The sequence below is a fragment of the Myodes glareolus genome, chromosome 9 (assembly GCF_982192425.1).
Source record: "Myodes glareolus chromosome 9, mMyoGla1.1, whole genome shotgun sequence".
Lineage (NCBI taxonomy): Eukaryota > Metazoa > Chordata > Mammalia > Rodentia > Cricetidae > Myodes > Myodes glareolus.
The window spans coordinates 106,855,566-107,067,116 of record NC_142034.1 but is presented as its reverse complement, the minus strand read 5'-3'; the positions used below and the strand labels follow the sequence as shown (position 1 = coordinate 107,067,116).

The 211,551-nt window shown below is 44.3% G+C and overlaps 3 protein-coding genes across 19 annotated transcripts; 2 read left to right on the top strand and 1 right to left on the bottom strand.

Annotated features, from left to right (window-relative positions):
- Positions 1 to 59,514: 59,514 nt before the first annotated feature.
- Cep20 (centrosomal protein 20) lies at positions 59,515 to 83,997 on the top strand. Of its 12 annotated transcripts, none has more exons than XM_085694521.2 (5): positions 59,515 to 59,671; positions 64,210 to 64,407; positions 65,939 to 66,023; positions 72,228 to 72,314; positions 82,928 to 83,997. In XM_085694521.2, exons 1-5 carry the CDS (start codon positions 59,644 to 59,646, stop codon positions 83,016 to 83,018), a joined length of 489 nt encoding a protein of 162 aa, XP_085550647.1. In that variant the 5' UTR covers positions 59,515 to 59,643; the 3' UTR covers positions 83,019 to 83,997. The 12 variants fall into 12 exon arrangements, with proteins under 12 accessions (XP_085550647.1, XP_085550644.1, XP_085550648.1 ...); XM_085694518.2 differs by having other exon boundaries at positions 72,204 to 72,314; XM_085694522.2 differs by having other exon boundaries at positions 72,181 to 72,314.
- A 5,159-nt stretch (positions 83,998 to 89,156) lies between these two features.
- Myh11 (myosin heavy chain 11) lies at positions 89,157 to 180,599 on the top strand. 4 transcript variants are annotated; one of them, XM_048433272.3, is made up of 43 exons: positions 89,157 to 89,313; positions 105,147 to 105,507; positions 111,650 to 111,806; positions 123,625 to 123,652; positions 128,549 to 128,651; positions 130,215 to 130,235; positions 131,986 to 132,078; positions 134,086 to 134,149; positions 134,730 to 134,828; positions 138,718 to 138,861; positions 142,115 to 142,210; positions 144,071 to 144,189; positions 144,693 to 144,845; positions 145,696 to 145,869; positions 146,565 to 146,738; positions 148,682 to 148,796; positions 150,772 to 150,965; positions 153,613 to 153,734; positions 153,831 to 153,900; positions 154,062 to 154,222; positions 155,749 to 155,857; positions 156,504 to 156,635; positions 156,752 to 156,958; positions 157,834 to 157,971; positions 158,597 to 158,720; positions 160,167 to 160,338; positions 161,884 to 162,096; positions 163,208 to 163,352; positions 164,616 to 164,822; positions 165,377 to 165,481; positions 165,562 to 165,714; positions 165,922 to 166,170; positions 168,547 to 168,759; positions 168,971 to 169,183; positions 169,400 to 169,561; positions 169,926 to 170,054; positions 170,253 to 170,341; positions 171,189 to 171,312; positions 172,090 to 172,298; positions 173,742 to 173,850; positions 173,949 to 174,121; positions 176,634 to 176,672; positions 179,872 to 180,010. In XM_048433272.3, exons 2-42 carry the CDS (start codon positions 105,163 to 105,165, stop codon positions 176,662 to 176,664), a joined length of 5,838 nt encoding a protein of 1,945 aa, XP_048289229.1. In that variant the 5' UTR covers positions 89,157 to 89,313; positions 105,147 to 105,162; the 3' UTR covers positions 176,665 to 176,672; positions 179,872 to 180,010. The 4 variants fall into 4 exon arrangements, with proteins under 4 accessions (XP_048289229.1, XP_048289227.1, XP_048289230.1 ...); XM_048433270.3 differs by lacking the exon at positions 176,634 to 176,672 and having other exon boundaries at positions 179,872 to 180,599; XM_048433273.3 differs by lacking the exon at positions 130,215 to 130,235.
- Positions 180,600 to 182,410: 1,811 nt separating this feature from the next.
- Positions 182,411 to 208,176, bottom strand: Nde1 (nudE neurodevelopment protein 1). Of its 3 annotated transcripts, none has more exons than XM_048433277.3 (9): positions 208,024 to 208,176; positions 203,878 to 204,001; positions 202,905 to 203,058; positions 198,293 to 198,441; positions 192,050 to 192,186; positions 189,192 to 189,371; positions 187,143 to 187,234; positions 185,255 to 185,400; positions 182,411 to 183,822 (listed from the first exon to the last, which is right to left on the bottom strand). In XM_048433277.3, exons 2-9 carry the CDS (start codon positions 203,958 to 203,960, stop codon positions 183,810 to 183,812), a joined length of 954 nt encoding a protein of 317 aa, XP_048289234.1. In that variant the 5' UTR covers positions 203,961 to 204,001; positions 208,024 to 208,176; the 3' UTR covers positions 182,411 to 183,809. The 3 variants fall into 3 exon arrangements, with proteins under 3 accessions (XP_048289234.1, XP_048289231.1, XP_048289232.1); XM_048433274.3 differs by having other exon boundaries at positions 182,411 to 183,695; XM_048433275.3 differs by lacking the exon at positions 182,411 to 183,822 and adding an exon at positions 184,392 to 184,660.
- Positions 208,177 to 211,551: the final 3,375 nt, after the last annotated feature.

The window sequence follows — 211,551 nt, the reverse complement described above, 5'->3', positions numbered from 1 at the left end:
CCCAGCCATGCCTCTGCTTCTAGATAACCTAGCCTACTGAGTTAATATGATGCTGAAAATAGAGCCCTGGGCTTCTTCCATGCCAGCAAAGCAAGCACTCTACCAACTAAGCTATACCACTCCAGCCCCTTGAAAATATTTTAATTTAAAAAAACAATAATAAAGGTAAATGAGTAAGATAGGCATGATTTATGAGAACTGACCACAAGCCAGAGAATGTGTTAGGTACTGGAAACAGAGCCATGAACAAAACAGGCTCCTACTCCCACCCCATGAAGTAGGGCTGGCAACAACCCAGCATCTCAGAGGCAAGGACACTGAAGCTTAGACACACAAGACTACTTCACATTCATGGTTAGAGAGTTACTCAAGGTTCGATGCTTAACAGTATATACACATTAAACTAAAACTCAAGCATTAACCCCTGAAGTACATAATATTCTTCCTATTTTTCAGGTTAGAGACCAAAACCGAAAGCAAAAGCAACTTGTCAGAGATCATTTGCGGTGAATAACTGAGCCCAACTTGGCAATAAGGCAGTCCTGCTAGGGGGCAGGTGAGAGAATAAATTGATAATACTCACCTTTGTGTGATGCTGCCTCAGTACCGCTTAAGATACAGAGACTGAAGAGCTGAAGTCTAAGCTTTCCAGTGAGTGACTCCAGCAAATGCCTCTCCTCTCTCCTCCTCTTCTTAGGTGTCTGCCTGATGTAGTTCCCATTAGCAAGCGCACAAACAGCTAGAGCAAATTTAAAAAAGAGCTGAGTATAAACATGAGACCCCACAGACCCTAGGTGAGGGAAGAAGGAAGGACGCAGGATTTTTCCGTGATTCTTTGCCTAGCACAGGTTCCCCCACAATCTGAGTGAGGGATTGTTTGTTGTTATTATAGTAACATTTCCTTTTATTTCTTTTTGTCTATGTGGGGGTAATGCTTGTAAATGTCTACTTGTGGAGGTCAGAGAACAGTCTGGGAGAGCTGTTTCCCTTAGAAACATGGTTCTAGGAATCTAACTCAAGGCATCATGTTTGGCAGTAAGTGCCTTTACCTGTAGAGCCATCTCTATGAGTGAGCATTTAAAGGATAATTACTATCAGGTGGCAATTCTCAATGCACTGTTACCCATCTGCTGTGTACCAGGGGTCATGCCCTAGCAAGCTAGCAGCTAGGCATGTTCAAATCTGATGGACCTTAGCGTGGAGCTGTGTTTTCAAGTGTTTTAATGATAAGGCAGCAGATATTGATCACATAATTTCATAACAGAAAGTGTGTTTACAACTGTTGCAAAATTCAGAAACAAAAGGGGATGAAGAGGGTCTAAAGGGGGCCAGGCTTGCTCAAGTGAAAGTCAAGAAGGCTTGCTGGAAGCCAGCTTTTGAGCTAAACACAGCAGAGTTGGGATTCCAATATGAACTGTGTCCTGAGCTGAAGAAAGTCTATAAGAAAACCATGAAGCCGCCAATACTGGTGGTGGGTGCCCAGGATCTCAGTGCTTGGGAGACTGAGGAGGGAAGAGCTTGAGTTTTACCTCGTAGGTAGTGCTACACAAGCCTGAGAACCTGGGTTCTGATCTTCAACATCCATGTCAAAAAGCACCCATCTGTAACCCTAGTCCTGAGAAGATGGGGACGGGTAGATTCCAGAGCTCACCAGCCAGCCAGCCTAGTTATAAAATCCAGTGAGAGAAGCTGTCCCAAAAATAAACTGGAGAAGGCCAGTAAGAGAGATCATTCAGCAAAGGCACTTGCATGTAGACCTAACAACCTGAGTTCCATACCCCAGTCCCACAAGGTAGCAGGAGAGAATTGACTCCTGTGGTTCTTCTCTGACTCCCAAAAGTGCTCCAGGGCACATCAACACCTTCACTCACTCTCTCTCTCTCTCTCACACACACACACACACAAATATGCATTTGGTTTTTGTTTGTTTGTTTGTTTGTTTTAAATTTATTTATTTGTTTATAAAAATTTCCACTTCCTCCCCTCCTCCCCATGCCCTCCCATTCCCCCCACTCCCTCTCCTCCTCCCTCTCCAGTCCTAAGAGCAGTCAGGGTTTCCTGCCCTGTGGGAAGTTCAAGTTCCTCCCCTCTCCCTCCAGGTCTAGGAAGGTGAGCATCCAAACAGACTAGGATCCCAAAAAACCAGTACATGCAGACAAAACAAGACCCACCAGAGCCATTGTCAATGGCTTCTCAGTCAGCCCCCATGTCAGCCACATTCAGAGACTCCAGTTTGATCACATGCTCGTTCAGTCCCAGTCCAGCTGGCCTTGGTGGGCTCTCCTTCGATCAGTCCCCTTGTATCAAAAGGTATGTACTCACTCATAAGCGGATTCTAGCCAGAGTTAAAGGTCTTTGAGCCTATAATTCGTGATCCTAGAGAACCTAAATAAGAAGGTGAACCAAATACTTTATAATAAGAAGTCTTCAGTATCTTTTTCAGGTAGTCAATGTCTATTGTAATATTCAAAGATTTTAACAGATTGTTGCACACAAAAAGTTTTATTCCTATATAAGGTACAAAACTTTATCACACTAAAACCACTTACAGGGTTTCTCTGCCATATGATATTTCTCATGATTTAGATTATTCATACATGCAAATGCCTTACCTGAGACAGGGTTTCTTTGTGTAGTTTTGAAACCTGTCCTGGAACTCTCTCTGTAGGCCAGGCTGGCCTCAAACTCACAGACATCAGCCTGCCTCTACCTCCTGAGTGCTGGGATTAAAGCTGTGCACCACCACCACCTGGCTCACAAAATAAATTTAACTGAATTTGAATAATAAGGGCTGTGGTGGTGTACACCTTTAGTCCTAGCACACAGAAGGCAGAGACAAGCTAGGTGAGTTTGAGACCAGCTTGGCCTACAGAGCAAGTTCCAGGACAGGCTCCAAAACTACACAGAGAAACCCTTTTTTGAAAAACAAAAAAAGAAAAATGAAAGAAAAATAAGGTGGTACTTTGGGCAGGGTGGCACTCACCTTTAACTCCAATACTCAGAATGCAAAGGCGGGTAGATCTCTGTAAGTTTCAGGTCAACCAAGTTTACATAGTAAGACAGTCTCTAAATACATACATATATACTACATATATACATGCATACGGTGTATAGCAACTAAATCTTGAAGACATCCAATGATACAATATATTCATATGTACACATGCACCTCCCCAAAAAGACACACACACAAGAAAATGAACAACCATGAAAGAGGGAAAGACCTTAGAGGAACCAGCTTGGGAATAGGATGGAGAGAGGGAAGCAGGGGGGGACCCATATGGTCTAGGATAAAGTTATCAGTACCCAAGAATGTAGGATTATGCTAGTCAAGGGAGAGACTGTGAAGAACCACTGATGGAATTTAGGTAGGACACAAGATTAAGCATGATTTCTTGTCATTCTTAGCCACTTTACTCACTTTTTCTTTCAACAATTCTCTGATCCTTTTTACTAGGCAAGCCTGTGAAAGGGTGCTGACAATGTAAGTCATAGGTGATGGGCATGAATGTTCTGGGAAAGAGGGTTTGGTAGTTTCTCCTAAGCTGAGCATCTCAGTTCTGTACAAGAGAAACACTGATTCCAACCATAACCTCTACCAATACGCTTGTACCACAGTGTAGATTAACCTCATGAAGCCTGATAAGGAGTGTCAGTGGGCAGAAGCAGACTAGCGTCTCTTCAGTCTTCTTTATCTGAGGTTGGAGAATAGGGAGAAATGGGACTGGAGATACAGTTCAGCAGGTATGAGCTCTTGCTGCCCAGCCTAAAAACTTGAGTTTCATCTCTGGAAACTACATAAAGAAAGATGAAGATAACAGAACCCCTGAAACTGTTTTGTGAAACACCACATACGTAATGTACCATATGTGCCCATACATACATATTATGCACACACAAAAATAAAGATTTTAGAGAATAAGAAAAAGTAAATCAGGCCCGGTGGTTCTAGTTTGTCATTTCAGTTACCCAGGAGGCTGAGATAGGAAGATAAAGACCCACCTGGGGTAGTTCAAAGTCAGCCTAGGCAATTTAGCAAGCTGGGACCCCGTTTCAAAAAGAAGAAGAGAATAAAATTGTAGCTCTGTAGTGGAGTATGAGCTGGCTCCCATTGTACATAAGGCCCCGGGCTTGGCCCTCGGCATTGAGAACTAAAAAGAGGCAAAATTAATATACAAGCTTTACATCACGTGCAATCCCGCTACTCCGGCAGAAGAAGATGAATGCAAATTTGAGGCCAACCTGGCCACAACATGTAGAACTATGTTGTGAGTTCTACATCAACTAGGATAGAGGTGAATAAGAGCCTGCTAGAAAGCAGGAAATGAACTCTAAGATTGAGTAGGTTGATAGCAGTGTGTTCGTGTGTGTGTGTGTGTGTGTGTGTGTGTGTGTGTGTGTGTGTGTATGATGCATCCACTTATGTGTTTTTAAATGCATTGAGCTTACTTTACTGTATAAAACTTATACCATGATTAGAAATTTTAAAATTAGTCAGGCATGATGGTACACACATGTAAACCCAGCATTCAGAGAACAGAATCTGGAAGATTAAAAGTTTGAGACCAGCCTATACAGTAAACTCAAGGTCAGCCTGGGCAACAATACTGCCAGATCCTTTGTTTTTTGAAAGGAGCTCTCACATGGCCCAGTCTTGCCTCAAATTTGCTGTGATTTTGAGGATTACCTTATATTCACAATCCTCTACCTCCCAGCTGATTAGATCACAAGAGTGTGACAACTGGATAATGTAATGATTAGTCATGTGGGAGACCCCTCTGTATGCTGTGAATATGTTTTATTACCACTGGCTAATAAAGAACTTGCTTTGGCCTATGGCAGGGCAGAATTTAGCTATGTGGGAAAGCCAAGCAGAGATACAGGGAAAAGAAAGGCAAAGTCAGGGGGACTCCAGCAGCCACTGGAGAAGCAAGATATGAAGTAACAAGCTACAAGCCTCATGGTAAAAATATAAACTAATAAAAATGGGTTGATTTAAATGTAAGAGCTAGTTAATAATAAGCCTGAGCTAATAGACTAAACCATTTGTAATTACTATTAAGCCTAGAGTGGTTACTCAGGAACTGGCAGACAGAAGAGAAACGTCTGGATACAACTGCTGTAACAATATGAGGCTCTTGAATTTCCATAGGACCTGAGAAAGCTTTTTTTAAAAAAAAAAAAAGAAAAAAGAAAAAAGGTTCTAATGCACAGAAACAGAACTGCACCAGGCTTCCTAGTCTCAGTCTCATGCCAGCAGCAGCACAAACATGAATCTCCCAACAGCTGCCTACAAGATAGAACCAGCCACTATGACTTAAGCAGTGTGGCAAGTTTCCACAGTCTCACACAGGCCTTAGTGCAGAGAGGCGACTCAGCTGTGTGCTATGTAGCAGATTTAGCTTTTACTTATACAGACAACATTGAGGATGGTGGTTAAGTGTGACGTTTGTTGCTACCTCCACCTTGTTGAAAAGCCTAGTAGTGTGAAACCAAAAACCTAAGTGGCCACTCTGGTCCTAACCACGCCTGTTTAGCAATTTAAAGCAGTGAGCAAAAAAACATGGTTACAGACACGCAATGAAGACAGATTCAGACAAAAAAAAAAACACCTCTAAACAGGTCACAGTGTGTTTTAAAAAGTGTATGCAGGTTTGAGAGAGAGAGAAAGAGTATAGACAATTACAAAAAGAAATAAATAGTTTTTCAAAATTAAGCAAAATCTCTAAGGAGATAGTAAAAATGATATGAAAGAAAAAACCACGTAAAGATGGAAAATATGCAGGGAGTCTAGATCCTGTATAGTACTGTGTTGATTGTGAATTTTTATGATGGTTGATGGATAAGAGACAGCTTCTGAGAGACACGGAATTGAAAGAGACACTGATAAAATGTAACAACCTAAATGTTTATGAATGCCTTAGCTTTAAAACAGAAGTCAAAAATGTATTTGTGAAATGGAACTTAAGAGATGCACTGCTTGAGAGAAGCAGTTCTGCTTTTGTTTCTACAGAAGATAAAAAGCTGTGGATTCCTTCCCGTATGGTATGGTGTGATCAAATAAGATCCCCCAAGAGGTCTCCAATTGGAGCAATGACCCAGATGATCCAACATTCAAAACAGCTTCAAGGCAATTTGCCAAGATGATGCAGCCTCACAGACTGCTACAGCCAAGATTTAACGATAATTCTAAATTTTCTCAGGCTCCTCATAAGAGTACCATCACTCCCCAATCAGCAGGAAGTAGTATAGAAAACTTTGCCCAAATTCCTAAAATATTATTTATTAATGTTTGTTTTCATTTAAAGAGGGTTGATTATAAGTGATTAATGGTCATAGGCAATCTCTTTCTAAAGAAAAAAGAGGAATACAATATAGAAATAATAAAAAAACAGTAGATTATTAAATCTACTTTGATCCAGAAAACAACTGTTAATCTCAAAATACTTTACATTGGTAAATATTTTGGTTTATTGAGATAAATTTAAGGATAATTTTGTTATACTATATGTATATTTCTACTCTTTTTAAGTATTATGTTTATGCAGATCATTTTAAAATGTAATGTATAGTTAAAAATACAAATTAATAGTCAGCTATAATAATCAAACTTACAGTCATGGTCATTAGGTTTTCTAGATATGCAGAAATATATTTCAGATGAATAGGTAATCTTAAAACACTTCAAAGACCTATAGAATATGGCATTTAAAATATTTTAAGAACTTGGAATTTTCTCAACAGTTGAGACACATCTGCTAATGACAACACCAATTCAAGAAGATAATGGACATCAAAGAAGCTCCTTATGGAATCTGCTTTTAATGTGGCAAGGCTAACCATTTGGGCAAGAAGTTGCTCCTGACTGACTGGACTGCTTGACTGTATGCTGTATAAACTTGGCATGCAGGACCCACAGGAGAATGACTAATAAACTTACTCAAAAAAAGATGGGATGATCCTTCAAGGTTTTTGCTTCACAGAGGAAGCTACCAGACATTCTGTTGGACACAGAGAAAAGTGACAGACAAGCTGCCAATATAGAGAGGATAGTCTTTCAAATTTTCTACTTCATTGAAAAGTCTGCCAGATACTATGGCCTGTAGGCTAAAGATGAATGCCCCAACATTATAGAAGAACTTTGAGTGACTGTCCAGACAGTCAGATGTCTCTGTCATTTCTAGAGTTTTGGAAGTTGCTTGCAATGCACTTCCTGTTTACTTAAGTAATATTATATCCTCCTGGCATCTTTGATGGAGTGGAAAACTAGATAGTTATAATTATAGCTTTCTTTAGTTATGATAAAAGACAAATTAGATATGAAATTTTATACTCACAAAGATAGATATAGAGTATTTCCTTTAATTTCTGTAATTCTTGCTTGATAACTATTTTGTTATATGCAATTTTACTACATTAAAGTGAAAAACTTCCTTTAATTAGATAGAAAGGGGAGAGATGATGTAGGATACCCCTCTGTATGCTGTGAATGTGTTTTATTACCATTAGGCAATAAAGAAGCTACTTTGGCCTATGGTTGGGTAGAATATAGCTAGGTGGGAAATCCAAACAGAGATACAGAGAAAAAGAAGACAGAGTCAGGGAGACACCAGCAGCTGTCAGGGAAACAAGATGAGGTCACAAGCCCGAGCCTCATAGTAAAATATAAACTAATAGAAATTAACCCATTTAAATGTAAGAACTATTTAATAATAAGCCTTAACAAATAGACCAAACAGTTTGTAATTAATATTAATTTGTAATTAATATTAATATTAAACCTTGGGAACTGGCAGGTGTGAGAGAAATGTTCAGTTATACATTAAGATCAAACTCAGGGCTTCGTGCATATTAGGCAAGCATTCTCCCAACTGAGTTACATCCCCAGCCCCTCAAAATTATTTTCTAAATAAAAATAAAGGAGTAGGATAAACACAAGTCTTGAGGACCTACCAAGAGATGGTGTTGGTTTCTGGGGGCATGGTAGTGATCAAAATACAAGTCTTTCCCTAAAATGAGGGAAGTGGATGAAGGTGGGACTGTAGCTTGGTGGTAGAGCACAGCAGGCAAAAGGCCCTGGATTCCATCCCCAGCTCGGGAGAGAGAGAGGGAGGGAGAGAGGGAGGGAGGGAAGAAGGGAGGGAAAGAGAGAGAGAGAGAGAGAGAGAGAGAGAGAGAGAGAGAGAGAAGTCTCCATGTCCCAAGGAGGAAAGAAGGGAACCCTGTGGCCTCCTCAGTCAGACAGCAACCTTCAGGTTACTTTTTTTCTTTTTGTTTTTCTTTTTTGTTTCCTTTTTGTTTTTCTGAGACAAGATTTCACTATATAACAGTCCTGCCCTGGCTGTCCTGGAACTTTCTCTGTAGACCAGACTGGCCTCAAACTCATAGAGATCTTCCTGCCTCTATCTCTTGAGTGCTGGGATTAAAGGCATCACCACTACCACCCAGAAAACTTCAGTTTTCTTTGGTTAATATTTATTTATTTGTACTGGGTGTTGGTGGTGCGTGCCTTTAGTTCCAGCATTCGGGAGGCAGAAACAAGTGGATGTTTGAGGCCAGTCTGATCTACAGAGCAAGTTCTGGGACAGCCAGGACTACACAGAGAAACCCTGTCTTGGAAAACTGGGGTAAAAAGATTTATTTATTTTTATTTCAGGTGAATGTTTGCCTGAATGTATGTATTTTCAGCACATACTTGTAATGCCCTTGGAGGTCAGAAGAAGTCAGATCCCCAGGAATGGAGTTACAAACATTTGTGAGCTGCCATGTAGGTGGCTAGGAACTGAACCTGGATCCTCTGTAAGAAGAGCAAGTGATCCTAAGCTCTTCACCATCTCTCCAGTCCACGCTTTTGTGCTGGGAGGGGGGCCTGGGAGGGAAGAGGAGGACACCTGACATGAGTGCTAGGAACCACACTCTGGTCCCCAAGATAGAACAGGGAGTGTTCTTCATCCCTCAGACATCTCTCCTGTCACCACAAGAGTGTGTACGTAGGGTAGAAACCTGTTTTAAGCTGCTGCCATCTCTCACCTAGATCCCTTGCCCCTGTCTTTTCTTAAACCTCAGTTCCCCATCTGAGTCCCACAGCAATGGGAGTCCCTCCCAGCAACCAGAGGGGTCCTACTAATGTAAGAATGCCATACCCTGTGTTGAATCCAGTGAATTCATGTCATACTTGGGGTAAAAAAAATCCTAGTGGTTAAGGGGACACCTAAAAGAAGCAAAATCAGGGATATGACACGCACAGATAGGTACAAAGCTTGAGCCACATGGTGAACCACCCCTCTTAGACCCTCTCCATGATCCCAAGTCCCCCCAAGTTCCTGGATATGACTGATGAGGGTATGGTTGATGGCAGCCACTAACCACATGGCTAATGACAGCTACTAACCACCTGCCTCAATCATGCCTGATGCATTTTTAACTACTTGGCTCTTCAATCCTGTACTTCCACTCTAGGTGCCTCTAATTGGGACCAAGCCCAAACAAGCAGAAACCAGAAGATTTGCTTTCTAGATACAGTCTTGCTTTTGGAAGTTTTGCTTTCTAGATACAGTCTTGCTTTTGGAAGTTTTATGTGCTAGAGTCTCACATTCAGGTCTCCTGAGCCAGTATACCCAAAGAAGCCAAAGTGTATGACAGATTTAGGGCTGGGCCTTCATTTCTCCTTGAAACTTAGCCAGCACCTGCCTAGGCAACATCCTCACCTTTGACTCCTGCCAAAGTAGCTCCACCTCTTCTATCCTGCTAAAGATACCCATAGTCACTATTCACAGTTCCTTTCATATACCCTCAAAGAGCAACTAAAAGCAAACAACCTGATGGAAGGGTTGAGGTTGAGTGCTTGCCTGGAACACACAGAGCTCTAGGCTTGACCCTCTGCACAACACAAATAGACAAACAGTAGACTCCACCAGCCTAGGTTACATGCAGTGCTGGAAAGAATCAAATAGCCAAGAACTTTTCAGTGAGGGAGAATGAAACAAGGCAGTTAGTTGCCTGGAGAAAAATGGAGAGGAGAAGGGAAAAGCTGGCAGGAAGGCCTGCAGGTCAGCCACATGCAGCAAGTGAGCTTTAGAGAAAGTGAGAAAGCCCTAAGGACCAGAGGAAGTCTAGCCAAGTTTTGAAAGAAAAAGGAAAATCCCCTTTTTGAGTCAGAGGGGCCAGCAAATCCTACTGAACTTCACAGAGGTTCACTGGGGAAAAAAGTCTGGGAAGGAAAAGTATAGTATCTAATTTAAGAAAGTTATTCTGCCTATCTTTTTGAATGCTTTAAAGCAAGGCCACTTTCCTGCAGATAGTCCTGAGGTCCCAAGGGCTGGTCCCTTAGCAAGGCTGTTGATCTGCCCAACTGGAATGGCAGGCCTCCTCCCTGGCCAAAGATTTCACTCTCCTGAATATAAGAAAATAGTTTCCCCCTTAATGTTAAGGTTTCTTCTACTGCACTGCCATTATGGACTTACATAATATACAAAAAGGAAGTGGGATGATAAGTTCGACTATATTTAGAAACGTCCATCAAAAGAAAGTAGATGATATTTGCAAGGTATGTGTGGCCTTTCACCCTGGGCCAAGTAAAGAAGTGTTTGAAATCAGTAAAATAAAGCCAGACAATATATAAAAATGACAAGAGGGCTAGGTTGGGGATGCAGCTCAGTAGTAAAGCATTTGCCTGGCATTTGCAATGCCCTGGGTTCGATCCCCAGTACCAGAAAAAAAAAAAGAACAAGATATTGTAACATGCCTGTCTTTCTTCCCTCACTCTCTCACTTCCTTCTTTCCTTTTTACTTGGGGCCTCACAAGCACTAGGCAAGTGCTATACCATTGAATACTCCCTTTCAAAAGGAAGAAAATCTATATAGCAGATAAAAATAGGAAAAAACATTCAGCTTCATTTATAATCAGAAAATGAAATTAAGGACACAGTATCCTACACAAATATGCATATAGTATACATTTGCTGAATGCATAATATAATTTACCATGATAATACATCAAAAAACTGTATATACACATGAGATTATAAAAACCAGCAAAAAAAATTAGTGAAAAGTCTCTCCCATCAGATCCCTCTCTTCAAATATCTAATATTTGAAGATATTCATATATCTAGTATGTAGTGTGGCCTCTCAAGAATGTCTGTACCAGCAATAAAACTTAAGAATATATGGCTACCTTTCTCTGCTGATTAGCACCAAGTTTACATCAAATGGTCAATTAAGACTTATCTGGGGCTGATGGATATCTTAAATATCACCATAGAACCTTCATCCAGCAACTTATGGAAACAGAGTCAGAGACCCACATGGAGCACTGGATTGAGCTCCAAAAGTCCAGCTGAAGAGTGGGAGGAGTGCGAATATGAGCAGAGGTCAAGACCATGATGGGGACACCCACTGAAGCAGTCTACTGAGCTAATGGGAGCTCGCCAACTCCAGCCAGACAGGGAAGGAACCAGCATAGAACCAAAGTAGTCCCTCTGAATGTGAGTGACAGATGTATGGCTGGGGTAGACTGCAGGGCCACTGACAGTGGCACCAGGATTTGTCCCTACTGCTTGTACTGGCTCTTTGGGAACCTATTCTCTGTGAATGGATACCTTGCTCAACCTAGATATAGTAGGGAGTGCTGTGGGACAATGGTCTTGCACTCTGTAAAGTTTTGTTACTTGTACTTGTTTAATAAAATGCCGATTGGCCAGTAGTCAGTCAGAAAGTATAGGCAGGACAACCACAACAGGAGAATTCTGGGAAGAGAAAAGTGTAACATGAGGGCCGGCTTGTTGGGGTTTCTATCTCGCCCAGTACCCCACAGCCAGCAAGCCCCAAAGAAAATCACACAGAGATCTCCATAAGTTATAAAACTGATTGGCCCATTAGATCAGGCTTCTTATTAACTAATTCTTACATCTTATGGTAACCCATAATTCTTGTTTGTGTTAACCATGTGGCTCAGTACCTTTTCCAGTGGGGCAGGTTACATCTTGATTCTCTGTGGTCTGGGCAGGAATCATGGAGGAATGGGCTTCCTCCTTCCTAGCATTCCCCTGTTCTCATAGTAAACGATTTAGAGATTTTCTTCATCTTTGAATCTATCTTTACTGTATATCTCTCTCTTTTTCGGACCACATGAGCCTTTAATTTACTAAGGAATATGGGTAGGATTAAAGCTGTGGCTTTGACGACTGAATCCAGCCCATTCCTTAGCTTTCTGTGATTCCAGCCTTATGGCTGAGGTACCAGCCAGAGCCATGTTCATTGCCATAACTCTACAGTGTTTCAAGGTCCCTGCCAGCAAACAAGCTACAGCATTCTGCTCACAGACCACACTCAGTTGGACTGCCTGCCTGAAAGGGTCAGAGTTTGCTCTGGCAGGATGGCCCAGAAAGTTGGCATTTTAAAAATGGTGCAGCTTTTTTCCTGCTATGGCTGAAAACCGAAAATTATGTGTTCAGCTTTTCATCAACACCATTTAAGTGTTTTGTGGCAGGACCTCTTAAAAGAGCTTTTGCAGCTAAAGGTTTTGCAGATAAAGCTGAGTCAGGAAGCCTCTCTTAGATGAGAGCATTTGCTTGCCTCTAGCAAGCAGAGCAGACCTGAGAAATTTGTCCTACCAAGAAAAATGCTTTACTCTATTCTTTCCCATGCTTTCTCAGGCTTTCTGTGGATAGAGTTATCCACGTGGGTGCCATTCTGTAACATGAGGGGGCTGGCTCGTTGGGATTTCTGTCCCACCTGATACCCCACAGACGGCAAGCCACAAAGAAAAATCACACAGAGATCTCCATAAGTTATAAAACTGATTGGCCCATTAGCTCAGGCTTCTTATTAGCTCTTGTAGCTTATATTAACCCATTTTTCTGATCTATGCTAGCCACATGGCTCAGTACCTTTTCCAGAGGGGCAGGTTACACCTTGCTTCTCAGTGGTCTGGGCAGGAATTGAGGAGGAATGGACTTCCTTCTTCCTAGCATTCTCCTGTTCTCATTGCCCCACCTCTACTTCCTATCCAGTTGACCTGCCTATACTTCCTGCCTGGTCAATCAGTGTTTATTTAAAACATGATTGACAGAATACAGACATTTCTCCCGTACCAGGAAAGGGTCAGTCTGCATTTGTCACCCAGACACAGAGGAAGCAAGATGGGAATGCCTTGCTGGTAAAAGGTACCATGTGGCTGACACAGACAAGAAATGTTAGGTAGGAAGAACAGAGATAAGAAAGAAACACCAAGACATAGCATAGTACCAGGAGGGCAAGTCAGTGAATACTGAATATTGAATTCGTCCGCATTTATTTTCCATACACTTTTATAACCCAATACAAATGGGGGAAGAAGGCAGAAGACTGCTTTAATGTGACACAAAGGACAGCCAGAACAGTTACTTGCTTCAATACTTGAGAGATCAAGCCATTATTTCCTGAGTAAACTGTTTGATGTTTGGGGCAGGAATACCCAATGAAACACACCCTAGATTAAGTATCCTGTAGGCAGTCAGTCCCTATGTCAAACAACCTATTTTTTAAATTATTTTTATTTTATGTGCATTGGTGTTTTGCCATGCGGTTGTCTGTGTGAGGGTGTCAGGTATTGGAGGTACAGACAGTTGTGAACTACCATCTGGATGTTGAAAATTGAACTCAGATCCTCTAGAAGAGCACTTAGTGCTCTTAACCACTAAGCCATCTCTCCTCCTATTTTAAATGAAGGAGCAGAAGTAAGCTTGAATTCTCTGATCTTTTGTCAGGGTGAAGCAGATCCACTTCTATGAGCCATCTTAATGTCCAGTAACCACACCCTAGGTCAGGATATCTTGTTTTGTAGCCATGCCTGTTGTCAACAACTTTGAAAGAGCAAAAATAAGCTAAAACTCTCTGACCTCCAGACAATGTGCAACAGGCTCACATCTATTGTGCCCTGACACCACCCTAGTCTCAAACTCGTAGATTCACCTGCCCCTGACTCCCAAGTGCAGGGATAAAAGGCTTATGTCACCATGGCTGACATCAGATTATTATGGCTGAGTAAAACATAAAGAAAAGGGAGGGAGTTAGGCAGTGATGGTACACACATTTAATCCCAGCACTCAGGAGGCAGAGGTAGGCCAATCTCTGAGTTTGAAGCTAGCCTGCTCTACAGAGAGAATTCCAGGACAGCCAGAGCTACACAGAGACTCAAAAGGAAAGGAAAGGAAGGAAAGAAGGAAGGAAGGAAGGAAGGAAGGAAGGAAGGAAGGAAGGAAGGAAGGAAGGGAGGGGCTAGGAAGACCCCAGTTGGAAAAGGGTGAGCGTGAAAATCTGAGTGTGTATCTCCAACACCCACATAAAAAGCTGAGCATTGCAGTAAGTGTTTGTAATCCCAGTCCCAGGGCCAGGGAGAGACAAGAAAGGAAGACTCCTGGAGCTTGCTAGCTAGGAGTCTAGCTGAGCTGGCAAGCTCCAGTTTCAGTAAAAGACCCTGTCTCAAGAAAAAGGTGTGCTGAGCAGTGGTGGTGCATGCCTTTAATCCTAGCACTCAGGAGACAGAGGCAGGTGGATCTCTGAGTTTGAAGCCAGCCTGGTCTACAAGAGCTGGTTCCAGGACAGTCTCCAAAGGTACAGGAAACTGTGTGTCAATAATAATAATAATAATAATAATAATAATAATAATAATAATAATTAAAGAAAGGTAGCAATTCTGGGGAAGGGCTAAACAGTACAGAGCCATTCCTGATCTTACCACAGTTGGTTCCTGGCACCAACAATAAGCAGTTCACAACCATCTGTAACTCCAGCTCCAGGGCAAGTCCTCCGGCTCTGAGAGATGTGAGCTCACATGCAATAATCCCCCAAACAAGCATATACATAATTAAAGATCAATCTATTAAAAAATAATAGGAAGAAATTATTGCCAAAGACACCTGAAGATGCATGCGCCAACATGCATGAGCAGAACTTGTGCATACAATATACATACAAACACAAACAAAAACACACTGGGAGGGAGAATTATTAAGCTTATAGTTTTGGAAACTGAGAGTCCGCAATAAGGTGATCCTGTTGAAAGAACAAAAAAAGAAAGGTGAAGTGGGTACTTTTCAGTGGGCCCTGCCAAGGTCTGCCACTAAACAACAGAGTTAACGCAAGAGGTTAACTTGTGTGGAGGAGAGGGTGGAGGGAGAGAGTGAAAGAGTGGAAGGTCTTGTGGGAGTGGGGACATGAGAATGGCAGGCAGACAGACAGACAGAGAGATAGGGAATAAACAAAGAGGAAAGAAAGGAGCAAGAGCCAAGAGAGGACAGAGGGACAAGAGAGTGAGCTGTGCCTGTTGGGCACGTTTAAGGGGTACACGTGTCACACAGTGCTGGAAGAAAGGCATCTGGCAGGGCAGCTCCTGCACATCAAAAACTCACATTCACCCCTTTTGTTTACTATTAAAAGGTGAGGGAATGGGAAGGGGTAGATGGTAGGTGGGAATGGAGGTGCTGTGTTCTCTAGACTGTTTCCTGTTTCTGGGAGTGTCAGCATCCTTGGGGGACCTGAGAAAGCTAGGATGCTGGCAAGTGCTGGGATGGCCAGCTTTGCTGTCCAGGCTTTGTGGAACCATTCATTGGCACTGTGGTTGAAGCAATCTGTGAGGTTGGACCACTTGGGGGTAACCATTTTCCAGCTGTCCAGGATGCAGATGTTGAGGGGATCTGGCAGGATTCTGGCAGAGCAGAAGATAAAGTTTCAGACACATTAGTGTTCTCACTGTAATCTCTACTGAAATCTACATTGTAGAAAAGGCAGTAGACTCATGCCTTTAAGTCATGGGGACCCAAAAATGATTCTGGTTAAAAATATGAACACCCTTTCTTTTTCTCAGAAGACTGGGTGTATATAGATTAGGGAGATATTCTTAGCACAGTAAGAAACACTTTTAAATCTATACCTAGAAAACAATCAAAGGAGATTTAAAATCTTGAGCTTATGACTATGATAGTAGTAATGGTTCTTTGCCAGAGATAGATTAATAATTTATCAGAATTCCATTGATTAATGTTAAGACTATAAACTTTTGGAGCCTTAACTTTTGGAGTAGCATAGCGAGGGAAAGAAATCTGAAACATTTTCTATTCTTTTTATACCTTAGATCACTTTCTTATCACATTTTAAGGTTTCACATCCTCAGACCTTTATAACTCGCATTTACATACATTAAAAAAAACTTCTTAGACCCTAAAACATTTTCTTAGATCTTCACAACTTAAGGTTTAAACTTTACACCTTTTTTCCTATATAATCATTTACCAGAAGACACAGGTGATTGATTACTGAGGGCAGTCATTGTAGAGTAAATTCCCTTTAATAAAGGAACCTAAAAAGTTACGTTGAAATCTGTTTTGAGAGTTTCAGGAGTCTATTCAAGCTACTCTAGGCAGTTCTTTCTGTCTGAAGCAGCATAAGCAGTACAGAATAAACAGCAGTGTAGCTGTGTTCCCTGATGCTATGCCTGGCGTCACACCATGTTCGTCCTGCTCAACACAGCAACCCTAGGAACAGGTGTACCCTGATGCAACAGGTAAGGAAACAGAGGCAAAGAGAAATTGAAAAGTTGCTCACATGTGGCTGAGGAGTTTATATAATGCCATAGATAATAACACTGTACCACCGCTGCCACTAACTGATGGCGGAGGACTCTCCTGGGTCTTCCTTCAATTCCATCCTTACTGTCCCAGGGAAACTCTGGAAGAGAGTGCCTAGCTCAGTGCCCTAAAGTTGAGTAGGGTTTGCGGCTTCATGTAATCTCAGAACTTGGGAGGCAGTGTGGAGGGGAGGGGGGAGATAGGGTATTTCAGGCCAACTTGGGCTATACAGTGAGGGAAGAAGAGGAAGAGGAAAGAAGGAATGAGAAAAAAGAAAAAGAATGGCAAGTTAGGGGCTGGAAAGATGGCTTAGCAGTTAACAACACTGAGTGTTCTTCCAGGGGACCCAGGTTTAAGTCCCACCATGGTAGCTCACAACTGTTTGTAGCTCCATTTCCAGAGGATCTGATCCCATCACATAGGCATACATGCAAGCAAAACACAAATTCACACAAATTTTTTAAAAATTTTTACAAAATATGCAAAAGAAAAGAAGGTGAGATAAGGAAAAGGGGAACGAAAAAGAGGCGAAGAGAAGGAGGAAGAGGAAGAAGGAAGGCAGAGGAAGTATTATTCTCTTGTTTTCCTGCAATCATAGCACTCTGTTTCTCTTTGTGTCTCCTGTAGTACTTTTCCATACTTGGAATTATTTGTTCCTTTTTTGTTCTCTGTAGCCTCCCAAGCCAGATGACAAACTTTGTGCTTCAATCATCTTCCGTCTCTTAACTGAACTCCTGCACTGCCTTCTCTCAAGTCTACCAGTTCCCCTATCTCCTCACCACAGCCTGAACCCTCTATGGCAGCTAAGGAGATCATGTGAAGACAGGATAGCATCAAGTCACCATGACCTCCCCTAATCCTTGGAAGAAAAACAAATGTGGAAATGACTCAGCAATCTCAATTGCAGGAACACGCCCAGAAGTGAGAATGTGAGCAGGCATGCACACTCATGCTACATCAGAGTATTCTCCAGAGCCGAAGAGGGAAGCCAACCTGACTAGAAATGGGAAATGGACAGCAAAATGTAGCATTTATGTACAATGGAACCTTCACCACAAAATGAAGGGAATACTGACTATGTTATGCTATGACATAGATGATCCCTGAAGACATTTTGACAATCAAAATGTCATCATGTCTTCAGAAAAATGGATGGACCAGAGTACATCACACTGAATACAATAAGTCAGACCCAGAAGGACACATGCTGCATGTTTTGTCTTCTGTGTGAAGTCTAGTTTTAAAAAAACTATATATGACATAATGTAGAAAGTGGGTGTGGGTGGAAAGAGGGGTGGTATCAGCCAAAGAAAGGAGGGGGAGACCAGAAAGGGTCATAGGGTAAGTTACAGGGAGACCAGAAAGGGTCACATGGTAAGTGACACATCCCACTCCTGCAGAGTGACTGAGCTTGGTTCCCAGCACCCATGTCAGATAGCTCACAATGGCTTGTAACTCTAGCTCCTAGGAATCTGACACCTTCTCTGGCCTCTGAGGGCACCTGCACACACATGTGCACATATAAACACATAAATTAGAAACCCTTTTTAAAAGGGTAATACAATATGTGGGTGCATATGATCAAATACCATCAAACTCTGTGGTTGTATGTACATATGAGTTGAGTATGGTGGTGAAATCTCCTGTCCCAGCACTCAAGAGCAAAGACAGAAGGATTACCACAAATTGTGGTCCCCACTCCAGTCTACATACAAATACTAAGCCAGTCTGGGTTGTAGAGTGAGACCACGTCTCAAAGCAAACAACTAAATAAAATGTCATAGTGAAATCCATCACTTTGGGCCAGAGACAAATATCAATGGTAAAGCATTTGCCTAACATTCACGAGTCCATAGATCCAATCCCTAAAACCAAAAGCAAGCAAACAAATGATCCACTGAGATGATTGAGATAGTAAGAGCACTCTATACACAAGCCTGATGGCCTGAGTTCTGTGTCCAGAACCCAAGTAAAAAAAGCCAGTGTGGTGTGCAAGTCATCTTTCCTAAGTAAGTGTAATTATTACCCTGCATCAAACAAGCCTCTCTTTAGAGCAAATGAAGACCATGACAGACAACCACAACATGGCACAATGCAAAAATCAACAGATCGTGGGGAGCCCAGCCTCAGTGGACACATCTGCATCACAGCTCCTGCATGAAGCTGCAGGGCGATTGGTAAAGAAAAGTCCCCAGACTATCTTGATACAAAATATATAGCTTTAATAAACAGAAGTAAGACTTACAACAGCTTACACCAGAATCCAACCGATCCGTCTGGACACAGGAGCCAGGTGAAAAGAGGGCTAGCGGAGTGCATTTTCAAGGTTTATAGGCAGGCTTTTGCCTGAGGGCGGCACGCCCCCAAAACAGAATATGATTGGCTGAACTCCCCTATCATCTCCCCCTTTTTTCTAAAATAAGACAGAACCAAACCAAATACAACTATATGCAATAGAAGCAAATAATAAATATAAAGTTACAAACAACAAACAATGTTAAGCAAGAAACCTATAACCAAAGTTCTGCTAAACATTCTATCTCAGGGAGTCTAAATAATGTAGAGGGTAACTACAACTATCTAATCTTCAACTCCATCAAAGATCTGAGAAGGAAAATAATTTTACTCAAGCAGCCTGGAAGTACAAGTGGGAAACTTCCAAAATGTGCAACAAATGGAAGAGACAACTGAATACCTGGGCAATCACCCAAAGTTTCATATGCAATGTTGAGTCAACCAACTTTGGCTAAGGCCTGATGTAACTGACATGCCATTTTTCAAAGGCAAGAAACCTTTTAGGACTCTCTCACCCTGTCTTGGCAAGATAAGACAATCCTGCTTTTATCCATTTACGGATATTCTGTAATTCTGTCAGTGGTTGAGGTATGGGCTTTTTCTTTGCCCAAAGGCCAGTTCTGCCAGGAAGAAGACAAGCTCCCTGTGGAGTGTCTCTGGTGCTCAACGTTCTCTCGGGAGTAGAGCGGTGATGCCAGGAGCGATTGTGTCTCACAACTATAGAACTATGAGTTAGATTAAAGGCCATTTTTCACAGCTCTTCGAAGAGGTTGAAGATTATACTATCTATACAAAGTATCATCTCTATGCATCTAAATAACCTGATTAGCCTAAATATAAATATAATAAACATATATGACTATTGATTTCTATCTATCTAACTTGAAGACTAAGAAAATGAACAACTGTGCAATGAGTGAGGACAATGACCTCCAAATGTAAACAATGTGTATAAATATCTTAATCAGAGGTAGTAATGTAAATATATGTATATATATTGATACAAATAAAGGTAGAAGCATACTCACATAAAACATTCAATATAACAATGTACAAAAATCAACACTGATACAATTTTCTAAAACCAATAACTCACAAATACCAATATATTATTATTCCAATCAAATTACATAAATATTTTTCAATATATCAATGTACAAAAATCAACACCAATACAATTTTCTAAAACCAATAACTCACAAATACCAATATATTATTATCCCATCACCAATCAATCCCCCCTTTTTTTGATAAACACCCCTGAGTTTATAAAATACCTCCCCCATTCCCTCATCCCTATATCAATTATAACCAACCCCTAAATGATGTCCCTAAACCTGAGGGCAAATTCTACTGGGAGAGGGGACGTCGTCCTCTAAAATTGCTTCCAGCTGTCACGGGGGCGACGTTTCTCTTAGGGGGGTCCTGTGAAAATAATTGATGGTAAAATTCCCATATAAACATTTGGTGTGAGAGAGTTGTAAATAGTCTCTGAATAAGTTGAGGAGGTCTGGCCAGAGTGTTGTCAAATATTGAGCATCATCCGGAACTGTATTGAGTAGCTGGTACCAAAAAATAGGTCTAAAAAATAGCGCTATCAACATTATGACATCATAGTAACCAGGTGGAGCTGGTGTTGTGGGGCCCCATCTTCATCCTAGAAGCTTTAAAGATTACTGCAGGAAAATTTATTGTTTGTTATGGGAAAGTTAAACATTATCCATGAAGACATATACAGACACACACATATATATATATATATAAAGATAGAAACAGATGTGGGGAAAGGCAAAGAAAATTTATCAATTATAGTTATTCTGTCCCGTATCTTGGCTCTTGACATGAGACAGAAACTCTGGGATATCTCTTATCAACAGGCTTGGAAATGAAGAGGGACTGAGCCGTTGTCCAACTCCAAAACCAGCTCTACATATTTATAAATAAATGCACATTAGTATATATTAAAAAAATAGTAATACTTACCTAAACTATTTGGATTCATTGTTGATCCTCTTTTGGTTGTAGGCGGTTTCTATATTCAATTATCCAGGGTCCCTTGGATCCTTTGAAAATGAGTCTTCTCCCGTGGAGACAAGAAGAGAACCCTGCCCCCAACCTTTATATTTCTCTAACCTTTGGTGTGATTATTATCCTTGTAAGAGAGTTATCATTTATCACTTCCAAGAGGCTTCTCCTCTTCAAACCGAACCTTCATTAATTTTGATGGTATCCACAATTTTTCTTCTCCTGTGGAAACAAGAGCAAAACCCCTTCCCCAATGCAGCACATCTCCTGGCTTCCACTGTGAGGTCAGCACATCCTTGAAATAAATTGGTTGATTTAATTCAGCAGACTTTTCCAATATCCAATGTCTTTCTGCAGCCATTGTCCCCTTCTCATTAGCATTAAGAAAATTCAAGGTTAATAAAGCATTATGTAACCTATTCCTGGGGGTATTTTCCACCCCTTTCTGTTTGTTCAACATATCTTTTATAGTTCGATTTGACCTTTCTATAACTGCTTGACCTGTAGGATTGTATGGTATACCTGTAATATGCTTAATATTATAATAAGCAAAAAATCGTTTCATTTTCCTAGAAACATAAGCTGGACCATTATCCGTCTTTATCTGTGTAGGTATACCCATGATGGCCATAACTTCTAATAAATGAGTGATTACTGAATCAGCTTTTTCTGAGCTTAAAGCAGTTGCCCATTGGAAACCTGAGTACGTGTCAATGGTGTGATGTACATATTTTAATTTGCCAAATTCTGGAAAGTGAAACACATCCATCTGCCAAATTTCATTCCTTTTAATACCCTTTGGATTAGTCCCTGCAGGCAATGGTGTTTGGTTATAAAAGGAGCAAGTAGGGCATTTCTTTACAATCTCCTTAGCTTGTTGCCATGTAATAGAAAACTCCTTTTTCAAGCCTTTGCTATTGACATGATGTTTTTTATGAAATTCAGATGCCTGCAGCACACTACCAATCAATAAGTGATCAATATCTGCATTACCTTGTGTTAGAGGACCTGGCAGACCCGTATGGGATCGGATGTGTGTTATATACATAGGGCAAAGCCTGTTCCTGATCATGTCTTGTACCTGGATAAACAATGAGGTCAGTTCTGTATCATCAGGTATAAATTCAGCAGTTTCAATATGCAAGATAACTCTTTCTGCATATTGTGAGTCAGTAATTATATTAAGAGGTTCTTTAAAATCCCTAAGCACCATAAAAATGGCATATAATTCTGCCTTCTGGACAGAATCATAAGGACTTTGTTCCACTTTACTCAATTCTTCTGATTTGTAACCTGCTTTCCCTGATTTATTAGCATCAGTATAAAATGTACGGGCTCCGGTTATTGGAGCATCACGGACAATTCGAGGAAGGATCCAAGAAGTCCTCTTTATAAAATTAAGTCTCTTGCTTTTTGGGTAATTGTTATTGATTTCTCCCAAAAAAATTAGCACAAGCTCTTTGCCATGGTTCATTGTCTTCCCACAACTTTTTTATCTCATCAGCAGTGAAAGGCACTATAATTTCTGCTGGGTCTATACCTGCTAATTGACGAAGTCTCAATTTTCCTTTTATAATCAATTCAGAGACTTTTTCCACATAAGTTTTTAATTTTTTACTTGGTTTGTGTGGCAAAAAGATTCATTCCAAAATAATATCATCTCTTTGCATCAAAATTCCTGTAGGAGAAATTCTGGAAGGCAATATAACAAGAATACAACTAAGCTTTGGATTTACCCTGTCCACATGAGCCTCCTGTAATTTTTCTTCAACCATTGTCAGTTCTTTTTCTGCTTCAGCTGTTAATTCTCTGGGACTGTTTAAGTCTTTATCACCATCCAAGGTTTTGTTTAAATGAATTATTAGATCAGGTGTTATCCCAACAGCCGGTCGTAGGCTGGAGATGTCTCCTAATAATCTTTGAAAGTCATTAAGAGTTCGTAACCGGTCTCTCCTGATTTGTGCCTTTTGTGTCTTAATTCTTTGTAAACCTATTTTATAACCTAAATAATTGACGGAATCTCCTCTCTGAATTTTTTCAGGAGCAATTTGCAATCCCCACTTAGGTAACACTATTTTTACTTCTTCAAGCAGCCTTTCTAAGGTATCTTTGTTTTGATCAGAGATCAGGATGTCATCCACATGGTGGAATATTATGGACTTAGGAAATCGTTTGCGTATAATTTTTAATGGCTGGCTTCCAAAATATTGGCACAGGGTGGGAGAATTTAACATTCCTTGTGGGAGGACGGTCCACTGGTACCTCCTTGCAGGCTGAGAGTTATTATAAGTAGGCACTGTGAAGGCAAACTTTTCCCTATCTTTCTCTTGTAAAGGTATAGTGAAGAAACAATCTTTCAGATCAATAACTATAAGAGGCCATCCCTTTGGTAACAGGGAGGGCAGAGGAATTCCAGATTGCAGAGGGCCCATTGGTGGAATAACCTTGTTGATAGCTCTAAGATCTGTCACCATTCTCCATCTACCAGATTTTTTCTTAACAACAAATACAGGAGAATTCCAAGGGCTGGTAGATTCTTCTCTATGTCCAGCATCTAATTGCTCTTGTACCAGCTGTTCTAAAGCCTGTAACTTTTCCTCAGCTAAAGGCCATTGTTTAGTCCATATTGGTTTCTCAGTCAACCATTTTAGAGGCATGGCTGTTGGTACCTCTGAAGGGCTATCAATTGTGTTATGTTCTTGTATAGTTCTAATGGCTGGTTTCCGCCATCTGTAATATCTTCTACTATTTACCTCAGGAATATAGGCTCTAGAAGCAGCAGGAATGTTAATTTGGGTATTCCATTGCTGCAATAGGTCACGGCCCCATAAATTCACTGCAATATTCGCTACATATGGCCTTAGTTTTCCTATTTGTCCATCTGGACCTATACAATTGACCCATCTCGTGCTTTGTCTTACCCGAGATAGAATTCCAATTCCTAGGAACTGAATATCTACCTCCTGAAGAGGCCAATGCGGATGCCAAGACTCTGGAGTAATGATACTTACATCTGCACCTGTGTCCAGTAAGCCAGTAATAAATTTGCCATTTACACACACTCTTAGCTTTGGTCTTTGTTCATTTATAGAAGTCTGCCAGAATATTCATTTACTTTGTCCTCTTATATTTCTTGATTCACTCACCACATTTAACTCATTCTTCAGGCCGTTGTTGCTTTTAACAGCAGGCATGGGGCATTCTAATTTCCCTGAAGAGGCATGTTCTCTGCAGTGATCGGAAATGACTGGACCACATTTGCCATGGGGGCCTTCGAGAGGCCCCCTATTGAGTTTCCCGATGGCAACGGGTTGCCCTGTTTATCTCTTGTTGACCTATACTCATTTGTCCAATGCCTGCCCTTTCCACATCTCCTACATAAACCTGAAGGCTGAGTCCTCCTATTCCTGTTATTCCTAGAAGAGGCATTATTCCTGGAATTCCATTGTCTGCAGTCCCTTTTCATGTGTCCCATTTTGCCACAATGAAAGCATTTTGTAATCTGATGTCTCCTTTTACCTTTGGAAATTGCTTTTTGCACCCATGTTTCATTTCCATAATCAAATGTATCAACATTCATTGTATGTAATACCCATTCATCCAAAGGTGCTGATCTGATCTTTAAAGGCCCCAGGATCCTTTTGCATTCTATGTTGGCATTCTCATAAGCCAAAGACTCAATTACTATATTTCTTGCTTCTGGATCAGGTATCCCTATTTGTACAGCCTTAGTTAGTCTTTGTAAAAAGTCACTAAAGGGTTCTCTCTGACCCTGTTTTACCCTGATATGCGATTCTACTCTCTGACCTGAGTCTTGAACCCTGTCCCAGGCCCTTAGAGTTGCTGTGGCACATATGGATAAAATGTTTTCATCATAAAGAGCTTGTTCCTGAGGATCAGAGTAAAGTCCTTCACCTAGAATTTGATCTAGAGAAACCTCAATTCCTTTCCCTGATTCTTGCTGTTGTAAAAGTCTGGCCTCTTGCTTGAATAGGCATTTGAAATGCCATAAAGGTCCGTTCTCCAGGACAGCAGAGGTCAGCTGATTCCAATCTTGAGGGGTTGCCCTGTTGCTGAGAACCCAGGATTTTAACAGCTCTCTAACAAAGGACGAATGTAGTCCATAATTCACAATTGTTGTTTAAATTCTTTCAGATCATTCATACGTATAGGCTCCCATGTATGTTCTTTAATGACCTTAGGGTTTTTGGAGCCAGTTATCTTTTCTGATGTTATTACTGGAAAGGCAGGTATAACTCTGTGCAGACTCAGAGTTTTCAGAGGTAATTGTTGCCTTTCTACCTTTTGCTCCTGTTCATCAGAGTCTAGGATTTCCTCAATCTTATTAAATCTGCTCACCATTGCCTTCTGTAAATCCTGAATCTCCTGTCCAGTATTATGCTCCAAAGCCTTCATTAACGATTCTAAGGCATGGAGCTTGTCTGTCAGAGACACCATTTCCTCCTTGGACAGAATCCTCATGGCATGTACTGTGCCTTCTTGTATGGAAATCCTGTCAATTAATCTATCATACCCTTTTGATAAAGTCCAATTTTCACATTCAATGGTTTTAATCCTCTCAGCTAATGTTTCAGCACTTACAGTCATGGACTGGAGGTTACGAGTCATTTTGGTTGTCCCCTCCTTGAGAGCAGTGAAGCTCCCTTCTAAAGAAGCAATATCAGACTGTACCTTCTTGATATTTTGGTCAGTCAACCAAGTCATATCAGACAAAGATCTAGTCTCTTCCTTGAAAACTCCAAACTCTTTTTTGAGGAGGTTGGTGTCAGTCTGAATTGTCCTTAAGGTTTTAATCTCTGCCCTCAGCATTGCTGATTCAATCTTGAAGGACTGCATCATTCTTATAACATATCCAAACACCAGAAAAGCAACAAGTCCCAGAAATAACCAAGTAAGAGGAATATCAGAAACCTCATGGAGGATATCCTCCATGGCGCAATTAAAAAGGCCATTGAATTTTTGGATAGTAATATTTTCTGACATGTTCAATCAAAAGAAATTGTATTTATTTATTTGTTTTCAACTGAAAAGAAAAATCTTACCTGTAATGACCCTTGTCTGCCAGTAAGCTGCGGGGGCACACCTGAATCCACGTGGCAATGGCGCCGACCCAGAAAGCAAATTCTAAAATATATACTCTCAAATCCAGAGGTTAAATTCACAGATCGAGTGCTGAGGGAAGACAGTGCCCAATGGGGGTAGCAAAAGCCAAGGAAGTTAGTTGCGCGGCCCCGCGAATGCAGCTAGGAACTGGCTAGACCCCAGGTGTGGTGTGCGCTCAGGCCGCTAGGCCGGCGCCATGAGGGGGAAAAAGGCCCACGTTCGGGCGCCAGATGAAGCTGCAGGGCGATTGGTAAAGAAAAGTCCCCAGACTATCTTGATACAAAATATATAGCTTTAATAAACAGAAGTAAGACTTACAACAGCTTACACCAGAATCCAACCGATCTGTCCGGACACAGGAGCCAGGCGAAAAGAGGGCTAGCGGAGCGCATTTTCAAGGTTTATAGGCAGGCTTTTGCCTGAGGGTGGCACGCCCCGAAAACAGAATATGATTGGCTGAACTCCCCTATCACCTGCATCCATGGCTCAGGGAAGGCTGTGGAAAGGTTGTGAGAGTCAGAATAACAAGAAGTTTGCTGTGAAAGGGTCGCTCCTAGAAATGGCTACATGAACAATGGTCACATCAATGAATATGGTAACAAGGAAGGGGTAAGGGTCTTCAGGGTCTCACCTATAGATAAAGAACTATAGGGACTGGAGAGATGGTCAGTGATTAAGAGCATTGCCTGCTCTTCCAAAGGTCCTGAGTTCAATTCCCAGCAACCACATGGTGGCTCACAACCATCTGTAATGGGGTCTGGTGCCCTCTTCTGGCCTGCAGACATACACACAGACAGAATATTGTATACATAATAAATAGAAAAGAACTATAGGCAGCTAATGACTGCCCAGAAAAGGAAAATTAGCTCCTCCCAGAAATGAGCTCCCTTATTCGCTGTCCATGCAGAGTCCTGAAACCATATACACACAAACTACAAAAACAGACTCAGCAAGCTATATCTACACATTTTAGTCTATGTACATAATACATACATACATATGTCTGTACTTACATAACAATAATAAGACTATCAACTTGAGATTGTTGGGAAATGACATGAAAGGATCAAGGGATGGACCCTGGAGAGTCTGGAGGGAAGAAAAGGAGAGGGAAAAAGTGGTATAATTCTATTTCAATTTAAAACATATTTTTTAAAAAGCCAGATGTAGTGACACACATCTTTAATCCCAGTAACCATATGGGAAAATAGAAGGCTGAACTAGGAGAATCAGCCTGGGGTATGTAGTGCAACAACAGGAAGAAGATCCTCCTCAGCAAGGTGAAGGGGGAACAGACTCCTGAAAGTCCTCCGACTTCCACATGCATTAGTGGCTTCTGCGCTAACTCACATATACATACAAAATAATGAAATGAATAACTAAATATTTGAAAAGAAATATTATTTCATAGAGTGACTATACATGATATAAAAATTAGGGCAATCATGGTAATGGTTTGATTAAAAATAGTCAAAAAAGAAATGTATTCCCTGAGTCCACATGTATGTGGTTCCTAGATCAGAAACATTCAGAGACAAAGCTAAATCATAGCTGCAATCATTAATAGGAACAAAGTCACAGTAGGGGGTGGTGAAGAAAATTATAGAGCTAGGTGAGGGTGAGGAATTCTGTCCTCTGGGCATAGTATGGCTGTTGTCCATTTGACAACAGGCAGACCTGAGAGCTCCAGCTGTGACTACCACACAGGACACTCAGACTGAGCACACTGATACCCTCATGGAATGAGAGAGGATTCATTACGTGTGAGACGTAGGCATGAGGCCTCGCCCTTTCCCAGGACCTATAAGCACATATATATATGTGGAGTGGGGAGGGTCTCAGGAGACTCTGCCCTTCCCTGTCATACACAGGTCATTAATGGTTGCTGGAAGAGAGAGCCTCTTCAGTGTCATAGCTGCTCGTGCTCCTGTAAGTAACCCCAACACATTCCCTGGCTCACTAAGCTAGACATCTTTGGTTTAGCATTGGTATCCAGTTAGGTAGGAGTAGATGTGTGCTGTGGGAGTTCCTTCAGCTCCTTCAGCCAATCGCCGCTGAGTTACCAGCCCATTGGGGCGTGGTCTCTCCCTTTAAAAAAAGCAGCGGCTGTCCTCCACTTTCTCTTTGTCTTCCGGCTCCGTTTCCGGCCCCTGGACTCCTTTCCTGTTCGCGCGGAGGGGCTGTTGTCTGGGACGGTAATCTGTAAGTTTTTTCCCCTTTGAATAAATAACCATTATATTAATCATAATTCCAAACTGGTGTGGGATTGTCTGTGACTTACGCCTTCATCTGGCGCCCCACGTTTGGTTGTAGAACCCCCCCTTCCCCCCCCACTCAACTGCTTGCTACCAGCTCGGCTAGTCACGAGACCTCCCTCAGCTGCGGCCTGTGCCCTGTGTGTGGAGCCAGCAGTTCAGTTAAACCCCACGCCTCCCAAGCTCCACAGGCTCGGGACAGTCTCTGCCTGCCTGGTTTGCTCTTTTCTGAGTTGTTTTCAAATTTCCCTTGTAAGTGCGGCGCTTTAGTGGCGTGAATCAGAACGACTCGGTCACGTGGAGGCATACGCGGCTTCCGGGTTGCTCTTTTCTACCCCTGGATTCTGGGTTTCTGGTTCCGTGTATGGAATTGATTTAATTAAACTTTCTTTCTTGAGCAACTTATATTTCCTAGTTTTTAACAAATACTAAGGCAGACACTGAAACAGGACCTGTTTAAGTCACCTTTGCAGTGGTTCTAGTCGCAACTTGGCAACAGCGCCACCAACCAGACAAGAGGTAATATGGCAGTTTTTGTTTCCAACGCCAATTTTACTGTTTTCTTTATTAATACAATGGATTATGTCATGCAAGGTTTATATGACTATGGGAATATATTAATTTACTTGTTACTAGGTTTCAGTTTTCTTTTCAATATTTTATCATTAAGAAAGATACGATTTTTACGGACTAATATTGAACAACTAGTTGAAAGGATTAAAATTATTGAAAATCAGGGGTTATCTGAACAAGTGGATACTATGATAGACAAAATTGACTCCATGTCCAAGGGTACTAGGAAGTTACCTGAAAGGGTACAGGCTGTTGAATTTGACGTTCAGATGTTACCACAAAGTTTTGATAAGGTAACAGATAGAATGAACCTCCAGAATGGGAACCAAAAAACTGATACCTTAGTGAAATTACTAGAAACACGGGTAGGTCAGGAGATTCAGGATTTAAGGGATACAATGATAAAAAGATTAGAAATGATTGAAGAAACTATTGGAGCTGGTGAACAGAGTAAGAAGGCACAAGGACAGGATACAATGCCACCACCAGCTGTTAGAACTGGCTTACCCAGGGTCCTAACAACATACCCTGTAATTTATTCTGACAAAGGGTTAACTTCCAAAGGCTCAAAGGGAGTTAAGGAAGCTAGATGGACACCAATAGCAATGAATGATTTAAAAGAAATTAAGCAAGCTGTCGTTAACTTTGGCTTGCACTCTGCATTTGTTAAGGAAATGATAAGGACTTGGGCTTCTAATGTCAGAGCTACCCCCCATGATTTCTCTCAGCTAGTGTCTGCAGTTTTAGATGATGGGCCTTCCTTGATGTTTGGAATTTATTTCAGAGAAGAATCCAAACATATGGAACAGCAAGGAAGAGCAAAAGGTGTGGAGGTTTCCCAAGATCAAATTCTTGGTGTAGGAGCATATGCTGATCCACAGGTCCAAGCTCTTTATGATGAAGAAGTGCTGTCCTTATGTCACAAAGCAGCCTTGAATGCTTTGAATAGAATACAAGATCCAGCAAAAAGGGTCGAATCATATACCAGGGTTAGGCAGGGACAGAGAGAACCCTTTACTGACTTTGTGCAAAGATTAATTAAGGCTCTGGACATAGGGGTAACAGACCCAGAAGCTAGACGAATACTTCTTGAATCTCTAGCTTTTGAAAATGCAAATACTGAATGTAAAAAGATAATTGGGCCTTTAAGATCTAGATCAGCACCAATGGAAGAATGGATACAGCATACAATGAATGTTGAGATGTTTAGCTATAACGATGAATCCTGGGTAGGAGAAGCGATTTCCAAAGCTATGAGGAGACATCAAACTACCAGGTGTTTTAATTGTGGTAAATTAGGACATCTGAAAAGGGATTGCAGGCAAAGAAATCCTAGGAATAATATCTCCTCTGGGAATGACAAAAGTAGGAGATCTCAGCCTTCAGGTATATGCAGAAGATGTGGTAAAGGCCGACATTGGTCCAACGAATGCAGGTCAACAACAGACAGACAAGGCAACCCGATACCATCGGGAAACTCCTTGAGGGGCCTCTCGCAGGCCCCCAAGCCAAAAGTGGCCCAGTCATTCCCAGTTACAGTCGAAAATGTGTCTCACCAAGAAAATTAAAAACTCCAATGTCTGCCGTAAAAAGTAATACTGGTCTAAATGATGAATTACATGTGGAGAATGAGTCAAAAAATTCAGGAGGACAGAGTAAACGTATATTTTGGCAAACGTATATTAACGATCAAAGACCAAAGCTAAGAGTCTGTATAAATGGCATTTTTATTGAAGGCTTATTAGACACAGGTGCGGATGTAAGTATAATTACTCCAGAATCCTGGCATCCGAATTGGCCTCTTCATGAGGTAGATGTTCAGTTCCTGGGAATTGGAACCCTATCTCGTGTAAAACAAAGCACAAGATGGGTGGAATGCATAGGGCCTGAAGGGCAAATAGGAAGATTAAGGCCATATATAGCAAATATTGCAATAAATTTATGGGGCCGTGACCTGCTACAGCAATGGAATACCCAGATTAACATTCCTGTAGTTCCAGGAACTCACAATTCTGGGAAGGATATAATGAGGTATTATGGAAAAAGGTCACCAGCCATTCAGGCTGTACAAGAATACACAGCCAATAGCAAACCTTTAGAGGTACCAACAGCCCTACCTTTAAAATGGCTAACTGAGAAGCCAATATGGATCAAGCAGTGGCCTCTAGCTGAAGATAAGTTACAGGCTTTGGAACAGCTGGTACAAGAGCAACTAGATGCTAACCATATTGAAGAATCAACCAGCCCTTGGAATTCTCCTGTGTTTGTTGTAAAAAAGAAATCTGGTAAATGGAGAATGGTGACAGATCTAAGAGCTGTCAACAAGGTAATTCAGCCTATGGGTCCGCTACAATCTGGAATTCCTTTGCCTTCTCTATTACCAAGAGGATGGCCTCTTATAGTTATTGATTTGAAAGATTGTTTTTTCACTATACCTTTGCAAAAAAAGGATAGAGAAAAATTTGCCTTCACAGTGCCTACTTATAATAATTCTCAGCCTACTAGGAGATATCAATGGACTGTCCTCCCACAGGGGATGCTCAATAGTCCCACATTGTGTCAATATTTTGTTAATAAGCCACTGGAAATAATTCGTAAGCAATTTCCCAAGTCCATAATTTATCATTACATGGATGACATTTTATTATCTGATTCAAATAAAGATATTTTGGAAAGTATGTTTGAAGAAGTAAAGAAAGTTTTGCCTAGGTGGGGATTACAAATTGCCCCTGAAAAGATTCAAAGAGGAGATTCTATTAATTACCTAGGCTACAGAATAGGGTTAGAGAAAATTCGAACACAAAAGGCACAAATTAGGAGAGACCGGTTACGGACTCTTAATGACTTCCAAAGATTGTTAGGAGATATTTCCAGTCTACGACCAGCTGTTGGGATAACACCTGATCTAATAGTTCATTTAAACAAAACCTTAGATGGCGATAAGGATTTGAATAGTCCCAGAAAATTGACAGTTGAAGCAGAAAAGGAACTGACAATGATTGAGGAAAAATTACAGGAGGCACATGTGGATAGGGTCAACCCGAATCTTAGTTCCATCCTAGTCATACTGCCTTCCAGAATTTCTCCTACAGGGATTTTAATGCAGAGGGAAGATATTATTTTAGAGTGGATATTTATACCTCATAAACCAAGTAAAAAATTAAAAACTTATGTAGAAAAGGTTTCAGAATTAATTATAAAAGGTAAACTGAGACTTCGTCAACTAGCAGGTATAGACCCAGCAGAAATTATAGTGCCTTTTACTACTGAGGAAATAAGAAAGTTATGGGAAGATAATGAACCATGGCAAAGAGCTTGTGCTAATTTTTTGGGAGAAATTAGCAGCAACTATCCCAAAAGTGATAGACTTAACCTCATAAAGAGAACTTCTTGGATTCTTCCTAGAATTGTACGTGATGCTCCAATAACTGGAGCTCGGACATTTTATACCGATGCAAATAAATCAGGGAAAGCAGGTTATAAATCGGAAGAATTGAGTAAGGTGGAACAAAGCCCTTATAATTCTGTCCAGAAGGCAGAATTATATGCCATTCTTATGGTGCTAAGGGATTTTAAAGAACCTCTTAATATAGTTACAGATTCACAATATGCAGAAAGAGTTATCTTGCATATTGAAACCGCTGAATTCATACCAGATGACACAGAGTTGACTTCATTGTTTATCGAGGTACAGGACATAATTAGGAATAGGCTTTGTCCAATGTACATAACACACATCCGGTCCCATACCGGTCTGCCTGGGCCTCTAGCACAAGGTAACGCTGAAATTGACCAATTATTGATTGGAAGCGTTCTGCAGGCCTCAGAATTTCATAAAAAACATCATGTCAATAGTAAAGGCTTAAAGAAAGAGTTTTCCATTACATGGCAACAAGCTAAGGACATTATAAAGAGATGTCCTACTTGTTCTTTCTATAATCAAACACCGTTGCCTGCAGGGAGTAACCCAAAGGGTACTCAAAGGAATGAAATCTGGCAGATGGATGTGTTCCACTTTATGGAATTTGGTAAATTAAAATATGTACATCACACCATAGACACGTATTCAGGTTTTCAATGGGCAACTGCCCTGAGCTCAGAAAAGGCTGATTCGGTAATCACACATTTATTGGAAGTTATGGCCATCATGGGTATACCTGCACAAATAAAGACAGACAATGGTCCAGCATATGTATCTAAGAAAATGAAACGCTTCTTTGCTTATTATAATATAAAACACGTTACAGGTATACCAAATAATCCTACAGGTCAGGCAGTTATAGAAAGATCAAATCGTACTATAAAGGATATGCTAAACAAACAGAAAGGGACGAAAGATACCCCCAGAAATAGATTGCATAATGCTTTATTAACCTTGAATTTTCTTAATGCTAATGAGAAAGGAACAACAGCAGCAGAGAGGCATTGGATAATGGAAAAAACTTCTGAACTAAACCAACCTGTTTATTTCAAAGACGTGCTGACCTCTCAATGGAAGCCAGGAGATGTGCTACGTTGGGGAAGGGGTTTTGCTCTTGTTTCCACAGGAGAAGAAAAATTGTGGATACCATCAAAATTAATAAAGGTTCGATTTGAAGAGGAGAAACCTCTTGGAAAGGAGAAATGACAGCATCTACAATGATGATAACCATACAGGTGGTAAGAAAAGCATATAGAATGGGGGCAGGGTTCTGTTCTTATCTCCACAGGAAAACACTGATCTTTGAAAAGTTCAAGGGACCCTGGATATTTGAATACTGACAGATGGAAAATAACGGCCCAATAGGGACTATCAAGAAAACTGAATAGGTTCTGTAAGTACCATATACTAAATCATATTTCTAAATTTATAGAGCTGGTTTTAGAGTTGGACTCTGGCTCAGTCCCTCTCTAATTCCAAGCCTGTTGTTTAAAGAAAAACCCAGAGTTTCTGGAGTTTCTGTCTCATGTCAAGAGCCATGATATGGGACAGAAAGAAATATGAGTTTAGAAAACATCTTTACTTTTCTTCATATCTATCATACCTTCATTAAATATATCTATCATGTCTCTCATTGAATATAGGTATTCATGTATATGTCTATATAATTAATGTTTAAGTTTTCCACAATGAACAATGAGTTTTTCCTACAGTGACATTTGAAGTTTCCAGGAAGAAGATGGGGCCCCATAACAACAACTCCACCTGGTTGATATGACGTCATGATACTGATAGCGCTACTACAAGACCTGTTTTGGGTACCAGCTGCACAAGACGGTTCCAACGTGCTGAAATGGTGCACATCTTGTACAACATTCTGGCCAGACCTCCACAAAATACTCAGAGACTATTTGCAATTTTAAAAGACATTGATCTTGAAATTTAACCATCATTTTACTTTCACAGGATCCCCCAGAAAGAACGTCGCCCCCATGACAGCTGGAAGTAATTCTAGAGAACGACGTCCCCTCTCCCAATAAAGTTTGTCCTTGGGTTTAGGGACATCATTTAGGGGTTGGTTATAATTAGTATACGGTTGAGGGTTGGGGGAGGAATTTTATAAGCACAGGAATCCTAAAAAAAAAAAAAAAAAAGGGAGGGATAATTGGATTATGGGATAAACAGATTTGTACTTGTGAGTTATTGCTTTTAGACAAACATATTGGTATCGATTCTTATATATTGATACAAAGTTAAATTATGTTGACTATTTTATGCATGCATGCTTCATGCTTCTACCTCTGTTTAAAACATTTTTATGTATTTGTATATATATATTGTATTGATATATGTATATTTACCATATTGCATTGTACACTTCTACCTCTGATTAAGATACTTATATATTGTTTATGTATTGATATATATTTACCATATTGCAATGTATACTTGCACATTGTTTATATTTGGAGGTCTCATTGTCCTCAATTATTGCACACTTGTTTATTATCTCAGTCTTTAAGTTAGATAGATATTGAGAATTATATAGATCAACAGTCATCTAAGTTTGTCATTTATAATTAGACTAATCAGGTTCTTTAGATATATAGAGATTATATTCAGTATAGATAGATAATCTTCAACCTCTTCAAAGAGCTGTAGAAAATGGCCTTTAATCTAATTCAGAGTTCTATGGTAGGGAGACACAATCACTCCTGGCAACACTGATCTATGCCCGAGAGAATGTTGAGCACCAAAGACACTCCACCTGGAGCCTTTCTTCTTGGCAGAACTGGCCTTTGGGTAAAGAAATGCTCATACCTCAACTACTGACAGAGTTACAGAATATCCGTAAATGGATAAAACAAGACTGTCATATCCTGCCAAGACAGGGTAAGATAGTTTTGAAGTTTCTTGCCTTTGAAAATGGTATGTCAGTTACATCAGGCCTTAGCCAAAGTTGGTTGCTTCAACGCTGCAAATGTGACTTTGGGTGTTTGTCCAGGTAGCCAGTTGTCTCTGCGATTTGTTACATGTTCTGGAAGTTGTTTGATTGCACTTCCTAATTACTCAGATAACATTATTTCCCTTCTCAGATCTTCGATGGGATTGAAGATTATATAAATGTAGTTACTTTCCTTTCATGACTTGGCCAAGTTATTTGTTATACAAGACTTAAGCTAGTTAGAATAGGATATTTGTATTTATTGTATATAATTTCGTAGGTTTGTACTTATTGTATATAATTGCGTAGTAGGCTTAGAACTCTCTTACTTAAACAAAAGGGGGAGATGCTGTGGGAGTTCCTTCAGCTCCTTCAGCCAATCGCCGCTGAGTTACCAGCCCATTGGGGCGTGGTCTCTCCCTTTAAAAAAAGCAGCGGCTGTCCTCCACTTTCTCTTTGTCTTCAGGCTCCGTTTCCGGCCCCTGGACTCCTTTCCTGTTCGCGCGGAGGGGCTGTTGTCTGGGACGGTAATCTGTAAGTTTTTTCCCCTTTGAATAAATAACCATTATATTAATCATAATTCCAAACTGGTGTGGGATTGTCTGTGACTTACGCCTTCAGATGTGGGTTACATTCTGCCAGAAAAAGTGGCACAGCATGTGGTGACCACATGAATTTACCCAGAGACGTTTGAATTGGTTAAGATACTAAACTGTCCACATCACTACAGTAAACCAATGCAATAAGCAGACAGAATAAAATGTTAGGAACAAGTTATGGGGAGTGGGGAGAAGAGCCCCTGGGTCCTAGTTTCTATTTTGCACTGCATTAGAGACAAGAATTTCCACCAAACAGCAGATGAGACAGCTAAGCATTAAAACATCAAAGGGACCTCACTTATGTAACTAAAGCTGGTCTGGAGCTCCCTACATAGTCAAGACTGGTCTGAAATTCATTATCTGTCTGCCTCCTGAGTGCCGGGATACAGGCATGAGCTACCCTGCCAATTAAATAATTCTGTGTGTGGTGTAGATGTGAAATGTTCCTCACAGGCTCTGCTTGAGCAAACTGCCAGCTGGTGGTAGAATGTTCTGGGAGGCTATAGAGTCTTTGGGGGAAGTGGACTGCTGTGGGTAAGTCCTGACCTTACAGCTCCTCATCACTTGTTTGTCTCTGTTTCCTGACTGCCAACCTGATGGAACTACTTGCTCACGAGACCATGGAACCATCTGCTGTCGTGCCATTCCCATCACGATGGCCTGAATCCCCTCAAACCACAGACACAGACAAATCAATCTTTTCTTTCTTAAGTTGCTTTGTCAGGTATTGGTACCAGTGTCAAGAGAATAATTAATACACACCCCAGCTTCATTTCATAGTGACTCTTCAAGAGATATTTTTTCTATAGTGTAAGTGAAGACCTTAGACCTTAGCTAAGACTCAAATGGCTGTCCTAGAGGGAAGGTCTCAAGCTGCACAGTCCATACCACTGAGTTGTTTCTTGCTTCCAGTAGCAGCAGTTGGGTCTCAGATGCAGTTCCATGACAGAACATCTGCTTAACATGCATAAGACCCAGTGTTGACACCCTTCACTGAGATGATGATGATAATGACGATGATGATGATGATGATACCAGGGTTGGTGAGATTGACTAGTTGGTAAATTGTTTGCTATACAAACATCAGGGCCTGAGTTCAGATCCCTGGCACTCATGTAAAAAGCCAGGCACTATAGCACACACCCATAATCCTATCACTGGGGAGGCAGAGATGGAGGATTTCTAGGGTTTGCATACCAGCTAGTCTATCCAAATTGGTGAACTCTAGGTTCAGAGAGAAACCCTGTCTCAAAATTGATGTGTTTTCTGAGTATTCCCTGGCACCTGGAGTTTAGAGAGGAAGTAGAAAAAAAGGTAAGATAAATAAAAAAAGATAAGGTAAGATAAATAGGTGGGCTGGTAGTGAAGCCCAACGATAACATGCTTGCCTAAAAATAAAGAAACAAAATAAAAGAGTTATCTGAAAGTCTTGAATCACATTTTTAAAAATTAGTTATTTTGCCCGGTGATGGTGGTGCATACCTTTAATCCCAGCAGTTGAGAGGCAGAGGCAAACAGATATCTATGAGTTTGAGGCCAGCCTGCTCTACAGGAGAGCTCCAGGATAGCCAGGGCTATTTCACAGAGACACCATGTCTTAGAGAGAGAAAGAGAGAGAGCGATAGAGAGAGAGTAAGAGAGAGAGAGAGAGAGAGAGAGAGAGAGAAGGAAGAAAATTATTTTTATTTTGTGTCTGTGTACCATGTATGTGCAGTGCCCTCAAAGACCAGAAAATGGTATCAGATCCCCTGGAATTTAAGTAAAATGGTTGTGTATGGCCAGGTTGGCTGGGGACTAAACCTGGATAGGATGTTCTTGAAGAACAGACAGTGCTCTTAACCACTGAGACACCTCTCCAGTCTCTTGCATCATATTTTTAACAAAGGTTCTTTGTGATCCTAATATTTATATACTTGTATGCACATGTGTGTGTGCAGGTGTATGTGCCAAAGCCAGAGGGCAAAATTAGCTGTTATCCTATATTGCTCACCATTTTTTTTAAAATATTTGCTTTACTTTTTATGTGTACGTGCATGTATGTGAGGCCAGAAGAGGCCATCAGACCTTCTGGAGCTTGAGTTACAGACAGTTATGAACCAACTAACGTGAGTGCTGGGAACAGAACTCTGGTGCTCTGCAAATGCTCTGAACCACTGAACCAGTTCGCACCTTATTTTTTGAGTCTTGATCTCTTTCTGAACCTGATTCTTCACTCACTGATTCCACTAGATTTGCTGACCAACAATCTTTCTGTCTCCTCTTTCCAGTACTGGGATTAGAGGCATATGCCGTTATGTCCAGCTTTTTAACATGGGTGTTGGGAATCCCAACTCAGATCCCCATACTTGTGCAGCTAGCACTGTTACACCAAGCCATCTCCTCAGTTACTAATGTTCACTTTCTAAGCAACATAGCAATATGGTAACTAAGATTCTGCTCAGCTAGTCAAGGCTTAACTCTCAGTTCCTTTTCTTCCTTCCTTCCCTCTTTTCTTTATTTCTTCTTTTTTTACTTTCTGTTGCAAAGATGAGTGGCAAGCAGGCCGCATCCTGCCCAGTTTCCGGCCACCTGGCTAATCCCCAAAATAATTAATTAACCCATTTCTAATAATCTGTATATCACCATGTGACTGTGGCTTACCGGGATGAGTCTAACCTACGTCTATCTCAGAGAGGAGAGCTATGGCATCTGCATGACTCTGCCTCTTTCTCCCAGCATTCTGTTCGGTCTACTCCACCTATCTAAGCTGCTGTCCTATCAAAAGGTCAAGGCAGTCTATTTATTTAACCAATGAAAGTAACACATAGACAGAAGCCCTTCCTACACCAACTTTCTTTTCTTTCTTTCTTTTTTTTTTTTTGAGATGGAGTTTCTCTGTATAACATGATTATTGTCCTGAAACTAACTCTGTAGAGCAGACTGGCCTTGAACTCATAGAGATCTGTCTTTCTCTGCCTCCTGAGTGCTAGGATTAAAGGTATGTACCTCAAGTATTTCTTACTAACCATGTTCTGCCTGGACAAGTTGTTCAACTTCTCATTGTTCTAGTTTTTCTAGGTGCAATGTAGAAATGATAACAGTGATTGTTGCATTGGATTGTCATAAAGATTAAATGTAAATATTTGAGGAAAATGTTACATCTGTGTGACATAGAGCTGAATGCTGTGGTCACAGAGTGTAAATAAGTCATTCCCAGACTGTGTCACCAGCTTCTGATTGATGTCATCACAGCAGCAAAAACAAGAGAGATGCTGCCTCAGCAAGGTGAACCTGCTTTAACCTCACAAGGGCTGGATCTGCAGGTATGCTTCACCACACTTGGCAAAGTTTTGGCAAATAGGTTGAACCTCATCAAAATGAAAAGCTTTTGTGCATCAAAGGATACTATTGATGTGGGGTTCCCCTCTGTATGCTATGAATATGTTTTAATACCATTGGTTAATAAAGAAGCTGCTTTGACCTATGGCAGGGCAGAATATAGCTAGGTGGGAAAATAAACTGAATGCAAGGAGAAAGAAGGCAGAGTCAGACAGATGCCATGTAGTCACCTAAAATCTAAGATGTGAGGTAACAAACCACAAACCTCGTGGTAAAATAAAGTTAACTAGGAATACGCCTAAGCCATTGGCCAAACAGTGTTGTAATTAATATAGTTTTGTGTGATTATTTGGGTCTGGGTGGTCAGGAAACAAAATCACAATCTCTGTTTACATAATGGTGCCCGAGGTTCAGCACCCAACATTTGGTACATCCACAGAAAGCCTAAGAAAGCTTTTAAAAGAAAGGGTTTCTAGACCCACAAAAATGGGAATCAGCTGGAGTTTCTTGGTAACTGCATTTTTAAAATAGGCTCTTTTTGTTGGCCACAAGCAGAGGTGTGGATTTTTTAAGAGATAGCTTCCTGGTTCATTCTGATGACATAGATGGCTCTGGCTCTTTGATGATGCAGGAGTCCCCTCCATGTGCTGTGATTATCATTAATGAATAAAGAAACTGCCTTGGCCTGTTGATAAGGCAGAACTTAGGTAGGTGGGGAGGACTGGACTGAATGCTGGGAAAAAAGTGTGGGGTCAGGAAGATGCCATGGAGCCGCCAGAGTCAGACAAGCCAAATCTTTGCCTGTAAGCCACTGCCATATGGTGATATACAGATTAATAGAAATGGGTTAAATTAAGATGTAAGGGTTAGCCAATAAGAACCTAGAGCTAATGGGCAAAGTAGTGGTTTAATGAATACAGTTTCTGTATGGTTATTTCAGTTCTGGGCAGCTGGGACAAACAAAAGCCTCTTTCAACAATGTTCTGCTGCAGAGCACTTAAATGGGGTTTGTGAGCAGAGTCCTACAAGTTGCTTAATGGTGACATAGACCTGCTGCATCCCTGGAGCTGGGGCCGTGAGTATGGCTCATAGAGGTCGTGAACATGCCTCTATCATGTTGGACAGGGCAGAGCCAACAGGCAAAGCCACAGAATTTGTCCTAGCCACTCCTGCTTAGCATTAAAAAAAAATCTCCTGGTCAGAAATGATTACAGATTCAGATAAAAAAGACATCTAAATGGGTCACAGTGTTGGATAAATGTACATGAGCTTAGGAGAGAGAAAAGAAAGAGTACAGACAGTCATAGATTTGCTGTAGGAAGTCTTACAGACAGTGATTATCTGCCCACTGGGATGTGGCCTCATATACTATATAAGTCAATGTAGAACATGTGTCCGCTCTCTTTCCTGTTGCTGGATTCAGTTTCTATTCTCCTTTCAAGCAGAGGTTTCTGATTTGTGAGTTTACCCCTAAATATATAACCATCTATTTCTTAATGCTGAGCTAGTGTAGGATTTCTTTTAAGCATTCTTCCACATTTGGCACCCAACGTGGGGTTCGAACCCACGACCCTGAGATTAAGAGTCTCATGCTCTACCGACTGAGCTATATACCAGACTAATCTTACAACTTAACCATAATTTTACTTTCACAGGATCCCATAGAAAGAACATCACCCCCATGAGAGCTGGAAGTAATTCTAGAAGACAACATCCCCTCTCCTAACAAAGTTTGTCCTCAGGGTTAGGGACATCACTTAGGGGCTGATTATAATTGTATAGGGTTGGGGGTTGGGAGGGAAATTTTATAGACTCAGTAATCTCTTTGAAAAAAGTGAGGGTGGGAATTAGATGGGATAATAGATTAGTATGAGTTTACTCACACTAATAATAATAGTGAGTAATAGAGTGAATACTTGTGAGTTATTATTTATAGGCAATAACATTGATATAGATTCTTGTATATTTATGCAAAGTTAAATTATATTGAATATTGTATGTATGCATGCTTCTACCTCTGCTTAAAACATTTTTATATATTGATACATATTTATCATATTGCAATGTATATTTCTACCTCTGATCAAGATACTTATACTTTGCAGTGTGAGATCATTGTTCTCACTTGTTGCACATTTGTTTACTGTATAATATTCTAATATGAAGTTCTAGTCTTAAGTTATATAGGTATTAAGAATTATAGATCAATAATCATCTATGTTTGTCATACTTAAAGTTAGACTAATCAGGTTCTTTAGATACATAGAGATTATATTCTGTATAGATAGGTAATCTTTAACCACCTCAAAGAGCTGTAGAATATGGCATTTAAAAACTTAGGGTTCTGTTGAAGTGAGACACAATTGTTCCTGGCAGAGAGAATGTTGAGCACCAAAGACACTCCACTTGGAGCTTGTTTTCTTCGTGACAAAACTGGCCTTTGGGCAAAGAAATGCTCATGCCTCAACCACTGACAAGATAGATAGCATCCAGATATGGATAAGCAGGACTGTCAAATCTTGCCAAAACAGGGTAAGATGGTTTTGAAAATTTTCCTGCCTCTGAAAATGGTCTGTCAGTTATTCCATGCCTTAGCCAAAGTTGGTTGCTTCAATGTTGCAACTGAGTCTTTGGGTGATTGCCCAGGTAGCCAGTTGTCTCTGTCATTTGTTGCATATTTGGGAAGTTGGTTGATTGCACTTCCTACTCAACCAGGTAATATTATTTCCATTCTCCAATCTTCGATGGGGTTGAAGACTAGATAGTTATAGTTATTTTCTTCTCATGCCTTAGCAAAGTTATTTATTTATACAAAACTTAAACTAGTTAGGATAGGATAATGATTGAATATGTTTTGTTCTTATTGCATATAATTTTGTATTAGGCTTAGAACTATCTTATTTAAACAAAAGGAGGAGGTGCTGTAGGAAGTCTTATAATCAGTGGTTACCCACCCACTGGGGCATGGCCTCAAATACTATATAAGCCGATGTAGAGCATGCATCCGCTCTCTTTCCGGTTATTGGATTCGGTTTCTGTTCTCCATTCACGCAGAGGATTCTGATTTGTGAGTTTACCCCTAAATAAATAGCCATCTATTTCTCAATTCTGAGCTAGTATGGGATTTCTTTTAAGCATCCTTTCACATCGATTAAAGGAATAAAGATAATAAAAAATATTAAAAAGTAATAGAGTAAAAAAAGATAAGTCACATAAAAATGGAAAATACACAGAGTCTGGATTATGTGTATTATTGTGTTTTCTTGGATTTTTTGACTGTTAATGAATTAACTCCTGAAAAACATTTGATTCTGGGGGCTGCTAAGCTAAAAAACATATATATTTTAAAGGTATCTTGACTTCAAATTTTGAGTCTAAGGATATATTACTTTGGAAAAGAAGTTGTGTTTTTGTTTTCACAGAGGATGGGAACCTGTGGATTCCTTCCAGATTAATGTGGTTTAATGGAACAAGATCCCACCAAAAGGTCTCCATGAACCCTGAAATACTTCACCCAAAAAAACAGCAGAAAGCAGTTAGGACAAAACTATGCCCAGATTCCCAAAATGATTGTTTATAAATTTTCTTTAATTTAAAAGAGATTGGGTATAAATGATTAATGATCACAGTTAATGTCTTTCTTTAAAATGCGGGGATGAACATGATATAAAAATGGATATTTTACATTAGTGTGGATCTTGATTTCTGGATAAAAATTGAAGGTCAATTTTGTTATATGTATATTTCTACTCTTGTTTAAGGTATTATGTTTATACAACTCATTTAAAATGTAATGTATAATTAAAATTACAAATTAATAGTCATAATTGTCAAACTTACTGTAGTTATTTTAGTTAGCTTTTCTAGATATACAGAGATATATTTCAATACTTCAAAGACTTCCAGAATATGGCATTTTAAAGGTTTTAAGAACTTAGACTTTTCTTGACAGTAAGACATGTCTGCTTCTGGCAGCATCAAATACTTTACTGAAGTTGATGGGCATTGAAGAAACTCATTATGGCATTTGCCTTCAGTGTAACAAGGCTAGTCATTTGGGTGAGAAACTGCTCTTGCCTTGATGTTTGATGGTATGTTGTATAAACTGGACATGCAGGACCCACAGAAAAATGACTGCTGAACCTGTCAAAAGAAGGGTTCCTTCATGAAAGAGTCTGCCAGATGTTCTGCAGGACACAGAAGAAAGTGACTGACAAAGTGCCAATAGAGGCAAAACAATCTTTCAAATTTCCTGCTTCGTGGAAAAGTTTGCTAGATACTATAGGCCTATAGACTGAATATGGATGCCCCAACAGTACAGAGTTTTGGAAGTTGCTTACAATGCACTTCCTGTTTACATAAGTAATATTATATCCTTCTGGGGTCGTTGATAGAGTTGAAGATAGTTATATTTTTCCTTAGTTATGATAAAAGATAAATTAGATATGAAACTTTAGTCTCACACAGAGAAAATAGATGATAGACTATTTCTTTAATTTTGCCAGATACAAATAAGACTAAATATTATAACTGTAATTCTTGATTGATTCCTGTTTTGTTATATGTAATTTTACTATGTTAATGTTAAAACCTTCCTTTTATTTAGACAAAAAAAGAGGAGATGATATGGAATTCTCCTCTGTATGCTGTGAATATGGTTTATCACCACTGGTTAGTAAAGAAGCTGCTTTGGTCTATCACAGGGAAGAATATAGCTAAGTGGGAAACTTAAACTGAATTCAGGGAGAAGGAAGGCAGAGTCAGGCAGATGCCATGTAGTCACCTAAGAACCAAGATGTGAGGTAACAAACCACAAGCCTCATGGTAAAATATAACATAATATAAATGGGTTACTTTTAGATTTAAGAGTTAGCAAGAAATATGCCTGAGCTGTTGGCTGATCATTATTGTAATTAATATAGTTTTTTGTGATTATTTGAGTCTGGGTGGTCAGAAAGTGAAAGTGCAGTCTCCATTTACACACTATCTAGAGAGTAACATGGTAAACCATAGAATGGGAGGAAATAGTTTCAAATTATTGACAATGTGGTCATGGTGCATATGACTGTGATCCCAACACTTGGGAAGCTAAGGCAGGAGGATCAAGCATTTGAGACCATCCTTGACTATGGTGAGTTTGAGATCAGTCTGGACTCTGTGAGACACTATACACAATACACAAACAGGTAAATAAAACCTGATAATCATAGCTCAAATTTTTTAAAAAAAGTGATGCTCATCCTTTCAGCAAGATATAGATGGATATTTACATGCTGTTAGTGTCTTGAATAAATGCTCTATTGGATAGGAAGTAAGTGACTGAAGCTCCTCCTATGCTGCCATGGCACTGGGAGTGTCTTCTCAGGAAGGGAGATGTTTATTTAAAATTGAATGCCTAGAGGGACCTGTTTCTCTGCTCTGCTTACTGTTCCCATAGAGACAAGCTGGGGCAAGCCATGAAAGTGTAAAGGGAAATAGCTGCGGGCACAGGCAAGACATTAAGCCCTGAATCCACCAAATATTTGGACACCCAATGATAACCAATGTTTTTAACAGAAAGACTGTTTTATAGAGAAAAGGGAAAAAAGAAAGCAAAGGCAGAAGGAAGGAAGAAAAGAACAAAGGAAGGAAGGAAGGAAGAAAGGAAGGAAGGGCCAGCTGATCTAACCAAAGTTTTGCTTTATTTTGGTAGAGGAATAAAGAATGGAATGAAGTGGGCATATTGGTACATGCCTTTAATTCCAGCACTTAGAAGTTGGAGGCAGGAGGATCAGGAGAAAAGAAGAAATGAAGATAAATCAGACAATTAAGTGCAGATTTGGCATGATCATTCTGTCCAGATATGTCTAAAGTCCATTCATCCTCTGTAAGGCATTGAAGGAGACCTTTGGTTTGGATGAATTACTTAAGAATATAATATTCAGACTTGTAAAACATTTAAAATTTAATTGTGTTGCACATGCCTTAGCCTGTGTATGGAAGTCAGAGGACAATTTTTCTGGAGACAGTTCTCCCCTTCTACCATGTGGGTGCCAGAATCAAAGATCAAACTCAAGCTGTCAGGTCCAGTGGTCACCTCACCAGTCCTATTTTCTATCAATTTCAGTTCATCATTAGAACCCATGTTTGTGTATGTCATTTTTTTACCTGGGGAATGGCTAGTTCTTATAAATGTGCTGTTTATACTTGAGCTTCAAATTTAATTTAACATCTGTTCAAGAGAAGCAATAAACAGACAATATTGAGCACATATAGGTAGAGGGAGGAGGGAAAACATAGAGAGGCCCAGAGATGTGCTGTAGGCATCCAAAGGGCAACAGATGTTAAGAATATTGGGTGCCGCTCTTTAATCCCTGCACTAGGGAGGCAGAGGCAGGGGAAATATCTAAGATCAAGGACAGTCGAGTCTACAGAGTGAGTCCCAGGACAGCCAGAGCTACACAGAAAACCAGAGGGGAGAAGGAATCTTGAGTGCAAGATACAGAAATTCAAATCAACCTAATTTGTTTCCTGTCTCTAACATGTCTGGTGGCAGAGTCGACTTTAGACACAAGCCACGGCCTCAAAGGCCTCCAGCATTCCATTCTCCTTTTGCCTCTGTTAGGTGAAATCTAGAAAGAAACTTGTTTTTGTTTCTGTGACTTTTGTTATTGTTGTTTTTGTTTTGTTATTTGAGACAGGCATTTGTGAGCTGCCCTGAGGTACAAGCACTGAATGATGGCTTTCTGCAAGAGGACAAACTATTCCTAACCACAGGCCCATCTTCTCAGCTCCAGTTTATTTATTTATTTACTTATTTATTTATTTGGCTTCTTTGTTTATATTCTCGATTAAGGAACCCTGTGGGGGTCGCCGTTCCATGCCACCCACCTCCCACGAGTTCCATATTGTCCTAGGGGTTAAAACACAAGATGCACACACAGATACAGAGTTCGAGTCATCCTCAAGAAGAGAATGCCCAATTTATTCAACTTAATCCAGGGTTAAATACTTTTGGCTCCAGTAAAGAAAAACTCCTCCCACCCAGAGGGGGCTGGGGAAACTGGCCTGTGAGAGCTTCTCCCCAGGCAGGCGGTCGGTCGAGGGTGCAAGGCAGTGTCAGACAGGGTAGATGGGCCTTGGTGCCTGAGCTTCTTTCAGGCAGGTTGAGAAATTACCATTTTAAAGTAAAATAGACCCCTCAGGCTGTTGTACCAGGCTGTAGCAGAAGCAAGCATGGAACTTAGCAGGAAGCTTAGCTGGTTAGCGTAAACATTACTTGAATCCTGTGTTTTGGCCTCAAGGAACAGGGAGGACAGGGCCTCACAGAACCCAGGACATTGCATTTAAGGAAAGTGCTCTGCCTCTGAGCTATATTTCCAATTCCTCAGCAAAGTTTATTAGCACATCAGTTTGAGCTGATGTCTTAGATGTATTACTACCTCCCTCCCACAATGGACTGTATGCTGGCCTTTTATGCCAACTTGACACAAGTTGTAGTCACTTGGGGAGGAAATTGAGAAAGTTTCCACACCAATTTGGCCAGCCTATGGAGGCATTTTCGTAATTGATGTGATAGGATCAGCTCATTGTGTACCCCTAGACAGGTAACCCTGTGTGGTGTACGTTAGTATTTAGGCATGTGCACTGGCCTGCTCTTGGGGCCTGACAGGATCCGTCCTCAACTGCAGCCACTAAGAGCACCTTCTGTGCACATTCACCATGTTCCATTTTAGTAGGTGGGCCTTGCCTACCTCCCGTTTCTTTCTTTATCTCTCCCTGCACCTTCTCTGCCTGTCTCTCTGTTTCTCCCTCTTTCCCTCTTTCTCCTTCTCTGCCACTCCTGTCCCCAGATGCCGGTCTCTCCTCTCCCCTCCCACCCTTTTCCATTCCCTTTCCCTTAATATTAAAAAAAAAAAAAAAAAGCCTCCACATCTTTCTCTCTCGTGCCGCTTTTGGTAAATTACAACCTTGGTTCCCTGACCAGGAAAGACTCTCCTGGCACTTCCTCCCACCAACCAGTAGTTTGAGGCACACCAGGACCCTGAAACCTGGTCCATATAAGACAGCCTCGCTTCTCCAACTGAATCTAACACTGGCATGACTGGTAAGCCCCCCTTTATCCACCGCTGGCCATTTTTCATGAGTGAGGACTCGTCTCTCCAGTGTGGTTTCTCACCTTCTGGTCTTGTCAAGTACTAGTACCAGGCAACCACGGCTCTCTCAGGCTCAGAGCCTTTGGCCCCTGATCTGTAAGTTTGACGAAGAAAACACAAAGCAGCCTGTGCCTTCTCAAAATGGACCCTCTCCTGTAAACAGAGACTGCTCGTTTGTTCCCTGACTGCCCAGACCTGAATAATCCCAGAGAAACTATATTAATTACTACACTGTCTGGCCTATTAGCAGAGGCTTCTTATCAACTGACTCTTACATCTTAAATTAACCCATTTCTTTTAATCTGTGTATTGCCACAATACTGTGGCCTACCGGTAAGGCTTTTGGCTGTCTTTTCCTTCGCCTACTCTCTCTATAGATCTCTTCCCTGGCTTTACTCTGCTAAGCTATTGGCCCAAACAGCTTTATTCATCAACCAATAAAAGCAACACCTATAAAGAAGGACATCCCACATAACTCTCTGTGTTATTCATTTGGGTCACTTTAAGAACTAACCACGCCCACCCCAGCCACTTCGGACCTCCCTCACCACCATCTTCTCTCTCTCTTTCTCTCTCTCTCTCTCGCGCGCGCGTGTGTGCGTGTGTGTGTGCATGTGTGTGTATGTGTGTGTGTGTCTTTGTTCTCTCTATGTTTGTCTATGTCTCCCTTTCTTTAAGTAATAAATGTCTAGCTTTATGTATAGCCTTATGCCCATTTACTCTGCCATCCACTGCATCCAGCCGCCTGACTCTGCCGCTTGCCTGGGGACTCTGACTCCCTTGGCCGCATGGTGCTGCCACCCTGGAGATCTTGCCGGGACCCACAGCCACTAGCAGCTGCTCCGCGAGCTGCCCGGGACATCCCATCATCTTATTATTTTTAAAAAGAACAATACTCTGAATTCCGGGGACACCACGAATTACAGACCTTTGGGTCTCACTTATCTGCCTCACTCATGGGAACTTTGGCATCGTCTATACCTCTAACTTTTGTACTCAGTGCCCGGTGTAAGGGCTTCTAAACTCATCTGCTTTTGCAGTCAGATCTGACCCAAATATCCCTTACATATTACTTTTTGATCTGCTCTCTTCCACCTGCAACAAATCTGCTTTCTTGTTCACTGGCAGCTTTGCCTTCCATTCAATACTGGCAGTTAGGTCTCTGGTGGGGTTGTCCACTTCTGACCATTCCCCGGGATGCTAGACTTCCTTTCTCAAGCACAGTCCTTTCCTCACTTTCTGGCTGTCTTGAAGTCCTGGTACCAGGTGACTGTGTCTCTCTAGGGCTCAGAGCCCTTGGTCCCTGTTCTTATGTGACCACTCAGTCTGACCCTCCCTGGATCCCTGGATCCCAGTGTATTCAGGCCTATGGATTTCCTTTCTCTACCTCACTCATTGATCCTCCTCTGCCTCATCCTTGGGAGCTGTGTCATACACCTCCTCAATTCCATTGGGATGCCGTTTGGAGACCCACTGACCACTCCTTTTAAATCAAATCTGGCCTCGGTATTTTTTGGAGCAGACAGTTGGGGAACAGAGAAAGAATTCTCCACTTTCTTTTTCATTGCTTCAAAATCTGCTTTCTACTGGATTGGGAACCCCTATGGAAGAGGATGCTTTCCTTCCTGACCCCCTCCTTGTTTTCCTATCTTTAACAACCACTCCCTGCTTCATCAATTTCTTTTCTATGTTTCTCCAATGATGCATTAAAAAAATCTGATCAAACAACTAATTAGTTATTGTTACAGTACTACCAACTGTTAGCCATAGAGCTGGAAGCGCAGGTGGTGAGAATCAGCAGCACTCCAGAGCATTTTGCCATGTCCATGCAGCGCCTGACCCAGAACCTGGACAGTAAAGTGAAACGGCAAACTATCCAGGATGTGGCCATCACTCCAGCTCTCTCAGGTCCCCCAAAGATGAACAACAACCCCCAGGTCTGCAGGAAGTAGTCTCAAGAACACAACATCCTCATCTCTGCCTCACCTGTTACTGCTTTCTAAATCAACGACTGTATAATAAACAAAAGGGAGGAATATTGGTATTCAGGCATCTGTACTGACCTGCCTCAGGGGTCCTGACAAGATGCAGTCACTAAGAGCAACTCCTGTGCACATTTGCTACGTTTTCTTTTTAAAAGGTGGGCCTTGCCCACCTCTGTGTGTGTGTGTGTGTGTGTGTGTGTGCGCGCGCGCGCGCGTGTGTGTGTGCGCGCGCGCGCGCGCGTGTGTGTGTGTGTGTGTGTGTTTCACTCTCTCTCCCTCTTCCCCCCATGCCTTTTTCTTCTTCTCTTCTGCCCCTCCTGTCCCTAGAGGCCAAGCCCCCTCCCACTCCCACCCTTTCCGTTCCCTTTTCCTTAAAAAAAAAAAAAAAAAAACAAAAAAAAACCCTCCACATGAGCTCTGTCACATGGTGTCTTTCTCTCTCGTACTGCTTTTTTAAAATTACAACAGTGTAAGAATGCTGACTGAGCAAGCCATGCATGACAAGCTAGTAAATAATAATAAGCTAGTAAATAATAAAGGCATGACATGCCTTTATTCCTCCATGGCTATTGATTGCATCAGTTCTTGCCTCCAGGTTACCTGGAAGTGTAGGATGAAATAAACCCTCTCCTACCTAAGAGGTTATAGCTTTTGGTTATGACCTTTACAACAACAGTAGAAACCCTAACTCAGCCTGTCTGAGGGCTCTATGTGAGTAGAGACGCTGACTGTTTTTACTCCAGTATTCTTATTGTCTAAAAACACTGCTGATCCAGGAAGACTGGTCCCAGAGAGAGAGATAGGGACAGTAGAGGAGAGAAGGATGGGGGGGGGGCTTGCTGTCACTCAGTGTGTGTCCTGGGTACCAAGCTAAGTGTTGTTCATGCACTGACCAACTTGATACCATGTCATCATCCCAAGAGGTAAATAATTAAGTACATTAAGCATCTTCAGCGTTAGGATTAAAGGCATACACTTCATTCCTGACTTTTTCTTTGAATAGTTGTTGATATCAAAGTTCAGTGGAAAGACCATTTGCCAAAAACCACAGAATGATCAGGCTTCTCACTCAGTCTTGTGTAATTACAGAGCTTATACAGAGAAAGGGGGCTCCACCTGTGGGTTCTAGTGGGAAGCCAGGGCTCCAGGGGTTCAGAAATGTGTTTGTAAAAATACTGTATAGAGTGGAGAGATAGCACTTGCATCAGGCAACTTACAACTGTCTTTCACTTCAGTTCCAGAGGAGGTTCTGATACTCCTCAGTTCTGAGAACATCCCTCAATTCTGAGGACACCTACACCCATGTGCACCTATGCACACGCGGTGTGTGTACACACACACACACACACACACACACACACACACACACAATTCAAAGTAATTTTTTCTTAAGACAAAAGAGCACTCTAGAAAGCCAGTGCTGCAGTGAGGTTCTAGGCCACTACATTATCTGCTGGGTTCAAGGTTGGTATTGCCACAAAACACTGCAACCTTGACTAAGTCCTTCTGAGCCTCTGATGTTTATCTATCTATCTATCTATCTATCTATCTATCTATCTATCTATCTATCTATCTTTCTATTTCACAAGTATAACTGACCCAGGAACAAAAAAAGGAAGTTCTTTTGCTATTCAAAGACAGGCTTTCAGGCAGCCCACCCAGGTGGGCCTCTACCTGGCTGAGAACAAGCAAGAGCCTGAAGTCCTGGTCCTCCAGCTTCCACTTCTGAAGTGGAAGACAAAACATCACAGGTCTGTGTATGTCTCCACCATGACATTTTTAGAGAGTGTTGGGGAACAAACCCAGGGCCTCTGGTAGGCTACAGAAGTTCTTTCCCCACCTACCTTACCCCCAGCACAAGAAAGAAAAACTCTTACTGGGTAACAGGCTAGGAAAGCTTCTAGAAATTTTGAAGAAGCGTAAATCAACTTTACCGAACATGGAAAAGTCCTTATTCTGTGAATCTGGGAGTTCATTCCAACCTGTTAGAAGTTAATAGAGGCATGTAGAAAGGAACCAATAGGGAATTTCCCTTCCCAGAACTCTAAGGAGAGTTACAGGCTTAACATAGATAAGCAGCCTTGACTAAGGCCTCAGAGTAGACTAGTGTTAGGAGACATAGCTCCATGTACAGCATCATGAGAGGTTCTGAAAAGAACAGACCCTTTAATTCCCAGAATATCAGGAGAGATATCACATCATAGCCACTGGCTACCACACTGATTGGGGCTTTGAAGAGAGAGTACCTTCCCTTCAATTCCAGAGAACAAAGGGAGTTTCTAAGTCTTACAGTTTTTGAGGGACACAAGGACAAGCTTTGTACCATGTGATTTATCTACCCTGGCCCTATGTGCTAGGAATCACAAGGCAGGAAGGCATTAGATAAGCGAAGTTGTAGTTCAAGGCTGTCCTTGTTCTAAGTATCAGGGAGGTTGGAAAGTTCACAGCTGCCAGCAGGAGGATGCGAACTGAACCCTTTTGTAAGAGTCATGAGACCACAGCTTACTTTATCAACTCTGTCCAGAAAAAGAGGCTGCAGAGAGCCTGGCCTGACTTCTGGGAAGGGAGAAAGGTAGTCAGAGCGTCTGCAGTCTAACACATAGGGTAGAGATGTGCGTAGTCTAGCTGGCATCATCACACTGTCTAGATCCAGTTGTGTGGCCTTGGGCAAGTCATCCTACCCTCCTGAAGCTTGTTATCCTCTTCTTTCCCATCAGTCTCCTGGACTCTTGTGAGGATCAAATGGAATGATCTCCATGAACTGCTTCCTATGAGCCATCTACAAAACAAATAGCCACTCCCTTTCTAGCATTACCAATAATGTTGGTGGCTATTTTCTTCCTTAATGAGTCAAGGAAGAATGTGAAATCCTCAGGATTCTGGCTAATCCCTTTGAATCACCAATCACTTTGCCTACAGAGTCCTCCCTCCCCTGCCACTGTGCCACCTTTGCAAAAGTTGCCCATGGTTTGTCCTCAGAAAAGTTGCTACTTCCAAAAGCTGCTGTTCATCCTTGTAAATTTCCACCTACAGGATTTTTCCCCTTCTCAGGCCTCTTACTGCAGTGCCCCTCCCGGAAAGGAAACCACTAAGCCTTGGCTAGAGGACATTAAACTCCTTTGAGCCCAGCCCACAGCTCTGTTGGGCTGTTTTCCTCTAACAGCTAACATTTCAGCAAGAGTTACCACAAGAATTCCTTAATCTCTAATTCACCTGATAAATAAGGCTTTAAATGGGTTTCTTGCTCATCTAGCTGAAGATGTTTAGAGAAGTCACAGGGGATCATTTTACCTGGAGGACCCATTTGTTTCCTCTAGAGGATTAGTATAAATATCTACCTTAAAACTAAATAAAACCAAACACCTAAACAGAACAAAATCCAAGTGCACTCTAAAAGTTCCTTCTTGAAATTTAAATGTTCTTTATTCTGGGTGAGGAGTAAAGAGCTCCCAGGCAGTCTCACATGGCATGGTGCAGGTGAGCTCAGCCTTTCTTGGCGCCAGGTATGATACCAGCCTTCGTCTGTGGTGCCATGACTAATCACCTGGCACACCTCAGGGAGTGGCACAGGATGCGGTCAGAGGTCCCCGGTCCCTGGGAGGGAGTCCCAGATTCCTTGAGAAGCTCCAAAGAGTGCTTGTATGTGCAAGAGGCTTGAGGAAGGACTCTTGGAATCAACATTGCAGGAGAGGAGGAAGATGGACTTCTAAGAAGCCTCAACAGAGCCTTCACCATCCCTGGGAAGTTCCATGTTAACGAAATACTATATAAATGACTCAAATGCCAACTGACTCCAAGAGGAACTAGGCACTGAGAGGAGTTGTCCCTAAGAAGCTGACAAGACATTGGCCTTAGGGGTGGACCAGGATGATGTATCTCTGTTTGGAAGCTCTCTTTCCCCCGTCTCAACTCTTCCAAGAGAGAGGAGGAGTCCAATCTGACCCCAGAAGGTTTAAGAAGAAATGACAAAGTGGCCATGAACTAGTCATAAAGAAAGTGTCTAGACAAGGGACTACACCAAGAAGGGGAAAGAAGGGAAAGGGAGGGAATGTGATGTTGAAGGGGTAGACAAAGAAGAAAATTTGGGAGAGGGAAGAGGAGAGAAGAAAAGAAGGGAGGAAGGTAAGAGGGGAGAGAAGGAAGGAAGAGGGGAGGGAGAAAGGAAGAGATAAAGAGAAAATGAAGAAAGGAAAAGAGAGCTAGAGAAAAAGAGATGAGAATAAGAGGAAGAGAGGAGGGGGAGAGGGTTCAGGGGGTCTGGATGTAGTCAGTGGCCTTAGAATCAGGCACTGGCTCAGCCTCTTGTCCCCAGTGCCTCACACCTCCAGGCTCACTCTTCTTTCTTCATGGCTGTCCATCACTCACCTGTGCACACAAGAGAGGGCCCCAACCCACATATCTTGCTGCTCTTTTTATTACTTTTGTCTTATTGGCTAGAAAAAATAAAAATTGCTGAGCAATTATTGTATTATTTTTCCTAGAAAAATCATATAATCAGAAGGTAGGCATCAGCAAACATTTTAAAGTGCAGGACAAAGCACCTCACGTATCTGAATTTTAGTGAAGCCTCTCAACTCTTGATTTGGCTCTATTTCCAGATATGACATCCATTGACACTGAAATAAGCTGTCACACCCATAGACACATCAGGTCCCACGTGAATGGAACTTCCTCTCTCTTGCTTGGAGTGTTCTGGTACACACAGTTTTATACCCATAAGTATATAGCTGGATGACTTAGGCTATTGCATGACAATAAAGCAAAAGATAAGAGACCAATCCTAAAATTCTCAAATAGCTCATGGACTCAGGTTCCATGAAATTCACTGTCATTTCTTCCATCTGAAATTATCAGTGGTCATGATCTTCTACTGGTGTCTGAAGATCATAATTCCAGTATTAAGAAATCACACAGCAGTTTGACTTTATTTCAATACCATCTCTGTCCTGCCTTAGTTGGAATAAAGCTGATGTACTGTGAAAGCATTTGTTCATACAGTTGATGCTTCATATATGCAACTAACATCCATGAATTCAAACTGCTCTTGCAAGGACTTGAGTTTGGCTCCCAGTACCCATATCAAGTTGTTGACAACCGCCTGTAACTCCAGTTCCACAGGATATAATGCCCTCTTATGGCCTCCATGGGCACCCACATGCATGCGCATGCTTGGGGTTGGGGGTGCCATTTACATGTCATCAACCATTTTGAGCACTAGAAATTATGTAGAGATGGCTTAAGTAGGCATTGTCCACCTAGGGCCACCAGCCTCATGCATACCAGGATAGCTATGACTGTCGCCTAACACTCTGTGCATAGCAGTGTCATATAGCAATGTCAAAAGATTAGACAGGGCTTCAGAGATGGCTCAGGGGTAGAGTATTTGCTTCATAAGCATGAGGACTGGTGCTCCAGCCCCAGCACCCATGTAAAACGTCAGGTGTGGTAGGAGGTGCTCGGCACTGGGGAGGATGAGACAGTTGGATCCTGGGTTTGTTGACCAGTTGGCCTAGTCTTCTTGGTAAGTTCCAGGTCAGTGAGAGACTCTGTCTCAAAAATCAATTGGATGTTTCCTGAGGAACAACACCTGAGATTGATCTCAGTCCTCCACATGAATACAGGTGCACCTCTGCATACAAGAATATGTACCTCTGTCCCCACAAAGCTGGGTACCCTTGAATAGTATCTGAGAATGTGGGTAGGCTTTACATAAATGCTTTTTTTATGGTTTACACATAAGACAGGTTAGTGTCCTCGGACATTGTTTTCTCTAAGGACCCACCAGGTAGATGAAGAGGGGCACTGTATACTAACATAACTGTCCCAGCTTAGTCTGACCTAAAGAACAGAACCCAACACTAGATTTTCATGTAAGTTTTTTGGAGGAAGAGTTCCAGGAAATTAGAGTCAGGGGACTATGGAGGGAGAATGAATACATTAGCAAACTTATGGAAGCTATGATACCACACCTTGGACAGCTAGGACTGGGTCTCACTGGAGTGCCCTGGGAACTATGCAGAACAGAATATGTCTTCAGTGTGTCCACAGCAGACATGGGTAATCCACTGCTCCCACCACTCACTGGCCAAGGGCTAAAACATTCCCATTTCCAGAAATGGGTGTGCACATGGCTGAGACGACTCCTACAAAGATCTTCATGGACCCAATGACAGGGAGTAAGAGATGTCCCTGGCAATATGAAAAGCATTGTTTCATGACACTTCCTCCCAGCTCCCCATTCACAGCAGCACAGATGCTTAGTTAAAAATATTAGTCATGGGCTGGAGAGATGGCACAACAGTTTAAAGCCCTGGCTGCTTCCAGAGGACCAGAGTTCAATTCCCAGCACCCACATGGCAGCTCACAACTGTCTATAACTTCAGTTCCAGGGACTGTGACACCCTTACATGGACACACATGCAGGCAAAACACCAATGCACATAAAATAAAAATAAACGAATCATTTAAAACTGTTTTTTTTTTTAATGTCAATCATGGCTCAGAAGGGAAAAGCACTTGATACCTGTCTTATCTTGGGTTTCCATTGCTGTGAAGAGACACCATGACCATGGGAACTATAAGGAAAAGACGTAATTGGGGCTTGCTTACAGTTTCAGAGGTTCAGTCCTTTATCATCATAGTGGGGAGCATGGAGGCCTGCAGGGAAACATGATGCTGGAGAAGTGGCTGGGAGTCCTGCATCTTGCATGCAACAAGAAATGGTCTAAAAGTCACACTGAGGGAAGTTTAAGAAAAAGAGACCTCAAAGCCCGCTCTCAGTGACACATTTCCTCCAACAAAGCCACACCTCCTAACAGTGCCACTTCCACTGGGGGCCATTTTCTTTCAAACCACCACAGTGCACAATCCTGAAGAACTGAGTTAGATCCCTACAACCTATATAAAGGAGGAAGGAGACAACTGGCTGCACAAAGTTGTCCTCTGCCCTCCACATGTTCACCATGGCATACCAGCAGTTCTCTATCCGTGGGCTGCATAGTAGAAATCCTGTACAGCAGACATTTACATTACAATTAACAGTAGCAAAATTATAGCTATGAAGTAGCAACAAAATAATTTTATGATTGGGGTTCACCACAACATTTGGAATTATATTAAAAGGTCACAGTATTAGGAGGTTGGGAACCACTGGCATACATCCATACCATGTGCATACACACACACAAATAATAATTTAAAAAAAATAAATCAACTCAACACCAGGGAATGGAGGCAGAGTCAGAAGTTCAAGATCAACCTTAGCCTGAACCTAGTTTCTTTGACTGAACATACGTGTTTGAGAGTCAGACAAGTGGCATGTCTCAAAATATCAGGTCCTTTTCAAAACCCTGTGGGAAGAGACACCATTGTTCATTTATCCATTCATCAAAACATTAGGCTGTTTCCAAGTTGGGAAAATTGTTACTAAATACGCCATCACTGCACACAGGCTTTTGTGGGAACATGTTTTCAGTGGTCTTGGACAAACTCCTGGGATTGGGATGACAGCATCAGAAATATAAATATGTGACTGAATAAGCATTGCAGAGCTGTGTTCCAAAGCAACCCTACCATGACACATAGTGGCTCACTCACATAGTATCCTTCACAACACTTAGGATTGTTGGCCTTTCTTCTTCGATATTTATTTATTCTTAGAGGGAGGCATGTGCTCATGTCACAGTGTGCAGATGGACATCAGAAGATAATATCTGAGGATTTGTTCTCTCTTTCTACCATACGAATGGGATCCAGAGTCCAAACTCAGGTTCTCAGGCTTGGTGGCAAGCACCACTACACAATGAGCCATCTCATCAGTTGCTTTTATTTGAGTATTTCTGATCCTGTGCAGTTTTTGTCTAGTGCAAACAAAGCCACAAGAAATATCTTCATAAGTAAATCCCTTTGTATTAGCGACTAATAGCTCTATAACATACACTGAGAACAAGAGCAAGTAAGTTAAAGGGTGAGGAAGGTTTATTTGCTCTCATCTAACAGTCTCTGGGTGGTGGTGCCAGTTTGCTCACCTGCCAGTTAGCTTTGGCATTGCCTGACTTCCACATCCTCACCAACAGTGCTTAATGTGAATGAATGCTTTACCTGTCTATGTTTAAGTTCTTATTATTTAAAGTGTAACTTTCCTAAGGAGATGTAAAACAAATGTCTATTCAGTCCAAATAGTGAAGAATACAGACCAAAGAAGGATTTAACCAAAGTTTGGTGAGTAAATGAGTTTACTAGGATTACTCACAGGAGCATGGGTGACTCAAGGCAGCTGCACAACTGCAAAGTCCCACCCCTCTGTTATTTTTTTTTAACCTTTGATATATTTTAGCAGTTTCAAGATTCATTGTAGTGGGAGAAGATATAACTGTTTATTTTGTTGCCAAGGCTGCAGTCTTCTGTAATAGGGACCTGCTTCATGATGGTGATAATCATGACATACCCACAGGAAACAGTCACACTATTATCGTCCTGGGTGATTCTGAGCTCCTGGCTCGGGATTACATGATTACATACAGAGTAGTTGGTACTATAGACATGCTACCACATTCCACAAGATGTGGAAAATTTAAGATGTATCTATTTTTCGTGAGCATGGTGATGGATCAATTAATGCATGATAACTACAATTCGTCACATTCTGCTTTGCCTCTGGATTCCTCATTAGTACATTCAGGAGTGTTGTTTTCACCTTCAGAATGGAGTTAGTCATTCTAGTTTTCTGAGTTGCTGACCAGGCATTCAGGCACCATGGTTTCACAGAATAGAAAGGGACCTTTCTAAGGTTACAGAACAGATCTACCCATCATACTCTAAGATGAGAATAGATTCCTCTAAAGTTTTGATTCTAAGTGTCTTCCTCCATTGTTTTCTACCTTCTATATTGTGACAAAGTTTCTCGCTTGAACTCAGAGCTTGTTGATTTGGCAAGTTGAGGGATCCTCTGTCTTTGCTAGTCAAGTATTGAGATTAGGGAAAGCCCAAATCAGCATTTACATGGGTGTTGAGGATTCTAAACTCTTCAGACATCTGCAGCAAGTTCTTTACTTATTGAGCCATTCCTCTACGTTGATTTCAAACCTTTGAAACTGCTACTCACTTAAGAAATATCTGGAGAACATTTACAGTGATGCACAACTGTCACCCCAGCACTTAGGAGGTTAAAGAAAGGAACATTAATTCAAAGTCACCCTGTGTCCTACAGAGAAACCTTAAAAAAGGAACAAAGCCAGCCTTAGGAAGAACACACATGTATCTTCCTTTAGACACATTTAATAGAAAACAAAACTGAATTTGACCAGTATGGTAGCACTCATTGGTGAAATCCCAGCACTCTGAGACGGAGGAAGGAAGACTGTTAGGTCAATGCTAGCCTGGGCTACAGAATGAATGTCCAGACAACCTGGACTACACAATGAGGCTGAAAAACAAACCAATGACTTCTTTTTAATAAAATCTATACTTCTTATTACATTTCACTTCCTTGAAAATATGCTGACTGGCATCCACTAATAAATAGACTTGCGCTATTGGATTGTCCATAATTTTAAGGGTCCAGTTTTAGAATCTAGGTCAATAATGCTTCTTATTTAACAGTGTCTTTGGCCTTCCTGGAGAGCCAACTGCAGTCATATTACCTCACACCGTTTTGAACATACTATTCCCATGTTCTTTTTTTTTTCTTGTAACGCTACATGTTATTCCTTTATCAGTTATTTCCACGAATAGCTCGGGGACTCCAAATGTACTTGGTATTAATGCTAGTGTAGAGAGCAGGCTTTGAAGAGACATGGCCTGGGTTTAGGTATCACCTCCACCATCTGCAGGTGAGCTTAACGAAAGCTTGCTCACTATTGAAAACTCAAGTTTCCTCCTCTGTAAAATGGGCACCTAAGGCGTGTAAAGGCTTCCTAGTGAGTGCCCTGGAAGATGATTCTTGAGGTGCTATTTCTTAGACTACCAGCAGCCAATCATAGCGTCCAGGATTGAAAAACCAACTTTCGGTCCTCGACTCAGAAAGACCCAAGAGTGGGTCAGAGCAATCTGTTCTAACACTACTTCCAGGTAACTCTGACCGAAGCAGAGAAGTCAGCACCTTGTCCGTAACTGCAGCAGCTCCCGGCGGCGACGTTCTGGAACTGACTCGGCCCTGGCTCCGCCCTCTTTCCCTTTTAGGGGCCCGCCTCATACGCTCGTTGATTGGTGAAGTCTCTGGTGGCGATTCGTCAATCACCCGACCTCAGACACAGAAACAGTTGAGGTTGCGCCTGAAGAGAGCAGTGCTCCTATTGGTTGGAAACCACGCCGCCGCGCCGGGCGTAAGCGCGGCAGACGCGTGACGCCGGTAGCAGTTGAAAAATGGCGAGTGTTTCCGAACTGAAAGCTGGTGAGTGCGCCGAGAGGACGCTCGCCAGCGGGAAGCGTCGCCCCTTCCGTCTATGATAGGGATGGGACGGAAGGAGAGCGCGCGGGACACCGGCTCGGCCTTTCCGGGATCGTTCTGAGGTGGCAGGGCCCGCCGGGGGGGAGGGGGCGGAATCGACCGCTGCGCATGTGCTGTGGGAGGGCCAGGCGACCTGGAGGAAGAGACTGAAATCTTTGTTTAGTGCTTGAGAGGGCTGCAGGTCTGTTCCTACGGACATCCATCTGAACCCCGCTGAGCCGACAGCGCCAAGTCTAGGCCTTGTGTTCAGGGCTGACCATTGACAACACTACAGCCACGATTGGTAACACAGTTCTTAACGATTTGCAGATAGATCCTCCAGGTCCTTTGAGATAAACCTGAGGCAGAGTTGCCCATCCTGGCGGTTCTTCGGGATTTTTCGGAAGAATTTTTCCAAAGTGGTTATGTGCAGGACCCTGGGTTCCATCTCCAGGACTGCAAAAAATAAAGAGTAACCATAAATAACACGTGTATCCTATCAGTTCTGATAATTATAGTTAATGTTTGCGTCGTAATTGTAGTTAAGGCTTAGTGTGTGATCCTCTCTTTCAGACACAACTCATCCGTGTTGATTCCATCTAACAAACCCTGTTCGCTACATTGGGAAGTTGAGGTAGAATATTTCATCCAAGATAATTTAGGTAGAAATAGACTGGCGTGGAACTCCCATAAGGTGCAGTAGCGTCTTAATCACTGAGCCACTCTGCTTCACAATGAATAAAACCAGTTCTGAGTTTCAAAGAATTCAGAGTCCAAGCCAGTGATGGTGGAAATTTGGAGAGGACCAAGTAGAGTAGCTTGGAGACTATAATTTAGTAACCACTGACAAAATACGTGTTGGTGAGCAATTCAAAACCAGACATGCCTCAGTCCCCAGGAGGGACTTCACATGAATCAGTGGAGTTCTTCTGGGAGTTGGGGATACATAACACATGTGAAATTGTATAAACTTCTCAAAGGACTTGAAAATAATTCTGTGGGAAATAAATCAGATTAAGACCGGCTCCCAATTGGAGAGATGGCTCAGAGGTTAAGAGCACTGGCTGTTCTTCCAGAGGTCCTGAGTTCAATTCCCGGCAACCACATGGTGGCTCACAACCATCTGATCTGGTGCCCTCTTCTGGCCTGCAGGGATACATGCGGGCAGAACACTGAATACATAGTAAGTAAATAAATAAGTCTTAAAAAAAAAAAAAAAAGACCTGCTCCCAAGCTGAGCAGTGGTGGTGCATGCCTTTAATCCCAGCACTTGGGAGGCAGCTCTCTGAGTTCAAGGCCAACCTGGTCTACAAGAACTAGTTCCAGGACGGTGACCTCTAATAGACTTGGAGTTTCTTCTTTACTTATGTTTTTCTGTATTCTCGGACTCTTGATATGCTTTGTGTCTAAGAAAAATGTAACAAAAACTTGGTCCTTAATTGATGATCTATTTTATGGGCCTTTTACTCACGTAAAGCACTCTTCCATCTCACCTGATCTTCTTTCTGAGAGTAGAGTTCATTACCACCAAGAAGGCAACCGAAGCATGAGTTAGGAATCTGCCACCAAGTCATGAAGGACATGCTAAGTTTTCCAGTGCCAGCTTCATTACTTTTTATTTTCTGCTGAGTATGAGGCTGTACTGTGTGTACTTCATAGTAATTGGAACAGGATGCTTGCCAGTGGAAAAGAATCTCTCCATTTAATTTCCAAAGATGGAACTAGAGAACAGGGGTTGTCTTATGATCTTAAGAGTATGATAAAGCTTTCCTTTTATGGGCCTGTTAGAAAGTAAATTTGTTGATAACTGCACCTACAGAAAGACTGAAGGGATGAATACTTTAAAACAAAGGAGAAGGAAGATGGAAAGTCTATCAGTGTATATCTTTAATCACATGACCAAGGATGCTGTTATTTACCAAAGCTTAGGAACTTTACTGATTGTACCTAAATGAATAAGCTGTCCTATGAATTTTTATTGTTGTGGCATATTAATAACACTTTTGCCACTGGCAGAGCACAGTGTTCTGTTAAACTACACTTTTTAGCTGGGTGATGATGACACACACCTTTAATCCCAGCACTTGGGGGCAGAGGCAGGCAGATCTCTATGAGTTGGAGGCCAGCCTAGTCTACAAAGGGAATTCCAGGACAGCCAGGGCTACACAGAGAAGCCATATCTCAAAAAATAAAACAGAAAACGAACTACTTTTTTTTTCACCAATAGTGTAAGGCACTATAGATATTATACATTTGTAATATTTTGTGAGCTCTTGCTATATTCTAGGTATTATATTGATTCTTCAGAATTGCCCTGTAGTCACAAAAGACTTTTTGAAAAGGGAAGGATCTGGATGGTAACTTTTTTTTTAATTGATTCTTTTTTAAAAAAATATTTATTTAGGGCTGGAGAGATGGCTCAGAGGTTAAAAGCATTGCCTGCTCTTCCAAAGTTCCTGAGTTCAATTCCCAGCAACCACATGGTGGCTCACAACCATCTGTAATGGGGTCTGGTGCCCTCTTCTGGCCTACAGGCATACATACAGACAGAATATTGTATACATAATAAATACAGGCATACATACAGACAGAATATTGTATACATAATAAATACAGGCATACATACAGACAGAATATTGTATACATAATAAATACAATATTCTGTCTGTGTGTATGCCTCCAGGCCAGAAGAGGGCACCAGACCCCATTACAGATGGTTGTGAGCCACCATGTGGTTGCTGGGAATTGAACTCAGGACCTTTGGAAGAGCAGGCAATACTCTTAACCGTTGAGCCATCTCTCCAGCCCCATAAATTGATTCTTTGTGGTTTCACATCATGCATCCTGATTCCATTCATCTCCACATTGCTTCACATCCACCCTCTGCCACTGCAACCTTCCCCTCCCCCAACATAATATTTAAAAGAAAGACAAACTAATAATACCAAAAAAGAAGTCTTGACATACATCTTTACTTGTAAGTGTTCATTGCAGTGAATCATTGGTCTGGTTCTAAGCCCCTGTTTTGGCTACTTTTGATACTGGACCCTCACTGGGACGCCTCTTTAATATTCTGTTGTTGTCCTATGTCATGGAGATCCTGTAGCTTTGAATCTGCAGGTTCGGCCCCTTCACATGCTCCAGCAGTTCATAGATGAGGTGGATGCTGGGTTAGGCCATCTCCTAGCTCTGGTTCTGGGCTGGGTGGTAGCAGGGTTGAGGCATGCATACTTCTGACTCCTTAAGTTAACGCTGGTATAGTCCTTTATTAGAGTCTCATTACATCTCTTTTTTTTTTAAGATTTATTTTTATTTGTGTTTCTCTATCTCTCTTTCTCTCTCTCTCTCTCTCTCTGTGTGTGTGTGTGTGTACATGTGTACATGAGTGCAGTTGCCTGTGGAGGCCAGCAGAAGAGGGCATCAGTTCCTCTGGAGTTATTGATGGTTGTGGGTACTCATATGGGTACCAGGAAGTAATCTGAAGTCCTCTGCAAGAACAATATGCTTTCTTAACTACTAAGCCATCTCTTCAGCCCCTTGTATTACATTTCTAACCAGACTTGAAATTTTAAAATCCTACTGTTGGGCTAGGGATGTTGGTTCCCTGTCATGCATGAGGCCCTGGGTACGATCCCCAGCAGCACATACATTGGGGCTGGTCGTGTACACCTGTTAATCCCAGCATATTCTACAGGAGGATCAGAAATTTAGGGTCATATTCAGCCTACATCAGAAGTTTAAAGTTAGCTTGGGTTATAGTCTAGGTATGAGACCCAAGCTGGTCTGACTTCCCAGCCTCCCAAGTACTGAAATTACAGGAATGTGCAACATTCCCAATTCTAGTTCCCCTAAAGCAGAACAGAACCAAAACCTGCAACACTTTTTTTTTTTCAAGAATCAACAGAGAAACCCTGTCTGGAAACAAACAAACAAAAATCAGCTATGGATTTCAGTCAGCCAGATATGTAGTGGCACACTTGAGAAAGGCAGGCGGATCTCTGTTAGTTCCAGGCCAGCTAGGACTGCATAGAGAGACCCTGTCTTGAAAAACAAAACCAAGTCAGCTATGGATGTCAGAAGTTTTTCTCTGTCAACAATAATGATATATTCCTTCTTTTTCTGGAGGATAGTTGTTTTCCATAATCATCTTTCCAGACTAAAGGTCATAGTAGTATCTGCGTCCCCTATAAATAGACAAACACTTGAACATCTGTGGGAGACTCGGGGGTAAACAATCTTTATTCAGTTCACCCTTTCCCCCCATCAAACTATAGTCCCTAACTAAAGATGCATCATGGATAAACTTGAATTTGCACAAATACGTTGAGAGTGGATTATACTATGAGTACTTTAATTTTTACAAATAGAGCTTAAGATATTGAAATTGTTTATCTTTCTCTTTAAACTAAGAGCTATATTTGTGTCCTTTTTATTCTTTAGCACATACCTGAAATTTCAACAGTTAGTCTATAACAGAACCGTTTATATTTTCTATTTCACAGTTTTAAAGGACACCTTGGAAAAAAAGGGAGTGTTAGGACATTTAAAAGCAAGGATCCGTGCTGAAGTTTTCAGTGCCCTGGATGATGATCATGAACCCCGACCATCATTGTCTCATGAAAACCTTCTAATTAATGAATTAATTAGGGAGTATTTGGAATTCAACAAATATAAGTACACAGCCTCTGTCCTCATAGCAGGTAAGTGGTTATTCATCTCTGAAGAAAACCTCTGCTTTATGCTTTTTTTAATTCTCAGAAAGCAGCCTAAATATGTAGTTTTATTACTCTGTCATGCAAGTGACTGAACACATATTGTCCTGTGGTCTCTTGTCAGCATGAACAAGTTTTGGTGAGCTTTATGCTGTCGGGGAAAGTAAGAGCTAGGACCTTCTACTGCAGGTTTCATGTAATACTATGCACACATGCTCATAAAGGATATGGTTTTGATATGTTGAAGGTTCTCTAAAGATCTAGTATTAGTATCTATTTCTCTCAGATTATCATAGCTGTCTGTATAATACTATCAACACTCCAGAGGGGAAATTTTTTTTTTTTTTGAAAATGCCATCACCTAAGTGTGTATTGTCCCTAGGATGAAATAGTAACAGTGCTGTCTTTCATATCAAGTGTTTCATTGTTTTAGATTGGTATTGTTGCTAATGCCTATAATCGCAGAAACTCAAGGAGCTAAAGCAGGAGGACACTGCTTCAAAATAAAAACCAGAAAAGCACTGGGGCTGTAGCCCAGTGTTAGAACTCATGCCTAATGTGTGAGGCCAGAGGCTAATTCCCAGCACAGGGGAAGGTGGGGAGGAAAGAAGAGAAGACAGACTGAGTTTCTATTCATCAGGTTTGCCTTTTCCATCATGCCATGTAAGTGCAGGCCTCCAGGACTTGCCTTTTGATGCTGCCTCACTTTACCTGGTAAAACTCATCAGAGGTTCAGTCATGTTGACTTCTACCCGGTGAATGGGGTAATGCTGTGGCTGTGCCATTTTTTTCTGCTCTCATAGACAGTTTGGCTGTTTATACTTTCTGGCAGCAGTGAAACAAATCCTCAAAAACATTTATATGAAGCTTTTGTGTGACCTTCATTTTATTTTTGTAAATAAATAGCTAAAGATGAAATTGCTATATTGTCTGGGAAGTGAATGCTTCCCTTCAGGTAATAACTGCCACTGCTTTTGAGTGACTCTATTGTTTCACTGTCTCATCTGGGAGGTGGTGGCTCACATGTGTAGCCCCAGCGATCAGGAAGCAAGGGTAGAAGAATTAAGGCCAGTCTAGGTCCCATAGTGAATTTGAGACCAGTGTGTGCTAGAGTAAGACTCAGTCTAATAATTTATAATTTTAACTTTAGAATTACTGTCCCTAAATGGATATATATTTTAATGAGCTATTTATTATTATCATGTGTTTAATCTATAAGCATCTTAGGAAGCTTACTGAAGTCCAGCATTATAATTTTAGATTCAGAAACCATATTACCAATCACAAATTGGGGATATAAAAAGTGAGTATGTGTTAAGCTGTAATTAAGTTCTACATTTGATTGCATTGGAGTTTGTTGGCATAAAGTCATATGCAATTTGATCTGTGTTGGTATGTGCTGTCAGCATTCTACCAAAGTCTGAGAAATGTGTGTACCTAGGAATTATGGTTATTATCAAAATTAAGTTTACCTTTTAGATTAATAGACTCAGTGTTTTCCTGAACTTTTTCCCTCCAGAATCTGGTCAACCTGTAGTTCCATTGGACAGACAGTTTCTCATCCGTGAACTGAATGCCTTTGAAGAATCGAAGGATAACTCAATGTAAGAAGTTTTTAAAAGAAGTTTGCAGATGTTGCATTCAGTGCTGCCTATGACTCATTTTAATCCAGCAGGAACTTACTGGGGTTTACTGTATGTTACATACTTTATGAGGTCCAAGCAGCGTGGCAGCAGGTAAGTCACCTGAGGTCTCTGCTGCAGCTGAGCTTGTTGTGTCTTCAGAGAACTGAATATCTAACCAACCACCATGCCTGCCTGCCTCTCTCCCTCTTGTCCTCCCTTCTTTCTTTCTCTTTTTCTTTCTTTCTTGAGGGCTTTTTCCTCAGTTTGTTTCTTTCAGTGGTGATAATTGAACCAGAGCCTTAACTGCTTGGGATGCAACACACCCTGTACCCTGAGCAGTCTCCTTGGCCTGGCTCTCTATTTTCTGTTTTAAACTTAAAAAAAAAAAAGTGTTTATGTGGATGCGTGTTTTGTCTCCATGCATACTGCTCACCACATACATGTGGCCTTGGAGCTGGAGTTACAAGTGGCTGTAAGCCACCAAGTGAGTGCTGAGCACTGAAACTGGTCCTCTGGAACAACAGCCAGTGCTCTTAATTGCTAAGCAGGCCACCTCTCCTGCTCCCCCTTCGGCCTTCTTACTTCTTTCTAAGGATGATTTTTCTTGGCCTCTTGATCTTTTTTCTTCTAAGGCTTTGTTCTTTAAGTTGCTTTCTTCTTCATATTTAACTCTTCCTCATTGCTTTCTTCACTCCAATGTAGAAACAAACTCAGATCTCTTCTGTAAAATTGAAAAAAAGAAGAAAAAAAAGCCTTCCCATCAACTTCCTCTCACCCTACTACTGCTTTATATTCTTTAATTGCTAGGTCTGCCCTCTGTATTCATGTTACTGTCCCTCTTTCTTCTGCTATCTTCAGTGCTCCTTCTCCTTGTTTATACTCACCATTTCTTAGTTCTTTCCCTGTGTTTAATACTTTTTACATTTTTCCATAGAGTCCCTAACTGGCTTAGTTTGTACCTAGTGCCAGAGTACATGGCTCAACTCAGCTTTACTAGCTGGAAATTTCTTTGAAAACTCATGTTTTCTTTCTAAAAGCTTATTGAATTTTTTCATTTGTTTTTATGGTATAATTATGTTTTGTTTTACCATAAATGGTTTTATATAATATGCCACTTAAACTAGCACTCCCTCAGTGTTGTCCTATTCCTAGAGCCAAGTGTATGCCTGTTTTTGCAACATGTAATACTGACTTCTTTTCTCCACACTGTTTCCTGTCCTGTTTCTTGTGGTTCTTCACTGTTGTAAGAGTTCCCAGTGGTAGTCTTGTTTTCTTCATTGACTCCTTTAAATCATAAAGTATTTAGCAGGTTCTGTCTTCTACTTTTATTTCTACACCCCCTCCCCACCATATTCTTGAATCTCTAGGGAGGTCTATATGGGGCAGATGTGCTAATTTTCCTGAGTTGCTCATGTGGTGTCCAGAAGACAAGGGTGTTCTTTGTGCTTTCTCACACCTTCCTCATAAGCTGCTCATGAGCTGCTCAGGTTTTGTTAGATTTTTGTTTTTGTTTTCTTTTCTCTCAAGACAGGTTTTCTCTATGTAACAGCCCTGGCTGTTCTGGAACTTGTCTTGTAGACCAGTCTGCCCTTGAACTCACTGACTTCTGAGTGCTTGCATTAAAGGCATGTGCCACTATGCCTGGTTGCTGCTCAGATTTTAAAGGCAGAGTCCACAGGAAGTTTAAAGGGAACTCTTTCTCTGGCCAGTCCTTTCCCCATACTATTGACTCTGCCTCTGGGTGTCTGTTCTCACTGTCCTGTGCCATGCTGCTCACACTGTTAAGGAGCCACCTGACTAGTTTATCAGCAGTCGCTCTTTTTCAAGCTGATTTTCTCCTGCCCTCTATCTTTCTATGGCAGCTACTGCATCATTTATAGACACTTAATAAATGTCCATTATATACATGAGCAAGTCACAACCCTTAGCATGGCTTCCAGCTCCAGTGGCTTTACCCACCTCACTGGCACACAGCTCATTGCAGCTTCATGGTTCTTTGCCTTTGCAACAATTGTTCCCTCTTCTGGAAGTTTGAGATCTCTCTTCTTCCTCAACTTCTGTGGGATCACCTTTCATCTTCTTGGCCCTATTTAGATGCTCCCACAGGAGTTGGGAAGGAGAAAGAAGTTACCCACAGGTTTTTGACTATGAATATTTTGTTCTCATTGCAATGGATTTCAGTTACCACAAAAACTGATTATCTGCATAAAATCAAGGTGACCTGGAGAAGGAGAAAAGAAAGCATTTCGTAGTTCCACAGTTTCATGTTTTCTTCTCTTTATACTTGTCTTTGTGCTGATATGATATGACTTCAAAGGGTTTCAACAGCAATCTTAAACAGACTACAAAGGAATATAATGGTTGTTATACTACATGATTCAAGTAAGTGCAGAGTATTACTATAGTGGACTGTTACTATAGTATTAGATATTTAGAAACTTCCAGTTGCGTTTTGATGTTGTTTTGCATTGAGCATCGAGATGCTGTGTAGCTTTGTGCTCGACAGGTGAAGAGCTCTTTCTGAAGGGAAAGCTTTTTTTTTTCCTTTTTTGGTTTTTCGAGACAGGGTTTCTCTGTAGCTTTGAAGCCTGTCCTAGAGCTAGCTCTTTTAGACCAGGCTGACCTCGAATTCACAGAGATCTGCCTGCCTCTGCTTTCTGATTGCTGGGATTAAAGGCGTGTGCCACCCCCGCCCGGCCTTGAAGGGAAAGCTTTAAGGCACCAGGTGTGAGTGATGACCGCAAGCTGACTGCTTGCGTATACTTGCTTTGTGTATTAACATCAAGTAGCATGAGCCCTTAGAGAGGAGCAATGGCCTGAGTGAGGTGAAATCTTTTTTAAAGTGGTCATGGTGAAAGTATTGGTGTTTTGCTACAAAACGTGTAATGGCGGAGAAAACTGTAATGTTGTCTCCATCTGCCCACTGGCACCTCTCACTCCCCAAAGGTGACCCAGTGAACATTTTTCCCTTGCATTATTCGGATACAAGCTCACCACTTAAAGCACAACTGTGTGTATTTTCTTCCACTTAGTGAGGGAATTGTGTATATACATCTCTTTTTCAAACACTTGCAGTCTTCTTATTTGGGGGGGTTATTTTGTTTCAGGTTTGTTGTTGTTGTTTTTGTTGCTGTTGTTCTTGTTATCTACACAGAATATGAAGGTGTCTATTGAAGGCTGTCTTCCTCTGCTTCCTTTTCTTACCATATCTTCCCCTTTTGTTGTAAACAACTCTCATGTTCTTAGGTCACTGTGGATTATTTATTCCTGTATTGATGAGGTATTTTCCAGCATTTTACTATTCTGCCAAAACCTACCTAACACCTGCTATCATGTGGGTTACTGTTGGAGATGTGGCAGCATACTATTTTCTGAAGTGTTACCAGATACGCACAAAAGACCATTGAACCACATTCCCTCTTGGTCATTCTTGAGGTACATAAACAAAGCATGTGCCTCAAGAAATCCTGCCACAGAAAGAGCCTTTGTCATCTAACTTGATAACCAGATTTATTGGGTGAAGAAATCTCTAAGGGGCATAGTCCTCCTCTTTGCGGAGATAGTGGCCATGGGTGCCGTAATCACTGCATTTGAGTGTTGTGCAAAACAGTGAACAATGCTTTATACATTTGGACAGTTTTTGAAATGTGTGAAAAAAGTCTCTAAGAGTACCTTAGTCAGTGTTTTATTGCCATGAAGAGGCATTATGACCACAGCAACTCTTACAAAGGAAAGCATTTAATTGGAGCTGACTTACCATTCCAAAGGTTTAGTTCATTTTCATCATGGTAGGAAGCATGGCAGCACACAGGCAGACATGGCGCTGGAGAGGTAACTGAGAGTTCTACATCTGGATCTGCAGGTAGCAGGAAGTGAGGAGACACTGGAACTGGCTTGGTTTTTGGAACCCCAAAGCCCATCCCCAGTGACGTACTTCCTCCAACATGGCCATACCCCTTAATGTCTCTCATGTATCCCCACCCCCTAATTACCGAACATTCAAATATATGAGCCTATGGGGGCCATTCCTTCTTCGACTACCACAATAGCAAAAGGTGGTGAGCAGTTGGGTATGAGGTCATTCAAGCAGAAGGCATTGTTTGCAGTTAGCAGGTGTTCGGAGCTCTTAGATTTTTTCCTAGCCTTTTAGTAGCCTCTGAGACAGTTGCCTCAGATGAGCCAGTTAAAGAGGAAACTAGTGACCAGCTTTATTTCCAGAAAGGAGCATCTTGCTGCTCTTTGGGAATTGGGGGGTATACGTGCTGAAGATCAAACTTGGGGCTTTGCACATGATAGGTGAATGCTTTCCCACTGGGCAACAACCCTTGCTATACTTTTCTGTATGTGGCCTTTTTTTTTTAATATTTTTATTTATTTATTTATTATGTATACAGTGTTCTGTCTGCATGTATGCCTGCAGGCCAGAAGAGGGCACCAGATCTCATTACAGATGGTTGTGAGCCACCATGTGGTTGCTGGGTATTGAACTTAGGACCTCTGGAAGAGCAGTCAGTGCTCTTAACCTCTGAGCCATCTCTCCAGCCCTGTATGTGGCCTTTTAAAGCTTATTTTTGCAAAGATACTTTACTGTCTATGAAATTGTAGGCTAAATGTGCTAATTATGTATTATCTAAAGCAGTTTAAGATTTCTGACACTTAAAATCTCAAGTAGATTCCATCCAAGTTAGAAGTAAAACCTTTAGCAGTCTCAAACAAGTTGACTGTAAGGGACAGAGGTCATGAAGCATATCCTGATATGATTTCCTACTGAGCCTGTGCTGCTCCTTGGCCTGGAGGAGCTGCTGAAGCACAGTCATGTGCTCCTGTCCCACACATCACTCCAGAACTCACTGTATCAGGGTATTGGGAACTGTACTCACCTGAGTGTAGACCCAGATTTCTTGAGATTTCAGGCTTCTAGAGCCTTAACTGAAGCCATGGGATCTGCTTTGGACTATCTCAGTGCCTCACACATGTGCCTGTCTGTGGGACTGCCTGAACATCCTTAGGCTGTGCCTCTCACAGAAAGTGATACAAGAAAGCAAGTAATAAACCCTTGTCCTTACCACCTTGTTCCATTGGTTGAAGTAAGTGAGGCTCAGTAAAGTATAATGGGTTTAGTAGACACTGTTTTCAATAGACACACCATACTTTGAGCAATTATACCAACTGGGCAGGAGATGGATATCTCAAAAGTAAATGTATTTACTTGTATTTTTAGGGGTGAGCTTGGAAGCAAAGGGATTTTGACTTTTGTGCTGTCAGCAGACCGGCCTTCAGTGACAAGGGACTGATTAACAGAACTCTAGGTGACATATTTTAAGGAAAAGCACATAGGAGTTGGTTATATGTGTAAATGTCCTTACCCCTGAGAGACCCTAGCACATTACTGAGGCCTGGTTTTCTCATTAATAAGTTGGTTGTAGTATAGTGATGGGTAAGAGATAACCACAAAGCAGCCTTTTAGTTACTACGCAACTCTCATGTGACCAAAATTAATGTGCCTTTTACTGTGTGCAAGGTGCACAGCTAGAAGCTTGACATTGTGAACTCATTCACAACACACCAAAGGGACTGCTCAGACCCTTTAAGGAAGAGAAACATCTGTGAGCTTCAGGAAACTAAGATCTTCCAAGGTCTGCAACTGACTGTTGGCAAAGCAGGAAACCAATTTTAGGTTCTTGGAAGGTTTTAGGCTGGGCTTGGAGTTGACAAGCTGAGTTCCAGTGGGTTGATTGTAATTTTATTTCAGTTTAGATGTTTTAATGGTATTAATGTGTTTTCTGGCGGCTTAAAAATTCTCAAGAGCCAGACGGTGACAGAGGCGGCGCACACCTTTAATCTCAGCACTCGGGAGGCAGACGCAGGCGGATCTCTTAAATTCAGGGCCAACCTGGTCTAAGAGTTTCAGGGTATCCAGAGAAACCCCATCTTGAAAATAAAAACTTCTCAAGTTAATTGGTAGTTTTAAACAGAGAGTAACCATCTGCCACTTGGATAATAATCCTGTGTCTTTTGCGATCTAGTGAGTTAAAGGGCAGCTTCAGTGTCAGAGTTACCTTTAAAGCAAATGTCTTAAGCTTTTTCTACCTATGGGAAATGAATTGATTTTGGTTTTGCCTTCTTCCTGAAATAGTCCTCTGTTATATGGAATTTTAGCCCATTTCTTGCGTGGTCCTCCAGATGGCATCCAGAATGTGCTTCTGACAGAGTCAACACTCCAGCCTCCAAACAGGCATCTCAGCTGGAAGCCCAGCAGAAAACCAAAGGGTAGGTGTTTCCAACGCGTTCTCCTTTAACTTCATTGACTTTGTTCTCCTCTGGAGCTTTTGAGTCCTAGCTTAATTACGCTTATGTCTAGCCCAGTGTTTGCCTAACCTCCTGCTTTCAGAAAAGAAAATCTTGACTGGGCAAAGTGATATAATTTCAAAGGCAAGGTCTTGAAAGAAACCCCGACTTTCACATCAGTGGGGTCTTTGGAACTGCCTGGCTTACCACACTGTATAATTTTCTTTGAAATCAAGAAGTCCGGCCCCCCTCCACCTTTCCCAGACTAAAAAATACAAGGCAAGATTACTACTGTACAGAGAAGCCATGTCTATGTGTGCCATTACATTTTCAGAGACTTTCTGTGGTAGATAACAGTTACCTACAGATAACAGATTCTTTTTCAAAATACTTTTGGGGCAGGCTCTCACTCTAGTTCTGGCTATCCTTGAGCTTACATCAGTCTTTTTCTTTAACCTCTTAATACCAGGATTAAGTGCAAGAGCCTCCATACCTTGCTCAGAATGCTCACCTTTAAAATGAGCTTTCAGAGTAAAGCATGTGATTCAGGCTTGTAATTTATGCAGTGAAGATAAAATCATAAATAAGTAAAGAAGATAGGAATAATAAAGCGAAATGAATTTTTGGTTAATTTGATCACATTGGCAACAGGTTCTGAGTTGGTTGTTTGAACTGAGTGCTTTGTAACTGGGTGTTTTCCCATGTGGTAGAGTTGACACTCTTTCTCAAAGGGTGGTGGTTACAAGTGGGGGCCTTTACATGAGAGTTGAAATAAATTCATAAGTAGTGCCCAGGATGCAAATTGCTCTGTGAAGTTTTTCTTTTTTCTTTTCCTTTGTTTAGATTTTTTCCTGACCATTATCCATAACAACCTGTAACCAACATTCTAAACAAAAGAAAATATCCATAGTCCATTTTTTGGGAATGTGGTCGTAGTTTTTCAGGCTACTTCCTGCTGAATTGGGGTGCTGATAATCTTATAGGGACCTAGAGAAAATTTAGAATTATGATCAAGTCGTGACTGGAGTATCCTGTGAGGCTTGGTCATTTCAGCCAGCAGTCTGACTCCTCTCAACAGTCTTGAGACTGTTCTGGATGTAGGACTCAAGACATCTGGGCTATCTGCTCCTATCAGAGATTTCTCAGGATTGATCAAACCTTATTTTTCTTAGCCTAGAATAAATCCATAGGCTCTCATTTTCTGTGGAAACAAAAACAAAACCTCTTCTCCAAAGTAACATATCTTTTGAATTTTTCAGCAAGGCAGTCACATCTTGCTTGCTCTCCTGTGAGGTTTTTCTAAGCCTCTATGACCAGCACTGCCATGTGAGTGACTTGCTGCCTCTTAGCTTCTGAAAGTGACATACTTGTGAGTCAGAATAAGGTTATTTGTGACTTGACTAGTTCTGTTCTCTCTGTTGTGAAACTGAGCTGACTCAGTTGGACAGACAATCGTTCTACTAACTTCCAGAGACTCAAGACTGGGAGAATAGTTACTCAGTGCAGGCCAAGGTTCAACACAAGGCTACCATCCAGGCACAGCCCGAGCACGAGTGTAGGAGCTTTCCATGCTCATGCTAGACATCGCCAAGGCTCAGACACTAGGGCAGAATACTATTTTACAAATACTTAGAATGCAAAATAAGCCACTAACCATGTCAGTACATGTAGAAACCTCTGAAATTCTCCCATTTCCCTTTAACAGTCTCTCTACTCTGCCCATCCTAACTTCCCAGATTCCCTCTCTTCCATGGAAGATGGTCCTGTTGACCTTTTATTAATCTCTAGTCTGCATGTGTGTTACCTTGCAGGGTGCTTATGGAATGGGGGTTGAGTCTCAGTAGTGTGATATTGCCACAGATGTATTTTTACTGATGAACTGGGGCTAAGGATTTGGTTTTAAATTCTGTAAGGTTGTGTCTTTGTCTGTACATACAAGTATCTCTCCTGTGGAAGTTCCTAAAGCAGAATTCCTGGTTCACAGACAACATGGGTGTATTTAAACATATAATCCATATTATTTAGTCCCCTAAAAAGGCTTTAGTAGTTTTCACACTTAAAGAATGCATGACAGTACTCAGTTCTTGTTCCTGGTGGTTGCTGATGACACATGAATACTTGTTAACACAATAACCACAAGATATTCTTGAAGAAAAATAATGTTTTGAGAAGTAGCTTCTGGTTTGTAAATGTGTTAGAATCTCCTTAATAGTAATGTTAATGGTAGTAGAGAGTTGAAAGTGAGGAGAGTAGTCATTAACCAGGATTCTTCTGGTCACCTTTCTCTGCTGGGAGGGAGGGAGGAGGCAGGCAAGCTGGGAATCGAGACTTGCTTTGATGTGTAATAGTGTAGGTACAGTCAGTAAAGTGACTTTGGGCACCTGCTCTGTAGAAAACTCCAGAGGAAGCTCATGAGTGAGGTGACTACAGAGCTACAGGGACAGTGATTTTATAATTTCTTTCTTTCTTTCTTTTCTTCTTTCTTTTTTTTTTTTTTTTTTGTTGTTGTTGATTGTATTTTGAGATGGGTCTCAGTGTACCCAAGCTGGCCTGGAACTAGCTCTGTAGACCAGGCTGGCCTCAAACTCAGAAATCCACCTGGTTCTGCCTCCAAAGTGCTAGGATTAAAGACTTGTATCACCGTTTCTGGCTTGCAAATTATTTTCTTAACACATTGACCTTTGTGTGCAATGCCTTGAGACGAGCCCTCAGCCGTAGGATCATCTGTAACATGGTTGCTCTCTAAATCCAACCTGACTGCACTTGACAGCTCATCTTGCTTAAATGGAAGGTAAGATGCTGTCGAGGATCACATAGATTCCCACCCTCAGAAGGACAGCATGTCACCTAGTCCTGTGGTAAATAGATGTGATCTTTGAGGCAGAGTAGGTTTTGTTTTAAATAAAAGTTGAAGTTTTTATGATGGAAAAGCCGTCTCAGTTCTGCTTTAATGCACATCCGTCAGTGTACTTTAAAGTGCAAAAATAACATAGTTTGGACCAAGGAGGTGGCTTAATAGGTGGGAGACATTTACTGTCAAACCCAACAACCTGACAGCTTCAGGCCCTCACAACAGAAAAAAAGGAACCAACTTCTAAAAGTTGTCCGTTGAAGCCAGCAGTGGTGGTGCCTGCCTTTAGTTCTAATATTCGGGAGGCAGAGTCAGGTGGATGTCTGTGAGTTGGAGTCTAGCCTGGTCTACAGAGCTAGTTCCAGGACAGCCAGGACTGTTACACAGAGAAACCCTATCTCCAAAAGCCAAAAAAAAAAAGTTGTCTTTTGGTTTCCACGTATTCCTGTTGTGGCCTGTGTGTACACACTCACATGTATGCATATTTGCAAACATGCACACAAAGAAAGAAATTTAATTTTAAAAGGCCCTTTATTTTTTAATTTAAATTTTAATTTTATCTGTGTTTGTCTTTTTTATTTTTTTTTTTAAAGACAGTATTTTTCCATGTAGCCCAGGCTGGCCTCACACTGGTGATAGTCCTCTTGCCTCAGCTGGGATTATAGGCATATGCCACTACACATGACTCAGACATTTTTTTAAAATTAAGTTTTATATTTGTTTTTTTTTGTGTGTGGGGGGGGGTGTAGGTGTTTGCCTGCTGTGTGTCTGTGTACCATGTACATGCCTGGTACCCAAGGAGGCCAGAGGAGGACATCAGATTTCCTTGAATTAGACTTACAGGCCAGTTCATTGTGAGCTGCCATGTGGGTGCTAGAAACTGAACCTGGTTCCTCTACAAGAGCAGTAATTGCTATTAACTGCTGAACCATCTCTCTAACTTAGCATGTGTGCCTCTAGCTCCAGCATTGGTAGAGCAGAGACAAAGAAATCTCCATGTTGATCAGAGTGGCCCTGACTTGTATTTATCCTTCTACCCCAGCCTCCCAAGTGCTGGGGTTACAAGTGTGTCTCCCTATACCTAGTTTATCTTGGGTTTTTATTTTATTTAGTTATCATTTATTACACTTATATGTATGTGCACACATGTGCTATAGTACATATGTGGACATCAGAGAGCAACTTATAGGAGTCAGCTCAGTTCTTCCATGTAAATTTCAGGGATCAAAGTTGGAGATCAGACTTGGTGGCAAGTGTCTTTACCCACTGAGCCATCTTGCAGGCTCTAAAAGCACTTTCCACAATTTCCTGAATAGTGTTCCAGTTTTCATACAAAGATATAAACTACTCCTTTTTTGTTGCCACATGAGGGCTTAGCTAGCAGGCAGTCATAGTAGCTTTGTTCAGTCACTGGGACACACATGGTGGAAGGAGAGAACCGTGTCACTCAAGTTGTCCTCTGACCTCCACATACGTGCCTGCCAGTCCTCACCCCCACAGGTCAATATATGTTATAAGACAAAAACGCATAAAATACTAATATATTGCCCTAAAATAGATAGAGGTGTGTTTGCCTGTCTGCCTGTTTTGATTTGTAGTATTAACACCTATATATTCTCTCTAGATGACCACCCGAGGAAGGACACAGTCCTGAGCAGCACGACTGAAGAGCTGCATGCTGCTGCACACGCAGTCAGTAGATGACTCTCTGATCTCAGCTGTGTATGTGGAGTATTAGACTACCACTGTTTGTAAACGTTTGAGCTTCTACAAACATCCAGCCTCAAATTTTACTGTATCTGTGAAAAGCTAATCCATGCTAAAAGCCACTGGAGAAAAATATATATTGTTTTCAGGATTGTTTTTTTGTTTTGGTTTGGTTTGGTTTTTTACTTTTTTGGTTTTGTGAGACAGGTTTTTTTGGTATAGCCCTGGCTGTCCTAGAACTCACACTGTAGCCCAGGCTGGCCTCAAACTCACAGAGATCTGCCTGCCGAGTGCTGGAATTAAAGGTGTGCGCCACCACTGCCAGGCCAGAATGTATTTTTTAAAGTTCTTAAGTTTGTGAAAACTGAAATGTACTTTGTACTTTATTCTTTGTCCTTTTTCCTCTCTTTAAAGGCCATCACCAAGGGCTGTGGATGTGCTTCCAGTGAAGCACTTGCCTCACATGTGTATCCTCAGTTTAGTCCTCGCACTGAGAAAAAGAAAATGCAAGTACAGATCTTTGTCTGTATGCTCTGTTCATTAAACTTCCTTCAGCTAGAATTATATAGACCTGTGGAAAAATTCATTCATGTTTTGAAAAAATTTAAAGGGCATAAAACCAAAATTTATTCCTTTAAAATTTGATATTTAAGAAATCACTGTCTGCTCCAGCTAGTTTTGTCTAAGCTGACACAGTTAGAGTCATTTGGGAAGAGGAACTCTCAGTTGAGAAATATTCCTCCATCAGACTGGCTTATGGGCAAGCGTGTAGTACATTTTATCAATGATTGATGTGAGAGGGTCCAGCCCATTGTGGATGGTTGGTCCTGGGTTCAGTAAGAAAGGCCGAGCAGGCCATGTTAAGGAAGTCAATATGTAGCTCCTCTCTGTGGTGTTCTACCCTGGCTTCTTTCAGTGGTAGCTTGTGATATGGAACTATATCCTGAAATAAACCCTCTCCTTCCCAAGTTGCTTATGGTCCTGGTCTTTACAATATTAATGAAAACCCTGAGACACTCTAATGTTGATCTTTAAATTAAATAATAATGTTCTTTTCCCAAGAACAGTGTGGCTTCTACTAGGGAATTTAATGAAAAGGTAACAGGGGAAGTAATTTTTTTAATTTTGTTTTAGTGAAGCAGGGTTTATTTTATTATATAAAGAATGTAAGGACAAGGCTTTGGGAGAAGTGCCATGTAGGAACTTAATGGAAGTGTTACCAGAGCTCCCTGTGCAACTCCTCCTGCACACAGTGATGGCTGCAGAGGTGCCATCTTTTGAGAGACTTAGTAAACAGGAGTTTTGATTCTTAGGATAGGAAAATCATAAGAGCTGCTTATACTGTTATGCCTCTGAATGCTACTTTGCTGTTTTTCAAGGTTATTTTTCTAGTGTACGTAGCTACAGCCTTATTTCATGGAACACAGCTGTTCCATCAATGGTTCCTTACTGTCAAGAGTCACACAGCATAAGAGTTGCACAGTTTTATTACAGATAAACTAGCATGGGGGATACAACTTAACAATGCATAGCCAAGTATGTGCCACAGGAAGAGAGCTGTTACTGTCATAACATTGGTGACTTGGAATGTTACCAGTTTGAGTTGTATTTGGTGATGCTAGTCATCCACTACTCAAAGATGAATTGATAACATTCCTGTTAACGCAGAACATGATGAAGGAAACCCCTTTAAATGGTCTTCACCACTCTAAAGTTCTTAGAAACCCTGTTGGATGAAAGGGATCCATAAATGCAGTTTTACAAGAACCCATTTCCATTTTTTCTTTTCAATGTAAAAATAGAAATGTATTTAAAATATGTTTCCTGTTGATCATTCTTACTGAACTTTGAGCAAAGAGAATAAGCTGATATTGTACTTATAAGCACAGTAAAAGGAAGAACAGCCTGTTAACATTGACAAGCAAAGGGTAAATTGCTGGCTAATAAAGGGTGCCTGCTCCTGTAATGTGTGTATCAAAAAGGGCTCAGTACCTGGACACCTCCAGATCTAGAGGCAGTACAGAGCCATACAAACAGCAGCCCAGGAATAGTGCTGATCCCCATTCCTGATGAGGGCTTTGTTTCTCTCCTGTTTTATCAGAGAACATCGGGCACAGTTCTGTTTTGGAGTGGCAGAATAGGCACCATCACCAAAAACTGATGACTTGCAGTGGTCATTTAATATACTGACAGTTGAAATCTAAAATGCATGAAATATCTGGTATTAAAAATTAGAGCCCCTTAAATTGAAGTGTGTTATGTCCATATTCTTTTTCATACTTTGCAAGCATGGTATAGAATATACATTCTGTTGAATTGGCTGAATCAGGGCTTATAATGGCTGAGTCTTCTGTTTTGTTGTCTTTGTCAATTTTACAGCCTTGAAATGCCATTTCTGTGGTGCCTGTTCTGCAGTTTTGGTTTTCCCAGAAGATAATTATTTCAGTATTAACTTGGAGATTTTCCTTGGTTGCATGAATCACCTCCAGTATTTCTCACAAATTCACTGTTTTTCTCTTTTTAAGATTTTATTTTTATGTAAATGGGTTTTACCTGCTTGTGTATTTGTGTACCATGTGCATACAGTGCCTTAGAGGCCAGAAAAGGGTATCATATCCCCTGGAACTGTAATAACAGGAAGTTGTGAGCCACCATGTGGGTGCTGGGAACTAAACCCAAGTCCTCTGCAAGAGCACCCAGTTTTCTTAATCTCTGAGCCATCTCTCCAGCCCCCAAATTAACTCTTCCTTAATACTTCACTGTTAGAATATGTGCTTGTGTGTACCGTTTCTTCCATAGGCTGAGTCCTGCCATCACAGCCTTCTTAGAGATTTAGAGAATGTTTTTTAATAGGACTTGTGGTTAATTCAGTATGGGCAAGACAGATACAATATTTAACAAGTGTTTTGGCATCTGTAGCTTTTGTTAGCAGGTCAGACAGGGTGCTTATAGTTCTTGGGGCAGCCCTTACTAATCAGGCTGGATATTTCCAGTGGTAGAACTGCCAGGGGTTCTGTGGAGGCCTTATTTCTGGGCATGTGCATGTTACTATGGTGATTGTTGTGGTAGTCAAGGTCATAGCTGAGTCTGTAACCCTTCTGCTGTTTATACAGACCAAGGCTTTGCAGCTTTGGAGATAGTTGAAGAACTTTATTTATTGCAGAGTTCTGTCTCTGGCTTACAGAGACTTTCTGAATGAATTAATCTTAGACCCAACAATGTAGCCATGACCAAAGCTGCATGGGCTTCTTGGTCTTCCTGCAGTCACTTACTTGACTCTGTTATTCTCAGGGGAGAGGTTAAACATTGTATCTGACTTTGGAAATCATATTTAATTGGTAGGGACTGCAATCTGATGATCATTCTTAAAGTTATTTCTAAATTGGTTAATTTATTAGAAGATTTTACAGAAATACTTATGTTTGCTCTTTATAGTTTTTTTTTAGTTTTTTTGTTTGTTTGTTTTTTTGTTTGTTTTGTTTTGTTTTTCAAGACAGGGTTTCTCTGTAGCTTTGGAGCCTGTCCTTTGGAGCTCTTGTAGACAAGGATGACCTCGAACTCAAAGAGATCCGCCCACCTGCCTCTGCCTCCAGAGTGCGAAAACTAAAGGCATGCACCACTGCCATCTGACAAGGATTTTTGATATTTCTTTTAAAAATACTTTTTAGGTTTACATGTGTGAACACGTGTGTGTGTATAGGTGTTCATGTATGTAGGTGCAGAGGTGCTGGGTCCCTCTGGAGCTTGAGACACAGGTAGTTGTGAGCAGCAACCAATCCTGAGCTTTCTTTCCAATCCCTCAGTATCTTCTTCTCTCTCTGTCTTTGGCGCTCTCTCTCTCTCTCTCTCTCTCTCTCTCTCTCTCTCTCTCTCTCTCTCTCTCTTTCTCTGGATAGGATGTCTCTGTTGGCTCTGGTTGTCCTGGAACCCACTTTGTAGATCAGACTGGCCTCAAACTCACAGAGATCCTCCTGCTCCTATCCTATGTGCTAGGAGTAAACCCTGTGTCAGAACACCAGACTCCTCTGCATTTTCTTTATTGGCAGTTTTTGTTTTGTGTTAGAACTATTTTCCCTCTTTGGATCTGGTCTTCAAGTGTCATCAGTCTGACCTCTGGATAGCTGTTTTTCCTGTTTGTATGCAAACACTGTTTCTCCTCTTAGCAGTCTTTGTTTTCTTTGCTCTCAGAAAGTGTGGGCTGTACTTTGCACATTGGGAGCAGGTGCAGGTCTCTGTACTCAGGGTGTTCATCACAACCTATGTTCAGAGTGCATCTTTCTCAGCTAGAAGCACTGCAAGCTCACTTAGGCCACCAATGCCTGAAGCTGCACACACCCTCATTTCCACTTCTAAATCTGCACTGACTATAGTTATGGATTTCATTATGTTCTGTATGCAAATGTAAATACCAGATGCTCCCAGAGGACTTGGTTAATATTCATAGGTGTCAGCTATGGATGCTGTACTGCCTCAGGAATTGCAGTTATGTAGGCCCAGACTAAGGGAAAATGTTGGTGTTTATAATTTTGGATATTGATGTAAAATTACCAAAATGGAAGATAAACAGAATTGTCACATGCATTCCTATGTTTTATTCTAACCTCTCTATGCCAAGACAATGTTTTAATCCCAGTGACTGCTTAATGCGATTCAGCTTAGCTCTGTGGCGCCTTCATGTCACCATCTTGTCATCCAGAAGGACCCTGAAACAAGGATGACTGGAGCTGGCTCACTGGGCAGCTGGGGACCAAAGGCAGGACTGGCATATGTGTGCACTTGGTGTGTCACTCTGGAGGGTCAGTGTGGACGACCTGATATGTTTGAAAAAAAGAAAAACCGTTGATTTTTAATTTTTTGTTTTCCATTTATATTTAAAATGCTTTACCATTTTTGTTTTTTAATTATCTAAATAAAGATTTTGTATTCCCTTTTTTATGTATATGAGTGCTCTATCAACTTTATGCCAGAAGAGGGCATCAGATTTCACTATAGATGGTTGTGAACCACCATCTGGTTGCTGGGAATTGAACTCAGGACTGCTGGAAGAGTAGCCAGTGCTCTTAACCACTAAGCTATCTCTTCAGCCCCAGAATTTATATTCTTTTTTTTTTTCCAAGACAGGGTTTCTCTGTAGCTTTTGAGCCTGTCCTGGAACTAGCTCTTGTAGGCCAGGCTGGCCTCGAACTCACAGAGCTCTGCTTGCCTCTGCCTCTCAAGTGCTAGGATTAAAGGCATGCTCCACCACCACCTGACCAAGTTCTTAAAAGCTAAGAAAGAGCCAGGTCATGGTGGGGTATACCTGTATGATGTGGGATTTCCTTCTGTATGCTGTGAATACCATTGGTTAATAAAGAATCTGTCTTGGGCCTGGCAGGGCAAAATAGAGGTAGGCGGGGAAAACTTAAACTGAATGCTGGGAGAAAGAAGGCAGAATCAGAGAGCTGCCATGGAGCCACCAGAGGGGAAAGACTTGAACTGACAGCTGGAACCTTGCCAGTAGGACATGCGCCTCATAGTAAAATATAATAGAAATGGGTTAACTAAAGCTATAAGAGGTGGCTAACAATGTACTTAAGTGATTGGCCAAGCATTGGTTTAAATAATATAGTTTCTGAGTGATTATTTTGTGGTAGGGGCAGCCGGGAACAAACAAGCGGCCTCCTACTACAGACAAGCAACCTCTGCTCAACACCTGTAATCCAGCCAAGTACTTGGTGGCCCACGCAGGAAGATTGTGTAGCCAGACCCTGTGTCCAAAAAAGAATCAAGGGGCTAGAGAGATGACTAAGTGCTTAGCACTTTTTGATCCTTTAGAGGATCTGATGCCCTCCTCTCACCTCTCTTGAGCACCTGCACTCACATACTCATACCCATACATGTATATAATTGAGAATAAAAGAAACTCTAAGGATCTCTAAAGCAAACAAACAGCAACAAAACAAAGAATTGAAGACAATCTACTGTTGCTGTCTCTTCACATGGGATTTATGAACACTATCAGCTGATTACTTTTGTGGCTTTTTAATATATTTTGCAGGCTGGAACATTTCAAGACAGGGTGTCACCATGTAGACCAGGCTTGCCTAGAACTCTTGGATGTGCCTCTGCCTTCCAGAGTGCCTGGCTAAGCTGGGACACTTAAAACTCCCAAGAAAGGAAAAGCAGATGTGTTGAAGAATGAATCACAAGCCCAGAAGACCCATCAGGCTGCCGTCAGAAACAGTAGTGACACCTCACTTGGGGTTTGGAGAAGTTACCTTCTAGAAATACAAGAGAGGTTTATGGGAAAATTTGAATTCACACAAAAATTGGATAGTAACAGAACCAGATGGCTATAGGAGACTTGGTTATCCAAAATTGGGACGAACAAAAGTACCTGTCAAGTCCAGGGCTGACTTCTGAAGATTGTAAATTTAAGCCTAGTATGTATGTTTATGTAGAGTAAACAGATAGCTTTATAATTATGTGCAAGAATACGTTTGTATATGACTTGCATGTCTGGCTGATGATGTAAACTCGATAGTTCCTTTAAGAAAAAGCCAAGTGTCTGGAGTTCTGACAGTTGAGAATGTGCCTTTTAAAGGCATCTGGAAGACTGCTTCCCAGACACTTGTCATTTGATGTTTGTGGCAACCATCCTGTGCATGAAATGCTTCGAATAAAGTGAGACCAAACTTCCTGGAGATGGCTCAGTCAGGGAAAGTGCTTCCTATGCAAGCATGAATACTGAAGTTCATGTTCCTGCTATCACAAAGATGTAGAGTTGGAGACAAACATGAGCCTCATTGGCCAATTAGGTGAGCTCTGGGTTCAATGAGGGACCCTGTCTCAAAAAGTGAAAATCTGGGTGTGGTGGCATATACTTTTGTCCTAGCACTCTGGAGGTTAGAGACAGGCAGATGCCTGAGTTTGAGCCCAGCCTGCTCTGCATAGCAACTTCTAGGCCTGTCAGGGCTAGCAGTGAAACCTTGTCTCAAAAAAAAATGTTACTTTAACTTTAAAGTACCTGGCTAAATGAAATGGAACGCACTAAGCACCCCCACTGTCTGAGTCTGTATTGGAGCTGCAATTATTAAAGAGGAAGAACCTACTCAGGCACCCAGCAAAGCATGGTGATGTGAGTTTGCCGTAGCAGTGCAGGAGAGCGGCTGCTGTGCCCTGACACCTGCCCCACCTTTTCCCTGGGCACCACATGACTTGAGTCATTTGCACCGTGTAGGATTGGCAGTGTGCCGTGAAGTTTCTCCCACATCTTTCTGTCTTGTTAGCTATTTATAATGCAGAATCCTGCCTCTTTAGTTACTTGTCTACCTACTAGAAAGTGACCTCTGCTTCCTGGTACTTGCAGTTAATAAAGCTGCTGAACCTGACACATGATCAGTTTTAAAGGTGTGGACTACTTGGTGAGACCCTGTCTCAGAAGCACAATAACAAAATGCACTGTAAATGCTATGTATAGGACTGTGTGGAGGTAAGTTCATCTCCTTTGGGTAAATTCCCAAGAAGAATTTGCTGATGAGTGTTTTGGTTACTTTTTTTTTATTGCTGTGACAAAATATCATTACTAAGATATTACTAACATAACATAATAAAGAACTTATTGGGGCCTTACAGTTCTGGAGGGCTAGCTAGAATCCATAACTGTCATGTTGGGGAGCATGGTAGCATGCAGGCAGGCATGGTGCTGGAGCAGTAACTGAAATCCACAAGCATGAGGCAGAGAGTACTGATTGGAAATGGCCTGCAGAAACCTCAAAGCCTACCCAGTGACACATGTCCTTCAACAAGGCCACAGCTCCTAAACCTTCCTAGTTCTACCATCTGGGAACCAAGCCTATGGGGGCATTCTTACTCAGATCACCATACAGAATATCTTTAGTTTTATAAAAATACTAAAACTACTGAGAATTATGAACTCTTCCCAATAGAGACATCATCTATACTTAGAGGAAGACCAGAACTGGACTTGAGTAAGAGGGAGCAGCACAGTAGGTGCAGTCTTCTGTCTGGAGACTCAGTGGGTCATCTTGAGGAGGACCAGGACTTGTGCGTGTGACGGCTCTCACTGTTCTGTGCTTCATGAGGAGGCATATCTTAGGTCACATTGATCTATTTCTGGGTGTGTGCACACCTGTATGCATGCAGTCCTGTTCACTTGTGCATTTGAGGCCAGAGGAGATATCTGGTGTCCTGTCACTGCTTTATTCCCTTGAGATAGGCTCTCACTGAACTTGCTGGAGCTAGGCTGATAGCGAGCAAGCCCCAGTGAGTCTCCTGTCTCCATCTCCCACAGCACAGATGTTATGTGCTGGGTGTATGTGGCCATGCCCAGCCTTTTTACATGAATGTTGAGGACTCAAACTCTGGCCCTCATACTTGTGCAGTGAGCCAACTCCTCAGCCGTGCTGCTGTCCTCTTAAATAATTAAGTCTTGAAGCACATACAGGAGTCACCCATGCTTGCCAGAGGCTTTTAGAAGCCAGTAGCTATTTAAAATCAATCCCAACACTCATGACACAGAGGCAAGTGGGTCTGTATGAGTTTGAGACCAGCATGGCCTACATAGTGAGTTCCAAACCAGCCAGGGTTAGCTACACAGTGAGACCCTGTCTATAAAAAAAAAAAAACTACTCCAAAGAGAAACTTCTCTATCACCTTGTCTTCTGAGTTTATGGAAACTCCCATTAAACTGCCCTTCAGAGAAACTTACAATTTATTTGATATCACCCAGTCAAAGGAGCATTTTGTAAAGTGACTTTTCTCCTCTTCTTAAAATAAGTGACCTTTTCAACCACAAGAAATAAAACAGAAGCCTCTACAGTTACTCCTATATCAGGATCCTTCCAAAAACTTCAGATATCTGAACTTCTCACAGTGGACAGATATTTATTGAGTGACTGTTAAATGAACATACTGTCCCTGGGTACTGCTCAAGCATGCCAGGAGGGCATGGATGGTTTATACAAGGCCAGCACTGTCGTTAACAACCCAGCAAGATAGAGAAGGAGAGAGCCTGTTGTTTGCCTTTCCTGAGACAATGGAATGTAAGGACGTAGGTCACTTCAGAGGTTCTCGGTTAGTACTTAGCAGAGCTGAGATCAGGCTTCTGGGCCTCAGTGGCAGAGTGCTTGCCTAGTGTGGGCAAGACTTGGGATTTAAACTCCACCCCTGGGGGAAAGACATAAATGGAGCTGGGGAGATGGCTCAGTCAATAAAGTACTTGCCATTCAAGCATGAGGACCTGATCTCCAGCACCCATATAAAAAGCTGAATATGGCAGTGCACACCCATAATCCCAGCACTCGGGGCACAGAGGAAGGAGAATCCATGGGCTTGCTGGCTCTCTGGTCTAACAGTGTAGCAGAATCAACACGCTCCAGGCTCAATAAGAGACACCGGCTCAAAAAATAAAATGAAGATGTGACTGGTGAAAACACCCAATGTTGACTTTCAGCCTCCACACACAAGAGCATGTGTTTACACAGACAGGCACCACCACCACCACTTCTTGCTATGAATGAACTCAGCTAGCCCAGGTGGGAATTCCAGCTCTTCCATTAACTTTGCTACATTGGCCAGATGGCTTGCCTTTCTCAAACCTATATCCTCAGCAGCAGATGCTGGGGAACCTACTTCGTGCCATCATTCTGGTCATTAGGTGTGAAGAAGACAGGAAAATTTCCACCTGCTTTGGCAGAGGTGGTGAGACAAGAATGAGGGCCTGAATTCCATCTCTAGCACTCATGGAAAGAGACAAGGGGTGCCCTGACTGCACTGTCACAGCAAGCTGCAGCTGAGCAGCCAAGCCTGGGTCTCAAAAACACAGTAAAAACAACAGCAAAAGCAATGTCAGAGGTAGTGGTGCACACACTGAATCCCAGAACTTGTAAGGCAGGCTGATTTCTGTGAGTCTGCTACCAGATCAACCAAATCTACATAGACCCTGTGGTGGATGACTCCTGAGAACTGACATCTGTGATTGAATTGTACATACATTCCACATACACAACACAGTCTGCAGTTTTAAAACCCTTTTATTACATGTACCAACTTCTCAGGGGTGGAGCTGTGCCACTGCCACACATGAAAGTCAGCTGGTTCTCTCCTTCCACCATGTGGGTCCTAAGGGTGGAGCTCAAGTGGTCAGGCTTAGGCAGCAAATACTTTACCCATACAGCCATTTTATTGGCCCAGTCTCTCCTTAATAATGAAATCATTTTCATTTCAAAATTGGCCCAGTCCTTTAAAAATCAGCTGTGCCCCTTGGAAGTGACTCTTGGGGCCTGCTGCAGAACGGCCAGCTCTGGACTGGTTCCAGAGTGGGTAGGTGCAGGTGGGCCCTGGGCTTTCCCTTCCATTCCTCCTGAGCTCAGCTCAGGGACGGTTTCCATTCCTTTTACAGCAGCTGTAAAGAGGCTTTGGGGAAGCAGCCTCGTCCATCATCCCGAGGGCTCCTCCCCCACCGCCACAGAGGACCAGCCAAGCAGCTGTTCTTGGCTCTGTTCTATGTCGCCCTACAGGGCAGGGAGATAGCGGTGGGGATGGGGAAGATCAGAATCCAGATGTTTTCAAGGACGAGAAGCAGATGGACTGGTGTTGAAGGTATGCAGAAGGGGGTCTAAAGGGACTGAGACACAGATCACTGTGTGCAAAGCCAATGGGAGGCTGCCTGGCCTTCTAAATACCACAGCCAGCTTGCTGCTACTTTGCTGGGCTTCCTATGCCCACAAAGTTGCAGTGTGTTAATTTCACACTGTTTCAAGAACTGCTTATGAAAAACAGGAAGGAAGGAACTGGCATTCTCCCCTTTTTACAGACAGGGACACTGAGGCAGAGCAGGTACAGTTACTTGCCCTTGGTCCTGAGGCTGTTAAGAGGCTCAGCAGACTTCCATGAAAACAACGCTGCCCAGAGGCCTCTCTTGGCTTTGTGACCAGTTCCCTGATTATTCCCCAGAGTGAACATTGATATTAAAAGGTCCTGAGCATGCTGTGGACCCTCAGGGGACTCAGTCTTCTGCCCTGCAAAATGGGACCACTGAGCACCACGGGACTGGGGTAGGTTTGGCAAGGGTCATCCTCCGGTTCGAAGCACCAACTGCACGCGGGCCTGAAGCTCATTGTCTGAGAACTGGGGTTCCCCAGCGCCCCGCGGGCTCAGCAGGCAGCTTCACTGGACCATATTTAGTCAGGGGGAGCCAGAGCCCCGCTGGTATGCCGCGCTGGGAATTCCTGTGCGAGAATCGCGCCTTCCCTTTTTGGGTTGTCCGCCCAGCCCGGCCACGGAGGGAGGACGGGCTTGGGACCTAGAGGGTCCGCACGAAGGGAGCTAGGCGTCCCCAGTTTGGAGTGGGGCCAGTCCTGCCTCGACTTCCTTTTATGGCCTGAGTGTGTGTTCATGTGGCAGAGAGAGAGAGAGAGAGAGAGAGAGAGAGAGAGAGAGAGAGAGAGAGAGAGAGAGAGAGAGAGAGAGAGAGAGTTTAGGGATATACAAAAGAAATGATAGAGACGGAAGAAAAAACTCGTCAAAGCTAGAGAGAGTGGAAAGAAGAGAGTGGTGCCTGGTCAGACAAAAGAGACAGGTGCCTAGATCCATACAGGACCAAGGACCACCTCTGAGTGGACAAAGATCCCTTGGTGAAGTGGGTACAGTTGGGAACTTGCAGGATCCGGAAAGCCCCCCACACACATTCTCTTAGGATCTTAACACAACTCCTCCAAACGTTATCATTCACCCTTCCCCAGCAGCACCCCACTTTTCGGCTGCGGACACAAGGATATTATCGGTTCCAAGTACCCCGGGGTTATATTTAATTTGGGTTATAGCGTGTATGGAGTTGCAGAGAACAAGTTTGGAAAAGCAAGTTTCCCCTTCCCACACATTTCTAGCAGTCACAAGAGGGTGTGCCTTGCACTTTGCGGAGTTCAAAAGTCCCCTTTTCCTGTCGGCCCAGATCTAGACGGTGGCGGGCGGAAGAAGTGGGGATGAGGGAGAAAGGGAAGTGTCAGGTTCCCAGTATGATCAGGAAGAGGTTAAAGTATAGCTGGAATGGACCTAGTGGAGAATTTCTCAAATTTCCCTGCAGACACTGCGTACCCGATCCCTTTACTCTAGGGACCGAGGATCTGGGTGACTGCAGCGAGCGAAGGTTGAGGCTGCAGGCCAGTGCGCTGGCAGCGCCGCTGCACCCCTGCCAGGTGGTTCCCGGCGGCTCTGTTCCTCACCTGCAGGGGGCGCCGCGAAGGGCAGAGGACTCTCCCACCCCTCCAGGCGGCCGCCTCCCCTTTTCACCCACGGGGAGAGCCGGCTCTATAAAGCCAGGCGTCAGAGGCACACAGGAAGATTTGGACCGCCCCAGCCTGGGACCAGCGCCAGATCCGAGCTCTCAATCCTGTCCTACCGGTAGCCCCCAGTAACAGATCTGTAAGTAGGGCTGGTCCCATAGGGGGCAAGTCTGGGTGGTGGTCTTGAGTGGCCTCTAGAACATCCTCCTGGGAGTGGGGATGGGAAGTGGGAAGAAACAAGGCACTGGGTCATCCTAGACTTTCCATGATTTCTCTCGGAAACCAGCATCCCCAAGGCTGCTGCTGAGCAGAACCACATGGGCAAGTGGGGGGTACCAATTAAAGGTCTGGTGGCTAGGCCCAATTCCAGGTATGCTAGAGCCAAAAAAATAAAATAGCCTGCTTTAGCACCAGTGGTGATGGAGCTCTGTGGTTCCTGGGTTCAAACCCCATATTGGGGGCAGGGAGCAGACCCCCAGGTTATTCTGACTAGAAGGTCATGAGATGGATAACCTGCTGATCATTGAACAAAGTAATCCAGAAATATTGGTGAGAGTGTTGATAGCCTTGGGCACGGGCTGTATGCAAGGTGTTTTCCATCCACTTAGGTGGATGGCTGATGGTAGTTTGTGGCTAGACAAGGCAGCTTGTTGTAAGTTAAGATTCATTTCTTTCAGTTCTGATCCCTTCCAGAACCCAGACCCTGAGAATTAATAAAAGAGCTCTTCCAGGTTAATGTCAGTGCCCCAGATGCCCAGGTGCGTGCTGAGGCTCCATTCACAGCCGCCACCCACAGGTGCGCCAAGTGAGCAGGCACTGGGGTTTGGGGCTTCTCAGTGGGAAGGTGGAGGAGCGAGCAGGAGAGATTTCAGCTGTTCAGGCTCAGAACTGGAAAGTCGTGCCTTGTGCGGAAAGCACCCTTCAAAGTTATGCCTGTCAGATAACAAGAGAAGGGTTAGAAAGCCAGCACTAGGACTGAGAGTGGCCGCTGTGCTTGTTGGGAAAGAAGGGAAGTTGGGTTGTGTTTAGTGAACCGCCGCTCTGGCTCTGCCTCTGCCTTGCTCTGTTTCCTTTGGTGAAAGTTCTTCTCCTGTTTACTTCAAGATGCTATTTCAGACTTGGCTTAAAGAAAAAGAGCTTGACCATGCAGGTCTGAAAATCCGTGCAGGTGGCAGGGAACACTTTCCATTCTATGCTATTGCCGATAGCACACAAGTCAGGTACTTTTAACAGCATTTAAATGGAATTGAGTTTTTTTAATCATTACATGCACCTCATCACAAAGACACTGTGAGCCTGTTTAGTATATAACACAGCTGAAACTCAGTGAGGTTAAGTAGTTTCCTGAGGGTCACACTTGTTAGCCCATTTCCCGGTTTGTCTGATGCCAAGTTCATACCTTGACCCTGGCATCTTTTCTCTTTACTAAAACCAATATTTGTTGGTTTCATGTTTCTGGTGGATCCATTACTTCAAGCAAAAGAAACACTTAGCACTCTTCGAAGAAGACTTAAAATGACCTTTTACAAATTTAAAGACTGCTCCTGAGTGGGATAAGGTTGTGGTGGGAGTCCCTAAGGCTGGGGGTACTTCCATTCCAAGATCCGAAAACATATGCCTGTGCTGAGCCACCCTGGAGAAACCTGTGGGTTTGCTTCATAAACATCATGGATTTTTATTATCATATCTGAAATAGAGCCTCTCTTCCGTACAAGGTAGTCACTATGGATTTATCATTGCTTTTCTGTGGGAGGCTGGGCTGGAGGCAGACATGCCCATGTATGGTAGTGTTTTCCATGAGGCCATCCCCAACCCCCCTGGCCAGTCGTTCAGCCTTGCACTGCAGCCTGGCTAGCTTGGACTCTGGGGACTTCTCTGCCTTTCCCCTGCAGGGAATGGGGGACACTTGGAAGGCACTGAGGGTTTTTTTGCCTATCCTTTCTTATGTAGAAGTTTAATTTTCTGGTGGAAATTATCTCCTTTTTTCCATGCATCTAAGCAGAAACTTGATGAATCACAAAGTAATTTTGAAACAGGATATAGATTATACTTTTAGAAAACTATGTCCCATGCCAAATAATCAAAGGTACAGAGCACATTATTGTGCCCGGTATGGTGGCTCATGTCTGTAATACTAGCACTTGGGAGGCTGAGGCAAGAGAATTAAAGAGAGTTTGAGGCTAGCCTGAGCTACATAGTAGGTTCAGGCCATCCTGGTCTACACTGGGAAACACTGTCTCAGAAAAAAGAAAAAAGAATAAAATCCAGCCTAACTGGTGCATAATTGTGATCCCAGCATCTGGGAGGTAAGACAGGAGGATCAGAAGTTCAAGGTCGTCCTTGTCTAGTAGTGAACTCAAAGCCATCCTGGGTTACCTGGAGTTCTTATCTAAAAAATTTTGTTGCTCGTGGTCTTCCTGATTGTTTCCCCATCTGCAAAGTGGGACTGGTGAGAATAGCCAGTATGTGTTACAGTATGTTAATCCTTTGTAACACTTGCCTGGTCCTCACAGAAGTAGATGATCACTTTGCTAGCATACACAAGGACCTGGGTTCAGTCTCCAGGGTTGCAACAAAAGAGAAAAAAACAAATTTTGAGTCTTCACAGTAGCCCATTGGAACAAATACTAATGGTCTTCTTTTCATTTTATAAATGTGGGCTTTGAAAACCTTGCTCTATCTATAAAAGATGGGAGCCTACAAATCAAGATTCTTGTGAGTCTAGACCCTAAGGGTTGCCCTTTTGGGAGCATTGATAGATGCCTCATTTGAAAGGTATAACTCAAGGCTGATTCTTGCAAATTTAAGCAGATGGTCATTTATAACAATATGACTGGAGATATTTAGGAGTGTGCTCTGTGTGACACAGCTGGTATCAATAAACCAGAAAGTCCTAAGTGTGGTCTGTCCTTAAAGCAGAAACTCACCTATAATTTCCCTTTGTGTAAATCTTTTTGCAAACTCAGTTCCTCGTTGATCTCTGAGAAGTGACTGGGAATCTGTGCTGTCACCAGCATACTCCTGACCACCTCTACTAGCTCATCTGTGATCGTTCTATACCTTTAGAGTCTTCTTGGGTCTTCTGTACCCAGGAGAAGGCTGCCTAGCTCTCACAGCGGCCCCTTTGCTTCCTGATACTCTTTCTGTCACCGTGACATTTAGTCACATTGACCTATAAGGCCTCAAGGACCAGGGAGCACAAAGTTAAAGAAAGGCAAGCAAGATTTTTTTGTTGTTGTTTTTGTATATTTTTTTTTTGGAAAGGGTTTCTCAGTAGCTATGGAGTCAGTACAGGAAATTGCTTTGTAGACCAGGCTGACCTCGAACTCACAAAGATCTGCCTGCCTCTGCCTTCCAAGTGCTGGGATTAAAGGTGTGTGCCACCACTGCCTGCGAGCAAGCAAGAATTTGAAGGCATTTCTGTCTCTGACAAACCACAGAGGATACCACCCAGTATTCTAGCAGGGAAGTCACCCCGCTGTGGCTTACTGGAGCTTCGGAGATCCAGCGTCCTCAGAATGACTGACAGAGGGTAGGGACCTGGCCTGTTCCACTCGTGCCCACTTGAACTTGCCCTCTGTGCTAGGAGTCCTACAGATGAATCCAGGGCACTGTGAACTGGCTGTTTTTAGCAGCATTCGTACTAGACACATGCAGGCCTTCTTTCCTGTCACTATCCCTAAGTCACGCAGCACAAGGATGATTTTATCTCTCTGGAAGACACCTGGGAGGTTGCTCAAGGTACCTTTCAAAAACTACAGCTTTCTTTGGCGGAGACTTCAACATCTGTGAATTGTAGCATCCAAAGAAGTTCTGAAACGGACCAAAGGATAGCTGTACCTTCCTGTCGCCCCTGGAGCAGCATGCAGTCAATGATAGAGAACCTCAGAAGTGTCTGAGAGTACCAAAGGGCATCCTAGCCATTCCTCTGACTCCAGATAAGCATCTTTTTACCCTCTATACCACCCTCCATTCTGCCTCTCTCTACACACACCCCTAAGAAACAGTCTTACATGTTATTCTAAAATTATTCTAACTCACATTTCCCTTTTTGTTCAAATCCTGGAATTTTACAAAATATTTTTCACTTTATTATAACTCTTCGTTATCTTTTCTATATCCTTATATCATTGTATGCTTTTTATCTCCTGCATAGTATTCTGTTATATGGAAGAATATCTTACCAAGTATACACTCTTACTAAAATATACTGGCTCCATTCCACCATGTATAAGTCCATGTATGGGTTGGCTGTTGTTTATCAGAAATGCCTAGAACCAGAATGTTCCAGACTTTTATTTTTGATTTTGGATATTTACATATACATAATGAGATATTCTGGAAATGAGACCCAACTCTGAGCACTAATCTTTTTATTTTTGTTTTGGGGTTTTTGTTCTTGTTTTTAGACAAGGTCTCTCTATGTATTCCTGACTTTCCTAGAACTCTCTGTAGATCAGGCTGTCTTTGAACTCACAGAGATCCTCCTGCTTCTGCCTCCCACGTGCTGAGATTGAAGGTGTGCGCCACTACATCCAGTTGTGAGCACAAATCTTGATGTTTCATCTTTGTTTTATGCAGATGACTGGACAGTCATTGTATGCGATGGAATTTTGTTGTTGTTGCTTTGTTTTGTTTTGTATTTTGAGACAGAGTTTCTCCTTGTAACTGCTCTGGCTGTCCTGGAACTCTTTGTAGACCAGGCTGGCCTCAAACTCAGAGATGTCCTGCCTCTGCCTTCTGAGTGCTGGGATTAAAGGCATGCGCCACAACTGCCCAAATCAGATCGTATGTGATGTTTTTAATTCTACATTTTAATTGTGCCGACTTTCCCAATTATATAATATTGATCCTAAAAAGGCTGTGAGCTTTGGAATCTTTGGGGTTATATTCTTGGCTTGTACGCTCTCTTTCTGGATAATCATATGAGTTTCCAGCAAAGCAGTGACTAGACAGCACACTGGGAACCAACAGCTGTCTCTACATGGTCCTGGAAAGGGACTGCAGATGTCTGCCAGGACCAGCTAGGCCTGTGTCTCAGCATCTATTTCAAGCATTTTTCTACTTAAGTTGTGAGATGCAAAGCACAGCGGGCCTCTGCGGGCCCAAAGACCCTGAATAGAAAAGACCTCAGTTGTGTGTGTGTGTTGAGGGGAAACAGGAAAGAAGGGAGGGAGGGAGGAAGGAAGGAAGAGAGGAGAGAGTGATGTTCATGGTGTGTGTGTGTGTGTGCATGTAGAAGCCACAATGACTGACTGTTGTCCCTCAGGTACCATCCACCTGGCTTTTGGAAACAGAGGCCCTCACCAGCCTGGAACTTGCCAAGTAGGCTAAACTGGCTGGTCCCTGAACCCCCAGGATCTGTTTTTCTCCTCCATCCCACAGGCTACCACATACAGCCTTTCCTCTCTTTTAAAGCATGGTTTCTAGAGCTCCAACTAGAGTTTTCCTATCCGCCCAGCAAGCACTTTGCTCTCTCCCCAGACTTTTCTTCCCCTTCCTTCCCTCAGTCACTAAGCTCTCTGGAGGAAGAGATAGGTTCATTTCCCCTTAGCTATTGGAAAGAGCTTCTTTCTGAAGCAGGTTGAAAAGCAATTTGGATTTCCAGGAGTTGGAAGGGTCAAGACTCTGTTAAGGGACACGTTCTTATTCTCTTTTTCCCTGGGGGGGCTGGGAGTGGTGGGGAACTGGGTGGCACTGGGACCAGGGAGAGAGGAAGAAGGATGGCTAGATCTGGGGTCAATCCTTTTTCTTTTTAACCTTTTATGACCTTGGTTGTGGTAACAGAAAAATGGGGATATAAGTGATGTCCACTTCACAGAACCTTCATAAGATATCCAAAGAGATGGATGTGGAATACTCCTGATCTGCTGGGTGGGAGATGTAGAAGTAGATAGTTTGCTTACCTAGCATGTCCAAAGCTCTGCATTCCATCCTCAGAACCACATGAACCAGACATGGAAACACCTGTGACCCCCCACCATTCAGTGGGAGGATCAAGAGTTGAAGGCCATCTTTGATTACATGAGTTTGAGGTTAGCCTGGGCTACATGAGACCCTATCTCAAGAAAAGGGCTAAATGGTGATGATTAACAACAACAGACTGCAGCCCCAAAGGCCTCCTGGGACAGCACAGGTTTGAAGAACGGATGTGCAGAGGATGCTCTTCCCTCTCTTGCTCGTTGAGGGATTTTCTGTACCCAAATGTGGTTTTGAACTAGAACTGACACTACTGACTGGCTTACTGGAGCTGATGTTCAGGCTCTAAGAACTTATTTATTATCTCTGTGGTGTTTAAAATCCAGGCAATATGTGGGATGGGGCAGGCAAAGTGGTTACACCTATACTCCCAGCACTTGGGAGGCTGAAGCAGGGGGATTGTTACTTTGAGACCAGTCTAGGCCAGAGTGGATGAAGCTCAATGGTAGAGCACTTACTGAGCATGTGCAAGTTCTGAGTTTGATCTCCAGCACCTCAAGCATCCACCAACTAAAAAGAATAATTGTAAGACCGGGAATATAGCTTAGTTGGTAGAGTGCTTGCCTAACATGCACAAACCCCCAATTTTGATTCCCCAGCACCCCAGAACCTGAGTGTGATAGCACACACCTGTAATGCCTATACTCAGGAAACCTTTAAAGTTCTTCTCAGCTACATAATGATGAGACAAGCCTGGGCTACGTGCGATCTTGTCTCTATAAAAAGGTTTTTGTTTCAATCTGGGGACAGTTTCTCCTCTAGGACTGATATCTGACAATGTCTGAACCTCCTTTTGATGTCATATCTGGGAGAGGGTAGATACCAGCATAGAGTGGGCCCTGCTGAACTCTCTATATAGGGCCAAAGAACCAGTCAGTGCCAAGGACAATAGCATAGAGGCTGAGAAAACTTACTCTAAATCAGTAGTCAGAGCAGGGACAGGTCAAATGTCACTTCAGTCCCTCTTGTGGGGTCTCTGCTGCCATTGTGCTCCCTGGTCCCAACTGTCATCTTGGTACTGGAATTTGAGCTAGGGCCTTGAGTATGCTAAGCAAGTGTTCGATCACTGCCACATCCCATCCTTCATCACTGTACCACATCCCATCCTTCATCACTGTGCCACATCCCATCCTTCATCACTGTACCACATCCCATCCTTCATCACTGTACCATATCTCATCCTTCACTGTACCACATCCCATCCTTCACTGTACCACATCCCATCCTTCACTGTACCACATCCCATCCTTCACTGTACCACATCCCATCCTTCATCACTGTACCAATCCCATCCTTCACTGTACCACATCCCATCCTTCACTGTGCCACATTCCATCCTTCATCACTGTGCCACATCCCATCCTTCATCACTGTGCCACATCCCATCCTTCATCACTGTACCACATCCCATCCTTCCCTGTGCCACATCCCATCCTTCACTGTGCCACATCCCATCCTTCACTGTACCACATCCCATCCTTCACTGTACCACATCCCATCCTTCACTGTGCCACATCCCATCCTTCATCACTGTACCAATCCCATCCTTCACTGTACCACATCCCATCCTTCACTGTACCACATCCCATCCTTCATCATGTGCCACATCCCATCCTTCATCACTGTGCCACATCCCATCCTTCATCACTGTGCCACATCCCATCCTTCACTGTGCCACATCCCATCCTTCACTGTACCACATCCCATCCTTCACTGTACCACATCCCATCCTTCACTGTGCCACATCCCATCCTTCATCACTGTACCACATCCCATCCTTCACTGTACCACATCCCATCCTTCACTGTACCACATCCCATCCTTCATCATGTGCCACATCCCATCCTTCATCACTGTGCCACATCCCATCCTTCATCACTGTACCACATCCCATCCTTCACTGTGCCACATCCCATCCTTCCCTGTGCCACATCCCATCCTTCACTGTACCACATCCCATCCTTCACTGTACCACATCCCATCCTTCACTGTGCCACATCCCATCCTTCATCACTGTACCAATCCCATCCTTCACTGTACCACATCCCATCCTTCACTGTGCCACATTCCATCCTTCATCACTGTGCCACATCCCATCCTTCATCACTGTACCAATCCCATCCTTCACTGTACCACATCCCATCCTTCACTGTGCCACATCCCATCCTTCATCACTGTACCAATACCATCCTTCACTGTACCACATCCCATCCTTCATCACTGTACCACATCCCATCCTTCATCACTGTGCCACATCCCATCCTTCACTGTACCACATCCCATCCTTCACTGTACCACATCCCATCCTTCACTATACCACATCCCATCCTTCATCACTGTACCACATCCCATCCTTCATCACTGTACCACATCCCATCCTTCACTGTACCACATCCCATCCTTCACTGTACCACATCCCATCCTTCACTGTACCACATCCCATCCTTCATCACTGTACCACACCCCATCCTTCATCACTGTAACAAACCCCATCCTTCATCACTGTACCACATCCCATCCTTCATCACTGTACCACATCCCATCCTTCATCACTGTATCACATCCCATCCTTCATCACTGTGCCACATCCCATCCTTCATCACTGTGCCACATCCCATCCTTCATCACTGTAACACACCCCATCCTTCATCACTGTACCACACCCCATCCTTCACTGTACCACATCCCACCCTTCACTGTACCACATCCCATCCTTCATCACTGTATCACATCCCATCCTTCACTGTACCACATCCCATCCTTCATCACTGTACTGCATCCCATCCTTCATCACTGTACCACATCCCATCCTTCATCACTGTGCCACATCCCATCCTTCATCACTGTACCACATCCCATCCTTCATCACTGTACCACATCCCATCCTTCACTGTACCACATCCCATCCTTCATCACTGTACCACATCCCATCCTTCATCACTGTACCACATCCCATCCTTCATCACTGTGCCACATCCCATCCTTCACTGTACCACATCCCACCCTTCACTGTACCACATCCCATCCTTCATCACTGTATCACATCCCATCCTTCATCACTGTGCCACATCCCATCCTTCATCACTGTGCCACATCCCATCCTTCATCACTGTACCACATCCCATCCTTCATCACTGTATCACATCCCATCCTTCATCACTGTGCCACATCCCATCCTTCATCACTGTGGCACATCCCATCCTTCACTGTACCACATCCCATCCTTCATCACTGTGCCACATCCCATCCTTCATCACTGTGCCACATCCCATCCTTCATCACTGTACCACATCCCATCCTTCATCACTGTACCACATCCCATCCTTCACTGTACCACATCCCATCCTTCATCACTGTACCACATCCCATCCTTCACTGTACCACATCCCAGTCTGTTGGTCTGTCTGTCTGTTTGTTTGTTTGTTTGTTTTGAGGCAGTCTCTCTTTGTAGCCCAGGCTTCCCTCCAATCTACCTCCTCCATCATGGAACTACAGATGTACAGATGTGTGCCTCTGTGCCTGGCTGGCAAGTCCTTCTGACAATAAATTGAATTGCCCTGAACTTCTAAAAACAGAGGCAGGATATGTTGTCTGCATGTTTGGAATTCTTTCTGCTTTCAGGTTCTCTGCCTACCTTCTCAAGTTTCTAAACACACACACACACACACACACACACACACACACACACAAACAAAAGCTTTTTCTTCAGAGGCCACAACAACCAACTAAAAGGACAGACAATCAACTTTGCCTCTGTATGCCTCAGTTTCCTCATTTTTAAACAAGTGTTTCTGATGCTGGGGATAAAACCTAGAGCCTAGGGCATATTAGGAAAGTGTTCTGCCTCTAAATTGTCCTCTCTCACCTTAAATGTGTTTTTTGCATTGTGTTTTAGATGCTGGTGATGGGAACCGAGGGCCTGGAGCATACCAGGCACGCACTCCATCTCTAGGCTATACCCTAGCCATATCCTAGGGTTCTGTTATTTATTTACTTACTTATTTACTTACTTATGGGATTAAATGAGAGAGTAACTATCACTCCATATTGTTTAGCAGATATCACTGGTATCACTGGGGGCTTAGTGAACTCTTTCCAAGGCAAGTACCTGCCCAGTGTTGATCTGGGAGCCCCTCTTTCCCCACAAGTTTTCTGATTATAAAATCTGCCGCGAGCTGGGATGTCCTCTCTAGGCTCTGCCGCGAGCTGGGATGTCCTCTCTAGGCTCTGCATCTTTTAGTGAAGGGCAATGAATTTGTGGCACATACCTGCTCTGTGTGTGTGTGTGTGTGTGTGTGCGCGCGCGCTCGCTCGCGTGCACATGTACATGTGGGGGATGCATGCAGGTGGGTGTGTGAGTATGTACACTTCAGCCCTGAAAGAGGCTCTGAACTGAACTGGAAGCTCCCTGTTTCTGTCATCAAGCTCTCTGGATTTGCATGTCTCCCACCCCCTCAGGTACTGGGGTCACAATCCCACACGGCAAGCTTTGCTTTTTATGTCAGTTAGGGGGATTCAAACTCAGGTCTGCGTGCTGTTGTCAGCTGTGCTGCCTGCTGGCTTCGTCGTTACTGCTGGGTTTGAAAAGCATCCTTGATTCTGTTCTCGCCCCTTCTCCAACACCAAATATTCCTGGACATCGGGGTTCCAAAGCACCCTGTCTGGAAATCAGAATTTCAGCATCCCTGGCTTGGACCAAAGCAATCTTGTGCTTCACACTGGCAAGGGCAATAAAGCCTTAGGGAGCAGCCAGCTGCCCTCTCTCCTTTTTTGGCCAGAGACTCAATCTTTGCAGTTAATATTATTTGTGCTTCTGAGCCCTGGTTTAGATGATATCTCCATGTCTTTTCATTTTTCTGTTGAATGTTTTGTGATTTTTTTTTAACTGAGTTGCAATTTAAAAAGAGCTTGCTGCTGTTGATGAAGAATGACACCCTACTCCAGTACACTACTGATTGACTGGAGGCCCTTTAAAAAGGGTCCTCATCTATTATAGAAAATGTGAAATACACGTCACACTGTTGAACTATGTGCTTAAAGTAAGTTTTGTTTTATTTTCCTTTTTTAAAATTAACAATGAACATTTATTTCATGGATGTATATGTGTATGGGCTCACACATGCCGTGGTCCATGTGTAGAAGCCAGGACAGTTTGCATGAGTTGGTTTGCATATATATAATATGTTCTGTGTGTGTATATATATATATATGTATATATATTTGTATACAATATTCTGTCTGTGTGTATGCCTGCAGGCCAGGAGAAGGCACCAGACCTCAGTACAGATGGTTGTGAGCCACCATGTGGACCCTGAGGATTGAACTCAGGTCATCAGGTTTTGTGGCAACCACTTTTACTCCATGACCCATTTCTCAATACCATCCTCCCTTAAATGTTTTATTACTTTTTTATTTAAAAAAAAAACAAAACAAAAAGCCACAAAACAAACAACAGCAAAAAGATCTCATGTAGCTAAGGATGGCTTTGAACTTCCCAAGTAGCTGAGGATGACTTTGAACTCCTATTCTTCTTTCCCCCACCTCCTAGATACTAGAAGTTGCCATGTCTGGCTTCTCACCATAGAATTTAATAAATTATCTAAGGTAAAAAGTGATGATGTGTGCTTATAATCCTGGCACTCAGGCACTCAGGAGATAAGGCACAGTGATTATGAGTTTGAATCCCAAGCTACACAGGGTCTCATCAGCAAACCAATCTTCAGTTTTCCCAATTTGTTTCTTAAAGTTTTTGAGGTTGGGGCTGGAGAGACGGCTTAGTGCTTAAGAGCACTGAATGATCTTCCAAATGACCTAAGGTTGTTTCCTAGCACCCACATGGTAGCTCACAACCATCTGTAACTTCACTCAGTTTAGGGGAGCCAACTCCCTCTTCTGGCCTTTTCAGGAAGGTACATAAGTACACCAACATACATGCACACAAAATACATAAAATCAAGAAGTTTTCTCAAAGTGGGAGTTATTTTTAAATAACATTCTATTTTTGGTAGCAACTGCATTCAGTTTTACAAAACTTTTCATTTAGGTTTTGTTCGTTTGTTTTGTTGTTTGGAACAAGGTCTTATTTAGCCCAAGTTGCCTCAAAGTTGCTGGGTAGCAAAGAATGGCCTTGAATTTTTATACAGTTGCTTTCTCAAAGGCAAACATTTTAAAACAAGCAAAACAAACTTTGATCTTTGATTTGCTATGCAGGTATAGGGTGCACACAAGGTACATCCCTGCAGCAGAGCTTCATTGGTGTACATGCAGGTGTGTATGTGTGTGTCAGAGAGAGTGGGAGAGAGTGGGAGAGAGAGAGAGAGAGAGAGAGAGGAGAGAGAGAGAGAGGAGAGAGAGAGAGAGAGAGAGAGAGATCAGGGGATCAGGGGATGTCTTGTAGAAGTCAGTTCACTCCTGCTCTGGGCTAGAACTTAGGCTGTCAGGCTTGGCACTGAGGACCTCTTGCTGGTCCTACTCCCTGCTGTATTTTTTTCTTAACAGTAGTAAGTAGTACTTGCTTTTAAATCCCATCTGGAGACTCATTTTTGTTTTCTGGGTTTTGTTTTTGTTTTTGTTTTTGTTTTTTGAGACATGGTTTGGAGCCTGTCCTGGAACTAGCGACCTAACGCTGTAGACCAGACTGGCCTCGAACTCACAGAGACCCACCTGTCTCTGCCTCCCGAGTGTTGGGATCAAAGGCGTGCACCACCACTGCCCAGCTTGTTTTCTGATTTTTAATGCAGTTTCTTGACTCTGTGACCCAAATTGGCTTAGAACTCACAGAAGTCATCTTATCTTGCCTCAGTATCCCGAATGTTGAGACTGCAGGTGTGAGCCATTGTACTTGACTACTTCTGAAAGTTGCTGCTTTTTTCTACTTTTTTCTCTCTGAGTGTTGGGCTGATTAGTTTGTGGGATTAGGTGGTGTAACCCTGATCCATCACTCAGTAGTCCAACAGCTTTCAAGCTGTCAAATGCTTCTTAAAATGAAGAGCCTGAGGAAATAGCTCAGTTGCAAAGAATGAAGATCTGAGTTCAGATTCCTAGAGTCCAGGCTTGGGCAGACGAAGGCGGGAGGATGTCAGGGTCTTGCATGCCAGCCTGTCTATGGGTGAGCTCCAAGCTCAGTGAGACCCTGTCTCAAAAATTCCTACAGCAGGAGAGTAATTGGACACCTGAGATCCAACTCTGGCCTCCATATATGCATATACACATGTGAACTCCTCACATGAGCACAAATGCACACATTCATGAATGAACATATGCACACACTAACACTTGTACATACATTAAAATACACATGTACATATACATAAGTGGACACATTAATATATGCACATTGCATAAACATACGTATACCTGCATACATGCACCTGGCAATGCATGAACACATGCATACAGTGCACCCATGAATGCATAAATATTCACACATAAACACATACATGTGTTATGTTTTACATTACAATCCATAATTGGACTACACCCTAGTCTAGGTTTCAGATGATTTTAAACAGGAAAATGGGCTATTATACTGTTCTGCAATTCCCTTTTAGTTTTAAAAATGTTCTCTTGAGGAGGCTGGAGAGACGACTCAGTGGTTAAGAGCACAGACTGTTCTTCCAGAAGACCAAGCCTCAATTTCCAGCACCCACATGGCAGCTGATAACTGCCTGTAACTCCAGTTCCAGAGGATCTGACACATTCATGCCAATGAACATGAAATAAATATTTAAAAAATTATATTAAAAAGTTCTCTTGATAGTCAATCCCCAGCATCCATTCCTACAACAGAGCTTCATTCAAATACCATTCACATGCTATCTAATTTCCTCGTCTGTTGTTTTTGATGCTGTGAAGCTAAGCACGCCTCTCACCACCAAGCTGCACTCTTAGCACCTTTCCATCGAAGTTTTTCAATCCAATTGTTTTTATTATATTCTAAGACTTGGGCATCCACTGCTGTAAGTTCAAGGACATTCTCATCACCCCACAAAGAGCTATGCACCTGGTAACTGATACCTTGTGATTCTTCCCCAGCTCCTGGCAGTTGCTAGTTTACATTGTTTTCATGGATTTGCCTATTCTGGACATTTCTGATAAATGTGTTCTTTCTTTTAGTGTTGTCTTCAAATTCAGCCACACTGTAGCAGGTGCAACATTCTGTTCCTTTTTATGGCCTATTCCACATTTTATTTATTCTTCCATCCGTTCTTAGGCATTGTGGTATTCCTACTATGGGGCTATTATAAACCTGCTAGGAGCATTTAGGACCACATTCTTAAATGCATTGATACATTCATTTATCTTACAAATGAAATTCCTGGATCATATGGTAGTTCTGTGTATAATTATCAGAGGACCTGCCTTTTATTTTGTAGCAGGCAGTTAAGATTTAGTTACCTTCTAGCAAGGTGGTAGTGGTGCACATCTTTTATCCCAGCACTTGTGAGACAGAAGCAGGTGGATCTCTGTGTTCGAAGCCAGCCTGGTGTATAGAGTCAGTTCCAGGACAGCCAAGGCTACACAAACCCTGCCTCAAAAAAGCAAAACCAAACAAAAAGAAAGTTTACATATCTTTCCATGCCAGCACTTTCAGACAAACTTCTTCTTTTCTTTTTTAATTTTTTTCTTATTGATTTTATTGAGCTCTACATTTTTCTCTGCTCCTCTCCATTCCTCTCCCCTCCCCTTCTACCCTTTCCCATGGTCCCCATGCTCCCAATTTACTCAGGAGATCTTGTCTTTTCTACTTCCCATGTAGATTAGATCTATGTATATCTCTCTTAGGTCCTCATTGTTGTCTAGGTTCTCTGGGATTGTGATTTGTGGACTGGTTTTCTTTGCTTTATGTCTAAAAGCCACTTATGAGTGAGTACATGTGATACTTGTCTTTCTGGATCTGGGTTACCTCACTCAATATGATGTTTTCTAGAGCCATTTATTTGCCTGCAAATTTCAAGATGTCATTATTTTTTCTGCTGTGCAGTACTCCATTGTGTAAATGTAGCACATTTTCCTTATTCATTCTTTGGTTGAGGGACATTGAGGTTGTTTCCAGGTTCTGGCTATGACAAACAAAGCTGCTATGAACATAGTTGAGCACATGTCCTTGTGGTACAATTGAACATCATTTGAGTATATACCCAAAAGTGGTATTACTGGGTCTTGAGAAAGGTTGTTTCCTACTTTTCTGAGAAATTGTCACACTGATATCCAAAGGGGCTGTACCAGTTTGCACTCCCAACAGCAATAGAGGAGTGTTACCTTTACCCTATGACCTCTCTAGCATAAGTTATGATCAGTGTTTTTGATCTTGGCCATTCTTACCAGTGTAAGATGGAATCTCAGAGTTGTTTTGATTTGCATTTCTCTAATGGCTAAGGATGTTGAGCATTTCCTTAAGTGTCTTTCAGCCATTTTAGATTCCTCTGTTGAGAGTTCTCTGTTTAGGTCTGTACTCCATTTTCTTATTGGATTATTTGTTCTTTTGATGTCCAATTTCTTGAGTCCTTTGCATATTTTGGAGATCAGACCTCTGTCTGATGTGGGGTTGGTGAAGATCTTTTCCCATTCTGTAGGCTGTCGTTTTGTGCTATTGACCGTATCCTTTGCTTTACAGAAGCTTTTCAGTTTCAGGAGGTCCCATTTATTAATTGCTTCTTTCAGTGTCTGTACTACTGGGATCATATTTAGGAAGTGGTCATACAAACTTCTTAAGCACCATGAAGTAGTTCACTGTGAAAAAATGTCCTGGTTTACATATCTAGTCCCACACAGGTGGACATTTGAACTGTCTGGGTTTCATTGTGAGATTTTCAGGTCATTCCTTCACTGAAGGGTCTTGGGCTTATCACCCTCTTTAATAATATAACCAATACTACAGGGAGGATTCTTAATATTTTGTGAGGTATTTCCACACCCTTCATCCCTAGATGGGTGAGGTGAGGGCCTCCTTGTCTCTAGGCTTTACTCTGACCCCATCTCTCCACTCTACAGGGGACCGCCAGGCACTATGGCACAGAAAGGACAACTCAGCGATGATGAGAAGTTCCTCTTTGTGGACAAAAACTTCATTAACAGCCCAATGGCCCAGGCCGACTGGGTGGCCAAGAAGCTGGTATGGGTCCCTTCAGAGAAGCAGGGCTTTGAGGCAGCCAGCGTCAAGGAGGAGAAGGGTGATGAGGTGATTGTGGAGCTGGTGGAAAATGGAAAGAAGATCACAGTGGGCAAAGATGACATTCAAAAAATGAATCCACCTAAATTCTCCAAGGTAGAAGACATGGCAGAACTGACGTGCCTCAATGAGGCCTCTGTGCTGCACAACTTGAGGGAGCGATACTTCTCGGGCCTAATCTACGTGAGTATCTTGGGGTTATGAACTCCTTTCAGCTTCTTTGTGGAAGAAAAGGAATTAGAAATGTGTTTGTGAGAGCTGGATGTAGTGTACATCTGTAATCATAGCATCTGGGAGGTTGATGTGGAAGATTGGGAGTTCAAGGCCAGCCTGAGCTATATGGTGAGGCCCTGTCTCCAAAAAAAAAAAAGTGTTTGTTATGTGTGTATGAGGATTTGAGTTTGGATCCCCAGCACCCATGAAGTTGGGCTTGACAGCACTTGTCTGTAACCCCAGTGCTGGGAGGTACAGACGCTAGGGTTGCCAGGCAGTCAGGCTAGCTGAATCGATAAGGTCATTTAGTGGAAAAATAAGGCAGAAGGGCTGGAGAGATGGCTCAGAGATTAAGAATACTGGCTGCTGCTCTTCCAGAGGACCTGAATTCAATTCCCAGCAACCACATGGTGGCTCACAACCATCTATGATGAGATCTGGTGCCCTCTTCTGGTGTGTGCATACCAAATAAATAAATCTCAAAAAAAAAAAAGGCACAGAAGAAGTAAGGAAGCCACCCATCATTAACCTTTGTATGAACATGCATGTTCATACACAAGCATGTACATCATTAACCTCTGCATGAACATGCATGTTCATGCACAGGCATTTATACACATGTGTACCACATAAACACAAAAGTTGTACTTAGGATATAGGTCAAAATTCTACATATTTGACTACAAACGGAGTTCACACTACAAAGTGGGGTCACTCAGACCTGTTCACATCTCTTGGTTCAAGGTAAATAACAGACTGTTGTATTCTGGAAGCCTCAGTTTTCTTGTCTTTAACATGGGAACTATCACCTTCCCCAAGAGTCCACGTGATCACACACTCAGAGTGCTAAGGCATATGGCAGCACACCACGGGTGTTGGGGGTGTCATTCCTGATCCTTTCTCCATCTTGGAATTAGGAAAAACTCCTTAGAAAGACTGGTGCCTCCCTGCCCTGAGAACTAGGTAGGGCACATAAGGATCTAAACAGGTTTTATGGAGGCCTCCGTGTCACATGGGACTTAGGACTCTAAGCGTCCACTTGTAGTCACGCTCTCCAACATGGCTGCCTCTAGGTACTTACCTCTTAACTATATTGAAATGTGAGTTTATTTATTTATTGGCTCATTGATTTTTTTTGAGACAGGTTTTTTTTTTTTCTATCCCAGGCTGTCCTGAAACTTGCTTGGTAGACTAGGCTGGCCTTAAACTCAGAGATCCACCTACCTCTGCCTCCCAAGTGATGGGATTCATTTTAAACATGAATATTTATGAGATTATTTTTCTGCTATATCTTGGCCACATGTCATGAGTTTTACAGCTGTTCTACCAGATGGCATAAAATATTCTCACTATCATGTTCTGTTGCTCAGCCTTAACTACCTAATGGGGGTGGTACCCAGAGGACCCAGGTTCCTTGTGGACTGGACCAGCTCCTCCGAACACAAAAGACACAGATGTTCTCATAGTTACTGCCTGGCAGGCAAAGACGCTTTTGTTCACCTTCATCTCTGAAGGTGCTGGCGAATCCTTTGGAATTCCCTGTTTCTCCAAATGTTCTTTTCTTCTCTGAACTGTGAGGGATCGTGAAAGTCTGTACTGAGACTTTCTAGAAAGAGATCATGGATACTTACTGACAGATGCCAGCAGTCTTGTTCTTGCTTTTGTGTCTGCTGTAACTGGCTGTTACTGGTCATTTGTTGGGTCCTTTTCACATCCTCTGAAAAAGGATACTCCCATGATCTCACCATCTCATTTCACCCCTTCAAGGCATCCAACCTTTCACAATGTGGCAAAATGTTGTCACCTACAGATATGTTAGGCCAAGTTCATATCTATTCTGGGACTCACAAGGCCCGTGGACTGCAACTTAGACATACCTACTACTGTTTGCCTCTTGGAAATGACAAAAAGCTCCCTGTGGATTGTAAAATACCCTACATTTTTTTTCCAAATTAGGAAAATTAGGAGTACTTGCTGAATAGAACACTGGGCTCTAGGACTCCAGATTCCCCTCAAGATGTGTCACCACTATGTGGGGACAGAGATGGGCCTGCATGCTCCCTTCACCTCACAATTTTCTGACATGGTGGAAATCGAGAGGCAAGGGGCCTTGGGAAATTCCTGAGAGAGCTCCTTAGAAACAGATTAAAACTAACTGGATGCTTCAGAACCCTGTCATGCTTCTCTGGGGGATTAGATTCAGTCCTCTTGACCGAAGAACGAACTGCTGTCGAGTATCATTCTGCTCAAATGAACCACTTCATAGAAACTTCTGCCCAGGATAAAATAAAAACAGAATGGATCTGAGAGCCAGGAGGACTCCTGCTGGCTCGGTGTGCTCAGGAGGCTCTCTGGTTTTTCCTTAATGGTACAGTCCTTCTACTGGATTCATCCTAAACAATGGGCCTTTCAGAAGGCATCTAGAAGGTTCTGAGGGCCGGCCTGCCTCTTCTGAGATGGGTTCCTTGCACGACTGCTGCAGGGTGTAGAGCCTGCCTGCTGCATAGTCTACTGCAGATATCTACCAGTAGATAGCCTACTGGTCTACCTGCTGCATAGTCTACTGCAGATATCTACCTGTAGATAGCCTACTGGTCTACCTGCTGCATAGTCTACTGCAGATATCTACCAGTAGATAGCCTACTGGTCTACCTGCTGCATAGTCTACTGCAGATATCTACCAGTAGATAGCCTACTGGTCTATCTCAGGCACCCTGGCTCTTCTGTACATTGTCATTGGCCGAGACCTCTCTGTTATTTCTCAAAGAGGACATAGTCAGCTCTGTTCCAGGCATGGCGCTGGTGGGTATGCAGGAGAGTGCTACAGGAGAGAAGGGAGCTCAACTGTAGGCCTATCACGTGCCAGGGACTTTCCTGAGTAGGAATGCTGTAAGAAGTCACTCCATAGTGCCCCAGAGCATAGAAGGAAAAATAACAACTGCAGGTCACCTCTTGGGGAGCCTCATGAATTAATTCTTACAACCTTATGGCTTTAAAGATGATACAAGGCTATCCACTCAAAACTTTATTGAAAATGTGTATGTTGAAGCTGGGCAGGTAGTCCTGGACACTATTTTATACATTTTAGATAAATGCAGAACACACTCTGTTCCCTCAAAGTGGCAGTGCGGGCCACATTCTGCATATCCTTGTATCTGACTGTGTACTCTTCACAGCAGAGCAGGATCTCCTGTTGTGGCAGTGAACTGATCCCGCAGGATGACACCCCTACAACAGACTGCCCAGCTCTCCTTGGCTCCAGCCACAGTACAAGTACCTTCTCGGTGAAGTGTCAGTCTTCAGCATAGCTGTTCAAAAAGTGCCGATACCACAGAGAGCCTTGAAGAAAATGCAGGGTTCCAATTAGTCTCTGGAGGGATGAGGAGGTTCATGATTAGGCCATGCACACATCTAGTGGGCTATGAGGCAAAACTGAGATTTCCCCCTGGCATATGTCTTTCCCTCAGCTTCTTCCCCATGACTCCCAATCCTCTTTCCCTGAGGCCAAAGCCTTGGGAGCAGCTTCGCTCCGTGCTCTGTGGCTGACCATATAAAGCATGAGGAGCAGCCAGGCCTGCTTCCTAATACGGTCACAAAAAGGAGATCCTACTCCAGCTGGGACCTGCTGGTGGCATTGAGCTTTAAGATGCCTGACTGGGACACGGGAAGGGAGGTTGTGTTGGGACCTCTGAACTCAAGCAAGCATCAGGAGAGGGACTGTCCTGGACATGAGACCCTAGTTTGTGCCAGAGGATTTGCCAGCTGAGCAGACTCACATTTGCCTCAAGTGTGGATTAAGTGCTTACTGTGTAGTTGGGCTCCAAAGGCAAGGCAAGCAGGAAATTGTTAGGTCCCAAACTCAGGACAACTGGCTAACAAGGTGTGTATTTAACATATCAAGGCAGCCACTGCCCCTAGGCTCTCCCAGCATCTCCTGTTAAAGGGTCATCCCGGCTGGCATGCCTCCCCACCCTAAACTCTCTAGCACCTGAGCTTTGCTGCCCTTCCCCCGCCTGTTCTTTCCAAATGACCTAGACATTTTGGCTCCTCGTCCTTTTTGCCTCAAGGTCTCCTGGCTTCTTGGCTCCCTGTTCCTCTCTCTTGCTCCCCACTACCCTCTCATAGCCCAGTTCAGTCTGGACCCTTCCAGATTCCTCTGCCTGTCTTCTTCCTTGTACCTACAATAAACTACCTCAACCATACCTAGGAGCGGTCAGAATGATGTCACTTATGCCTGGGGTTTAGACTGGGGAAGGAGACGGTGGTAGTGTCCCATACATAAATGACATCATTCTGGGGGCCAGGATTGAGGCCTGGAACAGGTAGAGGCTGGCTGATGATTTTCATTAAGATGATTAATTACTGACACTACTCTTTGAGAACCTGGGTATGTCGGGGATCGGAAGGAACAGTCATGGCACAGAAGGTCCACTGAACACCTACTGTGTGCAGCTCAAGGTCTCTAGGGCATACAGCGAAAGCAAGCTGCATCTACCCTTGGGGAGACTTCAACTTAACCTTGGCAGTCATTTAGTAAGCATTTAATCAGTACCTACTATCTGCCAAGTCTTAGGTTGGGGCTGAAGAGGCCAGAGCAGGAGCTCAGGTGTGTAGAGGTGACTGCAGCTGGCCTGGGAGCTACAGGGCAGATCTCCCACTGAAAGCTGGAGTCTGTCCTTTCCCCTGCTGACCTCCAAAGATGCCTCCTCCCTCTGACTGTTCCAGCTACAGCCCATGTGCTGCTTGCTGCCTCCCTCTCTGCCTCTGAGCCTTCAATCCCCTGATCCTTTACTCCTCCTGGTCGGTGCAGGTCTCCTGTCACTGCTCTGCTCTCTCCTGAACTGGAAGGACTTGGGCCTTTGAGGCCACTGTAGCCCCAGGAGTCCTTCCCTTCTCCTCACCAATCGTGCAGCTGTGAAGAGCAGCATGTATAATTTGCTTTTGATTTTTGTTGTTATTTCTCACATTTATTCCTTGTCATTTCGCCACTACCTTTTCTTTTTTAAAGACAGGATCTCATGTAGCCCTGGTTGGCCTCAAAATTGCTTTATAGTTGAGGATAACTTTGAACTCCTGATGCTCTGAGTACCGGGATTCCAGATACTTTATGTGGTGCTGGGGATAAAACTCAGGACTTTGTGCATTCTAGGCAAACACTCTACCCACTGCCACACCCCCAGCCTTTGTTCCCTTTCACCATTGATATAGTAGCATCATTCAATCACATTGTCCCCTTTTTTTTATATAAGATTAAGACAGTCCTACTGCCCACACGTTACTCCTTTCTCCTCAGGCTTTTGTGGTTACCTATTTCATCACTGGCTCTTTCTGTTATAAATTAAAAACCACATTGTCATTATTATTCATTTTGTTTTGTTTATTGTTTGAGACAGGGTTTCTCTGTTTAGCCCTGGCTGTCCTGGAACTCACTCTGTAGACCAGGCTGGCCTTGAACTCAGAGAGCCACCTGCCTCTGCTCCTGAATACTGGGATTAAAGGCGTGCGCCACCACTGCCCACTGGTACTCTATAAGTAGCATTCTATATTTTAATCAAATAAAAAATAAAAATGAAATATATTTAAAAAAGAAATTTTGGGATTGCCAGGAAGATGGCTCAGTTGGTAAAAGTGCTTGCTATTCATTTATGAGGACTTGAGTTGAGTTCCCAGCGCCCCTGGAGAAAAGTTGAGTGTAGTGACCACACTCCTGTCACCCTGATGCTAGGAGGGCAGAGACGGAATCCTTGGAGCTTATTGTTAGGCAGCCTCATCAAGCTGGTGAGAGATCCCATCTTAAACATTAAAGAGGAGGAAATTGGAGATGCCCCATGTTGACTTGTGGCCTCCACATGCCTGCATACATGTCCATGTGTACCCCACACATGAGCATGTGCAGACAAGTTAAGTTCCTGAGGCTTAGTGAGATAGAGACAGTGGTGGGTTTAATTCAACCACAACTCAATCTTGCTTTTTTCTTCCTTCTCCACAAGGCTCCTGCTGAGTTTCTGAGGAGCCTCAGTTTCCCCCACTATGGCATGAGGCTGCTGACTGGGGTGTGGGAGTTCTCCCACCCATCCAAAAGTCCAGAACTGAGCCTGGCTCTCTTTTGCAGACCTACTCTGGCCTCTTCTGTGTGGTGATCAACCCCTACAAGCACCTACCCATCTACTCAGAAAAGATTGTGGACATGTACAAGGGCAAGAAGAGGCATGAGATGCCGCCCCACATCTACGCCATTGCTGACACAGCCTACAGAAGCATGCTACAAGGTGAGCCTGCCAGGCCTGAGAACCACCTCAGGGCTCAGCCTCAGTCCCCACCCCCACCTGCCTGAGTCCCCATCAGGAATGTGGAGTTTGGCAGGCAAGGCCATGACTAAAAAAGGGCAAAAACAAAAGGAACATCAGTCTGCAGCAAGGAGGGGCGGGAATGCAGGGCTTGAGCAAATACGGGCATTGCCCTCTCTGACTTCTGCCATCCCTGTGACTGTTTCAAGGCCCTAGCCTAGCCAGCTGCCAGAGAGGAAGAAGCTGGAGACAGGCTGTGGACCTGGGTTGCCACCTACCAGTCTCTATCCCGTCTTCTCCACAGTCTCTGTGGCGCTTCTGTGAGCCTTGCTGTGCTGGCTTTACCAATGGAGGGCCTTTGTATACACACTCCAAGTTCAGGTGTAACAGCTTGTGAATCCTTTATCATGCTATGTGGTCAGGAGGGGACAATGGGATTCCCGTGTGCAGAGTCATCAAGCTATGCGGTTCTACAGTGATGGGGAATTTTTCCAAAGAATTATTTTGTTTTGGGGGTATGGTGCTGAATATCAAACCCAGGGCCTCAGCTATGTCGGGTCAGTATTCTTAGCCCCGAGCTACACCCCCAGCCCTCTTCTCACTTTTCCTTTGAGATAGAGCCTCTCCAAGTTGCCCAACTGGCCTCAAATACTCTGTATCCTAGACAGGCCCTGAACTTATAATCTTCCTGCCTTAACCTTCTAAGTAACTGAGATTACAGGCCTGTGTCACCAGGACCAGCACCTTGCAGATTTATAATTGTAATGTTTGATTTAGATGTTTGTTTGTGTGGTTTGTGCGGGTGAGTGCAGGTTTCCATGGAGACCAGAAGAGAGCATCAGATCCCCCGGGGCTGGGGTTAGAAGTGGTTGGGAGCTGTGTTACCTGGGTGATAGGGACTGAGCTTGGGTCCTCAGCAAGAGCAGCAAGTGCTTACAACTGATGAACAATTTTTCAGGCCCCACTTGAAAGATTTTTTAAAACTGGAAAGTGCTGTAACAAGGTTTCCCACCATCAATACCTAAGTCTCCTCTACCAGTTAATTCTTATTTATTCTGTTAGTCAAAGAAAACATGCTTCATGAACCTCCCTAAACCCCGGAAAAAAACTCAGACCAGGCTGACCTCAAACCACAGAGATCCACTGCCTCTTCCTCCCTAGTGCTTGGGATTGAAGGCGTGCGCCACCGTCCAGCTCTTGTTGTTTTCTTTAAGGTCTTTTGTATGAGCTTCAAGAAGGACACTGAAATGGATTGTTGGATGTAAGAAGTTTACTTAAAGACATATTAGCACATGGACAAACAGACAGACAGCAGCATGACAAGGGCTCAGAGGAAACTTAAACCTCACCACTAGAGACGGTAGCATGGCAGAGGTTCTGGAGATGTACCTTCTTATAGGTCTCTGAAGGAGGTGAAGGTAGAGATTTTATAACTTGAGCAGGGAATTGAGTAAGGAAGCTAGCTGCCATGTCCTTTGGTATGTCTTGACATTGCAAACTCATCTCCAGAATGAAAAATCCAGGCATCTGAATTCTGGTAGCTAGACAGTCGTACAGGAAGGCTGTGCTGTGGCCTAGGCAGCTGTCTGGCCAGGATTCTAACATTTGTTATTGTTGCTGTGGGCTTTTCCCCCTTCCAGTGCTGGGATTTGAACCTGGATCTTATGCATGCTAGCCCAGTACTCTATAACTGAGCCACATCCCAGATCCTTGGGGATGGTTGCTTCCTGCTTTTTATATGCAAGGAGTGTTCTCAATCTTTTATCAGAAACCTGGGGCAGACAGGACTCACTTAGCTTTAAAATTCAGTCCTGAAATTTTATGGTGCATATACCATAATTTTATGCTAAATAAAAACAAAGATAAAATTTAAAGGGACATGTACCTTTTTGGTCTTGAGGAAACAGCAAATTTTACCGTGTGTGTGTGTGTGTGTGTGTGTGTATGTGTGTGTGCTTGCACAAGTGTCCCCTGATCATACATGCAAGGGGCAGGCACTATTGTCAACCCCCTTTTAGAGTTTTAGAGATGGGGCTTGAGATTCAGAGAAGTGAAGAACTTTTCAGAGAACAGACAGTGTCAGACTGTTGAGCCTGGTGCCTGTGATGCCTAGGACCTCTAGAGCTTGCCTGATCCAACAGTGCAACTGAGCTGTGCTTGGTCCCAGCTCAGAAAAGGCTTTGTCCCTTTGGGTCTTGTTTCTTATCTCAGTGTTGAAGGCTGAACACTTCGGAGCCCAGAGTTGGACTCAGCAAATTACAGGTGAAGTGTGAGAAGGGTACATTAAGCCTTCTGATAGGAGCCTGTGGGTGGTCACCAAGGGTCCCTGGGCTGAAGTAGGGGAGGTGTGAAAGGCAGATAAGATTTGACTCTAACCTGATGAGTCTCAGGCCTCAGGAGGTGTGGAGCTGGCTTGTGTCATCATAAGTGTACCCTGTTCTCACTTCATTAGCACCAAGAGGACCCTGTCAAAGACTGAAAATAAAACAGCTGGGGCTCTCAGCTTAGCCCTCTCCAAGACTAAGCTAAGTCTGGACAGTATGTGGGAAGCAGGTCTCTCTGTTCTGTGGTTGGTATGCCTTAGGGGAACTGGCCCATGCCTACCTAATCCCCACAGGCTGGTCTGTAGATGAGGGGAGAAAAGAACAGACGCTACCAAACCTGGGCCTGGAGAGCTGGTAACAGCCTCTGCATTTGATAATTTTTAGGGGGCTTCACATAACAAAAGACTTGCCTTAGAGCTGAGAGTGAAACCTGGTGACTTTTCTCTTCAAGGCCATGTAATAGGTGATGTGCCGAAGAAGAGACTGGGCAATGAGGCAAAGGGACAGGCATAGGTCATAGTCTTGGTTGCTATTTGTAAAAATTTTAAAAAATGTGTATGGGTGTTTTGCCTGAGTATATGTCCATGTATCATATTTATGCCTGGTGTTCACTAAATCCAGAAGAAGGTACCAGAAACCTGGAACTGAAGTTACAGATAGTTGTAAACCACCATATGGCTCCTGGGAACTGAACAGGTCCTCTACAAGAGCAGCCAGTGCACTTAACTCTGGAGCCATCTCTCCAGGCCTATTTTTATTTGTGAGACACAATCTAGCTATAAGACTCTCTTGGCAATCAGAGTCTGCCTCAGCCTCCTTGGATTATAGATGTATACCAGCATACCCATTTGGGATTTTAGATTTAATCTGTCCAGGATACTACAACAAAATGCCATTATAAGCAAAAGAAATTTACTTCCTGCAGTTCTGGAAGCTGGAAGCCCAGATGAAGGCACATACAAGCTTATATTCTGGCAAGGACCCATTTTCTGTTCAGTCAGCCTATTTTCTGTTCAAAGATGGTGTCCCTGCTGCTGTGTCCAAGGGGAAATAAATTCCATTGGGGCTTTTTATTTTATAAAGATGACAGTCCCATCAGGGACGTCCCAAGGGCCCTACCTCACCTTAAGGTGGAGATTTGTAGGGAGACACAAAGACTCCAGCTATGGCACCTGATTAGAAAGGAACTGACCATGGCCATGTACTCTGACCTCCTGATTCAGAGTCACTGCTGTCCATAAATACTTCTCTGGGTTGCTAGTTTCATTCATTTACTCACTCTTGCATGCATTCATGACAGAGTCAACTATGTAGCCCAGAATGACCTGGGATGTAAAATCTCCCTGCCCTAGCCTCTCAAGAGCTAGAATTACAGACATACATGGCCATGTCTGGCTCCAGATTCCTGTGATCAGTGATGAAGATAATGGAGTGGGAGGTAGCTCAGCCAGTACAGCGAGGACATGAGTTTGAATTCCAGAACACAGTTTGAAAAAAAAAGTGTGGAGCTTGTAATACCAGAGCTAGAGAGGTACAGACAGAAGGATTCGTGACTAGCTTGATCAGTGAGCTCATTGTAAGAGTTTTCGAGAGACCCTGAGACAGACAGCACCTGAGGTTCAACTCTGGCCTCCACATGCATGCACATGTGTGTACATATAAGCACACACAACTGTGCTAATGACAGTCAATCCAGTACTCTCAGCTCTGAGCCTTATTGTAGGTAGCTTCAAGACTTTCTCAATCTAGTCTCGTAGAAGAGCTTTTTTTGTGCTTCTGAAAAGTCTAGGTTTGAATCTATTTCTTCCATGAAGAAATAGCCGTGCCTCACAGAGGCTGTTCAGGCTGCAGAGCATCCAGTGTCAGGCTGTTTGACTCAAAGTTAGCACCCTACAAACATGTCTCCAAGACAGAATCAGCTTCCAGAAAGGTTTGTGACTATGCTTGGTTCTGTCTGGTATGGACTGGCTAGTAGGATAAGGTACTATAAAGAGACTGTGGTTTTGTTTCCCAGGCCACCCAGATCTGAAACTATATTAATTGCAACAGTGTTTGGCCTGTTAACTCAGGTTTTTTATTAACTAGCTCTTACAACTTAAAGTAACTCATAATTCTTGTCTGTGTTTAGCCATGTGGTTTGGTACCTTTTCTCAGTGCTGCATTCTCATCTTGCTTCCTCTGCATCTGGGTGACGACTGACTCTCTTCCTCTTCCCAGAATCGTTTTTTTTCTGATTGCCTCGCCTATACTTCCTGCTTAGCTACTGGCCAATCAGCTTTTTATTAAACCAATATGAGTGACAAATCTTTACAGTTTACAAAAACATGATCCCACAGCAGGGTACAGCGTCTGGTTGACTGAGTCTCTGGACACAATTGCTCTTCACCTATCTAGCTGCTTCCATACACAAAGCAATATAAATTGTTGATTTACTCTATCCACCCACCCATCCATCCCTCCTTCCATCCTTCATTCCTTCCCCACGGCCGTCCATCTTTGGTATACTGAGACAGGATCACACTGTAATCCAGGTTGAAATTGTGATGTGTAACTCAGGTTAGCCTCCTGGGTGAGTTAGAGGTGACAAGAAGGCACTGCTCAATAGAGGCCAGGTAAAAAACTGTGAGGGAAGACTTGGTGACTAGATTTCCCCATATAAGCAGAGATGGGACAAGCTTTGCTGTCTGTAGCTTTTTATTGGTACAGGAGGCAGTTAAGACTCTTAAATTTATGAATAAATAGTAAATTCTGAATTGGAGAAGCAGGCTTGCCCAGGAGAGTAGCTTTGAGGTGCCCATACTGGTGTGTGGCAACATGTTCCTCATCCAGAGAGCATGAAAAGTATGTGGTCTCCCAGCTAATCATCTCAACAGAGCTGCCTGAGGGCTTACCATGTGCCATAGCCCTGCCACATATACAGTCTAGTTCCGGGGCGCCAGTCAACTAGTCCCGTAATGCAAAGAAGGGAGGTTCAGGAGCCGAATGATGCTACTAGCCTGGAGCCTCTCTGCTAAGCTAGGAGACAGCGGATGGCTCCTGGGAAGTGACTGTGAACTTGAGCTGGGAGCAGCTCCTAGGGCTGGAGGCAGGAGATTGGGGTAAGAAATAGTTGCTCCCCAAGAGGCCACTAGAGTTCCCTGCCCCAGGTGAGCCTCAGTGGTTCAGTTCCAAGGTTAGAAAATGCCTCCCCGGGGCCCAATGTAAACCTATAGCCTACCTGAGTCTGCCAGAGAGAATGTGGAAGAGTGGAAGACCAGGCCCACAGGGATCTAGGATACAGTCAGGGCTCTAGAGCTGCAGTAGAGGCCATCTCTGGGCCTTAGTGTCTTTGTTGTCTGCTCCAGGTGGTATGAGGCTCACTCTGAGCCATGTCTGAAGCTTAGTCTGCCAGGGGAGACTCAGGACTGACAAGTTTGCACTAGCCTCACAAGAGTGTGTAGAACCTTCTGGAAGCCTACTTCTTGGAAGATATGAAGTAGAGAGTCACTTTCTTTGTGCCTCAAGTCCCCTCCCTCTCACGTATCTACAGCAGGCAGGTACAAAAAGAAAGAGAGGCATGGAGCCTGGGATGCTTTTCCAGCTCTTCTTGGCTTCCCCCTTTTATTGGTAGCCTGCACACTCAGTCTCAGCAATCAGTCAGCCAGAACTCCAGCTGGGGATCAACTGAAATAGTCTGGGTGGCTGGGAACCTCCAGGGAGTCCTGCCTGGCCTGCTATGCCTCACTGGGGGTAATCGCGGGGCTGTTATTCCATTCCCAAGCACATCCTAAGACTCAGACATCCAAAGGCAAACCCCCAGGTCAGGTAGGAAGGGTAGACCAGGACAGACTGATAATGGGGGTGAGGTGCCATGTTGTAAGGAGGCCTCTAGTTAGTTCCCGGCTGCTTAGACCCAAAATAATCACACAGAAACCATATTATTTGCAATACTGTTTGGCCAATAGCTCAAGTGTATTTCTGACTAACTCATATTCCAAACTAACCCATTTCTATTAATATGTGTATTGCCACGTGGCTGTGATTTACCAGCTAAAGTTCCAGTGTCTTTCTCTGGCTGGGCTATATGGCTTCTCCCTCACTCCGCCTCCTTTCTCCCAGCATTCAGTTTAGTTTTCCCCACCTAGCTAAGTTCTGCCCTGCTATAGGTTCAAAGCATTTTCTCTATTAACCAATGATATTCACAGCATACAGAGGGAAATCCCACATCAGTTCTAGGACCCAAAACCCTGAGTTAGAAGCTGAGTTACAGTAAGGCTGTCATTGCCCACAGGTGTTCAAGGCTATCTTCTTCCTGCCACTGAGCTGTTAAAGTCAGGCCAGGGATGCTCTGCTCATCTCCATGTGACCCCCCCATTCCTTCTGCACACCTACATACCCTTGATATAGTTCAAGTATAAACAAAGTCTAGAAAGTTTCTTGTCATTCTGGGAAGCCACAGTCCTGGGGTCTGTGTACTGGTGCTTGTCCTGGCTATAGCTGTGGCTATAGTCCTCAGTCTTTTTTTTTTTTTTTGCCCATCTGACTCTATCAGTCTTAGTCAGTGTTCTGAGTACAGCAACTCTTATAAAACAAAGCATTTGACTGGGGCTTGCTTACAGTTTCAGAGGGTGAGTCCATGATCATCATGGTGGCAAGCAGATAGGCATGGTGCTGGAATAGCAACTGAGAACTTTATATCCTGATCTGCGGGCAGAGAGAGACACTTGTCCTGGTATGGGCCTTTTGAAACTTCAAAGCTACCCCCCATATACTTCCTCCAACAAGACTACACTGACTGCAATCAGGTCACACCCACTCAAAAAAGATCACACCCCCTAATCCTTCCCAAACAGTTCTACTAACTGGGGACTAAGCATTCAAATATATGAGCCTATAGGGGCCATATTCATTAAAACCATCACAGCTCCCACATTCTGTCATTAGCTATGTAGAAGAAAGGAACAGAGGCTTTCGTTGGCTTGTGTTTCCAGGGTCTAGTGTGCAGCAGAGTTTAGACATGGGGGTATAAGAAGTGTGGTGGCAGTGCCTGAAATCCCAACTCCCAGGAGGTAAAAGCAGGAAGATCATGAGTTTGAGGTCAGCCTGGGCTACATAACTGTCTCAAAAACAAACAGACAGAAAGGAGGGAGTACAAAGTCCATTGTGTTTCTTAAAAACTTTATTCTGGGGAGGGGGGAAGTGGCACATGCCTTTAATCCGAGCACTTGGGAGACAGAGGCAAGTGGATCTCTGTGAGCCTGGTCTACAGAGAGAGTTCTAAGACAGCCAGGAATATGCACAGAGAAACCCTGTCTTGAAAAACCAAAATAGATAAATAAATATGCAAGTCACAGATCGTTAGTGAGTTGTTTACAGAATATGGAGCTGTCAGTGTAACTTAGAATTTGTTATCCTTCTCCCCCCAAATCTTGTGCTCATTGAGGTCACTCCACATTCTCACCCAGCCCCGGGCAAGCAGTCAAGTTTGCCTGTTATGGACAAGTAAGGTGAAAAAAAAAAAAACCGTGAATGAGTCACATTCTGAGACCAGCTTCTTTCCCTTGGTGTAGTTGTCTCAAGATTCACACTGCTGGAGCATGTGCCAGCACTTTCTCTTCTCATGGCTGGATACTAGCCCATTGAATGGACATACCATGTCTACCATGTCTTCAAATCCATTTATCAGACAATGGATATCTCCTTTGACTCCTCTTTGAAGTGAATGTGAATATAGTGCTACATAGGCCTTTGCATATTTTTTTTTTACCAACTTGGAAAAAAAAACAAGGACAATACTGTATGTCATATACGTTTTTCCAAAAATGTACTGAAAGACTAGCAGGTTAAATAGTGATCATGGGGAGGTTAGTTGCTACATTAGGGAGCCAAGGAGAACATCAAGCCTTTGCAGAATTAGGAAAAAAACCACTTCTTTCTCAAGATGCTTTTTTTTCTTCAGTCTGCAGGCCATTTGTTTTCATGAACATACAAATGTCCAACAAGTTCCCCCTGTAATCAGACAATGTGAACCTTGTACCACTGTCCAGGGCAGCCCTGCGGTGAGGTATACAGTAGACAGGACACTGTCCCAGTCGTAGAGAGGTGTGGAGGCAGAGATGGTGTCATGGAGGTGCTGACTCTCAGATAAGACTTGAAAAGCTAAAAGCAAGTACTCAAGTAAAAACTTGTATGTGAAAGTCTAGAGTAGCATCCCAAAGGTAGGAACGATCCACATTTTCATTTGTGGATGAAGAAAATGTAGTATATTATACAAGAGAGTATTACTTGGCTGTGAACAGTTGCAATATAATGTACAAATCAGATAACCCTCCCAAACATGAAAGAAGCCAGGCATAAGAGGAGGTGCTGTGTGTCTCTACCTGCGTGAAATACCCAGAGTATGTCAACATGTATGTCCACACAGATACAGACTGAGCACATGAGTACCAAGAGTGAGTGGGAATGGCTGATGGATGCTGATGGCCTGATGGGCAGATGGTTTTATTGGGGAATGACAGAATGTTCTGGAACTTTATAGAGGTGGTACTCATATGATGTGAATATCCTAAGTACCAAAAGTTACTTGCTTTGAGTTAATGTCCTGTGAATTTCACAGCTGTGAATAACAAGGACCCAAGTGAACAAGGAGGTGTGTGGTGGGGCAAAAGGCCTTGCTCTCCCTCTAAAAATTTATAAATTACATTTATTGATTTAAAAGGACTACTTGTGGGAGTTGGTTCTCTCCTTCCACCATTTGGACCCCAAGGTTACTTAGGTCTTCAGGTTTGACCACAGGCACCTTCGCCCTCTGAGTCATCCCACCAACCCCTCCCTGGCTCTCTCAAAGACTGGGCTTAGGAAGGAAACAGAAAGCCCCAGCCATGGAAAGTTCAGGCAACCTCCCTGAGTCAGTTCCACAGCTGACCCAAAGGAGCACTTCTTTTGCCCAGAGCTGTGCTTCCCACGCTTCTGTTTCCTATGGGAACATCCTGGGCCAGAGAGCTGCCAGCAGCCCACAGCACTAAGACTGTTCCTCCTCCTGGGAGGCCTAGGAGCCTCTGACCTATAAATCTTTCCTGCTCAGGGCCTAGCTCTTGCCAGGTTGCTGAGAAATCCTGGCTCCCTCCTCAGGTCAGATGGAAGAAGAGAGCCTTGGTCTGCCATTGCTTGCTTAAAATAATGGAGGTCAGGGCTGGCTGGGCCACATCTCTGAGAACAAAGTGGCTGCCTAATGTGTATGAGACCCCATCCCGAGTGCTGCATAAAATGGTGAGTGCTGGGGACCTGGAATCACAGAACTGGGGAGGTAGAGACAAGGGATTAGATATTCAAAGTCATCCTAGCTACACTGTGAATTTGAGGGTAACCTGGGTTATATGAAACCCTGTCATGTCATCAGGTTGCGAGACATTCTTGCTGTCTATCCTAGTCACAGGGCTCTGGTTCCTCCAGCCTTCACCTCAATCAGAATGTGTTGGGCTTCTTTCTTTTTCCTTCCTTCCTTCCCTCCCTTCCTCCCTCCCTCCTTCCCTCCCTCCTTCCTTCCCTCCTTCCCTCCTTCCTCCCTCCTTCCCTCCCTCCCTCCTCCTTCCCTCCTTCCTTCATTCCTTCCTTCCCTCCCTCTCTCCCTCCTTCCTCCCTCCCTCCCTCCTTCCTTCCCTCCCTCCCTCCTTCCTTCCCTCCCTCCTTCCTCCCTCCCTCCCTCCTTCCTTCCCTCCCTCCCTCCTTCCTTCCTTCCCTCCCTCCTTCCTTCCCTCCTTCCTTCCTTCCCTCCCTCCTTCCTTCCTTCCTTCCCTCCCTCCCTCCTTCCTTCCTTCCCTCCTTCCTTCCTTCCCTCCCTCCTTCTTTCCTTTACTGTTTCTTTCTTTTCCTCCCTTTATTTCCCCCCTCTCTCTTTCTTTCAGACAGGTCTCACTATGTAGCCCTAACTGACCTGACCTGGTACTCACTATGTAGCCAAGGATGGTCTTAAATTCCTGATTTCCATCTATCCATCTTCTTATCTGTCCATCTGTCTGTCCATCTATCCTATGATTCAGTCAAAAAATATATAACAGGGCACCAACCATCTTGCTGGCAATGGAGGTATGGTGTCCCACAGACCAGCAGCTCTGCGGTAAAGTGAGGCTGAGGGCCATGGTGCAAGGAAGAGATGTGAGAGATGTTACGTCTGGCATTGCCCATCAGGTGTGGCACTCAGATGTCTCTGCTCTTGACTACTGGTTAGAGTGTTGATTGCTGTTCCCATGTCCCTCATAGGTAGGGACAGCCAGGCCTTGGCTGGCTCTCTGGGACACTTCCTGAGTAGAAGGCGTCAACCATGCCTGCTTGATCTTTGGTCTCATGATGTCCTCTGTATCAGAGGATGGGGGTCTCTGGTACTACACACCAGGCACTGACCTTCAACTTCCAGAGATCAGAGCCTACACAGGAGCTTGTAGACATGTGGAGAAGGCAGAAGGACAAAAATCAGGGCTTAGAGGGAAGCAAGGGAGGCCTCTGTGCTACCCTTGCCCTAACTAAGTAGAAACTCGAAGTCAGGTGATCCAGTCAGTACAGCTCTGGGTGCAGTCTTAACCCTTCTTTAGGCACAAAGAGAGGCACCCCAAGGCTTCTGTCTTATTAGGGTTGCTGTTGCTGTGATGAAACATTCTGACCGAAACAAGGGGAGGAACGTGTTTGTCTGCTATGCTTCCACATCACTAAAGGAAGTCAGGGCATGAATCTGGAGGCAGGAGCTGATGCAGAGACCATGGAGGGTGCTACTTGCTGGCTCATGCCTCATATCTTGCTCAGGCTGCTCTCTTATACAGAACCCAGAGCCATCAGCCTGGGTATGGCACCACGCAGAATGGGCTGGACCCTCTCACATCAATCATTAGTTACGTGTCTTACAGCTAAATCTTAGAGGCATTTCCTCAGTTGAGATTCCCTCCTTTTCAATGACTGCAGCTTGTGTCAAGTTGACATAAAAACAGCTAGCACAGCTTTCCAGAATGGCAGGGGTAACATGGAGACAGATGCCCCCCACCCCCAGAAAAAGAGAGATGAGCTCTGGTACTTACAATCCAGGTCTGTCTTCCACAACACATCCAGGCTGATGGAGCTGATACAGCAAGCTCAAACACATACCCCAGGTCTCGGAGCAAAAAGACCTGTGGCCACAAGGGCACCCGGTCAGCCTGAACCCAAAGTGTGCCCAGTCTATAACCCCTAATAAGGACAGGGAAGGCTCTGGGTCTCAAAGAGTTGGTGTGACGGGGGGGGGGGGGGGGTCCTGTGACCTCCTAGGTGCATCAGGCTCAAGATTCTTTCAAGGGCCACTTCAGGGACTGTGGCTGTCCTCATGGGTTCACTTTGGTCCCTGTTTTCTGAGCATCCAGTGTAGCTGGCCTCTGGCCACCTCTAGTCTGGCCAGTGTAGGGGAAATTGAGCCAGGTCCGGATCCTTAGATCCAGGGTTCAATCTAATTCACACTGTTTTCTCTCTATTTGCAGATCGTGAAGATCAGTCCATTCTGTGCACGTAAGTGAGGCTGCTCTTCCTTTCTTGTTTACTGAAGACAAAGATCACCAGCGTGGGGTCTTTGATGGCCACAGGGCATACGTGGTGGAAGCAAGTACACTTGAATGCTTAAGGATGCCTGGAGTCGTTCTATTTTTAATTATAGTTCATTTAGTTATTGTGCATGTGGGGGTGCACAAGTGTTATGGTACAGGTAGAGGTCAGAGAACAGCTTGCAGGAGCCACTTCTCTCCAACCATGTGGGTCCTGGGATGGAATGCAAGGTATCAGGGTTGATAGCAGGTGCCTTTACCTGCTGGGCCAGCTCACCAGCCTGAGTAATAGTTACTTTTGTTAGCACCAGGACTTAACATCTTGTATAACCAACTGGAATCAGGAAAGATTTTTTGATGTGTTATGGTTTCAGAGGGTTTTGCTCAAAGCCTTTCAACCCCAAGTGCTAAGGGCAGAGCATCAATAGTGTTTGGAGGGTGTGGGAGGTTCTTCACTTGTCTTATTTTGTAACATTTATTTGTGTAAGTGGTGTGTGTGTGTGAGAGAGAGAGAGAGAGAGAGAGACAGAGAGAGAGACAGAGAGAGACAGAGAGACAGAGAGAGACAGACAGACAGAGAGAGAGAGAGAGAGAGAGAGAGAGAGAGAGAGAGAGAAAACAAGAGACCTTAGAACAAGAGAGAAAGGTGTCAGGACTAGGGACCTCTTTCTGAGGAATGAGGACGTAGGAAGCTCACACTGTGAAATCAATAGACACTTTGTATTTTGTAAATTAAGTTTTACTGAAACACATCTGCAATCCACTTGCTTACACAGCTGCTTCCACGTGGGAGTAGCCATGCCAAGTAGGTATAATGAGGCACCATAGGCTATCTTAACTCGCTTTCTAGTGCTGTGATAAAACACCATGCCAAATCAATGTGAGCGAAATGGTGGGGAGGGTGTTTGGTTTATATCACACTCCACATCATAGTCCATCACCAAAGAAAATCAGGGCAGGAACCTAAGACAGTGACTGCTCTAGGCAGAGACCACAAACTAGCACACCTCATGGCTTGCTCAGCCTGCTTTCTTATACCACCAGGACCACCTGTCCCATCACGGCACCACCCACAGTGGACTGGACCTGCCCACATCAGTCACCACTTAAGGCAAGAATTTTTTCTCAGTCAAGAGTCCCTCTACCCAGATATGTCTAGATTTGTGTCAAGTTGACAGAAACCAACCAGGATGCCCACAAAGCCTGAAATGACTGCTATCTAGCCCTGCACAGAAGTGACTTGCCTACTCCACACCTAAATGGGGAGAAGTGTGGCAGGGCTTGTGGGTTAGTGCAAGGACCAGTGATGGAGATCATGGTACAGACAGAGCATGCAAGGGCAGGGGAGGAAGTGGCCATGGAGGAAGAACAGCTATGACTGTGTGACAGTCACCATTCTGTGTGCTGTGTTCTCTTGTTTAACCTTCACATTTTGTAGGTAAAGAAGCAGAGGTACAGGAGGTTAAGTGACTTACCAGAGGCCATGCAGATGACTGGTTGAGTGGGTATTTGAACTCAGACTGTTTGACCCAGGAGCTCCTGTGCCATTCAGCTAATGAGGGCTATAGGGGACAAATACTTTGAGTCCAGACAATATTTAAATGGGTACTGTCTAACTGGGCTTTGCGGGTTGTGTAGGAGCTGGACACGAATGCCAGAGAACACAGCCAGCTTGCATTAGGGGTGGAACTTAGCTGTGAGTACACAGTCAGTTTGGCTCCTTGTTGAGGCCAATAATAGCCTGTGATAACTCAGAGAGACATGACTGCCCTATAGTGTTAAAATTGTGTAAATGAGAATGTACAGTTCCACGATGAGAAGTCACTAAGAATTCCCAGAACACACTGTCAAGCACAAGGATTTTCTTAGAGCGGTCCCCGTGAGCCTCTGCAGGTCACACACACCAAGGGAGTAAATGCAGCTGTGGGTCATGACAAACCCAGTTCCATCTGATGGGGATAGCATTGTCACCCAGAGTTCCAGGGTCACCAAAGCAGAGATAGGAATGTTTCTGGAGCCACCCAGAGCCTGCCAACTTCAGATGCTTGGAGCCTGGGACTTGGGCGTATTCTTTGGCAAAGCCATGTAAGAATTTATTTTTATCAGAGAAACTTGGAAATAGCTGAGCCTCAAGGACCACAGGAAGGGACGGGTTCCCAGAGTCTGTGCAACGAATACCCTCCTGGATGTCAAGAGCAGAGAATGAAGTCCAGATGGGGAAGCATAGGGTGGTAGGATCTGGACCTGGGACAGAATCGTGAGATATGTGTTCAGGTCTCGGAATTTTTCCTCCCCGCCCTGACCAAGAAAGGAAGTTCATTCACTATTTTGACATTAGCTCCACTGAAGTAATTTGTACTATGGTGTACACAACCGAGTGGTTTCGTTCTTTGATCCACGACTTCAGTTTCAGAGTTCAAGGCCGGAATGTCCCTCTATCTTTCCCTTTCTCATTTATCAAAATAAAAGAGTGGGAGGTGGGGGAATATGGGTTGTCTTATTTAGACCCTAGTTCAAATTTTATTCCTCTCCTATTTTCTGTTCATAGGGGTACCTACAACTAGAGTACTTCACTTCAATGTCTCTAATCCTTAGGAAGTTCCTTATTAGATGGCTGGGAGGATTAAAGGTCCTGAAGTGCAGGCACAAGTGAGCCCAGAGCAGGCGCTTAGTACACACCAGGGCCCTGGCTGCCCCTTGTCTGGCACCAAAGTATTAGTTCTCTTTTGTCCTTCCTGAGATAAAATAGTTGATAAAAGAAACTCACTGATGCAAGGGTTTGCCAAGGCCCCAGCGTGAGGCTCTGGCCTTTGTGGTGTGATGACATGGAGTGTGCGCCCGCTGCTCAAGTGGCACCCAAGGTTGAGAAAGCGAGATGAATGCTACCTCTCGGCTGTCTTGTTCTCTGTACACCATCCAGGACTCTCACCTAGATTCAGGTGCCGCCCACTCTCAGCGTGCGCCTTCTTCCCACCTCAGTCAGCCTGGTCTATCCCAGGTGACTCCAGATCCTGTCAACAATCAGTATTACTAAAGAGCAGAGCCTGTGTGGTAGAACAGTGAGAGTGTGGCTAGCTCTTGAGCCAAGGACTCATCCGGACCAGACGTTTTCACAGTAACACAGATGCCATGGTTCCTACCTCCATAAAGAGAGGTGGTGGCGCTGAGAGGAAGATAAAGATTTGAGCACCCCAACCACACACCTAATGTCAGTTCTGTTTTCCAAAGTTTGTCCTTTGGGAAAGGAGAGGGCAGCACGGACTGCACACCACTGTAACCACACAGTTCATCTTGTCAGCTACACCGGGTCAGTCCTTGGCAGGGGAACCTGCACCTTTCATTTCTCATCGGCGGCCAACAGGGAGTAGAGAGCTGGAGCGAGCTAGTAGGCTATGATTGTCAAAGGCCCGCCTCCACCTGATAGGGACCACACCCAGACACACTACCAAAGCATAATAGTTTTCATTCAAACTGTGCCCAGTTCAGGGGACAACAGGAAGCTGGCGTGAGACATCATTTCTGGACAGCAGACTCTGTGGAGCCAGGCCAGATGCTCAGAGCAAGGGGTAGCTCTTTCTGTCCTCTTCTCTCCAGTCTGAGTGAAGCCACTGAGGCTCTCTTAGCAGAGAAAATTAATTTCTTTCCTTCTATTTAGGGGGAAGAGCAGACCTGTGCCCTGCCACAGAACCCCCAAGCTGACTTTTGCATGGCTGAATTTTTTTTCCAGACTTTAAAAAAAAAAGTCTCTCTTATATCATGAAATATAAAGTGAGCTCAGAAAATGGGAGCATTTAAGCAAAGAAAGGAAAAATAAAAAATCTGGATGGAAGATGATGTGGAAGAAAAGTGAACAGAGACTGGTCCTTTCTTCTCAGCAGACATTGGGAGCCAGACAGGGTTCGTGGATGGAGAAGTCACTCTGTAGTTATCTGGTGGCTCAAGATGGCAGTCCCTTACACCCTAAAGAGTCTTCCCTGGGCTAACAGTAGTCCCCTCAACAGTGGGAAGTTATCAGCTATATACGCATTAGTGTAAATTATTCCAACCAAAGAAACCCTTTGGTACTTGCCTGAGATTACCAGCGAGCTGCCTGGTATTCAAAGGATTCTGCTGAGGATGGAGGATTTGTTTTGGCTCAGTGACTCACTGGATAAGGCATTCTTTTTTCTAGAGTTTCTGCCATAGGCTGGAAGGTACTCTCTTTCTTCCTTGGAAGCCTCTTTCCTGTCCAGGTCTTCTGGGTCCAATTTGCTAACAATGTCTCTTAGTGACAGGGCTAAACAGACCAGAGTTTGACCCTTCGTAGCAGAGCTCCGGTTCTTCTTTCCTCTTCTTCTGGGTTCTTCCTTGCAGTATTTCTAGAGGAGTACACTGGTTTGGATGCCTGGGTCTACTTGGGTTCATTTGCTCAGGTGAAAAACCCAAGCTCGAGGCTAGAGAGGTGGCTCAGTGGGTAAGTGTTTGCTGTGCAAACTTAAGGACCCAAGCTCTGATTCCCAGGACCCATGGTAAAAAAATTTCAGCAGAGTGAATGAGCCTGTAAGCTCACAATGGGGGAGATAGACAGCTGGACCTTGGGGCTCACTGCCCAGCCCACCTAGCCCAACTGGTGAGTTCTATCCAGAGGGAGACCTGTTTTTTGTTTTTCTTTTCTTTTTTAAAGGTGCTTGGTAACTGAGGTTGACCTTTGGACTCTGTACATATGTGTGTAAACTTTCACCCAAAATATGTGTGCACCTGCACACACAAACAGCCAGTTACTGCTCCTTCCAGGAGGAGCCTCAGTTTTCCCACTCTGGGAGGGGCAGTGATGATCATGAGGGTCCTGCCTGGCTTGAAGAGTCATCATACTCTTGTCTTTCAGAGGTGAGTCTGGAGCTGGGAAAACAGAGAACACGAAGAAAGTAATCCAGTACCTGGCTGTGGTGGCATCTTCCCACAAGGGCAAGAAAGACAGTAGCATCACGGTGAGTGACAAGTGCTTCAAGGCTGCACTTTATCTGACTTATGTGAACACAACACCTGAGTGAGAACTCAGCCTGCACCCCCAGGGTTGGTCCTCCTGGGTGGAGCAAGCTGATTCTGGGACACCCCCCCTCCCCTTGCCATGGCTACATAGTCCCAGCAGTCTGGGGATTGAGCCTCCTCCACTGAGATCTTCCATGAATACTTCTTAGCAGTGACCATGCTTTTGTTGGGACTATCCTACACACTCCAGTGTTCCTGGTCCCTGGCCTTTGTCCCTACATGCCACAGCATATTTGGAGCTGGCAGATATGCCCTACATACTGTCCCTAAGGGGGTAGGAGTCAGTCTCAAATTAGAACAACCCCATATACCACCCCTAGGAGACAAGAATGCTGGGGTTTGTCAGCATGGGTCCCTTGTCTGTTATTGGCTGAGCCTCTTGCTGTGAGCCACACACCACAAGGATGAGGTCCTGAAAGGATGTGTGGTTACACTGAAGGGGACAGAACCAAACCAAACTAAATTAAAACAAAACAAAATGAAAAACCAACACAACAATTTACAAAGCCCCCAGTAGGAAGGAAAAAGGTTTACAAAGAAAGGCAGAGGGAGTTTCTAGAATTTTCCCTTGCTTCCCTTCCTCTCTTCCATTTGCATTCCTCGTCTGTCCCCTATGGGACCCTGGGTCCTATCAGTACCTCTGTATGGACAGGGAGATGATGGGAAAGGCTTCTACCACACAGCATCTTGCTTCTTGTTCTTAGGGGTAACAGATTGGTACAGTGGCCAGTGAATCTGGAGCTCTCAGAGACCTGGGCTGGGTGCTGGCTATAGCCTGGGAACCCTTTCACCTTAAACAAGCACAGGACTATAGCCTGTTAGGGTTATGTGTAGGGAACACTGACCCAAGCTTGTGTGATAGAGAGAATCCCACTTCTCCCTTACCTAGTCTTTTTATATATAATAAAAACAAGACATACTAGGATGACTCAGCTTTTTGAGGGCTGGACACCCTCTCCCTGTATATGCAGACAGAGGCCAGTGCTTGGTCTCATAAACCAGATGTGGTTGTGCACACTATTATCCACTTGGGAAGTGAATGCAGAGAACCAGAGTTCAAGTTCATCTGACACCAGCCTGGAGTACATAATACCCTGTCAAACACAGGGAGGAGAGAGAGATGGAAAGAGGAAGGGAGGGAGGAAGGGAAGGAGGGAGGGAGAAAGACATCCACTGAGGCCCCAGCAATTAGGAAATGAGATGTCTGCAGTTGTGATGGTGTGGTGTGAGTCTGTGGTCCCAGAACTCAACAGAAGGATCTTGAGTTCAAAATTAGCCTGGCTATACAGTGTCTCAAAAGTACCAAGGGGAGAGTACCGAGAGAGAGAGAGGAGAAAAGGAGAGAGAGGATAGAGCACAGTTGAAGTTAAGGAGCTGATCACTGTTGGCTAGGGCTGGTAGCAAGGAGAAGGAACCCAGATCAGGGCTCCCAATGTGGGGTGGGCTTGGATGTGAAGGCAGAAACACTGACATCTGTTTCATACTGTGCTGTCCCACTGCAGCAAGGCCCATCTTTTGCCTACGTGAGTAACAGAGTTTTCCTGGTGTGATGGGAGGCACCGAGTGGATTAAGACCTGCATGCATCTGTTGCACCCACGGGCCCCCTAGTGGATGCAGGAGCAGGGCAAACACCTGAGTTCCCAGCCCCAGACTAGTAGAGGCACCAAAATACCATGGAGTGCATGGGTAGGGGTGGGGGTGATGCCAGAGTGCAGAGTGGGGCATGTTAACTGCCCAGGGCTCCTGCCAGAATCCCCAGGGCTATACTCCAGCCTGGATGGATTGCCCCAGTTCAGAATAAACCTCATCCCTTCCCCACGATGTGCCCGCCATCAGTCTCCTAACACACTGGAATGACCCATCCCATCTGTTGAGGATCTGACCATCAGGTTCCAGAGTGGCCCTAGCTTGGTCAGTGGGAAACCCAGCCAGGGCAAAGCTACCTTCCCTGCTTTCCTGCACCTGTGTGTATTTGTGCATGTGTGTGCCGTGCGTGTCTCTTCTCCTGCATGCCAGATGCCTCACCCAAGACATTTGAAACCATCTTGGGTTTGTGATGCACCAGCTTTGGTGGCTCGGTAAGGCCCCAGCTGTGCCACACACAACCTGGCCCTGCATGGACCTCTGCGTATGTGAACTGGACTTTGATGCAGAGCTTGTGGAGCTGGCAATGGGTCCCAGCCTAGAAAAGAATCTCCAGGATGTTCCATGTCACCTAGTCTGTTGCAGGTAGATGCTGGGCCACACAGTACTTTGTCTCAGACAAGAAGTTGGTTGTTATTTGACACAGGCTATGTAACCTTTGCCAAGTCACTTAACGGTTCTAGGCCACAGTCTCATCATCAATTGGATGAGGTCTCTATGTTCGAAGCTCTCTTTGGAGAACTAGAAACCTCTTTGCAGAAGAGGGAGCTTTGTGTAGAACCTTTGCATCCCAAGTCTGCACAAGTAGATATAATTACTCCAAGTTTCTTCCTACTAGTCAAGGAAAGTAGATGACTTTTCTTGTCAATTTCTCCAGTGGGCCAGGTCCACTTGGTGCTGGGGTTTCCGTGGATATCAGACCTTCTACATCTTATTTTGCAGGCTGCATTGCGGGGTGATGGTCAGGCAGCAGCAGCAGCCGCAGCCACTGCCTTCTGAGGCTTAGCATCTCTTTGCTTTCCTGGCATGGCTTACTTTGTTGGCCCTTTCCTTATCTCCATTAATCACATGACTGCATTTGCACACGGGAGTCTTGCAGAGGGGCCTGGCAGGCTGCACTCAGTCTCGGCTGCATTTAATCTGCTAGACAGAGCTCATGCAGCTTCGAGGCTTCATTCTGCAGTTGCTTAAAAGGATTTCTGGTGGGTTTTGAGCCTTCCAAAGTATCTTTCATAGGAAACACAGAAGTCCAGGCCTGCCAGGTGAAATGCTGCAACTTTTAAAAGTTGGGCTTAAGGAGTTGGGAAGGTTGTAGTAGCTTAGTTTGCAGAAGGCAAGCCTGAACTGTGGTATTACCTGGACAACAGGCAGATTGTACACTGCATGCTCCTGGGGTGCCATTCATGGGGTTGTAAATATCCCAGCACTGTATGATATAATGACTTTTGTCTCTGGGGAGCAGACATGTTCTCTGTCAGAAAACTCTTCTGAACAGATCCTGTACATCTGGATGAGACATTTGGGGCTTAGGAGGGGCTGAGAACAAAACAGAGCTCGTGACCAAAGGGCAGAGATTTGTGTCAGGCCTAGGTTGTGTTCCCCTTTAACTAGATGTAAATGAATTTTAGGGGGAGCTGGAAAAGCAGCTTCTACAGGCAAATCCAATCCTGGAGGCTTTCGGCAATGCAAAAACCGTCAAGAATGACAACTCCTCTCGTTTTGTAAGTAGCAGAGCTATAATGGGATTTTCTGGGACTAATATGGGTACACTGATGTCACATATCCCCCAAGAACACAGACTGTAAGAGTGCAAGGACCTTCTGGAACTAAAGGAGAATAACCACATCTGTTCACTGTCTTTCTGTCCCAAGGGCTCCTGTCCCTACTCATTCACTCAATAATCACTGAGCATCCACTCTCAGTTAGGCATTAATTAACATTTGTGATTTATCTAACATTTACTGAGTACCTACTACATATTCGATACATGCAATACTCATTCATTCATTCAACAAAGTATGAATTGGACACCTACTTTATAACATACATCTGACCTCTATCAAATACTGACTGAGTACTTATTGTGTACAATCATTCTGTGGACACTTTTATATAGACCATGCTCCCCCTTTCCATTTGTTGAGTTGATTTTATTAAACGCATAGTATATATCTGGCATTGACCTAGGCACCAAGAATCACAGTGAATATTCTTGGTGTGACTCCAGACGCAGGAAGGGGACCAGCAGTCAGTGATGTGGGAGATGTCATTGTCTCGCATACACTTTCCTGGGTCCCAAGATTGTCTCCTTCCTTGCTCAAGACTAATGGGTTGAAGGATGCAGAGGAAGTGTGGTAGCAGCCACAACAGACCAGAATTGTCCTAATGAACAAGGAAGCTGGGCCTCCATTAGTCAGTTTCCTTAGTGAGGGGAACGGAGGATATGCCTGTCAAACAGAGTGATGAGGCACCTCTTGGACCTGTAACTCTCTGGGACAGGGACCCATGGAAAGGTCCATGAAGGGACCTCTAGAGAAGACTCAGTGGTTACAAGCACTTCATGTTCTTGCAGAGGACCAGAGTTCAGTTCCCAGAGCTCACATGGCAGCTCACAATTGCCAGTAACTCTAGCCCCAGGGGATTCAATGTCCTCTTCAAGCCCCCATGAGCACCCCCACACACTTCACACGTAGGCACACAAACACACACACGCACACACATAAATGAAAACAAAGTTAATAATAAAAATTAAAGGTCCTTGGAGACATTTCCCCGCCCACCCAGAAGCTCCCTCTGAACCTCACTGTGCCCCATTTTCATTGCAGCTGCTCATACAATGCCAAGTAACACTCTTATTGTCTCAGATTCATATAATACATCTTGATGTCCTCCCTCTAATATGAAGGAGGAAGAAGAAGGCATCCAGAACCAGGCATGGTGGTACATGTCTGTAATCTCAGCACGAGGGATGTTAACCTGGGCTACCTAACAAGACCCTGACTTGTTCATAATACAAGTGGGGAGCCAGGAGGAGTTACTCAGGGAGGGCTCTGGCTTAGCATCTGTGAGGCCAGGGCTTCCATTCACAGCATTAGCAGGAGCTCAGATAACCCAGTTAGTAAAGTGCTTGCCCTGCAAACACTAGGACCTGAACCCACAAGAAAAATCAAGACATGGTGGCGTATGCTTGTAGTCCCAACAGTAGGGAAGCAGAAGAGTCCCTAGAACTGGCTGAGCAGCCATCCTAACCTGCTTGAAGAGCTCCAGGCTAGTGAGACACTCTGTCTGAGCAAACACAATGGACAGTAACTGAGAAATATAACACTTGATGCTGTCCCCTGGCATGTGCATCCAATCCCCCCGCCCCACACACGTATACACCAAAAGCATTTCAGCCTAGCCCACTTAGTGTAGAAAAGCCTGTGACTGACAGCCACCTCTGAAAGCAGTGTTATGCCAGGCCATTTAACCTAGGTCAGTCTCAGTTTCTTTTCCCCCTTGGGGACAGCCATGAGGGACTTACTTGTTTCATGAATAAATGATGTTCCCTGCATGGATTTGATTGGCCTGGGGGTGCTACTTGCTGTGGCCCAGCAAGACTGTGGAGCTCTGAGTATTTCTGAGAGTCTCTCGGGCCCCCAGTGGCCCCCTGACACCTCCCCACCTGCCTGTGGTGTGAGGTCTGTACTGAGTCTGGCCACTCCATCAACTTGTTCTCCTCTCGGCAGGGTAAGTTCATCCGCATCAACTTCGATGTTACTGGTTACATCGTGGGTGCCAACATCGAAACATGTATCCTTTGCTGAGCTGGGACCTCAAGAGGGTGAGGGGGCCCAGGAAAAACACAAAATCCCCTTCTTCTCTGCAGTCTCTTGAGTGCCTTCTGGAACAATCCTTCTTGTGTTTAACAGGAGGTGCTGTGGGATAGGGTTACATGTAAACCCTCAATGTCCTGTGTTGTACTCTTCCCTGGGCCTGGTCACTCAGTTCTCTGAACCTTGTGGATGAGACAGAGATGATGTCTGGAGAATAGAATTAGAATAGATTATATTCATCATGTTTTGAGCATGTGCTAGGATAGACTAGGGCCAGCTTGGCACCAGCTGTCACGCAGCCTTCATCACCTCTTTGCTTTCCCAAGGCCAAACCCCTCATCCTTAAAGAGTTTATCTGAGATCAGCTGCCTTTACAGGCTCATGAATTAGAAACAGTGACCAACTCTGACAGCTCTTTGGTCTATTATAACTTTCCAGGGAGTCTTTCTGGTCCTGGGGACACCTGCAGCAGCTGACTTAGCAGGGTGGTTAGTGGTTAGGTTTTGGAAGCTTACACCCTGAGCTGGCCCCAGAGCCCTTAACTTCTCCCCAACCAGATCTTTTGGAAAAGTCCCGGGCAATTCGTCAGGCCAGGGATGAGAGAACATTCCATATCTTTTACTATCTGATCGCTGGAGCCAAGGAAAAGATGAAAAGTAAGTGTTTACCCCTGTGGTTCATCCAGGGTCAGGAACTGGGAAAGATCTGATGCTGGGGAGGCATGTATACAGTTCTTCACCTCCTTTGTGTATTTGGTTATCCTCGCCAACTATATAAAGTGGGAGATAGTTAAGCTATCAATCACACATTAGACCATTAACTGTTGAGGTCCAGTTACAATTTGTGACTTTAAAGGAAGTAGATGACAATGACTTTGATGCCCATTTAGAAAACTTGCCAGGTGTCTGGTAGGGTGCCACATTCCTTTAATCCCAACACTCAAGAGGCTAGGAGATTTTTATTGGTTTGAAGCCAGCCCAGTCTACATAATGAGACCCTGCCTTTAAAAAAACAAAACAAAACTTCACTTATATGTAGTTGTTGTCTTTGGTTTGGTTTTGAGATCAGTTCTTACTTTGTAGTCTAGATGACCAAAAATTGCTAAATTAACTGAATTCCAGTTTAGTCTTGAATTTGTAATCCTTCTGCCTCAAATTCTCTCAAATTCTCAAGTTCTGAGTTTATAGGCATGGGCCCCAAAGCCCAGCATTGTATTTTGAGTTTAGAAGGAATTTGAAGGGTCAGTGAATTCAGTACTTTCCATTATACAGGTCTTGTTCTGTTTTGAGACAGGGTCTCATGTGGCCCAGGTTAGCCTCAAACTCACTGCATAGCCAAGGTTAACCTTGAACTGATCTTCCTGGTTCACCCCACAAGTGTTGTGATTACCTGCACACACAACTTCCTCCACTCCCTCTTTCCTCCATCCTTTCTTTTGACTCTGGGGATGGAGCCCCAGGCTTTACACATACCAGGCAAGTTCTGTAAGCTGAGCTTCACCCCAACTAAACAGACTTTTCTTTTTTTTTTTAAGGTCAAATAGCATATGCATTCTGTTGAACTCTGCCATTGAGCAGAGACAGCCAGCAGAGTAAATATGTTTCAATAAAAACTTTATATTTACAAGAACAGGAAAGATACTTTTTGCCAACTTCTATTGTAAATTAATTTTTAAGAAAGAAAGTTCAATTTATGTTGCCCATATACTCGTTGGAGCATGGTCAAATTCTCAGTGACCACCCACTTAAAGAAAACTAAGTCTTTCCCCACCACTGCCCCCTACCAAAAGTCATCAGCTGTGAAGAGCTACACTTCAGAATTCCTATCACAGGTTCCTAAGGGCTTCCTGTCTAGACTGTTTCTTTTCTTTTTTTAGGGGTGGAGTAGGGTGGTTGTCACAGAAGCCTCAGTGTTGAGGAATCAAATTCTTAAAGAAACATTAAAAGTATAGCCAGAAAAGGGACACGTTGTGAATATATGTGGCTAGTGGAATCCACGTTCTATGACTGGGATTAGGATTAGGTTAGAAAACTGAGGGCAACAACACAAACTTGTTTTCCATCATGTTTTTGCCCCTTAGTTACTTTGGCTAAGATTAGCAAAAGGACTGGGGTGTGACACATGTCTGTCATTTCAGCACTGGGAGGTGAAAGCAGGATAGCTAGGCCAAGGCCAGCACGGGCTACGTAAAGGAACCCTGAAAGAGAGAGGGAGGGAGAGGAGAGAGGGAGGAGAGATGAAAGAAAGAGAAAAAGAAGGGAAGGAAGATAGGAGGAGGGAAAAGAAAATGAGAGGAGAAAGGAAAGGAAGTTGTGAAAGGGTTTCAGCCATGATAGGCATTTGCATAGCCCTGCACTAGGGGACGTTGCCCTCATTCCATCATTTGTGAAGCTTGGCCTTCTGGAGCACCTGGTGTTGGATGGATCAGTGGTGCTTGGTGGGTGGCACACCGGCAAACAGTGGGGGCCCTTGGCGGGGAGCTTGCCCAAGTTGTTTGCCCTTCCTCCTTCTGGATTCCCAGCTGGCTTTGCGCCATGCTCTGCCACAGGCTTTCCCACAGCTGGGGCAGGGGCAGCTGCACCAGCGAACAGGGGAGAGTCTAGGGCCAACTGCATTTTTGTTTGTTTGTTTGTTGTGCTTTCTTTGAGTCAAGATCTTACTAAGTATCCCAGGCTAGGCTGAAGCTCATAGCAACCCCGCTGCTTTGGCCTCTGAAGTACTGAGATTATAAGCATGCATACCACACCCAGCCTATTTGTATTCTTGATGGCAGAGCTGGGGAGAAGGAAAGTTTAAGAGATTGAAATGTCTATGAATCTCTCCAAACCATGGATAATGGTGTTGGCTAAGACCCAAGTCCTTGTGACCAGTCCCATGTTTCTCTGAACCCAGAAACTTGAGTTACCTCGACCTTGGGTACATTCACCTTTGGGCTCATCAAATGACTTCAAGGTGACCTGACCCATAAAAGGCTTAAAAAGAGAGCATCTCCCTGATTTTACTCCAAGTATCTCTAATTGTCTTGGCAAGAAACAGACATGCTGGAAGAGTAACAATGAGAAAAGAAAAAGGAAGGAAGGAAGGAAGGAAGGAAGGAGAGAGACAGAGAGAGAGAGAGAGAGAGAGAGAGAGAGAGAGGCTAAAAATGGGCAGGATGAAAACCGAGCAGCAGAAAGGAAATAGAGCAGTTGAGTGTAACTGGGGGCAGAGAGATAGTCACTGGGTAAAGCACTTGTATATGAATCAGGACCCGAGTTCCAGATCTGTTGACCCCATGTAAAGGTTGGGAGTGTTTGGCAGTTGCCTGTAATCCCAGCACTCACAGGGTGGAGACAGGATCCCCAGACTAGTTAATCTAGCTGAATTTGTGAGCTCTAGGCTCAATAAGAAACCTTGCCTCAAACAATAAGGTGTGACGGAGGGGTGAGAAAGACTTGATGTCAAAATTAGGCCTCTACATGCACACTCACACACAAGCACACACACTCACTTCCATACACATGAGAACACATGTGTGCACTGTAAACATGCAGAGAGAGAAAGAGAGACAGACAGACAGAGACAGAGAGAGAGAGAGAGAGAGAGAGAGAGAGAGAGAGAGAGAGAGAGGCCTTTCTTTGGCACTGTTGCTGAACTTCCTTCCTAGGGAATACACAGCAGTATCTATCCCTTCTCCTAACCTCCCAGCTACAGAGGCACGATTCCACCAAAGTTCACACTGTGGAAACAATGATTTCACTAGGCTTTTTTACCTCCTTAAGGAAGGAAAGGAGTCATAGATAGGGGTGTGGGTGCCCCAGGGCACCCATGGAAAGCCTTCACCAGTAGGGTAAAAGCTCCTCTCTCTTAGTCTTCCCTGGCCTATGTACTATAGTATGGTTCCGAGGATGCTCACTCCCAACAGTCTCATTATGGAGATCAGACTGGTCTTGAACTTGAGATTCCCTGTCTTGACCTTCAGAATACTGGGCCAGTAGGCTTGAACAGACAGGCATGTACCAGCAAGCCTGGTTGGCACAAACAAGGTTTTTTAAGATGTAATAATATAAACAAGGGATTGTAAAACAGGTTCACTAAAGGACAAGATAATAATTATCCTAAGTTTTGAGGGCCATAGTGTTTCTGTTACAGCTGCTTATTATTACAGTGGGAGAGTTCACAAGGAAATTGAGGCAAATCTGTTTCAATAAAACTTTATTTGCAAAGGCAACCAGTGGGCCAGATTCTCTGATGACCAAGCCTTCCCTCTGGTGGAAGGGGCACCTACCTAGATTTTGCTGTCTCATCCCCACTTGGTAGCTTTGAGATTATCCTTCAAACTTGAGCCAGGCTTTTCTCTGTCCTACAGGCCTCGAGGTACAGGCCCTGAGATAATTTTGGCCCAACAAACCAGCACCGGCTGGTGAGGACTGTACATGATGACATATAAGAAGGGTTTTAACTGCCCAAACTTTGAGAAAGCAAGAAAAATGGTGATGGCCCAGACTATTCTTGGGACCCTGTGTCATGTCTTCTCATTCACTCCACTCTCTTCCTCTCTTTGAGGTGACCTGCTTTTGGAGAGCTTCAACAGCTATCCGTTTTTATCCAATGGCTTTGTGCCCATCCCAGCTGCTCAGGATGACGAGATGTTCCAGGAGACGCTGGAGGCCATGTCCATCATGGGCTTCAATGAAGAGGAACAGTTAGGTGAGTTTCATGCCTTTGCTTAGGAGACTGGATTTGTATCTGTGGTGCTGAGGGATTTCCCTACTGGCCCTCATCTTGTCAGGGTAGACGGCTACTCTCTTAAATCTCGTACCTCCTGAAAGGAGGGAGAGTGGGAGGGAAAGAAAGCAAAGTGAATCCCGCCGTACGTGGCTTCTTAGGCAAGTGACAGAAGTAAAGCTTCTTAGGTTGCAGTTGACCCAAATTGACTTCATCAAAAAAGTGATTCACTGTGTTAGTTACTTCTGCTTCAGTGCTGACACCCGACAGGACAACTTAAAATGGGGAATTTATCTTGGCTCATGATGTCAGAGGGTCTCCACCCATCACAGAGGGGAGGCATGGTAGAACTGTTCAGACCATGGCAGTGGGAATGAGTGGCAGAGCTCCTTAAATCACGGCAGGTAGGAAGCAGAATGAGAAGAAAGTGCCCCATCAGCCTACTTCCACAGTCCAGGTCCTGCCTCTTGGCTTTCAGAATAGTATCATTAGCTGGGCACCGAAAGCTGGGAAGATAACCATAGTAACTCCATACTGGAAAAGCCAGTCATGCTGGCTGCAGGTTCAGTAGGCTCTAGGGACTCAACAGTTTCTCTAAAAGCTAGTTTCAGGTCCTTCATCTTTCAACACTGTGGTCCCTATATAGGCTGCAGTTTTCTTGACAACAATGCAGTTGTATTCCATGTCCCCTGCAGTCTGTGGGATGGAGCCTAAGTCTTGCATGTATCAGACAAACATGATGTCCGGGTTTTTAGGTACATTATTTAATTTCATAGGCACCCCATGAGGTAGCTGTGATTAGCTTGTTTGTAGATGGGGAAACTGAGACAGAGAAGCAAAAGTGAATTGCCAAGAAGGCATAGTGAATTGCTGCTAGGGTTCACACTTAGGACCCTACCTTTGCCTACAGGAGTAGAGGTTTGGGCCCTTAAATTTCTTGAATAATTCATATGAGGGACCAGGTTTAAAGACAGGCTAAGTGAACTCTTAATTCTAACTACATGTTCCAGCAAGGCATGGTGACATGTACCTATAATCTCAGTACTTGGGAGGCTGAGTCAGGAGGATCATTATGACTTTGAGGACAGCCTAGACTACATAGTGAGCTCAAGCAGACAGGGCTATAGACAGAGATCCTGTTTCAGAGATAAAATCAAGCAAGCAAACCAGGAGGCATGGAGGGCACACCTTTAATAGAGACAGAGCCAGGAGACTCTCTGTGAGTTCTAGGCCAGTCGGGACTGCACAGTAAGATCCTGTTATAAATAGCAAAAACAAACAAATCAATCAAGCAAGCAAGCAAGCAAGCAAGCCAGTAAGTACCATGCGATGTAATAAAGTCTAAAACAGTGCTGAACTCCTGCATTCTGACTGTGTTAGGCTCTCTGCTATTGAACCCTGTGACAATCAGCTCTATAGGACAGATGCTTTTGCCACACTTTAGTTGGCAAAACACAGGCCCAGAGAGACTGACATCTCATTTGAGGTCACACAACTGCTGAGAACAGGGACAGATGGAAGCCCTTAATTTGGTTCTAGCATCACTGTACACATCCTTCCAGGGATTATAAAGAATTGTGATCTGACTTCAGCCATTGGCAACTGATGACACTCTGCAGCCCATCTGCACTAATGCTGCCTGAATATTTTAATGTGTAGGATAGAACTTGAAAGCCATATTTGTTGTGATCTTTGTCACAAGCAACAGTCTATCAAAACACCAATTTTATGTCTGGATTATATTTTTTAATAAATTAGAATGACTACCTAGCAAGAAAGAGGATATCTTTATAACATATTATTTAGTTTATTTTTTAAACAATACCTTGCAAAGTTGTCCATCCAGTCCTGGAACTCACAATGTTCCTGCTTAGCCTCCCAGTGCTAGGATTTTAGGGGTGTACCAACACACCCAGTGAAAAGCTAAAACAAAAATCATTTTAACCACTTCTTTGCTGGGGTGAGCCATGCCATAACGCATGTGTAGAGGTCTGAGTACAATCAGGCTTTATCTTCTGAGTCATCTGTATGATCCTAAGCTTGGTTTTTAAAATTGGCTACCAATGTGAGTGGATTTCATGTTTAAATTTTGGTTTCTACCATACTAGGAAAAATCAGTCCTGATAATTCTGGGCACCTTTCCATATCATAAAAATCATAAAAATCAAAGATGATTGATAGAGTATCTAGTGCTACTGTAAGTGGAGTTCTTATCCCCATGAACCCTCCTGGCTCATCAGTCTATCACAATCACTGTGACTGAAGATTTTCAAGGAAGGGAGGCTTGACTCCCCCTTCATTTCAGGGGACACTTAGCAAGGTCTAGAGACTTTTTTTTGGCTGTTCTAGCTCTAGAGAAGGGTATTACTGCAATCTGCTGGTAAGTGATGAGGGGCTGCTAACTATCCCACGGATGCACAGCATGGCTGCGCTGCAGTTAGATGACTCACCCCCACTCTGCAGGTCAATGCTGGATTGGACTGATACTTTTGAGAACCATGAAGCCAGCATGTCCTAGTTTGCAAAGTTCTTTTTGTGGGTGTTGGTATAAAAGAGAATACCCTTTGCAATGCCCTGTCTGTAGCAACTTTGCAGTGGGGAGGAGTGGGTGTGTGGGTGAATTGGCAGTTAGCAACTATGTCTTCGTCCTCCTGAAGAGGTCTGGCCCTTATGGTGTGAGAACAACTGCTGTGAAGGAGCTAAAGCCCATGGTTTAGCCTGGGGATCGAAGAAAGGATTTCTAGGTTTTGTTCTTGGGACATGGTAACTTCTTGGTAGCTGATTGCACAGTTCAGTTAGGACCTCTGTCGGCACTGATCAGCGACACGCCCTGCACTCACCCAGTCATTCTTTTCCCACACATCTCCATCCATCCTTCATCTGTCTAGTCATCTACATTCCATCCATTCATGCATCCTTCCTCCACCCATCCATTCATTCATGATAGTCAGTGAACACATTTGGTCCATGGCTTGAGCTTGCAAAAGTCCCATCAGCATAGAGAAACCCCATGCGATATAAGGTTTTCAGCAACTCCCCGGCAATACTCAGCTCCCACATTCAGGCATCTTCCCCTGCAAGCCAATTTGACTCTTGTCAAGATGCAATAACGCAGCACTTGGTCTACAGAGGGATGACACTGGTTGACTCTGGGTGTTCAGTGATGATCATATCACCAACCTTCAGAATATTTTGGGTTGTTACTGTCTGTTCTACTCTTCTCTCCCTTCTTCAGCTATCTTGAAGGTGGTATCCTCCGTCCTTCAGCTGGGAAACATTGTCTTCAAGAAGGAACGAAACACAGACCAGGCATCTATGCCCGACAATACAGGTACTTGTTACTTGGCCCAGTGATAATAGTTTTAGGGATTAGAAGGCAGATCCCACTCAGGCCCTGGTGATATAGATATCCTCTTATCTATGACTGCACATGGCAGTCAGATGTCATCTAAAAGAGACAACACAGGGAGGGAGTTTGAGAAAGGCCACCTACATGTGACTTTTATTATAATACACTGTTATAATTATATCATTCAATGTTATTGTTACTGTTACTTTATAAGTACTAGTATTTTTTTTTTAGACAAGGCTTCACTGTAGCCCATGTTGGCCTGGAATTCCCAGTTCTCCTGCCTCAGCCTCCAAGTGCTGGAATGGCAGGTGTGCACCACTACGCTGACTGCCTGACTTACTACTAACCACTGTTATTAGCTCATTATGGTGCCTTCTGTGTAAGTTAAACTTTATTAGAGGTGTGTCTGCATAGGAAGGCACTAGCATGCCCAGAGCTGGCACCATCTGCTGTCTCAGGTCTTGAGCATGTGCCCCATGGCTGTGGGGGATTTTTGTGGCCACTGGCTCTTCCTTCAAGTGTTTCATAGCTGGCAGATCCCACAGCACAAAGTCAGAAGTTCAGTGTTTCAGGCCAGACAGGTCCTCATGGTCATCTCCTCTGAACCCTCCAATGGCTTGTTTATTGAATAAGCATTTCCTAAGCAGTTACACTCTGCCTGGCAGAAAAAGTTAACTCAGCCCTTCTTATGGTACACAGTCTTGCTGAGGAGACAGACCTCATGTTCCCTGCAAATGAGGGATGGCAGATAAAATGCAGGTGGCACAGTTGAATCTAGGTTTCAGATAAGCTGTAGCGCTTTCCACCCCAAGAATGTTCCTTGGGGTTGCAGAGATGGCTGAGAGGTTAAGAGCACTTGCTGCTCTTCCAGAGGATCCCAATGTGGTTCTCAGCCCCCGAGTCTGCTATCTCACAACTGCTTGTCACTTCAGCTCTAGGGTATCACATACATAGACACAAATAAAAACAAAACCTTTAAAAAGTGGTTCTACTACAAAGTTTTGTTTATTTGGAAATCATAGTTAACTCAGAACCCTGGTCCCACTTCTCTGGTTTTCTCCACTGGTTCTGGCAATCTTTTTGAAAATACTCAACATTTTGTGCTTTTGAGAAGATCCCCTGACTCCCACCACTTTTGGTGGTAGCTGAGCATAAGGCTTCTAGTTCTGGGGCCACCGCAGACTATGTGTTGTATTGCTTTACATCCCACAGAAGCCACCCTACTGGACATGTATTGTGGAGTACTCTTCAAATGTAGCACATGAACAGGATCCAATTCCCCAGAAGGGTCCACTGAAAAAGACTTGAGCTGAGAGCATATGAAGCAGTGGAGGAATTCTAGACTTACGACTAGCTGCTAGGCATGTGCACACACACGTGGGCACACCACACCCATGGGATAGACAAGGCGTTGTGTATAGGAAGCAGCTGAGTATATGATTCTGTGTGGTTTTGAAAGTAAGTTTTTAAATGCAAAAATATACACGGTAATATGACAAGCCACAAGCTTATGACCAGAATAGACATTTATAAATACATTATAGTTTCCTTTTTCTTTCTTTTGCAGTTGTTTTTATTTGTTTGGCTTTTATTTTTTTGAGTCAGGGTCACACATAGCCCATGCAGAGCTCAAACTCACTGTGTGGGCAGAGGTGAGTTTGCACTTCTGAAGCTCCTGTCTCCATCTCCCAGGAGTTGGGATGGCAGGTGGGCACCTCCATATAGGTGGTGACTATCATTTATAAAAGGTGCAGATGACAGTGACATCTCCCTCTGGTCCCAGTCACACCTACCTATTCTCTTTGGTGGCTTTGCTAAGATGCTTCTTTCCTCACACAGCTGCTCAGAAAGTTTGCCACCTTGTGGGAATTAATGTGACAGATTTCACCAGAGCCATCCTGACCCCACGTATCAAAGTTGGACGGGATGTGGTACAGAAAGCTCAGACAAAAGAACAGGTAATGATGCTGTTTGTGCTGCAAACATCAAGCTGTTTACCCACCCAGGCACCTGTCATTCCATGTTCATGTCATCCACTCATCCACCCACCGGCCACCCATTTATCTACCAACATGTTCATCTATCCACCCAATCACCAGTTATCTACTCACCCATCATCCACCAGCCAGTCATCTCCCATTCCTCTGCCTATCCATCTGCTCCTCTCTTCATTCACTCACCCCTACATCTTTCATTTATCCAATACTAAAATATTTTCAGTCATATGTCAACTTTGAGGATCCTGTGGACTGAGAGCTGCATCAGTGATTCTTAGAGACCTGACCTGTGGAAATATTTTCCAGCAGGGCTAGTAGTCTCTAATTGATCCTGGGTGGGGACAGGCTCTGCAGGCTTTCTCATGGGTGGTATTTCATTATCCATCCAGCTGTTCCTTAAGTCTAACCCCTCTTTCTGCCACTTTCCTGTTGGCAATACCTGTGTTTCCTTCACTGTCCTGCAGGCTGACTTTGCCATTGAGGCCTTAGCCAAGGCCACCTATGAACGGCTTTTCCGGTGGATCCTCAGCCGTGTGAACAAAGCTTTGGACAAGACCCATCGGCAGGGGGCTTCCTTCCTGGGCATTCTGGATATTGCTGGGTTTGAGATCTTTGAGGTATATCAATGGTCTTGGTCCTCTGGGATGGGCTTTGAAACACTTATTTTGTAGAAAAGTATACAGATAGGCACTATAGGTAGAAAATTATTTGGTTAAGGCTATACTTGAGTGTGTGTAAGAAACATAAATCCACTATTTATGTTTTGACTTGTATAAATTAGCTGGTAGTCAAGCTGGTTGCAATAGGCAGGATCTACCTGCTCTGCTTTCTACCACATTGGCTTCATCTCCAACAGCTCTCCTCTCATGGTACCAAGACAGCACCCGAGATCTAGATTGCCACTTAGTAATCTTAAAAAAAGAGGATCTCATTTCTAAGAGCTTTAACACAAATCTTTACGTAGAAGTCACAGTGGTTCCTGCTCACTTGAGTTGAGTCAGTGGGTTAACTCCTAGCCAGTCACTGAGCTCAAGTTCTTCCTATATTTCATGTAGTATATGCAGAGTGCCTGGGTCCCACTCTCATGAGTTAGAGGGAATATCTCAGAGAAAAAGAAGCTCTAGAGGGTGAAAGATCTACCAAAGAGCCCTACTGTGGGAACATCCTGTCTTTGAGCCTCAGTTTCCCTGTTTGTAAATTGGTGAGGAGAACATACCTTATATGGTTAGTTCATCTATATATTGATCATATGAGATAAGTACTCTGTGATAGGGATGTGAACCACTTTTGCCTGGCATCCTGGGATTTACACAGTCTTATTTGAGTCTTGTACCTCTCTGGGTGCCAGGTGGCAGGAAGAGCTCTTCAGGAAGCCAGGTCCAGGCCACCGGGCTTCCTGCGACCTGAACTCCCTGCCCTATGATCTCACCCAGCTCAGCTGCCCTCCCTGTCTATGTGTATGTGCAGGTGAACTCCTTCGAGCAGCTGTGCATCAACTACACCAACGAGAAACTGCAGCAGCTGTTCAACCACACCATGTTCATCCTGGAGCAGGAGGAGTACCAGCGCGAGGGCATCGAGTGGAACTTCATCGACTTTGGCCTGGACCTGCAGCCCTGTATTGAGCTGATTGAGCGGCCGGTGAGGGACCCATTTGTACACACCTAGTCAGAGCTTGTTTCCCATGTACGGTGTCTCTGGGCGAGTCCTGAAAGGCTGTAAATGGAGTTTTGGAGAGCTAGGCTATGCTTTCTATGTTTATAGTGTCTCAAATTGTCTGAGAACCTAGCATGCTGTGTCTCAAACCAAACCAAACCAATATAGCTGGGAATATAGCTCAGTGATGGGGTCTTGCCTAACAGGCTTTAGCTCTGAGTTCTATACCCACTCAAAGTGGGAGAGAGAAATGCAGTCTTTGTGGTGTTTGTGTATTGCCCAGCATAAGCAGCAGCAAGCATTGTGTCCTGGTAGTTCTTGCTCTTAATCCCTCAAATTGTCTACTGAATGGAGGGTAATGGTTTGATAGATTAAGGGTGGAGGAAAGAGGACATGGATTGACCTTTGACATAAGCAAAATGAAGTAGCAGTGTCTCTCCTCTGTGTGACCTCTCTCTTTTTAGAGAGGGAAATAATTTTTTGAGATAGTGTCCAACGTAGTTCAAGTTCAAGCCTGGACTTGAACTTGTTTTCACACTTTTGCCAGGATTCCAGTCCTGTGCCACCACACCTGGCTGTGTGTGTGGCATCTGGGTGGTTGGCCCTTCCCAGTGAGCCTGGTAGTGACCCTGCCTGGTGGTGACCCTGCCTGGTGGTGACCCTACCCTCCTGTGTTCCAGAACAACCCTCCAGGTGTGCTGGCCTTACTGGATGAAGAGTGCTGGTTCCCCAAAGCCACGGACAAATCTTTTGTGGAGAAGCTATGCTCGGAGCAGGGCAACCACCCCAAATTTCAGAAGCCCAAGCAGTTAAAGGACAAAACTGAATTCTCCATCATCCACTATGCTGGGAAGGTACTGGTCAAGGTTCTTGAGGGGTGCTCTGTCCTGAGGGTGGGCATTCACACAAAGATAGTTTGACAATGGCTGTACCCTCCAGAGACGTATAGCAAGTCAGTTCTCAGCTAGAGGCTCATTGTCTAAGCCTCCATCAGTAGTGACTCAGAGTGAGCATCTCTGAGGTATATCAACTGTCCTAACCAGATTAGTCTTCCCTGGGAAGACTTAAAGTACTGCTTGCTCCATGGCAAACCCCATAGGCAAGGCCCCTGAAGTGAGAGGTCAGTGGATCTTCTCTAGTTCACAAGAATCCGTGGTATCACCATTGTGTTCCATCTGTGGAAGTCTTTACCATTGTTGCCAACATTGTCACCATCACCACCACCATCATCTTGGATATTAGTGTGTCCTGAATAGCATATAAAAGCCACCGCTGGCCTCTCTGGTACTGTACACACACAGTACACAGGGTCATACAGGCAAAACATCCATACTTATAAATAAGTATTTAGAGAAAGAAAAGAAAAACCATAGCTTGTTCTGGCTTATAAAATTGTTTCATCACCCTTCTAGTATCCCCTCATTGCATCATGGGAACAGGCACTGCCCCATTCAAACAATCTAGGCTGCTGGCTGAGATTGGAACACAGCCAGGTCCATTTGTTTCCATAAGATCTATGGTTTCTTTGATGTTATAAGGGAAGAGTTGAGCATTATGGCAGACTGTATAGCCCACCAAGCTGGAAATATTTGTACCGTGGCCTCTTTGCCTCCTACTTTATACTCTCAGTAAAGCTTATGCTCCTTTAAGCATCTGCCAATAGCACTTTTCTCAGGTTCCTATGTGGTTGTTTTTCAGTCTTGTCACACATCAGGCCAGCCACCACCACATCACCATAGAAACCACATCCCATTACAACACACCAGAGCTGTGCTGTCGGTCCATTCTGTGCTGTAGTCACAGGCGTTAAAGTTGGACATTAAGCAAGTCAGGGATTTTCAAAAGCCTTCCGTGTCCTTTTCTATATATCCATGTATGGTATATTTTCTATATATCCTAGCAGCCTAGGGCTGTCACTCAGTGCTGGAGCACTTGCCTACATGAAGGTTACTCTCAAATCTTGAATCATTCCGAAGAGAATCTCAACTGAGGAATTACCTAGGTCAGGTTGGCCTGTGGACATGTTGGGTGGGGATAATTGTGTTGATTATTAATTAAGGTGCAAAGACCTGTGTGGGTGGTGCCACCTCATGAGCAACAGGAGAAAGCTAGGTGCAGAAACAGGCAGCATAGGCACATTTGCTTCTCTGTGCCTTTCTCAGTGGATGTGACACTTTGAGTTCCTACCCTGACTGTTCTTGGTGATGGACTATAGCTTGGATTTGTGAGCCAATAAACCTTTCCTTCCCTGGGCTGCTTTTGGTCAGTGTGTTTTATCTCAGCAACAGAAAACAGACTAGGTCACCTACACTGATTGACTTCCTAGGTTCAATCCCCTGTACTATGATGAAACCCAGCAAAACAAACTCTATTCCTCAGACAGTGGGAAAAATGTCCCTGGCTGACCTTAATACTGAGGAGTCCTGTCAAGTTGCCCTGGAATAGAGAGAAACATGAGGTGTCTAGGACAACTTTTGTCACCATTATCTTCCTCGGACATTTTCGGGGCTTAGTGTGAGACTATGGCAAAAGGCAGCTCCTCTGAGGCTCTGTGGACAGAACAGCAAGAGTTTCTTCTGGCACTGATTTGCCACTGGTGAATGCCCTACTATGTGTAGGATCCCTGAAGATTCTGACCTATTTGTCTCTTCCTTGATGTCAGTGGAGACCCATCATGGCAACCTAAAAAATACCATTCCCCATTTAAGGTCTAGAAGTGTGGAAAGAACATGGAGGATTTTGGCCTTGTGGTGGGTTTCAGAGGCAGGCAGCCTGATGTCAGGGTGGCTTTTGGCAGGTGGACTATAATGCAACTGCCTGGCTGACCAAGAACATGGACCCGCTAAATGACAACGTGACCTCACTCCTCAATGCCTCCTCTGACAAGTTTGTTGCTGACCTGTGGAAGGATGGTAAGTTCTTCCTGCCCTGGAGGCAGCTTTGATCTAGAAGGTTGAACACCTCCGACCTACTGCCCTAGTTCCTCCATGTGCCACAAACTGGGAGGCCTCGTGTGGGGCCTGGAAGAGAAGCAGACTGTCACATGCTAATGCTACCACACTGAAACAGCCTTGTCTGCACAGCACACACTTCTCCCTTTAAAGGAAGTAAGAATCTATCCTAAGCTGAGTATGAGTGGCTGTGTCTGGAGATCAGAGGCTCAGGATACCCCAAATGGCTGGCCTCAATGTGGAAATGGTTTCATGAGGTTTTAATGTTCTAGAATAAAAGAAAGTCATAAATCAAGGTAATCTTTAAAGGACTCTTGTGGGGACCTGATGACATTCTTAGCTTTGGGGTCAGTGGAAACTGGTGGTCTGTTATGATAGATAAATATTAGGTCAGGCAAGGATGCAGACAATAAATGGCCAGTTAGGGGTTAAAGATAGCCCAAGATGATTAAGCCCTGGATCTCTAACATTTCAGTTCTCCATAATTACCAATCTGTTAGCCTTTTAGAATCTTTAACACAGATCTGCCCTTCTTTCTCTGGAAAATTCAGTTTATAGCTTCTTCTTAAATGGGGGACACTGAGCTCCTCCATCCCATTCCTGGATTTACCAAGAAGGTCCTGTGTCAGGGTCCAGGAAGAGGGTTAACTAGACATGATGAAGTAGCCGCATGAAGTCAGAAGGACTTCACATCTTGTCTATGAGCTGTTACTTTGGACATACTGCCTGACTGTTAAGCTTGGATTCCTCATTTGTAAACTGGGTCTCTACCATGTCTTGCTTACTTTAGGAGTTGCATGGGGCTGGCTCTCATCGCTGGGATGCAGCCTTGCAGCAGGGTCTCCCTATTAAATCCCAGGCTGTGGCTGGAGCTTGGACATATAGGAGGCTCTGGCTCCACCCAGTGCTACATCAACTGGCAATGATGGTGGCACCTGCTGTACCAGTGGGCACTTCTTATTCCATTTTAGAAGAAACGGGAAGCTACGGCTATGTGGCAGAGCACCTTCCCAAAGCAAAAGCTCCTCTGTGGTGATAATATTGCCCACTAGTGTCTTGTCTGTTGAGCACTTACATCTGCTCAGTCCTCCTCAGAGCACTTGTAGCTTATACCAAGAATGTTCTTTCATTGGACACCTATGCATTTGTGGAAAGGTGGCAGACCACCATATCTGTGTGATCACTGCTTGGTTCTGTATCTGCTCAAAGATCAGCTTCTTAGACAGACACTCCCTATCACCCTGTCCCAGGAAGTCACTCCTTCTCTCCCTCTTGTTCCCCCATCCTCTTCTCTTCTTCCTTTTTCTCTCTTCTCACTCCTTTTCCTCTTCCCCTCCCTTTATCCTTAACTTTTCTAAGCACACCTGCCCACCTGCTACATTGTATTGTCTGCCTCTTCCTGTTAGAGATGGGTAACCTATGAGCTGAAGTGGACAGGGCCTTTGTTGTGTGCTTATGGCCCATCCATAGTCGGTTCTCAGCAAACTCCCTAGGGTTCAGTAAGTATTGAAGGTTACTATGGAGGTCAGGGCTTTCTAGGTCGTATTCCATCCTTAGGAATTAGATGCTGCTATTGCTGCCATTGCAGAGAAGGGAACTGAAGCAAACATGGTTCAGGGCCAGGCTACCCAGTGAGTTAGCACCAAGAACGAAACTGACTCCTTAGGTCTCTGTGGTCCTCGAGAGGACACTGGTTCATCTGTCACTCAGGGGCTCTCAAGGATGCCCAAATTGACACTACTTCAAGTCCCTTACCTCAGCTAGAGGTGGAAACACCTGACCATCACAGAGAAAAATGGGAACGGTACCCCCAGATGGGGTCTAGGAACACCTCCCTTGACCACCATCTTCACAGTCTGGTCCTCTGGTTTGTGGCAAGAGTGCAGGACCCCTGAAGGGGCCCAGAGGCTGATGTCATCCTTCATGTACCCCACAGTGGACCGCATTGTGGGCCTGGACCAGATGGCCAAGATGACTGAGAGCTCACTGCCTAGTGCCTCCAAGACCAAGAAAGGCATGTTCCGCACTGTGGGCCAGCTCTACAAAGAACAGCTAGGGAAGCTGATGACTACGTTGCACAACACCACGCCTAACTTTGTGCGCTGCATCATCCCCAATCACGAGAAGAGGGTGAGGTACCCCCCAGCCTGGAGCAACAAGGCAGACTAACGAGGTGGAGGGGCAGAAAAAGAGGTCTGACCTTGCTCCCTGTCCTGAACGGCCTCAAGGACAGTGGACAGTTGTCTGGATTTGGGGCCTACTCCCCATGCCTAAAAGCAACAGAAATCAAGAAAGGAAGAAAGGGACTCTTTCCAGAGACTGTTCAGCTAGGTAGTGGCATGGGGTATGAGGCCACCAACCCTTCCATTCTTCTAGTAAATGCTTGCCAAGCTGCTATTTGTGACTGACACTTAGGATGCAGTGTTGGAGAAATCATTGGGTACACATTTGCTTGTCACAGTGGAAGGGCATTGCTATAGCATCTAGTAGAGAGAGGCGTGGAAGGCTGCTGGACATCTCATTATGTGCCCCATTTTTCCCACAACAGAGAATTAGAGGACCCAAAATGTCAGGAGACCAGGGACCTTAACACACAGGCTAGAATCACAATGGTAAGTTAGGAAAACAACAAAAAGCTGGAGTATCTACCTCTGCAAGAAATTTAAGAATGGATAGATGGGTTGGGGAGATGGCTCAATGGGTAAAGGCTCTTGATGTCAATCAAGGCTAATAACCTGAGTTCCATCCCTGGGACCCACATAATAGAAGGAAAAAACTGACTGCTACTGGATTTCCTCTGACCTCCACATATGCATTGTGGCACACTTGTGCCCACACCGATCCCCCATACACACATATACGCCATAAATAAATAAATGAATGAATAAATAAATAAATGTCATTTGAAAAGACATAGGTAGGTATCAATTTGGTGACATGCATAGTGAGGTATGAGTGTTTTTGGTGGCATTTAGGCCAAGGACTGGGGGTAAGAAAATGAGTTTAGGCAAGAAAACTGTAGCTAGCTCATTTTGTATTGTTTTGTTTTGTGTGCATGTGTGTGTTTGTGCCTATGAATATAGGGTACACATACACAGTGTGCTGTAGAGGTCAGAAGACAAGCTCTGGTGTAGGTCCTTAGGCACCTTCCACTTCCGTGTGGGACAGCGTTCTCATTGGCCTGAAGCTTTACCACACAGGACAGTTTAGCTGGCCTACTAACTTTTTGAAATCCTCCTATCCCTGCCTTCCTTCTTACAATTCTAGGATTACAGGCACATGGCATTATGCTTGGCTTTACATGGGTCCTGAGGATTTGAACTCAGTCTCATGCTTACAGCGTGGTCACTTTATGGAGTGAGCCATCGTTCAGCCCCCTTGTTTCATATTGCTACACGATGGCATGAGGTAGGGATGGAACTGGACTGGATTATGGAGTTCCTTTTGTGATGGCCTTCTGTCTATAGGAAGCCACTGAAGGAGTTTATACAGCAGGTCATGGTCAAAATTATGTTTTAGACCAAATGAGGAGCTAGGAGGAATGAGCAGGACTGAGGGAGATGACCAAGTTGGAAGGTGCTGCAGTCGTCTGGGTAAAAGACACAGACAATGGCATGCAAAAGTAGGTCGGGAAAGATGGCTCAACCATTTAAAATGCTTGCCACACAAGTATGACTTGGAACCCCAGAAGCCCACATAAATACTAGGTGGATATGGTGGCCTGCTTGTAATTTTAATCTCCAAAGGCAGAGACAAGGAATTTCCAAATCAATTCAGCTAAGAGACTAGCAGGACTGGTGAACTTTGAGTTTGGATGAATGAGTCAATGAATACAATGGAAGATAATGATTTCTGACACCAACTTTCGGCCTCCAAATGAATACACACTCATGAATATACACATTTCACGTGCATACATATCACATACACAGGCGCATACACACATACATAGCACACACACATCACACATGTCCACACATGTATGCTCTCATAGACGTACAAGAACATTAATACATACACTTACACACTACAACTGCTTTTTTTGGGGGGGGGTTGGTTCTTAAATACAGGATTTCTCTGTGTAGCATTAAAGCTTGTCCTAGAACTTGCTCTGTAGACCAAGCTGGCCTCTAACTCACAGAGATCCGCCTGTCTCTGCCTCCCGAGGTTTTTTTCTTAAAGAAACTTACTGGACTCACTCATAAGTGGCTTTTAGACATAAATCAAAGAAAAAAAACCAGCCTATAATTCACAACCCCAGAGAACCTGGACAACAAAGAAGACCCTAAGAGAGACATACATAGATCTAATCTACATGGGACGTAGAAAGAGACAAGATTTCCTGAGTAAATTGGGAGCATGGGAACCATGGGAGAGAGTTGAAGGGGAGGGGAGAGAAAGGAAGGGAAGCAGAGAAAAATGTAGAGCTCAGTAAAATCAATTTTAAAAATGGAAAATTTTAAAAAAGGAAAAAAGAAAATTACTGGGAGAGACTTAGGAGGTAAGAGCTATGGATTAGCAATGACCACGAGTGAGGGAGAGGATAGTGAAGGGGAAACAGACCTAGTTTCTAGCCAGGGGTGCTAGTACCACCAAGTACAATGGGGATTATGGGACAAATAATGCCAAAGAAAATATAGAAACCCAGAGATGGCAACAGGGGACATTGTACCTCAGCTAAATCCTGTGAAGACCCCACAGACTTCAGATAAGTTTTCTGGCCCTGGGGTCTGGGCCTTGCTGCTCGAGTGGTCACTGGCCTCTTCCACTTTCATAGTCTGGCAAGTTGGACGCATTTCTGGTGCTGGAGCAGCTGCGCTGTAATGGCGTGTTGGAGGGCATCCGCATCTGCCGTCAGGGCTTCCCCAACAGGATTGTCTTCCAAGAGTTCCGGCAACGGTAAGCCTGCTGTGCTTGGTGGGGCAGTGGGGAGCAAGCCCCGAAGAAAGAGTGAGTGATGGAGATGAGTGAGTAACTTCTGTCCTGTGTTTTAAGCTATGAGATCCTGGCAGCGAACGCCATCCCCAAAGGCTTTATGGATGGAAAGCAAGCTTGCATTCTCATGGTGAGCTTAATCTTGGACCCTCCCCAGACATTCAATTGTGACCTCCCAGCTTTGAGTCATATTTCTAGTTGCTGATCTGGGTGGAATGGTTCTTAAATACATGGCACCACTGAACAAACAGAACAGTTGGAATAGCAGCCTTTCTCTTCCTCTCTCCTCAGATCAAAGCCCTGGAACTTGACCCCAACCTATACAGAATTGGGCAGAGCAAAATCTTCTTCCGAACGGGAGTCCTGGCCCACCTGGAGGAGGAACGAGACCTGAAGATTACTGATGTAATCATGGCCTTCCAGGCAATGTGTCGTGGCTACCTGGCCAGGAAGTAAATACAATTTCCTGTATCCTAAAGCTTCCTCCAAATTCAGAGTAGAAACCTAAAGTCCAGAGAAGGGGATTTCCAGCCCTGTATTGGGGTTCCCTGATTCCAAGAAGCCATCTCTTTTAAGACACTCCCATAATCAACAGCTTCTATCTGAGAGGAAGCAGAAACTACCAACTGAAATGTGCATGTATGAGAATTATGGATACAAAAAGTGCAGAACGACAGTCAATGGAGTTGAGAGTTTTAGACCTGGGTTCTCATTCTCAATTTCTCATTTTATGTGCTCAGATTTCTCCTGAGTGCAATCATTTCTGCCTCATAAAATTGCTCAAGAGAAGTTAATGAAATGATGCTTAGAGAGGACTTGGAAGTGTGGCTGGTTCATTTTAGAAGTCTTAGACTAGGAGACCATATCAGAGGAAAGATTATTTGGCTGTATCTCTAGCCCCATCTTCAAATAGGATTCATAAAGGGAGACACTAGAAGTTGCAATGCTTCATCAGTTCTGCTTGGTGTTGAGGTGAAAACTCAAGTTCCTCAAGGAAAGATGCCCCTGCTGGGCATGGTGACCTTTAATCCCAGCACTTGGGAGGCAGAGGCAGACTGATCTCTGTGAGTTCAAGGCCAGCCTGGTCTACAGGGCAAGTTCCAGGACAGCCAGGGCAACACAGAGAAACCATGTCTGAAAAGAGAGGGAAAAAAAGACACAGACAGAACGACAGAAATAAAAGGAAGGAAAGAAGGAAGGAAGGAAGGAAGGAAGGAAGGAAGGAAGGAAGGAAGGAAGGAAGGAAGGAAGGAAACAACCTAGAGTGATCTTTCAGGTGCTGAAGACTGGAATGTGTGCTATTATCAGGGATAGTCCAAACCACATCTGCAGAGCCCTGATTGTGTCAGAGAGACTCAATATGGCTACGTCCAGATACTGGGGAGCCCTTAGTGCAACAGCAGCCCTAATTTGTTAAATTTTATCATTAAATTCTCTGTTGCCATCGTTCCTGTTTCCAAAATAATTGGTACTCTTAATAATAATTGGTGTTCTTATACGTACCCACAGCCCACGAGGCTCCTAACATAGCAGAATGGGTTTGTTGTCATCATCCTGTAGTTTTTCAAACTCAGAAGCTCCTAAGAAACATAGTGCTGGTTTGGTATTAAGGTTTGAGAATTCTGAAATACTACCAAGGAATAAAGAAGTCTGTCAGAACTCAGTGGGCACAGCTAGAGTCTGAAGGATCCCTGTAAAACAGAGCATAGGAATTTTCCTTAGATATCATTTCTAGCCTTGATTCTGAGGCATTTGTGAGCCTGAAGTTTCCCTTACCTACTGAGAAAGGCTCTGGGAGCCAGCTTAAGTGGCTTGATCAGATAATATGCTGGTTAATATTCTGATTATATTCTGGTAACATTAAATATTCTGATGCTCAGAAAGATTGGCTGGAGCAAATGGGGGGTGTCCTATACAGGGAATGATGCTGTGAACCATGAGGGAAACACCTCACTGCTCCCTGCCTTCCTCTCCACAGGGCCTTCACAAAGAGGCAGCAACAGTTGACAGCCATGAAGGTGATCCAGAGGAACTGTGCTGCCTACCTCAAGCTTCGCAACTGGCAATGGTGGCGGCTCTTCACAAAAGTGAGTGATTGACTCTGCACCTTCCAGAAGTCTCTTGACCTCCTTCAGTTTCCCAACCCCAAGCCCTACTGGGGTCTCTAGAGATGGGAACGGGAGGTGGTCCAAAGTGACTCTGGAATTGGAGGTCTGAAGTCAGGCCTCACATGCAGGGCTGTAAGGTGCTCCCCTTTGGTTTGTATGTGACAGACATGCACTGCTGTGACAGTGACTGTGACAGGGAAACGGCAATGTAGGATTTTTTTCTTGCAAGGATGCATAACTACATCCAACTCCCTTGGCTCTTCTTTCATTTTGTTCTAATAAATGGATCTAATAAGAGGCCCAGTGGGTAAAGCACACAGCCCTGGGTTCAATACCCAGAACTACAAAAGAGAAACAATAAAAGGTCTCTCATCTTTGAGTTTAGGCTCAGCAGTTCTGTCTTGTGGGAGAGGTTCCTAGAAATTGTTCTTAAATATAAGCCCATACCTCTTGCCTCTACCTACTGATGCCAGTAGAATCTTCCATCCCTGTTTCAACTGCTGATTATGTCCCTGACATTGCCCAGTGTCATCTAGACAAAATCATCTATAGCTGAGAACCAATCCAATATTTGATGAAAATGGCTCACTTTGGCCAAAAACACTAATGATGACTATCTATGCAGGTAAAGCCATTGCTCCAGGTGACACGACAGGAGGAGGAGATGCAGGCCAAGGAGGAAGAAATGCAGAAGATCAAGGAGCGGCAGCAGAAGGCAGAGACTGAGCTAAAGGAGCTGGAGCAGAAGCACACACAGGTATAAACACGTGTACAGTGGGCTGTGGGGGCTGCACAGCCAAGAACTCAGCCCGTACTGAGACTTGGATCACCTCATGGCCACCTCCTGATCCTGCATCCTAATCCTGCGTGCAGCTGGCTGAGGAGAAGAATCTGCTGCAAGAGCAGCTGCAGGCAGAAACAGAGCTGTATGCTGAGGCTGAGGAGATGCGGGTCCGGCTGGCAGCTAAAAAGCAGGAATTGGAAGAGATTCTACATGAGATGGAGGCCCGCCTGGAGGAAGAGGAGGACCGGGGCCAGCAACTGCAGGCTGAGAGGAAGAAGATGGCTCAGCAGATGCTGGTAAGACATTGCAGGGCCACCTTATGATGGGAACAGATTTACTGGACCCTCGTGAAGGCATCTGATGATACACAGCCCTGATTCTGGACAATGGAGGCACAAACCCTTAGAATGGTTATCTGCCCAACACCACAGAGCTAGGGCAGGGATTGAACACCTCACCGGAGCCTGTTCTGTCTGGTGTCTTGTATTCTGTATGCTGACCCACTTCCTGTTAGCAACTTGTTGTAAGGATAACACTGTAATGAACAGCCTGAACATAGCAGCTTCAAGTTGTCCATATTTATCTTAGTAGTCAGCAACTTGGGAGGGGCTCAATTGAGTGATTCTGACTTGTGGTCACTCGTGAGGTTAGCAATCAAGATCCCAACCAGTCATCTAAAGGCTTAAAAAGGATAGAAGATCAATTCCTTTGTGGCCTATTCTCACGATTGTTAGCAGGAGGTGTCAATTCCTTAGCCACTTCATGGGGACTGCTTGGGCTTTCTTCTGTTATGACTGTGGACTGCCCACCCACACAGAAGAAGGAAGGAGGAAGCCATGATGCCTTCCATGGCCCAGGCTTCTAAGGTTACAATCTATTACTTCCTTCCAATCATGTTGAGAAGTCTCAGCACCCCTGCCACCCTCACACACATACACATACTCGTGGGGCCTAATTGCCTGCCTCTGGAAGGAATGACAGGAAGAATGTCTGGAGTATGGTACCGACACCCCAGTAAAGACATGTCACCAACACTGAGCAAAGCAGAGTAGCCTACATGGCTGTCCATCTCCTCCTTTCCTCAGCCCAGCCTTCACACTGACTAGTCCCAGACCTCCTCTAGTGACTTTGTCCCAGCAAGGCTGTGATGCTTGTCTCTCTCCCAACCAAGGACCTGGAGGAGCAGCTGGAGGAGGAGGAGGCTGCCAGACAGAAACTACAGCTTGAGAAGGTCACAGCTGAGGCCAAGATCAAGAAACTGGAGGATGACATCTTGGTCATGGATGATCAGAACAATAAACTTTCAAAAGTGAGTTAGATGTGCCAGGCTTCCCTGGGATACATTTCCAGCACCCCATGAAAACAGGGGAGAACTGGTAAATTCAGTTAGTAATTCCAAGCTAGCTGACTCCATTAATGCAAACCAGGCATCAGTTAGGTCCCTGTGGGCTAGGGTCTGTGTGGATCAGGAGGTCAGTGTCCTACACTGGGGCTTACACTCTAACTCAGTAAGTAATTATTACCACTGTGACCAGGGTCTGAAGATGCTCACCCTGTTAGGAGTGGAACACTCTTTGGAGGATCTCCAAGGAGACTTTCCGGAGGAGGGGGCATGAATGTAGATTGGAAAATAGTTAGGAATAAAAGGCTGACCTGCATTGAAAAGGTACTGAGGCAGAGCCAAGTTGTCATGTGGCAGAAATGGGGAAGTCCCTTAGCTGAACACTGAGTGCAGTACACACTGGCCTAAGGTAAGTAGTGAGCAGCCTGGGAAGTTCCTAATGAACTTCTGCCATCTGCAACTCCTGGTGCCTGTGATTAGGAAGGGGGTTCTTTTTAAACTGTTCGTATAGAAGCTGCCAGAAATAAAACAAAGATGATGTAGGGAAAATAAGAAAACCACGGCAATGATTATTTTCCCCTTGGCCCCAAAGGAACGAAAACTCCTAGAAGAGAGGGTCAGCGACTTGACAACCAATCTAGCAGAAGAGGAAGAAAAGGCTAAAAACCTCACAAAGCTGAAGAGCAAGCATGAGTCCATGATCTCAGAACTAGAGGGTGAGTGGACAAGTAGTGGGACCAGAGCCATGTTAAGTGAAATGAAACTGTACTCAATGAACTGTACCCAAATGAACTGTACTCAAAGACACATATTTTGTCTAGATTTTAATATTTTATTTGATGTTCTTATTATTTTATTTTCCATTTTCTTTAAAAATTCATTGCTTATTGATTGAGTGTGTATGTATGTATGTCATATATATGTGTAGTGTGTGTGGTTATGTATATCACAACATGCACATGGAACTCACAGACAGTTTTGTAGAATTGGTTCTCTCCTTCTGCTGTACAACTCCTGGGGATTGAACTTAGATTGTTAAACTTGGCTGCAAATGCCTTTACCTGCTGAGTCATCCTGTTGGATTTATTTTACTTTATTTTTAGAGGCAGGGTCTCATGTCGCCTAGGCTAGCCTGAAACTTACTATATAGTCAAAGCTAGCTGTGAGCTCCTGATCCTCCTCCTGATACCTCCCAAATGTTGGTATTACAGGTGTGCCGCTGTGCTGGGCTTATGCAGTGCTGGGAATGAAACCCGAAGTCTTGTGCATGCAAGACATGCACTATCAGCTGAACTATGTTCCCAGTGTAGAGTTTTGATTTTAAATAAGTGCATAGACATAACACATGAAAGTTGAAGGGGGGTCTATAGAAAGGAAGGGGTATTAAGGTAGGGCAGGTGACTGGACAAGAGAGTGAGATGGGGAGAGAAAAAAGGAAAATGTCTTTGCTCTCATATTGAATCAGGTTTTAAAAAAAGAAAAACCATAAAAGCAGAAAGAGGAACTGTTTGAATAGAGAAAGGGGACCAGAAGGAGAGGGGGGGAATTACAAGAGAGTAATTGAGATAAATACAAGCAAAGTCCCACCATGTGTGTCTATGAAATGGCCTCACAAAATCCACTATTCTATATAGCCACTTGAAAAACTAATGCACAGGGACTGGAGAGACGGCCTAGACCTCTCCAGTGCTAAATCATGAGGACAGAATTGGCTCACAGATGCTGTAACTCCAGCTACATGGGTTCCAACAGCCTCTTCTGTCCTCCAAATGCCTCACACACAGGTACACACACACTTGCACAGATTCCCCCACACAGAGATACTCACACATGAACACGAACACGCACACACATATACACACACAGACAGCTACACATGGACACAGACACTCATACACACAGAGATAAAATAAATATTTTAAAAAACCTAATAAACCAGAAAAATCAGAAAGGAACCTTTAGAAAGACAGATTATCATGGGAAAGAGATGCTATCCGGGCTTCACACTGTGTGAGACACTGGAGGGAAGATCTTTTCCCAGGCTTGACACTCCCTTCACAGGAGAAGGGTCTAGAAATGTGCAATGTCCACAGCCCAGGCAGAAGGCATAGGCCTCTTCCCGGTGTCATCCCCCTGCTAAGGTAGCCCTGGCTCTCTTGCAGTGAGGCTGAAGAAAGAGGAGAAGAGCCGGCAAGAGCTGGAGAAACTAAAGAGGAAGCTGGAGGGTGATGCCAGTGATTTCCATGAGCAGATCGCTGACCTGCAGGCACAGATTGCAGAACTCAAGATGCAGCTGGCAAAGAAAGAGGAGGAGCTGCAAGCAGCCCTGGCCAGGTGCAGGGTGTGTGTGTGTGTGTGTATGTGTGTGCGTGTCCATGTGTCCCAGTCCTGGTGTGTGAGTATGTGTATGTACCAGTCTTAGTGTGTGACTGTGTGTCCCAGTCTTAGTGTATGAATGTGTGTGTTCCAGTCTTAGGGTGTGTGTGTGTGTGTGTGTGTGTGTGTGTGTGTGTGTGTGTGTCCAGAGACCCTCTACTTTTTGAGGTGGCTTCAGGCCCTTGGGATGGATGTTGTTTCTCAGACCAGGTCTCCTGTAAGCCTTCCCAACTATGCTTTCACCCCTAAACCTCACATTTGACCTGCTCTTCCGTCCAAACTTATCCTCTCTGCAGTCCCTCTACTCCGATGGGATTGCAGCATCTGAGATGCCCAGAATTTGTCATCTGAACCCCAGTTCTGAGTTTCTAGTCACCATTGAGTCCCTCTCTGTTGGTGTCTAGACTGGGTGACTTTCATCCTCCCCATCCTACTCTCTGTGCAAGCCGGCTTCGCCCCAGCTTCTGGCCACACTTCTGACCACACAGCCTGAGTCACATCTGCCCCCCTATTCCCTCTGCTCTTCTTTTTTCCTGGCATTTGACTGGCTTCAAGCTGCACATATGGCAGCAGCAAGTGACGATCTGTGTAGTGTGTTGTGTGTTCAGTTCATTCCCAGAAGCACCCTTGGACACAACTACTGTACCACACTTAACACTCACTTCTCTGGGGACACAACTACCTGCCCACACTGCTTGTAAAAGGCAGAGCTGGGGCTCGAACCTGGGGCTTTTTGATTAGTCTCCTGGCTCATCTCTCTTTTCTAACTTGGAGTGCATGGCAGAACTTGGGTAACTAATGAAAAATGTCACTCCAGTGTATTAGTCTGTGCTGGAGCAGTAGCATGTACCCAGAAAGACCCTGATCTCTTTGGAAGCTACTGGGCTGTAAGCACATCAGAGCACCTGCCTGACCCTCATCCCAGGCCTTCCCATTCATCATAGTCAAAGCTGAATATGATGGTTTATACATGTAACCCTAACACTCAGGAGACTGAAGCACGAGGACCACAGCTTTATGGACAGCGTGGATTCCATAAACCAGTTTTTGTCTTAGAAATAAAGAGATGTTAGCTCCACCATGCAACAGGACCAGAGCTCAGCGCGAGACCTGCAGAAGGATCTATGATGAGCATAGGGTTAGATTTTATTGATGGAGGATGTAAAGTATGAGGGGCCTCTTTCATAGGGATGGGTTCTATTCACTGCAGGATCAGGGCCTAAACGATGCTCGGGATATTGGGGAATTCAGGTAGAGGCTGGCTCCTAATAGAAGAGCAAAGAATCACCAGGTTGATTGACCACTTTTCACTGTGGTATTTCAGGTGATTAGGCGCCGTTCATTTCCTTCCATTGAAGGAAATAGGCCCATGGGATTGACACTGCTTTCTTTAAGCTGAGCCTCCTACACTTTGGGACACAGGAGTCAGCCCCAGAACAGTTTTTGGTGGCATTGGATAGCCTTGGCTGTGGGGTCTTAATCTGGGTTCTCCATCCCGGGCAGGCTTGATGAAGAGATTGCCCAGAAAAACAATGCCCTAAAGAAGATTCGAGAGCTGGAAGGCCATGTCTCAGACCTACAGGAGGACTTGGACTCAGAGCGGGCTGCCAGGAACAAGGCTGAGAAGCAGAAGCGAGACCTGGGGGAGGAGCTGGAAGCCCTGAAGACGGAGCTGGAGGATACACTGGACAGCACAGCCACACAACAGGAGCTCAGGTACGGGGCTGGGCCCCAGAGGCTGTGGACTCCAAGCAAACCTGAAATCATTGGCCTTCCTGTTTGTGTCTAGAACATGAGAATGTTTAGTTTTATCTACAGGAGAGCAGTAGTGCAGAATTGAAGAACAACCTTAAAATGATAGAACAGATGTCAAAAGGAAATTTCTTCCAGTTCCACCCATAGTTAGGGTTTTTAAGTAATTTCTTTCACTGTATGTGTGCATGTGTCTATGTTTTATGTTAAATTTTAAAAATAACATTCTTTATATTGGTCTCCGACTTAAGATTCACTACAGGTAAATAGAGGACACAAACCATATCCCAGACAATATTCTGTCTCTGGTGAACATAGGTCATCTATTCATTTAATGAGCATGTAAACCTTTCAAGCATGTCCTACGGTAGGGATTCCCCACACTTTGGGTTTTATATGTGTACAAAGGTTAGTCCCACCTTTTGTTTCCCTCCCACCTGGCTAGAGATGCAGAAAAACCCAGAGCAGTGACTAAAAGCTCCAAGTCAGGCTGGTTTCATCTTGTAGCTCTGCTGTGACCCTGTGGAAAAGCTGCTTTCCACCTTAGCCTGCAAATGACACCACTGCTTTGTAGAGTTTCTGTGAGATTTGAGATGCTGTGTATAGAAAATCATGTCCAGCTGGGCTTGGTGGTTCATGCTTATAATCTTAGTACTCAGAAGTGGAGGCAGGAGGATTGTGAATTTGAGACCAGCCTAGGCTATATAGTGAGAGAAATTCTATTTCAAGGAAAAAAAAAATCTTAGCTCAGGGCCTGGCATATAGTAAGTGCACAGTAAGTGCTAGATAAATCCAAGAAGGGTTAATATTTAAGGAACATTTGCAGACCACGGACATACTACTCTTACTTACATTTTCTATGTTGGTCTGCCAGCTTAAGAGGTTCTGGGAGCAACTAACTTGCTCCCCATTTCACAGCTGATGCAACACTGCAGGTTAGCGAGGTTAGGCAAGTCATTCTGCCTCACACGGTGAAGGAGAACTTCAGCTCTGGATACCAGGAGACCTCTTGTCCCCTTGCACAGTACTGTCACAGGCAAACCTGAGTGTCATCCACTGTGTTCTTTTCCCCTAGGGCCAAGAGGGAACAGGAGGTGACAGTGCTGAAGAAGGCCCTGGATGAGGAGACACGTTCGCATGAGGCCCAGGTCCAGGAGATGAGGCAGAAGCACACACAAGCTGTGGAGGAACTCACGGAGCAGCTGGAGCAGTTCAAAAGGGTGTGTGCTCAGGAAACACCCCAGAAACCACATCAGGACAGCTGATTTCATCACCTATTCTTGTCTAGAACTTTGGATTTTGAAATGTTCCTAGAACTCAGAAGTTTCTGTGCATGACAAGTGAAAAACCCTACCCTAGACCTCATGGGATGGGTCATAGTCAGAATGCAGGTGTTACCAAGATACTTGATAAAAAGATCCTTAGGCTACGTGGACATAGTCCATGAGAAGTAGGCAAATCACATTCAGTCTGAGCCACCCCCAAGGTGCTTCTCTATGTACAGATACAAATATCCTACAACCCAAAAAGCTATGAGATTTGTGATTCTCAGGTCTAGAGAAATTGTGTAGCCCAGATCTGTTGTGAGATCTAGACGCTGGGTGGTTTGCCTGCACTCGGGGGCTGCAAAGTGTCCTCCTCGCTAGCTGAAGTCCCCTCCTGGTTCCTGTTTTCAACACCTTCTTAGGTGACCCACATATGTACAGATGCTGGCTAGGTAAAATAAATTGATCACAGAGGTATCAGAGAAATTAGACAATCTGTGAAGGGTAACAGGGAGTGGTGGCAGTCAGTCAAGTGCAGTGGGCCTGCCCCACTAACAGAGCAGGCACTGCTACGTCGACTAGCTTTTGCCTTGACGGAAGGTAAGACCAGGTCTTTAGTTTGCTTTTTGGGAGTCATAATTATTGAAATATGTAAACAGGCTCCCCACACCCCACACTTTTCTTATTTTTAGATAGGGTCTCATTCTATACCCCAGGCTGTCTTGGAACTCATGATAATCCACCTGCTTCAGTTGGAGTGCTGGGATTACAGGCATAAATCACCATGGCCTGTCCTCCTTTCTTTCTCTACCCTCTGTTTCTTCTTTTGAGACAGGGTCTTATTAGATAACTCTAGTCTCACATTCAGGGTTTACCTCCTGGGATTACAGGTGTGTGCTACCACATCTGGCTAAACTCACCAAATTTTATTTTGGTTTTTTTTTTTTTTGAGACAGGATTTCTCTGTGTAGCCTTGGCTGTCCTCAAACTCTCTGTATAGAGCAGGCTGGCCTTGAACTCACAGAGATGAACCTATCTTTGCCTCTCAAGTGCTGGGATTAAAGGCACCCACCTTTAATCATCACCACCCAGTTTAAATTCACCAACTTTAAGTGTACCTTTCAATACATTTTGACAAGTGTGGCCATCCCTTGGATGAGATGGACTAGAAAGAGGGACAGAGAGGACAAGTCCACCTCTCTCTGCTTCCCTCGGCAGGCCAAGGCAAATCTAGACAAAAACAAGCAGACATTGGAGAAAGAGAATGCGGATCTGGCTGGGGAGCTGCGTGTCCTGGGCCAGGCGAAGCAGGAGGTGGAGCACAAGAAGAAGAAGCTGGAGGTGCAGCTGCAGGAGGTGCTGTCCAAGTGCAGCGACGGGGAGCGTGCCCGGGCTGAGCTCAGTGACAAGGTTCACAAGCTACAGGTGAGGCCAGAGTCCCCAGGCTGCTGCTGTACTGCAAGAGACCTCTGTCCAGCCTCCCAAGTCCCTATGGCTGCCAGCAAGTTGGCTTCCTCGAGATGCATCCTTGCATTCCCTTGTGTGAATTCTTCTTGTCAAAACCTCATGTTCTGTGGCTCCTTCTGGAATCCATCAGCTACAAGTTGGAAATCCTGGTCCTAGAATTCTGCAGTTCTAAGATCCTACCAGAGCCCCATTGTATTGACTGGGTCCAGTTAGGATCCACCTTATTGGATTCCAAATCTCCACCAAATCTGGCAGAGATGAGCTAGAGATCTGAGCGTCCCAGTGTTGAAAGTCAGTCCTGATTTGTTCACTCCTTAGCCTTAACACTGGGGAGGAAACTGTAGGTCCTGCTCTCTCTGCTACCCACTGTTCTTCCATTACCTTTATGGCCATCACCAAAGAGGTTCTATGATCCCTTCCCACAAAGGTGTATGATGTACTCTGAGTAAAAAGGGCTCTTCTTGCTGTTCTGTGATATGACTTTTAACTCACCAGTCTCTCACCCTCCTCAGAATGAAGTGGAGAGTGTCACAAGCATGCTCAATGATGCAGAGGGCAAGGCCATCAAACTGGCCAAGGATGTGGCGTCCCTTGGATCCCAGCTTCAGGATACTCAAGTGAGTACAATTGGAGAGACCTGGAATGCCTACTTCCTTGGGAGCATCCCTGGACCCGCCATGCATGCCTTCCCTTGTAGGAGCTACTACAAGAAGAAACCCGGCAGAAACTCAATGTGTCCACCAAGCTGCGTCAGTTGGAAGATGAGAGGAACAGCCTACAGGACCAGCTAGATGAGGAGATGGAGGCCAAGCAAAACCTGGAACGCCATGTCTCCACCCTGAACATTCAGGTGTGGACAACATGCTGGGGCCCACAGTGGGTCCTCTCCTCACCTCCAGAGTCCACTGTGACTCCTCTTCTCTGGGGTCCTCACAGGTCCTCTCTTCTCCTCTGGGTCTGTGTGGCTTGTTTGCTCACTAGCTCTCTCTGCTGTTGGATTTCCTCAGTGAGGAAAAAGAAAGTTCCCTTCTCAGAGCCCAACTCTTGGCCATTCCAGCTCTCAGACTCTAAGAAGAAGCTGCAGGACTTCGCAAGCTCCCTGGAGGCCATGGAGGAGGGGAAGAAGAGGTTGCAGAAGGAGATGGAGGGTCTCAACCAGCAGTATGAGGAAAAGGCTGCCGCCTATGACAAGCTGGAGAAGACTAAGAACAGGCTTCAGCAGGAGCTGGACGACTTGGTCGTGGACTTGGACAACCAGCGGCAACTGGTATCCAATCTGGAGAAGAAGCAGAAGAAATTTGATCAGGTAGGTGTAAGAGCTCACCGCCCAATCCTCGAACGTGGGGAGAGGTTATGTCTGTGTGGCACTGTGGGGGCACTGGACATCTGAATCTCATCTGGACTTTGCTGGAAGCAGTGGAAGGCTATCTTGTCTCATCTTAGGTGACCATGACATATGAGGGCCACTTGGTCAGGGCATGAAACATCAGAATGCTTAGCACTGAGATTCTTCTAAGCGCAAACACTGTAAAAATTGCCCATATACATAGCCATAGGGCTGGTACAAGCCCTAAAAAAATGATGGTCATTTATCCCATGCACTAAGTGACTACTCAGAAGCACTGCTGTGTGTTATAAGTAGTTCTAAGCATCTGTTCTCCAGAACACATCATTTAATTTCCACTTTCTTTGAGGCAGTCTCCTGTTGGCCAGGCTAGTCTTGAACTCACTATGTAGCTATACTTGACTTTGAGTTTCTGAATTTCTAATCCTCCTGCCTCCACCTTTGGAGCTCTGGGGTCACTGGTGTGTCATACTCAGCTTTATGCAGGACTGAACCCAGGGCTTCCTGAATGGTAGGCAAACATTCTATCCACTAAGGCACAACCCCTTCCCTCAGAGTGTATACTAGTCAATCTCACTTTCCACAAAAGCCTTATTATGTGAAAGTTAAGGCAATTGTGTAGTCACTGCCAGAATCATCCATTAATACCATGCTACATGCCTTTAACCTACTTTTGGAAGCTAAAAGGGGGAGAGGATCTTACTAGGCATTCCTGGTTGGTGTGGAACTCACACTGTAGACCAGGCTGGCTTTAGACTCACAGACCTCTGCCTGTCTCTGCCTCCCAGGTTCTCAGATTAAAAGTGTGTGCCACCATGCCTAGCTCTATCCTAGTTATTTATAATGAAGATAAATCACAACAAACTAACATATTTAACATTTTGGGTACATTTCAAAGCAGATCACAGACAACTGTGCCCTTAGCATGTCACACTGCATATTAAAAGATACTCAGGCTGATAAGATAGCTCAACTTGTAAAGTACTTGCTGCCAAGATTCATGACCTAAATTCAGCCCCTAAAATCAAATCTACTTGGTGGACGGAGAGACCAGCTTCCACAAATTGTCCTCTCGTTATCCTGCGGCACATGTGTGCACTCCCGCACATGCACACACACACACACACACACACACACACACACACACACACACACACACACAAATAAACAAACAAATGTAAATAAATGTTAAAAAACATTAAAAAAATAGTTTTGCAGCCAGACATGGTGGCACAGGCCTGAAATTCTGACTCTCGGGAAGATGAAGCAGAAGATTTGCAAATTAAGGTCAGCCTAGGCTAGGGTACATAGCAAGACTGTCTCAAAACACTAATAGTATTATTATTATTTTATATCTTTAGGTAAATTTACATATGCTATGCTTCAATGCATACATCTTTTAAGTGTGCAGTCACATTGTTCTGATAAATGCACCTGTTAATACCCAAACTTCTAAATACTAGCTCTAATATCTGTAACCTGTACTTATTAAAGATGATTTTAGCTGCACATTGGTGGTGTACACCTATAATCCTCGCATGCAGGAGACAGAAGCAGGCAGATTTCTGTGCATTTGAGTCCAGCCTGGTCTACAGAGCTAGTTCCAGGACAGGCTCCAAAGCTACAGAGAAACCCTGTCTTGAAAATACAAAAAGAGAAAAAAAGATGATTTTATATGTAACATGGGGTTATTTTTACAGATTGTGCTGTGAGTCCAAATGCTAGGAGTTCAGGGGACACTGCTCCCTGACAGACCTCATTGTGCTGAGCTTGTGCAGGGCATCCTGGTTTCTCCTTTCCCAGCAGTCATTCTGCTCAGGACTGTCAGTTGTACCCATAGTCTCATTATCCACTAGAGAGTCAGAGGTTTTCACTGCCTTCCTGTCCATATTCTGTGGGTTTTGGTGTCACACGTGCTGTTGGGAGGTCCCTGCTGATCATCTGTCTCTACTGAATTCTGCAAGTCTGGGTTTGGTGTCACGGTCTGTAACACACTGCTCTCTCCTCCATCAGATGAGAGCTGTGTTAAGTTGGAACAGAGTCATGTGCATAATCATACTCCTTCAGGATGGTACATGAATTAACTTTGTAAGAAAGATACTTGTAGTCATGCAACAAAAACATCATTCAATGCTATTTTGTCCCCAGGAGCAGATGTGCTAACCCAATGGGCAGTTTGTTCTAGCAGTGAGAAAGATTATCTTAACTGACTTCCACATGTATTTAAATTGTTTACACTTACACTGGGCACATTCAGTGTGACAAGGCTTCTTCATATCTGGGCTACAATGAGCTTCAGGTATATTGAGGATGCCTCTGAGTTTTGTGTTCTTTCAGTTGTTAGCTGAGGAGAAGAACATCTCTTCCAAGTATGCGGATGAGAGGGACCGAGCTGAAGCGGAGGCCAGGGAGAAGGAAACAAAGGCTTTGTCCCTAGCCCGGGCCCTGGAGGAGGCCCTGGAGGCCAAGGAGGAGCTGGAGAGGACCAACAAGATGCTCAAAGCTGAGATGGAAGACCTGGTCAGCTCCAAGGATGACGTGGGAAAGAATGTAAGTGGTGCAGAATCTCACCAGCTACTGCCTCAGTGAGGTGTATCAGTCTGGTGTGGGCACAGGAGACCAGGGAACAGCCGCTGAGGCTAAGCCATCAGGAATCATGTCAGACCCTAGTGGCCTGGGCCACTGCTCTAGTATCATGAGCCTCTTTTCTGTGAGGGTGAAGTCTCATTTAAGCAAATGCCCTGCTCACTCTGCCTGCCAGGTTCATGAACTAGAGAAGTCCAAGCGTGCCTTGGAGACCCAAATGGAAGAGATGAAAACCCAGCTGGAGGAGCTGGAGGATGAGCTGCAGGCCACTGAGGATGCCAAGTTGCGGCTGGAGGTCAACATGCAGGCCCTCAAGAGCCAGTTTGAACGAGATCTCCAGGCTCGAGATGAACAGAATGAGGAGAAGCGGAGGCAGCTACAGCGGCAGGTGAGCCAGCTCACATCTGTGACTGGGGACACCTGTATCCTCCACCCCACTTGCTGCCAAAATTCATGACCTAAATTCAGCCCCTAAAACCTACTAGGTAGAGGTAGGTGCCCTCTACCCTGCCCCAGCAACATACGTATAGGGATTGTTCTAAGTCTCTGTGAGCCCGGGCTCTGAGGGGCATCCCTGTAGCCTGTACCTCTCTCCCTGGTTCAGCTGCATGAGTATGAAACAGAACTGGAAGATGAGCGGAAGCAGAGGGCTCTGGCAGCAGCAGCCAAGAAGAAGCTGGAAGGGGACCTGAAAGACCTGGAGCTCCAGGCTGACTCAGCCATCAAAGGGAGGGAGGAAGCCATCAAGCAGCTTCGAAAACTGCAGGTGGGTGATTCTGTGTTCAGGGAGGAGGGAGAGTAGGTGGAGGAAGAGGCGGTTCCCCAGGCCGGGTGCATCAGGAAGCGACCTGCCTCTCTCTGAGGTGCAGGCCAGTGACTGACTGCCACTAGTTAGCCACAGATAATGTTTTTCTGCGTGAGGCACCATTGCTGGTGCACATTGCTGGTTCTTGTCCACTCTCCTCAGTTCACATGGAGGATTCTGCCATTGGAGGCCTGGGGCCCAACCACACATCAGGGATTCACCAACATAAACTGGAAATTCCAAGGGGTTGGCATGCAGAGATAAACATCCTTGTGAGAACCAGGTGAGTGAAAGTGGATCTTGCTTGTCCTGTTGACTCATTCAGGCTCAGATGAAGGACTTCCAGAGAGAGCTGGACGATGCCCGTGCCTCCAGAGATGAGATCTTTGCCACCTCAAAGGAGAACGAGAAGAAAGCCAAGAGCCTGGAAGCAGACCTCATGCAGCTCCAGGAGGTAGAGGCTCCCCCTGCTGGTAACAGCCTCGCATGGAGCTGTGTGGGACTCACCCTGCTCCCCCAGGCCATGCCACGAGGATTTCCTTCCCTTGAGTGGACTTCCCTCCCACAAAGTGCTCAGAGGGGGAAGTGTACTTCAGTTGCTCGGGACAGATGGTGGGAGCAAGGTAGCTAGAGCCTCTCTCTCCTGCTTCAGGACCTGGCAGCAGCTGAGAGAGCTCGCAAGCAAGCTGACCTGGAAAAGGAGGAGCTGGCTGAGGAGCTGGCTAGCAGCTTGTCGGGAAGGTAAGGCTGCAGGGGAGGCAGTTGGACCTGGGTAAGAGAGTGTGCCTTGGGACCCTCACTTCAGTGAGGGCAAACCCAGTGTTCACCAGGGCCCTGACAGAACAGACCTGGGCTTGGAGATGGTCTTCCCACCTATGAATTTGGGAATATGGCATTTCATTCATTCTGAGTGTGTAGCGTCAGGAACAAAGATAGACGTTGTTCCTACCCCATTCTTGCTTTGCTGGTGCTGGTCAATGTGTGAATCCTGGCCCACTGCTTCCTAGCAGGTTGCACGTAATTTTGCTCTGCTGTGGCTCAAATATTCAAGAGGTCATTTAAAGGAGAAAGGACTTATTTTGGTCCGGGTTTCAGAGGATTCAGTCCAAGGTCTTCCATTCATTCTGCTGATTCTGAACTTCGACTAGTGAAGAACACCATAGCTATAGGAGCCTGTTAAAGAGGCTGTGCACCTTGTGGCAGACAGGAAAAGGGCGTGGATTCCCCAAGGACACACACCTACCCTGTTCCCCTGTGACCAACTTCTCCCAACTAGCCTCCACTTCCAGCTTCTTATCATCCAGGAATTCCTTCACGTTCTGAATCCATCAAGGAATTAACCCATTTATTAAGCCAGAGCCGCAGAATCTAGTCACTTATCTGAGGCCACCAGTTGATAACCAAGCCTACAGTACATGAGTTTGTGAGGGACATTTCATATTCAAACCATGACACAAGGTAATCTTGGATGACTTTAGACTACCTGAGCTTGAAGTTAGAGAATGAGGGCCACCTGAGAGCACCTTCCAGGGAGAGTCCTGTGACTGGGTGGGCCCGCGGGGTCCTAAGGCAGCTTCATTCCCCTCAGGAATACACTGCAGGATGAGAAGCGCCGCCTGGAGGCAAGGATTGCTCAGCTGGAGGAGGAGCTGGAGGAAGAACAGGGCAACATGGAGGCCATGAGTGACAGGGTCCGCAAGGCCACTTTGCAGGTAGGAGATACTGACGTTAGGGGAAGGGGAAGGGAGGGAAAACTCCTCAGGTCATTTACATTAGCACAGTGGGCTCAGTAAGCAACCTGTCCCTGTCTGGTGCCCTACACATTTAGTTCTAGATGGCTGCTTCTGCCCTACACAAGACACATACACTGGACGCTCGGCCACTAGACTCAAAATAGCAGACCACTTGGGGGTTCCAGTGAGGCAAAACCGCTTGGCTACATTCCCCACACAGGAGCAAAACTGATCACTAAATGAAAAAGTGCCCTCCAGCTGGATCTCATGGCTTTTCCTTATCTGAGGCTCCTTCCTCTGATGACTCTAACATGTGTCAAATTCCCCCACAAAGCCAGCCAGTGCCTGCACTGTCTGCTCTCTTCAGAAAACTGAACAGACCAGGTCATATCTGGTTCCCTCCGCTACATAGCCGTGGTGAATGGTGCTGCTGTTTTCCCTCACTGTTCTTTGCCCAGTCCCAAGAGTCCTTGGTGCCTCTGTGGAGTGGAAGCTTTCTGAGCATCCCTATGTGATGGGTACCTGGACCATCCTGCAGTGTCTGGGCTAGGGAGTATGGATGGAACTGAACAGAAGGTCCCTGGCTCAGTCTAGGTGACACAGGAGGCTTCTGAGCTGAGTCTTGGCGGGGGTGGGGGGGAGGTGACAAGGAATAGAGTGAATGGAGAGAGAATGCAGGTACACCATGGCAGTAGACTTGCTCTGATACCCACCCCAGCTCGATGCTTTCTGACTCACGGCACTCCTCTTCGCCAGGCTGAGCAACTGAGCAATGAGCTGGCCACAGAGCGCAGTGCTGCTCAGAAGAACGAGAGTGCACGGCAGCAGTTGGAGCGCCAGAACAAGGAACTCCGGAGCAAGTTGCAGGAGGTAGAGGGCGCTGTCAAAGCCAAGCTCAAATCTACTGTCGCAGCACTGGAAGCTAAGATCGCACAGCTGGAGGAACAGCTGGAGCAGGAGGCCAGGTATGGGACATTTGCCGCTCCAGTCCCAGCTTTCTGGAGACCAAAAGGGAGCACCGGGGAATAATTTACTGTAAGAGCCTCATTTCCGGTGTGTGACAATGGGGTTCAGTGGTGGCCACACAGCAGTGATGTACTGAGGACAGAATGGAGACATAAAGTACTGGGCCCACCTCTAGCCAAAAGCAGCCCCTCCAAATGTTAAGTTATTAGGATGGTGATAGTCCTCCAGACATGAGCCAGCCTTAGTGAGTGCCTGCCTGCCACCAGGTACCTGACAGGTCTAGCCACTAGCCCAGATACAAGAAGGCTTCCCTGCTTAATTCTGAGCCACAGTATCTTTCAGCCTGGTGTTTTAAGGGTTCTGAGCCACTTTCACCAGCTTTCTGGATGATCCACATACTTCTGTGGTTTGTAGTTCACTTGCAGGTTTGTAGAACTATCACAATCTTAGAACATTTGCATCACCTCAGAGGAAAAAAAAAAACAACCACAACAACAAAACACTCTTTGTCCTTCCTTCCCCACCACCCCCAACTTTAACCATCTACTTTGGAACGGCTTATGTGGAATGTATTGGTTATTTTTCTCATTGTTGTGACAAGCTGCCTGCCAGAAGCACTTAAGATAGGAAGGGTTTGTTTTGGGTCATCCTGTGGGAAAGGCATTATGGAGCATCTTGGTTTAGGGTCAGCTCACCTACAGCTCCTGCTTCTCACATCTTTTTTTTGTAATATTTTTTATGATTTATTTAACTTTATTTTTATATGTGCATTGGTGTGAGGGTGTCAGATCCCCTGCAACTTGATCTTCAGACAGTTGTGAGCTGCCATGTGCGTGCTGGGAATTGAACCCAGGTCCTCTGGAAGAGCAGTCAGTGCTCTTAACCACTGAGCCGTCTCTCCAGCCCCTTAAACAGTTGTTTTGTTTTGTTTGGCTTGGTTTGGTTTTTTGAGATAGGATTTCTCTGTAACTTTGGAGCCTGTCCTGGAACTTGCTCTGTAGACCAGGCTGGCCTCGAACTCACAGAGATCCACCTGCCTCTGCCTCCCGAGTGCTGGGATTAAAGGCGTGTGCCACCAATGCCCCTGCTTCTCATCTTGAGTCCTGCCTCTGTTGACCCATTCTGCTAGCTAAGCCATTTGACCCACAACTAAGTTATGTTCCACAACCTTGCCAGCTTGTCCTGCTGGGGATTTAACATTTGCCCATGGGGGCATCTCACATCAATGGGAACCCTTTGTGACTGACTCATTTCTTCAAGAGGTTCATTTGTGCTATAGCATGTCTCGATACTTCACCTCTCTTTATTCTACATCTGCCTGATCTTTGGGATGACTCTTGATTTGGGGCTTGAGGAAGCTGGGATGCCATGTCTGGTTAACATGCCAGCCACAAGGATGCCATCTCAGTCTGAAACTACCTTTCCTTTCCTCCCCATGACAGAGAGAAACAGGCAGCTGCCAAGTCACTGAAACAAAAGGACAAGAAGCTGAAGGAGGTCCTGTTGCAGGTGGAGGATGAGCGCAAGATGGCCGAACAGTATAAGGAGCAGGTAGCCATAGCTGCTGCCCCTCCTCAGTGTACTGGCCTCACAGTGCTTTGGGGCCCCACATGTACAGCCTTGCTTACTCACGATCCTTTCCTTGGCAGGCAGAGAAAGGAAACACCAAGGTCAAGCAGCTGAAGAGGCAGCTGGAAGAGGCAGAGGAGGAGTCCCAGCGCATCAATGCCAACCGCAGGAAGCTGCAGCGAGAGCTAGATGAGGCTACTGAGAGTAATGAGGCCATGGGCCGAGAGGTGAATGCCCTCAAGAGCAAGCTCAGGTGAGGAGTTGAGGGGAGGGTAGCTGGGAAAGGGGTTTGCAGCCTAAAGGGCTTGCTCTGCACCCATGCATCCACTCCCCTGCATCCCTGTACACAACAACACCCTCAACTCCCTCCACCATTTTTCTTAGTCCAGCACTGAACCAGGCATAGAGTTGCCCAGGATACGACCTCTAAGAAACTCATCTCCTATTCTTTAACCCACATGTCCCACCCCCTGCTGTGTGGAGTAGGTGGAGGAAGAGTTCATCATTGCAGGGTGGACAACTATCAACCCTCACTTCTTATCTTCTTTCTTGAACCTTCTATCTCAGGTTCTTACCCTCAGCACATTGCCATGTTGGCTAGGGTTGGGCTGTGCTATGCCTATAGGGTGTTTAGCAGGTCCACCTACACAGCACTGTAACAGCTACAAATGTCTCCAGAAGTTGCCAGGTGACCCCTGATGAAGATGCCCTGCCCACACTATTGTGGAGACTGGGTTCGGTCTTCTTGCTCAAGGCTGCCTCCCACTCTGTACCATGCCATTCTGGATACTCTGGCCTTCCAACCTCTCTTCACTCCTCTCTGTGATTTTAATATCCTAGGAGATCTTGTACTCTGGGATGTGATGAGAGGCTCTAACTGCACTGTGGGCATCCTACCTATCTAGCTCTGTGGTCTTTGCTCCCTCCATGTTTTCTTCCACGACTCCCAGTGGCCCCAGCTTCTTTTCCATGGTCAACTATGCACCTGCACCTCATCACTGATTGATTATGATCATCATAATCACAGAGTGATTATGCCTCATCACTCTGTAACCCTTTCTTGCTTTGCTGGCTTCATTTGACTAGTGCCCATCCCAGCCCTAGCATAACACCTTCTGCACAGCCAAGACACAAACCATATGACACCCCAACTGCTACTTCCATTCTGAGTATGCTGACAGCCACTTTCATCTCCTCCACAAGTACATTTCTCATCTTCCCTCTCACTGTCCACTGATGACCTCACTTCTGTCTTAACTGGAAAACAGAAGTGACAGTTAAATACACACCAGCCTTCCCCTATTCCTGCCCTGACATCTGTGCTGATCTATGTGGCAGAGCCGAGGCCTTGCTAAACGTGGCCCTCATCAGTTTTACATCCCCAGCATGCACCTGGGTGCTAGCTCACTCTCCTTCAGTTATTCCATTGGGTGCTTTTCTGCCACACCTTTCCCCATGCAATATACAGGTTGCATCAATCAAAGGCCTTCTTTAGGCCACACCTTGACGACGAATAGCCACAGGAGAGTGACATCACAGGACCTCTTGTTGGATACACTCTCTCCCTTGGACCTCACAGGGGTTACCCCCCGATTGCCCTCTCCATCACAAACCCACCATGCATTGGACGACCCAGGTTCCATCTTGGTCCCTTTTTCATCTTTCTACTTTCAGTGATCTGTCTTGAAAGGCTCCTCCAGTCCCTTAAGATGAGAGTGTTATGGTTCCTACTTGATGGGCTAGAAACCATCCTTCCCCATTTCTCCAGTCTAGTAGAGGTGTAAGAGATGCTCCAGTGTTGAAAGCTCAGTACACAAGAGCTGTTTCCACAATGACCCAAAAGAATGTGCCCTGGTGGGGATGGGGCCCTCTGCCCTAGAGGACAGTCACCCCAGCCATCGGTCCCTGTACTGGTATGTCTCTTCTCACTTGGGATTCATGGTTCTTTGAGGTCATTTGACCATTTCTGTGGGTTCTGCCCACTTACTTAACCTGTGGTAGTACAGACCCAAGATAGAACCAAATCATTTTGTTATACCAGTATGTACCACATTCTCTAAATCTAGATGTACAGAAACATGAGCTCACACCCTAAAGCTGTGTGAGATTGTTAAACCCCACCAGCAGATCAGAAATCACTAAGCAGGTTTCACAGTGTTGTTGGCCGAATAAATAACCTTCTGCATGCCTGGAAACATTTGCCCTGCCGCTAGTCACCTTCCACTTACCTGCCAAAGCCAACAGAGACCACAGCTCAGGCAGTGGCTCATTTGGTAAAGTGCTTATTTTTCAAGCACGAGGATCAAGTTCAATCCCATAATACAAGCTGGGCTGGTGGCACATTCTGTAATCCCAATTCTAGGGAGGCAGAGACAGGATTCCTGGGACTTTCCAGCCAGCTAGCCCAATTGGTGAACTCTGGGTTAGTGAAAAACCCTGTATGAAAAGACAAGGTAGGCAGTGTTCATGAAGATGACATCCACACACGGTGTACACCCCTGCACAGACATCCGGTTCAACACTGACCTTTCAGACTGACCTTTTCAGATGTTTTTACTTTGTACAATGCTCAAGTGACTGAGGAGGACAGAAGTTTAAAAGGTGCCAGTCCTTGTTTAAAGTGCCAGTTTCTCCAGGCTGGCTCTCTGGTTCATGTTGACTGAAAAGTACCTTTCATTACTCAGTTGAAACTAGTACCTTTAGCATATTTAACTGGCTCCCTCCCAAGCGTGGATGGTAACTTCTGGGGACTCTCTCTGTTTCAGAGGGCCCCCCACACAGGAAACTTCGCAGTGAGCCACCAGGTATCTTGTGCCTCCAGCTTTGCAGATCCTGTGTGTCATGTTGTCCCCATTCCTCTGTGCCCAGCACCCCTTCCTTATCCCTATTCCTCTGTGCCCAGCACCCCTTACTTACCCCCATTTCTCTGTACCCAGCACCCCTTCCTTACCCCCATTTCTCTGTACCCAGCACCCCTTCCTTATCTCCAGTCCTCTGTGCCCAGCACCCCTCCCTTATCCCCATTCCTCTGTGCCCAGCACCCGTTCCCTATATCCTCTCTTTTCCAAGTCCTTGCAAATTTCTGTGAGATCCCCCAAATCCAAAGGCTTGGATAAGTTCAGAACCATAAATGTAAGGAGCAGACCTCCTCTCTGGAGTTACTGCCCTTCCTTCTGGCATTTTGTCAAACATGATTTCTGGCAAAACACCTTGATCACATCTCTATTAGATTTTAAAAGTCTGCATGATTTGTTTTGTTTTGTTCATCTGTTTTGTTTTTGTTTTTGTTGTTTTGAGAAAGGGTCTCATTGTAACCTTGTCTGGCCTTGAACTCACTGTGTAGACAAGGGTGACCTGAAGCTAGAAACCTTCTGTTTCTGTCTCTCAAGTGCTGCAGTCCCAGGCATGTACCACTGCACTGAATGGAACCCAGGGCTTCATGCGTAGTAGACAAGCACTTACTAACTGAGCTACAGCCCTAGCCCTTGCTGGAACTATTCTTAGCTACATGCTGCTGAGGTTGCTCACGCAGTGGGGACGCTCAGCAGTGCACTCTCCTTGTATAGGTAAGGTGCCTTCTCCTTGGCACAACCCCTAGAGAATGGACCTGGCTTCTATCTGGCTGACCCGAGTCACGGTTCAGAAAAAAGAAACACAGGGCCACAGTAACATGGTTAAATTTGTCCTGTCCAAAGGACATGAGTATTCCCTGTCACAGCAAAGATGCCAGGACTTCAGGTGGCTTGAAGTAGGGCTCAATCCTTAACTGCATTTTCAGTGCATGAGCATGGGAATTGGACAACACCTTTTCTGGAAGCCTCATGGGTTCCCACATGTTCATGGACAGGGGAATGGACTTAAAGTTCATGGGGTCCTTGTCAAGGTCTCTGCTTCTCTAGGATTTTAAGCACTTTTTGGGGGGAGGAGGAGAGGGTTTTGATGTAAGGAGGCAACAAAGGCTTGATGGAGTCCCCAGACCCCCATAATGAGGCCAAGGACACCCTTGCTTGTATCTTCCTGTTTTTTTGTAGAACTTAATTTTGCTCTTGCTGCCAAATACTTGAGGATTTGCAGAGAGCATCCCCAAGGATATGATAGGGAACAGATGAGCTTTCTCCATTAAACAGGAAACAAAGCCTTGGCAAAATAGCAGAAGCTTCCACTCTAAGTAAGCCTATTCTACTCACAGTGTCTAGACTAAACTCCAAGTATTTGGAAATACCCACAATTCTCCAGGATGAGACCCTCTAAGAAAACCTTTGGCAGGATCCCCTTATTTCCTATAACTGGTAATTGGTATCAACCTGTTTTTGTTTTTCCCAAGACAGGGCTTCTCTGTGTAGCCCTGGCTATTCTGGAACTAGCTCTCACTCTGTACACCAGGCTGACCTCAAACTCAGAGATCCACCTGCCTCTGCCTTCCAAGTGTTGGGATTAAAGGCGTGTGCTACTTCCTGGCTGGTATCAACCTTTTGTCTAGGTTTTGGAACCACTTACTCCAATAGCGATCCTTGTGCTGGAACCATGCCCCGTTTGATAACTAGGGCATGACTTATTTCTGAGATAAAGGGACAAACCTTATGAGTCAGCAAATATAGACTGTCCTAAAAAACACAAACTAAAGCCTTGATGTAGACTTAAACGTGGTTTCTAGCCACAGTGGGTTCCAGTTCTGAAGAGTAGAACTGTGTGAAGGGCCACTGATAGTCACCTCCCCACACTGCACTCTAGGCTTCTCTCTGACCCACAGCACTGGACAGAAATGGGCATAGGCTGTTCATCCTCTAACAAGGAAGTGGCCTTTCTACATTGGTCCCCTGAAACTGGCCAGGGTGTCTGTCTTACTTTGGAAGTGGCTAAAACTTTTGAAGATTTTATTCCTGATTGCTGTCTTGGGAAACCCCAAAAGGTTCACACTGGGAGTTCCCCCTGCCTGCCAACAATAGGCTTTGGGCCTGCTTATGCCTCTGGCATGTCACCTGTCTGAGCTGATCCTTTTGGACTAAAGGATGGGTCACTGGGTGGGTGCACCCTCATGGCTTTTCCCACCAGCCTTTGTATGGCCAGCAAGGTGCTTTCATTACCCAACATCAGCTTTCTTAACTGTACAAAAATGGGTTAGCACCTATTTTCAAATTCAGGTCAAATAGGGCTGTGCTGGTGGGGGCCCAACAAGATGACATGTTACGTCACTGAAAGTCCACATAACCTTCTGTGAAATAGCAAAGGGTATTTGTGAGTACACTTACCTCTCCCTTTTTCCCCACTTGCCCCTCTCACCCAAAGTTGCACTCTATATAATTAGCCCTTCTCGTAAAATCGGGTGGACTCGGATTGCCAGGATGGAGCAGACCAGAGGCTGAAGGCAGTTGTGAAGACTCAGGGCCGCCCTGCCCTGAATAAATGTGCACCTCAGAATAACAATTTCCAAATATTCATTGGGCATTCACTTTGTGTTATACATGATGGGACAACAGTGAGGAAAATACACACTCAAGGTAGACACCATCTCCCCATCATGGTAGATCTCAGGGCAAGAAGTCCCAATCAGGGGAGGGCACTGTGTCACCCCCTTCAACTAAGGAATGTCCTCTGAGTAACTCCACTCTGCTTTTAGAGTCATTTTGAAAACCTAAAACCATGCCTTTTTATTCCCACAAGACAGAAATCTGTAGATAAAATAGCACATTTTCTTATCAGGCCTGTGTGTGCGACTCTCCACCCGTCTTGTCCTTTTTCTCTTTCCAACCCAGTGCTCTGGCACAACAGAATCCTAAGTGTCATGAAATGACCAAACCAGATATATTTAAAGCCAATAATCTCATGCCAACTGAATAAATAAAACCACTCAGACTTTTAAGACTGGCTGGGACTCACCCTGAATTTGTTTGTGACTCATTCATGCTGAGTGTGCGTTTGGTCTCAGCCCTTGATAAACACTTCTTCCAATCTCCTGGGAAATTTCCTTACTAAAGATGTGTATTTTCTATTTTAAATCCATAGGCGAGGAAATGAGGCCTCATTTGTTCCTTCCAGAAGGGCTGGAGGCCGCAGAGTTATTGAAAACACAGATGGTTCTGAAGAAGAAATGGACGCTCGGGACTCAGACTTCAATGGAACCAAAGCCAATGAATAAATTCAGAACTCTACACTGTGGCAGGGAAACAAGACACTAAGGACAGCAGAATCTGCGGACTATGCTTAGCGTTCGGCTCCATTCATTCTCAAGTCACAGACATCACCTCACCCCTCACAACAGTCGGCCCACAGCCCACACAAAGGGTGTGAATTCATGTTTTAGGATGTGCTATCAAAGAAGACGCAGGCCAGATCTTGCGCTGGGGGGGGAGGGGGTCTGTGCAGACAGGTTTAGGGGGGCTGTGCAGACAGGTTTTAGGAAAACAGCCACAGTCACCGCCAGCTGTTTACATAAAATGAGTAAGTCACCTAATGGGTGCCACTGCCCCCAGTCCACTCCCAAATCATTCCCTGACCAGCCAGTTGCTCCAGCTCGGGAAGGAAGCCATTGTTTGAAAACTCCCTTCCCCTCCCTGGCTGCTACACCTCAGACACACACAGTTCATTCACCAAGACCAAGTGACTCTTTTAAGTCACATGAACTAAAAAGGAAACACTGCTCCAAGGGCTGAGTACAGAGATTGCACTGTCTTACTTGCACCCAGGCTGTACCCATGGACACTTTCACTAATAAAACATGTCACGAAAATGGAGTTGGCTCTTCTGTCAAGCTGTAGTCTAGTGCAGGGCAGGGCAGGACATCCGTGACCCTGTAAACGTCTGAGATGCGTAGGGGAGGGCTTTATTTGGACAGCAGCTAGAAGGCTGTGCACCAGCTGTGCAGCTGTCCTGCTTGAGCATCTGGTCTGAAAATTCAAATGTCCCCAACACCTTTGAAGGCCCTTTTCCACCAACACTGAAAAAATCCCAAATGGAATGGGTCATAACCAAAACTCAGACACATTAAAATTACTGTATAAAATAACTTTCAGGAGTCAGGCACAGGGGTGTTATGCCTGTACTTCCAGCACTTAGGAGGGGGAAGTAGGATGATTGAAAAGGCCAGCCTGGGCTACCTAGTTCTGGTTGGCATGATTTATATGAGACCCTGTCTCAAATAAATACATAAGTAAAAATAAAAACCTTCAGACTCCATGTAGAAGACATACATGGGACTGAAGAGTGGCTCAGCAGTTAAGAGCACTGGCTGCTCTTCTAGAGGACCCGGGTACAATTCCAAGCACACAACTCCAGTTCCAGGGCATGTGACACTTTCACACCAATGCACATAAAATAAAGTTTTTTTTTTTTAAAAAAGAAGGCATACATGGAAGCCCAATGAATTGTGTGTTTAGAACTGACTGGATTCTGCCTCCACGCTGCACAAACATTACAGTGTCCTAAAGACACCAAGTCCTAGATACTTCTGGTCCCAAGTCTTTCAAGAGCAGCACAGTCAACCAATATTTTAAGCACAAGGTTTCTTGATCTCTTTAAATTACAATATTTTTGTCCAGCAGAGTGGGTCAAAAAGCTGGACACAAAATATTTATGGCGGGTGCTCACCACATGGCCGTGTGAGCCTGATGACCTGAGTTTAATCCTTGGAACTCACACCACGTGAGTGTGGTGGCATATACTTCACACACACAGATAAAGGATTTAAAAATAAATACTTCAGACTTGTAGGCCACATCTGCCTCTATAACACAATCATCTTCAAGAAAAACTGTTTAAAAAATAAAAATAAAAACCCAAACAACTAAAGCATGATGGCCCATGCCTATAGTCCTTGGTTTGGAAGGCTGAGGCCACCACAAAAAAAATATCTAAAAAATCATTCTTAGCATCAAGATTCTACAGAAGCATGCCAGGGACCTTTAATTCCCAATTATTGTAAACGTTCTACTCCACACAAACTTTTCCAAAGTTCAACTCAACAGACTTAAAAAAAAAAAAAAAAGGTGAGACAGGAAATAAATAGATACTAAAACGCTGAACTACTAAAAAGCCAGTCCTCCCACGAGTGCTGAGATAAACATTTCCCCCAAATTACTGCTGAAAAGTTGACTTTAATAGAAAAATTTAAAGAATAGATCTAGTGAGTAAGGTGCTCAGCAAGCACGAGTCCTGAGTCCAGACCCTCAGCACCTTGGGTAGCCCCCCCTGGCAGGGCAGAGAAAGTCATTCTTGAAGCTTGTTGGCCAGCCTAACATAATGGATGAACTGGGGTTTAATAAGAGACCCCACCTCAAAAAGTAAGACACCAAACATCAACCTCTGTGCACATATGTGCCCACATACTCACCCACACACCTATATACATCACCCATATAAGTGAAGAAGATAACAGATATTGACTTCTGATCCCCAAACATGTGCACATATGTGCCTCCAAATCCGCATAAGCAACTACATAACCCACACACAAACTATGTTTTTCCTCTATTATTTTATTACTTGGCTAAACAAAAAAACAAACTTTAGGGCCATGTGCAAACACGGAAGGACAAACATACAGCAGTAAAGCAGGCATTTCTTTTGATTTTATTATTTTTTAATATAAAAAATAAAGCCCATCTTTTCCCAGGTTATAATGTCTGAGGGGAGCAAATAGACACACAGCTTAAAACCACCTTGTGAATGCCAGCAGCACTCAGAAAGTTCTAGGTTCAATTCAAGGCCAGGTTTGCCCCATCTACTAAAAAATGCATTAGTAGCAAAGTGAAGGGTGCTAAGGTCTGGAAATCAGTGTGCATTTCTCATTGTGGACCGAAGCAGGAGGTGTGCTTTACCCCAAACAGACCAGACAAGGCTCTGGTGCTGCAGTTCTGTGCTGATTCTCCCAAGGGATCTCAATCTGATGTTTTAGTCATCCTTGTTATTCTATAGACACAGAATGATGAAGTCTTGTTCTTAGGGATGGCATGACAAAGCTCAGTCCAACTCCAAGATGTTCATGGTCGTGATGCAGAAGTCGCCCCAACATCAAGGCAAGAGTCTCAGGAGAGATAGGAAGCTGGGTTTATCTACAGAGAATAATCTCCCACTGACCAGAGGAGTCAGACACACCTCTGAAAATCTTCATGAGGCAGATTAGAAGGGTCAAAGGGCTGGGCAGTGGTGGTGCATACTTGAGAGGCAGAGGCAGGCAGATCTCTGAGTTCAAGGCCAGCCTGCTGTGCATAGTGAGTTCCAGGACAGTCAGGGCTACACAGAGAAACCCCATCTCAAAACAAACAAACAAACAAACAAACAAACAAACAACTAACTGTAAAGGTACATGGTCATGGTTTAAAAACAGCCCCATGCTTCTGTAATCTCTCAATTCTAGACACAATTCAGTCATGCTGTAAAGCACTGGCAGATGTTCCTTCCAGAAGACAACTTCAGCTGGAAGTAGGCTGCAGGAGAGCTCTTGAGCTAGACTCTAGTTCCCCCTGAAGATTAGGCATATTCAAAACACCTTTGGAGGCCATTAAAACTCTAGGTAGCCAATGACAGGGTGGCCCCATCATCCAAACCTTAGAGCTGGAGGGAGTTGAGGTGGGGAACCAGCTCATTTCTATCACACATACTGCCAGGAACTGGGCCACATTACAGGAATGATGCTTAGTCAGCTTGGGCTGTGTGGAACAAACCAATTTGAAAATAAAACAACCAAAAGCTAAATATAAAGGGGGTAAGACAGGTCAGGGCGCAGTTCCCATTGGTCCTAAAGCAAAAGCTTGACCACACCCTGGGTGGACGGCGGTGCTGGTGATGAGAGCTGTGAGGCTGGCTTCCCAAACTCCAAGCGTTTTCCTGACCTTCAGACAGAGCAAACACATTTAACAGAAGTGACAGGAGTTTCTCATGGCTAGCACAGGGACCCCAGGGTTCTAAGAGTGAATGTCAAGAGCAGTGACAAGTCTCACAGGGTCTCAGTTTTCTCTCCTGTGAAATGAAGAAAAGGATACTGGCTATCTGGTTCCCTGATTCCAAAGGCTACAGAAAAAGCACCCTATCTCAGAAGATCCCACAAAAATGTCTACTTCTTGGTCACTTCATTTAGAGTGGGGAATGCTTAGACTTGAACCCAGGGACTTATGTCTACTGAGCAACATTTCTTAATTTTTAATTTAATTCCTTGAATTAAAAAAAATTAAGGTTGACGAGATGGCTCAACAGGTAAAGATGTTTGGTGGTAGGTAGCCTAAAAATCTGAATCCCAGAACCCACACAGTAGAAAGAACTGACTTTTGCCAGCTGTCCTCTGACCTTCACACATGCACTATGGAAAACATACTTGTGCACATGTGTACACACAATAATTTAAAATTTTTATTTTAAATGAAAATTTGACTGGGCATGGTGGTATGCATGCCTTTAATGCCAGCACACTGAAGGCAGAGACAGGCAGCTCTTTGGTCTGCACAGCCCTTCAAGTCCCAGGCCAGTCAAGGATACACAGTGAAGCCTGGTTTCAAAAATAAATAAACACACTGTTGTTTTTTTTTTTAAAAAAAAAAAATCTGTATTTAAAGGTCCTGAAGCTAAGTGCATACAGTGGATGAATTCATTTCCCTCACTGCTGCCTCACACCTGCCAGAGTGGCGTGGCCTGGGCCCCAAGGCCATGCAGGTTTCTTTTGATGAATTCCAAAATCTAAGGCTTCCCTTAGGCAAGAAAATAAAAGAAGTGCTGGCATTCAGTTCTGTGTCCCATCCCTGTGGCTGTTTCCAGGAATCTGGTTCAGCTGGACTAATTCAGTGCCTTTAGTTTCTTGAAGATTCTACAAATTTAAAAATAAGAGCTGGGTGATAGCTCAGTTGGCAAAAGTGCTGCCTTGCAGCATCAGGACCTGAATTTGATTCCCAACACCTATGTAAAGAGCCAGACAAGAGGATCATGCTTTAGACCTCAGCACAGAGGAAGCAGAGGCAGGTGGATCCCTTTGTTAGCCTACTTGATGAGTTCCATGCCAGTAGGACTCTTGTCTCAGAAATCAAGTGGCCAGCACTTGAGGAACATCACTTAAAGTTGACCTCTGGCCTCCACATGCACAAGTACATAGTGTAGCCAAAATCACAGAACGCTCTAGGGAAAGTGAAACTCCCCAACAAAGGGTCCGGACAGGCCCTCTTAACAGTGCAAAATCACACTACAAACACTGCTCTCTCCTTGTCTGCTGCCCCAAATTCAGGTATTATCTAATTTGGCCTTAAGCAAAGGGCTTATTCAAGGCTAGCCTGGGCTACAGCAGAAGTCTCTGTCTCCAAAAAAGAAGCAGAGGCTAAGGTTTTCTGCAATAATCCCATAGCCTTAAGACTAGGGACCATGTGGGGCTGGGGCTAGTGTCTGATCTGAGTTTATCAAAGGCACTGACCCTTTCTCTCCGACACTGGTGCTGCTTGGCCGTCTGTCACCACCATCTCTGCTTTTGGTTCCTTGCCCTGAGGCTGGTCCACCTGCCCGGCTTGGGGACTGATCATACACAAAGTTCCTGCATGATGCGAGTTTGGACTCCAGCGCCTGGGAAGAAACACACTTTCATCAGTCAAGGTGTAGACAGAGGTTGGAGAAATAGCCAGCTTGGAGAGGGGGTGCTTGCCAAGTGTGCATGAAGAACAGGGTTGGATCTCCAGCAGTATATAAACAAGGTATGACAAATCTGTAACCCCAGTACTCAGGAGGAAGAGACAGGAGGATCAGAAATTAAAAGTTATCTTCAGTTACTTGGTGTAGGAGGGTCTTCTTTCTATGTACTGCTTTCATTGGTTAAATAAAGAGACTGCCTTAGCCTTTTGATAGGACAACAGCTTAGATAGGTGGAGTAGACAGAACAGAATGCTGGGAGAAAGGAGGCAGAGACAGAGCCACGATGGAGCCAGCCACCAGGTAGACACACTGAATCTCTCCCGGTAAGCCACAGTCACGTGGTGATACACAGATTATTAGATATGGGTTAAAGCAAGATGTGAGTTAGTCAATAAGAGTCTAGCACTAATGGGCGAGGCAGTGTTTAAATGAATACCGTTTCTGTGTAATTATTTCGGTATAAACTAGCCAGGTGGCCAGGCACTAGGAACGCAGCCTGCCGCTCCTTTTATAACAGTTACTTAGCAAATTTGAGGCCAGCCTGGGCCACAACCTTTCTCACCCCTCAAGGAAACAAAAAAGACAGGAACACAAAAGTCTGAGAGCCACTGGGCATGATGCCTCAGGAGGCAGGAGCAGGCAGATCTGTGTGAGTCCAAGCAGAGCAGATTTCAGATGCCTTGCCAGTCTAGGTCACACAGTGAGCTCCAGGACAGCCATGGTTACAGAGAGATACTATCGAAAAAAAACCAAGTAGAACGTGGGAGCCAGGGAAGAGAAAACCACCTAATTGTGTTCCCAAGATTCTGAGGGGTCCTCAGTAGAACCCAGTGTGTCTACAAGTCCTAAAACTACCCACCTAAAATATCCAGAAGCTTCCCAGAAAATCATTAACTCCACCTAGTAAAATATGAGCTAGGCGTGGTGTTCACCTGTAATCTTAGCACTCAAGGGACTGATGTAGGAGAATTACTGTAAGTTCTAGGCCAGCCTAGGTGACATAAAAAGACCCTGTCTCAAAAAACAAGAAACCAACCAAACAAAAAAGAACTACCCTCACCAAATACTAAGAATAATAATAATCATCTTCTGGAACTGTTCACTTGTTTACCTCATCAAACCTGCAAAGAGAGTCAAACAAGGTCTTGAACTTGGAGGAAACAAACCTAAAAATTCACAGAGGTACAGACCTTCAGTGCGTGCGTGCGTGCGTGTGTGCGTTTCTGTGTGGCTACTTGAGGACAAAAGCTCCTCCCTATGACTAACATAAAGCCAGGAAGGCCAAGGCTGTTTCTTTGCTCTGCTTCTTAAGATGTTCTATAGAAAGACAGAGAGAGTGAGGAAAAAGGACTGACCCATTTTTAAATAGCTCATGGTAGTCTACAACTACAGTCTCAGAATTTGGGGGTCTGTGAGGCAGGAAGAAGGCTGCTAGTGTGGGGCCTGAGAGACACAGACAGACAACACCCTATTATTCCAAACTACTTGGGAGGAAAAATAGAAGATGCCTGGATTCAGAGCACCTGATCTCTCTACAATGAAACTCTCTTCTCATGAGCTAATGATGTAAGGTCTAGCCACATCTAAAACTCAGGTCTCTGTGAAAGCTGAAAGAGAGGCTCTGTCTAGGAAACCTTCAAACAACCCCCGCCCCCCCCGCAAAGGCTGGAGCTTACCCCAACTTTTCGAAGCAGGTCCCCAACGATGTTTAGGGCTGATATTCGGGCTGCAGGTGTGAGTGGGGTCCCACTATTAGAGCTGTCCAGACCTGGGTGTACAAGAAGCACGAGTCACACAGTACTATACAGTCTGTATACCAATGTCACCAAACTCCAACTGTGGGGGTGGGGATGAAAGCTGACACCTTCCCTTTGAGTCTGTTCACTATCTTATTTGGGCAACATGCCAAGAGTCTACCAGTCTATTTTTTGAGTTCTTGGTAAGATTATGTTAAACATCTATTTTCACAGGTTAATCTTTTTAAACTAAGTCAAGGCAGCCTAAAAACTCGACGGAGCTCATTAACATTGAAAATGATTAGGATAGATATATGCATGGTGAAAAAAATTGGGGAGAAAAAGGCAGGGTCCCTCCCATCAGTGTGGCCATTGGGGTTGCAGCCATGTACCACCACAGCCAGCTGAGTGATCCACATGAAACTGCTCCACTTATGGCCAGTGATGGCTCAGTGGGTAAAAATACTTAGTGCTGAGCCCAACTTCCACATGCACACCATGGTAGCCCTTCATAATTAAAAAGAAATTCTTTTTCTTTTTATGAGCCCCTCCCCCAACACAGCTGGTACAACTGTAGGCCCCACTGAGACCAGCTGAGCCTGAACCAAACTCATCCCCAGTAGTTTGAACCCCAATAGGCTCATATATTTGAATGCTTGGTCACCAGTGAGTAAAACTATTTCAAGGGATTGTAAGGATTAGGGGTGTGGCCTTGTTGGAGTAGGTGTGGTCCTGCTGGAGGAAGTTTTACCAGGTTTCAAAAGCCCATGCCAGGCCCAGTATCTCTACTTGTGGACTAGGAAGTGCCTGCCTGCCATCATGTTCTTTGCCATGATTAAAATGAACTAAATCTCTAAAACTGTAAGTAAGCCTCCAGTTAAGTACTTTCTTTTATAAGATTGCCTTAGTCATGGTGTCTGCGCAGCAATAGAACAGCGATTAAGACACCAAGTGAGTCATGTGAACCCTGAAACACAGGAAACTGTTCTTGACTGGGACCCCAGAGACCACACCAGTCTTCATCAGCAAGGCTCACACTGTGAACTGAGGCTTACACCCTTGAACCAGCCTACCTGGCTGTGAACCTCATCTCTGCCACTGATCTGTTAGGTGATGTCAGGGACATTGGTGAACACTACCACGGGTACCGCAGACTGTGAGGAGGCTCTGTGCGGCCCTACTATGAAGTGTGGTAAAGACTGTGAGGAGGCTCCGTGCGGCACTACTATGAAGTGTGTAAAGACTGTTGACCATATAATGATATAATGAGCATTTGATAATTGTCTATTTGCCTGTAGGGGCCTGATTCATCAGCTGAGAGGCTGGGGACAAAACTCAAAATTTTCAGTTTTAAGCACACCAATTACTTTGGGCCCATTTCCAAGTAGATCTATTGCAGAACTCCTTTTCCCCCTCATAAGTATTTATGAGACAGTCACTCACTATGTAGATTAGGCTAGCCTTGAATGTTCAACCCTACTGCTTCTGCCTCAAGAACACAGAGATTACAGATATGTACTATCGTGTCCAACCCATGATGCTTTTGACTTTTATTTGTATGTAACATTTAGACCTTTGGATTTCTGGCTTCTGGGGATGACTGAAGTGGTCAGCTAGGATGTAGGATGGACCCACATCCTTCTATTCTTTCCCATCTGCGTCACTCAAGACCCTCCTGTCACATATCACGACAGCCTGCCCCACTGAGTGCCCCACACGACTCCCTAACCCTGAGCTAGACCCAAACCACCTTACTCAGGACCCACACTAGGTTCTTACCAGGACAAATATTTAATTTATTCACTCATTCATTTTGAGGCAGGGTCTCTCAACAAAGCCCTAGCTACTCACTATGTAGACTGGCCTTGAACTCAGATCTCCACCTGCTTCTGCCTCTTAAGTACTGGGGTTAGAGGTCTGCATCACCACATCTGGCCCAGGCAAACTCTTTGAATTAAGGAAAATTTTCCCTTTGCCCCATCTCCTCACCACGTCTGAATATTCCCGGTGTGTTTAAACCAGAGCTGGGTCCTCGGTGAGCTGTGGGAGTGGATGGCATAGAGCCTGGAGCCTGCACAGCCATGTCTGTCCTCTCAGCTTCCCCAGAGCCTGGCAAGGGTGTCCGGGGCTTGTCTTGCTTCTGCTGCACAGCCAATTCCTGCCGCAGATCTGTGCAGGGAAAGGATCCAGAATGTTAGCCCTTACTTCTGGGTGAAGATAAAGCCAAAACAGGAGGGCTACAACCCAGAAATCAACCTTGAAACCCTGACTAGAGGGATACCCACATGTCCTCCTAATAGTTATACAAAACAATACACTTTCTTTCTGCAGGATATACAAAAGAATATAAACGATGGTACATGCTTCACCATGCTAATGCTTAGAAAGACTTCACATTGTGGTACAGACAGAATCCCAAGTGAAACTACCCCACTCTCCACCCCCCAGGGCCCTTCCCTCTGGAACATGTGACCAAGTTTTGCTTTTTTTCTGTGTGCTATTATTTTTTCTTCTCTTTTTGAAGCTTGGGAACAGTTTTATTCGAGTTTAAAAGAGAAATCCAAGCAGGCAAGCTTGAAATCTTAGCAGCTACCAGAAAGAAGTTAAGAGAAAAGGAAGAGAGAAAACCACATCTTTGAGTCAGACTAATGCACTCAGCAATGGTGGGGAGTGGGGAGGTACAAAGGAAAGTAATTCAGAAAGTAGGGTAAACCTGCAGAACAGCAGGTGGCTCAGCAGATTGTAGGACCCAGTCCTGACAAGCTCAATATAGGCCCAAGTCTCAGAAATTTACCCTAAGGTAATACCTGATTCCAAGAAAGGCCACAAACCATGACCACCCAGGCATCACCCAGGAACAGACCATCCAAAGGAAATTCCTAACGTTCCAACCATTGTAGATAGGATCACCTGCCAGCACGTAACCATGGTGTTTCACCAGGACACCCCTAGACAAATGTCAGCCAATCAGGGGTCCTGAACCTTAGAAATCCCTCACCCCCACCTTTGCTACTATAAAAATCTAAGCCCAACTGAGCTGGGGAGGGGTGTCTCCGATCACTCCAACATGTTGAACACATGGAGAGACCGAGTTTGCAAGTGTGTGAAAGAATAAAAGCTCTTTGTTTTTATGTTTTTACACGCAGGACTCGGTCTCCTAGTAGGTTTCTGTGATTTGGATGTAACACAGATGACTGTCTTTTTGCTAAATATCCAGGACAGGCTCAAATACTTGATTCTCCTGAGTCAGCCTCCAGAGCACTAGACTCGGAGAGTCCACCCAACCTTTCCAGACCTCCTCTGCATAGAGTTCACATGTGCTGTAAGCTCCTACTGCACATAATACAAGTGACTTTAGGAAGCATGAGCAGGGGATATGCCACTTCCTGCCTGTGACTAATTCTCTCCCCTTCCACGAAGGGTCTGGCCCATCTTTTCCATGACAACATGTCTACCAATGTCCACTCATTTTAATAACTGTTTAACACTCCACAAAATAAATTCCTGTGATTTATTGGCATTTCATTACTGATGGCTCTTACCTGTTTGGACCAGACGTGCTTCAGATTTCAGAGCTCTTTAAATTTTGTGATATTTGATTGACTTTACCAATCAATTGAGAATTTTCCCATCCAAGGTTTTTTCGCTTGGTTGTTTTTGTTTTATTTTGGGTTTTTTTTGTTGTTGTTGTTTTGTTTTGAGACGGGGTCTCTGAAGGACAGCCTGACCTTGAATTTGCTATAAAGCTATGGATGACCTTAAATAACTGATCCTCCTCCCTAGTACAGAGATCACAGGTATGCACCAATAAGCCCAGCTCCACTGAGTACTCCTAATGGCATCCAACATGTTCTGAAATCTAAAACTATTTAAACTTGACTGTTGCTTTTTTCTTCTTCTTTTTAAATTTATTTATTTTTTCTATGTATACAGTGTTTTGCCTGCATGTATGTCTACAGATCAGAAGAGGGCACCATATCTCAATATAGATGGTTGTGAGCCACCATGCAGTTGCTGGGAATTCAACTCAAGACCTCTAGAAGAGCAGCCAGTGCTCTTAACCAATGAGCCATCTCTCCAGCCCTGACTGTTGCTTTTAAAATCTTATCTAGTAACTACACCATTGGAAATCAAATTTTTGTTAAAAAGAAAGAAAGAAAGAAAGAAAGAAAGAAAGAGAAGGAAAGGAAGAATGGACAGGCATGATGGCGCAAACCTTTAATACCAGTACTCAGGAGCCAGAAGCAGGTGGACTTTTGTGAGTTCAAAGTCAGCCTGGTCTACAAAAGGAGTTCCAAGACAGCCATGGTTATTACACATGGTTATTACCCTGTCTTGAAAAACAAAAACAAATAATAAACAAGAAACTAGGACTTGGAACAAACTCTCTTAAGCACTCAACTTGGATGGACTACCAGTGAAGGTCTCATTAGTGTGAAAACTGCATGCTGGAACAGCAGTCAAAAGTTGGCCAGCAATATAACGGCATTTTTATCTCCCAAGAAACCCTTGTGCTTCTGCCAGGCCTCAAGCCTGCCTGATATGGGTGGGATCATTCCCCAGGGGGTCATTTCTGAACCAAGGGGCACAAACCCAAGAACAAAGCTGAATCTGTCAACCCCAAGGCTCTTCCTGAAGCCATAAGGTTTCTGAGTCATCCCAGGAATCCCTGTCAGCAGCTGACAATTTGGAGCACCCATCCTGGCAGGCTGTTCCTCTGCTGTGAGGCCCAGTTATGTACAGAACAGCACCAGACTTCCTGGAAAGGCAGTGCTAGGAAAGACAAGGACAAGATTGTCTTGGATGGAGCCGTACCATGCTGGGGGAGGACAGGGAAAGTCTCTAACCTCTTGCTTCATCCTTCAACCTCTGCACGGATTCTAGAAGATTTTCCTTCTCGTCCAGCTCACTCTCCAGGAAGGCATTTCTTTCGATTGCTTGATTCAAGCGCTGCTCAAAGTCTTCCAGAGACATGATTGTGGCTCTGGGTAAAAGAAACACAAAGTTATCCAAGATAGCAATGGCAGCATGTGTTGGTACCTGCAGACTTGGAAAATGTGACAAAAGACACGCCTGGGCAGTCCTAAATACCACAGGCCTGGTCAAGTCAGCTTCCTGGGTCTCAAGTTCTTCACCAACAAAATATGGAATCATTAGAGCTGAGAACAAATTGTTTTGTGGGTCAGGTCTAATGATTTCCATATGGTACTTAGTGATGATCTAAGGCCCTGTCCATCAGGACTACATGCTCTGTCCCATCATTGACAGCAACCAGTTCTAGCTTGTCTAGGAATGCTAATTAGCATTCAGAACAGTCCAACACACACACACACACACACACACACACACACACACACACACACACGTCCAGCACTAATCTCTTAGTGACTTTAAAGTCAAGAAAGTGTTGCTGCAGACGTGGCTGTCACTAAGTGCTTGAACATCTATATGAGCTAAGATCCCCAACACCCACATAACAAGCTGGGTACACATTATCTCAGTATCAGGTGGTTTTCCAGCCACCCAGCCAGCCTATCCAGAATAGATTCACCTAGAGACCCTGTCTCAAAAGCACGATGGGTGACTGTGAATACCTGCTGTTGACCCCTGCCACCCTGTCCTCTACGTGCACACGCTTGTGATGAAAAAAACTGAAGCTTCCAAAGCTCTGGGCATTCGGTCCCCCATCCAGCTGCCCCACAACAGACACTCCTTTGTGAACAGGGCAGGTATTTCACTAGAACACAGTGATAAATGGTGGTAAAGGCACCAAGAAGGGCTGTAACTTCAAAACAACAATAATAAGAATCCATTCAGTGTTTAACTCAGGCCCAGCAACTTTCTCTGAATCTGTTTCCTCATACAAAAGGCAGGGGCAGTAAGCACATCTCTGTGACAGGAGACAGGAGGAAAGAGGTCCAAACAGTAAACCAGGGCTTTTCACGCTCATGATGACACTTTTTGGGTTTGTTTGGTTTTTTATTTGTTTGTTTGTTTGTTTGTTTTGGTTTTTCAAGACAGGATTTCTCTGTAGCTTTGGAGACTGTCCTGGAACTAGCTCTGCAGACCAGAGCTCTGGCCTCGAAATCACAGTGATCCACCTGCCTCTGCCTCCCGAGTGCTGGGATTAAAGGTGTGCACCACCACTGCCCCACCACCGCCCGGCTCATGATGGGACTTTAAATTAAAGCATCTGGGGAGCTATAGTGCAACTGCATTTTCTGTAATAGGAAGCAGGTTTGGAGTCCTCCATGTAAGCTAGGGTCTTCAACTGTTGTGGAAGGCTGAATTTGTTAACTTGTTCAACATTCCCTATTAACATCATGTTAGAGGGGCTGGAGAGATGGCTCAGAGGTTAAGAGCACAGGTAGCTCTTCTGGAGGACCTGAATTCAATTCCCAGCAACCACGTGGTGGCTTACAACCATCTGTAATGAGATCTGGTGCCCTCTTCTGGTAGGGAGGTGTACAGGCAGAAGGAACACTATATAGTAAGTAAATAAATTAAACAAAACAAAACATCATGTTAGCACCTGCTTGTTCAAGTTACTAAGGTGCCTGTCTAGTGACAACAAGAGGAAAGCATTCAACTAGAGAATAGGGATCTAGATGGAGGGACATGAATGCTTCTGGGAAAACAAATGTGTGCTCAGGACTCAGGAGGCCCAAGAGGTAAAGAAACTGCTCCCCTAGGCTAGGGAGATGGTTCAATAGTTAAAGCAACTGCTACATGTACAAGGACCGGAACTGGGATCCCGAGATGCCATATAAACTCCAGGTGAGCATGGTGGCACCTGGTGGCCTGTTTGTAATTTCTGTCTGGCGCCCTTTTCTGGCAAGTGTAATGTTCTTTTGTTTGTTTGTTAGGAGACAGACTTGAAGGACCAATGGTAAAGAATCATTACAGGTAGGAAGCTCACACCTCTCTATGGAGTCTCAGAAACAAAACAGGCCAGGTGTAATGATATATCTTTGTAATCCTAACACTTGGGAAGCTAACAAAAGAAAGTTATAAATTCAAGGCTAGCCTGGACTAAATAAAGAAACCCTGTCTCAATCCCTGCCCCCCTCTCAAACTAGGAAGAAAAAACAATAAAAACATGTGTCAAGTGTATTTATGTATTTGCCTTCCTCTGCCTCCTGAGTGCTGGGATCAAAGGCATATGCCATCATGACTAATTCAAGCCAAGTGTTTTAAAAGACTAGAAAACAAAAGGCCCTCCTAACTGTGACTGTCTTGAATACACAAAAGTCAAATAACCCATGCACACTAACTAAAGCACACATTAGACAAAACCAAAAGAACCTCCAGATACTTTAGACTCATGTCAAAGACAAATAGATGAAAGTCTCCTTAGAAGCAATGAAAATCCAGTTTCAATATACTAGGTAGGGTGACAAATTTTGAATTCTAACACTTAGGAGGTAGAGGCAGAAGGACCAGAATCTCAAGGCTATCCTTGGCTATGGAGTGAGTACAAGGCCATCTAGGCTACATGAAACTCTGTCTACTGTCCCCAAAACTCTAACTTCAAAATGTGAAAAATAGTGTGAGATGTAATTCGGTGGTAGAGCACTTGCCCAGTATGTTTTTTGTTTGTTTGTTTTGTTTTTCTGTTTTTGTTTTATGTCGAGACAGGGCTTTTCTATAGCTTTGAAGCCTTTCCTGGAACTAGCTCTTGTAGACCAGGCTGGCCTCGAACTCACAGAGATCCTCTTTGGTTCTGGATTTGATTCCAAATACTGAATTAGAAGAGAGAAAAAGAGGGAAGAAGGGAGGGAGAGAGGCTGAGAGAAAAAGAATGAGAATGTAGCTCAGAAAATGAATACCATAGCAATAGGTCTTCTAGAATTCAAAGCTGAGGTGAACCCATTTCTCATCTATTTGGCAGGAATTCTAAGCCTAATAATCACTGTGTTAAGAAGGCAAATTGGAAAACGAGGATTTGGTAAAGAGCCACTGGGAATATAAACTGGTCCTATCCAAGTCACATAGGCATGTGTCCTCAGGCAGGGCCATTCTTACAGGATCCCACTGCTTAGATGCACATCATAGGAGGTTGTTTATCACAGAGGCACTGATCAGTAAAGGAACTGAGAGGCAGCAAGACATGCAGCCCAAAGAGCCTGTATAAGTCAGTCATCATGGTATCAGCCAATGTCAGCCGCTTAGTAGATGAACAAGGGTGTTCTGTTGTCCTTCAATAGACAGATATCTTCAGCACCCATTGTTAAGTGAAAAAGCAAGATGTACAACTCTGAGTACAAAGTGTTCTATTATGGGGGACTGGAGGTGGAGGAATAACAATGCCTTTTGTTTTATTCTATCAGTCTATGTTAATTATACATAAAGATTTCTTTATAACATTTTCATACATGAACATCATTTTGATCATGTTTGCCACGACCACTCATTATCCTAGTCTGTCCCCCACTCCCTCCTGTGTTATTCCCTTTGTTTTTATGTCTTTAGCGTGTGTGACCCGATGAGCCAATGTGGATTGTTTCCAGGGGCATATATATTGTAGAGTGCTGCCTCGCTGAAGGAAAGTCTCAGCTGGAGCCATCTTCAGCTGTCTCAGCTGTCAATCTTCGGGAAGGCGAAGAGGTCTCAGAAGCCCCTACCACTTTCATGACAGAGTATTTGTTTTTGTTTGTTTGAATTTCCAATAAAAACAAACAAACAAACAAACAAACAAAAACTCCTAGAGACAGCTCAGCAGTTAAGACTGTATACCTTACTGCTCTTGCAGAGGACCCCCATTCAGTTCCCAGGACCCATGTCAGGTGGCTCACAAACTCCAGCTCCAGAGGATCCATACCTCTGACATCCATTGACACCTACAGATACATATCTATACACAGATACAATTAAAATATTTTAAAAGGGTCTGTAGAGATCACTCAGTGTTTAAAAGCACTGCTTGCTCTTCCAGAAGACCAGGGTTCAATTCCCAGAACCCACATGGCAACTCAGAATTTCTGTAAATATAATTTTAGGAGATCAATGCCCTCTCCTGGCCTCTATAAGCACTGTAACAAGGTGCACATAAAAGTTTTAAACCTTTTAAAAATTCAAAGAAACAAGCCAGGCATGGTAGCACATGCCTTTAATCCCAGCACTCCAGAGGCAGAGAAATCCTGTCCTGAAAACAAAACAAAAAAAAAAAGAAAGAAAAAAAAAAGAAACGAACAACAACAACAAAAAACTATCTTGGGCTGGTGAGGGTAATTTAGGGGTTAAAAGTGCTAAAGTGCTCGCTGTTCTTGCAAAGAACTGAGTTTGGTTCCCAGCACCCACAGCAGGCAGCTCACCCTCTCCTGTGACCCCCCAGCTCCAGGGGATAGGTAACCACACACAGGTGCACTTATACATACACATAATTAAGAATAATAAGTCAGGGCTGGAAAGATGACTCAGTGGTTAAGAGCACTGACTGTTCTCCCAGAGTACCCAGGTTCAATTCCCAGCACCTACATGCAGCTCACAACTGTCTCTAACTACAGTTCCAGGGACCTAACACCCTTACACAGACAAAAAAACACCAATGTGCAATAAATAAATAATTAAAAAAAAGACTAAGTCTGGGAATTCTCTACTTCCTCCTATATTAGTTTTGAACTGTGCAAATGTACTAACTTCTTGTAGAAAACTGCATTATTTATTTATTGATCAATTGATTGGTTAATTTTTCAAGATAGGGCTTCTATGTGTAGCCCTGGCTATCCTGGAACTCAACTAGACCAGGCTGTCCTCAAACTCACAGAGATCCACCTGTCTCTGCCTCTCGAGTGCTGGGATTAAAGGTGTGCACCACCACCGTCCAGCATGGAAACTGCATTACTGGTCCCAATTTTCCATCTGTCCCTTCACCCAAACCCTTGCTGAAGCCTCACTGTGGGTGGAATATACTCAGTGTGACCACATGGTTTGCTTTTGATCAAGGATGTCTGTGTGTTTCAGAATGTGGCTTCACAGACTGTTTAGTTAGGGCTACTATTACTGTGTAAACACCATGACCAAAGCAGTTTGGAGAGGAAGGGCCGATTTGGCATACATTTCCACATCACTGTTCATCACTAAAGAAAGCGGGGGCAGGAACTCAAGCAAGGCAGGATCCTGAAGGCAGGAGCGGATGCGGAGGCCAAGGAGATCTGCTTACCGGCTTGTTTCCCATAACTTGCTCAGCCTGCTTTCTTATAGGACCTAGGACCAGCAGGTCAGAGACGGCACCACCCACAAAGGGCTAGGACCTCCCCGCCATTAAGAAAATGCCCTACCAGCTTGCCTACAGTCTTTTTGGAGATATTTTCTAACTGAGGCTCTCTCTTCTCAAATGACTCTCGCTTGTGTCCAAGACACATACCACAAATTATAGACTGAACCAACTATAAATCCATAAATGGATGCCAGGATTAATAAGAAATTAACATGCAATGGAACTGAGTTTAATACCCTAGGGGAAAAGATGAAAGGTCGAATAAACAGTATGTATCCACCTGAAGAAAACCAAACTGGACTGGCACTGTACTCTAACCATAAGGAGAAATAAATAGGCATAAGAAAGGTGAAAAGCAGCAGGCGGTGGTGGTGTACCCTTTCCCAGCACTCGGGAGGCAGAGGCAGACAAATCTCTGTGAGTTTGAGGCCAGCCTGGTCTACAAAGTGAGTTTCAGGACAGCCACAGCACAGAGCAGACAGAGAAACCCTGTCTCAAATACACAGATAAATAAATAAACAAAAAGATACCCTGAGTCTAAGATGGAAGGTAAGAACCTCGAATACTCAGGGTTGTCCTTTGACACACGTGGATGCAAATACGCATTCATGAATGGAGGCAAAGATAAAGACATTTTCAGGTAAGCAAAAGTCCTACTGCACCCTATAAAAAACCCTAAGGGTAGTCTTTCAAACTGGAGGAAGAAGAGAACAGACAGAAACACACATCTTCAGGAAGGTGGGAAGACACCAGAAACAGTAAACATGTTCCATCTTGCCCATGTTATTAGGGCTTTGTTTTGCTCACCACCAAGTTCATCACACGCAGCTCTGTATTTGTTGCCTCACACACCTTTCCTCACCCTACCTACCGTTTGGCTCTCTCCAAGTCATCATTGGCTTGTTCCAATTCTCGGATATATTTCTGCAATTGATCTTTAATGGCTTTTGTCTGAGCCAGATCATCCTCCAAGGCTGAGATCTGCCGGTAGCCTTCTGAATGTTGCATTTCAAACTTCTCCTGCAGGACAGAATGGAAGCCAGGTCGGTGACTGAAGCCTTTGACAAACCATGTTTACACCCAGTACAACAAATGTGGGACTCACGCACAGTGCCCTCTCTCTGTAGAAGACATTTGATGGCTTCAGGCACTGAACGTAAGTTCTTCCCCTTCCTCCCACCTTAGCAACAATATCTTATCTTCTTTCCTTGAGAAAGTGAAACTGGTCAAACCAGCTACGTACCCAAGAAGCAAAGGATGGTCTTGTCCTAATCTTCCTGCCTCCACCTCTCAAGTGCATGAGCTTCCACGCCCAGTTATGCAGTGCTGGGGATTAAACCCAGGGCTTCATGTGTGCTAGGTGATGGTTCTCAGTCTACAACTGAGGCACATCCTCAACATGACCCCAACATCCTAAGGAATATCTCTCCCTTCATTTTCAGTTCCCTGAGTTATCCCTTCATACCACTCCTGCAAGGCTGCTTTAGGCTTCCTCTCCCAACCTCCCTTACTCAGTCAACAGAATCTTCTTTCCTCAGACCTGAAATTTCAGGTGAGAAGCAGTTGTCCTACTGCTGTGATGAAACACCACAGCCAAAGCAACTTGGGGTTTATTTAGCTTACACTTCCATGTCTGTTCATCATCAAAAGAGGTCAGGATAATAACTAAAACGGGAGGAACCTGGAGGAGGAGCTGAGGCAGAGATCATGGAGGAGTGTTGCTTACTGGCTTGCTCCTCATAAGGCTTGCTCAGTATGCACATTTTTTTTCAAGACAGGGTTTTTCTGTGTAGCTTTGGAACTCGCTGTAGTCCTGGAGCTCACTCTGTAGACCAGGCTGGCCTCGAACTCACAAGATCTGCCTGCATCTGTCTCCTGAGTGCTGGAATTAAAGGCATACGCCACCATTGTTGGGCTCAGTCTGCATTTTATGAACCTGTCCAATGATGGTACCACTCACAATGGGCTGAGCCCTCTTCCATCATTCACTAATTAAAAAATACCCTACAGTCAGATCTTATAGTGACATTTCCTTGAGGTTCCCTCCTTTCAGATGACTCTAGCTTCTAGCAAGGTGACATAAAACTAGCTGGGACAGCATAAGATGCTGGGGGCAACAGTCATTCAAAGTGTGCATGCCCTGACTTTCCAACCACATGCCTGCTAATCCTCTTAGCACCTGCCATCCTGTCCTCTCTCTCCTGGTCCCTTCAGTACCCAACAACCCTCATTCAAGGTGTCCCCAGCCAAAGGAAGCCGCGTGTACTTGCCCAGGCCTCAGCTAAAATTCAAAATGGCCCTGCTTTACACATGAGCCCTGTGCTTGAGAAAAGTAGCAGGAATGATATTAGTTTCTTGTACCTCTGAAAAGGAGACATTGGACACTTAGTGTGACAACCATCCTAACTGTTTGATCCACGACACTCCCTAGCAGTGTAAGGGAAGGGAAGCTCAGTTTGACTGCTCAGTACTTTCCAAGACCCAAGACCAAGGACTAGTCAGGGTCACACCTTACTGGTTAGCTGTTGCCCATCTGCAACAGGTAACATTTACTTATCAACTGTACTGGCCTTTGGGCTGGTATGTGTTAACTTATCTGATCCTACGTGAGAGATATGGAAACTAAGATTCAGTTACTTGCCTGGTACAAGGTTGAACTGGAACAAATAACTTAGCCAAGATCAGGGCCACTAGAGCATGTACTGTTAAAGCAAGAAGAATACCAAGCAATTTCCATGCAGGCCACTAAGAAAGGAGAGAGAGAGGAGAGAGAGGAGAGAGAGAGAGAGAGAGAGAGAGAGAGAGAGAGACACTGAGACTAATTCCTCTTCCTGACTAGATTCAAGAAACAAAACTGTAATGAGAAACAGTCAGACATGCCAGGAGATGACGTCATGGTGCCCATGTCTGAGAGAGGGATGAGGTCACAAAAGAATGACTAAAGTGTCTGTTAAATGACTTGCAAGATGACATGAGGTAAGGGCCTTAACATCCTAAGGCTGCTGGGGTTTCCTAGCAAGGATCAGAGGGCAAGTATCTGCATTTTAAGCAAAAAGAAACTCAATCCTAGATCATTTACCTTGATCCCAGGGAGATGTGGAGACTTGGATCCTCTGCCTGCATAGATTCAGACAGCTTGAATTTGGGACATGAAAACTGCTGTCTTATTGAGCTTTCATCTGAGATTTATTGTGAAAAGCTGTCAGCTGATGGAGGCCTTGGGAAATGTTGTTTGATGCCTCACAGGCAGTAGCTGACACACCTGCCCTAAGTGACTGACAGGCAATTACAGGTGGCAGGCTTTCTCTGCAGTATTTCCCCCTCAGTCTGTGTGCTGAGCCTCATGCCTCTGGCCAGAAGAGGTTTTCTGCAAGCTCAAGGTTCAGCCTTGAAGCATATAATTACTCAGTAACTGAAGGGTATATATGCAGCCCTATGCAAGGTCTCTTATGGTTCCCTGAGCCATTGCTCATGCCACAAACCTTTCTCCCCACAGCTTCCAGCCCTGAAGCCTCTTCAATGTGAGAATTGGAAGGATTCCTCATGGCCTGTTTCAAGGATCAAATGAAAATACTTCCAGGGCCAATAAGAAATTTGGACTCTGCATAGGACAAGGAGCAAGAGGCAGTCCTTGGTATCAGGATACAGTGACCAGAACAGGCTGGGCTCACCCATTCACTGGTGTGGACGATGGAGACCTGGCTTCACCAGGTCTTCCTTCTCTCAAAGGAAGTTAAAAATCCTGATTTTTCTGAGAAGCTTCATAAATTTATGTATATTACTTATTAATTATGCATACAGTGTTCTGCCTACACGACAGAAGAGGGCGCCAGATCTCATTCCAGATGGTTGTGAGCCACCATGTGGTTATTGGGAATTGAACTCAAGACCTCTAGAAGAATAGTCAGTGCTCTTAACCTCTGAGCCATCTTTCCAGCCCGTTTAAATACATAATTTTAAACTTTGAAACTGAGTTGGAGAGATAGCAACTGCTGCTAAGCTTCATGACCTGAGCTTGATCCCCGGGACCCACACGATGGAAGGAGAGAACCCACTCCCGTGGATACAGAGGCCAGAGAGCAACTTGTAGGCCTCAGCTCTCTTCCTCCACCGCGTGAATCTCAGAAATCAAACTCAGGGCATCAGGCTTGGTGGCAGGCACCTTTACCAGCTGAACCATCTCGACAGCTCAGAAGTATTTTTGACTGTCCCACCCTCAGGAGTTAGGAGTGCTATTTGTTTCAGGAAGATGAAAGCCAGAAGCATTACTCACTGTCTTACAGTGTAAAGCTTGGCCCCTTACAACAATGTCCAATCTTAAGCAACGTAGTGCCTGCCTCCTCTTTATCTGAGAGGACACATTCCAAGACATTCTGCAACATCCTCCAAAACTTCAGACACCACCAAACCCTATACATGCTTTGTTATTCCCATGTTTGCCATGTTTTCCTATAAAGCTTAGCTTACAAACTAAAAAATTAACAATAGCCAGGTGGTGGTGGTGGTGTTGCACCCCTTTAATCCCAGCACTTAGGAGACAAAGGCAGATAGATCAGTGAGTTCAAAGCCAGCCTAGTCTACAGAGTGAGTTCCAGAACAGCCAAGACTACCCAGAGAAACCCTGTCTCAAACAAACAAACAAAAAAGTTAACAATTATAAAATAGAATGATTATAACATTACACCATAATAAAAGTTATTTAAAATGTATAAATTGTTTATGTCTGTAATTTCCCATTTAATATTTTTGGATGTTGTTTGGTCACTGGTAACTAAAACCATAAAAACAAAACCACAGACAAGGGGTCCATGCAGAACTACTGCAGCGCCCAGTTAATGAACCTGCTTATGACTTGCATGGTCCAAGAGAATGTTCTACAAGATGATATTTTGTGATTCATGTGTCCAGAAGGGAAACCTGTGAGTCGCAAGTGACTATCGAGCATTTGACCTGTGGCTAGTGTTAGTAGAAAAATTAATTTTTTACTTGTTAGCTTTTATTTTAAAAGCCACCTGGAGCTAAGAGATACAACACTGTCCCCTTGTAATATATAAGAAGCAGCTGTTCTAAAGCCAGGCACGATGGTGCTTTTAATCCTAGCACTTACGAGGCGAATACAACAGGATCAGGAGTTAAAGTTCACCCTCAGCTACATAGTAAGTTCAGGGCTCGTCATAGCCTGGGCTACCTGACTGAGTCTCAAGAATCTGCAATTCTAATGACATTGTAGCCTTTGATAAGTTCTACTTGCCATGTCCCTTGTGAAATCAGTACAGACCACCACCAAGAAGGGTTGTAGGCCATGTGTGTGACTTGCTTTTCACCAGTTTCCACCCACTGTGACATAAAATGTGCAATAACCACAGACACCTGACAGGATTCCAGGAGGGAGTGGCCTGGTTACAGTCGCTTCACCCTCTAAGACTGCCTCTTCAGCCATGCAAGACATCCCTATCTGTAGACATGTCTCCTGTGCTCCTCACCCTCACAGTCTCCAACTCCATTCGAAGGCGGTTATTCTCTGACAGGAGGTCCCGGTTCCTGGTCTCAGTTTGCTGCAGCTGAGTCTCCAATTCAGCTTCATATTCCCGGCTTCCTTCCTGGAATTCTCGGAGCTCCTCCTGTGTATTCTCGGCCCTGTAGTAGGAGTGCAAATAAATTTATCACAGAATGATGCTGGGTATTTGTAATGCAGCGGCATGTGTGGATCAAGACTTTATTCGGGCACTGTTATTCCCATTTTATGAACAAGAAGATAGGTGATTAGAGCTGGAATTGAAGCACACAACTGTAATTTTAGCATTCAGGAGGCAGAGACAAGAGGCTCAAGAATTCAAGGTTAGCCTGAACTACATAGTGCTAAACCGAACACACACACACACACACACACACACACACCACTCTTAGACATGTACTCTGAAACACCAGCTTCAAATTTTAAAACGAGCCCACCCTTTTTCAATTATATTTTATGTGTATGAGTGTCTTGTCTGCATGCCTGGTGCTCAAGGAGGTCAGAAGAAGGTATGAGATCCCCTGAAACTGGAGTTAAAGATGGTTGTGAGGCACCATGTAGGCGCTGGGAACTAAGCCTAGATCCTCTGCAAGAACAAGTGCTCTTAACCTTGAGCCATCTCAAGGCACAGGTAAATCTTCTCCCCTACAAAAGACATGACATCTAGGAATAGATAAAGACCCATCCAAAAAACACAATGAGATGTTAGGATGGTTAGGTTCCTCAGGTATTTATAGTTCAAATTCCACCTCTACCTCTCCCAGCTGCTGTCTTAGGCAGACTGTCTGCCTTCCCTAAGGCTCAGGGGCCTCTGTAGAGCAAGGTGATCCTAGTATCTTCATGGGTCAGTAATGTTGGCTTTAGAGCATCATGACAGACCTATAGAAGAGGCAGTCACCATCCTCCCAGGAGGTATTAGTGAGGGGCACTGCAGAACTGACCTCTGCTTGTAGGTCATGGCCAGGTCTCTCCAATAGCTTGTTTCTTCCTCTTCTGATCCAAAAGTCTTTCCCGAGTCCTCCATGGTAAAAAGGGCAAGAGCTCACTATTCCTGCGACATGATGTCTGGAGAAAAGTTTAGAAATCATTAGTGACTTCTGGGTAAACAGACAGTCTTCAATTAAAAAAAAATAAAGTTTAAAAGCCCCGAACTTCATATTAGATCAAATGGTGGGGTGGGGGAGAATTGCTTTCTCAAAAACTAAAGCTAAATAAAAAGTAGGTCCTACCTCTAGTTACAGCCCAGGGCTTATGTGTATGTCCCCACATTTACTACCTAGTATAAGACCCTCAGCTCCAAATAAGATATCATCTAGATTCCTGCTCCTCTTAATGAGACTTGTGGGGGGAAGAAGATGCAAATTACATGTAAATTACTACAAAGCCCTCAGTGAGCACAAGGACAGAGCTCTGCACAGGAGCCAACCTACAACAAATGGGTAGGTGTGCAGAGTATACTCTGTTGAGTTTGGACATAGGTGTGTCCCTGAGAAGCCACCAGCAGCACTGTGATATGCATTCCTGAAGTATCTGAGAACTCCAAGTGCAAAATCCAACCTGGCTGAGTTCCTAACAAGTTGACCCCTGAGTAACATGTGAAATGGGAAAGTGTTGAGCATTGTACTCCTGACCCAACAACACTCAGGAAGCAGAAGCAAGAAGGTTGCAAGTTCAAGGGCAGCCTGGGACTCTGTTTCGAAGAAAACCAGAATAGGAAAGCAGGTGGAGGAGAAAAAAGGATACTGAATGCATGGGAACTAGAGAAATAGCTAGGCTTGTGGGGGAGATGAGGAGGTCCAGGAAGGCTGAGAGCAGAGGATGGGAAAGAGCAGTGCAGATGAAAACTCAGGGGCTAAAACCCACAGGCGACTTTTCAAACACATTAACAAATTTACTGCCCACTGTGTGTGGTGGTAGACTCCTGTAATCCCAGCAACTGAGACACTGAGGAAGATGGAGAGATCCTAAGCTAACCTGGGCCACAGAGAAGACGCCAGAAAGAGGGAAGAAAAAAAAGGAGAGAAAGAAGAGAAACAGAGGAATGCTTGGCTGCCACATGGAGCCACTGGGGCACTGAGGATACTGACAGATGGACTCTTTAACTCAGAAGTTCATCCTGGTGGTATGGCTGGCTGTGGAGGACCAGGGTGTAAAATGGGGATCATCTGCAATGAGCCAGAAAAAGAAAAAAAAAGTGGATAGAAAAAGAAGTCAGAATAAAGGTAAAGGGAGTGAAGGGAGAAGAACAAAGTCCAGGGATCCTAAGAAAGCAACAGGAGTCTGGTGCAGTAGTGCCATTTGGGAGACCAAGAAAGGAGGTCTGCAGCCCAAGTCACAGGTTTAAAATCAACCTGGGCAACACAGTGAGACCTAGTAAAAGGGGGAGGGGGTAAGGAGTGGGTAGGGAGAGGGCTCAGTGGGTAGAGTTCCTGCCATACAGCATGAGGACCTGTATTTCAACCCCCAACACTCATGTAAAAAACTAGGCTACACCCCCAGTGCTGAAGGGTTGTGTGGTAGAAACAGGAGGATCCTCAGAGCATGCTGGCCAGTCAGTCTAGCTAAATCAGTGAGCTCAGACTCACTGAGAGACCACATATCAAAAAAGAAGGTGGAGACTCAGTTGGCCCTAGTAAATCACAAAGCAAAACCAAAACCAAAACTTTGAAAGTGGAATGGAAAGTGGAATGGAAATTTGAGGGGTGGGGATCAAGAGAGAATGTAGAGGTGAGCATGACAATGTATTATACACTTGTATAACATTGTCAAAAAAGCAAGTGGAGGGTGACCATGGCTTTAATACCAGCACTTGGGAGCAGAGGCAGATCTCTGAGTTCGAGACCAGCCTGGTCTACAGAGCGAGTTCCAAGACAACAGAGAAATACAGGGATACACAGAGACACTCTGTCTCAAAACAAACAAAAATGCTGAAAGGGAGAGGCAAGGAAAAGAAAGGAGCCAAATATTCACACCTGTATGATGACGGAAATATGGTGTGCACTTACAAAAGGGATGTCATTGTTGTGAAACACATCAAGAGTCAGTAAACCTAGCTTGTCTTCAAGCTCCTTAAGAACGGAGACATGCAAGGACATGTCCTCACCATTCTCTAACATGGAGCACTGTCAGCAGACAACTGGAAAACGGTGGTGCTGTTAAATAGGAGCTATATACACTATAGCAGAAGGGCAGTCACAGCAACTAGCTGCTGTCTCCTCGGCAACAGGGATAGAAAGGCACTGGAGGACAGTGCCAGAGTGCGGCTAGAACGGGCACTGCGCTTGCATACTTGTACCTGACACACTTCTTTACAACGGACTTTTTGGTAAAAAGAAACTAAAAAAAAAAATACAATTTACAATAAACATTTTGAACTCAAGTTTCCATAAGGAAGGAAGTCAGGCTGGCCGCACCTTGTTACAGATTCTACAAACCAAATACTGAACTTCAAAATAATGTAAAATTAAATGCTGCAGATCAGAGCCGAATTATCTTGTGCTATTTTCGGCACCTTTGAAAGCCATTCATTGCCCATCCCAATATCTGACCTAACATCCTTGTAAGTATCAAACCTAAAACTTGTTCTAAGCAGACCTCCAGTAGCTTCCACTAATCCCTGCTGTGACCCACATCTGCAGCCCCTATCGCTGAACTTAGTAAACATCTTAACTTTTTACTCTATTTGTTCTGTAACCAGTAAGAAAGATCTCAAGTAACGAAGAGTAACCGAATCTGTGCCGTAGGGCCACTGCCATTCATACTGGGTTCTAGAAAAACTGTCTATTATTCAGTTGAGGTGAGAACTGTGCTTTTGAGCTGAAAATATGGTTGCATCTGAAATTTTAAAAGGGTTACACTTGGTAGGCTAAGGATGTAGCTCAGAAATAGAGCCCTGCCTGAATGCACAAGGCCTTGGGTTCACTCTCCATGAGCTTATATTTGAATAAGAATAAAAAGAGAGTAACTGTTGTTTGGAGGTCATTTTATTCTACTGATCAAGGTGCCAGGGAATCTTCCTACTGTGGTCTGGGCCCCCTCCATGTCTTTTCAAACATTTCTTTAACACCCACAGAGAGTTGGGCTATATCCCAAGTTCCTCCATCCTCCAGTGCAAACCTAGTGCAGGCTGTAGAGGTTCACAGTACGAAATGCCCTCTGAAGGAAAGAGGCTTTAATCTCACTAGACTCACAAGTTATAAGGTAGAACACACTTTGGAAGAAAAAAAAATAATATCTACATAGCATAAATCAAGAAATCAAACTATTATCCAAGTCGAGGTAAAATATAAAAATCAGAGACCCCCTACGACTTCAAGGGGGTTGATTGGTCACAGATATTTAACTCCATATGGAACGCTGTAAAATGAATTACTTAAATCTCAAAACTGTTTGAATGCCAGTGTGTGGGGGAGGAGTGGTGCATGGTCAGATAACCTTAGGTTTGGGGAGTAGTTTGTGTCAGACTGTACTTCAACGGCACCCATCCCAGTCCTAAGAGGTTATCCTAGCACACAATACACAAAACAGCAGGCAACGAAAATTACAAACCTCCACCCCGCCTCAAAAGACTTTTTATCAGGGAAGTTTAGGAAGGTTCCGGGTAAAAAGCAGGGGCATGCACACCCTGGCACAAAACCGAGATGGCTTGGAAAAGATGAAGTCGCTCCGGAGCCAAGATGACTCCGGGTTGCCCACGACCTCAAAGAGGTTAGAGAGCTGGGCCAACATCCAAGGTGTGGGGTAAGCACTCACAGCCTTTATCGGATAAAGTTTATCCGATCCAAAGTGATGTCTACAGAAATATGAAAAGTCCGGAGGCCGAGACTCAAGAGGCACTGTGGGGGAAGCTGGACACAGGCTGGTACCCGTGCGGCAGCAGTAGGGGACGCGGCGACTGTGGGATGAAGGGGCTGGCGAAGCACCGGGCTTAAGGAAGAGAAGGGGCGGGCAGAAGAGGAACAGAGTTGGCCACCGTGAGCGGCGGAGCTCACGGATGGAAGGAGGAAAGCTGGTGGTCAAGTTTGGGGGACGCGTCCGCCGGGTGCTGCGGACGTGGGAGGCCCCGGCCGCAACCTGGCTTCACTTACCCCGCCCGGGCGACGACGATCCCCGGCAAGGCGCGGGCCAGCAGGGCCCGACCGCGGTCCCAGCCCCGTCCGCACCTTGCTGCCCGCGTCTCCCATTGGCTGCCGCGCCCGGGACGCGTCTGGCTCGGCCAATCAGCGCCGAGAAGCGAGGTTTGGAAACTTTTTCCCCCCAAGGCCCGGGCGCGTCGCCTCCAAGCTACTGTGGTGTCGGGCGGGAGGGGGCGCGGGAGGTGCGGGCTGCTGGCCAGGAAGACGGGTGTGGAGAGGGCCTGCAGGCGGCTCCGTGCACGCGGTGCCACGCACCCGCACGCCTCTCCTTCACACTGGTGGCCTTTATCCGCTCTTGCTCTTGCTCAAGAAGAGACAAAGGTGCAGTTGGTCGAAGAATCCCGGGCTTTAGGAGTACCTGGTATCGGGTTACACTTGAAAGCGCCCTACCCAAGTCCAGAAATGCTAGAAAGCACTGAGACAAAACTGGCATAGAAAACAACAAACTTTCGCCCAGCCCACAGGGCCCTTGTTCGTCCCACAATTTTACACCCTAAATAGAATCTTTAACAATAACTTCTTCTGCGACAGCTTAATTTAGTGTAGAAGAACTTGTCTTTGAATTCTATCCCTCCCCCTTATTAGCTGTGTGATATTGGACAAGTTATTTAATTGCTCGTGGATAAAATGGGTTTTGCTCATGGCTAAACAAGTTGTAAAACAATGTGGGGTGCTTTGTAAATAGTAAGTACAATATCTTATTTAGTTAAACGACCATGCGTCTCAGGCACAATGCTAAGTTTTTTTGTGGGGAGGTGAGGGTGGCGCTGGTCTTTTGAGTCTGTCTCATATTGTCCAGATTGGCCTCTAACTTCTTATATAGCTGACCTTGAACTTTTGGTAGTCTTGCCCACGTCCTGAGTTGGAATTATGGGTGTGTGTGTGTGCCAACTTGAAGATTTTATGAGGTGCTGGCGATGGAAGCAAGGTTCCAGGCATGTTAGGCAAGTGCTCCTCCAACTGAATCGTCTTAGCCCTCTGTTGGTTTTGTGTTTGTTTTTTGTTTTTTTTTCCATTTGTAGCCTAGGCTGGCCTCGAATTCCTGAACATCTTGCCTCAGCCTTATTTTTTGCTGAGATCTTAGGCCTACCTAATTCTTGACAGCAAACAACCTAATTGTTCACTAATATATTTATTGAGTACTATTAGGCACAAGGTAATCTTACAACCCGGTGAATAAACCAAAAAATCTGATCTCAAAGGCTTAACACAGTAAAAATATACACAATTTCAGATGCCAAACTTTATTGTTTGATAGACTGGTGAGTCACAAAAAAGCATAATGATCTTACATTTTGGGGCAATGCTGGTCTTGAATCTAGAGCCTTGGCCATGTTAAGCAAGCACTGTACCAGTGAGCTATATCCCAGCATCCTATAGTTGTTTAAAAGATGAGAAAATAAAGCTACAGGAAATCCAGTAAGTTGCCAATGGTATTTTGATTTGTAACTAACAAAAGGAGCTTTCAGACAGCGGTGTTCTTTTGGTTTTGTTGTTGTTGTGTATCCTTACAATGTTCTGCCCATTCCTATCTCCTATTACGGTGACCTATCTCTTAATTCTTTCGTGACTCCTCCATAGTTCATTAAAAGAACTCAAAGGCACACACAGGAACACCACTGCCTATCTATATCAAACAAACTGAAGAAGTGTGTTCCCATTTATTTATTAACTTATGTGTGTGGATGTGCTGCCTGTGTGTATGTATACCACATTTATGCCTGATGACTGCAGAAACCAGAGGAGGACATTGGGTTCCATGGAAACTAGGTTATGAGCCTCCATGTAGGTGCTGGGAACTGAACTTGGGTCTTCTGGAAGACTAGGCAGTGCTCTTAACAGCTGAGCCATCTTTCTAGTAGCCCCACTGCCACCCCTCCCTCAGTGTTTTTCAGGAAACTTTCAAATACCAATCATCTATCAAAGTGTTAAAGTCCAACAATCAGAAGTCCCCTTTGGATCACCTAATTAACATGCCCAATCAAAATATACTACGGCATCCTAGCCCATTCTAACACAGACCGCCCTTTGCCTCTTCTTAAAAACCACACATGCAAGGTCATTTGCTGCTGTTTTTCTGCCTATAAAGGACTTTGCTGTGAAAACAGGTGCTTGGATGTAGTTTGTGCTTAATTTGAGGTCAGGGAGGGAACCCTTGATGTACAGAGGGATGTGGTCTCCTTCTTGTGTTATGTGTGTGCAGTGCCCAGGGAAGACAAAAAAGGTGTCAGATCATCCTGAACTGGACTCAACAGACTACTCTAAGCCATTTGGACACTCAGAATGAAATACCTCATCACCACCGACACCCCATCCTTCAGAAGATCTACTGGCTATTTTTTCAGTCCTTGGCCTAGTTTGTAGAAAAAGTAGAGTCTTTTTGGTTGTGACACTCTCCAGCTCTAAATTGTGTGCTTTTAAAAGTACTTATGATTCTCATTTTCTTAGGCCTTTCATTTAGTCTACTTGACTGGCTTTATTTCTTACAATAACTGTTGACCTTAGCCTACTTCTTGACTAGAAAAAAATGTCAAGCAAAGTCAAAGGAAAATGTCTTCCCTCTTTTATGTTTTGTGGCTAAAACTTGTTCAAATAATTAAACATTACAATTACTTTCTTTCCTTTTTTATATTTTTAGTTAATATTGTCAGTATTCAGAAATAGCTAGAATAAAATGGAGGCAAAAGAAACACCTACAAAGAATAACATACTTGTTTGAGACTTTGAAAATAAAAGCGAGCTGGTGGTGCACGCCTTTAATCCCAGCACTTGGAAGGCAGAAGCAGGCGGATCTCTGTGAGTTAGTAGGCCAGCCTGGTCTACAAGATCTAATTCTAGAACAGGTTCCAAAACCACAGAGAAACCCTGTCTCAAAAAAAAAAAACAGTAAATAAATGGAAAAATAAATAAATAAAAACAAAACAAACAGCAACTAGAATCTTTTTCATCAATTTTAATTCTCCCTTGGAAAAATTCTGCCTACACACAGACACAATGTTGTTCTTAGCAATAACAAACACCTAGGGTGTGCCTTCTGGAGAGTCCAGTGGAAATAAAGGATTCTTTAGTTACATGTCTCGCTCTCCTGATCCAGGTTTACTGAAAGCTACATGGTCTTCATCCCACTTCATGCAAGTAGAGCAACGAAAGCACTGCATACCTGGAGACTCGGGAAGAAAAATGTTCCTGGCAATTATGCTTCCTAATTAGTTAGCAAATTTCATTTGTTGCTGGATTAAAGGCATGTGCCATCACACCCGGCTCCCTGGCAGACTTTTAAGTAGAAACTATTTAAAAGTACTACTCAGTCAGCACATTCTAAACTGTGTCTTTAGATAATAAATTTTTAGCCTAATTTGAAACAGGAAATAGTAAACAGCTGGTGATTTCAGAAATTTCCCCCTCCTGAAAACATTAAACCAGGCATCGTGGCACAGCCTTTTAATGTTAGCACTTGGGAGGCAAAGGCAGGCAGATCTC

Bases quoted from the DNA above. Each gene is read 5' to 3' on its own strand.
- Cep20 (XM_048433279.3), top strand. From the start codon at position 59,644: ATGGCGAGTGTTTCCGAACTGAAAGCTG. The intron at 66,024-72,203 runs GTAAGAAGTTTT...ATGGAATTTTAG, and splicing joins GAATCGAAGGATAACTCAAT to CCCATTTCTTGCGTGGTCCT. The intron at 72,315-77,304 runs GTAGGTGTTTCC...CTCTCTTTAAAG, and splicing joins GCCCAGCAGAAAACCAAAGG to GCCATCACCAAGGGCTGTGG.
- Myh11 (XM_048433270.3), top strand. From the start codon at position 105,163: ATGGCACAGAAAGGACAACTCAGCGATGATGAGAAGTTCCTCTTTGTG. The intron at 156,959-157,833 runs GTAAGACATTGC...CTCCCAACCAAG, and splicing joins AGATGGCTCAGCAGATGCTG to GACCTGGAGGAGCAGCTGGA. The intron at 165,715-165,921 runs GTGTGGACAACA...TGGCCATTCCAG, and splicing joins TCTCCACCCTGAACATTCAG to CTCTCAGACTCTAAGAAGAA.
- Nde1 (XM_048433274.3), bottom strand. From the start codon at position 203,960: ATGGAGGACTCGGGAAAGACTTTTGGATCAGAAGAGGAAGAAACAAGC. The intron at 189,372-192,049 runs GTTAGAGACTTT...TTCCCTGCACAG, and splicing joins GTTGAAGGATGAAGCAAGAG to ATCTGCGGCAGGAATTGGCT. The intron at 185,401-187,142 runs GTAAGCTCCAGC...GTTTCTTCCCAG, and splicing joins ACCTGCTTCGAAAAGTTGGG to GCGCTGGAGTCCAAACTCGC.